The sequence below is a fragment of the Oncorhynchus gorbuscha genome, linkage group LG03, assembly GCF_021184085.1.
Source record: "Oncorhynchus gorbuscha isolate QuinsamMale2020 ecotype Even-year linkage group LG03, OgorEven_v1.0, whole genome shotgun sequence".
In the NCBI taxonomy this organism is placed as follows: domain Eukaryota; kingdom Metazoa; phylum Chordata; class Actinopteri; order Salmoniformes; family Salmonidae; genus Oncorhynchus; species Oncorhynchus gorbuscha.
This window is the reverse complement of record NC_060175.1, coordinates 80022864-80274521: the sequence shown is the minus strand read 5'-3', so window position 1 is coordinate 80274521 and position 251658 is coordinate 80022864. Positions and strand designations below refer to the sequence as shown.

Here is a 251658-nt window from a genome sequence, read left to right as displayed (position 1 = left end):
GTTGTGTGATGTCAAACAAATCACTTTTAAAAAAGTCGGCTACCTGCGCAGCTTGATCCACCATGATTCCATAATAAGTTGTGCTGATACTCTGCACTGGACATTATAGCGGAGCCCACTGGCCACTTCCACATCTAATTTAGACATGTTTCTGTTTATAATTTCCAACATTTGGTAGGCCATTTGTTTGTCAACGAAAGTTAGATAAATGCAGCTTCTCTTCTGTCATAACTTGTTGCCCCAGAAAACTATAAAGTAGTTCTCACCTGAATAATGTCTTACATCAATAGAACGAATGAGTTTGTAATCTAGTTAAAATATGTAAAGGGTTCTGTTTCGTTTAGGGACCGGGATTAAACGCAATAACTCCAAAACAGTGGAAAGATTGGTCCTGTGCAAAATGTCATCCATTTGACCGGTTTTAATGGGGAAAAACCTGAGAAAACAATAAAAACACGTTTCTGACTCCATTCAGTTCCTCTTGGGTGCATATTTTTGTGGTTGAAATACTGTCTGCTTGTATTAGGTGTCAAAGATTACATGCGTATTCACATTTTCTCAAGAGATGCTGAAATAAAAGCCGGCGACGTCGACCGACGAACGCCGCCCGAACAAGGAGCGGGCCCGACTTTTGGCGGAAGTCGTGACATCTGCCCACAAATGTTCTATAGGATAGAGGTCAGGGCTTTGTGATGGCCACTCAAATACCTTGACTTTGTTGTCCTTAAGCCATTTTTCCACAACATTTGAAGTATGCTTGGGGTCATTGTCCATTTGAAAGACCCATTTGCGACCAAGCTTTAACTTCCTGACTGATGTCGTGAGATGTTGCTTCAATATATGCACATATTTGTACAATTTTCTACATTGTAGAAAAATAGTGAAGACATCAACACTATGAAATAACACATATGGAATCATGGTAGTAACCCAAAAAGTGTTAAACAAGTCAAAATATATTTTACATTTGAGATTCTTCAAATAGCCGCTCTTTGCCTTGATGACAACTTTGCACATTCTTGGCATTCTCTCAACCAGCTTCACCAGGAATGCTTTTCCAACAGTCTTGAAGGAGTTCCCATGTATGCTGAGCAGTTGTTGGCTGCTTTTACTTCACTCTGCGGTCTGACTCATCCCAAACCATCTCAATTTGGTTGACTTCAGGAAATAGTGGAGGCCAGGTCATCTGATGCAGCACTCCATCACTCTCCTTCTTGGTAAAATATCCCTTACACAGCCTGGAGGTGTGGTGGGTTATTGTCCTGTTGAAAAACAAATATAGTCTACTAAGCCAAAACCAGATGGGATGGCATATTGCTGCAAAATGCTGTGGTAGCCATTTTGGTTAAGTGTGCATTGAATTCTAAATAAATCACAGACAGTGTCACCAGCGAAGCACCCCCACGCCATAACACCACCACCTCCATGCTTTACGGTGGGAAATACACATGCAGAGATCATCCATTCACCCACACCGTATCTCACAAAGACACGGTGGTTGGAACCAAAAATCTCCAACTTGGACTCCAGACCAAAGGACAAATGTCCATCGGCCTAGTGTCCATTGCTTGTGTTTCTTGGCCCAAGCAAGTCTCTTCTTATTATTGGTGTCCTTTAGTAGTGGTTTCTTTGCAGAAATTCGACCATGAAGGCCTGATTCACACAGTCTCATCTGAACAGTTGATGTTGAGATGTGTATGTTACTTGAACTCTGTGAAGCATTTATTTGGGCTGCAATTTCTGAGGCTGGTAACTCTAATGAACTTATTCTCTGCAGCAGAGGTAACTCTCGGTCTTCAATTCCGGTGGCGGTCCTCATGAGAGCCAGTTTCATCATAACGCTTCATGGTTTTTGTGACTGCACTTGAAAAACCTTCCAAAGTTCTTAAAATGTTCCGTACTGACTGACCCTCATGTCTTAAAGTAATGATGAACTGTAATTTCTCTTTGCTTATTTGAGCTGTTCTGCCATAGTATGTACTTGGACTTTTACTTCTGTATACCCCCAAAACTTGATACAACACAACTGACTCTCAAACGCATTAAGAAGGGAATCAATTCATTTAACATTTAACATTTAAGGAGGCACACCTGTTAATTGAAATGCATTCCAATTGACTACATCATGAAGCTCTTTGAGAAAATGCCAAGTGTGCAAAGCTGACATTAAGGCAAAAGGCTATTTGAAGAATCTCAAATATAAAATATATTTTGATTTGTTTAACACTTTTTTGGTTACTACATGATTCCATGTGTTATTTCATATTTTTAATGTCCACTATTATTCTGCAAATTGTTCAAATAAAAACCCTTGAATGAGTAGGTGTTCTAAAACGTTTGACCGGTAGTGTATATATTTATTTAGCTAAAAATATGGGCCTCAAAACAGGTGGATGCATTCAAGCAGAGAGGAAGAGGTAAAGAGAGAGGCCCAACTCTGCAGAAAATCTTCCTCCTGTGGCTGCTTTGTGTGATGTATTGTTGTCTCTACCTTCTTGACCTTTGTGCTGTTTTCTGTGCCCAATAACATTTGTACCCTGTTTTGTGCTGCTACAGTGTTGTGCTGCTGCCATGCTGTGTTGTCATGTGTTGCTGCCATGCTGTGTTGTTGTCTTAGGTCTCTGTCACGCCCTAATCTGTTTCACCTGTCCTTGTGATTGTCTCCACCCACTCCAGGTGTCTCTCTGTGCCAGTTTGTCTTGTATGTTTCCAAGTTAACCAGCGGTTTTTCCCTGTTCATTGGCTTTTTTCCCCTTTAAAAAAAAGTCCTCTCGCTTGTGACCCTTGCCTGTTTCTGGACTTTATACCTGCCTGCCTGACCATTCTGCCTGCCTTGACCATGAGCCTGTCTGCCACTCTGTACTTGGACTCTGATCTGGTTTTGACCTTTTTGCCTGTCCTCTACCTTTCTCTTGCCTACCCTTTGGATTAATAAACCGTGTAAGACTCCAACCATCTGCCTCCTGTGTCTGCATTTGGGTCTTGATAGTCTCGTTTTGTGCTGTGTTGTCTCGTTGTCCTATATTCGTATTTAATTTATTTTTAATCCCCCATCCCTGCATGAGGCCTTTCTCCTTTTGGTAGGCCGCCATTGTAAATAAAAATGTGTTCTTAATTGACTTGCCTAGTTAAATAAATAAACTCCCTCCAGCAGGCATAACCGCGGGAAGTAGGATTGAGGATGATGCTGTAGCACCACCTGAAGAATCTGATTATTGAATATTTTAATCATCTATATTTAGTTTTGGAAAACATGTGTTTTTAGCAAAGTTGTGCACTGGGCCTTTACTAGTCCTGTATTAGCAGACCAATAGAGCCGTCTGTAGTGCTGGCAAGAAAAAAATATGTTGTGTCAAATTTGGTCTACAAAAAATGTATGGTTTATTTGTTACTTGAGGTTTATTTGATTGAATATAAGTTTCATTATGCTTAGGTCAGCGTTACCCAAACTCGGTCCTGTGGGTGCACGTTTGTTTTTTAGCACTACACAGCTGATTCAAATAATGAACTCTTCATCAAGCTTTGATTATTTGAATCAGCTGTGTAGTACTAGGGCAAAAAACTGAACAGCCATCCATTGGGGTCCCCAGGACCTAGTTTGGGATACACTGGCTTATACTCATCTCCATGCTATTCTGCTCTGGGGTGACGGGTCTAAATCTCTCCAGGTGCTCATGGACTGGGGCTGACGAGAGCTTCATGGACGCTACCCTGGAATCTGAACTGGGTATCTCTATTCCCAGGGACGCCAGAGTATTGGACAGACGCTCCTTTGGCAGGGTCACTCACAGAATGGTTCCCATTAACCTGTGAGTGTCGGGCAATCACAGTGAGTCCATACAGTTTCCCTGGCTTTCATTCAACAACATTTTTGGTGGACCACCATGGTTCCTGACGTCTCCGCATTTGTCGCCGCCTGCAATATGTGCGCACAGAACAAGAAGCGGCAAGCTCCGGCTGGCCTCCTTCAACCACTCCCTATTCCTCACTGCCCGTGGTCCCATATAGCCCTGGACTTTGTCCCTGGTCTTCCCCCATCAGTTGGCAACACCACCATCCTTACGGTTGTGAATAGGTTTACCAAAGCCGTACATTTCATTCCCCTTCCCAATTTGCCCTCAGCCAAGGAGACGGCCCAGCTTAGGGTGCAGCACATCTTCCGGATCCATGGACTTCTGGTCGACATGGTCACCGATCATGGTTCTCAGTTCTTGTCCAGGTTCTGGAAGGGATTCTGCACCCTGATTGGGTTATTGGCCAGCCTGTCCTCCGGGTTTCATTCCAAATCTAACGGCCAATCGGAGTGAGCCGATCAGAACCTAGAGACGACTCTTCGTTGCCTTGTCACTGCCAACCCCACCACCTGGAGCCAGCAACTCGTGTGGGTGGAGTACGCCCGCAATACCCTTCCCTGCTCAGCCACTGGTCTCTCGTTCTTCGAGTGTTCCTTCGGTTACCAGCTTCTGCTCTTCCCTCAGCAAGAGGAAGAAGTCAGCATAACCTCAGCCCAGATGTTCGTCCGCCGCTGTATGCGTACCTGGAAGAGAGCCCGGTCTGCTCTTCTTAAGACCACCTCCAGGTATTGGTGACAGGCGGACCGCCACCGGACCCCAGCTCCCTGCTATCGTCTCAGGCAGAGGGTATGGCTCTCCACTCGAGATCTGCCCTTCAGAGTCCTGTAAACTTTCCCCCTGCTTTATCGGCCCTTTCCTCAACTCTAAAATCTTTTGCCCCACTGTTGTTCTTCTTCTGTTGCCCTGCACTATCCGTGCACATAAAAGAGCTGACAGGAACAACAAGACCCAGAGTTCTAGGTACAAAACAAATAATACAAAACACGACATACAGAACAAGGACATGTAGAAAAAGAAAGAGGGTAAATGTCACCCCCACTTATTCCCCTCCCCTTATTCCCCCCCCCCCAGATTTGATCAAATGTTGATAATTTATTGTTCAGAATATATCTAAATCTTTCTAAGTGTACAGTGTTGGCCAATTCACTGAGCCATAATTTGGTAGAGGGCGCTTCCCTCCTTTTCCAAAACAACAAGATTAGTTTTTTTGCCGAAATGAGACTGTAAGAGATGAGTTTTTTTGGGGGGGGTTGGTTAATCCGTTTAGGGACTCAGACACTCCCAGGATTATCAGAAACAGGTCCCAGTCTATTGAAGTCTACAAAACTTCAGAGAGGATCCTAAAAATTCCACACCAATAACCATGCAAGCTAGAGCATAGGGCAAGGCAGAGGAATAGTGTACTCTGCGCAGCCTGACATTTATCACACATAGGGGATGTATCAGGAAATATCCTATGCAGTTTAGTTTTGGAATAGTGTAATCTGTGTAATACCTTGAATTGTATGAGACGATGTCTGGAATTAATGGAGCATGTGTGGATATACTCCAAGCTATCTTCCTAGTCTGCTACCGAAATGTCAGTCCCTAGTCCCTAGCTCCCATTTTGCCTTAATGGCATCTGTAGAAGGTGTGCTAACAGATTGAAAAGCATCATATAGACTCGATATCAGTTTGTCTGAGGTGGGGCATATTTTTATGCATCTGTCAAACTTGGAAGGTTTAGCATTCCCAAATGTTGGGAGGTGCTTTCTAACGTAGTGTCTAATTTGTAGGTATCTGAAAAAGATTACTTCTGGGAAGATTATAAGTTTCCCTCAGCAACTCAAAGGAAGCAAAGGTCCCTTCTATGTATAAATCCCCTATGGTACTTATCCCCAACTCTCCCCATCGCTCAAAGGTGTTATCAAGGTTAGAGGGGGCAAATGAGGGATTCCTGGCAACAGGGAGCATGAATGACATTGGTCTAAGCTCAAATTGGACTTTAATTTGCTGCCAGATTCGGACTGTGCTATGTATAATAGGATTGTTACAATAAAGTGACATCTCCAGATTGACAGGTGACAAAATCACAGCCCCAATAGAGAAGGGGTGACTCTCCTCACGCTCCATACTAAGCCAGCTGGATGATAGGACAATAAATAAATAAACTTGTATTCATTTATTTTAAAATGTATATCCCATATCTGGACAAAATTGAAAGCTCTCATTCACAACCCCTGTTCACAAACACACAAGGGCACTGGGATTTGCAACCATTTTTCTTTTTCCCTCACTTAACTCCACACTTTTCCAAACCCCACCTTCCATCACAACACATCCGCACATACCCACATACTGTGCTGTGTTTTTTCTCTACCATGTTGATTGAATACTTTTGTGTTTCAGTTCCTTATATTTGAAGATTAATATTTTGTTAATGATATTTTCTTCTGTTGTCTTATCACTTTATAAAATGGTATGAATGGAAAGTCTAATACTAATTATTTTCCATAATTCCCTATCTAGAATAATGGTATGGTGTAGTTCTTGATTTTCTATATATTTTTTTATTACAACCATTTCTTATTACAACCAACCATGGGATTGGGTGTATTGGGTGTTCCATTATTCGACTCCTCTATGGGAACTAATATTTAGAATAGCCATGGAGTAGTCTTTGTGTCACTGAACATTTGGTTATCAATATACAGTTTATCGACTATGAGAGATACACGTTTTCCTTATAATCTATTCTCCTTGAAGATGGGGTACAAAACTTTGTGCCACTCTACAATTTACTTTGGGAACTTATCATTCCTGCCTATTTTCGTTCCTTTAACTATTATTTTATCCAAAAAGAAAGAAAATTTGTCAACGATTGGGCACTCATATCTCTGTTTCAAACGGTGTATACGTTCGAGTTGGATTTTGTCGACAGCTTCGTGTGGGAGAATTCCTTCACCACATTTTCAGAAACGTCACCTTCTTTTTCTTGGATACCAGTCAGTACCAGATTTTCTCTCATAGATCTAGCCTGTATGTAAGGCTTCGCTCAGAAAGATGTTCTCCTTTTTTAAGTTAATCAATGTCAGTTTCAATCTTATTGACTGTCCCTTTAAGCATGTTTGTTTCTGTCTCCATTGTCGCAGCTTTTTCGTCACTCATCTCGAGGCTAGCCTTCAACTCCTTTAAGTATGCCCAGTTTGTCATTTAATTTTAAAAAAATGTTTAACCTTTATTTAACCAGGCAAGTCAGTTAAGAACAAATTCTTATTTACAATGACGGCCTGGGAACAGTGGGTTAACTGCCTATTCAGGGGCAGAATGACAGATTTGTACCTTTGTCAGCTCGGGGGTTTGAACTTGCAACCTTCCAGTTACTAGTCCAACGCTGTAACCACTAGGCTACTCTGCCACCCCTTATTGATTTTTACAGATCGGTTTCCACCCTTACTATTCCCGGGGGTGAAAAGCATAACTTGTCTGTGTCTGTCAAGGAGTCATGTTTTCTTTTGGAGATTGGTTCTCCTTGTTTACTCTCCATCATGTTTGAGTTTTCACAATATTTGTTGCTACATTTTTCTAGCCATATGATTTGTTTTGCATTGTTATCCAGATTGAAGGTTATTACCCATGAGTATGTAATGTACTAATATTTAGTCTTACTTTCAGATTTTGAACATAATGTTTTATCTTGAGGCGATCTTTACCTCACACCCCTCTGTCTCTCTCATTGTTCGGGCGAAGAGACATCAATCATTTTTAGGGCCTTCCTCTGACACCGCCTGGTATAGAGGTCCTGGATGGCAGGAAGCTTGGCCCCAGTGATGTACCCTCTGTAGTGCCTTGCGTTCGGAGGCCGAGCAGTTGCCATACCAGGCAGTGATGCAACCAGCTCTTGATGGTGCAGATGTAAAACTTTTTTAGGATCTGATGACCCATGCCAAATCCTTTCAGTCTCCTGAGAGGGAATAGGCCTTGTCGTGCCCTCTTCATGACTGTCTTGGTGTGTTTGGACCATGATAGTTTGTTGGTGATGTGGATACCAAGGAACTTGAAGCTCTCAACCTGATCCACTACAGCCCCATCGATGAGAATGGGGTTGTGCTCGGTGCTCCTTTTCCTGTAGTCCACAATCATCTCCTTTGTCTTGATCACGTTGAGGGAGAGGTTGCTATCCTGGCACCACACGGCCAGGTCTCTGACCTCCTCCATATAGGATGTCTCATCGTTGTTGGTGAAGAAGTTTAAACCAAGGCCTTATACCTTTTAAATGGTTATTAAATTATGTTATGATAAACTGTAAGGTCTCTTCAGGAGACCTCTGTGTGTGTGTGTTAAAACCTGATTTTGAGAGTTGTGACCTTCAGACACTATCAGAAGGCGTCTATGTTCAGACTCCTCCTGTCTGGATCCTACCGTGGTTATCTGGTTTTCTGAGAACACAAGGCTGCCATAGACCTGATGAAACCAGCCACCTGTCAGAAGATGCTTACACTCGTTCACATTGTTATGACTCTATATTTGAGATGAAAAGTCAAGTTTCGGTCAAACCCACTTCTGAGCTTTTAATTGCTGATAAGATGGTTACTGCTGTTAGAGGAAACGTTAGATTTATTAAAATGTTGTTGCCAGGTTAACTCACGCAAGGAGGACTGGGAGAGGCTATATGAGTTGCAGGATGTCTTAGACAATTTGCAGAACTTGGGAGAACTATCATATACTATTATACTGTACTCTGTACCAACTTCTGCCTACAATTGTATTACTAAAATCAGTATTTTAATACTTAAAAAATAGTCTGTTTCCTTTCCATTACTAATGTATGTTTGTTAATTATAGACCTGATCATTTGTTGAAGAAATTGACCGACATCGGTGATCAGGCCTACCACTGTTGTGTCATTGGAAAACTTAATGATGGTGTTGGTGTTATGCAGGTGAATGAGGACCCAAAAGCGACTTTACCGAAACAGAGTTTATTCCAAGTCAAAACAGGAATACTGAAACCCTCTAGTCAGTGGAGGGGAACAACTGGAGATGCGACCACAGGCTGCAGGTCGCTTCGGGAAGGCGCAGGCCGTAGCTGATCTAGACACCTGCTCACACGCAGCATCTGAAGAAGGCAAAACCATGACAGGACGGAACGAGGACATAGAACAGCAAACAATGATCCGACAAGGACAGAAGCGAAAACAGAGAGAGAAATAGGGACTTAATCAGAGGGCAAAATAGGGAACAGGTGTGAAAGAGTAAATGAGGTAGTTAGGAGAATGAGGAACAGCTGGGAGCAGGAACGGAACGATAGAGAGAGAGAGAGAGAGAGAGAGAGAGAGAGGGGGAGAGGGAGGGGGAGAGAGAGGGATATAAAGAGGGAAAGAACCTAATAAGACCAGCAGGGGGAAACGAATAGAAGGGGAAGCACAGGGACAAGACATGACAATCAATGACAAAACATGACAGTTGGAGTCATGCCTGGCCATGCAGTCATGAGTGAGAGCACAGAGAGCACAGAAGACTGAGCACGTACCCCAGAGGGGCCCCTGTGTTGTTACCTACCCGTACCACCTGGGGGTGGCCCGTCAGGAAGTCTAGGATCCAGTTGCAGAGGGAGGTGTTTAGTCCCAGAGTCCTTAGCATAGTGATGAGCTTTTGGGGGCACTATGGTGTAGAATGCTGATCTGTAGTCAATTAATAGCATTCTCACATAGGTGTTCCTTTTGTCCAGGTGGGAAAGGGCTGTGTGGAGTGCAATAGAGATTGCATCATCTGTGGATCTGTTGGGGCGGTATGCAAATTGGAGTGGGTCTAGTGTTTCTGGGATAATGGTGTTGATGTGAGCCATGATCAGCCTTTCAAAGCACTTCATGGCTACAGACGTGAGTGCTACGGGTTGGTAGTTATTTAGGCAGGTTACCTTAGTGTTCCTTTGCACAGGGACTATGTTGGTCTGCTTGAAACATGTTGGTATTACAGACTCAGTCAGGGACAGGTTGAAAATGTCAGTGAAGACACTTGCCAGTTGGTAAGCGTATGCTTGGAATACACATCCTGGTAATCCATCTGGCCCTGCGGCCTTGCTCACATCGGCTCGTGGGATCATACAGTCATCCGGAACAGCTGATGCTCTCATGCATGCTTCAGTGTTGCTTGCCTCGAAGCGAGCATAGAAGTAATTCAGCTACGTCTGCTATGCTCGTGTCACTGGGCAGCTCGTGATTGGGCTTCCCTTTGTAGTCTGTAAAAGTTTGCAAGCCTTGCCACATCCGACAAGCATCGGAGCCAGTGTAGTACGATTTAATCTTAGTCCTGTATTGACGCTTTGCCTTTTTGATGGTTCGTCGGAGGGCATAGCGGGATTTCTTATAAGCGTCCGGGTTAGAGTCCCACTTCTTGAAAGCGGCAGCTCTACCCTTTAGCCTGTCATCCATGGCTTCTGGTTGGGGTATGTCCATACAGTTACTGTGGAGACGTCGTCATCGATACACTTTTTAATGAATGTCACTGGTATAGAGAGGAGTATGCAGGAGGCAGTCGCAGGTTTAGAGCTACTGAATTTATTTAAGCACCATAGATCAACGCTGTTGTGCTCAAAATATATCTTCATATACAAAAAGGCATAGGGCGAACCCAAAGTGCAAAATATAAAGTAAATATAAAGTAAATATAAAGTAGGAGACATTCCTCTCAGGAAAACAAGTAGCATTTACAATGACCGACAAAGACAAATGGCTGAGGGAGTATATATACAGTGATAGAGTGGGAATTGGAACCAGGTGTAATGATGATGAGACAAGTCTGGGGTTGATGAGTGAAGGGCGTTTGCCAGCAGTAGGTTCGGCAGCAGCTAGAAGGCAGGCGACGCCAAATGCCTGAGCTGGACAGGAGGGGGAGCCAAAGCGAAGGCTGGTGTGACAATGATGCCAGTGACTGGTGTGGTGTACTCCTCAATGCCATCGGAAGAATCCCGGAACATGTTCCAGTCTGTGATAGCAAAACAGTCCTGTAGTTTAGCATCTGCTTCATCGGACCACTTTTTTTATAGACCGAGTCACTGGTGCTTCCTGCTTTAATTTTTGCTTGTAAGCAGGAATCTGGAGGATAGAGTTGGGGTCGGATTTACCAAATGGAGGGCGAGGGAGAGCTTTGTAAGCGTCTCTGTGTGTGGAGTGCAGGTGATGTAGATTTTTTTCCCTCTGGTTGCACATTTAACATGTTGATAGAAATTTGGTAGAACTGATTTGAGTTTCCCTGCATTAAAGTCTCCGGCCACTAGGAGCTCTGCCTCTGGGTGAGTGGTTTCCTGTTTGCTTATTTCCTTATACAGCTGACTGAGTGCGGTAATGGCAGCTTTCCCACTCGCCTTCTGCGGGTCCTCACGAGGCATCCCGCTCTGTGTCCTCTGTGCCTGCGTTTCTTACTCTTGCAAATAATGGTGATATTGGCCATGTTGGGTGTTTGGAGAATGTCCTGTGTGTCTTGCTTGTTGAAGAAAAAATCTTTGTCTAACCCGAGGTGAGTGATCGTTGTCCTGATATCCAGAAGCTCTTTTTTGTCGTAAGATACGGTTGCAGAAACATTATGTACAAAATCAGTTACAAATAACGCAAAAACCCCCACATAATAGCACAATTGGTTGGGCGCCCGTAAAACTGCTGCCATTTTAAGATATAATGTACTATATTGTACTATATTGTACTGTACCCTACCTAAACTCTATGAACTAAACTCTACTGTACTGAACTAAACTGTATTGCTGGGTATTTTTACATTTACATTTTGGGCTTTAGCACATAGTACATAGTTTCCCTTTAGTACATTTTCCCTCAAAGTAGTTACAATAATTATCAACGAAATCCCTAGGTTGAAGTTGTGTGGCATCATTTTCCCTACATTTTCCCCCAGCCCTCTAGCAATTTGAGTTTCAGCCAATGAGTATTAGCCCCGCACCATTTGGGTGATAGCTAGTAAGATACACACACAGCAGAGAGAGACTGAGATCAATGACATGGTGCACATACAGAAAGTATTCAGACCCCTTCCCTTTTCCCACATTATGTTACATTACTGCCTTATTTTTAAATTTATGTAACCACCCCCCCCCCTCATCAATCAATATCCTATAATGACACAATAAATTTGTGCAAATGTATTAAACTAAAAAACGTAAATACCTTATTTACATAAGTATTCAGAATCTTTGCTTTACAAGATGGCGGCGACAGAGAGGGCTGCCTCGCTTGGAAACTTTGCAGTATTTTGTTTTTTCATGTATTATTTCTTACATTGTTAGCCCAGAAAATCTTACGTGTTATTACATACAGCCGGGAAGAACTATTGGATATCAGAACGACGTCAACTTACCAGCCCTATGACCAGGAGTACAACTTTCCCGAAGCGGATCCAGGGCATTTGAACTGATTCCAGAGGCTGACCCAAAACAACATCACCGGAGAAGAGGTATACTGGGCTGTCAACTGATCAGACTTCAGAGTCAGACTAATGTCCAGTGTCTAGATAACAAGGTAGATGATATTAGGGCAAGGGTTGTCTTCCAGAGAGACAATAGGGATTGTAACATACTCTGTTTCATGGAAACATGGCTCTCAATGCTGTCGGAGTCGGTAAAGCCACTTGGATTCTTTGTGCGTTGTGCCGACAGAAATAAACATCTGTCCGGGAAGAAGGGCGGGGGTGTATGTTTCATAATTAACGTCTCATGGTGTAATTGTAACAACATACAGGAACTCAAGTCCTTTTGTTTACCTGACCTAGTATTCCTCACAATCAAATGCTGACCTTATTATCTCCCAAGGGAGTTCGACTCGGTTATAGTCACACCCGTGTATAACGGCCCTCAAGGAACTCCACTGGACTTTATGCAAACTGGAAACCATATATCCTGAGGCTGCATTTATTGTAGCTGGTGATTTTAACAATGCAAATTTGAGAAAAAGGCTACCTATATTCTATCAGCCTACTGAATGTAGCACTCGTGCTGGTAATACACTGGATTACTGCTACTCTAACTTCCACGATGCATGCAAGGACCTCCCCTGCCCTCCTTTCGGCAAATCTGACCACGACTCCATTTTGCTCCTCCCTTCCTATAGGCAGAAACTCAAACAGGATGTACCCGTGCTTAGGACTATTCAACGCTGGTCTGACGAATCGGAATCCACGCTTCAAAATTGTTTTGATCAAGCGGACTGGGACATGTTCCGGGTAGCCTCAGAGAATAATATTGATGTATACTCTGATTCGGTGAGTGAGTTTATAAGGAAGTGTATTGGAGATGTTGTACCTACTGTGCCAATTAAAACCTACCCTAACCAGAAACCGTGGATAGATGGAGGCATTCGCGCAAAACTGAAAGTGTGAACCGCCGCATTTAACCACGGAAAGGTGACTGGGAATATGGCCGAATACAAACAGTGTAGTTATTCCCTCCGCAAGGCAATCAAACACGTGAAATGCCACTATAGAGTCGCAATTCAACGGCTCAGACACGAGACGTATGTGGCAGGGTCAACAGACACACACACGGACTACAAAAGTAAAATCAGCCACATCACGGACAACAATGTCTTGCTTCCAGACAAACTAAACACCTTCTTTACCCAGTTTGAGGATAATACAATGCCACCAACACGACCCACTACCAAGGACAGAGGGCTCTCTTTCTCCATGGCCGACATGAGTAAGATATTTAAACATGTTAACCCTCGCAAGGCTGCCGGCCCAGACGGCATCCCTAGCCGCATCCTCAGAGCATGCGCAGACCGGCTGGCTGGTGTGTTTACGGACATATTCAATCTCTCCCTATCACAGTCTGCTTTCCCCACAAGATTGCCACCATTGCTCCTGTACCCAAGAAGGCAAAGGTAACTGAACTAAATGACTATCACCCGTAGCACTCACTTCTGTCATCACGAAGTGCTTTGAGAGACTAGTCAAGGATCACATCACCTCCACCTTACCTGTCACCCTAGACCCACTTCAATTTTCTTGCCGCCACAATAGATCCACAGACAATGCAATTGCCATCACAATGCACACTGTCCTGTCCTATCTGGACAAGAGGACTACGTATATAAGAATGTTGTTCATTGACTATAGCTCAGCATTCAACACCATAGTACCCTCCAAGCTCATCATTAAGCTTGAGGCCCTGGGTCTCAACCCCGCCCTGTGCAATTGGGTCCTGGATTTCCTGACGAGCCGCCCCCAGGTGGGGAAGGTTGAAAACAACATCTCCACTTCACTGATCCTCAACACTGGGGCCCCACAAGGGTGCGTCTCAGCCCTCTCCTGTACTCCCTGTTCACCCATGACTGCGTGGCCATGCACACCTCCAACTCAATCATCAAGTTTGTAGATGACACAACAGTAGTAGGCTTGATTACCAACAACAACGAGACAGCCTACAGAGAGGAGGTGAGGGCACTCGGAGTGTGGTGTCAGGAAAATAATCTCTCACTCAACGTCAACAAAACTAAGGAGATGATTGTGGACTTCAGGAAAAATCAGAGGGAGCACCTCCCTATCCACATTGATGGGACAGCAGTGGAGAAGGTGGAAAGTTGTAAGTTCCTTGGCGTACACATCAAGGACAAACTGAAATGGTCCACCCACACAGATAGTGTGGTGAAGAAGGCGCAAAAGCGCCTCTTCAACCTCAGGAGGCTGAAGAAATTTGGCTTGTCACCTAAAATCCTCACAAACTTTTACAGATGTACATTCGAGAGCATTCTGTCGGGCTGTATCATCGCCTGGTAGGGCCACTGCACCGCCCTCAACTGCAAAGCTCTCCAGAGGGTGGTGCGGTCTGCACAATGCATCACCAGGGGCAAACTACCTGCCCTCCAGGACACCTCTAGCACCCGGTGTCACAGGAAGGCCAACAAGATCATCAAGGACAACAACCACACGAGCCACTGCCTGGTCACCCTGCTATCATCCAGAAGGCGAGGTCAGTGCAGGTGCATCAAAGCTGGGACCGAGAGACTGAAAACAGCTTCTATCTAAAGGCCATCAGATTGTTAAACAGCCATCACTAACACAGACTTGAAATAATTGGCCAATTTAATAAATGGATCACTTGTCACTTTAATTATGCCACTTTAATAATGTTTGCATATCTTGCATCACTCATCTCATATGTATATACTGTATTTTATACCATCTATTGGATCTTGCCTGTGCTCCTCAGTCATTGCTCATCCATATATTTAAATGTATATATTCTTATTCCATTCCTTCACTTAGATTTGTGTGTATTAGGTAGTTGTTGTGGAATTGTTAGATTACATGTTAGATATTGCTGCACTGTCGGAACTAGAAGCACAAGCATTTCACTACACTCGCAATAACATCTGCTAACGATATGTATGTGACAAATCAAATTTGATTTGATTAGATTTTTATGAGACTCGAAATTGAGCTCAGGTGCATCCTGGTTCCATTGATTATCCTTGAGATGTTTCACCAACTTGATTGGAGTCCACCTGAGCATCCAGGACCTCAGACTGGGGCGAAGGTTCACCTTCCAACAGGACAATGACCCTTAGCACATAGCCAAGACAACACAGGAGTTGCTTTGGGACAAGTCTCTGAATGTCCTTGAGTGGCCTAGCCAGAGCCCGTACTTGAACACGATCGAGCATCTCTGGAGACAACTGAAAATAGCTGTGCAGCAGCGTTCCCCATCCAACCTGCCAGAGCTTGAGAGGATCTGCAGAGAAGAATGGGAGAAACTCCCAAATACAGGTGTGCCAAGCTTGTAGCATCATACCTAAGAAGACTTGAGGCTGCAGTCACTGCCAAAGGTGCTTTAACAAAGTACTGAGTAAAGGGTTTGGATATTTACATAACTGTGATATTTCAGTTTTTTTAAATGTTAAACATTTGCAAAATTTTCAAAAAAACTGTTTTTGCTTTGTCATTATGGAAGAAAAAATCAATTTGATCAATTTTAGAATAAGGCTGTAATGTAATAAAACAAATTAAAAGTCCAGGTTCTGAATACTTTCCGAACAAGGGATAAAGGGATAAAAGTGACTATGCAATCAGGATAGAAAATCAACAGAGTAGCAGCAGCATATGTGAAGAGTGTGAAAGAGGTGTGTCTATGTGTGACGTTAAAATACATGTGTGTATTTTGTCTGTGTATGTGTGTGTGTGTGTGTGTGTGTGTGTGTGTGTGTGTGTGTGTGTGTGTGTGTGTGTGTGTGTGTGTGTGTGTGTGTGTGTGTGTGTGTGTTGTATCAACTGGGAGGCGATTGTTGTGCAAACTGCCATGATGTGCTGCAGCAGTGGTCTACCAAAAACATGGCTAGATAGACACATACCTCTCTTGCTAGATACGCAATTAAAGGGGAATTACACCAACAACAAAAAAAGATATTTGTTTGTTTTTTCATACCTCAAAAAAGGTATTCTTAAGTGGTTTAAGCATTGACATGGACTCCATTTTTGTTGTTTCTATATGAATAATTGTAATATTGAGAGTAAAAAAACTCTGGAAAAAAAACAGAAAACAGAATTCAGGAAAATACAGAATATAATTTTATGAGGCCCCTTTATAGTTATTTATTAACCATTATCTTACCAGGTATATTGACAGAAAACACATATTTAGTACACAAAGAGTTGCAAGATAGAGGAGAAGAGAAGAATGTGCCTATTTGAAAGCTACTCTATACAATAACGATTCATTTTTCAAAAGTAGTTCTCTATAAAAGGTTATAGACCCCTGGTCTATACACACAATTATATTTGTATTCCGGACTCTGGCATTGCTCGTTAAGATGTTTCTTAATTTCTTTCTTTTTGGATTATGTGTGTATTGTTTTGTATTGATAGGTATTATTACTGCACTGTTGGAGCCAGAAACAAGCATTTTGCTGCACCTGTGAGAACATCCACATGATTTGCAAGATGGCACCGATAGAGATGGTCGCCTCGCTCCAGGTCCTTAGGAAACTATGCAGTTATTTGTTTTTTTAATGTATTATTTTATGTATTATGTCTTACATTGTTAGCCCAGGAAATCTCAAGTGTTATTACATATAGAAATTTGGCTTGTCACCAAAAACACACACAAACTTTTCCAGATGCACAATCGAGAGCATCATGTCGGGCTGTATCTCCGTCTGGTACGGTGACTGCACCGCCCGCAACCACAAGGCTTTCCAGAGGGTAGTGCAGTCTGCACAATGCATCACCGGGGGCAAACTACCTGCCCTCCAGGACACCTACAGCACCCAATGTCACAGGAAGGCCAAAAAGATCACCAAGGACAACAGCCACCCGAGCCACTGCCTGTTCACCCTGCTATCATCCAGAATGCGAGGTCAGTACAGGTGCATCAAATCTGGGACCCGAGAGACTGAAAAACAGCTTCTATCTCAAGACGATCAGACTATTAAACAGCCATCACTAACATAGAGAGGCTGCTGTCAACATACTGACTCAAATCCCTGGCCACTTTAATAATTGGACTTAATAAAGGTATCACTAGTCACCTTAAATGACACCACTTGTTAATGTTTATATATTCTACATTACTCATCTCATATGTATATACTGTTCTATACCATCTACTGCATCTTGCCTATGTCTACCATTAGTCACTTTAAATAACACCACTTTAATAATGTTTACATATCCTACATCACTCATCTCATATGCATATACTGCTCTATACCATCTACTGCATCTTGCATATACTGCACGACCATTGCTCATCCATATATTATTATGGATGATATTGTGCATATTCTTATTCATCCCTTACATTTGTGTGTATAAGGTAGCTGTTGTGAATTTGTTAGATTTCTTGTTAGATATTACTGCATTGTCAGAACTAGAAGCTACACTCGCATTAACATCTGCTAACCATGTGTATGCGACCAATACAATTTGATTTGACCTGTGTACCCGATCTATAAACTTTGATTTGTGACACAAGTATCTCGTCATTATATCCATGATCTCTGGTATAACCTCTCAGTACCGTATCATATGAAATCTCGCGATAGGATCGCACTCCGATTACTACGTAATGTGCCGTGCTGCTTCTGGCGGCGCTGGTGACAGTGCTGAAAGCTGTTGGGGTGAGTTTTGTTTAATTTACTAATTGAAAGTTACGGTTGAAACCACAATAATATGAGATTATATTCAAGTTATAGCGATATAAAATCATTTTGAACCAAGTTTTTATCCTTCAAAGCGTATAGGCGGGGTAGTGTTGTCCGGTGTTTTTACTCGTCCTAAATCATACCGACACGTTACAGTACTGTGTAGCTAACGTTATCTATCTGGGGAGCTATTTGGGTAAACGTTTCGACGTTATTAATAACCTGTATAAACATGATAAATTGTTTAATGCCTACCGGTATCCTCGCGTTGTGTTTGGCGTTAAACAAATTTGCTGAAGTGACAAACAAGCTGACTCCATTTGTTATCTGGACTTGCACGAGTTTAGCAAGCGTTGGCTAGGTAGCCACAAGCTAGCGAATTTATCTGTCGCAGTTCCTTTGTTGTCCGGTGCCACACTACCAACTAATGCGCCTGCCCATCTTAAAATGTTAACCCTTGCGAAGTAAATGGGTTGTTGAAATTGGCACAATAGACAGTGTTCGTGTTCACAATTACATTAATTAGGAACAAACCATTTTAATATATGATTACCTAGCCAAGTGCTCGTAGTAAGTAACAGTTAGGGAAGTAATGCTAATGTGTTGTTGGCTAGCTAATGTCAGCTAGTTAGCGTTTAACCTTTATCTAACGTTAACTAGCCGTTCGATTTAACCATTTGTTTACACCTCCATTTGTTTTGTAGTTAGTTTGCTAGCTAATTAGTGTCGGTTAAACTTAATCGTCTAGCTAGCAATGCAAACGAATGATGCGTGTTGGCTAGTAGGCCACGTTACTGCATTACAAAGCGTGGTTGCTTGATGGCAAATCACATGGCTGTGCATAGTTATAGCTTATAGCACGCTGGTTGGTAATTAATGAATTGCTTGTTGTCAAACCTTGTTCAACCAACAGGGACAGTTCAGTGACGTTACGACTAGTAATAATTAACGACCTAGCTAGGTTGTCATGATGCATGAACGCTACAGTTCTTAGCCAGCTGACGTTATCTAGCTGAGACGAGGCCGTGTACGTATTCTTGTTGTTGCCAACTTTAGTATGCTTTACTGACATGAATTCAGAATTTTGTGAAGCATCAAAACCATAGTTAACGTTAGCAAGTAAGATGACAAATAAAAGTTATGGGCTTCTGAACTCGACAATGTACGACCAACTATTTCAGAAATATGTGCTAAATGGCCAATCGTGGCCAGTGATTTTAGTGGGTGGGCACTGGTAGGCAAATGTTTATTTATGGCTGCGTCATGAGCAACTGAAAAGCACTTGCTCCCAAGTGCCTGTTTTGTTTTAACCATGTTGATATTCTTCATTGGTCTATTAAACAAGAGTTGTTTTCTGAGTGAATGTTTTCCCCACTCTTTCAACCAACGTCACCCTATTACCAAGGGTGATTCAATTGCATATTGCATTCCATTCTTTTTGCAATTGCAATTGCATTCCATTCTTCAGTTTGACAGTACAGGTGTTGTCTAAAAAACCTTGCTAGGTGGTAGTTGTGCCATTCCATTGACAGCCTAAACACACAATGACATGTAACCAAACTGTCAGTAATGGCAGTGTTGTCAAGATGCGAATTGAAATCATAGAATGGCAGGGTGTTATAATGGTTATTTATGTAGATAAGTGGTATAAAAGGATCCATTATGATGGACTATGTCAGAAATTGTAGAATTTCTCTGACACTGATTTCCAAGAGGTTCAATTTAGCACTGCTGTCCATAAACAACTGTAACCTGGATACCAAGTATGAGCTTTAAAGACCCATCCACTCATTGGAATTATATTTGGCCCCTTTCACAACATTTAGCACTCACTGTGGCACAGCCATGACGCATTAGTTAAACTTTGTGGATGTGTCCCTGCTTCTTGTTACTGTGCAATGTCCTATACAGTTAAATGTTAGGATCAGTGTCTGAACCTTTTGTCATGATCCACATTGCTCATAGAATTACACATACCTTACTGGTTAGAAACTGACATGCATATCAGTACGGCCAATGGTATGCATAGAGACTTGTTTATCCGCAGGACTTCTAGTATCTAGTCAGCTGGCACTGTGTGCAGGGGCAGCTGAGGAAGGTCTATATTTAGGTCTGGGGGCGAAGAATCTGGAGTTCAATTCACATGAAAAGTGACCCAGGGCACTAGTCTACAGGTGGCTATAATGTTTTTTCAAAGTGGTCTTGAATCTAGAAAGACTATTTAGAAAGCTCTAATGCTTGCCCCTTAGTACTTTGTTGCAGTGTTTCCAACACATGATGTCCTAATTTATTGTCAACCTATGGGCTAATGGTACCACCACCATCATAAATGGTGACATAAGTCTTTGATGGCACATTTACCAGGAGTTGTGCAATTTGCTAGTTTTTTCAAATTAGTAGGTCATGTCCATTGATAATGACTAAATCTGATTCATTTTAACTTCTTGATGCACCCATCCCGTTAGCGGGATCATTTACGTCAACATGGGGCGGCAGGGTAGCCTAGTGGTTAGTGTTGGACTAGTAACCGAAAGTTTGCAAGTTCGAATCCCCGAGCTGACAAGGTACAAATCTGTCATTCTGCCCCTGAACAGGCAGTTAACCCAATGACTAGGCCGTCATTGAAAATAAGAATTTGTTCTTAACTGACTTGTCTAGTAAAATAAAGGTAAAAAAAAAATTTCAGCTGGATTGCACCGCGCCAAATTAAAATACTAAAAATATTTAATTTTCATGAAATCACAAGTGCAATATAGCAACACACAGTTTAGCTTGTTGTTATTCCACCTGGTGTGTCAGATTTCAATAAAGCTTTTCAGTGAAAATGCTATCCTAGCATTTGTAAGAACATCTCTCTCAGTAGACAAAATATTACAAACAGCTAGCAGCCAAGTAGATTGGTCACGAAAGTCAGAAAAGCAATAAATTAAATTGCTTACCGTTGATCTTCGGATGTTTGCACTCACGAGACTCCCAGCTACACAATAAATGTTCCGTTTGTTGCATAGAGATTATTTTTATATCCAAAATACCTCCATTTGTTTGGTGCGTTGTGTTCAGAAATGCACAGGCGCGAGCGGTCATGACATAGTATCCGTAATCTCCACAGGAACATGTCAAATGTTTTTTATAATCAAACCTCGGGTTGTTTTTTTTCAATATATAATCGATAATATATCAACCGGGACTTTAGCTTCGTCAATAGGAGAGAGACACACAATGGCTGCTCCAAACTGTTGCGCAAGCAAAATTCTGGGGACACCTAGCTATACACTGACACATGTGATCTTTCTCACTCATTTTTTCAAAATAAAAGCCCGAAACTGTCTGAAGACTGTTCACAACATGGGGAAGCCGTAGAAAAAGGAATCTGGTTGATATCCCTTTAGGGGGGGGGGCATTCAATGGTACATGGAGCATTCAAAATAGAGGCCACTTCCTGTTTGAATTTTCCTCAGGTTTTCGCCTGTAATATCAGTTATGTTATACTCAGATAATAGTTTGACTGTCTTGGAAACTTTAGTGTTTTTTTTTTATCCTAATCTGACAATTATATGCATATTCTAGATTCTGGGCCTGAGAAATAGGCAGTTAAATTTGGGTACGTTTTTCATCCAAAAATCAAAATACTGCCCCCTACACTCAACAGGTTAAACTAATAGTGGATCTCTTTTTCTCAACAGTATGAAGTGAAAAGGAACTGAATTTTTTTTTTGTACCATACGCAACTGCTTCTTCAAGTTCAGATCACAACGAAGAAACAAATTCAAGAGAAACATCCCGAAACGTACAGTCGCAACAACTCAAGGAAAGGATCACTTCAAAGGAAAATCTAGAAGCAACTAAACTAAGAACACCAAAGACACAAGATACACACCTGCCCAATCGAAACACACTCAAGAGAAGCAATCCTTTGCCAACATTGCAAAACCGTGAAGATAACTGATCTGAGACCAGAAGTTTGTGCCTACTCAACAGCTTTGACAAAGCACACGTCCCAACGCTACTCCCAGCCGCCCTCATCCTCACCACCGACTCTACCCTGGGGTGCCTAGAGGGCTTCTATTTCTTCCCCCCCCAGTTCCTTTAACCATCCGATCACCTACGTCTATCTTTTCTTTCTCTGTTTATTTTGTTTTCAAGCACTATTGCACCTGCTTTTGCCTTTTAAAATATTTTTTCTCCCTTTTGCTTCATGCTACTCGTATCTAGAACTTGTGCCAGAAACCTGTAACAAATAAGTGTGTGAGATCTGCAAAGGCGTTCAAGACGACCAGAACTTTCAAGACTCCAAATCAAGGTAGGTCCATTTTTTTCTTTGTTTTACTTATTTCATAAATGTGTTGTGGTTTTGAATAACTTTGTTTCTTACGTTTCTTGTTTGTGTCTAGAAAGGCATCCTTTATATAAGCCCAGCATGTCAAATGTATTTACTTTGCTTTCACTTATCTACACATATCAAGGACTGATTTGATAGGACACCATTAATAAATGCATTTGCAAACTACTGTAATGGTTTATTACATGGCATTTTATCTACAAATTGATGCTCGTGTTAAATTTGACGTTGAAATAATTAAGAAAGGAAACGCACCTTCCCAAGTTCCAGTCTGGTCCCCTGGAGTGCTGTCATAGGGCAGGAATGTGGAGATATATTTGTGATGATAATGAACACAAATAACCCTCTAAATGTCCCAACAATTCTGCCATTGTACGTGTGCACATCCGCTACCATTTGAACTAAGTCGGGGAATATTGCCCCTTACCCAGATGGTCGTTTTTTGATATCATAAATAAACTTTCTTTTTTTGGTGACAACATGCACAACGGCTCCCCTAATTTACTTGAGTGACTTGAATTTCAGATGCAGTTGGACTAACCATCCTGTACTTCAAATTATGACTCACCTCTGCGTCTACTTGATAGGGCTGAATCATTCTTCAACTTGTTTTAGATAAATTAGTAACAAAATACATTAATTGCACTAACTCTAGTAGACAGCTTTAGCACAGTTAAAGGCTTTTAGTGAGTCAGTCTTCCCTGCCATAGCCTAATTCGTTATTGAAGTTTAGCAATCTTTCCTCTGCCTCTCTATCCTGCCCCTCTACCTGGTCATATCTAGCCTTCTTTTCCCTTGTCTCCTCACACCCACAGACCTTTCCCTTAATTGTGACACTGTTCACTGGCTGACCTTTTACCTCCCCTTTATTTATTTTTCCCATTTTCACCCTTGCAGACATCCAGAGGTGTATCATTGGGTGGTTGAGCAAAAAAAAAAAAAATCGAGGCAGTCAAGCAAACCAGTTATCAAGTACAACAAAGGGGTGGAGTTTGGCTTGAGTTTATGGAAAAATATGGGCAGCCCCTGGAAAGGCTTTGTTGAGTTTACCTTGCCCACGTCGCCACCTGCCGCGTTTATTAGCGCTGACCTGAGCAGCACCTCCCCCGTCGGACTCAGCCTGTCACCATACGGCCGATCCGTAAGTTCCATCTTCCCCACCACCTCCCTCCGTCTCTCCCCCCCCATCGAACACCCATTCACCCACCTTGCTCTGACTGGCCTTACCTTTCCATTCCTCGGGGCTCCGAGACTAGCCTCTGCTCAGCTGCAGTCAAGCAGTTACAGGGTGGTCTAAAGGTTACTTGGGATTTGGTAATGTTTCAAATTTGCTTTTACCCACCACAATTTGAGGCTGTAAATGCTTTGTGCCATGCCCCATGTCACCTGAAATTAGTGGTGTGGGATATGGTTAGTGCTGCAATTTCTGTCTAATGTAGGCAATATAAACAAACTGAAGTTTGTTTTTGTCTTAGTGATCTAGTACAGGCAAAGGAAAACAATGGGCATGTAATAGAGGTCGGCCGATTATGATTTCTCAACGCCGATACCGATTTATTGGAGGGGAAAAAACACATTTTTGTAATGATGACAATTGCAACAATACTCAATGAACACTTATTTTAACTTAATGTAATACATAAATAAAATATATTTAGTCTCAAATAACATGAAAACATATGTTAAAATGAACCACCAGCTTTCATGGGTCTTCAATGTTCCCAGTTAAGTTTTAGAACACACAGCTCTGAAGTGACAATGATACTGAAGAGTCTGCTTAGGAGACAAATACTCTCAACTGTTTGAATAAAAATAGTTTAAGTTACCTGTGATGAATGTTGAAAACAAAAAGGAAATCCTATTTTTATAATGGGCATGGTAAGAATTGACTACCGAAGTGCGAGTCATAATTCCCATGACACCTTCTAGCAAAATCTGAAAAGCGGTTCCTTCATTCATTTATTCCATAGGATATTTTTGATTCAATTAAAATAAGGTCTGTGTTTCATGTAGGCTTGCTTACACCACCTTGCCAATTTCATAATTGTGTAGATATCCATAGGACAAGGTAACTGCTCAATATTGTCTAAATATAAGTGAAGATCATATTTTTTGTATAGTGGATTTATGAAAATATGTTGACTAATGTTACCTTATCCGAGTGAGATTTACACGGGTATCAAAACACGGAGGCGATTTAAGCCTGCACGAAACTGACCTTATTTGAAGTAGATCAAGACCTCTATGGAAGACATGAATGGTAAAATAACGAAGGAACCCCTTTCAAGTTCCGCCGCAAGTTATTACATGAATTTGAACACGTTGACTATTTCTCTCTAAACCATATACCTTTGACTATTAAGAGCCTGCTGCTGCCGACCACTCCTAAAGTCAGACTGCTCTATCAAATCACAGACTTACCCTGACTCTGCGTGCAATAAACGCAAGAGGTGACAGAATTTCACCTGGTTAATATTCCCTGCTAACCTGGATTTCTTTTAGCTAAATATGCAGGTTTAAAAATATATACTTGTGCATTGATGTTTATGGTTCAGTACACATTGGAGCAACGACAGTATCGATTGTTTTTTTTATAAGATAAGTTTAATGCTAGCTAGCAACTTACCGTGGCTCCTACTGCAGTCGCGTAACAGGCAGGCTCCTCGTGGAGTGCAATGTAATCAGGTGGTCAGTGTTGGACTAGTTTGCTGTAAGTTTGCTAGATTGGATTCCCTGAGCCGACAAGGTAAAAATCTGTCGTTCTGCCTCCTTAGGCCGTCATTGAAAATAAGAATGTGTTCTTACCTGACTTGCCTAGTTAAATAAAGGTGTGAACAAAAAAAATCTGCTTGAAATCGGCCCTAATTAATCGTTTGACCTCTAGAGTGTAATGTAACATGAAGTGAGAATAAAGGGTGACTTTAAAAAAAATTTTCCCCATGGTCTACAAAGCAGGATTCTGATGCAGAGGTGAAGAAAATACTATTGATTTTCTGGTTTATTACGAAAGCAAAACGTGTTTTTGGTTGGGTCAATTATATCATGCCCATTTCAGATTTCACTGCTTTGTCAAGTTAGCTGGTGAACTCATTGATCCTGCTTTGTAGTACACCCCTCAGGTGACGTTAATGCTCAAAATAATGTTCCCAGTAGGAACTTGATAAAACTACAATACAATGTTTGACATTTTTTCCCAATTAATAACTCGACTGAAATAAGCTAAGGTAGGCTAGTTTGTAAGACGAGTTGATTTTAAACTGTTTCCCCGCTGGACGGCACCGTTCAATGTCGCTTAGTCTGGAATCTTAATTATCGAACCAGCAAATGGGATTATTCATCCCTTTAAGGACAGACCACTCAATCCACTAACTACTGGGAATTTCAATTTTCAACATTGATACTATGCTAGTAAGGGACCTAACAGATGAGGCTGCTCTGGGACCCTTCATGTACCCACTATCATCTTACTGTGTAGACGTGCTTCTGTCTAAACTGTCTTTAACATCAGCACTTTCTGATTCTGTCAACTCTTATTTTAGCAGTAATTCAGGCAATAAGGATAACTTAAAATGTTACACGACCACCTTTTTCAACGCTTTGTTCCATTCTGTCAGCTGTTGATGGCAAATGTTTAGTTTTACTGATCAGGCTGATTATTGTAGGCGTTTCAAAGACTACCTCGCCTGGACATTAACCCCCCCCATTTTAGTGTTGTAGAGCCAAACAGCACATACATTTCCATCCATAATACTAGATGCTAGGTCTCTGCTAATAACTTAATTTATGAGTTTCTCTTATGGAATTAGGATTCCCATGGTCAGTATCGATCTGTTTTTATTTTTATTATTACTTGCCTCTCACTTTTACAATTGGTCTAAGAAAATAACTTCAAAGACCTAGAAAAGCTACAGTGTAATGGAATGAGAACTCATGAGCAAAACCACAGCGCCAAGTATCTGGATCTCCAAATCACCCTTTGACCCCCCCAACAGTGTTTTCCAGTCCCGACCCCACTGTTGGATATGGAGAGGGTGCACTCCGAACCCCCTTTGGCCCGTAATACTGCTCCTTCCACCTCTGCGGTGGCTATCCCCCGCTCCTTCTCTGTCTCCCACAAAAAACACAAGCGGACCCCCCTATATCAGAGATCAGTAAGTGGGCATGTTGTGTGGGAATAGCATCAGTTGCACCCACAGTGGTAATGACTGCCAGGGGGATGTTAGCTAACCGCATGGTTTGTTTTGCAGTGGCTCTTGATTACTTTGAGGGAGATCAATTAATGAACATTTGGATCTGTGTGAAGTCCTATTGTAGCACCCAGTTCATGTTGTGTTTTGCTCGTCAATGGGCGACGCAATGGTTTTGTAGTAGGTTTGGATAAAGATTAAGTCCTATAACAATTTTTTTTTTGCATGTATGGTGTTCCCAACTTTGTCAATCCAGGGGTGCTTGTTTATTTTAGTTGCAATAGTGACTGTGTGAATAGAAGTGGATTCTCTTGAGCCAACTAGAAATAACTATACAGTGTGGCCTTTATTGGTAGTGAATGGTCTGAATCAACATAAAAACCTGTGCTCACCGGCATTCAGAAGAGAAATGGTCAGAACACCAGAAAGCTCTTTTGGTTAGTCTCAACTTTGGTTCAACCATTAGTCAGGAAACACAATTTAATGGATTGTGTGTACATTAGATCTTAATGACATATGTGAGTTTAATTTGTGAAAGATATTTGTTCTATCATATACATTTACACAATCCCACTCATAAACTCACATCTGCTCACATTCAATGATCAGAGCTGTATTTTGTCAGCCTTTTTTTCTTTTTCTAAAATGTCTGTTCTTGTTCTGCTCAGATGAGTTTTGACCCTGGCATGCTCCACAACAACGGGCACACAGCGTTTGCCAACGGCACGGCGGCGGGCATCAGGGAGACTGGAGTGGTGGAGAAGCTGCTCACCTCCTACGGGTTCATCCAGTGCTCGGAGCGGCAGGCGCGCCTCTTCTTTCACTGCTCCCAGTACAACGGCAACCTGCAAGAGCTCAAGATAGGAGGTGAGTCCAGTGCTGCTTCTAGTCATTTAGTAGTCTAGTCTCATCCACCAGCCTTATACTGAACAACACATGCTTTTAGGAGTGGTTTCCCCAGACACAGATTAATCCTGGACTAAACATTTCGAACTGAGATTCTCCTTGAGACGAGGATAAATCTGTTGGTGGACACTCCATAATGTTTATCTGGCCAAAAATGAGAATTCCTTTAAAAAAAAAAAAAACTCTGTCCATGTCTTTTCACAAGCTACTGTGGGCAGCTTTGATGTCGATTGACCTCCATGAATGTCCGGTCAGCATTTGGTGTCAAACGCATTTTCTCACAACCTGTTTTCTTCCTTCTCTCTTCCCCTCTGCCTCTCCAGATGATGTGGAGTTTGAAGTGTCCTCAGACAGGCGCACTGGCAAGCCCATAGCAGTGAAGCTGCTTAAGATCAAACCAGAGGTGCTTCCTGAGGAGCGCATCTCGGGCCAGGTGGGGCCAGACTCGCACGCCTCTCCCTTTACTGTGCTGCATGGTTATATTCATCCAGTTAAGGAACACCATTTTACTTTTGGTTCTGTTTTTGTCCCTGTCACCTCAATGTCGGTGTTTGTTCGTCAGTTGGGTGTATGTTCAAGCTCATTGTGAATCTTTAAAATAATTTTTGTTTATTAATAGTTTCATAGATGTGTAATTCTTAATACGAACCCCACCCCTCTGATTTTAAATCCACAATTTTATTGTTGTTATTTATGTTGGCCGTGGTCTGTTTATCTGAAATGCTAGGAATATCGTCTGTTTCCATGGAGATTTACAATGGGCTTGACTGTCCTCGACATACATGTTGTGTGGTGATGGTGTTCACGGGTGAAGGTGGGATTTGACGCTTAAACAAAACAGCCTAAATCTTTCTCTAAAGTTCTGCCTAAATTAAGGTGAAGGCTTATTTTCAAAGGAATGACAAATTAATTCAGTAAATTGAATAGGTTTGATTGGCTGTAATATTTTGATAGCCATTGCTTTATTAGCCTTTTCTTCAAATGGCCTTTACTCATACAAATGAAGAAATTTGGCATTTCAAGCATTTCACATCTCATGCAGTAGTGTCTACATTGATATACTTTTGAAAATCAACCAGTTTGTTTCCGCAGAATGATTGATTGTAAATTTCCTTATTTAGGTGCACTGATTTATAGTAAGGCAATCGTGTTGAATCACCCAAATGCCATTCTTAACCATCTCCCCATGTGGTTCTTGCTGTCTTTTAGGTTGTCTCAGCGATTCCCACTCACCTGGATGGCAAATCTGCACCGGGGCAGGTGCCCACTGGCAGTGTGTGTTACGAGAGAAACGGGGTAAGACTGTCAATTGGCCTGTAGAAAGATACTTTTCATGACAAGGCTGGTAGTCAATGTAATGTAAAGTATGGATTCCTTCCCACGCAGGAGGTGTTTTACCTGACCTACACCCCGGATGACATAGAGGGCAACATGCACCTGGACACGGGAGACAAAGTCAGCTTCTACATGGAAACCAACAAGCAGTGAGTTGTTTTTCAAGTGTCTTATTGTTTCACAATTTAAAATGTTTTGATTGCATACTACCGTAGCCTTTTCCTCATGGTATATTCTGTGTTTCAGCACTGGTGCAGTCAGTGCTCACAACATCGTCCTGGTCAAGAAGAAACAGATGAGGTGCCAGGGGGTTGTCTGTGCCACCAAGGTAAAGCCACAGTACATCCTTGTGGATCCCTGGCTGGACATTGGCTACTGCATGTGCCTGATTATAATCTAATCTATAACCCTTTTGTCTGGTAGGAGGCCTTTGGGTTCATTGAGAGGGCTGACGTGGTGAAGGAGATCTTCTTCCACTACAGCGAGTTCAAGGGTGACCTGGAGGCCCTACAGGCCGGCGACGATGTGGAGTTCACCATCAAAGAGAGAAACGTAGGTGGCATCACATGGAACCGTTCTGGCTAGCCAACTCTAGTGACTCGTTCTAATGGCTTGCAAAAGTATAGAATATGAGGCCAGTATTGGAATAAAGTTATTCTTATGTTAGGGACTTGTCAAATCAAGCAATGGCTGTTTAATGACAGTCTGTTCAACAGAAATTACTCCTGCTCATGTATACATTCTGAATACATATTGATGCCATGAGCCTGTAAATATGGACTAGAATGTCTTAATGGAAAGGAAAAGAGCAACATTGAAATAACTAAAGCATTCATGGCGTTACGGTGTCTGCAGATGTCAGGGCATTCATACTACTTGTGTTTTGTGGAGCTAAGCTGTGTTTACGCATGCTCTTCCACTTAGCGTCAACCAATCATCTCATTGCGGAGCTATATGGAGCCCTGTGCATTGTTACAAAATTTGGGAGGTGCATGGCATCGCCGCATGGAGCTCGATTTGGCCTCTGCAATTGCGTTAGACCCTCTGTATAGAGCCTTTAGACCACATTGCCGAATCAAGCATAAATCAGCTATAAAGCATTTTGTTTTTCTCTCTAGGGGAAAGAGGTGGCCACCGACGTGAGGCTGCTCGCCCAGGGAACAGTCATATTTGAGGACATCAGCATTGAGCAGTTTGAAGGCACTGTCGTCAAAGTTATCCCTAAAGTTCCAACCAAGAACCAGGTCCGCAACTTACGAGATGCCTGCATACTCAGAATTAACCTGAGCTTGGTTTTTACTGAATCCTGGATTATTTGTATTGTTCCTCCCAATCTTTTAGAATGATCCGCTCCCAGGCCGCATCTGTGCTAGGATCAGCTTCACGGACAAGGAGCTCCTTTTTGGCGAGAAGGATACCAAGTCCAAGGTGACCCTGCTGGAGGGCGACCATGTGCAGTTCAACATCTCAACAGACCGCAGGGACAAGCTGGAGCGGGCCACCAACATCGACATCCTGCCTGACACCTTCCACTTCACTAAGGAGTCCCGTGAGATGGTAAGGACCATGAGATCTATGGTACGCTCACGAGTTCATTTGAGGAGGCTTTTTGTAGAGTTTAATCAATGAATATGGCAACCTGAAAATTGCATTCCTAAAATTGATTTCATATTCCAAACTGTTATCTATTACATGGAAGAGCGTAAACCTACAGTCCCGAATGAAAGGGAAGGATTGGCATTTTATCTGCAGTGCACTGTTACTTTCAAGTTAACCGAGATTAAAGAAAAATCAAAGCACTCAGTGAAGCAGTTTTAAGGGCTGCTTTCGCCCAATCCTCATACGTCCATATAATTAATGATGAAAACACAAGGATAGGGAAACTAATGCAGCTCGTAAACTCACGCATCCCATTCAGTCCCAGCAGATTCTTCGGTCTACATGCAGAGTCGATGGCATCTCTGCTGTGTGTTAACGGCTCTCTGTCCTATAGGGTGTGATCGCTGCAATGCGTGACGGCTTTGGCTTTATCAAGTGTGTGGACCGGGACGCCAGGATGTTCTTTCACTTTAGCGAGGTGCTGGAGGAGGGCCAGCTGCACATCTCTGATGAAGTCGAGTTCACAGTTGTGCCCGTGAGTCCAGAGAGAACGCCCATGGTCCGTTTTTCAATATACAATTGCTGTCTTTAAAATTCCTTTTTTATCTCACCTTCCTCCTTTTTCTCTGTCAATCTTCCAAGGCTGTTAGTTTAGTGGGAAACTCTTGATTTTGAAATGAACATCCAGTAAATTCTTATAAATATTAGAAAATCTCACTTTTGAACCCATTCACTTTTCCTAGGCACATTGTTTTCCAAATGTATTTTGGTCTCTGTCTGGTTTGTATTGTGAGGTAGCCAATCTCAATGAGAGCATTATTGAACACACATTGAAACAGGTTTTTTTTCTCCCTCTCCTGTGCAGGACATGCTGTCTGCCCAGAGGAACCACGCGGTGCGCATCAAGAAGCTGCCCAAGGGCACAGTCTCCTTCCACACCCAGTCTGAGCAGCGCTTTGTGGGTGTGGTGGAGAAGGAGGCCACAGCAGCTATCACCAACAACAAGAGCGCCAGCCCCAGCAAGGCCAAAGAGAAGGTACGAAAGCACCCAGGGCAGCACTTGGGAACCCACAGCGACATTGTGAACATTTGCCTTTTTTATTTTGACGGTACATGTTTGTCCTTCCTTCCCTGCCTGATCTTTCTTTGCCTTTTCTTTCCTCATCCCCTCCCTCAGTATCTAAATGTACAACTGCTCCGAGACCCGCACGCACACATTTTCCCTTACGATCAGGCATTTTTCAGCCCGTTTGATTTGACTCCTTAGTTCTAATTCTCTGCTTTGCTTTCTCCTTTCACCCTTTCCCCCTCATGCTCCTTCTCTCCATTAGAAAAAAGACAAGGTAGGAGTTTTGTCTTTGCATGATGCCATCAAGTTGAACAACGCTAGATAGATACATCTATCAGAATGTTTTCCTACTGGATTGACACTGAGGCAACGTACTAACCACTAATTTTGTTTCATGTTAGCTAGATATGACATTGATTTGCCAGACATTTTACATGGCAACTGACAAATTCCCCTAGTTACCTTAATAATATTCATCAGGTATAGGTTTTTGCCCAATTGCTTAAATCAGTCTCATTTCCTAACCTTGCTCTTCACATTGCTGCAGACATACATATTGTAGTTGCCATGTATGCTCAAATGGGTAGACTAATCTCAAGAGTGAAGTAGTAGAATGTAAATATAGAAAAAGGTCAGTGGTGTTGTCTATGCCCGCTGAATGTGCTCCTCACCCCATGTTTGACTGTAGTTTCAGTCCTAATCAATTCCTCTGTAAAAACAATGTTATTCTCACTTTTGCAGTCTTGTAATTTACTTTACTAGTTCCTAAGGAGATATGGCATTTAACTAAGGCTGACTCCATTAACTCGACTGTTTGGTCTATAGGCTTTTGGTCGACCGATATTTCGTTAGTTGAGCAGTAGCTAAAAAAAACTTATTTCATATCTTTGGATCATTATCAAAAATGGTGATTTATTACTTATACAAATGTGCTACTATTACTTTTGGCCATAACACCACCAATTATACAGTGACACCTCAAACCCACCAATGACAATTTTAATACTGAGGGGTTGCAATGCTGATCGGTTGAAGATTCTGCTTGCTGCCGTTTTGTTTAATAGCCAATTTATTCCGTGAGCACCAAGCCTCACGTAACCACAACACGTCGGATAAACAAGTTCAGAAATGTAGATGTTTTTAAGCTTTGCTATGCTGTAATAATGGCTTTACATCTTGGTTTTTGTTAGTACAGCCTCCTTGGTTTTATTTAGTGTAACTGTTCCAAATTGTCTGAAAAATATTAATAAGCCGCGTGATCTCTGTATTCTGACTAATAACTAATGTCATTAAGCGCTTTCAAGCTTCGATTTAAAATAACAAAGCCACCCTTAAATAATTAGCGTAAATAATAAATAAACCATTCAAATTTGGGAAAAATTGCATTCACAAACGAATGTAACTGTCTTTAATCTTTGCTGTAATAATGGATTTACCAGAAAAAAGTTGGACTGGTACGCATATTTTATTCAGTGGTCACTTTGTTCCAAACGGTCGGGAAAATTATATTGTAATCTAACAGCACCTGTTTGGCACACATAATATGTACACAGGGCTTGCGCCACAAATTCTTGATCTCCAATATTTTCCACAACTGGTCAAATTTATTCCGCACATCTAACTTCCCCTTTACTTCCTGAGCAACCAGTAAACATTCCCCCACTTGAGTGCATCTGTTTTGACGTTACGGTGTTCTGAGTTTATAACCAATTTGTTGTGATTGATGTTCTATAGACCAGGCCCTATTGGTCACGTGCATGTGATACATAGGTGTCATGTAAGGGTTCAGGGAATGTTTTCCCTCAAGAAATTAGGGATTTCACTAACATGACTTCAGTCAGAATTGGCTGTGATTGTTACAGCAATGTGGACAGCGCTATAAACACTTTTTCCTTAACTGCATTTTTTTGGGTTAAGGGCTCGTAAGTAAGCATTTCACTGTTTGTATTTGTCACATGCATCAAATACAATCTGATTTGTTCTGTGGTGGTCACCGCAGCAGGGAGGTGAGAATGGGTGCTTGTCACTGGCTTAAAAAAAAAAATATATATATATATATAACACTTTGTACAAAGGTGTTGATTTCAAACACTAGTCAATGCTAACTGAATACTAATGAGTTGCATCACACATTCCAAAGCACATCATGGTGCCAGTCATCTACACTTTTAGCTTTAACAAGAAGTTGCTACTGCTGTTCATCTGATATACTCCTAAACTTTTCAAATGAATAATTCCGCCCTTCCTCCTTCTGAAGTTATTACTGATGTGCACCGGCTTGGATGAATTAAAACATTATCCTAATCTTTCACTTTCAACTATCCAGCCTCGTCATATCATTTTATTTATTTTTGTCAGGCTGAATGCATTTTTCTGAAGTATTTGAACGTGTCCTAATGCTCAGCAGTGGTGTTATCCACTTGTAACAGTTGAATGCCTGATTTCTGGAGAGGAGTGCAGTAGCCAGCCTTTGACTGGAACTGCCAGTCTAATCCGTTTTCTGATGTCTGTCCTCATGTAGGAAGCAGAAGAGGGAGTGATTTCTTATGAGGACTGTGGAGTGAAACTGACTGTGTCGTACCACGTCAAAGATCTGGAGGGAGCTACCCAGCCACAGGCAGGAGACAAGGTACTGAAAACCAAACAAGTTCACACTGGCTCAAACTTGCTTTGTTGAAATGGCAATTTACCAAACCCCAAAGAGAGAATGAGTTGGCTCTGTTTTCATGTGCTGTAAATTCAACCTTGTCCTCTAGGTGGAGTTCTCCATCAATGAGGTAAAGAGGACTGGCCAACAGAGCGCTGTCACCATCAAGATCCTCAACCGCACAGTCAACACCAAGAGGCTGCTGGGATACATTGCCACCCTGAAAGACAACTTTGGCTTCATAGAGACAGCCAATCACGATCAAGAGATTTTCTTTCATTACAGGTACAACTATTCAACGCATGCAAGCTAGTATAAAATGTTGGTTGGTGTGACATTAGATCTGTCCAAAAAATATCTGCCCCATGTTTTTCATGCTACCTGGTTGTTCCTGCTGCCTGTTTGTTCCAGTGAGCTGTGTGGAGACTTGGAGAACCTGGAGCTGGGCGACACTGTGGAATATACCCTGTCCAAGGGCAAAGGAAACAAAGTCAGCGCTGAGAAGGTTACTAAGGTGGTAGCAGGTAGGCAGTGAAATGCTTAAGTTATTGTTTGAGTTTGCACCACAATCAGTTCTATAGTGAAGCATTTATTTATCAACCTTCAAAGTGCGTATGCTAATGGTGTTCTGTTATTGCAGTGAATGGTGTGGGGCAGGATGTTGGTGAGACAGTGATGTTGGGGAAGGTGGTGCGCCCTCTGCGCAGTGTGGACCCGTCCCAGACAGAGTACCAGGGGCTCATTGAGCTCTTGGAGGAAGGTAAGTCACCACTGGCAGTGGAGGTTTATGTCCAAGTCAATTTAATGTTTTTACTAATGCACTTACTCTATAATAACCAAATGGCTAAATTGACTGTTCCTCTTCTCCCCACCTGTACCCATTCAGATGGCACTAAGTGCCAGAATTACTCCTTTGGCATCGTGGGCATGGCGAACAAGGCAGACTGTCTGCAGAAAGGCGAGATGGTGAAGTTCCAGCTGTGCACAGTGGCTCAGACAGGACAGAAGATGGCCTGCAACGTTGTCCCCCAACGTAAAGCCCTGGTGGAGTGCGTCAAGGACCAGGTATCTGATCATGCTTGTCAACATTTTTGCCGATGGACATGATTAAATTGCCTTTTAGTTGAACTGAAAGATTCTGCAGTTTATTTAAGTATGTATGGTAAGTAACCCAAACATTAAGTAATTAGAATGTTTAACCTGTTACTCCTACCCCCTACTTTTTCGAATATTCTGTTAAAAATCGCGCAACATTTCAGCGCCCTGCTGCTCATGCCAGGAATATAGTATATGCATATGATTAGTATGTGTGGATAGAAAACACTCAGACGTTTATAAAACTGGTTAAATCACTGCTGTGACTATAACAGAACGTGCGTTTCATCGAAAAGTGCAGGAAAATCTGATCACTGAAAATGGAAATAAATATCCATGCGCCACGTCCAGGAATTGTTAAAGGTGAACCGAATTAAATGAGGCAGAGGTTGCAGTACCTACAGCTTCCACACGATGTCTAGAGTCTTGTCATTTGCTTCGGCTTTGATTCTTGGTCAAACCGAATCAAGGGAACCGATTCCCTCCGGTCTCCGACCAGATGTTTTGGTTGAGATTTCTCCTGACATTTTTTCCAGGCGGACACCTATAGAATTTACATCTCCTCCGGATGAATTTTATCGGCTTATTAACATTTACTAATACCTAAAGTTGCATTACAAAAGTATTTCGAAGTGTTTTGTGAAAGTTTATCGTAGACTTTAATTTTAAAAAATGACGTTACGTTATGAAACACTATTTTTTTCGTTTATCACAGTCTTCATAGATCGATATCTAGGCTATATATGGACCGATTTTAATCGAAAAAAAAAGACCCAATAGTGATTATGGGACATCTAGGAGTGCCAACAAAGATGGTTAAAGGTAATGAATGTTTTATATTTTATTGTGCGGTTTGTGTTGCGCCGACTATGCTAATTATTTTGTTTACGTCCCCTGCGGGTCTTTTGGGGTGTTACATGCTATCAGATAATAGCTTCTCATGCTTTCGCCGAAAAGCATTTTAAAAATCTGACTTGTTGCCTGGATTCACAACGAGTGTAGCTTTAATTCAATACCCTGCATGTGTATTTTAATGAACGTTTGAGTTTTAACTAATACTATTAGCATTTAGCGTAGCGCATTTGCATTTCCAGATCTCTAGATGGGATGCCTGTGTGCCAGGTAGGAGCAAGAGGTTAATTTGTTTTGGGACTTTCTCACTATGTCTCACTGCTATGCCTATTCATTCTGTAATGTCTTGTCTCCCCAGTTTGGTTTTATCACGTATGAAGTTGGCGAGAGTAAGAAGCTATTTTTCCATGTCAAAGAGGTGCATGATGGCTTGGAGCTCCAGACCGGGGATGAGGTGGAGTTCTCAGTCATCCTCAACCAACGCACAGGGAAATGTAGTGCCTGCAACGTGCGCAGAGTTAGGTAAATACTGCGGGGGGGGGGGGGGTGTACTATTACCATGAAGTAGGGTAAAATGCTCGGAAACGGAAGCATTACTTCAACTTAGCCAATAATGATGCCCGTTTTCTTGATGCCAACCAAAGTCAATGGAACTGAATAAGGGAAATTGGATTTCTAGCCCCTGCATTTGCTAATCGTGTCTCATTTATGACCCAGTTATCCTAAACCTAGACAGTATATTGTTGGTTAAAAAAGCCCTCTTGTTTCTCTTCCCCCCCACAGTGAAGGGCCTAAACTGGTGGCAACCCCCCGTCCTGATCGCTTGGTCAACCGGCTCAAGAGCATCACACTGGATGACGCTAGTGCCCCCCGCCTAGTTATTGTGAGACAGCCCCGCGGCCCTGACAATTCAAAGGTACGCACATTTGAACACGTAATGCTGTATAATAAGTTCTGATGTGTGTACACTTTGTTTTTATCTATAAAGTGTGTTGATTTTTATTATTACTGGTCTACTTTATTTTGTACCCAGGGCTTCAATGTGGAGAGGAAGACCCGTCAACCGGGTGTCATTGACTGAGCAGTATATAACCCTTCCCATCTGACTAGGTGGGCCCTGATTTAGAAATGCAATGTGAGAATGGACGACAACAATGGAAAGGGATTTTTGCTGTCTTGTGGACACATGCTCCTACACACACTCTTGATACACACAGAGAAATAAGCATGTGTAACCCCTCCATGTTCCATCACCTGCAAGGGAACCCTCATTCCATTTGTTCTCTGCTGCCTATGTATGATGTACTTGATACAGTTTCGTACTGCAGTATACAAGGCGGGATCTCTCTTCCGAATGTGCGCGTGTGACCGTTGTGCATAAGGTGTTTTTAGAAATGATAGAAGTTACAGAGGAATTTGTTTTGAGGGTTTCTGTGCATTTAGAATCAGTGACTGTTGCGTGGCAGTGTCTTGTCCCATCTGCCTAATTGTCTGGAATTCTGCACCTGCAACCTGTTGTGTGTGTGGGCATGTATTCGAGCTCATCTGCTTCTTTTCCTCCATTGTTCTCCCTCATTTAAGGCAACTAAATGATTATCATTTGCCAATGGTTTTCACTATGCTTTCCTAGAAAATGCATAAAGCAAAGTTCCCTCCATAAGGAGGGTGATGTTTCTCATGTGTGGACTAAAACAGAGGCTACTTCTCTGCTCGGTTTTTTTGAGCAGTTTTAAAAAACACTTTATCCAAGAGCTGGAGTGAAAGCATGGTGTTGTCTGTGAATGTTTAAGTGGCTATGATTTGGATTTACTTTCACAAATCTGGAGCCTTTAAATACCTTTTCGCTATTAACACGCTTTGTAAGCAATTTCCCCAGGTGCAGAATTCCTAATGGCATCTTATATCGAGCAGTTTTATACTATGTACTTTATTTTTTTGCACCTCCTTTGCTTTTTTTTGTTTCATTGATGTAAGAATACGGTGCCTAAACTACAAAAACAAAAAAAATGACATCCTCTGTCCCCAGCCCAACTGCCAAAATATGAAGAAAGGATGGCTTTTTATTCCCAGTAGAAATAATACTGATCTGCATCCCAAATACCTGTTGGTTGAAATATACTGTATGTAATGTGTGCATTTTTTTCTTAGTAAAAGATTAAACATCACAATATAACAAAAATACATTTTAACTTCAGTAAAAAAAGAGCGGGTTAACAAAGCATTAAAATTAAGTTGTGTCTTAAGGATCAGGATATCTATTGTGCTCTGGCGGTGTTGGAAGGTGATCTGTTGCGCCTGTACGCACTTACGGCAGTTAGAGACTATTTAAACTCTGGAGATCACTGGGTTGATCCTGAACTGCACAGGCGCTCCTATGTACTTTTGTTAATGGTCTTGAATGAAGCAATTGAATTAAAGTTTTATGAAAATCATTTTGTTACTTTATTTGAAAGAACATCCAGGCAGTTATTTGTTCCTTTAAATTCCATGCAGTTTAAAGAAACTATTTTAATCAAGATGGCAGCAAGAGACCTGTCTTGAAACGGTGCAGTAAAAAATAAATGCGGTCCTTACTTTCAAACAAAAATGTGCCTGAACAGTGGAGCAAACAAGATGGGGAAAAGCTATTCAGCAACTTTTGGTAGGACAATAGAAGTTTGCTTAAAGAAATGCATTTTATTGTTGCCACACAGAACTTTTCAATATAGGAATGTAAAACTGGGAACAAATCCCTGCACGGTTTGAATTATCACTCATATTAAGTTACTGGTTTGCTTGTTTTTAAACCGGTAAGTTTCAGTTCTTGCGCTACCTCATTCAAACCATTGTGCTGCCCAGATGTATCGTTATCTCGGCGCGATGCACAACCCTTGGTTGTTTCTGAATTTGGACTTGGGGCTTCAGACCAATGTGTACACCAGTCTCTAAGCGGACTTGGCCACGAGAGCCGCAAGGCCTTGATCTGGTTTGGAGGAACTAGCGCATGAGGAAGATCGGAGTTCTCTCTGGGAGCAAACTTTCTATTTATCATGCTGACTAAGAGCTCTTGACTGATTTCAAGGCCTCATTTGGCCTTGTCCACCGTGCAGTAGATGTGGCATCGTGGCTTGGAACATTAACTTTCTCCCTTAGAACTATTCAATCTCTTGAGGAATGAAGTCCTTGCATTTTAATGTTGTACTCTTCCAACTTGGCATTACACTCCAACTTTCACCTTCATCTCCAGGAACTGTTCCAGGTCTTTCTCATATCCCTCTTCTACCTTTAGTTCATTATCCCAAAATTCCGGCTGCACCACCTTCTGCTGGGCCTCTTAGTCAGTTTGCCTGATGTATTGTTTCTCCTCCAGCTCATGAATCTGGCTATCCGTTGAGTTTATATGGACCTGCAGCTCTTTCAGACTAGTGTGTTGGCGAGCAACTAGTCCTCTTAACTTTCTTCTCTCATCAACCATCTTAAGGGCACTGTTTGGATTCTGCCAGCCCTCTGCTTTTATCTTTGCCATGCCAGCCTCTGAGTGTTTCATAACATGTTGGTTATCCTCACCCTCATCAGAAATGCTTATGTTACTCTTCTCTCTGTCCCTGCCCTGGTCTCGCATGCAGCAAGAGATTCGCTGATGCTCAATGGACTTCTCTTTGCTCTGCAAAACCCCAGGAGTGGAGGGATCCATGAAAACTGTGACAAACATTCAGGGAATTATACCATCCCTTTTGTCAGTGTCCTTGCTGTTTCCTTTTTCAAGGCCTGATTGGTTCACTCTTCTTCGGCTCTCCAGCCATCCCCAAGCCTCCATCAGGGTCGGTACTTTTGGACTTCTTTGGTTCTTCCGGTGGCTGTTCGGCTTGTTGCCGCAGACGTGATAAGGGAGGTAGGCTTTGACTGTGTGTACTAAGACCACCATTACCCCTTTTGTACTTTGCCCCCCAGCATCTGCTCTCCTCAGCTGAGGCCCAGCCTGGTATCTGCCGCCTTTCCCTCTACTAGACCCTTCCCAGAAGGACGGCCCTTTATGCAGCATGGTGAGCTTGACCTCTGGTCTGCTGGCCGTACCTCAAGTGACTTCAGAAGCTGTTCTTTGGGTTCTGCATAATGCTCAAACGCTTTGAATTTCTCTTAAGTGTGTAGCACCCAGGACGACTGAAGCAAGGGAAGATGATAGGGATGAATTTATCACCTAAGAAGATTGATTTGAATTGGACTTTTCAAGTGAAATGAAACAGTAAAATTTAAATACTGCTGGATGTGTACACAAAGGGATTGTGCCAAAGCTGTGACCACTTTCTGACGTGGTTTTCTCAGTAACTCCAGACAACACGTGGGACTACTTTAACTACTTTAACCACAGTTTCTTATTCAGGATTCAGATAGTTTATGGGATGAGAGTTAAATTCGGCATTAATGTAGGTTCTGAGGTCTTTGGGTATTACTTTTACACACTGGATGTGGTGGAGACTGACATTACCCTCATGGCCATTCTCTTAAGTTTGTGCTCACCATCTTGGCCAGGCTTGAGGGCAGTCACAATTACATATTTGCAAGTTGAATGCAATCAGTATTTTCAAATGGAGCCTAATGATACTCAAGGAGGTAAAAAAAAAAAACTTGTCTATTGAGGGTAAAACTTGATATCAAACAACTGCATTAATGCACAAAGCATCCAGCTACTGGTGAAACCAATGTGAGAACTGATACACTCGATTTTAAGCTAAAATGTATGTAGTTCCACGTTTGGGAATTGCTCAAGATAATTGTTATCAGTTTGTCAATCACATGCATATACTGTTAAATTGTCCACTTACCTCATAATCCTTAGTTGAAACGATGCTGGGAGCCATCCACTGTGCTGAAGGCACAATTCTCTAAGGGATGCACAGGAGTGATTACGGCCAATTTTAAGTACCTTGGGGTTCTAGTACTTCAGCAAAGTTTATGAACCCACCCCTCTTGCAAATAAAACGATTGAGGGGTGATCTGTGAAATATGTACAGATTAGATTTTAAGGGCAGTTTATCAGTATGTTTGCTATAATGTATAAATTGGCCATTTGTTACAATACTTCTGAGTACAGTGGATTCAAAGACTAGTTTGTATGTCCCATGCTGGTGTTTGATGCTAACATTAGATTTTTAAATTCAAATTCCCGTTCTGTCAAGACTAGTCTGGCGTTGCCATACCTCCCAAATCGCGTGGTTCGCGACGAGGCTACGTCAAGACATTCATTTATATTAATCTTACTCGGGTATAAATACAAATTCGAGCGGACATATTCCATCCAATGACACCAAATACTTTAAACGTTCGTTCACTTGCGTCAGTAAACTGTCAGATTTTTGGCTGTGTGTATTTATATATCTTTCTGACAGGAAGGGTGATCTTTATCAGAATTGAATATATAAACATGCTGGTAAACTGTCCAAAGCGTCAATAGGCATACGCCAAGATCTGGAACATTCCACAACTATTTCCTGTTTTTTTTTTAGTCTCAGTCCTTGTCAAACAATACAGTAATCCCTCATTAGCTACCGACCCTTGTTCGTCATGAATCATGACCACAGCGCCCCTGACAATTTGTCTGAAATAGTACCCTGATTTGATATTCTGTGGTAGCCGTTCTTAAATTATGGTTCGCGACGTGTCCGTACATGTATAATTATTTAATGAATAGATTTGGCCAAGTGCAACTGCGGTCTCTGTTCAGTGCGCTCTCTGCTCAGCAGCGGTCTCTGCTCAGTTTGGCAGCTGCGGGAGAGGGATATGCAGGTGTGCTTCGCGGTTTACCATATTTTTTGTGGTGTTTTCTTGATCACTCCGCGTCACATGCTGCAGCGCTATCGTTCAACAGCAGATTATGCGCTGTAAACCACTTTGTAATTCCCACTCGCCAAATGGACTCATAGTTGCAACAAGTTCTGACTGAGCTCAATCGTCATGCAAAGCCAGTACAACGATGAGTTTCTCTCTTTTAATACAAAATTTGAGAATTAACGAGGAGCTCCCTCAATGTGTTTTGTGTGGGGGAATACTTACTAATGAGTCAATCGAAACGAAACGAACAAATTCATATAACGACACGGTTACTCCCTTATAAACATAACTAGCTATTTATATTGATATGTCATTGTTATTTGTTTGTCAAAATGCATTTGTTTTAGGTATAAGGGCAAAGATATGTACCAAAATGTACATTTACCTAAATTTCGGTCCCAGCAAAACACATTTCTCATTTGGGTCCCAGACTGAAAAAGTTAAAGAACCCCTGTTCTAGGGCATTGGTTCCCAAACGTTTTTATAGTCCCGTAACCCTTCAAACATTCAACCTCCAGCTGCGTATACCCTCTAGCACCAGGGTCAGCGCACTCTCAAATGTTTTTGCCATCATTGTAAGCCCGATGCACACACACTATACGATATGTTTAATAAATGTAATAATTAGTTCGTTTTTGTCACAACCCGGCTCATGGGAAGTGACAGAGTTCTTATAGGGCCAGGGCATATATAATAATCAATTTAGCTCTTTATTTAGCCATCTTACATATAAAACCTTATTTGTTAATCTCAAATTGTGAATAACTCACCACAGGTTAATGAGAAGGGTGTGCTTGAAAGGATGCACATGACTGCAATGTTGTATTGGATAGTGTCTTAAATAATTTCCTGTGTGTCTGTGCCTGTATTTAGTTTTCATGCAAGTGAGGGCCGAGAATCCACTCTCACATAGGTACATGGTTGCAAAGGGCATGAATGTTTTACCAGCGCGATTTCTAAATAGCTCGTCTCTCGATAAAAAAGTGTCAATACTTTGCCCCTTGATAACCAGCGCACTTCTCTGTATGTTGTAAAAGTGTTACATGGTCTTAACCAATATCATTGCATAAAGATGAAAATACACGAGAGTTCAGGGGCCTTGCTTTAACAAAGTTAAACATTTTCACTGTAGTGTCCAAAACGTCTTTCAAGCAGTAAGAGTCTCTCGGTGGATGCTGCAGTGTTCCCAAGTGATGTCGGGAGCAACCGCTTGCATCCGTGTTACCACTCCACTATGTCTCCCTGTCATGGCTTTTGCTCGATCAGTACAAATACCAACACATCTTGACCCTCAAAGTCGATTTGATGTCACAAAGCTGTCCCGTACTTTAAAAATATCCTTTCATGCTGTCCTGGTTTCCAGAAGAGGATGTCTTCCTTAATTGACCCCCCCATAAATGTAACGGACATACACCAGGAGCTGTGCCAGGCCCACCACGTCTGTGCCAGGCCCACCACTGGCTTGTATGCGAAGCAGTAATTGTTTCAACATCTCCCGTCATGTCAACGATGCGTCGTGAAACAGTGTTTGAAGAAGGCATTGTCTGTATATTTTTTGGGGCCTTTCCCTCAGCGTTGTCCCAGCCATATCCGCGGTAGCAGGAAGAATTAAGTCCTAAACAGGCAAGCCCCACACAATTAATTTGGGGCTTGCCTGTCCTAGCCACTCGGTAGCTCACCATATAAGACACTTCTAGCCCCTTCTTATTAACGATATATGTTGCTTTTATACATGTTTTACTACTCAAGTCGTCTTCATTTTTGCTCAAACTCCTGTCTTATTTGTCATTGTCATGTTTAGTTTCTAAATGTCTGCGCGAGAGTGAAGATTTCCCGCGAGAGAGTAACTGTTAATGTGATTGGATGTTAATTATCTGACTAGGCTACCTGTATTTGACGTTATTTCGCGGAACACTAGATGGTTTAATATTTTTGGCAGTGAAACGAGGCCACTCAGGTGAGGAAACAAACATTAACCAAAGGTATGTCCACGTTTGAAAATGTAAATGGACTGTTTGAAAATGTGAATCACATTTTTATTTGACGTACCCTCGACATTGTGCGTACCCCAGTTTGGGATTAGCCGTTTTGGATAACCTAAAATAATGTTACTGCCAATAACACCAACTGAACAGGATGCTCATACTACACAAATGAAGCGTGAACTCGAAATATGGTGACGGAAACGAACGTAAACTGACAAGGGGAGTAAAGGTTTTGTCATTTTCCACTCACAGTCTTGAGTCTCAGTCAACAAATGAGTCGCTTTTCCGCCAAATAAAAATGGATAATATCATGTATCTAGTCTAGTGCAAATTTCAGTCTAATTCACTCCTGTCCCAAAACTATTGAGACTGACACCCTTGAACTGAAGGTATTGAAAATAGTGTTGTGGAATTTAAGTATCTTTTTTTTCCAATGTTCTGTGCCACTTTAAATAAAGTCGGCTACATGTGTTTTTGTTTTGAGACAGGAGTGAATTAGGCTAGAATGTGCACTAGACTAGATATAGTGCCTTCAGAAAGTATTCACTCCTCTAGACTTTTTCCACGTTTTGTCATTACAAAGTGGGATTCAATTGGATTTAATTGTATTTTTTTGTCAATAATTGACACAATACTCTGTCAAAGTCCAAGAAAGATTCTAACATTTGTAAAATAAACCACTCTTGATTTAGATAAAAATTCAACCTCCTGAGTCAATACATGTTAGAATCCCCTTTGGCAGCAAGTACAGCTGTGAATCTTTCTGGGTAAGTCTAAGAGTGTTCCACACCTGGATGTGCAACATTATTATTTTCAAAATTCTTCAAGCTCTGTCAAATTGTTGATCATTGCTAGACAACCATTTTCAGGCCTTGCCATAGATTTTCAAGAAGATTTAAGTCAAAACGGTAACTCGGCCACTCAGGTTCATTCACTGTCTTCATAATAAACCATTACTGTGTAGAACAGCCTTGTGTTATAGGTTCTCCTGTACAAAGGTGGATTAATCTCTGTGTCTGGTGGAAAGCAGACTGAACCAGGTTTTTCTCTAGGATTTTGCCTGTGCTTAGCTTCATTCAGTGAAAAAAATGTTTATCCTGCAAAACTCCCCAGGCTTAACAATTACAAGCATACCCATAACATGATGCAGCCACCACTATGCTTGAAAATATGGAGAGTGGTACTCAGTAATGTGTTGTTTGGGGCAAATGCAAAACATATTTTTTGGTATTCAGAACAAAAACTTAATAGCTTTGCCACATTTTTTTGCAGTATTGCTTTAGTGCCTTCTTGCAAAAAGGATGGATGTTTTGGAATATTTTTTTATTCTGTGCAGGCTTCCTTTTCATTCTGTCAATTAGGTTAGTATTGTGGAGTAACTACAATGTTTTTGGTCCATCCTCAGTTTTCTCCTATCACAGCCATTATACATTATACTATACATTTATACATGAACTGTTTTACAGTCACCATTTGCCTCATGGATGGTGAAATCCCTGAGTTTCCACTTTGACATTATGGGGTACAGTGTCAACCCTCAATTTAATCAATTTTAAATTCAGGCTAACACAACATTTTGAAATGTCAAGGGGTGTGAATACTCTCTGAGGGCACTGTACATGATGTAAACTGCGGGAGTAAAAGAAGTGGAACACCTGTTGTTGAACTTTGCTTCAGTCTGACAGTCTATCCTCCCTAGATATGTTTATGTTAAGGGGAAATATGAGATTTGAAACTTAGACACCAAGTGACCCACTAGAGAGGCTAAGTGAAAGAGATGTTTTTTTCTTCCAGGAACTCCTCTCCTATGGTAAGAATTTGTTTGTCTCATTTTGGACAAGATATTTCCAGGAAACCTTTCTTCATAAGGAGTCGATGAGGCTGTGCTCGCTTGTTTAGTCTTATTTGCATCTATAAATGAATTTATTGTGTATGTCATTCATGATCATGACATACAATAACATGTAGAGTGCAGTTTTATATCACTTTGGCAATAATGCGGAAAGAGCTCATCTATCGTTGTTAGTCTTCTGTAATGTGACCAGTTGGGGTCAGAGGACCAGGAATTAGTCCTTCAAATGATCTGGTATTTATTTTCAGATTATAGGGAAACTTCTCTGCCAATGCCCCTCACTGGCCAACGCCCGCCTGTCTACCCAATGTCTCCCACTGCCCACCTCCCTGCTCTCAATCCATCTCTCTTACTTGATTTCCTTTATTGGCTGCACACTGAAATGAGCTTTGACATTTGGGATTGCATTCCCTAAATAGATTGGTTGTGTCTTCAGGGCTGTTCTGAGAAAGCACTGGGGGACATTGGAGAATCGGGTATGAGGTTGGTGCATGGGCTTAGGTGTTTTCACACGTGTTCTTAGCTTTTTCTTCCCAGTACTCTCTTAAGTGTACCAAAAAAAGGTCATAAACTTCCATGAGCTTCCTCTCCTTGCCAAACTGGGAGGAGTTGTATTTTGTCTGTTCAAGATTAATCAAAAGACATTTCAGAATGTTTTATCAATACATCCTTTATATATTCTTAAAGGATCTATCAGATTTGTTTACTTTACTTTGGTTTATTTTCCTGGGCAAGCAGAAGTCAAATTAGCTAAATTATTGAGTTTGGCACCCTTTGGAGCATGAAAGTGGGAGAAAGAAGAATATCTTGTATTTGAGATTACAGTATCTATTTCTCAGTGAAAATTTTCTCTCAAGTTTTAACCTTAGGCCTGTCAGGGAGTGGAGGACTTCAATTCTGCAGTGTAGGAAAAACAGGAACATTGCATGATGGAAATGGATCCACACACACTCATAAGATTATGCGATCTCAAGTGGTTACTCTTTCATAGTTGTGACTAGACTTGGTAGGTAATATGTCAGTGTTGTTGGAGACTCCACAGCCAAAAGCGTTTTTTTCTGAACCATGCAGCTTTTCAGGCTTGGTTTGTCCGGTGGTGCTTTAGTTTTTATACGTTCTTACATTTCCAACCAGCAACCCGGCTATTCTTGGCTAATAAAAAGCTGCCCTTCCCTGCCCACATGCTCAAAGGCCTTTGGGGGGAGAAGTGGACTACTTTGGCTTAATGCAGGTTCTCTACTGTTGTTTCAGAAACGGCTGGATATTTGATGCTCCTTTTGTTCAGCGGAACTATTTCCCAGGTCACATGAGTGTACTGTAGTAGCTTTTGCTGAATAAATTTTCCAACATTTATTTTTACCGCCCTAATTACACCCCAAATTAGTAAATTGTAGTAGCTTTTGCTGAATATATTCTGCAATGATTTGTAAACACTGCTAGATATTTTAGCAATAATGGGGGTGTGGTATATGGCCAATATACCATGGCTAAGGCCTGTTCTTCGGCACCACGCATTTGTGGCATAATTAGTGTTTTGTCATACCTGTGGTATACGGTCTGATATACCACGGTTGTCAGCCAATCAGCATTCAGGGCTCAAGCCATCCAGTTTATAATGTATAATTAAAAACATTATGTAAGTGTATACGTGATTGTCTAGACTGTTCAGTGCAGACTAGTTTTCCAGAAAATGATTTTCCAGTCGTATTCCCACTGACCACGACCACCCTTATGGAAACAGAAAAATAATTGTGTACTCTTGAACTTGACCAGCTATCAGACTTGTATAACACCAGACCATCTCCCTCTGTCCCTCTGTGTGTACTTGTCAGGGAGACCTGGACAGATATTAAAACTTAAAATAGAGTGGGCACGCAGGATCCTCTTTTGCGTATCCTGTGTGGGCACTGCAGGCTCTGGTTACACAGCGCAGGCACAGCTTCATATTGCACTGGAGAGGCAGATGACTCTACACTTCCCTGCTACACCGGTCCAGTAGCTGACCAGCTTTGCTAGTCCTCAGGGAGCACGTTTGTGGAAACGAACAGCCATCACCATGCCTAAAGTCAATATGCCAGGTGAGTCGTCTGGTGGGTGCCGCTGACATTGTATTGACAGACTGCTGCCCCACTCAAGGCATGCCCAGGCCTGAGATTGTTGGTGGCTCTGTCATGCAGCAACAGCCAATAAACAGATTTTCAGATAAGTTTTTTATATATGAAAATGTATCTCTTTGGTAATAGTCTTCTGTACAATGATTTGTCTATCCAGTCTTAATCTCAAGGGGTTTATATTCATTTCACAGCTTGTTTTCTAACGGAACACACATTTAATTACGAATGTCAGACTCAAATTATATGTTGGTGACTTTCTCACATTTGCAAGAGTCAGTCACGAACTTCTGCTGATTTATCCACTCATGTTTTTATTTTTTAAACATTTTAGGAAATCTGTTCATAAATGTAAATTTTAAGGATTTTCACAGGATAACAGTTTCTAATGAGTTCCTAATCTAAATTTGCCTTAATATCAGAGAGTTCTGGTATTTTAATTTACTGATGCAGTCACAGCAGGTTTTGTGGCATGGGCACAGACCAGACCAACTGTTCTGGTGGTACATACCCATTGAAGCATTTGTTTGTCTGTCTGCTACCCAATGTCACTGACATTATTAGTGATGGGCAGAAAATTAGCTTTACAGCTTTAGTGTCTAATCACCCAGGGCCGGACAACCGCATTTGGGGACCTGGGGAAAACTTCCTAAATTTCAACACATTTTGTCATGGTGCAGAGAGAATAATGTAATACACATTTTTTTGTTTTTGCTATGGGGCAGGATTTTCTGTTTTAAAGCTCATCTCATGCTTTTGTTCACATCTTGCCATGAGGCTGAGAGAAAATGTCAAAGTTTTAAGCTAATTTACTGCAATTCTACATATTTTGGGGTTGGAGCCCCAGCCCATTTGGTAATCCGGCCCTGTATGCATCTTGCTGGCAAGATGTTCAGTTAAGGCATAATATGAACCTCCAGCTATGAGCAAGCAGTCCACATTACCACATTCTTTTCATTTTTTATTTTACCTTTATTTAACTAGGTAAGTCAGTTAAGAACATTAAGAACATTCTTATTTACAATGACTGCCTACCCCGGCCAAACCTGGACGACACACAAACATTTTGTGCCCGCCCTATTACGGCCGGATATGATACAGCCTGGAATCGAACCAGGGTCTGTCGTGACCCCTCTAGCTCTAAGATGCAGTGCACTCTCTGACGGAGTGTTGGATACCTGTTATGTTACATTAAACATATGTGGATGTACTATAATACACAATGTTACATTATGTGTTGCCTTTTAGATTGAGAGTAGAGGAGAAATTGAATGAGGCATATGCTGAGTAGTTGCGTCAGAGCAGTGAAATTGAGAAAGTTAGAGATTGATGGCTGTAACTTGTCAGCAAATTCTGCTAGGTCAAGTGTTGTTATGGAAGAACCCAGGACATGTATTTCAGCCAAACATTTTGTTGGTCATTTAAGGAATATGGCATGATGGAGTGTGGTATATAACCAAAGTACCACGGCGAAGGGCTGTTCTTAGGCACAACTCTTAGCCGTGATATATTGGCTATATACCACAAACCCTGAGGTGCCTTATTGCTATTATAAACTGGTTACCAACGTAATTATAACTATTTCCCAGATAACAATGACATCACAAATGAGTGTACTGTAGTAGATTTTTGCTGAATACATTTTGCAACATTTATTTTTACTGCCCTAATTACACCACAAATGAGTCAATTGTAGTAGCTTTTCCTGAATAAATGTTGCAATGATTTGTAAACACTGCTAGATATTTTAGCAATAAGGCCCGAGGGGGGTGTGGTATATGGCCAATATACCACAGCTAAGGCCTGTTCTTAGGCACCATGATTTTGTGGTAATTAATTATGTTCAGTAAAAATAAATTGTTTTGTCATACCCGTGGTATCAAATCAAATCACCACGGCTGTCAGCCAATCAGCATTCAGGGCTCGAACCACCCAGTTTATAACTTGTAATATAGCACATTGATACCAGTGAACACCATGCATTTTTGTTCAATAGTTAAATGCTATATCAGTTTCTGAATGATGTTGTGTAAATTATCACTAGACCTGCGTCACCATTCAGAATCAAGTGGTTTATTTCCGTTTTGTTATATTTTCCTACTAAGGCTGTTAGCAAACAGCTGGCCCATGTTTTTCTTGTAATACTGGTACTGAAGAGTACTGTATCACCTCTAGCAGCTCGCTGTATGACTATTGTAATGAGTTCCTGAGTGTAATTCAATCATAAGAGGGCCCTGCTGTCTGGGGGGAGGGATATCACTCACTAATTTTTTTGAAGGGGTAGAAAATAGAAGTGCTATTGTTCAGACAGCTGCTCTCCAGGAGGCATGACAGTGGGTGCAGTGGTTAGATATGAGGTTGGAGCATGCCCAGGGCCTAACGTAAACACAGGAACATTCCGAGACTGCCTACAATGGATGTAAACTCATAGTCGGTTGAACTTAAGTTGAGTCATATTAAGTACAAAGGCCCTGCATAGTCAACATGGTTACAAAATGTACATGTTAAATTGTTGTGGAATGAAAAACGGTAGGTATGTCAAATGTTTTTTTGTGGAGAAAAAAAACAGTTGAAGTTGGAAGGTAACAGACTTGGGGTGAAGTCGTTAACTCATTTTTCAAACACTCCACAAATTTCTTGTTAACAAACTATAGTTTTGGCAAGTCAGTTAGGACATCTACTTTGTGCATGAAACAAGTAATTTTTCTAACAATTGTTTACAGACAGATTATTTACTTATAATTCACTGTATCACAATTCCAGTGGGTCAGAAGTTTACATACACTAAGTTGACTTGTCTTTAAACAGCTTGGAAAATTCCAGAAAATGTCATGGCTTTAGAAGCTTCTGATAGGCTAATTGACATCATTTGAGTCAATTGGAGGTGTATCTGTGGATGTATATCAAGGCCTACCTTCAAACTCAGTGCCTCTTTGTTTGACATCATGGGAAAATCAAAAGAAATCAGCCAAGACCTCAGAAAAACAATTGTAGACCTCCACAAGTCTGGTTCATCCTTGGGAGCAATTTCCAATCGCCTGAAGCTACCATGTTCATCTGTACAAACAATAGTACGCAAGAAAAAACACCATGGGACCACGTAGCCGTAATACTGCTCAGGAAGTAGACGCCTTCTGTCTCCTAGAGATTAATGTACTTTGGTGCGAAAAGTGCAAATCAATCCCAGAACAACAGCAAAGGACCTTGTGAAGATGCTGGAGGAAACCGGTACAAAAGTATCTATATCCACAGTAAAACGAGTCCTATATCAACATAACCTGAAAGGCCGCTTAGCAAGGAAGAAGCCACTGCTCCCAAACCGCCATAAAAATGCCAGACTATGGTTAACTGCACATGGGGACAAAGATTGTACTTTTTGGAGAAATGCCCTCTGGTCAGATGAAACAAAAATAGAACTGTTTGGCCATAATGACCATTATGTTTGGAGGAAAAAGGGGGAGGCTTGCAAGCCGAAGAATACCATCCCTACCATGAAGCACGGGGGGTGGCAGCATCATGTTGTGGGGGTGCTTTGCTGGAGGTGGTTCTGGTGTACTTCACAAAATAGATGGCATCATGAGGAAGTAAAATTATGTGGATATATTGAAGCAACATCAAGACATCAGTCAGGAAGTTAATGCTGGGGTCTCCCAAATGGGTCTTCCAAATGGACACTGACCCCAAGCATACTTCCAAAGTTGTGGCAAAATGGCTTAAGGACAATGAAATCAAGGTATTGCAGTGGCCATCACAAAGCCCTGACCTCAATCCTATAGAAAATTTGTGGCAGAACTGAAAAAGCGTGTGCAAGCAAGGAGGCATACAAACCTGACTCAGTTACACCAGCTCTGTCAGGAGGAATGGGCCAAAATTCCACAAAATTATTGTGGGAAGCTTGTGGAAGGCTACCCAAAATGTTTGACCCAAGTTAAACAATTTAAAGGCAATGCTACCAAATACTAATTGAGTGCATGTGAACTTCTGACCCACTGGGAATGTGATGAAAGAAATAAAAGCTGAAATAAATCATTCTCTCTACTATTATTCTGACATTTCAGATTGTTAAAATAAAGTGGTTATCCGAACTGACCTAAGACAGGGAATTTTTTACAGGGATTAATTATCGGGAATTGTGAAAAACTGAGTTTAAATGTAGTTGGCTAAGGTGAATGTAAACTTCCGACTTCAACTGTATATATACGGTGGGCATAACAAGTATTTGATACACTGCCGATTTAGCAGGTTTTCCTACTTACAAAGCATGTAGAGGTCTAATGTTTATCATAGGTACACTTCAACTGTGTAACGGAATCTAAAACAAAAATCCAGAAAATCACATGGTATGATTTTTAAGTAATTAATTTGCATTTTATTGCATGACATAAGTATTTGATACATCAGAAAAGCAGAACTTAATATTTGGTACAGAAACCTTTTGTTTGCAATTAGAGATCATACGTTTCCTGTAGTTCTTGACCAGGTTTGCACACACTGCAGCAGGGATTTTGGCCCACTCCTCCATACAGACTTTCTCCAGATCCTTCAGGTTTCAGGGCTGTCACTGGGCAATACAGACTTTCAGCTAACTCAAGTTTTTCTATTGAGTTCAGGTCTGGAGACTGGCTAGACCACTCCAGGACCTTGAGATGCTTCTTACGGAGCCACTCCTTAGTTGCCCTGGCTGTGTGTTTCGGGTCGTTGTCATGCTGGAAGACCCAGCCACGACCCATCTTACTGAGGGAAGGAGGTTGTTGGCCAAGATCTCGCAATACATGGCCCCATCCATCCTCCCTTCAATACGGTGCAGTCGTCCTGTCCCCTTTGCAGAAAAGCATCCCCAAAGAATGATGTTTCCACCTCCATGCGTCATGGTTGGGATGTGTTCTTGGGGTTGTACTCATCCTTCTTCTTCCTCCAAACACAGCGAGTGGAGTTTAGACCAAAAAGCTCTATTTTCGTCTCATCAGACCACATGACCTTCTCCCATTCCTCCTCTGGATCATCCAGATGGTCATTGGCAAACTTAAGATGGGCCTGGACATGCGCTGGCATGAGCAGGGGGACCTTGCGTGCGCTGCAGGACTTTAATTCATGAAGACGTAGTGTGTTACTAATGGTTTTCTTTGAGACTGTGGTCCCAGCTCTCTTCTGGTCATTGACCAGGTCCTGCCGTGTAGTTCCAGGCTGATCCCTCACCTTCCTCATGATCATTGATGCCCCACAAGGTGAGATCTTGCATGGAGCCCCAGACTGAGGGTGATTGACCGTCATCTTGAACTTCTTTCATTTTCGAATAATTGCACCAACAGTTGTTGCCTTCTCACCAAGCTGCTTGCCTATTGTCCTGTAGCCCATCACAGCCTTGTGCAGGTCTACAATTTTAACCCTGATGTCCTTACCCAGCTCTCTGGTCTTGGCCATTGTGGAGAGGTTGGAGTCTGTTTGATTGAGTGTGTGGACAGGTGTCTTTTATACAGGTAACGAGTTCAAACAGGTGCAGTTAATACAGGTAATGAGTGGAGAACAGGAGGGGTTCTTAAAGACGAACAGGTCTGTGAGAGCCGGAATTCTTACTGGTTGGTAGGTGATCAAATACTTATGTCATGCAATAAAATGCAAATTAATTACTTTAAAATCATACAATGTGATTTTCTGGATTTTTGTTTTAGATTCTGTCTCTCACAGTTTAAGTGTAACTATGATAAACATTACAGACCTCTACATGCTTTGTAAGTAGGAAAACCTGCAAAATCGCTGTCATCACTGTCAACCAAGAGTCAAGACTAAACCAATTCACCTTGGTGGTGTTTATATTATTCTTAACGATTTCACAAAACCAGAAAAAAATGCAACTATGTCTGTGCAACTATATATTCACAATATTATGAATGAATTGTTTAATTGGTAGCATTTCATTGTGTGACTGATTTTACTAATTGCGTTAGTACTGTACAAAGAGGTGCACTATTTGATAGATTCACCCGCTCCCTCTACCTTGGGCTTCCAGTGGGGAGACCTGAGGTCTACCTACCTACGCACCCCTCCCCATCTTGTACTTCTGAGTGGGAGACCTTCCCAGGCAGTGGCCTGCCTAGCTCACAAACTAGAATCGGGGCTCCCACTCCGACATAGTTGACATAATATCGTTTACGTGACATGCAAATGAGCGATCGATAGCCGATCATGCAAATGTCAACAATCCAAATGTTTTTGTGTGGGCGCCACGTGCTGCCCCCGGGATGATGCCGCCCAGGGTGGCTGCCCATGTCGCCTATACCTAAATCTGCCACTGCTAAAGGAGTACATTAATCAAAGGTAGCATGTCTAATTGAGTAGGGCTACGTTAGAGTGCATGTCAGTTGAAGTTACAATTGAACAAAATTAATTTCATGCTTGTTTGGATAGATTAATGTTTAACTTCAATACACATCCATCGATGCTCTAGTTGATTTTGTTGTGTCTTTCAGTCTTGGGGCAATTCATTGTTAGTATTTTATCAACGCCTTCTTAACTAACTCAATTGACTATCATTATGTTTAAGTCATCTCGTGCTGAATCAGGAAGGTTGCATCTCTAAATGGGAAAAGGGGTTTGGCTCATTCATTTTAATGTGTAATACTTTGGTAACATCATCTAACTCATTAATTTAATTCCTAACATGACTTGTCTTTGTTTCTTTGGTTCCATTTTGGGTTATCCTCTTCTCTCCTGCTGTGGAATGCACTATCAGGTCAAAGTAAGTATAAAGGGTGAGAAGAAGATATTAAACGTAGAGAAACCTGACCCTGCATGTACAGTGCATATCGTAAGTATTTACCCCCTTGGGTTTTTTCAAATTTAGTTTTGTTTTACAAAGTGGTTATAATTGTGATCTTCACAAAATACCTCAATGTCAAATTAATAAGAGAATTCAATACATTGTTCCAAATTAATAATACAAAAATAACATGGTTTTCTAAGTATTCACCCCTTTTGTTATGGCAAGCCTAAATAAGTCCAAATTTTATTCATGCAATAAGTTGCATGGACTCACTCTAAATGCAATATTTGTCATGCCCTGACCTTAGTTATCTATGTTTTCTGTATTATTTTGGTCAGGTCAGGGTGTGACAAGGGTGGGTAGATGTGTTTTGTCTTGTCTAGGGTTTTTGTGTATCTATGGGGTTTTGGTATGTCTAGGTAAATTTAAGTCTATGGTGGCCTGAATTGGTTCCCAATCGTTGTCTCTGATTGGGGTTGCTATTTGCCATTTTGGTTTTGTGATTTATTGTCTATGTGTAGTTGCCTGTCAGCACTCTGTTAATATAGCGTCACGGTCATTTTATTTAGTGGTCTTTCTTTATTAAAGGAAGTATGTATTCATATCATGCTGCGCCTTGGTCTCATCAATATGACGAACGTGACAATATTAGGGTTAACATTATTTTTTAATGACTACCCCAACTCGGTACCCCACACATACAATTATCTGTAAGGTCCCTCATTCGAGTAGCGTATTTCAAGCACAGATTCAAGCACGATGACCAAGGGGGCTGTTCCAATGCCTCACAAAGAAAGGCGCCAATTGGGAGATGGGTAAAAAAAAGCAGACACTGAATATACATTTGAGCATGGTAAAGTTATTAATTAGGCTTTAGATGGCCTCCAGAGTGGCACAGTGGTCTAAGGCACTGCATCGCAATGCTAGCTGTGCCACTAGAGATTCTGGGTTTGAGTCCAGGCTCTGTCACAGCCGGCCGCGCCCGGGAAACCCATTGGGCGGCGCACAATTGGCCCAGTGTCGTCTGGGTTAGGGGAGGGTTTGGCCGGCAGGGATGTCCTTGTCCCATCGGGCACTAGCGACCCATGTGTCAGGCACGCCCAGTGCACGCTGACACGGTCACCAGGTGTACGGTGTTCCCTCCCGACACATTGGTGTGGCTGGCTTCCAGGTTAAGTGGGCATTGTGTCAAGAAGCAGTGCTCTCGACCTTCGCCTCTCCCGAGTCCATACGGGAGTTGCTGCGATAAGACAAGACTGTAACTACCAATTGGATACCATGAAATTGGGGAGATAAAGGGGTAAAAAAAATGGTGTATCAATTCAACCAGTCACTATAAAGATACAGGGGTCCTTCCTAACTGAGTTGCTAGCAGAAGAAGGAAACCGCTCAGGGATTTCATCGTTTGGCCAATGGTGATTTTACAACAGTAACAGAGTTTAATGGCTGTGATGGGAGAAAACTGAGGATGGATCAATAACATTGCAGTTACTCCACAATACTAACCTAAACAACACACAGAATAAAAAATATTCCAAAACCTGCATCATGTTTGTGTAACAGTATAACTTTAGACCTTTCCCTCGCCCATATCTGGGCGCGAACCAGGGACCCTCTGCACACATCAACAACAGTCACCCACAAAGCATCGTTACCTATCGCTCCACAAAAGCCGCGGCCCTTGCAGAGCAAGGGGAACTACTACTTCAAGGTCTCAGAGCAAGTGATGTCACCGATTGAAATGCTATTTAGCTCACACCACCGCTAACTAAGCTAGCCATTTCACATCTGTTACATTTGCAACATAGCACTAAAGTAATACTGCAAAAAATGTGCCAAAGGAATGAACTTTTTGTCCTGAATACAAAGTGTTATGTTTGGGGAAAATCCAACACAACACATCACTGAGTACTACTTTACATATTATCAAGCATGGTGGTGGCTGCATCATGTTATGAGTATGCTTGTCATCGGCAAGGACTAGGATAAAAAAGAAACAGAATGGAGCTAACCACAGGTAAAATCCTAGAAGAGAACCTGCTTCAGTCTGCTTTCCACCAGACACTGAGAGACAAATTCATTCACCTTTCAGCAGGATAAGAACCTACAACACAAGGCCAAATCTACACTACAGTTGCTTATCAAGATGATATTAAATGTTCCTAAGTGGCCTAGTAACAGTTTTGACTTAAATTTGCTTGAAAATCTATGGCAAAACCTGAAAATGGCTGTCTAGCAATCAAACAACTTGACAGTGCTTGAAGAATTTTGAAAATAGTAATGGGCAAATATTGTACAATCCAGGTGTGGAAAGTGAGATTTACCCCAAAATATTTGCAGTAATTTTCTGCCAAAGGTGTTTCTAACATGTATTGACTCAAGGGGGTGAATACTTATCTAATCAAGATATATTAGTGTTTAATTAATTATTTGTGTTACATTTCTCTTCCACTTTTACATTAGAATTTTGTGTCGATCAACAAAAAAATTACAAAATTCATTTTAATACTACTTTAAAACAATAATAATCCAAGTGTGTGAAATATGCACTGTATGTCCCACGGTAGAAATTTGTGACTGTCAACATTAATTCATTCACTTATTTGTCATAGAATAAAGTTTGTAGTGGATGCTAGACAAAAAAAATGAATCAATGAATTGATCAGTCCGATGGCGCTTGAGCTTCCTGGGCCTTGTTGAGTCCACAGACACTGACTCCAGGAACAAGAGGCCAAGAGTTGCTGCAGTATCACAGCCTCTTTGTCTAGTTTGGCCCGAGAAGGCTGTCTTGTTTGTACTGTAGATATTTGATGTCATTGCAGAGCAAATTGTTGAGTGTTTATGTGAGTTGTCTGGCCCTAATCTTTGTGCTGGATTACTGTAGCTCTGTGTGCATGGAACCTTGTGTTCACAGCCCAGGCTAGTGCTGAGAGCTGTGAGTTGACGTTGGACCAAGTTCTGCTTGGTTTTATACACACTAAGCATGCGCTGCTGGAGAGTCTGTTTTCAACTGTTGCAGTAAGGTATGTCTAATGTTTCCCTTTGTGATATGATAGTACCTTGTATTAACACAAAACAAATTCAAACAACAATTTCAATCATGGTGAATTTGACCATCCTACTGTAGCTTGCTTTATCACGCCTGTTTAATCTATGCTGCTGATAGCTTGTTCCATGTTCAGTGCTTGTTTCGGGTCAACACTCCATGTTGTCCATTTCATTGCATAATTTCCTGGGTAATGCACTTGAATAGCTTTTGGGAAACAAAACGTAATGTAGAAAATTACGTAATAAAAGTGCACATTTTCAACTTAGTAACTACCTTTGAAAAAACGGGGTGTGTAACACCTATGTGTTTCTGCCAGAGACCGATGAGCATATGCTTGCCTTTGCGGAGAAAGTCTTTGCATCGGAGACCAAAGGTGAGGGCGTCCGTGATGAGATCTCCATGTTTGAAGTTCAAGATGACTGTCCCATCCTCCAACAGGAAATGGCCCACCATCTGCACACCAATGAAGATACTGACAAACGGTGGGTAGTAGTTCCTAAATCTTTTTTCTTCTTCATGTGAACTGTCCAACAATGGTATCACCCTTTGCCTTACCACTAAATCCACTGTTTGTCTGTCCCTCCTCCCCCTCTGTAGTAAGAAGAGACAGCAGAAGTGTCGCACCATCACTTTACCTTCGTCAATGAGTGACCAGGACAGGAAGGTGCTGCCCCCTGTGGTGGATGTGTTGTTGGACATACCAACCTACCTAGAAGTGCCCGACTTCCAGAGAGTGGCCATCATTGGAGACTATGCCTCTGGGGTATTATACCTTAGCTATGTAACCTACATTTCCCTTTTATCCGGGTTAGTCTTATGGAGAACAAATCTCCTTTGCAAGAGAGACTTGGTTCAAGATGACAGCGGGGTCGACCATGATGGACCCCACTCATAAATCAAATCAAACTTTATTTGTCACATGCGCCGACGACAACAAGTGTAGACCTTACTGTGAAATGCTTACTTACAAGCCCTTAACCAACAGTGCAGTTCAAGAAGAGTTAAGAATATATTTACCAAATAAACTAAAGTAAAAAATAATACAAATTAACACAATAACATAAACAATAACGAGGCTACATACCGGGGGTAACGGTTAGAGGTAATTTGTATATGTAGGTAGGGGTGAAGTGACTATGCATAGATAATAAACAGTGAGTAGCAGAAATATACAAAATAAATGGGGGGGGTCAATGTAATAGTCCGGTGGCCATTTGATTAATTGTTCAGCAGTCCAATGGCTTGGGGGTAGAAGCTGTTAAGGTGCCTTTTGGTCTGAGACTTGGCGTTCGGTACCGCTTGCCGTGCGGTAGCAGAGAAAACAGTCTATGACATGGGTGACTGGAGTCTTTGATAATTTTATGGTCTTTCCTCTGACACCGCCTATTATATAGGTCCTGGTTTGCAGGAAGCTTGGCCCCAGTGATGGACTGGGCTGTATGCACTGCCCTCTGTAGCGCCTTACGGTCAGATGCAACACCAGGCGGTGATGCAACCGATGTTGCACCTGTAGAACTTTTTGAGGATCTGGGTACCCATGCCAAATCTTTTCAGTCTCCTGAGAGGGAAAAGGTATTGTCATGCCCAGTCTTGGTGTGTTTGGACCATGACAGATCGTTGGTGATGTGGACACCAAGGAACTTTAAACTCGCGACCCGCTCCACTACAGCCCTGTTGATGTTAATGGGGGCCTGTTCGGCCCGCCTTTTCCTGTAGTCCACGATCAGCTCCTTTGCCTCCCTCATTGAGGGAGAGGTTGTTGTCCTGATACCACACTGCCAGAGCTCTGACCTCCTCCCTATAAGCTGTCTCATCGTTGTCGGTGAGGCCTACCACTATTGTGTCGTCAGCAAACTTAATGATGGTGATGGAGTCGTGTTTGGCCATGCAGTCGTGGGTGAACAGGGAGTACCGGAGGGGACTAAGTACGCACCCCTGAGGGGACCCTGTGTTGAGGATCAGCGTGGCAGACGTGTTGTTGTCTACTCTTACCACCTGGGGGCGGCCTGTCAGGAAATCCAAGATCCAGTTAGAGAGGGAGGTGTTTAGTCCAGGGTCCTTAGCTTAGTGATGATCTTTGTGGGCACTATGGTGTTGAGCTGAGCTGTAGTAAATTAAGTGTATTCTCACATAGGTGTTCCTTTTGTCCAGGTGGGAAAGGGCAGTGTGGAGTGCAATTGAGATTGTGTCATCTGTGGATCTGTTGGGGCGGTATGCAAATTGGAGTGGGTCTAGGCTATCCGGGAGGATGCTGTTGATGTGAGCCATGACCAGCCTTTCAAAGCACTTCATAGCTACCGACGTGAGTGCTACGGTGCGGTAATCATTTAGGCAGGTTACCTTCGCTTCGTTGGGCACAGGGACTATGGTGGTCTGCTTGAAACATGTAGGTATTACAGACTCAGTCAGGGAGAGGTTGAAAATGTCAGTGAAGACACTTGCCAGTTGGTCCGCGCATGCTTTGAGTACACGTCCTGGTAATGCATCAGGCCCCGCGGCTTTGTGTATGTTGGCCTGTTTAAAGATCTTGCTCACATCGGCTACCAAGAGCGTTATCACACAGTCATCCAGAACAGCTGGTGCTCTCGTGCATGCTTCAGTATTGCTTGCCTCGAAGCAAGCATGAAAGACATTTATCTCATCTGGTAGGCTCATGTCACTGGGAAGCTCGCGTCTGGGTTTCCCTTTGTACATTTACATTTAAGTCATTTAGCAGACGCTCTTATCCAGAGTGACTTACAAATAGTTTTCAGGCCCTGCCACATCCAACAAGCGTCAGAGCTGGTGTAGTAGGATTCAATCTTAATCCTGTTTTGACGCTTTGCTTGTTTGATGGTTCGTCTGAGGGCATAGCGGGATTTCTTATAGGCGTCTGGATTAGTGTCCTGCTCCTTGAAAGCGGTAGCTCTAGCCTTTAGCTTGTTGCCTGTTATCCATGGCTTCTGGTTGGGGTATATACGTACGGTCACTGTGGGGAAGATGTCTTCGATGCACTTCTTGATGAAGCCGATTACTGAGGTGGTATACTCCTCAATGCCATTGGATGAATCCTGGAACATATTCCAGTCTGTGCTAGCAAAACAGTCCTGTAGCTTAGCATCCTCGCCATCTGACCACTTCAGTATTGTCACTGGTACTTCCTGCTTTAGTTTTTGCTTGTAAGCAGGAATCAGGAGGATAGCATTATGGTCGGATTTGCCAAATGGAGGGCGGGGGGAGAGTTTTGCATGCATCTCTGTGTGTGAAGTAAAGGTGGTCTAGTTGTCTTCCCTCTGTTTGCACATGTGACATGCTGGTAAATATTTGGTAAAGCTGATTTAAGTTTGCCTGTATTAAAGTCCCCAGGCACGAGGAGCGGCGCTTCTGGGTGAGCATTTTCTTGTTTGCTAATGGCCTTATAGAGTTGGTTGAGTGTGCTCTTAGTTCCAGCATTGGTCTGTGGTGGTAAATAGACAGCTACGAATAATATAGATGAGAACTCTCTTGGTAGATAGTGTGGTCTACAGCTTATCATAAGGTACTCTACCTCAGGCGAGCAATACCTCAAGACTACTTTCATATTAGACATCACGCACCAGCTGTTATTGACAAAAGACACACACCACCACCCCTTGTCTTACCAGACATAACTTCTCTGTTCTGCCGGTGCATTGAAAATCCTTCAGCTCTATATTATGTACACAATAATCTAGAAGAAAAAGAAACGCACATCTATTTAGGCGATGGTGCTGGCTAGCGGTGTAGAAAACTTGAAAATAAAAGAGAGCCGCACACTCTAGGAGCTCAGATGCAAAAATGTAATTACCAGCGTTTCGACAGCCAAGCTGTCTTCATCAGGGTATAATCACAAACACTGTGGGATGACTCGTTTATGTAGTGTCAAAAGACACAGGTGTCTGTAATCCTGTAAACCTCCAATTGTTCCCAACTCTTCCACTCTCTAAAACTCCTCCCCATTCCAATTTGGGTTGTCATCCCAGTGACTGGCAGACCACCCCTGTCCCCCCCATATCCCAGAGCAAACAGTGCCACCCACAGAACAGAAGCAGATCAACCGCCAAAGCTTTTCCATCGTTCTCACTTCGATTTGCATTATATATAGCTATTTAAAAAAAACGTAAATATTTACATTTCCATAATTAACTAAATAATATGCGTAATAATGTACATATTTAGCAAGCAATTATTATTTTTGCAAACAATTATGGTGATTCATCCTATATTGTCCCTAACATCATTACCCCCTAGCAACAGATGTGGGACACACACACAAGCACACACACTCAACCCCTTTCCCCCACAAACAACCATAAGCTCAGATGCTCAACAGCTGTTCCATCCCTAAGCTTTGATGTCTTCATTATTATTCTACAATGTAGATAATAGTAAAAATAAAGAAAACCCCTGGATTGAGTAGGTGTGTCCAAACTTTTGACTGGTACTGTATGTCTCCACCTCCCTCTCTCCTCAAATAGCAGCAGAATTAAGTCTTGTTGACCCTGTTTACATGTTGTGGAGCAGTGTCTTTTTTGACGGGTTAAACTGAGCTAGCTGGATGTTGGAGGAGTAGCATGGCTGCCCGTGGCCCTGGGTGTGAACTTGACCTTTATGGCTGGTATGTGTCTCTGGGTCTGGGTCATTGACCTCGTGTAGGGAAATCTCCTCACATAAATAGATCCCTCTAGACTGAAAGTAAGAACCCGGCAAAGGTCGTCTGGGTTTAAATTTCAGTAATGTGGCTCTGACATTTACAGAGAGTAATCATTAGGAGGAGGTGGGGCTTGCTTATCAAACTGCTTGTTGCTCACTTTCCCAATTTAAGCACTACTACATAATCCACTTATGAATATTACATAATCATTGGTCTATTGTGAACGACCGATAACTTGCTGACAATTATACATTTTTGTTTGATCAGCGATTACTTCAAGGAACGGAGGGTTGGAGCGATGCATTGGAACAGGGCCCTTATTACATCATTCCCCTCTCTACTCTTAGGTGACCATGGACGACTTTGAGCTGTCCTGTAAGGGCATGTACCGTGCTCTAACCATCAGAGAGAAGTACATGAGGCTGGCCTACCAGCGCTTCCCCCTCACCTCATCCCAGTACCTGAGGGAAATTGAGGGAGAGCCCTTTAAGCCTGAACACACAGTGCAACCAGGTATGCAGACTAGGCTGACAAGTTTGAACGTAATAGAGAGGGATACGCATGCAGTAGTTTCTCGTGACAGACTATTACTGCCAGTGGTTGTTCTAGCTTGTATGGCTCCCTGGCCGAACCCCCCCAATATAAATATAAAAATATATAGAAAAATAAGAATCATTAATATAAAAAAAGAAGTAACAAAGACAAATAGAAACAAATTTGTGTTGATTTGTCAGTCGAGCGTCAATACATTACCCATCACCCAACACTGTCAACCAAGAGTCAAGACTAAACCAATTCACCTTGGTGGTGTGCAGACAGATTTTATATTATTCTTAACGATTTTGCACAAACCAGAAAAAATGCAACAAAGTTAAACTGTATATTCACAATATTATGAATGACTTGTGGTTTATTTGGTAGCATTTCGAAGTGTAACTGATTTTTACTAATTGCATTAGTACTGTACAAAGTTAGAGGTGATAGTTTTTTTTGATAGATTTCTTCGATAGATTTCTTCGCTCCCCCTACCTTGGGCTTCCAGTGGGGAGACCTGAGGTCAACCTACCCCCACCCCCTCCCCATCTCGTACTTCTGAATGGGAGACCTTCCTAGGCAGTAGCCTGCCTAGCTCAAACTAGAATCATGGCGCCTACTCCGACCAAGGTTAATTGAAAAACTGGAAACACTTATCTCCCTCACTAGCTTTAAGCACCAACTGTCAGAGCAGCTCACAGATTACTGCCCCTGTACAAAGCGCACCTATAATTTAGCCCAAACAACTACCTCTTTCCCTACTTTATTTATTTATTTTGCTCCTTTGCACCCCATTATTTTTATTTCTACTTTGCACATTTTTCCACTGCAAATCTACCATTCCAGTGTTTTACTTGCTATATTGTATTTACTTTGCCACCATGGCCTTTATTTGCCTTTACCTCCCTTATCTCACCTCATTTGCTCACATCATATATAGACTTGTTTATACTGTATTATTGACTGTATGTTTGTTTTACTCCATGTGTAACTCTGTGTCGTTGTATGTGTCGAACTGCTTTGCTTTATCTTGGCCAGGTCGCAATTGTAAATGAGAACTTATTCTCAACTTGCCTACCTGGTTAAATAAAGGTGAAATAAATCAAATAAAATAAAATTGACCCACAGTCCCACACGGTGACATAATATCATTGACGTGACGTGCAAATGAGCAATATAAAACCGATTGCGCAAATGTCACCATTCCCCCAAATATTATGTTGGCACCCTGTGCTGCCCTCGGTAACATGCCTCCCTTGGCGGCTGCCCATGTCGCCTATACCTAAATCCGCCACTGATTACTGCCAAGAAAGTGTCTAACAGGTAACATTTTGTTTGCCAGTCTTCACATCACCACCCAAGATGGGCGAAGACCCCTTCAACACCAAGTGCTTGCCTGAGAACCTGAGCTGGGTAGCCCGTATGAAGGACGGTGTCATTTATACATACAAAGACGCGGCAGCGGCCGACCAACACAAACCCATCGAGAACATGCCTGCCCCTGACTACATCACCTTCATCGACGACATGAACTTCCTCATCGCTCTGATTGCACAGGGCCCAACGTGAGTCTTACTGCATGACTAGCTACAGAATTGTTAACGGAGTATGTGATACCCTATACCCGTTACAGCTTGGCTAATGGAAAGCCTCAAAATGAATTTTAATTGGCCATACTTTCTTCGTTCTTGATTCAGTAAAAAGTGTATTTTATAAATGTCTGTGTCCAGTTGCAGGTGGTTCTCCAAAAAACAGAGAATATTCAGAAATATATTAAATCCACATTTTGGATTGAGTGAGAATTGCCTCTTGGATGTGTGTAGATCTTTATTTTGGTCACACTGTGTGACGCGCACTCACCTACTTCTACGCGTGGCTGTGGCCACGCATAGAAACAACTAGTTCCTGCAAAGATGTTGGGAAATCCAAGATCTCTGGCAGCTAAAATTGCGAGGGAAATCCCCACTCGGTGCAAACCGTGGATTTAACATCTTTCTGAAAATTCTCTGATTTTAGAGAACCAACTGGACACTGACATTTATAAGATACATTTTTTACCGAATCAAGAACAAAAGAAAGTATTGCCAAGAACAGGTTATTTGAAAAATTCCTTGCAAGGCTTTCCATTAGCCAAGCTGTAATGGGTATGGAGCATCACATATCCCGTTAACAATTCTGTAGCTACTTCACGACGGGAGATCAACTCCAACGCAGCCAAGTCACAGCAGTATGTATTTACCAATGGTGTAAAGTACTTAAGTAAAAATACTGTACTTTTCTTTACTATCATATTTTTTACTACTTTTACTTTTACTTCACTACATTCCTAAAGAACATTATGTACTTTTTACTCCATACATTTTCCCTGACACCCAAAAGTACTCGTTACATTTTGAATGCTTAGCAGGACAGAAAATGGTCAAATTTGCACACTTATCAAGAGAACATCCCTGGTCATCCCTACTGCCTCTGATATGGCGGACTCACTAAACACAAATGCTTTGTTTTAAAAATATGTCTGAGTGTTGGAGTGTGAGCTTGGCTATCCGTAAATACTTTTACTTGGGTCATTTTCTATTAAGCTATCTTTACTTTTACTCAAGTATGAGAATAGAGTACTTTTTTCGCCACTGGTATTTACAGTATGTACTGGCTTTTGATCCAACCCTGCTCTAACACACCCGATTCAACTAATTCTGATCTAAATTTAGCACTATAATTATTTGAATCAAGTGAGTTAGGCTGCGTTTACACAGGCAGACAAATTTATATTTTATTTCCCCACTAATTGGTCTTATGACTAAACAGGTCAGCTCTTTTGCCAATAATTGGGTAAAAGATCAGAATTAGGCTGCCTGTGTAAACACAGCCTTAGTGCTGGTCTGGAACAAATAATACAACATATGGACTACATATTACACCACGAAATGTCTTACAACTTTCTAAGTTCCACATGACATGTTTGATTGTCCTTTTTGTCTCTCCTGGGTGGCAGTAAGACGTACACTCACCGTCGTCTGAAGTTCCTCACGTCCAAGTTCAATGTGCATGAGATGCTGAACGAGATGGAGGAGATGAAGGAGCTGAAGCTGAACCCCCACAGGGACTTCTACAACTGCAGGAAGGTAGATGGCTACCGCTTTACAAAACATATTAACATTAGCCTATCTTATTAACCTGTTATTAGCCTTTTAAGACCTCTTAAGATGTTGGCTTGACAGTCGCTGGACCCTGGTCGAGTCCCGGTCAGGGTTACCCCTCAAATTTCTTACAGTATACTTCCATGGTTGGTTTCATTGACTCTCCCCCTTAACTGCCCCTAATTGACACTTAGGATCAGCTTGAGCAAAGTGAGTTGTATGATCACTGATCTACAAATAGGATTCCCTTCCAAATAGATTTTGTGCGATTAAGATTTGCCTTTCATGGCTCAGGCGATTCCCCCCGCCAAACACACACACACAACCAGACATTGATTGATTGGAGACAGCTTGTGTCAATTACAGAATATTTCCTCGGATTTTCTACCTACAGCAACTAGGGGATAATACTGGAAATACTGGTAAAAGCACAGTGCCTCCATTTCTGCACAAAAACAGGGCCCTAGACAGTCAATCACAGAGCACATTTAATATGATAGCAACACTAAAACTAACTGCTTGTAATGGGCAATCTTCACCCTGTTACACTAGTTTCATTTCATTTATAAAAATGATGGCTATGACAAAATGACAAAATAAAGTCTCTCCTTTCAACAAATACCTTATATTTGTGAATAGCTTTAGATAAAATAATACTTTATTACTAGAATAGACTTGCTTAACCTCTCTAGGGTATGTGGGACGCTAGTGTCCCACCTGGCCAACATCCAGTGAGATTGCAGAGCGCCAAATTCAAATACAGAAATACTCATTATAAAAATTCAGAAAAGATACAACTATTTTACATAGGTTTAAAGATTAACTTCTTGTGAATCCAACCACGGTGTCAGATTTCAAAAATGCTTTACGGCGAAAGCATACCGTACAATTATTTGAGCCCAGCAGACAAATCATTACAAACAGTAACCAGCCAAGTAGACGAGTTACACAAGTCAGAAATAGAGATACAATTAATCACTTACCTTTGATGATCTTCATATGTTTGCACTCAGAAGACATTCATTTATTCAATAAATGTTCATTTTGTTCGATAAAGTCTCTCTTTATATCCGAAAACCTCTGTTTTGTTCGCGTGTTTTCTTCAGTAATCCACAGGCTCAAACGCAGTCACAACAGGCAGACAAAATCCAAATTGTATCTGTAAAGTTCATAGAAAAATGTCAAGCGATGTTTATATTCAATCCTCTGGTTGTTTTTAGCCTAAATAATCGATAATATTGCAACCGGACAATAACGTGGTCAATATAAAAAAGTAAACAAGAAAGGCACTCTCTCGATCACGCACATGAAAAAGCTCTGTGACACTGCAGGGTCCACTCATTCAGACTGCTCTTAATCCCTAATTTTTCAGAATACAAGCCTGAAACAATTTCTAAAGCATGTTGACATCTAGTGGAATGCATAGGAACTACAATTTGAGTACTAAGTCAATGGATACTGTAATGGCATTGAATAGAACACTTCCTGAATGGATTTTTCTCAGGTTTTCGCCTGCCAAATCAGTTCTGTTATACTCACAGACATTATTTTAACAGTTTTGGAGTGTTTTCTATCCAAATCTACTAATTATATGCATATCCTATCTTCTGGGCCTGAGTAGACAGCAGTTTAATTTGGGCATGCTTTTCATCCAAAATTCCAAATGCTGCCCCCTACCCTAGAGAAGTTAACTTCCTACAACCAGGGTTGGACTTTTGCTTCTGCGCCCTAATAGCAAATGTGTGCCCCGCTCCCCCTGTTGTTCACTTTAGGCTCTGGCTCCAGCAGATACCTTTTCACGCCACAGATGCTGTGAGACATATGAGATTATACAGAATGTTGAATGGCGCCAAATTGGATAGTGTGTTACCGCCATCAACAGTATGGGTGCTGGTATTACATTTATAATTAGAAGCTAGTACCTTGCTTCTAAGGTAGCTTAGCTAGCGTGTACTAGCTAGCTGCACAAGAAATAGTGGTTAGCATAACTCCCTGGACCAGAGCTAGTGCTCTGACTGGTATGAGCATAGCATACCGACGCCCTGAAACAAAGATAATGACCCAGGACAAAAGTCTACAGGTTGCTCCGTGCATATACCATTTGAGACACAAAAATACCATCTGAAACTCATGGGCATGCACTTTGATGTTGGCAGACCACACAGAATCAGCTGCCTTTAAAAAAATGCTGTCAGAGTGCAGTATAACTGCAGTACAACACCATATAACTGCAGTTAGAATGCAGTATAACTGCAGTTCAACTGCAGTACAGTACACTGCTGTTATTCTGCAAGTACTGCATCCAAAATACCACAGTTGACTGCAGTTACTGCACTTTTACTGCAGTTTTAAAACGGCAATATTATTTTGCAAGGGTGATGCGTCTCGTTGTTCCAGCATGGTCAGTACACCATAAAGAGAACTCATAATAACTAGCCAGTAAGCAAATTTACTTATTTTCCAGAAGTTGACCACAGGTGCATTCTATGTAAACTGGAAACCACATATCCTGAGGATGCATTTATTGTAGCTGGGGATTTTAACAAGGCTAATCTGAATACAAGGCTCCCTAAATTTTATCAGCATATCGATTGCGCGACCCGGGCTGGCAAAGCTCTGGATCACTGTTATTCTAACTTCCGCGATGCATATAAGGCCCTCCCCTGCCCTCCTTTCGGAAAAGCTGACCACGACTTAATTTTGTTGCTCCCAGCCTATAGACAGAAACTAAAACAGGAAGCACCCGTGCTCAGGTCTGTTCAACGCTGGTTCGACCAATCGGATTCCATGCTTCAAGATTGCGTCGCTCACGTGGACTGGGATATGTTCTGCATAGCGTCGAACAACAACATTGATGAATACGCTGATTCTGTGAGCGAGTCTATTAACAAGTGCATCGGTGACGTTATACCCACAGCGTCTATTAAAACATTCCCCAACCAGAAACCGTGGATTGATGACAGCATTTGCGCAAAACTGAAAGCGCGAACCACTGCTTTTAATCAGCGCAAGGTGACCGGAAAACATTACCGAATACAAACAGTGTAGCTATTCCCAGGGGGTTTGGTCAAGATGTTTACCCATATCAGACACGGACAGAGAAGGATTAGCTCAGTTTCAAGGGTGTTTATTTAAATAAAAGATCAAGAAGAAAATATGTCTCCCCTATGAGACCCTCTACGGGATGCGGTCTTCTGGGTCTGGATGTTTCCTGTCAGGCACAAAACTGAACTCCCTCTTGTTACCTCTGCAACCGTTGACAATAACACAGGAGTCCTTTCTTCCCTAATTCCTCTCTTGTGTGCTGCCCTTCTGGCAGCTTTATGGGCCTTGCACAGCTGGTGAGTAATCGACCCTTGATTACTCACCAGCTCCCAATCAGCCCCAATTAGTCCTGGCTGGAGAGCCCGTCGAGACCTGGCACATCCAGCAGATGGAGCCATCGCCTCGTGATGTATACTCCATCTATTACCAGGCCTCGACGATTCTTCCCCTGTTGGCTGACCTGCTGTACGCCACAGTAGGTAACAACATCTCCACCCCGCTGATCCTCAACACTAGGGCCCCTCAAGGGTGCGTTCTCAGCCCTCTCCTGTACTCCCTGTTCACCCATGACTGTGTGGCACGCCTCCAACTCAATCATCAAGTTTGCAGACGACACTACAGTGGTAGACTTGATTAGCAACAACAGATAGGAGGTGAGGGACCTCGGAGTGTGGCGTCAGCAAAACAAAGGAGATGATCATGGACTTCAGGAAACAGCAGAGGGAGCAGCCCCCTATCCACATCGACGGGACAGTAGTGGAGATGGTGGAACGTTTTAAGTCCCTCAGAGTCCACATCACGTACAAACTGAAATGGTCCACCCACACAGACAGCGGGTGAAGAAGGTGCAGCAGCGCCCAAAACCACTCAAACTTTTACAGATGCACAATCGAGAGCATCTTGTCGGGCTGTACGGCAACTGCTCCGCCCACAACCGTAAGGCTCTCCAGAGGGTAGTGAGGTCTGCACAACGCATCACTGGGGGAAAACTACGTGCCATCCAGGACACCTACACCATCTGATGTCACAGGAAGGCCAAAAAGATCATCAAGGACAACAACCACCCGAGCCACTGCCTGTTCATCCCGCTATCATCCAGAAGGCGAGGTCAGTACAGGTGCATCAAAGCGGGGACCGAGAGACTGAATAACAGCTTCTATCTCAAGGCCATCAGACTGTTAAACAGCCACCACTAACATCGAGTGGCTGCTGCAAACATACTCAACTCTAGCCACTTTAATAATGGAAAAATTGATGTAATAAATGCATCACTAGCCACTTTAAACAATGCCACTTTATATAATGTTTACATACCCTACATTACTCATCTCATATGTATATACTGTTCTATATCATCTACTGCATCTTGCCTATGCCGTTCGGCCATCACTCATTCATATATTTTTACGTACATATTCTTATTCATTCCTTTACACTTGTGTGTGTATAAGGTAGTTGTGAAATTGTTAGGTTAGATTACTTGTTAGATATTACTGCATGGTCAGAACTAGAAGCACAAGCATTTCGCTACACTCGCATTAACATCTGCTAACCATATGTATGTGACAAATACCATTTGATTTGATTTGAATGAAAGATGAAGAGACAAGTTTTTCGGTTTTCAGAAATACCTTTTCTCCTGACATTGAAAAAGTAATTTACAGATATAGAAAAATACATTTAGGTCATTGATTCTATAGCCGAATTTCAACTGCACATACATTCTCAATGAAATAAGCATTATATCACAATAATTATTTTTCAAGCCTCTTACTTTAGTAAAGTGGAGCCAACTGAAGATTGCAACATAATATGTATTATTGCTCACATGCACTTATGTTACCTTTTTCAAAAGCTTTAAAACTGGCAGCGAAGATGTTCAATGTAGTCCAACCTACAGAATAAATCAACAGACCACCAACAGACAAATATTTTATTTTCTTGCTATGACTGTGATATGTTGTTAGTTGAATGCACATTCTGTAGATGTAAGGGCATCTACAGAATGACTAAAATGTAAATGTAAAAACAAACTCTTGCAAAGTATGTTGGGTATTATTCTAATGAACCCCACCCCCAAACATATCCAAATCTGAACGAATCATAGACGGCTATGTTCCACAAGTTTGAACATCACAGTACAGTACGGCACAGTTTAGTACAGTAGAGCACAGAAAAGTAGAGTAGAGTATAGTATGGTACAGTAGAGTTTAATATAGTAGAGTACCATACAGTTTAGTTCAGTAGAATACAGTACAGTAGAGTTGAATTCAGTAGAGCACAGTATAATTTAGTTCAGTCGAGTACATTAGAGTGAAGGTGCAATACAGTACACTATACTTTTCTTTACCTCACTGTACTGTAGTGTGCTCTACTGTATTGTACTATACTTAGCTTTTCTTTACAGTACTGTAATGTCCTGTACTGCGCTGTACTGTGCTGTCCAATCTTGTGAAACAAAAAGACTTCAATGTTTGGGCCAAATCAAGGCCGACCCGGATCAAATCTGAACCAACTAGAAAAGTACAGTTCTTGAAGAAAATGTGCTGTGCTTATAGCTTGTTTTAAAGTATTTATGGTTGTGAAATAAGTTATAGTAGTGGTAGTGACTGGATGTAGTTGAAAAGTAGGTAGATGGATTGATTGGTTGAATTTGTCACGTTGGTATAAGGGATCGGGAGACAGGTGCAGGAATGCGTAATAGGGGTTTTTATTTACCCAAATTACAGCATGCCATTTAAATGCATGGGAACAAAGACCAAACAAACACATATACAAAACACAGGGTTGAGACCCAAACAAAAGAGCGAGGAGTACCTCGAATAAATACACAAGCACACAATGATACCACATGGGACAAGACCCGTAATCATCTGTGCAATACACATGGCACGAAAGCCAAAACACCCCAGCACAGGTACTCACACGACCAACAGACATTGGAACAATAATCAACAGCCCAATGGTGAAACAAAGGGTGCATTTATACAAATACAATCAGTGGGAATGGGGACCAAGTGTGCGTAATGTCACAGTTCCGGAGGGATCCGTGACAGAATTATAGATTTTTTGATTGATTGGAAAGGATGAAGATGGTGCAGACAGAGATGATTGCCTCGCTTTGAGTCCTTAGGAAACTATGCAGTATTTAGTTTTTAATGTATTATTTCTTACATTGTTACCCCAGGAAATCTTAAGTCTTATTACATACAGCCGGGAAGAACTATTGAATATAAGAGCGACGTCAACTTACCAACATTACGACCAGGAATACGACTTTCCCGAAGCGGATCCTCTGTTTGGACCACCACCCAGGACAATGGATCTAATCCCAGAAGCCGACCAAAAACAACGGCGCCGCAGACGGAGCAGCCTCCTGGTCAGGCTCCGTAGATGTGCATGTCGCCCACCGCTCCTGAGTATACTACTCACCAATGTCTGGTTCCTTGACAACAAGGTAGACAAAATTTTAGCAAGGATTGCCTTCTAGAGAGACATCAGGGATTGTAACATTCTCTGTTTCACGGAAACATGGCACTCTCGGGATATGTTGTTGGAATCGGTTCAGCCACCGGGCTTCACCATGCATCGCTCCAAAAGAGATGAACACCTCTCTGGGAAGAGGAAGGGCGGTGGTGTATGCTTCATCATTAACGACTCATGGTGTGATCATAACAACATACAGGAACTCAAGTCCTTCTGCTCACCCGACCTAGAATTCCTTATAATCAAATACCGGCCATATTACCTCCCAAGAGAATTCTCGTCAGTTATTGTCACAGCTGCATACATTCCTCCTCAAGCAGACACCATGATGGCCCTCAAGGAACTTCACTGGACTCTATGTAACTGGAAACCATATATCCGAGGCTGCATTTATTGTAGCTGGGGATTTAAACAAAGCAAATTTGAGAACAAGGCTACCTATATTCTATCGGCATATTAATTGCAGTACTTGTGGGGGTAATACACTCGATCACTGCTACTCTAACTTCCGCGATGCATACAAAGCCCTCCGACCAATCCGACAACGACACAGTCTTGCTCCTACTGTCTTATAGGCAGAAACTCAAACAGGATGTACCAGTGACTAGAACCATTGAACGCTGGTCTGACCAATCAGAATCCATGTTTCAAGATTGTTTTGATCACGCAGACTGGGAAATGTTCCGGTCAGCCTCAGAGAACAACTTCACTCTATATGCTGACTGGGTGAGTTAGTTTATAAGGAAGTGCATTGGAGATGTTGTACCCACTGTGACTATTAAAACCTACCCTAACCAGAAACCATAGATGGATGGCAGCATTCGCACAAAACTGAAAGCGTGAACCACTGCATTTAACCATGGAAAGAGGTCTGGGAATATAGCTGAATATAAAAAGTGAAGTTATTCCCTTAAGTCAATCAAACAAGTGAAATGCCAGTACACAAGGACAAAGTGGAGTCGCAATTCAATGGCTCAGACACGAGGCGTATGTGGCAGGGTCTACAGGAAATTCCCGGACTACAAAAAGAAAACCAGCCACTTCACGGAAACCAACGTCACGCTTCCAGACAAACTTAACACCTTCTTTGCCCGCTTTGAGGATAACACAGTGCCACCGTCGCGGCCCGCTAACAAGGACTGCGCCCCTCTCCTTCTCTGTGGCCGACGTGAGTAAAACATTTAAACATGTTAACTCTCGCAAGGCTGCTTACCGGCCACCTTAGACCCACTTCAGTTTGCGTACCGCCCCAACAGGTTCACAGACGACGCAATCGTCATCACACTTCACACTGCCCTATCCTATGTAAGAATGCTGTTCATTGACTATTGCTCAGCATTCATCACCATAGTACCTTCCAAGCTCATCATGAAGCTCGGGGCCCTGGCTCTGAACCCCACCCTTTGCAACTGGGTCCTAGACTTCCTGACGGGCCGCCCCCCCAGGTGGTGAAGGTAGGAAACAACATCTCCACTTTTCTGATCTGATCTACTCCCTGTTCATCCACGACTGCGTGGCCATGCATGCCTCCAACTCAATCATCAAGTTTGCAGACGACACTACAGTGGTAGGTAGGCTTGATTACCAACACCGATGAGACCGCCTACAGGGAGGAGGTGAGGGCACTCGGAGTGTGGTGTCAGGAAAATAACCTCTCACTCAACATCAACAAAACAAAGGAGATGATCGTGAACCTCAGGAAACAGCAGAGGGAGTACCCCCCTATCTACATCGATAGTAGTGGAGAAGGTGGAAAGTTAAGTTCCTCGGTGTACACATCACAGACAAACTGAAAGGGTCCACCTACACAGACAGTGTGGTGAAGAAGGCGCAACAGCGCCTCTTCAACCTCAGGAGGCTGAAGAAATGTGGCTTGTCACCCAAAACCCTGACAAACTTTTACAGTTGCACAATCGAGAGCATCCTGTTGGGCTGTATCATAGCTTGATACGGCAACTGTGCTGCCCTCAACTGCAAGGCTCCCCAGAGGGTGGTGCTGTCTGCACAACACATCACCGGGGACAAACTACCTGCCCTCCATGACACCTACAGCACCCGATGTCACAGGAAGTCCAAAAAGATCCCCAAGGACAACAACCACCCGAGCCACTGCCTGTTCACACCGCTACCATCCAGAAGGTGAGGTCAGTACAGGCGCATCAAAGCTGGGACTGAGAGACTGAAAAACACCTATCTCAAGGCTGAACATCAATCACTAACTCAGAGAGGTTGCTGCCTACATTGAGACCCAATTACTGGCCACTTTAATAAATGGATCACTAGTCACTTTAAACAATGCAACTTTAATAATGTTTACATATCTTACATTACTCATCATATGTATATACTGTATTTTATGACATCTTTTGCACCTTGCCTATGCCACTTGGCCATCGCTCATCCCTCTATTTATATGTGCATATTCTCATTCACGGAAAACAGAAAGGAAAACGCTGCACACTGCTGCTCATGCTCCCAGGTGATATTTATTAACAATGTTTCGAGCCTTAGGTCTTCATCAGGCATCCATATCCCTGGTGGGGGTAGAAGGTCCTAGATATACGGGCAGTACTCAGTGACATCACTTCCTGAAACAGGAGGTACATTTTTGTAATTGATAACATAGTTTCACAATATTAACATTCAATGTATCACAATATATGATCATACACAGGGAATGTGATCAATATTTACAGTAATATACATACAATATTTAATTAGGATTTTAAAAAATTATTTAGACATATTGAAACTATAAAAATGGTTTCAAGTCAAACTCCTCATTAAGGCCAAGAGGAGACAGTGTGTTGAGCCTGTGCATTCAGAAAGATTCCCTTTGAAGAAGTTTCCTCTCAATGTCCCCTCCCCTGCGTGACATCTTGACCATTTCTATTTCAATGTATCTCAGAGAACTAATAAGATGTTTAGCTTGTACAAAATGAGCAGCAACCAGATTGTTGTCTCACCTGTCCATGTATTGCTGCGGTGCTCACTGATTTGTGTCTTAAGGTTTCAACATGTAAATAACATTGGTGGACATGCAGGTAATCAGGCCCTTGATCTTAAATCTTTGTCCTGTTGTTCGGGAGGGTAAATTAGTTGCATTTGTACATTGCATTGAGCACATTGGCCACATTTGTAATTACCCTTCGGAACCTTGTCCAAAAAAGTTTCGCTTTTCTCTGGTGGGTAATAAGATTTAACCACAATATCGCTCACGTTTGGGGGTCTTTTAAAAACCATACGTTGGGGATATTTAAAAATGGGTTTCAATTATGGGTCAGTATCAATAATGTACCAGTACTTCCTGATAATGTCCTTAAATGCCTTCCCCAATATTGAATATTGGGTAAAGCATGATGGGACATGTTATGCTTTTTCTTTGACTTTTGGTTGAAGGCTTTCCAACTGTGTTAAACCTTCAAAACGATCATTGGCATGTTTTACCCAATTGTCTTTTGTGTCCCCTTTTCCGTGGTCTGTTTCTGATGAGAAGCATCAGAGCTGCATATTCTTCTGATAACACTGAATTGTCTTATAGGGAGATTTTTAATAAGTGGACGTGGATGAAAGCTGTCACCTAAGGAGGGTATTCCTGTCCATAGGTTTCCTATAGAGATCTGTAGAGAGGGAGGGTTTGTCCTTAATAACCATCACACCAAGAAAACCGATTTGTGATAGGTCATAATTAATGGTGAAGTGAAGGTGTTCATTCATAGAGTTTAGGTAAGGATGGAATTCCAAAAGTTCTTCCTGGGTGACAGTATAGATCATGAAAATGTCATCCAAGAAGTAGGAGAATATTTGAGAGAAAAGGGTTAAGGTCTGGATTCAGCACCACCTGTTTTTTAAACATTCCTAGATATAGGTTAGCATAATTAGGAGCCATAGTGCTCCCCATCGCTGTCCCTTTGGTCTGAAGGGAAAAAGTCTTCTCTGAAGAGAAAATAGTTGGAGGTTAGTACCAGTTCACTCCCCCACGAGCAAGTCTGTCTCTAGCTTTAACGGTTCAAGAGTTACTGTTGGTGAGTTATTTCACGTAAATGTATTTAATTCTAATTTATAAAGGTTTTAAGTTAGGATAGCCTTAGTGTTTTAAAGTTGGTCTTATAGCTAAATTGGCAAAGGAGCAGGACCATTTTGAATAGCAACATCTGTATTCCTATGGTTCTCATTCTAACCCATGTTAATTTATACACATTTTAAATGGTTATTGTTCAAAAAGTATGAATAGTATCAAAAAGTTGTATAAATGCAATATAAGTATGGTCAGACAATGTTGGTTTGGAGTTGATATTTTAAAATGGTGAAAGAGGAGTAGCATGGCCAAATGTCCCCCATCTAAGTCTATGGCCCTGTTATTGCCATTGAAATGTATTGGGAGCTCATTTAAATATTGTTGAAGTACAAATGCTATCATAAATATTTTCCCCAGCAATCTAAGTTGGAGCAGTCTGTCTGTTCTAAAGTTGGTTTTGTTTTTATAAAAGCACTACTGAATATATGTACTTTACTATTTATATTTTTGCCAACATTTACTTCACTACATTCCTAAAGAAAATAATATACGTTTTACTCCGTACATTTTCCCTGACACCCAAAAGTACTTGTGACAGGAAAATAGTCAAATTCACGTACTTATCAAGAGAACATCCCTGGTCATCCCTACTGCTTCTGATCTGGCGGACTCACTAAACACAAATGCTTAATTTGTAAATTATGTCTGATTGTTCAAGTGTGCCCCTGGCTATCTGTAAATAAAAAATAAAAAAAAGAAAATAATGCTCTGGTTTACTTTATATAAGGGCTTTGAAATGATTTATACTTTTACTTTTGGTAATTGAGTATATTTTAGTAATTTTATTTACTTTTGATACTTAAGTATATTTAACACCAAAATGTAGTTATGTAATTTTCTATTAAAGGATCTTTAATTTTTCTCAAGTATGACAATTGAGTACTTTTTCCACCACCGTAGCTTATACGGTTACAGAGTTGTGGCATTTGTTATAATATGCAAATGTATGCCAATTTAAACTGATTAACGAATCTATACATTTGTGTAGTGTTTCCATCCTCCCGAAGTTGGTTTGGAGTTCCAAGCTTGAATAGTTAGAAAGTAGTGGCACTGCAAATACAGTACCTTCAGAAAATATTCATACCCCTTGAGGTATTCCACATTTTGTTGTTACAGCCTGTACTTAAAATGGATACAATAATACCCAATGCAACCGGTCAGGATGCTCTCGATGGTGCAGCTATAGAACCTTTTGAGGATCTGAGGACCCATGACAAATCTTTTCAGTCTGCTGAGGGGGAATAGGTGTTGTCAGTGCTTCAGTGTTGCTTGCTTCGAAGCGAGCTCATAGGAGTAATTTAGCTCATCTGGCAGGCTAGGTTTACTGGGCAGCTCGCAGTTGGGCTTCCCTTTGTAGCCCGTAATAGTTAGCAAGCCCTGCCACATCCGACGAGCATCAGAGTCAGAGGTGGTCTAGAATTGATTTCCCCCTCTGATTGCACATGTTACATGCTGGTAGAAATTAGGTAAAATGGATTTAAGTTTTCCTGCATTAAAGCCCCCTACCACTAGTAGCGCCGTCTCTGGATGAATATTTTCTTGTTTGCTTATGGCCTTATACAGCTCGTTGAGTGCGGTCTTAGTGTGGTGGCAGAAACATTATGTACAAAATAAGTTACAAACATTAAAAAACACACTTATCATAATTGGTTAGGAGCCCGTAAAACAGTAGCCATCCCCTCCGGCACCATTCTGTATTCATCGGATGCCACCTTTCAGACAAGTCAGTTGGTCAAATTTCGGCCCTACTAGAGCTGCCCCGGTCAACTGTAAGTGCTGTTATTGGGAAGTGAAAACATCTAGGAGCAACAACGGCTCAGCCGCGAAGTGATAGGCTACACAAGCTCACAGAATGAAGTGCGTAGTACCGCTGAAGTGCGTAGTACGTAAAAATAGTCTGTCCTCGGTTGCACCACTCACTACAAACTGCCTTTGGGAGCAATGTCAGCACAATAACTGTTTGTCGGGAGCTTCAAGAAATGGGTTTCCATGGCCGAACAGGCGCACACAAGCCTAAGATCACCTTGCGCAATGCCAAGCGTCGGCTGATGTGGTCTAAAGCTCCCTGTCATTGGACTCTGGAGTAGTTGAAACGCGTTCTCTGGAGTGATGAATCACACTTCACCTTCTGGAAGTCTGATGGACAAATCTGTGTTTGGTGGATGCCAGGAGAACGCTACCTGCCCCAATGCATAGTGCCAACTGTAAAGTTTGGTGGATGAGGAATTGTTGTCTGGGGCTGTTTTTGTTTTTCATGGTTCACAGTGTTTAAAGAAAAAGACTGCATGACGTTATTTTATGTTTTTGAATAATAATGTCACGATCGTCGTATTGAGTAGACCAAAGCGCAGCGTGGTGTGAATGCATGATTTTTAATAAAGGACGAAAAACACGAAGTACACTAACAAACAAACAAGACAAACGTGACTGCTATCAAAACACTGCTAACATGCAACGTAACAGACAACAACCCACAATACAAAACAGGCTACCTAAATATGGTTCCCAATGAGAGACAACAACAAACACCTGCCACTGATTGAGAACCATATCAGGCCAAAACACATAGAAACAGACTAACTAGACATGCAACCTAGAATGCCCACTCATATCACACACTGACCAAACAAAACATAGAAACAAAACAACGCAAATAATGGTCAGAGTGTGACAGTACCCCCCCCCCCCCCTAAGGTGCAGACTCCGGCCGCAAAATCTAAACCTATAGGGGAGGGTCTGGGTGGGCATCTGGTCGCGGTGGCGGCTCTGGCGTGGGACGTGGACCCCACTCCACCATAGTAATTTCCCTCTTCAAGGGCCTCTTTAGAGTGGCGACCCTCGCATCTGCCCTTGGGTCTAAGACCCTAATTAAAGGCCCCACTGGACTGAGGAGCGCCTCTGGACTGAGGGGCAGCTCCGGACTGATTGACGGCTCTGGCGGCTCCTGGCTGGCTGACGGCTCTGGTGGCTCCTGGCTGACTGACGGCTCTGGCAGGTCCTGGTTGACTGACGGCTCTGGCAGGTCCTGGCTGACTGACAGGACTGGCGGGAGACTCTGGCGGCTCAGGATTGGCGGGAGACTCTGGCGGCTCAGGACTGGCGGGAGACTCTGGCGGCTCAGGACTGGCGGGAGACTCTGGCGGCTCAGGACTGGCGGGAGACTCTGGCGGCTCAGGACTGGCGGGAGACTCTGGCGGCTCAGGACTGGCGGGAGACTCTGGCGGCTCAGGACTGGCGGGAGACTCTGGCGGCTCAGGACTGGCGGGAGACTCTGGCGGCTCAGGACAGGCGGGAGACTCTGGCGGCTCAGGACAGGCGGGAGACTCTGGCGGCTCAGGACAGGCGGGAGACTCTGGCGGCTCAGGACAGGCGGGAGACTCTGGCGGCGGATGGGCAGGCGGAGCACCTGTAGGGATGTGATGGAGAGACAGCCTGGTGCGGGGGGCTGCCACCGGAGGGCTGGTGCGTGGAGGTGGCACCGGATAGACCGGACCGTGAAGGCGTACTGGAGGTCTTGAGAGCAGGGCTGGCACCATCCGCACTGGCGGGATCCTCACCCTAGCCCGGCAGATGCGGGGAGCTGGGATGTAGCGCACCAGGCTAAGCACACATACTGGGGACACCGTGCGCTCCACCACATAACACGGTGCCTGACCAGTACAACACCCGCCATGGTAAGCACGGCTCGGAGAACTGTAACGCCGAGCTGGCACAGGGCGTGCAGGGCTAGGGAGGCGCACAGGAGGCCTGGTGCGTGGGGCTGGCACAATCCTCACCAGACGGCTAGCACGCACCTCAGGACGAGTATGGAGAGCTGACCCAGGTGACATCAAATCCCGACACGCTCCGTCGGGCGGATGTCGTGCCTCAGGCACCAACACAGCACCTCCCTCAAAACTCTCTCCTCCAATCTCCCCATTAACTTCACTGTCTCTGCTTCGCTCACCTCCAATACCGCCCTGACTGGCTCTAGTTCCATCCTTGGCTCCTTACGGTAAGCAGGGGGAGTTGCCTCAGGTCTGACTCCTGACTCTGCCACACTCTCCCTGTGCCCCCTCCCCCCCAATACATTTTTGGGGCTGCCTCTCGGGCTTCCAGCCGCGCTGCCGTGCTGCCTCCTCATACCGGCGCCTCTATGCTTTCGCTGCCTCCAGCTCTGCTTTGGGGCGGCGATATTCCCCTGGCTGTGCCCAGGGTCTTTCGCCGTCTAGAATCTCCTCCCAATTCCAGTCCTGCGATCTTTGCCGCTGCTGCTGCTGGCCGTTACCACGCTACTTGGTCCATTGTAGGTGGGTTATTCTATCACAAACAAACAAAAACAAACAAACAAACAAACAAACAAGACGAATGTGACTGCTATCAAAACACTGTGCTAACATGCAACGTAACATAGACAATAACCCACGAACCACAATACAAAACAGGCTACCTAAATATGGTTCCCAATCATGGGAACCCAATCAGAGACAACGACAAACACCTGCCACTGATTGAGAACCATATCAGGCCAAAACACATAAACAGACTAACTAGACATGCAACATAGAATGCCCACTGTCGTTCTGCCCCTGAACAGGCAGTTAACCCGCTGTTCCTAGGCCGTCATTGAAAATAAGAATTTGTGCTTAACTGACATGCCTAGTTCAATAAAGGTTAAAAAAAATAGGCAGAATAATATCACACCCTGACCAAACAAAACATAGAAACAAACAACGCAAATAATGGTCAGTGTGAGACAACTAAAATAAAAACATTTGCTTTATAAGTAGTGCATGATCTTAGGTTGGCAGCACATACATTCTAAGAGATTTCATTATTTTTAACCAAATGTTGCAATTGCGATTTGACTTGTGATTTAGAGCAAAACACTTGGGTGAACTGGAAATAGAAAATTATTCAAATTCTATGGTTGGAATATAATAGTGGGCACTTCGAATACAGTTTGACATGACAACAAATTAAAATGCCAGGTAGGCGTTATTGTGACTGGGTAGGAACCAAAGGATTGACAAGTGTTTCCTACTGGACCCTATAATCTTTGGCTACATTGAATGTTTTCTCTTAGCGACTTCATGTAGCTGACATATTCTTGCTTTGCGTATTCCTTTTTGATTTAGAAGATACTGTGCCAGAAATAACATGTAGATGTACAGTACCATTCAAAAGTTTGGACACATCTACTCATTCAAGGGTTTTTCTTTATTTTTACTATTTTCTACATTGTACAACTATGAATTGCCACATTATTCCATATGTGTTAACTTTGGGGAAGGCCTTTCCTGTTTCAGCATGACAATGCCCCCGTGCACAAAGTGAGGTCCACGCAGAAATGGTTTGTCAAGATCGGTGTGGAAGAACTTGACTGGCCTGCACAGAGCTCTGACCTCAACTCCATTGAACACCTTTGGGACTATTTGGAATGCAGACTGCGAGCCAGGCCCAATCACCCCTCATCAGTGCCTGACCTCACTAATGCGCTTGTGGCTGAATGGAAGCAAGTACCCGCAGCAATGTTCCAACATCTAGTGGAAAGCCTTCCCAGAAGAATAGAGGCTGTTATAGCAGCCTGTGTGGATGTTGAAATCAGGGCCAGTCCAGACTGGACAAAATCTGAACCAAACATAGATGGCTATGATTGGTTCATGCTTTGTCTGGTCTGGACCAAAAATAACTGTCCTTGGACCGAGGCTGGTCCGGACTGCACCAAAAAAAGACATCCGAAAGACGTTTCTGACGGTAAATGCTTAGTGGGTAGTAACTCATGACAATTTTTTTCTCACAACTCCTGTGTGCTGTTGTAGGTCGACACCCACATCCATGCTGCTGCCTGCATGAACCAGAAGCACCTCCTGCGCTTCATCAAGAAGTCTTACCAGATGGACGCTGACCGTGTCGTGCAAAACATCAAGGGCAAAGATGTGACCATGAAGGAGCTGTTCGCCAACCTCAATCTGCACCCCTATGACCTCACTGTCGATTCCCTGGATGTGCACGCTGTGAGTCATACTGCTAGCTAGTTTAGCGATCAAAGGGGGAAAGCAGTCCTGTGACCACAGGGCAAGTGCGCTCCTACCTCCTGTGTCAAAGGTCCAGACCTCTTGGCAGAAGCCATTGAAAGCTTACATAGTAAGCTGCATACGGTGAAACTATGCATCTTTGATATTTTGATACTTTTTCCAATGTGAACACTCCTTGGTCTTACGTGCTTCTCTCTCGCTCATGTCTAAAGGGCAGACAAACCTTTCAACGTTTTGACAAGTTCAATGCTAAGTACAACCCTGTGGGAGCTAGTGAGCTGCGTGACCTGTACATGAAGACGGAGAACTACATCGATGGAGAGTACTTTGCCAGGATCATTAAGGTTAGACTCAGCTATGGCTTAGTTAGTTCCCTTTTGTAAACATCGCTTGATTACAACCAGCTGATTCTATATTTTTCTCACCCAGGAAGTGGCCTCTGATCTGGAGGATGCCAGGTACCAATACGCAGAGCCCCGTCTGTCCATCTATGGCTGCAACCCTAATGAGTGGACCAAGCTCTCAGGCTGGTTCAACAAGCACAGAGTCTTCTCCCCTCAACTCAAGTGGATGATTCAAGTGCCCAGGATCTAGTAAGTTGTATCTCTCTGTTCTTCAGTGAATGTACTCTTACCCTTTTTGCACCCTTTGGCAAGTTTAGCAAACTCAGTATAAAATCCTACTCTTTTATGGGTACTTGGCCCTCCAAGTAAAAAACAAACAATCTTTTTTTAAATGGCTCTCTAAATAATGAAATTTGTACATTTAGAATAAGGTCTGAAGAACATGTTTATTACCATGGCATGTCATGTTTGTAAATTACTAACTGCTCATTCTCTGTACTTCCACCTCAGTGACATCTTCAGAGGCAGGAACTTCGTGCCCCACTTTGGAAAGATGCTGGAGAACATCTTTCTGCCTGTATTCCAGGCCACCATCGAACCCCACGCCAACCCTGAGCTCAGCATCTTCCTCAAGCATGTGAGTGAGACTGGCATGAGGAACCAGGGATGAAGGAGGTTTACATTTTGAAGCTGCAATATGCAACTTTTTGTGCAACCTGACCAAATTCACATAGAAATGTGTGTTATAGATCTGTCATTCTCATTTAAAGAGTCTAAGAAGTGGTAGATATGTTCTATGTGCACTATTTCTGTGCTTACCTTTCTCAAGTTTTGTTTTTTGCGTCTTTTACTTTCGATTTTGTAAATCAGCTTCAACCTGAAAATACAATATTTTTGGTTATGGAAAATATATTTCACAGCGTTTTAGATGTTACAATGATTCTCTACATTATACTTGCTTGTTTTGTCACACAAACTGAAATTAGGCAAACTATTTGAATGTTAGCAACCAGGAAATGGCGGAGCAATTTCTGCATAGTTAATACTTTCAAGGGGTAGTTCACTTAAATGTCCTAATTCATGATTGTTCTCCGGCCTTGATGGAAATGTTATCAGAAGGTAGGAATTTGAGTTTTAAAATGTGTTTTTTACATTTTCAATCACTTAAAAAGAGAAGAAGTTTGATATGATATATGAAGAAAATAAATTGAATAGCAAGGCAATCTCTTCGTTCTCCATCTTCCTCTGCTCTGTAGGTGACAGGTTTCGACAGTGTGGATGACGAGTCCAAGCACAGTGGTCACATGTTCTGCACCAAGAGCCCCAAACCAGAGGAGTGGAACATTGTCAAGAACCCCTCCTACACTTACTACATCTACTACATGTATGCCAACATCACTATGATCAATCATCTCCGCAAGTGAGTATTGCATGTCAAATCACAACCCACTGAGCACACAATGGTTGAGCCAACATGGAATAGACGTTGAATTGATATCTGTGCTCAGTGGGAATCCACACGTCCTTCAAGAAATTGTTGCATGAAAAGTATAAATCAAACATGATACACTCATATCATTGTCTGTTTTGTGTTTTTGTTTGCATTCTAGGGCTAGGGGAATGAACACCTTCCAGTTCAGGCCCCACTGTGGAGAGGCTGGAGCCGTCACCCATCTGCTGGCCTCCTTCATGACAGCTGACAACATCTCTCACGGCCTCAATCTCAAGAAGGTCCGTAGCCTCTCCAAACAGAATGGCCTCCTCTGTTTCTTTGATAATATCAAAACCTAAACACATTACACAACTAACTCCTGTGGTCCTGCTCCTGCTCAACAGAGCCCTGTGTTGCAGTACCTCTACTTCCTGGCCCAGATTCCCATTGCCATGTCTCCACTCAGCAACAACAGTCTCTTCCTGGAGTATGCCAAGAGTCCTCTTCTGGAGTTCCTCAAGAAGGGCCTGATCGTCTCCCTGTCCACGGATGACCCCATGCAGTTCCACTACACCAGGGTGAGGCCAGACTGGGAGCCCGTCTGGTAGTGTGTGTGTGTGTTGTGTAGAAAGATATTTACCTGTTTTGGTACGTTTCTTGGTTATTGTTGGTGCATTATGCGCCAATCAACTGCCCCAAGGTTCCATTCAGTTCAAAATGGTAATGGCTGATTTTTAAGCTGATCCTAAATCGGTTCTAGAGAGTAATTGAGACGCCAAGCTTACTCTGCTCTGACTGTGTGTCCTCAGGAGCCCCTGATGGAGGAGTACGCCATTGCAGCCCAGGTGTTCAAGCTCAGCACCTGTGACATGTGTGAGATCTCCAGGAACAGTGTGCTGCAGAGCGGCTTGTCTAATGAGGTAATAAACACAAGAGACAACAAACAGGATAGACAATATACTACCTCATAGACCCACACTTTGTAAGACCTGAACCATTATTATTTTACACAAAGACATTATATTTTGTTACATTACAATCTACATTAAAGTAATGTATGCCATTTAGCAGACGCTTTTATCCAAAGCGACTTACAGTCATGTGTGCATACATTCTACGTATGGGTGGTCCCGGGAATCGAACCCACTACCCTGGCGTTACAAGCGCCATGCTCTACCAACTGAGCTACAGAAGGACCACAAAGTACGAGTTCAATCATAGTATAGACTAGTTGGATGACAGCACTGTAATAGACTGCCATGGCTAATTGCCATCATAACATCTTAAGAACCAAAAAGTGTTTCCTTGGATTCTTTCTACAGGAGAAGACTCACTTTCTTGGTTCCGACTATCTGAAGGAGGGCCCTGAGGGCAATGACATACGCAAGACCAATGTCGCCCAGATCCGTATGGCCTATCGTTACGAGACATTGTGCTATGAGCTCAACCTTATTAAGGAGGGTCTGAAGACTGAGTGAACAATCTGATATGTTATGTTTTATGGTGATGGCCCCTGCTAAATGTACCGATTATTTAAGACAACCTTCTTGTGTACTGGCGTTCCCTCCATGGTAAACCACATAATCTATTTATTAGAATAGGTATTAGTGTCATCTGGTGTCTGTGTGCAACTAATATCAATTTAACACAGTTTGCATATAGTGATTGGTCAGTGCTATCTGGGATCTTTGGGACTTCCCTACCCTTAACCATAACCGTTACAAATTTCAACTTCAAAGGGGTAGGGACATCACAAGAATACCAGATAGCACAGATCTATAATGATAATCCTGTTTGTGTCTGTTGTAATTCCCTATTTTTATTTGATTGGTTTCACTGGCCTTGTACTTGTTTATGAATGCGTGAAAACAATTGCTCTTTCTAGATGTGTCATATTGTGGGGGACACAATTGCAAGAATGATTTGAAATAAATAAATGTTCAAATAAATATCATTTGATTTCTGTATTAATATTTTTTGTCAAACCACAACAGAATTGATTTGCTGAAATGTAGGCGCTTGCCCTGTCTGTTGCTTATTTCTGAGTGAATGCAAATGACATCTTCCTGTGATTGTGTCAATTGGCCTTCTCCTACAAATCAAGACAGCCATTCGTTGGATGAGACAGCAGGAGTTGACGACGCCTCTTAGCTCACATAATTATTATGGAGCCCCCTGAAAAGTTTCTCACTTGATTCGAGTTGTACCACTAGCTAATATCTCGGTGCCTGCTTAATGTTATTCCTTACTGTCCAAGACTGGTGAACGGTAGTTGGAAGTAAATAGACGTTTTTGCTCTTAAAAGAAGACATGTTGGTGATAGCTAGCTACAGCTAGCTTTAGCGGCTAATCAGCTAAAGGGGAATGTGTGGCAACTAACTAGTGCAATGGAACGCCCGATTTGGAATTCGTCGAGAAACACTTGTAGTGAGTCAACTGGGACGAAGATTATAGCTAATATTGATGTCTAAAACCAACCACTACAAACAGGGAACAGGTCTAATTTGCCGTTTACGATACTTTTTGCTATTAAAGAAGTTGGGATTGCTGCAAGCGACCTCGAGAGAAACCAATTGGAGGTGGGTAATACATATCGCTACGATTCAATGGATTAAAAACAAATCATTTGTCTGAGATTAGACATTTTGTTTGGTGTCCCACGGTGTCTGATCTCGCATCCAATTTACTGATTTAGCTACAAGTTATCAGTAACTTGTTATAACGTGTTGCATTGATTACACATTTGTCACAATCAATGAATTTAACATGAATCTGCTGGCTTAATTTAATGTTCTAACCTCGTCGTGCATGGCATTATATATTTGTTGATTTAATCTAGCCTACTACTTGTAAATTAATTACATCTGTTAATTAGCCTAATCTTTATTGAATGTAAACAGGACAGTTCATCTCTGCGTATATTTACAGACACATTGTGGCTGGGGTGAGATCGGCACCAGTGTAAGAATTAAAATACATTCCACATGACCTAATATAAACCGCATTGACTGTTTACTGAAACAACCCATCACTCCTTACCCCTTTTGTACCCCACCTAGGGCAAGTTTTGTCATGCAGCTATTCTTGACGAGGGCGGTTTATGGTTGTTTTGAAGGTGCAATTAGGTATAATTTATGTTGGTAAGTGATGACGGGTTATTTTGGTCTTGATGATCCCTGTTTGGATTCTACTGGAGTAACATTGTTGTTTGGACTCCATATAGCTTTAAAGGTACCCTGGAATGACAAAATGTCCATCCTTCATGATGGTTCAAACCCCGCCAGACTCCTTTTGAATGGGGGAAAAACCAAGAGGTTGATATCTGTGTAACTGCAAATTTAATTATACCTGTTAAACAATACTGAAACCAAAGCTTCTAAATGGGTGCAAGTCTCCCAAACCGTAATTATGGACAGTCTGCTGATCCTTTGTTTCTTAGTCTCAGGAAACACAGACTAGACCTTCCTGCATAACACACACAAATAAAGCAAGTGGGTCAGAGTGATAAGTGACAGTTTAAAGTGTAGGATGGGTCCTGGCTATGAGATTCCACTAAGTACATTGGATTTAGGTCAAACCAAACAAAAGCTTCATTTGTGGAGCCTGACTGACCTGTCTCTGGTCAAATTTATTCCCCTGCACCCTCCTAGCTGGAATGCAGCACATATAATCATTATTATCATGAGCATCACTGGAATTTCACCATGTCTCCCTTCTCTAAATGCTTTCAACGTGATGTGCATCGTGTCCAAGTGCTTTGCTTCCAGCAAACAGAGTACAGTAAAGGAAGCAGTAACAGGAGTTCAATATATTTAGGCAAGATTTCACATAAGGACGTGGGCCTCTCTGTACAGTTTGGATGGTGCATACAATGAGGGCTGTGCAAGATCATAAATATCAGTATTGCATGCCAAACTGTTCAGTTGTAGTTTTAGCGCAAGCTAAATAAATGCATTATGGAGTAATTCACTCTGAGGGACTCAAAATGTCAATGCAATGTTTCAGTAGTCCATTCCTATCAAATAATCTACTAGGCCTAAATTTATTAATTTAGCTAAGAGTTTACAGCCATATAGAATATATTTTACAGTAATAAGACATCACTGTGGCTGTGATGTGGATATACTGGAATCCTTCATAATTTATCTTAGTTGTTTGTGCATGTGAATGCATCCGTGCTCCAATCTTCAGTTAATGTTTATGGCGCTTAAGCCTAGGCATTCTGAAATCAAGATCAAAATACTTGGAATACCCATCCTGGCATCTTTCCTGATCTACAGAAAGAGACTTTTTGAGATGAGAGTAAATTAGATTTAATGTTTTAATCTATCATGGTGTTCTGTAATGGGACAGCTGTGGTTAAGGATGGGAGAGGGGTTTAGCCAACTCCTCTGCTCTGGGGGAGAGCAGACTTCACTCTGGCTGCACAAAGCTCCTGTGCCTTGTTCCTGCCGTTGTTTTATTTCCTCCTCCTGGTTTTATTTTTGGCTACTGACCTTGACAGGAGCCTATCCTCTCCAGCTTCCTCTGGCCGAACACATCTCATACGCCTTCCACTGCCTCAGGAGTGTGCTGTTGAAAGATACAGTGCCTTCAGAAAGTATTCATACCCCTTAACTTATTCCACATTTTGTTGTGTTACAGCCTGAATTCAAAATGGATTAAATATATTTTTTCCACTCAACCATCTACACACACTACTCCATAATGACAAAGTGAAAACATGTTTTTAGAAATTGTTGCAAATGAAATAAAGAAATCTCATTTACACAAGTATTCTCAAACCTTTGCTATCACACTCCAAATTGAGCTCAAGTGCATCCAATTTTATTTGATCATCCTTGATGTTGCTACAACTTGAATGGATTCCACCTGTGGCCAATTAAATTGTTTGGACATGGTTTAGAAAAACACCTGTCTATACAGTTGAAAGTGCATGTTGGAACAGAAACTCCACCATGAAGTCCAATGAATGGTCTGTAGATCACAGTGAGAGAATTGTGATGAGGAATATATCTGGGGATGGGTATAAAACAATTTCTAGAGTGATGAAGAGCACAGTGATCTTCATCATTGGGAAATTGAGAAAATATGGAACTACCTAGACTCTGCCAAGAGCTGGCCATCTGACCAAACTGAGCAACCGGGCAAGAAGTACATCGCAGAAAGTTTTAAATTGTCAAGAGGAGTAAAACAAGGTTGTCCTCTATTGGTATATCTATTTACTATTGTCATCGAAATGTTGGCTGTTCAAATCAGATCCAACAATATATTTAGGGATTGGAAATCCATGGTTTAAAAACAAAGGTGTCATTGTACGCTGATGATTCATGTTTTCTTTTAAATACAAAATTAGAATCACTCCACAGCCTCATAGAGGATCTAGATACTTTTTCTAACCTCTGGATTAAAACCAGATTATGATAATATTTATGATTATACTATACACAATATTACGTGTTGGATCACACAAAAAATACAACCTTCACATTACCGTGTAGTTTACCAATAAAATGGTCTGATGTGGACATACTTGGTATACATATACCGAAAGAAAGAAATGATCTCACTCCAATACATTTTTATAGAAAGTTAGCAAAAATAGATACATGTTGCTACCATGGAAAGGAAAATACCTGTCTATTTGTGGAAAAACAACCCTCATTAACTCTTTAGTCATATCACAGTTGACCTATTTGCTTATGGTTTTGCCTACACCAAGAGATCTGTTTATTAAATTATGAGCAAAAAATATTCCATTTGATTTGGAATGGCAAGCCAGACAAAATTAAAAGGGCCTATTTATATAATGAATATGAATTCGGAGGTCAGAAATTATTAAAGTATTAGACCTCTCACTAAAGGTATCAATCATACAAAAGTTACACTTAAATCCAAACTGGTTCCCTAGCAAATTAGTATGAATGTCTCACCCCATGTTCAAGAATGGCCATTTTCCCTTTATTCAGATTTCAACCTCTTGGTTATTTGAAAAGGAAATAATCTCCAAAATATCTTTATTTAAAAAAAATAAGCCATAGAAAGATGGAACAAATAATACAACAAGTATTGTGGTTAAACTCAAATATACTAATTTATTAAGGAGAACTTTATTTTTCAATAACATTTTTTTAATGGTATAATCTTTGTAAATTATATCATAAATAGAATTGGTGGAGTTGTCACACAGATATATGGAAATGTCTGCTCTACCCAAAATTACAACCAACTAATTGCAGCATTACCACAAAAATGGAAGAGGCAAGTAGAAGGGGGGAAAAGTAAGCAGCTTGTCTATCGGCACTGCATTAAAGACCAAATTGCTTAAAGAAAATTGTGATAAAGTATATACCAGTTTCATTTAAGGACTTAAAAATGGACAGCTGTGCCATTTATACATGTCAAAATATTTGGGAAGAGATTTGCGATGTACCGATTCTGTGGCACAAACTTTTTCAATAATGTGTGTGTTATTAGTTTAAGCACACTGTTTGTCTATTATTCTGATTTAGATGAAGATCAGATCAAATTTTATGCCAAATTTATGCAGAAATCAAGGTAATTACAAAGGGTTCACATACTTTTCCTTCACACTATATACATATATTAGTTGCAAATACATCTCTCTAATTTATATAATATATACATAAACTCAGCAAAAAGAAGAAACGTCCTCTCACTGTCAAATGCGTTTATTTTCAGCATACTTAACATGTGTAAATATTTGTTTGAACGTCAGAGTCAACAACTGAGACATAAACTGAACAAGTTCCACAGACATGTGACTAACAGAAATTGAATAATGTGTCCCTGAACAAAGGGGGACTCCAACTCAAAAGTAACAGTCAGTATCTGGTGTGGCCACCAGCTGCATTTTAAGTACTGCAGTGCATCTCCTCCTCATAGATTGCACCAGATTTGTCAGTTCTTGCTGTGAGATGTTACTCCACTCTTCCACCAAGGCACTGGCAAGTTTCTGGACATTTCTGGGGGGAAGCCCTCACCCTCCGATCCAGCAGGTCCCAGAAGTGCTCAATGGGATTGAGATCCGGGCTCTTTGCTGGCCATGACAGAACACTGACATTCCTGTCTTGCAGGAAATCACGCACAGAACGAGCAGTATGGCTGGTGGCATTGTCATGCTGGAGGGTCATGTCAGGATGAGCCTGCAGGAAGGGTACCACATGAGGGAGGAGGATGTCTTCCCTGTAACGCACAGCGTTGAGATTTCCTGCAATGACAACAAGCTCAGTCCGATGATGCTCATTCCTTTGACAATAAACGGGAATCCGACCATCATCCCTGGTGAGAGTAAAACTACACTCGTCAGTGAAGACCACTTTTTGCCAGTCCTGTCTGGTCCCGCGACGGATTTGTGCCCATAGGTGACGTTGCCGGTGATGTCTGGTGAGGACCTGCCTTACCACAAGCCCTCAGTCCAGCCTCTCAGCCTATTGCGAACAGTCTGAGCACTAATGGAGAGAGTGTGCGTTCCTGGTGTAATTCGGGCAGTTGTTGTTGCCATCCTGTACCTGTCCCGCAGGTGTGATGTTCGGATGTACTGATCCTGTGCAGTTGTTGTTATACGTGGTCTGACACTGCGAGGACGATCAGCTGTCCGTCCTGTCTCCCTGTAGCTCTGCCTGAGGTGTCTCACAGTACGGACATTGCAATTTATTGCCCTGGCCACATCTGCAGTCCTCGTGCCTCCAGCATGCCTACGGCATGTTCTGGCAGATGAGCAGGGACCCTGGGCATCTTTCCTTTGGTGTTTTTCAGAGTCAGTAGAAAGGCCTCTTTAGTGTCCTAAGTTTTAATAACTGTGACCTTAATTGCCTACCATCTGTAGTCTGTCTCTAACGACCGTTCCACTGGTGCATGTTCATTAATTGTTTAGGGTTCATTTACATTTACATTTAAGTCATTTAGCAGACGCTCTTATCCAGAGCGACTTACAAATTGGTGCATTCACCTTATGACATCCAGTGGGACAGTCACTTAACAATAGTGCATCTAAAACTTAGGGGGGGTGAGAGGGATTACTTATCCTATCCTAGGTATTCCTTAAAGAGGTGGGGTTTCAGGTGTCTCCGGAAGGTGGTGATTGACTCCGCTGTCCTGGCGTCGTGAGGGAGTTTGTTCCACCATTGGGGGGCCAGGGCAGCGAACAGTTTTGACTGGGCTGAGCGGGAGCTGTACTTCCTCAGTGGTAGGGAGGCGAGCAGGCCAGAGGTGGATGAACGCAGTGCCCTTGTTTGGGTGTAGGGCCTGATCAGAGCCTGGAGGTACTGAGGTGCCGTTCCCCTCACAGCTCCGTAGGCAAGTACCATGGTCTTGTAGCGGATGCGAGCTTCAACTGGAAGCCAGTGGAGAGAACTGAGGAGCGGGGTGACGTGAGAGAACTTGGGAAGGTTGAACACCAGACGGGCTGCGGCGTTCTGGATGAGTTGAAGGGGTTTAATGGCACAGGCAGGGAGCCCAGCCAACAGCGAGTTGCAGTAATCCAGACGGGAGATGACAAGTGCCTGGATTAGGACCTGCGCCGCTTCCTGTGTGAGGCAGGGTCGTACTCTGCGGATGTTGTAGAGCATGAACCTACAGGAACGGGCCACCGCCTTGATGTTGGTTGAGAACGACAGGGTGTTGTCCAGGATCACGCCAAGGTTCTTGGCGCTCTGGGAGGAGGACACAATGGAGTTGTCAACCGTGATGGCGAGATCATGGAACGGGCAGTCCTTCCCGGGGAGGAAGAGCAGCTCCGTCTTGCCGAGGTTCAGCTTGAGGTGGTGATCCGTCATCCACACTGATATGTCTGCCAGACATGCAGAGATGCGATTCGCCACCTGGTCATCAGAAGGGGGAAAGGAGAAGATTAATTGTGTGTCGTCTGCATAGCAATGATAAGAGAGACCATGTGAGGTTATGACAGAGCCAAGTGACTTGGTGTATAGCGAGAATAGGAGAGGGCCAAGAACAGAGCCCTGGGGGACACCAGTGGTGAGGGCGCGTGGTGAGGAGACAGATTCTCGCCACGCCACCTGGTAGGAGCGACCTGTCAGGTAGGACGCAATCCAAGCGTGGGCCGCGCCGGAGATGCCCAACTCGGAGAGGGTGGAGAGGAGGATCTGATGGTTCACAGTATCGAAGGCAGCCGATAGATCTAGAAGGATGAGAGCAGAGGAGAGAGAGTTAGCTTTAGCAGTGCGGAGCGCCTCCGTGATACAGAGGAGAGCAGTCTCAGTTGAATGACTAGTCTTGAAACCTGACTGATTTGGATCAAGAAGGTCATTCAGAGAGAGATAGCGGGAGAGCTGGCCAAGGACGGCACGTTCAAGAGTTTTGGAGAGAAAAGAAAGAAGGGATACTGGTCTGTAATTGTTGACATCGGAGGGATCGAGTGTAGGTTTTTTCAGAAGGGGTGCAACAGTGAACAGTGTTTAAACCCTTTACAATGAAGATCTGTGAAGTTATTTGGATTTTTACAAATTATCTTTGATAGACAGGGTCCTGGAAAAGGGACAGTTCTTTTTTGTTGTTGCTGAGTATACATACATACATACAGTGGGGCAAAAAAGTATTTCGTCAGCCACAAATTGTGCAAGTTCTCCCACTTAAAAAGATGAGAGGCCTGTAATTTATCATAGGTACACTTATTACAGACAAAATGGAGAAGAAAATCCAGAAAATCACATTGTAGGATTTGTAATGAATTTATTTGCAAATTATGGTGGAAAATAAGTATTTGGTCACCTACAAACAAGCAAGATTTCTGGCTCTCACAGACCTGTAACTGCAGGTGGCCACACCAGATACTGACTTCTTTAAGAGACTCCCCTGTCCTCCACTCATTACCTGTATTAATGGCACCTGTTTGAACTTGTTATCAGTATAAAAGACACCTGTCCGCAACCTAAAACAGTCACACTCCAAACTCCACTATGGCCAATACCAAAGAGCTGTCAAAGGACACCAGAAACAAAATTGTAGACCTGCACCAGGCTGGGAAGACTGAATCTGCAATAGATAAGCGGCTTGGTTTGAAGAAATCCACTGTGGGAGCAATTATTAGGAAATGGAAGACATACAAAACCACTGATAATCTCCCTTGATCTGGGGCTCCACACAAGATCTCACCCCGTGGGGTCAAAATGATCACAAGAACGGTGAGCAAAAATCCCAGAACCACACGGGGGGACCTAGTGAATGACCTGCAGAGAGCTGGGACCAAAGTAACAAAGCTTACCATCAGTAACACACTATGCCGCCAGGGACTCAAATCCTGCAGTGCCAGACGTGTCCCCCTGCTTAAGCCAGTACATGTCCAGGCTAGTCTGAAGTTTGCTAGAGAGCATTTGGATGATCCAGAAGAAGATTGGGAGAATGTCATATGGTCAGATGAAACCAAAATATAACTTTTTGGTAAAAACTCAACTCGTCGTGTTTGGAGGACAAAGAATGCTGAGTTGCATCCAAAGAACACCATACCTACTGTGAAGCATGGAGGTGGAAACATCATGCTTTGGGGCTGTTTTTCTGCAAAGGGACCAGGACGACTGATCCGTGTAAAGGAAAGAATGAATGGGGCCATGTATCGTGAGATTGAGTGAAAACCTCCTTCCATCAGCAAGGGCATTGAAGATGAAACGTGGCTGGGTCTTTCAGCATGACAATGGTCCCAAACACACCGCCCGGGCAACGGAGTGGCTTCGTAAGAAGCATTTCAAGGTCCTGGAGTGGCCTAGCCAGTCTCCAGATCTCAACCCCATAGAAAATCTTTGGAGGGAGTTGAAAGTCTGTGTTGCCCAGCAACAGCCCCAAAACATCACTGCTCTAGAGGAGATCTGCATGGAGGAATGGGCCAAAATACCAGCAACAGTGTGTGAACCTTGTGAAGACTTATAGAAAACATTTGACCTCTGTCATTGCCAACAAAGGGTATATAACAAAGTATTGAGATAAACTTTTGTTATTGACCAAATACTTATTTTCCACCATAATTTGCAAATTAATTAATAAAAAATCCTACAATGTGATTTTCTGGATTTTTTTCCTCATTTTGTCTGTCATAGTTGAAGTGTATCTATGATGAAAATTACAGGCCTCATCTTTTTAAGTGGGAGAACTTGCACAATTGGTGGCTGACTGAATACTTTTTTGCCCCACTGTACGTACATACATACATACATACATACATACATACATACATACATACATACATACATGCATACATGCATACATGCATACATGCATACATACATACATACATACATACATACATACATACATACATACATACAGTTGAAGTCGGAAGTTTAAATACACCTTAGCCAAATACATTTAAACTCAGTTTTTCACAATTCCTGACATTTAATCATAGTAAAAATTCCCTGTCTTAGGTCAGTTAGGATCACCACTTTATTTTAAGAATCTGAAATGTCAGAATAATAGTAGAGAATTATTTATTTCAGCATATATTTATTTCATCACATTCCCAGTGGGTCAGAAGTTTACATACATTCAATTAGTATTTGGTAGCATTGCCTTTAAATTGTTGGAACTTGGGTTAAATGTTTCAGGTAGCCTTCCACAAGCTTCCCACAATAAGTTGAGTGAATTTTGGCCCATTCCTCCTGACAGAGCTGGTGTAACTGAGTCAGGTTTGTAGGCCTCTTTGCTCGCACACACTTTTTCACTTCTGCCCACACATTTTCTACGGGATTGAGGTCAGGGCTTTGTGATGGCCACTTCAATATCTTGACTTTGTTGTCCTTAAGCCATTTTGCCACAACTTTGGAAGTATGCTTAGGGTCACTGTCCATTTGGAAGACCCATTTGCGACCAAGCTTTAACTTCCTGGCTGATGTCTTGAAATGTTGCTTCAATATATCCACATAATTTTCCTGCCTCATGGTGCCATCTATTTTGTGAAGTGCACCAGTCCCTCCTGCAGCAAAGCACCCACACAACATGATGCTGCCACCCCATTGTTCTTCGGCTTGCAAGCCACCCCTTTTTACTCCAAACATAATGACGGTCATTATGGCCAAACAGTTCTATTTATGTTTCATCAGACCAGAGGACACTTCTCCAAAAAGTATGATCTTTGTCCCCATGTGCAATTGCAAACCGTAGTCTGGCTTTTTTATGGAGGTTTTGGAGCAGTGGCTTCTTCCTTGCTGAGCGGCCTTTCAGGTTTTGTCGATATAGGACTCATTTTTACTGTGGATATAGATACTTTTGTACCGGTTTTGCTGTTGCTCTGGGATTGATTTGCACTTTCCGCACCAAATTACGTTCATCTCTCGGAGACAGAACGCATCTCCTTCCTGAGCGGTATGATGGCTGCGTGGTCCCATGGTGTTTATACTTGCGTACTATTGTTTGTACAGATGAACGTGGTACCTTCAGGAGTTTGGAAATTGCTCCCAAGGATGAACCAGACTTGTGGAGGTCTACAATATTTTTTCTGAGGTCTTGGCTGATTTCTTTTGACTGTGCCTTTAAACGGCTTTAGAAAATTCCAGAAAATGTTGTCATGGGTTTAGAAGCTTCTGTTAGGCTAATTGACAGAATTTGAGTCAATTGGAGGTGTACCTGTGGCTGTATTTCAAGCAAAAAGGCACAGAGTTTGAAGGTAGGCCTTGAAGTACATCCACAGGTACACCTCCAATTGACTCAAGTGATGTCAATTTGCCTAGCAGAAGCTTCTAAAGCCATGACAACATTTTCTATAATTTTCTCAAGCTGTTTAAAGAACAGTCAACTTTGTATATGTAAATCTCTGACCCACTGGAATTGTGATACAGTGAAATAATCTGTCTGTAAACAATTGTTGGAAGAATGACTTGTGTCTTGCTCAAAGTTGATGTCCTAACCGACTAGCCAAAACTAGTTTGTTAACAAGAAATTTGTTGAGTGGTTGAAAAACGAGTGTTAATGACTCCAACCTAAGTGTATGTAAACTTCTGACTTCAGCTCTACATACATACATACAGTCATGGCCAAATGTTTTGAGAATGACACAAATATTAATTTCCACAAGGTCTGCTGCTTCAGTGTCTAGATATTTTTGTCAGATGTTACTATGGAATACTGAAGTATAATTACAAGCATTTCATAAGTGTCAAAGGCTTTTATTGACAATTACATGAATTTGATGATGCAAAGTGTCAATATTTGCAGTGTTGACCCTTCTTTTTCAAGACAGCTGCAATCCGCCCTGGCATGCTGTTAATGAACTTCTGGGCCACATCCTGACTGATGGCAGCCCATTCTTGCATAATCAATGCTTGGAGTTTGTCAGAATTTATGGGTTTTTGTTTGTCCACCCAGCCTCTTGAGGATTGCCAACAAGTTCTCAATGGGATTAAGGTCTGGAGAGTATCCTGGCCATGGACCCAAAATATTGATGTTTTGTTCCCCAAGCCACTTAGTTATAACTTTTGCCTTATGGCAAGGTGCTCCATAATGCTGGAAAAGGCATTGTTTGTCACCAAACTGTGGCGGTTCTCATGAGAGACAGTTTCATCATAGTGCTTGATGGTTTTTGTATCTGCACTTGAAAAAACATTACAAGTTCTTGAAATGTTCTGTATTGACTGACCTTCATGTCTTAAAGTAATAACGTTGATTTCTTTGCTTATTTGAGCTGATCTTATCATAATATGGACTTGGTATTTTACCAATAGGGCTATCTTCTGTATACCACCACTACCTTGTCACATAACAACTGATTGGCTCCAACATATTAAGAAGGACGAAATTCCACAAATGTAACTTTTTAAGAAGGAACAACTGTTAATTGAAATGCACTCTAGGTGACTACCTCGTGAAGCTGGTTGAGAGAATGCCAAGAGTGTGTAAAGATGTCATCAAGGCAAAGGGTGGCTATTTGAAGAATCTCAAATATACAATATATTTACTGTTGTTTAAGACTTTATTTTGGTTTCTTCATGATTCCATATGTGTTATTTCATAGTTTTGATGTCATTTATATTATTCTACGAACCCTTGAATGAGTAGGTGTTCTAACCGGTACTCTATATATTTGCAAAAAAATATATGGGGGATTAGAAGTGATGCAGACTTGTATCCTATTAAATCTGTGGAAAGACTTGATGTTTGCTGTTCGCCACCACTCACCATTTAATTTAACAGAACCTGAGAAAATATGCAAGAAAAAAATGGGAGAAAATCCCCACATCCAGCAAAACTAATAGACATTCCAAATCTGAAATCGGCGCCACAGGTGCTTCTCCAGAGTTTTGACTCTGGTGTGAATACTTATGTAAATAAGCTTTTCTGCACAAATTTCTAAATACATGTTTTTACTTTGTCATTTTGGGATATTGTGTGTAGGTGGGTGAGATTATTTTTGTTGAAATCCATTTTGAATTTGGGCTGTAACACAACAAAGTGGAATAAGTTAAGTGGTATGAATACTTTCTGAAGGCACTGTAGTAGTGTCATCATCCTCAATAGATACTGCTTTCTCTTCAGAGTGTTGTCTTGACTTGTTTTGAAGTGCTGATGGATGAGTAACTTTTGTCCTTTGCTTTGCAGGTCCTTCTTTATGTGGAGAAGAGGGAAAAGAGCAGTCACCGACCGACCGACCCTGTTTAATGGAAGGCGGGTTTAAAAGTAAAAAGGAAACGATAGAAGAAAGACCCCTGTGAATCTCCTTGCTTTCCATAGCCTACTGTGGTTAAAGTTGTAGGACAGACTCACTGTTTTTAACAGTGTGTCTATACACCGGGAGGGTCCTCATGCTTCCACCAACTATGCAGTGAGGGTGAGCTGGCAGTGTGCCCCCTCTCACCATGCTGGCTCTGGGCATAGAGCAGGGGAAAGGTGGAGGGGGACGGGGCCGGGCTACTGTGGCCTGGCAGGCCCCATCCTCAGTGAAGTCTCTAACCCAGGACCCAGGGAGGCCTTCTGTGGCCTGGCAGGCCCCCTCCTCTGGGGAGCCTCTAACCCAAGACCCTTCGAGGCCTACCCTGGCATGGCAGGCCCCCTGCTCAGGGAAGCCTCTAACCCAGGACCTAGGGAGGCCAGGCCTCAACATCAGGCAGAAGATTTCCCAGTGGGAAGGCCTCTGTCAACCAAACGGTGATGGGCATACCGAAAGGGTCAAAGAGCATGCACCAGTTGTATCCCGATCTCTTTCAGGGGATGTCCTGGGTAACGGAGTATGTAGCGACAGTTTGAGAGGTGAACCTCACGGAAAAGCCAACCTCTCTAAAGCCAGAAGCCTGGGTTTGGATTTCAGGGAAAACCTACAAGCACAGTGCGGACACAAGGGCATTGGCAGAAAGTCGGATGCCCCTCAGAATCACGACAGTTTCAGCAAGACTTCAACCACAATACCAGTGTCCAAGCCATTCACAGCGCCTTCGCAAACTCTTACAACAGTCACTACAAACATCTTCCAAGTAGAAAGGATCATCCCCACCAATGGTGAACTGAAGGTGGGTAATGTGTTGGAAGTTAAGTGGACCAAACCCCTATGTCTGTCAGTGGATGACCATGGAGAGAGCCTGCCACCAGGGAATTTCTACACCTCAAGGGGCTTCTGGCGGAGGCTGGAGGGAGATGTGTTGTTCTGGGAGAAGGGAACAAATACCTCAGCAGAGCCTCAGAGTGTTGTGGGTCCAGCGACTCGCCCTCCACCAAAACCACAACGGACATTTCAGTATCAGGGAGCGGACAGCACCCCAGCAAACTGGGTCCAATGTGACAGCAGGATTCCATCTGTCAACCAATCTAACACCAAGTGCAGTGGCATAGCCCAAACACCTAGCTTCCCAGAACCCCTGTGTCCTGTCAGCCGTGGCAATGGGTTTTCCAGACACAGAAAGAACCGGTAAGTTCATGACACTGACACCTCTAGTATAGAGAAGGTTTGGTTTACCATTTTAAAACAGAACATTTTTGGCATCTTACTTTTTCAATGGATTTAGTCAAGGTCAAATCTGGTTGTTTGTAATACAAACACGTTAACAATTATTTGGTGAAAGTCTTTCTTTGTCCTGAGCTATTGTGCTCTCATACAGTGTCCTTAGTTGTAAATTGTTTTATGTTAAGTAGTAGAATGAGAGTTTTAGAGGCAAAGTTTGAGTGAGAGAAGAAGGGTCAGTCTAGCATTTGGTCGGCCTCCATGTGTGATTACACAGTCTTTGGCAGCATTGCAGACTATTGTCTGGATATGGCCTACTTCCAGAGCAGCAAACTGTCCGGCGGTCACGTTTGTTTCGAAACACACACCAGCTCTCACATTGAATTCCACTAATGTAGTCTCCTAATTTTTCTATCAGTATTCTCTATGAGGGCAATTCCATATGAACACACAGTAAGGTTTCAAAGGACACCAATACTGGCTTTGTAGCATCTACTGATTTATCGTTGTAGTGTCTTAAAGAAGGCCTGGGTAAATGTCACACATTATTTCTCAATAATCATTTTGGATACAGACTTCAATGGTATGCCAAAAACCTACCCCCTAAGGACCTTTTCTATTGATTTAATTCCAGGAAGATCCAAAACATCATACATATCTTTGGGCCAATCTTGAATGGATTTCCCCATGCGTCTTTAGCATAACCATCCAAATTGCTTTCTATTAGGCTTACTCTTGTAACTCTTTCCTGCTCTCTCTCTTGCACACACTCTCCGTATTGACCTTAACCCTCAGCCACATGTTGAATTCATGTTGAATTTTTCTTTAATCTCTCCGTGCTTCTATTTTACACCCTTTTTTTTCTCCCTGACGCACCCTCCTGCGGTCTTTATTGCCATCACTAGCCGGCTACCAACCGGTTATTCAACCCTGCACCTTAGAGGCTGCTGCCCTATGTATATAGACATGGAATCACTGGTCACTTTAATAATGTTTACATACTGTTTTACTAATTTCTTATGTATATACTGTATTTTACTCAATCCCAGTCTGACATTGCGTGTCCTAATATTTATATATTTCTTAATTCCATTATTTTATATTTGTGTGAATGGTTAGATATTACTTCACTGTTGGAGCTAGGAACACAAGCATTTCACTACATTCTGCAATAACATCTGCTAAATATGTGTATGTGACCAATACAATTTGATTTAATCATCTTCACGATAAACTTGTGAAAACCCCTCCAATGCCGAGGCCCTTTGGCTGAATGTAAGAGGACAACACATTGAACATCACGATGCAGACTGTGTTTAGGGCGACAGTGGCCCCTGTCTCACATCCCCCTCTCCCTCCATTTTTACAGGAAGTCCTTTGAGTTTGAGGATGTGGTGCAGTTGACAGCGCAGCAGGGTACACTGGGAAGTGGGGCCAGGCGCTCCGGCCTGTTCCACGCCTTCTCTGACGACAACATTTATGAGGACATAATCTGTGAGTTCCTCCCTGACACAAAGTGAAAAAAGACACTCCACTTAGGCAGCCTGAGTCATCTTACAATCTTAGGAACATTTAGGAACCAATTCTTTCCTAGTCTTACTTCCCATCGTCGTAACCACTGATAAAAAAAAGGCTGGAATATAGCTTTTTTTCCATATTGTCACATATCAAGTCCTCTTTAGGTCAGTGGTGGACGTGAAAGGAGAGAAATAAAGGCAGTCATTTAAGACCATTCGGACTTACACAAGTACTATTAGCGTATTATGCTGTTTATGTCATCTGTCTCCCTCACCTTTGACCCTGGCCAGCTGGACCCTTGACCAGAGACAACCCATATGAGGATGTCAAGCTGGCTCCTACTATGCGTCTCCCCATCAGGCGTCCCCGACCCTGGAACATGGCACAGAGAGAGAGCCCTTGCACACCAAAGGTAGTAACGGAAACTGATTCACATGATATTATATTTCAATTGAGCCCATTATGATATAAAAAAAAACAGAAAAAATATGCTTTAATCTTTAATTACCCAGTCCTCTTGTATTCTGTGTCTCAGCTCCCTCCCAAGCCTCTCACGTTGTGGGTGGAGAGGAAGGGAACACTGGCAGCGACACCACCCTCCCCTACTGAAGCCCCCCACAGAACTGCCTTTCCCAGGCGACCCACAACCACCCACAAAACATACAGACTGCCTCAGGTAAACACACACAAGCATTTCATAAGTATTTTATACACAGTGGAAATTGTACACTGCTCAAAAAAATTAAGGAAACACTTAAACAACGCAATGTAACTCCAAGTCAATCACACTTCTGTGAAATCAAACTGTCCACTTAGGAAGCAACACTGATTGACAATACATTTCACATGCTGTTGTGCAAATGGAATAGACAACAGGTGGAAATTATAGGCAATTAGCAAGACACCCCCAATAAAGGAGTGGTTCTACAGGTGGTAACCACAGACCACTTCTCAGTTCCTATGCTTCCTGGCTGATGTTTTGGTCAATTTTGAATGCTGGCGGTGCTTTCACTCTAGTGGTAGCATGAGACGGAATCTACAACCCACACAAGTGGCTCAGGTAGTGCAGCTCATCCAGGATGGGACATCAATGCGAGCTGTGGCAAGAAGGTTTGCTGTGTCTGTCAGCGTAGTGTCCAGAGCATGGAGGTGCTACCAGGAGACATGCCAGTACATCAGGAGACGTGGAGGAGGCCTAGGAGGGCAACAACCCAGCAGCAGGACTGCTACCTCCGCCTTTGTGCAAGGAGGAGCAGGAGGAGCACTGCCAGAGCCCTGCAAAATGACCTCCAGCAGGCCACAAATGCATGTGTCTGCTCAAACGGTCAGAAACAGACTCCATGAGGGTGGTATGAGGGCCCGACGTCCACAGGTGGGGGTTGTGCTTACAGCCCAACACCGGTGCAGGACGTTTGGCATTTGCCAGAGAACCAAGATTGGCAAATTCGCCACTGGCGCCCTGTGCTCTTCACAGGGCAAAAGCAGGTTCACACTGAGCACATGTGACAGAGTTTGGAGACGCAGTGGAGAACGTTCTGCTGCCTGCAACATCCTCCAGCATGACCGGTTTGGCGGTGGGTCAGTCATGGTGTGGGGTGGCATTTCTTTGGGGGGCCGCACAGCCCTCCATGTGCTCGCCAGAGGTAGCCTGACTGCCATTAGGTACCGAGATGAGATCCTCAGACCCCTTGTGAGACCATATGCTGGTGCGGTTGGCCCTGGGTTCCTCCTAATGCAAGACAATGCTAGACCTCATGTGGCTGGAGTGTCAGCAGTTCCTGCAAGAGGAAGGCATTGATGCTATGGACTGGCTCGCCCGTTCCCCATCCACCAACGCCACGTTGCATCACAGACTGTCCAGGAGCTGACGGATGCTTTAGTCCAGGTCTGGGAGGAGATCCCTCAGGAGACCATCCACCACCTCATCAGGAGCATGCCCAGGCATTGTAGGGAGGTCATACAGGCACGTGGAGGCCACACACACTACTGAGCCTCATTTTGACTTGTTTTAAGAACATTACATCAAAGTTGGATCAGCCTGTAGTGTCGTTTTCCACTTTAATTTTGAGTGTGACTCCAAATCCAGACCTCCATGGGTTGATAGATTTGATTTCCATTGATAATTTTTATGTGATTTTGTTGTCAGCACATTCAACTATGTAAAGAAAAAGGTATTTAATAAGAATAGTTCATTCATTCAGATCTAGGATGTGTTATTTTAGTGTTCCCTTTTTTTTTGGACCAGTGTATTTACCGCAAACTATTAGTTGTTTTATTTTGTCATTTTGAGTGGGAATAGCAGCCTAAAATTTTAGTGGTATTGGTCTGTTTACAAGATTACACATAGAGAAGCCAAGCTAGTGTTAGGCCTACAATCTGTTGTCCATTTGGAGAAAAATCTGAGCTTCCTGAATGCTTGGCTCTGGATCCAGGTCACTCATTCCGCTGCTCAAGTTGAAACTTGACTGATGGCCCTATCCAGTCCAAACAGGTACCCAGTAGGAAACGTTTTTCAGTGCAAGAAGGAAGTTGTGCTTGAATTACATTTATTGATTCGCTAACTTTTCAGAAAAGTTTGTGGCCAGATCACAAGTATGTCAACAACAATGTATCAGATAAATATACTGAACAAAAATATTAATGCAAAAATTAAAGATTTTACTGAGTTACAGTTCATATAAGAAAATCAGTCAATTGAAATTAATGAATTGGGCCCTAATCTATGTATTTTCCACATGACTGGGCAGGGGTGCAGCCATGGGTGGACCTTGGAGGATGTAGGCCCACCCATTTGGCAGCCAGGCCCACTCACTGTGGAGCCAGGCCCAGCCAATCAGGATCAGTTTTTCACCTCAACTGGGCTTTATTTCTGACAGAAATAATGACGATACTGCAAGTGAAGGGTGTCCTGGGCTGGCCTCGTTAAACTTGGTCTGCTGTTGTGAGGCCGGTTGGTTGTACTGCAGTTTATGGTAGAGAAATTAACATTCAACTCTCTGGCAACAGTTCTGGTGGATATTCCTGCAGTCAGCATGCCAATTGCACGCTCCCTCAAAACTTGTCATACAATGCCAGATGTTTCAAAACGGCACATTTTGAAGTGGTCTTTTATTGTCCCCAGCACAAGGTGCAACCGTGTAATGATCATGCTGTTTAATCAGCTTATTGATAGTCCACACCTGTCAGGTGGATGGATTATCTTGGCAAAGGAGAAATGCTCACTAACAGGAATGTAAACAAATTTGTGCACAACATTTTTGAGAAATGTGCTTTTTGGGCATGTGCAGAATTTGGGGCATTTAAAAAAAAGTATATATTTTTTTTAAATTAGCTCAAAAAACATGGCACCAACACTTTACATGTTGCGTTAAATATTATTGTTCAGTGTATATCTTTGTGTACGTGTTTGTTTGTGTGTGGTTTCTCTGACACAGTATGTCAATAAGATTCATGTGATCTTTGACGCCAAGCGAGGGAGAAAGAGAGTGAAGAGCCAGGCACAGGGCGGTTCAGCTCGAGGTATGACTGTTATTACCCTCAAACTTGTCTACAAGATGAAGATGAACTAAATACCCAGCAATTCATGAGATACGTTACATCCCGTCACTGGTACAAATACAATACAAAGACACTCTGTCTCCTATAATGTCTTTCTTTCATCCCTTTATTACTCTCTGTCTCTCGCTCTGTGTTTCTGTCTCTGTCTGTTGCACTCTGTCGCTCTCTCATTTTCTCTTGCGCACTCTCTTCTGCTCTGAACAGAGGAGACCAGTGGAACTGAGAGTGACCCAGAGGACAACACTAATGGTACTACTATAGGATTGACCTTCATTCCAAAATCAATGTTTGGCAGACGTTTTTAGAATGTTGAGATCAGTCAATGTCCCACGCCTTCTACTAAAGTTGTATAGATCCAGCCTCAATCCCAAATTAAGGGGAAAGCACTGTCTAGTTTTTTTTTTTGGGGGGGGGTGCCTTTATCTTTTCTATTCACATTTTATTAGCATTTAATCAAGACAATATATTAATATCCTGTTCCGTTAGATTCAACTTTTCCGTTAGATTCAAATTTTGTTCCGTTAGATTCAAAAAAAAAAAATGTTTTACTGTCTCCACTAGGAGGGTCGAGACGCTCGGTCTATGTCCAGTCCACGCTGAAGCGGAGGCCAGGCTACCGCACCCTGGAGAGGGACCTGATCCAGCTCCAGCAACAGCAGCTCTTCCAGCTCTTTGTGGTGGTGTCACTCAGAAAGAGTTCCCCGGGAAACACCTATGCCCCTGAGATCACGCAACAGTTTCCCAACAAGGTTATTGTCAATTGAAATCAATTAAAGCCAACCTCTTTCAGATGGGGGGCAACAGAGCTTGGTGGCGGAACACACTTATACAATACATTTTTATAGGGGAAACCATGCATGGGCTCAAAGGAACCCCAGAATGTTTTGAGTTGCCTTTGGTTTTTGTTACCATTGTATTTCTATTGACTATTTCCTGTTTTCCGGGCCAGGGAATAAAATTAGTCTATAAAATGAGTCTCTCCTTTCTTTATGGTGTAGTTTGCGAAGTCTTCTCGTCACTCCCGTGAAGCTGAAGATCGGCTGAAGGCAATCCCCAAGTTTTGCTTCCCAGACTCTCAGGACTGGCGGCCATCTGGAGACCTGCCCAGGTAAGCTGCTGTCACATTCACATTGTGGTCACAGTATGTAGCAGTGGTGTACAATAAGGATATTCATATAAGGGTGCTGAAACAACCACTTTAATATAAGTATTGAAACAGGTCAAAACATAAAAAGTAGCGAGGTTTTTTTGTAATAATCACTGTCCTAGAATGAAATATGATCTGAGAATTAAGTGAAAGTTATGTTAAATGAAAGGTTGAACATCTAGTGATTCAGACAAAGAAAAACATGATTGCAGTTCATATGCCATGCTTTGTTTTCTTCCCAGAGAGTCTGCCTTAGAACACTGCTTATCTCTACTACAATGTGTATCCCTGTCAAATTGTCTATGCTTCTGTCTCTAGTGAAACTTTCTCTTTTGTCTTGACGGGAGAGGATGGCAGCCGTTGGTTTTGTTACTGTCGTAAGATCCTGGTGAGTGTGTGTGTGTGTGTGTCATTACGTTTTGTGTGTGTCTGCCTATGCGTGTGACAACTTGGCAGTAAAGTGCTTACTCAACATCTAAGAGATATACTCCATCTGAGTCGTAGGCCATAAAACCTCTGAATCAATGAGCCTAACTAAAAATAATTTCAATTTTTTTCTAACTGTTGAATGTTAGATTTGTGTTTTTTGAATGCATTGCACAATGCGATGTTTCTGTTATCCCCCAGAAAATCAGCATTATATAGCCTTTCAATAACATTGTTGACACTGAATGCCAGGATTGGTTTTCACGCTCTTCTCTGTGTTGATTTGTGCCATTTAGCCCTGTGGAAAGGGGAAGAGACTGCCTGAAGTTCACTGTATTGTAAGCAGACTGGGCTGCTTCAACCTGTTTGCTAAGGTAACCGGTAGTCTGATTAAACTCTTCATATATAATGCATTTTAGCTTGCTTGTGCACATTGAAAAGTGTTGAAACTAAATCCTGTAAAAATGTCCCAAGCTAATCAGAAGGGTGAGTTTTGATGAGAAGGATAATTGATATATTTAACAATGTGTTATTATGTACCACCCAATGTTTTAGTCTGTGCAGGTGAGAGGGGACAGGTGTGACTAGTGTAAATAAAAGGTGAAGAAAGCAGCTAGTATTTAATGTAGTCCTGGTGTATTCCCTTGTTGATACTTGTCATCAGGATTGTCTTTGTGTTTAGCAGTGTAGTTATGGAGTTATACTGGGTGCGTCCTTGTGGGTGGGTGTGTTTTCAGATCTTGGAGGAGGTAGAGAGGCGCAGGGAGATCTGTCCTGCCCTGGTGTCCCCCTTCATGCGTAGCGTCATGGAGGCTCCTTTCCCCGCCCCTGGACGCACCATCACAGTCAAGAGCTTCCTCCCAGGCTCAGGAAATGAGGTAACAATCACAACTAAGAGGAAGTCACCCTAGGACTATAGGAAAATAGTTACTACAGGATGTTAAGAGAAGTAACAGTTCCTACCTAGCTCTTTATTACGGACACTTTGTCAACAACACCTGCAATCATGTGCAATGTCTCTGCCCAGCAACCAACTGTTGGAAGAGCAATAGCCAACCGTGTGTGTGTGTGTGTGTGTGTGGTCAGGTGCTGACTCTGTGCCGGCCGGTGGACTCGAGGCTGGAGCACGTGGACTTTGAGAGCCTGCTGCAGTGCCTGAGCGTTGGGAGACTCTTGCAGGTGTTTGCCTCTCTGCTACTGGAGAGGAGGGTCATCTTTATCGCTAACAAACTCAGGTGATGTTTTTCTTCTAGTACACACAGGTTCACTGGCATCTCCAGCTTGACTTGGGAGACAGTGGGAGGGCAGGTACTGCAGAGTACTGGTTCAAGGTGGAATGTATTGTGTGCTTTGCTCTTCTGTTGGTCGGTGTGAAAGTGCTGTGTGTAAGTTGTCATAAGTACATAGTGTAGTCCCGAGTTAATTGTATTGAATAGACTGTATGGACTTCATATCTTTGACGTGCCTCTTCTCTGGAATTTCACATCTTTTCATCCCTTTCTCCTCTCTTCAGTGTGCTGTCTCGCTGTGGCCATGCTGCGCTGGCGCTGCTCTACCCATTCACATGGCAGCATACCTTTGTGCCTGTGCTACCCGCCAGCATGCTGGACATCAGCTGCTCTCCCACTCCCTTTCTCATGGGGGCGCTGGTGCCCTGCTTGCCCGAGCTGCTGGAGCTGCCCATAGAGGAGGTAAGTGACCAAGCTCACCATCTGATTCCCAGTGGCTAGTCACTAGATGGCCATGCTACAAAGGACAGCATTTTCGATTTCATCAGAATTGATAAGGAAGTACATGAGTGATTATTTCCTTGATAAAGGGTTAATGTGAGGGGTATTTAGTGTTCTGTCGCACACAATGGTTTATCAGACTTAAAAGTATTTTCCACCTAGTGGTAGTTTTATAAACGTCATTACAGTAAGACTAACAAATAACTGGAGTATCAAACTTCAAATAGTTACTAACAGTTAATGGTAGACAGTCCCTGATGTCTATTTTGAAGCCAAATACTTTGACCTGCTTTCCTGTTGTCATTGATATTTTCTATGTTCTCTCTCCGTTTTCATTCTAGGTACTTATTGTAGATTTATGCGCAGACAAGTTTGTCAAACAGGTGTGTACATTTTACATTTAGCAGATGCTCTAATCCAGAGCGAGTTACATTATTGAGTGGATACATTATTTTTTACTTTTTCCTGTACTGGGCCCCTGCGGGAATCGAATCCACAACTCTGAGCAAGTGCCATGCTCTACCAACTGAATTGTATTTAATTGCGACTCATGAAGGATGGGTGTGGTTCCAAAACATGAGGAAGACTTTATCTGTGTATGTCTGCTCTCAGTCCTTGTCCTGGGATTGTCTTTTAAAGTGGCATTGTTAAATTCGTATTTTATTTAACGAGGTAAGTTAGTTAAGAACAAATTAGTATTTACAATAACGGCCTAACCAGGACGACGCTGGGCCAATTATGCGCCGCCCTATGGGCCTCCAAATCACGGCTGGTTGTGATACAGCCTGGAATCGAACCAGGGTCTGTAGTGATGCCTCTAGCACTGAGATGCAGTGCCTTAGACCACTGCACCACTCAGGAGTTTAATTTCATACTACACTATGCCAGAGCTTGAATTTCTCTTGGATGTAGTCCAAATTCATATCGTGAGAACATTAAAGGGATTATCCATCCCCAGAAATAAAAATCATGAAACTACTGTCAATTCTATGTTCTATCAGTGAAAAACATTAAAATGTCCCCCTGATATAACTTCCAAGTGGTCCATCTGTGAAGTCTGGAAATTGTGTAGGAATGCGTTATGCAGTGCATTCTGAAAGTATTCAGACCCCTTGATGTTTTTTTACATTGTTACGTTACAGCCTTATTCTAAAATGGATTACATTTACAATCTACACACACTACCCCATAATTCAGACCCTTTGCTATGAGACTTGAAATTGAGCTCAAGTGCATCCTGTTTCTATTGATCGTCCTTGCAATGTTTCTACAACTTTATTACAGTCCACCTGTGGTAAATTCAATTGATTGGACATGATTTGAAAAGGCACACACCTGTCTATATAAAGGTCCCACAGTTGACAGTGCATGTCAGAACACAAACCAAGCCATGAGGTCAAAGGAATTTTGTGGAGGCACAGATCTGGGGAAGGGTACCAAAACATTTCGGAAGCATTGAAGGTCTGCAAGAACCCTGTGGTCTCTATCATTCATAAATGGAAGTTTGGAACCACCAAGACTCTTCCTAGCGCTGGCAGCACGGCCAAACTGAGTAATCGGGAGAGAAGAGCCTTGGTAAGAGAGGTGACCAAGGACCCGGTGGTCACTCTGATAAGAGTTCCTCTGTGGAGATGGGAGAACCTTCCAGATGGACAACCATCTCTGCAGCACTCCACCAATCAGGCCTTTTATGGTAGAGTGGCCAGATGGAAGCCACTCCTCAGTAAAAGGCACATGACAGCCCGCTTGGAGTTTGCCAAAATGCACCTAAAGGACTCTGACCGTGAGAAAGAATATTCTCTGGTCTGATGAAACCAAGGTTGAACTATTTGGCCTGAATGCCAAGTGTCACATCTGGAGGAAACCTGGCACTATCCCTGGGATGAACCATGGTGGTGGCAGCATCATGGTGTGGGGATGTTTTTCAGTGGCAGGGACTGGGAGACTAGTCAGGATCGAGGGAAAAAATACAGAGAAATCCTTGATGAAAACGTGCTCCAGAGCGCTCAGGACCTCAGACTGGGGCGACGGTTCACCTTCCAACAGGACAACAAACCTAAGCACACAACCAAGACAATACAGGAGTGGCTTTGGAACAAGTCTCCGAATGTCCTTCCTTGAGTTGCTCAGCCAGAGCCGGACTTGAACCCGGTCTAACATCTCTGGAGAGACCTGAAAATAGGTGTGCAGCAACGCTCCCCATCCAACCTGACAGAGCTTGAGAGGATCTGCAGAGAAGAATGGGAGAAACTCCTCAAATACAGATGTGCCAAGCTTGTAGCGTCATACCCAAGAAGACTTGCGCCTGTAATCACTGCCAAAAGTACTGAGTAAAGGGTCTGAATACTTATGCAAATAGAATATCTCAGTTTATAAAAAGATAACCTGTTTTTGCTTTGTCATTTATGAGGTATTGTGTGTTGATGGATGAAGGGTAAAAAAAACAATTTAATCCATTTTAGAATAAGGCTGTAACTAAACAAAATGTGGAAAAAGTCAAGGGGTCTGAATACTTAATGAATGCACTGTAAGTAATAGTTGCTATGGCGTTTCACTTCCGTTTCTCAATGAGATCCTATTGGGCCGCTGATATTGAATGCTAGTTTCTATGACGTCACCATTCTGTATACTTCTAGCCCTTCTTTGGACACTGTGTTAACTAACCTCCAGATGAGCATCAATGCCATACAACTCTCCTTCCGTGGCCTCCAACTGCTCGTAAATGCAAGTAAAACTAAATGCATGCTCTTCAACCGATCGCTGCCTGTCCAGCATCACTACTCTGGACGGTTCTGACTTAGAACATGTGGACAATTACAACTACTGTCTGGTTAGACTGTAAACTCTCCTTCCAGACTCACATTAAGCATCTCCAATCCAAAATTAAATCTAGAATTGGCTTCCTATTTCGCAACAAAGCATCCTCCACTCATGCTGCCAAACACCCTCGTAAAACTGACCATCCTACCGATCCTGGACTTCGGCGTTGTCATCTACAAAATAGCCTCCAACACTCTACTCAACAAATTGGATGCAGTCCATCAGTGCCATCCGTTTTGTCACCAAAGCCCCATATACTACCCGCCACTGTAAATGTACCCTCTCGTTGGCTGGCCCTCGCTTCCATACTCGTCGCCAAACCCACTGGCTCCAGGTCATTAACAAGTCTTTCCTAGGTAAAGCCCCGCCTTATCTCAGCTCACTGGTCACCATAGCAGCATCCACCCGTAGAACGAGCTCCAGCAGGTATATCTCACTGGTCACCTCCAAAGCCAATTCCTACTTTCGCTGCCTTTCCTTCCAGTTCTCTGCTGCCAATGACTGGAACGAACTGTAAAAATCGCTGAAGACTCATATCTCCCTCACTAGCTTTAAGCACCAGCTGCCAGAGCAGATCACTGCACCTGTACATAGCCCATCTGTAAATAGCCCATTCAACTACCTCATCCCAATACTGTATTCATATATTTATCTTGCTCCTTTGCGCCGCAGTATCTCTACTTGCACATTCATCTTCTGCACATCTATCCCTCCAGTGTCCAATTGGTATATTGTAATTACTTCGCCACCATGGCCTATTTATTGCCTTACCTCCCTTATCTTACCTCATTTGCACACAGTGTATATAGAATTTTTCTACTGTATTATTGACTGTATGTTTGTTTATTCCATGTGTAACTCTCTGTTGTATGTGTCGAACTGCTTTGCTTTATCTTGGCCAGGTCGCAGTTGTAAATGAGAACTTGTTCTCAACTAGCCTACCTGGTGAAATAAAAATTATACATTTTTTAAATAGGAGAATCAATGATGCACAGTATATGGGCACACCATGTAATTTCAACGTGGATAATAGGGTAATATTTGGTTGACGTTGATAAATGAGATTACAACCTACATTCACCCACTCAAAAAGACAGCCAAAGGTATAGTTATTACTATGCTTTCAACCATCAACAAGCACAACCACATTCAATGGAAAAACAATTTGATTTTTGGGTTTAGTTGTCACCCAAATGTCTATCACTGCACTTTCAACCATTTTAAAGAACTGCCCCGAAAATATCTTCTCATTTAGAAAACAGCTTATCAATATCATCAATATGAATCAAACATATTTATTCTGTGTTGTGGAAATTCTAACCAGAAAGGATGAGAGACTGTGTAGATTCTTCAAACAACAATTTTATTATAAGATTTGCAAATCTGTAGCAATTAACAATCACTCAATGGTGCAGAGTTAAGGCTCAACGAACAAGAGTTGGGTCTCAGCTTTTATAACCTTTGCCGACATGGCAGTTTAGCAAGTGTGTGAGATCATGATGGGAACATAGTGTACTGTGGCAAACCTCTTCAAGGTTAGGAGCGTTTGTCACAAACTAAGTGGTAAACTGTCACCAAATCACCCAAGAATGAGAGTTCTTTTGAACAGGACAGTACCTGTGTGTTTGTTTCTCCGTCCTGGTCCACCCAGGCCGTAGGCGAGGTCAAGGATAGCAGGGTTCGGTACACGAATCGGGTTCTCGGTAGGTCCAGGTCCAAACGCCAACAGGTAAATCCAAAACAATCCAGCTCATACACGGTAAATCCAGCCAATCTCTATAGTCTCGTTCTCTATTGTTCATAGCTCCTTCCAGCACTCTCTTCCTCTTCCTGGTTTTTCTTGACCCTTTATCTGTGAGTCGGCTCCACCTTCCGAGGGTTCCCCTTGCTTCTGGGACTTGTAGTTTTGGCGGTCGGCCATTTTGTGATCTGTAGTTCTGACAGGGGTGGCCATTTTAGTGATCGGGCAGAGCCCGTTTATTAGTTCTGCTCTCACATATCTATGAAAGAACATATGGAATCATGTAATAGCCAAAAATGTTTAACAAATCAAAATATATTTTATATTTGAGATTCTTCAAATAGACACCCTTTGCCTTGTTGACAGCTTCGCACACTCTTGGCATTCTCTCAACCAGCTTCATGAGGTAGTCACTAGGAGTGCTAAGATGAAACTGGCTCATGAGGACCGCCACAGGAATGGAAGACCCAGAGTTACCTCTGGGGAGGATAAGTTCATTAGAGTTACCAGCATCAGAAATTGCAGCCCAAATAAATGCTTCAGAGTTCAAGTAACCTACATGCATACATGTCAACATCAACTGTTAAGAGAAGAGTGTGTGAATCAGGCCTTCGTGGTCAAATTGCTGCAAAGAAATCACTACTAAAGGACACCAATAAGAAGAAGAGACTTGCTTGGGCCAAGAAACACAAGTAATGGACACTAGACTAGTAGAAATGTGTCCTTTGGTCTGGAATCCAAATTAGCTATTTTTGGTTCCAACTGCCGTGTCTTTGTGAAACAGTGTGTGTGAACGGATAATCTCTGCATGTGTGTTTCCCACCGTGAAGCATGGAGGAGGAGGTGTTATGGTGTGGGGGTGCTTTGCTGGTGACACTGTCAGTTATTTATTTAGAATTCAAGGCACACTAACATGCATGGCTACCACAGCATTCTGCAGCGATATGCCATCCCATCTGGTTTGGGCTTTGTTTTTCGACAGGACAATGACCCCCCAGGCTGTGTAAGGGCTATTTGACTAAGAATGAGAGGGATGGAGTGCTGCATCAGATGACCTGGCCTCCACAATCCCCCGACCTCAACCCAATTGAGATGGTTTGGGATGAGTCGGACCGCAGAGTGAAGGAAAATCAGCCAAGAAGTGCTCAGCATATGTGGGAACTCCTTCAGGGCTGTTGGAAAAGCATTCCAGGTGAAGCCAGTTGAAAGAATGCCAAAAGTGTGCAAAGCTGTCAAAGGCAAAGGGTGGCTATTTGAAGAATATCACATTTTCATTTGTTTAACACTTTTTTTGGTTACTACATGATTCCATATGTGTTATGTAATAGTTTTGATGTCTTCACTATTATTCTACAATGTAGAAAATACTAAAAAGAAAGATCCTTGAATGAGTAGGTGTTCTAAAACTTATGACCGGTAGTGTATGCATGCTATCTTGAACATATGATTACATGAAAATAATTGTATAGTTACAGTAACCTCATTGTGGCTATGGATGTGTTACTCATTTTAAGGTTGAATGTTACATAGCCTATTGAATTGTATTTGGTTGACAACCCAACCAAATACAATCTCAAAATTTAAAGGAGATTTATCTACTGAGCCATTGGCTTAATCTCATTCTTTTACTTTTTATTTTTGGTTGAGTTGGAGATTTGAATCCAACAATTTATTTTTGACTTGACAAGTTTGTAGGCTATTTATTTTAAATGTGATTTTGAATTCTTTGGTTGTCAATGCAACCAAATATCAACATTTTGGAGATGTATCTTCTGGTTTGATAGTTCCATCTGTGCCACTGACTAGTTTTAACTCGAGTTTGTCTACAAGTTAATACATGTAAAAGTTAAAGAATAAGACTAAATCAAATCAAACTTTAAATGCACTTCAATAAATATTCATTTGATTTAGCCCTAGTCTTTAACTTAGATTTTTGGTTGAGATGGAAATGTGAATCAACCCAAACTAAGTCAGTGGCACAGATCAAAACAGAAGATATATCTCCTTGAAAGTTTGATATTTGGTTGCGTTGACAACCAAACACAATTCAATATCACTAAATATCATATTTTATTATCAACCAGAGTTTGAAACACTAGGCCTATTCTATGATCTATTTTTAGTTTAATTATGGGTTGAATTGAAACAATGGCTGTTGTTGACTTTGCAGATGCTATACAAGCTTAAATAACGTAATTGATATGAGTGAAAGTATGGTCACATTTCATTTGCTCTCTTAAACCTACCCTTTGGAATGACTTCGATAGCAACAGTGAATCTACAGTACACTGAACAAAAATATAAACGCAACATGTAAAGTACTGGTTTCATGAGCTGAAATAAAAGATCCCAGAAATGTTCCATATGCACACAAAGCTTATTTTGCTCAAATTTTATGCACAAATGTATTTACATCCCTGTTCGTGAGCATTTCTCCATTGCCAAGATAATCCATCCACCTGACAGGTGTGGCATATCAAGAAGCTGATTAAACAGCAAGTTCATGAAGCTGGTGCCCCTTGTGTTGGGGACAATAAAAGGCCACTCTAAAATGTGCAGTTGTCACACAACACAATGCCACAAATGTCTCAAGTTTTGAGGGGGTGTTCCAATTGGCATGCTGACTGCAGGAATGTCCACCAGAGCTGTTGCCAGATAATTCAATCTTAATTTCTCTACTATAAGCCGTCTCCAACATTGTTTTAGAGAATTTGACAGCACATCCAACTTGCCTCACAACTGCACACCATGCGTAGTATCCATGCCAGCCCATGCCAGCCTTGGACCTCCATCATGCTTCTTCACCTGTGGCAGCTGATGAAACTGGGTTTGCACAATCAAAGAATTGCTTCACAAACTGTCTCAGGGAAGCTCATCTGCATGGTCATCGTCCTCAACAGGGTCTTGATCTGACTGCAGTTCGGTATTGTAACCAACTTCAGTGGGCGAATGCTCAACTTTGATGGCCATTGGCACACTGGAGAAGTGTGCTCATCATGGATGAATCCCAGTTTCAACTATACCAGGCAGATTGCAGACTGAATCGTGTGGGTAAACAGGTTTGCTGATGTCAACTTTGAACAGAGTTGCCAAATGGTGAGGTTATGGTATGGGCAGGCATAAGCTACGGACAATTAACACAATTGCATTTTATCGTGAAGAGATCATGAGGCCCATTGTCGTGCCATTCATCTGCCACCATCACCTCATGTTTCAGCATGATAATGCACGGCCACATGTTGCAAGGATCTGTTCACTATTCAAATGTCCCAGTTCTTCCATGGCCTGCATACTCACCATACATGAACACCCATTGAACATCTGCCAATATCCAGCAACTTCGCACAGCCATTGAAGAAGAGTGGGACAACATTCCACAGGCCACAATCAACAGCCTTATCAACTCTGTGAAGGAGATCTCGTGCTGAATTAGGCAAATGGTCGCACCAGATACTGACTGGTTTTCTGATCCATGCCCCTACCTGCGACCAACAGATGCATATCTGTATTCCAAGTCATGTGAAATCTGTAGATTATGGCCTAATGAATTTATTTCAATTGACTGATTTTCTTAAATTAACTCAGTAAAATGTTTGAAATTGTTGCTTTTTACATTTTTCGTCAGTATATTTAGTTGAGTGGGGATCTCAATAATTCCAACGATAATATAATGGTAATTGTCAGTGACACTGCTAAGGCTTAGGGTTTCAAGTCTAGGTCCAAGAGGATCCTATAAATAGCTTCTACCCCAAGCCATAAAACTCATGAACAGCTAATCAAATGCCCCCCTCCGGAACACTGCTGCTACTCTCTTATCTATGCATAGTCACTTTAATAACTACCTACATGTACATGTTACCTCAATTACCTCGACACGGGTGCCCCCACACATTGACATTGACTCCGTACTGATGCTCCCTGTATACAGCCCCGCTATTGTCATTTATTGCTGCTTTTTAATGATTTGTTATTCTTATCTCTTTTTATTTTTTTTAGGTATTTTCTTAACCCCTCGGATATGTGGGACGCTAGCGTCCCACCTGGCCAAAAGCCAGGGAAAATGCTCAACGTGACTACAAAATATCTCAAAAGTTACCTGGAAACTTTGCCAAAACATTTCAAACTACTTTTGTTTAATGTAAATAATATATAATATTGAAGATGGGATGATCTGTGTACAATACAGGAAGAAAACAAACTGAAGCATGCTTTCTGGTCACGCGCCTCTATCTAACAGTATACTTCAAGTGACCCTCGTTCAAGATGGCCGTACTTCTTCATTACACAAAGGAATAACCTCAACCAATTTCTAAAGACTGTTGACATCCAGTGGAAGCGATAGGAACTGCAAGAAGGTCCCTTAGAAATCTGAAATCCCAATGAAAACCCATTGAAAAGAGTGACCTGCTAAAAATAAGTTCTGTTCTACTCACAGACATGATTCAAACAGTTTTAGAAACTTCAGAGTGTTTTCTATCCAAATATACTAATAATATGCATATCTTATCTTCTGGGGATGAGTAGCAGGCAGTTGAATTTGGGCATGCATTTCATCCGGACGTGAAAATACTGACCCGTCACCAAGAAGTTAACTTGTTATGGCTGCAATCCCACTAACGGGATAAGTGTCATCAACAATCGCTGAATAGCATAGCGCTACATTCAATAAATATTACTATAAATATTTATATTCATGAAATCACAAGTGCAATATAGGAAAACACAGCTTAGCCTTTTGTTAATCCACCTGTCGTGTCAGATTTTGAAATGATGCTTTACAGCGAAAGCAATCCAAGCGTTTGTGTAAATTTATCGATCGCACGATAAAACATTAAGTACACTTAGCATCCGGTAGCTTGGTCACGAAAACCAGAACAGCAATCAAATTAATCGTTTACCTTTGATGATCTTCAGATGTTTTCACTCACGAGACTCCCAGTTACACAACAAATGTTCCTTTTGTTCCATAAAGATTATTTTTATATCCAAAATACCTCCGTTTGTTTGCCGCGTTATGTTCAGAAATCCACAGGAAAGAGCAGTCACGACAACGCAGACGAAAATTCCAAATAGTTTCCATAATGTCCACAGAAACATGTCAAACGTTTTTTTATAATCAATCCTCAGGTTATTTTAAAAATATATCATCGATAATATATCAACAGCAAATGTCTTTCACAGTAGGAGAGGGAAAAGCAATACCTATCCAAAGTCTGTTGCGTGAGCAAAACTCATGTGACTTGACGCAATGTTATCGTTCTGGCTCATTTTTCAAAATAAAAGCCTGAAACTATGTCTGAAGACTGACACCTTGCGGAAGCGATAGGAAAAGGAATCTGGTTCATATCCCTTTAAATCCAGCAAAGGGAGGCTATGGAACATGGAGTTTTCAAAATAGAAGCCACTTCCTGTTTTGATTTTCCTCTGGGTTTTGCCTGCAATATCAGTTCTGTTATACTCACAGACAATATTTTGACAGTTTTGGAAACTTTAGAGTGTTTTCTATCCAATACTAATAATAATGCATATATTAGCAACTGAGACTGAGGAGCTGCCCATTTACAATGGGCACCTTTTCATCCAAGCTACTCAATACTGCCCCTGCAGCCATAAAAAGTTAACTGCATTGTTGGTTAAGGACTTGTAAGTAAGCATTTCACTAAGGTCTACACCCGTTTGAATTCGGCGCATGTGACATAACATTTGATTTAAGGTGGGAAAGATTAAAACCCTGGATGGGGGACTAAAGGGTAGCTGTAGATAGGTCAATTGTTCAGTAGGAGGTGCTGTCCAGCATATTATTTTATTTTTTCAGGTAGTGGATATAATGTTAAAGATCTGACATTGTTTTAAAGAAACAAATTCAACCTATATTGAAATTTTGGTTACTATGATGACACAATCCTGTTGTTGAAATTTCAGAACAGTTTCAAATTCAATTCCCCCATAATGTGGAATTATGTTTTTTGAATTTTTTACAACTTGACGAAAAGCTGGAAGTGTCTAAGTATTTAACCCCTTTGTTACGGCAAGCCTATTAAGTTCAAATAAAATTGTATTTGTGACATGCGCCGAATACAACAGGTGTAAACCTTAGTGAAATGCTTACTTACAAGCATATCAAATTGTATTGGTCACATACACAAGCCCTTAACCAACAATGCAGTAACCAACAACATTGATTACTTTTTTTCAAATCCAATGTATCTGTCACATGCGCTGAATACAACAGGTGTAAACCTTACAGTGAAATGCTTACTTTTAAGCCCTTAACCAAAAATGCAGTAACCAACAACGTTGATTACTTTTTTTCAAATCCAATGTAGATTTCACAGCCACATTGACAAATTACGTTGAAACATTGCTTCAACCAGTTTGTGTCCAGTGGGAGGTTCTCTTGCATGATGTGAGTTGCCCTGACCTCTTAACTACTCCTTGTTTCTCAGCTTGGTGATGAGGACTGTATCTTGCCCAGTAAGCTTCAGGCTGCACTGCAGCAGATCCTGGAGGAGAGAGGGCAGATACTACGGCAAGACGGAGACTGCACAGGTTTGCACAGCAAACTATTACCTTAAAACGGCCTTGTAGCCAAAACATTGATGACACAATGTCTTCTTGTTTCACTGTCTAGGTTGGATAAAGTGTAATTGTATAGAAAGACATTTCTTAAAGTGTTCTCGCCTCTCCATTTTTACACCATCTACTTTTATAAGTGACTATCCCCCTCCCTACCATCTGTCCATGCAGGCCAGCAGTGTGAGCTGAGCTCCCTGGTGTCGGAAGCCTTTGTGCATTTCTTCGTGGAGCTAGTGGGCCACTACTCCCTCCACATGGGTGCCAGCGGGGCCCGGGAGCTGCAGAGGGAGAGCTTCTGTAAGTCCCACCCCTCCCGTGGGGCCCGCCAGTTCCTGCAGCTCTTCATGGACACGCAGATGTTCTCCGGCTTCATCCACGACAAAGAGTTGCGCAAGGGAGGGGGCAAAGGTCAGGGAGTCGCCTATCAGTGGCCCTGTTGTTTGAATACTTTGAGAATGCATTCTTCCTTCCTCTAAGTAATCACCTCTTACCAAAATGTATTTTCTTGTGGACCTTGTACTAAACTTTTCTCCCCCTCCCACAGGGCTTTTTGAAGTTAGAGCTGCAGAATATTTGGCTTCAAACCCGGAGTCTGAATCTAGCGGGTTCCTCAAGGGACTCAAGGGAATTGGTTAGTATTGCTCCATTCATAACATCTAATTAAACAAATATGGCATTTACTGTCAGAGTTAAATAATTTTGTCAATTTTATTTTCAGGGATGAAATTCCTACAGAAGAAGTGACAGACTGTCAGCAGTCTGGTTGAAAATGCTTCTGTAAGAGAGGATGAGAGCCATCTGCCGGATTGGCTGAGACACATGTGCTATGATGTTACAGCTATATAGATATGTACATGACTCGACAAGGACATAACGGTGTTGGGCACAGAGGTCCACAGTCCTAGGTAGAGGGCTCTCTGCTTCAGACATGACCAGTCTCTTCGTATTGCCCTGAATGCATTCCTAGCCTGAGTGAAGTGCAATTGTAATTGGAGGAAAACTGGAAATGTGCATTTATGGCCAAACAAACTTCGATGAAGACTTTTGAGATGTCAGAGGAAAGGCAGGAGCAAACGCTATGTACTTGTGAAATCTACACAAAACATTTCAGCTACAGGACTCGGTATTAACTTAACAGATGTTGTGCCATGATAAACTAACCCACGCATTTTTGTGTTTTTGCTAGTCATTTTTCTATGTTTGTTTTAGTCAAGTCTTTTTAAGTGTTTGGTCTACATATTATGGATATAATGTTATTTTTAAGTTTAGTTTTGAACTCGTGTCTAGTTGGAAATTAATAAGTAAGGCTACTCGATACCCTTCTGCACTCTGCTACAGAACAATGTAAGAATAATGATTTTTATTATGTGCATGATTGTTACTTTAAATATATGACATATATATATTTTTTCCAATTGAGGTTAATGTATGTTGTCCCTGACATTTTGATGGCCTTGACAAATCTTCCAAGTAATGTTTGAATCATTAGGATAATACATTACAATTTACATTTCTCACCGAGTTTGAATTTTGTATAGCTTATTCTGGAACTAAATATTTTGTTTACAATATTTTAGCTACTTTTCATGCATATTTTTGCATTTTGAACTTATATTGAGATTGTATGAGCATGTTTGGATACCATTTCCTCAGTCATTTGATAGGACAGGTGAAAGCACATATTGAACTAGACCACCTTGACTAAGGATGTGATTTTAAAGGATCAGAACTGAGACTTAATCTCATGTATCCAACATTCCAATGCACAAAGTTTGCTAAAAACGTTTTTGATGTTCTCACGTGGGTTTTAAAAAGTCACAACTAGAGACCAGAAACTAACTAGTCACACCTTCCTATTGACTGGAGTTGCATACTTAGTGCCTAAAGAAAGTATTCACACCCCTTGACATTTTTCACATTTTGTGTTACAGCCTGAATTTTAAATGGATTAAACTGCGAATTATTATTATTAGTTTTATTTGGTCACTGGTCTACATACAACACCCCATAATGTGGAATTATATTTTTAGAATTTTTTACAACTTGATGAAAAGCTGAAAATGTCAAGTATTCAACCCCTTTGTTATTATTAAGTTCAAATAAAAGTATTTGTCACATGTGCCGAATACAACCGGTGTAAACCTTACCGTGAAATGCTTACTTACAAGCCCTTAACCAACAATGCAGATTTTTTAAGTAACAAAATATTTGTTACTTTAAATATGGCATGATATATAAAATTCTAAAAAGTAACAAAATAACAAGAACGAGGCTATATACAGGGGTACCGAGTCAATGTGCAGGGATACAGGTTAGTCGAGGTAATATGTTCAGGAGTAAAAGTTTGCTTATCAAGTCACACAATAAGTTGCATGGACTTACTCTGTGTGCAATAAGTGCTTAATATTATTTTTGTATGACTACCTCATCTCTGTACCCCACACATACAATAAATTATCTTTGAGGTCCCTCAGTCAAGCAGTGAATTTCAAACAGATTCAACCACAAGACCAGGGCGTTTTTCCAATGCCTTGTAAAGAAGGACACCTATTGGTAGATGAGGTTAACAAAAAGCAGACAATGAATATCCCTTTGAGCATGGTGAAGTTATTAATTTCACTTTGTATGGTGTATCAATACACACAGTCTATACAAAGGAAGAACGCCTGTATCTAACTTAGTTGCCAGAGAGGGAAGAAACCGCTCAGTGATTTCAACATGAGGCCAATGGGGACTTTAAAACAGTTTAATGGCTGTGATAGGATGAATCAACAACATCCTTGTTACTTCACAATACTATCCAATTTAAAGAGTGAAAAAAGGATGCCTGTTCAGAATAAAACATTTCAAAACATGCATCCTATTTGCAACAAGGAACTAAAGTAAAACTGCAAAAAATGTGGCAAAGCAATTAACTTTTTGTCCTGAATACAAAGCGTTATGTTTGTGGCAAATACAATACATTACTGAGTACCACTCTCCATATTTTCAAGCATAGTGGTGGCTGCATCATGTTGAGTATGCATGTAAAAGGGCGTTTTTCAGGATAATAAAGAAATGGAATAGAGGTAAGCACAGGCTAAATCCTAGAGGAAAACCTGGTTGTCTGCTTTCCACCAGACACTGGGAGACAAATTCACATTGAAGTAGGACAATAACCTGAAGGCCAAATCCACACTGGAGTTGCTTACTAAGATCGTGAATGTTCCTGAGTAGTTCAGTTACAGTTTTGACTTAAATCTACTTGAAAATCTAAGGCAGACCTGAAAATGGTTGTCTAACTATGATCAAGAACCAATTTAACAGATCTTGAAGAATTTTGAAAACAATAATGGCCAAATGTTGCACAATCCAGCCGTGGAAAGCTCTTAGACACTTACCCAGAAAGACTCACAGCTGTAATCACTGCCAAAGGTGTTTCTACAAAGTATTGACTCAGGTGTGAATACTTACTTAAATAAGCAACATTTGCAAAAATAAAATAAAAAAACGTATTTCATTTTGTCATTTTGAGGTATTGTGTGGAGATGGCTGAGTTGTTTTATTGAATCCATTTAGAATTCAGGATGTAACAACAAAATGTGTCATAAGTCAAGGGGTATGAATACTTTTTGAAGGCAATGTAAAATGTGTATCTCAACAGGTACAATTTTTAACTATTGTACATTTTGTTGTTATATTTTTATAAATATGAAATGTCCACCATACATGTCAAAATAAATGTGAAATGTTAGTTTGGAATTCATTCATGACTCCACTACTTCAACACGTTGGTCTCCCTGTGTCAGGTCAGGTGAGTATGTATTTTCTTTCCTAATGTTGTGCCATTTTTGTGGTAATTAGTACTAGGAACCTAAGATATTACCTGATAAACACCAAATTCGGGATGCTAATGGCATGTGTTGAAAAATGTATTATTAGCTATGTTACATAATTATTAAATAGTAATTTTAGATTAAGAATCACTCCAATGCGTAAGGGGCGCTATAAAATCAAGGGCCATAAGACACCAACGGAAAATACGTTCAGCCTCCCGGAAGACGTCAGGCGCGACCAGCTGCGTTGTTTTGCTACTGAGACAACTAGCTAGCCATCCATCCAGCGGTACAAGCAAACAAACAAACAACTAAACTGAATATGGCTGGAACTTCATCAGTAGCTGGTGAAGTATTTGTCGATGCCCTACCATATTTTGACCAGGGTTATGATGCAGCGGGCGTTAGAGAGGCGGTAAGTATCTGCTCCATACATAGCTACCTGTTGCAAACTAGCTAGCATCAGACATGAGCTAGCTGAGAAACGTGCAACTCCGTTCTCTTAAAGCTATTCAAAATATGCAATATAGAAAAAGAGTGAACAACGGGAGTACAAACGGTCAGGGGACAAGACAAATGTATATAAAGACTATATCAAGTTGATTGCTTTTTGTTATAAGAAATTATGTATATATTGTTCAAATTAATTATCACAGTTTTCTGACTCCTGTACATATATGAATATTAAATTTAACTCATAACTGCGGTTGATTAAGAAGAAAGGCTTCGTATAGTTTTTGCTATACTTTGTAAAACCAAAAATCACATTTTCAGTATCGCGTGTGTTTTGGTGGGGAAACTGAGTCGGATTCACAGACAATAACAACAAATTATTCCAAGTTAACGGTTTGAAGCACACTTGTTCAATCTTCCGTAATCAAAATTTATACCAAATCGTTTTTCATTTTCGTGCCATATCAAAAATGACTTTCAGTAGCCTAAAGGGGTGCTGTTTAGCAAATGTTAAATTGTTAACGCAAGATGTGCTTACAGTCATCAACATACACATAAGTGAGCTAGATGTTTTTTTTCTTCGTATTTTATTAAAGAATAAGTATACATTTTAAAGTGTTTGACCAAGAAAATGTAGTTATCCCCACATTCTTTAATTTTCTTATGATTTTTACAGTTAACTTTGACCCCTATACTTTTTATGTGCCACTAGTAGATCGTTAGTGCAGGTTGATGACCATTGCATACCATAAGACTCCATATTATGCCATCTTAAAATATGCATGCTTTGGAGGTAGTGGCAGGTAGCCTACACAAACAGGCAAAGCTTTTCAGTTGGCAGACAGTGGAATAAGTTTGAATGACACACAGGAAACTGTTGCTTGTGAAAACCCCAGCAGCGTTGCAGTTCTTGACACACTCTAACCGGTGAGCCTGGCACCTAATACCATACCCTCTTCAAAGGCAAGTAAAATGTTGTCTTGCCCATTCAAATGACATTTTATTGGTTACATACGTGTTTAGCAGATGTTATTGCTGGTGTAGCGAAATGGTTGTTTCTAACTTCGACAGTGCAGTAACATCTAACAAGTAATATTTCACAACATATACACACAAATCTATGTAAAGAAAATATAGGCATGTTGCCCTCTGAATGGCACACATACACAATCCATATCTCAATGCTTAAAAATTCTTCTTTAACCTGTCTCCAGTGGATTTAATAGGTGACATCAATAAGGGATCATAGCTTTCACCTGGTCAGTCTGTCATGGAAAGAGGTGTTCCATTTTTTTTTTGTACACTCAGTGTATATTGGTGAACTTTGAAGGTGCCCATATTATACCAGCTTAAAGATTTTTTGTGAGGTGTGCCACTAGTAGATCAAAAATCCATTGTCATTAACATTGCAAAGCATAACATGACTGTATTTTGCCAGCTACAATATTAGAAAAATACTTGTTTGCTGTATATTACATTTGACATTTTAGGTAACTTAGTTCAATTTTAACCAGGGATTAGAACCGATTCAGGGATAGAACGGGAACAGAACCGTTATTTTAAAAGCATGGGAACTGGTTAATAACGTTATTTTACGTTCAGGCATTTTTTTCTTTCAAGTACCACAAAAAAACGCAGCTAAGCACATGCAAAGACCTCAGTCACTCAAACCTATTCCAGTGTCTGCCTGCCAGCATTTCACTACACCTGCAAACACATGTATGTGACAAAAAAAAAAGTATTGAATTTGAAATCTTTACCTGTGTGTAGGCTACCTACCTCCGAAGCATGCATAGTCTACTGTAGCTACTGATGTTACAGGCACGATTCTGACATTTTTAGAGAAGAGTGGATTCAATTGTTCAATACTAGTTAAAGGATATTATAGTTATCATGTTTCACACTGGAATTATTAACTGCAAAAAGGTCATTCTTGTTTTAATTTTGGTCACGCTTTGCACACAAGCTTGTTCGCTAGCTCGCAAACTCTAGGCGACACTATTTGTAATGTAATTGAACTGAGTCCGGATCAATGGCTAGCTCTGGTCCAACGTTTATCCAACTCTGAAGTTAAGACTTTCAAAGTTCCTTCATAGAAGCCGTGCCTCTGTAGGTATAATTCAGATAATGCATGTAATAACAACAAGATGCCCAGCGCTCTCTTCACCTGCTAAATTTGTCGCACCCTACGCTACACTTGTCTGCCCAATGCATAGCTTGACTGCTCCATAGCAGTCTGCTCTATCCATTTGTGAAACAATTTAATGTCGGGCTGAATGTAAAAATTTTAATTAAAAAAACAACTTTTTTGTTGATTTCGAATCGGTTCAGAATTTTCTTTTGCTGGTCAGAACTATGGAACAGAAAGGAAAAAAATATGGTTCTGTTTTAAAACGAAACGATTGGAAGATTTAATTTCCAACCCCTGATTTTAACATAGTAAATATGGATGGTCAACATTTTGTGACGTGCCACTAATAGATTTTATAGATAGATTTTTTTTTACAGTGAACTGAGCTTAACTTTACTTGTATGCCTAGGCTACTAGGCCCACAAAGATCATATATGAAATGAATAGGGTTTCTAAATGTAATTCTATTATTAGGGAATAAAAAGTATGTAGTTCTGTAATGTAATTTACTTTCAACAATGGTCAGGGTAGGGGTGTCCTATGAATCCCGGATAGCACTGGCCGTTTCAATTGGCTCATTCGTGCTGAGTTTAGGAAAAATTTGGTTGTGTTCGATGCAAGTTATTGTAGGTGCAGTTGTGCAGGAAAGTGTTTTCAGAATTCACATTTTTCCAAGAATCAACCGTTTAGTGACCCAATGTTGATAGCAAATCCCACGAACAGTTATCAAAACTCGGCTCCACCTCGATATAAGAGAACGGAGTTGAGTGTTGCTCAGCTAGTCTGCCATCTGAAAATCTTTACAAGTGTGCATGTGTAGGCAACCTGCCCCTCTGAAGTTTAGGCTGCTGTAGCCTACTGACGTTACAAACGTGATTGAGAAAATAGATGTTTAGAGAAGAATGGATTAATTTTGGATTAACTTTTTCAATGCTAGTTAGGGATACTATAGTTATCACGTCTCACATTGGCTTTCTTAACTACAAAAAGGTGAAACGTGTTTTTAATCCTGGTGCCTCTGCACACCTAGATTCGTTAGCTAGCTATCCCTGGCAAGTCTCGGAAATTAAAAGATTTTCAAGTCTCCATAGGTAAATTAAAGATTTTCAAAGTTCCAGTCCAAAGATCCCGCTCTTCCCATCTGCAAAATTTCCTCCATAGATAAAATCACGCATGTAAACAACTATAGCTTGCCTGCACCATAACAAGCTACTATATCTACACTGATTGGTGAAGTAGTTTAGAAAGGAAAAATATAAACGGGTACTTTTTGTGGTTCATACCATTCAGAACTTTATTTTGCAGTTCGGAATAGTATAACAGAACAAAAAAGATGGTTCTGTTCAGAACAAAACTATTGAAAAATGTAGGTTCCAACCCCTGCTTTTAGGTCACCCCTCAGTCACAAGTCTAACTAGTCTACTGTACTAGCATGCTGTCAATCTTTATTAATTTCCATACACAGGCTGCAGCCTTGGTAGAGGAGGAGACTCGCCGATACAGACCCACCAAGAACTACCTCAGTTATATGCCAACACCTGATTTTACTACATTTGAAGTAAGTACCACGTACACAGTTTATGCTATAAAAACAAAAAGGCATACATTAATATGTAAACTAATGCCATGACGCTGGCTTTTGACTGACTCGTCACTGTCAACTGTGAAATATACACTGCTCGACAATGACATTATGTGAAGCAAATACTAATGCTTATATCACCCATCAGACTGAAATCATGAGGAACGAGTTTGAGAGACTAGCAGCCCGGCAGCCCCTGGAACTTCTCAGCATGAAGAGGTAAACCCAGTCTACTCCTTTGCTCAGAGCACGAACAGTCATGTTTAAAAAAAAAGCTTGCTAACTGTCAATCCCACATTCAGTTCTAACTTGACACATTTAAACCCTCATCATCCTCTGAGTGTACACTCAACTGTTTCTGTTTCACCTGTGCAGATATGAGCTTCCAGCTCCATCATCAGGGCAGAAGAATGACATCACTGCATGGCAGGAGAGTGTGAACAACTCCATGGCTCAGCTGGAGCATCAAGCAGTGCGCATTGAGAACCTGGAACTTATGGCACACTACGGTACCAATGCATGGAAGGTCTACAATGAGTGAGTCGGAGGCTGCTGCTTGTGCCCCCAATAGAGCTCTTCATTTATTTTAGTTTCCAAGAAAGAGTCAGGAGGGACAACCAAACTGATTTGAATTAAGCTAACAAATGGGGTTTGAATAGTCATTTAATTTGAGAGTGGAGGAGATAAGTCTTTTTACTTGTCAGTTTAGTCCTTTTTACACATGCTTGTCCTGAAGGGTAAAGTATAGATTCACAGGGATTTTTTGACTTTGCCTTAATCTTTGTCATTATTTCCACTCCACAGTAACCTGGCCTTTATGATTGAATTGGCTCAAAAAGAACTACAGAAATGTAGGTAGGTAAATGGTGTGAAAACGTTGCTTTACAATTTCCAGGTTGTGCAATACATTCCTCATGGTTAGCTCGTTTGGTAATAGTTTTGGACTCAGTCTGACACAAACTGTGTCGACAAGCTTCTTCACATCAATAATGAGCTTCTGCATATACAGTATATATTTTTCACAACCTTGTGTGTGGTGTCATTTATACAGAAAGCAGATTCAGGACTTGAACTGGCAACGGAAGAATGATCAGCTTGCAGGCGGGGCCAAGCTGAGAGAGCTGGAGTCAAAGTCAGTTCTGTGAATGTTGTATTTTTCATTACTGTTTTCTCAACCGTGGTGTGATTTCTAAATCCATGCCATCTCTCTTTTGTAACAGTTGGGTGTCCCTCGTAAGTAAGAACTATGAGATTGAACGTGCCATCGTCCAGTTGGAGAATGAAGTTGGACAGCTCAAACAGCAGCATGGTGACGAGAACAAGGAAAACATTCGACAGGACTTCTAGAAACAACCTTGCAGAAGAGACATTTTACAAGAAAGGAAATGTTGAGCTTGCAGCTGAGAACAATGAAAACCACCGTAAAAAGAACAGGACTGTCCCTCCAAACTTTAAGAACCTAGTTGCCTTGGCTACAGTTTTTACATTTGTCTCAGACAGTGACCGTTGAAAAACTATTGGTCCTGTGTAGAGCATATTTGGTGTACCTTGATCTGATTTTGTGTTTTTTTATAACTTTTATCAATGCTTGTCAATTTGATGAGTAATTCTAAAATGAGGTAGTTAATAACTAATGATGCAGTCTACAAAAGTCACTTGATTTAACATATAGACATAAGTACAGTTGAAGTCTGAAGTTTACATACACCTTAGCCAAATACATTTAAACTCAGTTTTTCACCATTTTTGACATTTAATCTCTGTAAAAAAAAATCCCTGTTTTAGGTCAGTTAGGTTCCCCACTTTATTTTAAATATGTGAAATGTCAGAATAATATTAGAGAATAATGATTTCTTTCATCACATTCCCTGTGGGTCAGAAGCTTACATACACCCAATTAGTGTTTGGTAGCATTGCCTTTAAATAGTTAAACTTGGGTCAAACGTTTCAGGTAGCCTTCCACAATAACTTGGGTGAATTTTGGCCCATTTCTCCTGACAGAGCTGGTGTAACTGAGTTAGGTTTGTAGGCCTCCTTGCTTTCACACACTTTTTCAGTTCTACCCACAAATTTTCTATGGGATTGAGGTCAGGGCTTCGTAATTATGGCCAAACAGTTCTATTTTTGTTTTCATCAGACCAGAGGACATTTCTCCCAAAAGTATTCTCTTTGTCCCCATGTGCAGTTCCAAACCATAGTCTGGCTTTTTTTATGGGGGTTTTGGAGCAGTGGCTTCAGGTTATGTCGATATAGGACTCATTTTACTGTGGATAAATACTTTTGTACCGGTTTCCTCCAGCATCTTCACAAGGTCCTTTGCTGCTGTCCTGGGATTGATTTGCACCTTTCGCACCAAGTACGTTCATCTCTTGGAGACAGAATCCTTCCTGAGCGGTATGATGGCTGTGTGGTCCCATGGTGTTTATACCTGCTTACTATTGTTTGTACAGATGAATGTGGTACCTTGGAAATTGCTCCCAAGGATGAACCAGACTTGTGGAGGTCTACACTTGTATTTCTGGGGTCTTGGCTGATTTCTTTAGATTTTCCCATGTTGTCGAGCAAAGAGGCACTGAGTTTGAAGGTAGGCCTTGAACTACATCCACAGGTATACCTCCAATTGACTCAAATGATGTCAATTAGCCTATCAAGCTTCTAAAGCATTGACATTTTCTGTAGTTTTCCAAGCTGTTTAAAGGCACAGTCAACTTAGTGTATGGAAACCTCTGACCCACTGGAATTGTGATACAGTGAAATAATCTCTGTAAACAATTGTTGGAAAGTTACTTGTCATGCACAAAGTAGATGTCCTAACAGACTTGCCAAACCTATAGTTTGTTAACAAGAAAATTGTGGAGTGGTTGAAAAATGAGTGACTCCAACCTAAATGTATGGAAATGTTTGACTTCCACTGTACCTGTGCACAAATAAATAAAATGTTTAAGTGGATGTTATAATGACAATTTCTGAACTGATGAACTTCCATAGCAAAGTTCAAATTTTTACTTTGTGATACCAAAGTTTGCGTAGCAAATTTATTTTTTACTTAAAATAAATTCCAAAATGTGTCGAGACATTGTTTATAGATGGTTATGCGTCTACTGCCTCAACTAACAGATACGGCCTTGTTCTTAAATGTAAATAGATCTGTCCGTGAAATGTTAAAGTTAAAAACAGGCTATTGTTGCTGTCAATGAGTCTTGCCTAATGCTTTTTAAATGATGGAAATGCTAAATATCTTGAGGGTGAGATTTATTTTTAATCTCAAATTATTTGGAAATGTAAAGCATTACTTTTCTGTCATTTTTGGGTCCTAATTATTTGGGAAAACTTATACTCAGTTATTGACAAACATGGACAAAGATCATACTGACGACTTTAAAAAATATATTTAGCCTTTATTTAACCAGGTAGGGCAGTTGAACATATTCTCATTTACCACTGCGACCTGGCCAAGATAACGCAAAGCAGTATGACAAAAACCACAACACAGTTACACAAACAAATGTACAGACAATAACAGATTTTTATATGTACAATGTGTGCAAATGTCGGGTGTTAGGCAAAAATAATTACAATTTAGCATTAATACTGGGGTGCAAGAGGGTAAGTGATATGGGGATGAGGAAGTTAGGTGTGCTATTTACAGATTGGCTGTGTACAGGTACAGTGATCGGTAAGCTGCTCTGACAGCTGATGCTTAAAGTTAGAGAAGGGGATATGACTCCAGCTTCAGTGATTGTTGTAATTTGATCCAGTCATTGGCAGCAGAGAACTGGAAGGAAAGGCAGCCAAAGGAGGAATTGGCTCTGGGGATGACCAGTGCAATATATCTGCTGGGGCATGTTCGTGTTGCTATGGTGACCAGTGACCTGAGATAAGGCGGGGCTTTACCTTGCAAAGACATAGATGACCTGGAGCCAGTGTGTTTGGCGATGGATATGTAGTGAGGGCCAGCCAACGAGAGCATACAGGTTGCAGTGGTGGGTAGTATATGGGGCTTTCGTGACAAAATGGATGGCACTGTGATAGACTACATCCAGTTTGCTGAGTAGAGTGTTGGAGGCTATTTTGTAAATGACATCGTCGAAGTCCAGGATCGGTAGGATGGTCAGTTTCACGAGGGTATGTTTGGCAGCATGAGTGTAGGAGGCTTTGTTGCGAAATAGGAAGACGATTCTAGATTTAATTTTGGATTGGAGATGCTTAATGTGAGTCTGGAAAGAGTCTAGCAGACACTGAGGTATTTGTCCAGAGTAGTGATGCTAGTCGGGCGGGAGGGTGCAGGCAGCAATCTGTTTAAGAGCATGCACTTAGTTTTACTAGCATTTAATAGTTGGAGGCCACAGAAGGAGTGTTGTATGGCGTTGAAGCTTGTTTGGAGGTTTGTTAGCACAGTGTCCAAAGAAGGGCTAGATGTATGCAGAATGGTGCCGTCTGCGTAGAAGTGGATCAGAGAATCACCAGCAGCAAGAGCGACATCATTGATATATACAAAGAAAGAGTCGCCCTGAGACTTGAACCCTGTGGCACCCCCATAGAGACTGCCAGAGGTCCGGACAACAGGCCCTCCGATTTGACAAACTGAACTGTGAGAAGTAGTTGGTGAACCAGGCGAGGCAGTCTGCCGATAAGAATGCGGTGATTGACAGTCAAAAACCTTGGCCAGGTCGATGAATACTGCTGCACAGTACTGTCTTTTATCGATGGCAGTTAGATCATTTAGGACCTTGAGCGTGGCTGAGGTGCACCCATGACCAGCTCGGAAACCAGATTGCATAGTGGAGAAGGTACGGTGGGATTCGAAATGGTTGGTGACCTGTTTGTTAATTTGGCTTTCGGAAGATTTTAGAAAGACAGGGCAGAATGGATATAGGTCTTTAACAGTTTGGGTCTAGAGTGTCTCCCCCTTTGAAGAGGTGGATGACCGCGGCAGCTTTCTAATCGTTGGGGATCTCAGATGACACAAAGGAGAGGTTGAATAGGCTAGTAATAGTGGTTGCAACAATTTTGGTGGATAATTTTAGAAAGAGGGTCTAGATTGTCGAGCCCAGCTGATTTGTGGGGATTAAAATTTTGCAGCTCTTTCAGAACATCAGCTGTCTGGATTTGGGTGAAGGAGAAGGGGGGGGCTTGGGCAAGTTGCTGCGGGGGGGTGCTGAGATGTTGGCCGGGGTAGGGGTAGCCAGATGGAGAGCATGGCCAGCCGTAGAAAAATGCTTATTGAAAATGTTGCTGCTAACCTTGAGCAACAGCAAAGCTTTTCCTTTGGACAAAAATTATAAGAATATGGAGAGTTTTGAAAACTGTGGCAGGGTCTACAGTCAATCACAGACTACAAAAAGAAAACCAGCCCCGTCGCGGACACCAATGTCTTGCTCCCAGACCAAATAAACACCTTCTTTGCTCGCTTTGAGGACAATACAGTGCCACTGACACAGCCTGCTACCAAAACCAGCGGGCTCTCCTTCACCGCAGCCAACGTGAGTAAAACGTTTAAACGTGTTAACCCTCTCAAGGCTGCGGGCCCACACAGCATCCATAGCCGTGTCCTCAGAGCATGCGCAGACCAGCTAGCTGGTGTGTTTAGGGACAAATTCAATCAATCCCTATCTCAGTCTCCTGTTCCCACATGCTTCAAGAGGCCACCATTGTTCCTGTTCCCAAGAGGGCTAAGGTAGCTGAGCTAAACGACTATCGCCCTGTAGCACTCACTTCCATCATCATGAAGTGTTTTGAGAGACTAGTCAAGGATCATATCACCTCCACCCTACCTGACACCCTAGACCCACTCCAATTTGCTTACCGGCCCAATAGGTCCAAAGACGACGCAATTGCAATTACACTGCCCTAACCCATCTGGACAAGAGGAATATGTAAGAATGCTGTTAATCGATTACAGCTCCGCATTCAACACCATAGTACCCTCCAAACTCGTCATTAAGCTTGAGACCCTTGGTCTCGACCCCGCCCTGTGCAGCTGGGTCCTGGACTTTGACGGGCCGCCCCCAGCTGGTCATCCCACTGATCCTCAACACTGGGGCCCCACAAGGGTGCGTTCTCAGATTTCACCCATGACTGCGTGGCCATGCACGCCTCCAACTCAATCATCAAGTTTGCAGACGACACTACAGTGGTAGACTTGATTACCAACAATGGTGAGATGGCCTACAGGGAAGAGGTGAGGGCCCTCTGAGTGTAGTGTCAGGAAAATAACCTCACACTCAATGTCAACAAAATAAAGGAGATGATTGTGGACTTCAGGAAACAGCAGAGGGAGCACCCACCTATCCACATCGACAGGACAGTAGTGGAGAAGGTGGAAAGTTAAGTTCCTCGGCATACACATCACGGACAAACTGAAATGGTCCACCCACACAGACAGCGTGGTGAAAAAGGGGCAACAGCGCCTCTTCAACCTCTGGTACGGCAACTGCTCCACCCACAACCTCAAAGCTCTCCAGAGGGTAGTGAGGTCTGCACAACGCATCACCGGGGGCAAACTACCTACCCTCCAGGAAACCTACACCACCCGATGTCACAGGAAGGCCAAAAAGATCATCAAGGACAACAACCACCCGAGCCACTGCCTGTTCACCCCGATATCATCCAGAAGGCGAGGTCAGTACAGGTCAAATCAAATCAAATCAAATCAAATTTATTTATATAGCCCTTTGTACATCAGCTGATATCTCAAAGTGCTGTACAGAAACCCAGCCTAAAACCCCAAACAGCAAACAATGCAGGTGTAAAAGCACGGTGGCTAGGAAAAACTCCCTAGAAAGGCCAAAACCTAGGAAGAAACCTAGAGAGGAACCGGGCTATGTGGGGTGGCCAGTCCTCTTCTGGCTGTGCCGGGTAGAGATTATAACAGAAAATGACCAAGATGTTCAAATGTTCATAAATGACCAGCATGGTCAAATAATAATAAGGCAGAACAGTTGAAACTGGAGCAGCAGCACAGTCAGGTGGACTGGGGACAGCAAGGAGCCATCATGTCAGGTAGTCCTGGGGCACGGTCCTAGGGCTCAGGTCCTCCGAGAGAGAGAAAGAAAGAGAGAATTAGAGAGAGCATATGTGGGGTGGCCAGTCCTCTTCTGGCTGTGCCGGGTGGAGATTATAACAGAACGTGGCCAAGATGTTCAAATGTTCATAAATGACCAGCATGGTTGAATAATAGTAAGGCAGAACAGTTGAAACTGGAGCAGGAGCATGGCCAGGTGGACTGGGGACAGCAAGGAGTCCTCATGTCAGGTAGTCCTGGGACATGGTCCTAGGGCCCAGGCCAGTTGAAACTGGAGCAGCAGCATGGCCAGGTGGACTGGGGACAGCAAGGAGTCATCATGTCAGGTAGTCCTGGGGCATGGTTCTAGGGCTCAGGTCCTCCGAGAGAGAGAAAGAAGGAGAGAAGGAGAGAATTAGAGAACGCACACTTAGATTTACACAGGACACCGAATAGGACAGGAGAAGTACTCCAGATAAACAAACTGACCCTAGCCCCCGACACATAAACTACTGCAGCATAAATACTGGAGGCTGAGACAGGAGGGGTCAGGAGACACTGTGGCCCCATCCGAGGACACCCCCGGACAGGGCCAAACAGGAAGGATATAACCCCACCCACTTGCCAAAGCACAGCCCCCACACCACTAGAGGGAAATCTACAACCACCAACTTACCATCCTGAGACAAGGCCGAGTATAGCCCACAAAGATCTCCGACACGGTACAACCCAAAGGGGGGAAACCCAGACAGGCCGACCACAACAGTGAATCAACCCACCCAGGTGACGCACCCCCCCAGGGACGGCACGAGAGAGCCCCAGCAAGCCAGTGACTCAGCCCCCGTAACAGGGTTAGAGGCAGAGAATCCCAGTGGAAAAAGGGGAACCGGCCAGGCAGAGACAGCAAGGGCGGTTCGTTGCTCCAGAGCCTTTCCGTTCACCTTCCCACTCCTGGGCCAGACTACACTCAATCATATGACCCACTGAAGAGATGAGTCTTCAGTAAAGACTTAAAGGTTGAGACCGAGTTTGCGTCTCTGACATGGGTAGGCAGACCGTTCCATAAAAATGGAGCTCTATAGGAGAAAGCCCTGCCTCCAGCTGTTTGCTTAGAAATTCTAGGGACAATTAGGAGGCCTGCGTCTTGTGACCGTAGCGTACGTATAGGTATGTACGGCAGGACCAAATCAGAGAGGTAGGTAGGAGCAAGCCCATGTAATGCTTTGTAGGTTAGCAGTAAAACCTTGAAATCAGCCCTTGCTTTGACAGGAAGCCAGTGTAGAGAGGCTAACACTGGAGTAATATGATCAAATTTTTTGGTTCTAGTCAGGATTCTAGCAGCCGTATTTAGCACTAACTGAAGTTTATTTAGTGCTTTATCCGGGTAGCCGGAAAATAGAGCATTGCAGTAGTCTAACCTAGAAGTGACAAAAGCATGGATTAATTTTTCTGCATCATTTTTGGACAGAAAGTTTCTGATTTTTGCAATGTTACGTAGATGGAAAAAAGCTGTCCTCGAAATGGTCTTGATATGTTCTTCAAAAGAGAGATCAGGGTCCAGAGTAACGCCGAGGTCCTTCACAGTTTTATTTGAGACGACTGTACAACCATTAAGATTAATTGTCAGATTCAACAGAAGATCTCTTTGTTTCTTGGGACCTAGAACAAGCATCTCTGTTTTGTCCGAGTTTAATAGTAGAAAGTTTGCAGCCATCCACTTCCTTATGTCTGAAACACATGCTTCTAGCGAGGGCAATTTTGGTGCTTCACCGTGTTTCATTGAAATGTACAGCTGTGTGTCATCCGCATAGCAGTGAAAGTTTACATTATGTTTTCGAATAACATCCCCAAGAGGTAAAATATATAGTGAAAACAATAGTGGTCCTAAAACAGAACCTTGAGGAACACCGAAATGTACAGTTGATTTGTCAGAGGACAAACCATTCACAGAGACAAACTGATATCTTTCCGACAGATAAGACCCAAACCAGGCCAGAACATGTCCGTGTAGACCAATTTGGGTTTCCAATCTCTCCAAAAGAATGTGGTGATCGATGGTATCAAAAGCAGCACTAAGGTCTAGGAGCACGAGGACAGATGCAGAGCCTCGGTCCGATGCCATCAAAATGTCATTTACCACCTTCACAAGTGCCGTCTCAGTGCTATGATGGGGTCTAAAACCAGACTGAAGCATTTCGTATACATTGTTTGTCTTCAGGAAGGCAGTGAGTTGCTGCGCAACAGCCTTCTCTAAAATCTTTGAGAGGAATGGAAGATTTGATATAGGCCGATAGTTTTTTATATTTTCTGGGTCAAGGTTTGGCTTTTTCAAGAGAGGCTTTATTACTGCCACTTTTAGTGAGTTTGGTACACATCCAGTGGATAGAGAGCCGTTTATTATGTTCAACATAGGAGGGCCAAGCACAGGAAGCAGCTCTTTCAGTAGTTTAGTTGGAATAGGGTCCAGTATACAGCTTGAAGGTTTAGAGGCCATGATTATTTTCATCATTGTGTCAAGAGATATAGTACTAAAACACTTGAGCGTCTCTCTTGATCCTAGGTCCTGGCAGAGTTGTGCAGACTCAGGACAACTGAGGTTTGGAGGAATACGCAGGTTTAAAGAGGAGTCCGTAATTTGCTTTCTAATAATCATAATCTTTTCCTCAAAGAAGTTCATGAATTTATCACTGCTAAAGTGCAAGTCATCCTCTCTTGGGGAATGCTGCTTTTTAGTTAGCTTTGCCACAGTATCAAAAAGGAATTTCGGATTGTTCTTATTTTCCTCAATTAAGTTAGAAAAATAGGACGATCGAGCAGCAGTAAGGGCTCTTCGGTACTGCACGGTACCATCCTTCCAAGCTAGTCGGAAGACTTCCAGTTTGGTGTGGCGCCATTTCCGTTCCAATTTTCTGGAAGCTTGCTTCAGAGCTCGGGTATTTTCTGTGTACCATGGAGCTAGTTTCTTATGAGACATTTTTTTAGTTTTTAGGGGTGCAACTGCATCTAGGGTATTGCGCAAGGTTAAATTGAGATCCTCAGTTAGGTGGTTAACGGATTTTTGTCCTCTGGCGTCCTTGGGTAGGCAGAGGGAGTCTGGAAGGGCATCAAGGAATCTTTGTGTTGTCTGTGAATTTATAGCACGACTTTTGATGTTCCTTGGTTGGGGTCTGAGCAGATTATTTGTTGCAATTGCAAACGTAATAAAATGGTGGTCTGATAGTCCAGGATTATGAGGAAAAACATTAAGATCCACAACATTTATTCCATGGGACAAAACTAGGTCCAGCGTATGACTGTGAGAGTGAGTGGGTCCAGAGACATGTTGGACAAAACCCACTGAGTCGATGATGGCTCCAAAAGCCTTTTGGAGTGGGTCTGTGGACTTTTCCATGTGAATATTAAAGTCACCAAAGATTAGAATATTATCTGCAATGACTACAAGGTCTGATAGGAATTCAGGGAACTCAGTGAGAAACGCTGTATATGGCCCAGGAGGCCTGTAAACAGTAGCTATAAAAAGTGATTGAGTAGGCTGCATAGATTTCATGACTAGAAGCTCAAAAGACGAAAACGTCATTTTCTTTTTTTGTAAATTGAAATTTGCTATCGTAAATGTTAGCAACACCTCCGCCTTTGCGGGATGCACGGGGGATATGGTCACTAGTGTAGCCAGGAGGTGAGGCCTCATTTAACACAGTAAATTCATCAGGCTTAAGCCATGTTTCAGTCAGGCCAATCACATCAAGATTATGATCAGGTGAATCAAAGCTGGGACCGAGAGACTGAAAAACAGCTTCTATCTCAAGGCCATCAGACTGTTAAACAGCCATCACTAACATTGAGTGGCTGCTGCCAACATACTGACTCAAATCTCTAGCCACTTTAATTCATAATTTGATGTAAAAAATGTATCACTAGTCCTATAAACAATGCCACTTTATATACTGTTTACATTACATTACTTATCTTATATGTATATACACAGTACTCTATACGATCTACTGCATCTTGCCTATGCCTTTCGGCCATCGCTCATCCATTTATGTATATGTACTGTAGCATACCAGGGGGTTGGGTCAAAATGTTTACACAGATCAGACACGGACAGAGTAGGAGTAATAGTCCAAAAGAAGAAAAAAAGAGACCCTCTCCAGGATACAGTCTTTTGGGGCCCGGGTCTTGCTGTATCCTGTGGGGATCAAAAAACTGAACTCCCTCCTGTTACCTCTGGTACCGACCACAAATATACGGGAGTCATTTTCTCCCAGAGTCTCTCTCCCTTGTGTGTTGCCCTTCTGGCAGCTTTATGAGAGTTGTACAGCTGGTGAGCAAATCAGCCCTTGATTAATCACCAATTCCCAATCAGCCCAAATTAGTCTTGGCCGGAGAGCCCGTCGAGACCTGGCAGGTCCAGCAGATGGAGCCATCGCCTCGTGATATATACTCCGTCTGTCACCAGGCCTCGACGAGTCCCCTCCTGGTGGCTGACCTGCTGTACGCCACCCCCCCTCCCCTTAGCTCTGTCGGGGAGGGGACTGTCATCAGTGCAACGTATGTCTCCCTTCTCAATAGGGCACCCCTGACCTGTGCACAACAGAAAAAGAGATGCGTTGAAGGGACAAGAACCACCTGGTGACCGGATCATTTGTGTCCTTTCTTCTGGCCATCCGAGCCAGGGGAGAATGGTCCATGACCAGGGTGAAGTGGGTACCGAACAGGTAAAACTTGTGTGTCTAGCTCCCACTTCAACGCTGAACACTCTTTCTCAACAATAGAGTACTTTTTTTCTAGGTATCAACTTTCGGCTGATGTACATGATGGGGTGCTCCTCCCCATCGTGTATCTGGGACAGAACGGCCCTTAGTCCCGTATCACATGCATCCGTCTGGACCAACATCGGCACCTGGAAATCAAGCGCTATGAGAATCGGATGGAAGCACAGCGCTTCCTTCAGGCGGCTGAGTGCCGCTTCTGTCTCGTCCGTCCATTTCACTGTTTTCGGGAGGCGGGCCCTGGTTAGATCGGTGAGGGTGGAAGCTATTGCCGCAAAGTTGGGGATAAACCGGCTATAGTATCCTGCCCGTCCCAGGAAGGACTTAACCTGTGACTTGGTGTGTGGAAAGGACCAGAAACGTACCGCGTGAACCTTCCTCTCCTGGGGTTTGACGTTCCCCCATCCGATCAAATACCCCAGGTCCTCCACCTCCTCGAACACTAGTTTGCATTTCTTGGGGTTTGCGGTCAGTCTGGCTTGTCTGAGCCCGTCCAGCACCAACTGGAGGCGCGTCAGGTGCTCTTCCCAACCTTGGCTGTGAAATCATTACAGAAGCGCAGGCTACCGTCTGGTTTGGGCACCAACACGATGGGGCTGCACCACGCACTGTGAGACTCTTCAACGACCCCCATCCTGGTAAATCTGTTGGTTTCTGTCTCCCCGGTTGCCGTGCGCGGTAATTGACAGGTCCCAGCTTCTCGGTCACCTCGTATGGCCCGTGCCTTTTGCCAGGAACTTACTTTAGGCCGTGGGGATTAAGACCAACACCCTGTCTCCCACCTGGAATTCTTGGGGCTGGGCTCTCCAATTGTAGACCTAGGCTTGGGCGTGTTGGGCCTTCTCCATATGTTCCCTTATGACTGGCCATATGGCTGTCATCCGGTCCCTCATCGTCTCCACGTGCTCTACCACGCTGCGTAAGAGGGTCGGTTGGGCTTCCCACACCTCCTTGGCGAGGTCCAGTAGGCCTCGTGGCCTCCTCCCATAGAGGAGTACAAAATGGGAAAAGCCAGTGGAGGACTGGGGTACTTCTCAGATTGAGAATATTAGGTGGGGTAGTAGCTTGTCCCAGTTCTTCCCGTCCTGCTCGATGACCTTCCGCAGCATTTGTTTGAGCATTTTATTGAACCGCTCGACGAGCCAATCCGTCTGCGGGTGGAAGACGGAGGTCCAGATCTGCTTAATCTGCACACATCTTTCATTAGGTGGGACATAAACTCAGTACCTTGGTCTGTCAGGATCTCGTTCGGGATGCCCACCCGGCTAAAGAGGTGGAACAGCTCCCCAGGCAATTCCCTTGGATATCGCCGTCCATAGGGGTATGGCCTCGGGATACCGGGTGGCATAGTTCCCTATTACCAGGATGTACTGGTGTCCTCGTGCTGTTTTTACCAGGGGTCCCACTATGTCCATGGCAATGCGTTCAAAGGGCACCCTGATGATTGGTAGGGGGACCAGGGGGTTTCAGAAGTGTGCCTTTGGGACAGGTCATTTGACACTCCGGGCAGCTGCGACAGTAATCTTCCACAGCCCTCCTCATCCCGGGCCAATGGAATTGGGAGGCGATCCGTTCCCGTCAGGGCAGCAATAATACCTCTCAAAGTTCCCCCTGTTGGCGCGACACCTGATATAAAAGGTTATTCTTGATTTGGAAATGGGGGTATCGCCAGTCACTCACTCCCGGAAGTAGCTGTCCATCCACCACTATCACTTGGACTGTGGCGGCTTTCAGGTTAGGATCCTCGCACTGGGCCGTCCCGAATTGTTCCCTCAGTTGACCCCCAGGGTGTGTCTTGAACGGCCCCTAGAAATCGAGGAGGGGGAGGCTGGGCTCTTCCTCCCATGGTTCCCCAGGGGGGTTGGGTTCCGGCCCCCTCTCCGGCTCCTATTCCGGACCCGTAGATACAGGTTGATCAACCGTTCGCTTCCGGGCCGCACAGGCGATGGGTTGTACTCTTCTTCGGCCGACTCGTACCTTCTTCCTCAGCTCGGGCCTCGACAGGGCCGCAAACAGTGGACAATCTCATCCCACTAGTAGAGGTACCGGCAACTCTGGTACCGTACCCACCATCATCTGGCAGTTCCCTTGTGGCATCACGGTGTTGGCCCATACGGTTGGATACCGCTTTGTGTCCCCGTGAGCACAGGAAATGGACTTCTCCCTACCACATTCGGTATCCTGGTTCAGAAGGCTCGTGGTTATGAGCATAACCATACTTCTGGAGTCAAATAGAGCTTCCGTGTCATGTCCATCAACCTTCACCGGGACCATGGGTGCAGTTGATTCATGGTGTGCCCAACAGGAGGTGATTTAGTTCACTCCGTGACATACCTCGCCCCCGGGGCTTGCTGATGGCATCGACTCCTCTCAAGCCGGGCAATCCCAGGCAATGTGCCCCCGGGCACCACACTCAAATCATCTCCTTTGATCTCCATCTACCTGGGGTCGTCAGTGGCTGGGTCGGCTCTACCCCAGCCGTCTCTCCACGGGTTTGCGGTCCTTTGGCCCTGCCGACTGTCGGTTCGGGGTAGCAGTGGGGCTGTCCTTCCGACTCCTCGAATGGGTCACTGACTCGGCCCAGCTCACACTCATTAGGGCCTGAGTGTTCTGATGCATCTCCACTGCTTCCAGGAGGCCCTCCAAGATCTGGGGCATGCATAGACTCACTGCTCTCTTCATGTCGTGGGGTAGTGCCCATAGGAAGCGATCCAGGACCACTTTTTCTACGTCGGTTAGGAGCCATCCTCTGGTGATCCGCAGTAGGTCGCTCATCTGGGCTCGGGGGGGGATGCGTCGGTTACGAACATCCAGTCGTGGAATAGTTGAGCCCGATGGGCCAGGCTGTACCCATAGCGGCTGAGTATCTTCTGTTGAGTCTGTTGTATTTAGCCGCCTGTTCATCGTTCAGGTCCCAAAATTCCTTTTGGGCATTCCCAGAGAGGAACGGGGCCAGCAGACTGTCCCACTTCTGCCTTGGCCAACCTTCACGTAGTGCTGTCTGTTCAAACGTACAGAGGTAGGTTTCGATGTCGTCATCTTCTGTTAGCTTGATTAAAAACTTGTTAGGATGTGATTCAGTAGATGCTCCTCCTTGTCGCTTCCTGATTTCCTCAATGAGGCGGAAGTTTTATAGTCGCTGTTCCTCCAGTGTTCGTTCCTGAACCGCCTGTTTGGCCCCGATGAACTGAGCTATTAACCTCTTGCTCCTACCTGACACGCAGGCGTCCCATCTAGACATCTAGAAATGCAAATGCGCTACGCTAAATGCTAATAGTACTAGTTAGAACTCAAACGTTCATTAAAATACACATGCAGGGTATTGAATTAAAGCTACACTGGTTGTGAATCCAGGCAACAAGTCAGATTTTTAAAATGCTTTTCGGCGAAAGCATGAGAAGCTATTATCTGATAGCATGTAACACCCCAAAAGACCCGCAGGGGACGTAAACAAAATAATTAGCATAGTCGTCGCTACACAAACCGCACAAATAAAATAAAAAACATTCATTACCTTTGCCCATCTTCTTTGTTGGCACTCCTAGATGTCCCATAATCACTATTGGGTCTTTTTTTCGATTAAATCGGTCCATATATAGCCTAGATATCGATCTATGAAGACTGTGTGATAAACGGAAAAAAATAGCGTCTTATATCGTAACATCATTTTTTTAAATTAAAAAAGTTGACGATAAACTTTCACAAAACACTTCAAAATACTTTTGTAATGCAACTTTAAGTATTAGTACACGTTAATAAGCGACCAAATTGATCACGAGGCGATGTATATTCTTTAGCTGTCCGTCTGGAAATAATGTCCGGGTAAATCTCAACCAAAATATCCGGGTCGGAGACCTGAAGAAATGGCTTGTCTCTTCTTCGTTTGACCAAGAAACAAAGCCTAGGCAAATGACAAGACTGTTGACATCGTGTGGAAGCTGTAGGTATTGCAACCTCAGCCCCATTTATTGTGGTTCGCCTTTATCAATGGGTTGAAGTGGCGGATGGATATATATTTCCATTTTCAGTGATCAGATTTTCCTGCGCTTTTCGATGAAACGCACGTTCTGTTATAGTCACAGCCGTGATTTAACCAGTTTTATAAACGTCTGAGTGTTTTCTATCCACACATACTAATCATATGCATATACTATATTCCTGGCATGAGCAGCAGGGCGCTGAAATGTTGCGCGATTTTTAACAGAATGTTAGAAAAGGTAGGGGGTAGGAGTAACAGGTTAACTTGTCCATGCTGATGCTGCGTAAACGTCAACCCTGATCTGACCACGTTATCAGAGTGCCCGCATTCTCCACCACATTGGCAGACCAGGGGGTTGGGTCAAAACGTTTACACAGATCAGACATGGACAGAGTAGGATTAGCTCAGTTTGAAAGGTGTTTATTAAAATAGTCCAAAATTTTTGAATTATTAAAATAGTCCAAAAGAAAAGAATAGGTCTCCCCCAAGAGACCTTCTCCGGGATACCGTCTTCTGGGCTCCGGGTCTTGCTGTATCCTGTGGGGATCAAAAACTGAACTCCCTCCTGTTACCTCTGGTACCGTCCCCAACTATACGGGAGTCCTTTCCTCCCCCAGTCTTTCCCTCTTTATTGGAGTTGTACAGCTGGTGAGCCGTCAGCCCTTGATTACCCACCAATCCCCAATCAGCCCCAATTAGTCCTGGCCGGAGAACCCATCGAGACCTGGCACGTCCAGCAGATGGAGCCATCACTTCGTGATGTATACTCTGGTGGTGCGCACTAGTGGCGTTTAGATCGGTGACATCACTTACTCTGAGATCTTGAAGTAGTGGTTCCCCTTGCTCTGCAAGAGCCGTGGCTTTTGTGGAGCGATGGGTAACGATGCTTCGAGGGTGACTGTTGATGTGTGCAGAGCGTCCCTGGTTCGCGCCAAGGTCGGGGCGAGAGGACGGACGTAAAGTCTATACTGTTACATTGATGCTGTTGACCCGGATCACTGGTTGCTGCGGAAAGAGGAGGAGGTCAAAAGGGGGGTGAGTGTAGCCGATGTGAAATGGCTAGCTAGTTAGCGGTGATGCGCGCTAGTGGCGTTTCAATCGATGACGTCACTTGCTCTGAGACCTTGAAATAGTGGTTCCCCTTGCTCTGCAAGAGCCACGGCTTTTGTGGAGCGATGGGTAACGATGCTTTGAGGATTTATTTTCATAAATATACAGTTTATACAGGTTTTATATAAATGTTCTGTATAAATAGCCTCAAGTAAACAGACCATAAATGCCTACATTTTTGTTTTCTTGAAAAGCTGTGAGTGATATGTCAGTACTTGTTGCATTTACAACTTGTCTATGTCCGATCAACTGATTTCAGTGTATAGATAGACATATTGAATGGAATGTTAGCAGTTAATTTGCCAAATAAATCTAATCATTCCTCAAACTGTGGCTAACAATATAATCTTATTACAGCACTGGCAAACCATGATTGACCAACTCCCTGACCAAAATGGCTGACCTTTGGCCCATAAGAATGTTCATAGCCATTCTAGTATTCTAATTGCGTCGAGTGATTTCTGTAATTCAGAGCTCATCTGTAAACTAAACATTTGTCTCAGTATGACACCCTGATAGAATGATGGTTAAATAAAAATTCCTAATTCTACGCATGAATCAATAGTCAAACGTAAGACTGTAAATCACGAAATTAATTATACCTCGGTACGTAAAGACGTTCAGGGTTGCGGTTCAAAACGGAGAGGCGATACGGACACGCCTGGTGTCCAAATTGAGGGCGTTTTTTGCACAGAGAGAGTCGAGTGGAGAAGAGCGCATTCGGTTCAGTCGTCCTGATGAGCCCTTCGACAGATAGCAAGCTAGTTTATGATTACGACTAGAAATATAAGCAAGAATGTGAAATTTGTCTGCCGAAATCGTGACTTGGGGGTGTGTTGAGAATCATTCCGTTTTAATCAGAGGAATTGTTCGTTTTTTCCCCCAATATATTTTCGGTGAAAATCACTACAAAAAATGTGCTTTAGTTGTCATCCTGGCCTGATAGTATCTATTTACTATCTAGCTAGTGGGCTCCCGAGTGGCGCAGCATCTCAGTGCTTGAGGCGTCACTACAGACACCCTGGTTCGAATCCAGCCTGTATCACAACCATCCGTGATTGAGAGTCCACACAATTGGCCCGTCGTCCGGTTTTGGCCGTCATTGTAAATGGGAATTTGTTCTTATCTGACTCGCCTAGTTAAATAAAGGTTAAATATTAAAAATATGTCAAATAAAAAAAAGCTACTTCTCTCCTGCGGAAAGCAGGAGCGAAGGACACGGTGTCCCGTGTTGTGTTGCAGCGTAAACTCTCCCGATTGAGCAGTGTATAATGTATCAGGGTGACATCCAGGTGGTTAATACCAATATTACAAGTTATTTATCGCTGCTATCCTACTAGAAATAAAATCAAGTGGGATGGAACAAATTGAAGATGGTGACCAATACTACAAGTTATTTAAAAAATAAATGTTTTTACTATACTACAAGATATTTCTCCCTCGCCCATCGAAATAAGCATCACTTAATTTAACAAGTTGTAACTTGCGCCGTGCTGCTGTTGTTGCCAGCATAAACTAGCTGGTAAGGGCTTATCAGCACGACTGACTGAACCGAATCCATTCGTCTCCACACTCGACTCTCGGCTGCGTCATCAATTTGGGCACCAGGCGTGTGTCTGTAGCCTCTCCGGTTCAAAGAGGAAGGAAGATGGCGGACAACAAAGGCGAAGAGGATATGGAGAGCGCTTCCAAATTAAATTCAGAACCACGGGGAGAGGATAGCGGGGACCCCGAATTGAAAGATGTGAATTCGGTGATTGTCATAGAGCCCGATTCGAAAGAAGGAGATGATTTAATATCCCAAGAGAATGTTTCTCAGATGCCTACACCCGCTAACGTTGGTGGAGGAGGGGACGCAAGCAGCAACAGCGGGGGGGGCAGGCAGCACAAGCAGTAGCCCAGTTGGGAACACCAATGGGGGTACAACTGAGTCCTCGGGTGCTGGGGACATTGCTGGAACCTCACCGACATTCGCAACCGAAATGTCCCCACCGCCGACGGTTCCACCAGCCAACCCCGTCACCCCAATAAACCTTATGGATACGTGCGCTGTGTGTAAACAAAGTCTCCAGACCCGTGACTGTGAACCCAAACTATTACCGTGTCTTCACTCATTTTGCTTGAAATGTATCCCCCAGCCAGAGCGACAAGTTACCGTACAGGTGCCCGGGCCGAACGGACAGCCAGACACCCACATAGGTGAGTGTAGCCCTTGATCATGACTCTCAGTTCCATCACATTAACAGTTAAGTCATTGGACGAAGGCGTCTTCTGTAGGGGGGGTTTGTTAAGAGCCGCCACGATCGGTCTGAACATTAACGCACATCACTTGCAGTACGGGTTTGAAAGCACACCTTACACATTTTTATAAGGTTAGGGTTCCCACACGGCCATATTTCCTGTTACAGCGCTTGTTTACGGAAGACAGAGTGGACTGACTACCTGTGCTAATTAGCTAGCGTCTCCGAACACCTGTGTGTAAACGGAAGACGGATGCCACAAACGGGTTGTCACTGAAAAATACTGTCGGCCTCAACTGTTAAAACCGTGTACAGTAAGTGTGTATTTTGCATTTGTGAAAATGTTTTTTTTATATGAAAATAGAAAATGTTATGTTCCTAGAATCGTACTGAAATTTAGAGTCGATGCACGTTAATATGTAGTATTTGTCTGTTTTGGCTTCCGGAGAAAATTCGCCCTTTAAACAGAACATGCAAAGTCCTTGGACTAAGGAGTAACGTTAGGCTCATTTAGTCCAATATTGGACTAAGGTGAGTGTAGCCTGTTTGATTGAAGTGGCTATAGATGTGTACCGGCAATTGTGTATAAGTATTGAGTACCAGGCAGCAGCTAAATGGTCAGCAAGCATAATGATATGCAAATAAATCGACTTGATGGAAAGTTTCATGATAATATTGTTTTCCGCTAATTACCAAACGTCATATGGCGATAGATCTATATTACTTACACTGTGACTCATTACAATAATGATTCACTTTGGGCCTAACAGCTCGTTATGGTAATGCAACATAGCATACTGAATAAACAACAGCCCCTGGGCCTGATAGGTCTATGCCAGAAGAGTATTCATATTGAATGTCACATGTGCAACACAGTATACTTATTTTCAGTTTGTCTTATCTGTAAAGAGCCTTGGCCTAAGACTCAAAATTCAGTTTCTCCATCCTTCCTCAAGGTGGGAAATTTGTCCATCCACCGAGCATTATACTTGCATGACAATTACACCAGAACTACAATGCCCACATAAAGACAAGCCACATTCATATTTGGTAAGCCCCCAAAATTCTGTTATGGTGTGGCTTTGGGACCGGGTGACATGATTGTCATAAGTGCGTGCATCTCTTCAGACAGAACACACATTTTGTTTTGCTTTTGTTAGCAAGGTTTCCAGGAGTAAACATTATGGAAAATTGGTGGACATGGAAAAGAGCTTGTTTTCTCAGATGTTCAAGCCTGAGGGGCTCTTTGAGTCCACCACTATGGTAACCAAATAACCTAGATAGCTACGGGTCTGTGTAGTTGATATTGGTGCATTGATCCTTGTGGACTAGGCCAAATAATGTTTGAGGACATCCAAGTGCAATTGGACCTCAAAGATATAGGCCTATAATGCCATTGACAAATTAAATGACTGATGAAATATGGTACTCTTGGTTGTTTGCTGGGAAGAAATAATGTTTTCCAGCTATACTAATTCAAATCATTTAGCAGATTTTTTCCTAATCAGATTGATTCATATAGCCAGTTATGTCCAAAGAAATCAACCAACCAACTTTTTCCAGCTTGATATAATGATTAGGTGTTGGCCCATTTCTCACTTGGCAAAAATGTGGATTACTATTTACTTTTACACTATCAATGGTCAATTCTAGTAAACCTGTTCTTGATACATTAACCCTAGGCTAACTATTGACATTCAGAACTCATTTACAGACAAGTTATTAAGGCCTAGGTTAAGATCATGGGCAACCAAGAACACATAATTCCAGCATTATTTCTGGCATTAAATCTAGGTAAAATGTTTCCCATTTTAGTTGTGGCCTTCTAGTTTTCATCTTTTTATTGGTGGACATGTCGTACGGCCATGGGATGAACATGTCTGACTCCATCCATTACGCTACACTTGATAATGGCCCAGGAACACTACCCTTTCTGCTTGTCAGCCCCCATTGCATTCTGGAAGATGCCATTATGACACTTCTGCCTACACCTAGACTAGTCTGGTCCTCCTAGATCTGTTTGTGAGTATTGCAGCCAAACCCTATGGTCGTTGATATGGCAAACTTTTAGAATTGACCATTTCCATAGTGGTTGGCTATACACAAAAAACGATATGGGACCAGACTATGCCTTGTCTATTCAATGCTGATGGCATTTTGGCCACTGTGGTCTGAACTACCCAAGGGCTGTTCTTTTTTTCTTTTTAAATTATTATGACCCACTTTGTCTTATCAACATGGCTAAGATCGGATGATTTCAATGTAAAACATAAATACAGAAGCCTAAATAAGAGCAGAAGACTTGGGTCTAACTGTTTAATGCCATCTCAAATTTCCTTGTGTGCCAAGTCTACAAAAAGAACAAAATCGCCACTTGGTTTGGTATAGCCTATTTACAGCTGAGGGATTGGGTTGGGGGGAAACTCGAATTCAATGGTTGAACTATGGATGCAAGGATTTACAGTTCATGAAATCAATATCATGGTTTTAAACAGGTTTTGAAGCTATATGTTGTTTATTTACAAATTTAAGTGTTAGGCCAATCATACAACATTACATTATATTTGGGGTTATTTGCTTACGTGAATGTGGCATTAATAGTAAGGCTCCCGAGTGGCGCAGCGGTCTAAGGCACTGCATCTCTGTGCTAGAGGCGTCACTACAGACCCTGGTTTGATCCCAGGCCTTATCACAACCGGCCTTGATCAGGAGTCTCATAGGGCGGCGCACAATTGGCCCAGCGTCGTCCGGGTTAGGGAAGGGTTTGGCCCGGGGTAGGCTGTCATTGTAAAATAAGAGTTTGTTCTTAACTTACTTGCCTAGTTAAATAAAGGTTTGATCATTTGTAGTTTAAATTTAATGTAGATCAGTAGGCCTGACTGTTGCTGGAGGGCCTAACAATTGAATAAACAAACATGGACTAATGGTACACAATTGTCAGTGTCATACACATGTAGGCTACTAAAAAGGTCTGATAGCTATGTTACAATTTCAGACATTCATGCATGAAATTCTGCTTCACCTGTTATTTAGGTCATATAAATGGTATAATGTAACAGTACTGACCATGAAATAGATTATGCATTTGGATACTGTTTGTGCGCATGCACCCTGACTTGCCTCAGTTGAAGGTGTCACAGCTGCAGTGGCAGATCAGATCAGCCTTGTTGGTGTGGTCTCACAAACCCTCCAGCTGCACTCACAGCCAATCACTCAGAGCCCCCTGCAGCTGGGGCTTACACAAACCGGCTGTGTGCAGCCTGAGCCGGTAAAGACTGGCTCAAACCGGTTTGTGCTGCATCCAGTGATGTACAGGGGGATTTAATTGATGGGTTTAAGGGAGTTGAGGGGAGTTAAGTGTGGGGTAGTTAAGGATTATGTATTCAACATTTAGGGTTATGTATTTTCATCATGCATATTATTGCTCTCTTATGATATAGCTCACTGATTTACATTTCCTGCATGAGCATAGCAACCTCATTATTCAGAAATGTTGAAAATAATAGGAAATTTGGGGTGAATTAGAATAAATAATAATAATTTAATGGATTTATATTACTCTTTTCCCAACCCTCAATGGACAACTGCCTCATCCACCACCAATGTGTAGCACCCACCTACTTAGGCCCTATTATGTATTCCGCTATTCATATGGTACTTACCAATTGAATTGTAACATCTTTATTATTATTAAGTTTAAGTACCAACCAATTGTAAATGGCAAAAAACTGACACGGCTGATATTTCTCAAAGAAGGCTACCCAGGAACCAGTCTTTCCATACAGTTCAGATTTTTAGATACAATCAAACTCATCTTCATCAAAAATGTTTGTGTTTGTGACAAGCTAAGAACGTGTTCTCAGGGGCGGCAGGTAGCCTAATGGTTAGAGTGTTGGACTTGTAACCGAAAGGTTGCAAGATCGAATCCCCGAATCTGACAAGGTAAAAATCTGTCGTTCTGCCCCAAACAAGGCAGTTAACCCACTGTTCCTAGGCCATCATTGAAAGAATTCGTTCTTAACTGACTTGCCTTAAATAAAGGTAAAATAAAAATGTGGCGGGACAAATGATAATTTAAAAAATGTTATGTAGTTGAACCAGCTTGTGATGCCTAATGTGTTTGATGATTTGCATCCGTCTCTTTTCTATATAAGCTTTTTGAATAGCCTCTGACCTCTGTAGTATCTGTATGAAAACAATTAGTGAGAAAATGCTGTTTTTTTTCTGGGTTGCTGATTTCAAATGTTTTCTTTGTACATTTCTATAGGCCTAACCAGTGCTTCTCTCTTGTATCTTTCCTCTGTCTACTCTAGTGAATGTGATGCGGTGCATAGTTTGTTGTCAAGACTGCAAACAGAGCGACATCATTGACAACTACTTTGTCAAGGACACTACCGAGGCCTCCAACACTTCAGATGAAAAATCTGCACAGGTATACCACACAATCCAGTTATATTCAAGTGGATGGTTGATTAATACAAGCTCTCATTTTATCAGCTGGATGTAGCCTAGCCTAAGTATGTGTAAGTGGGATCATGTGTTTTGTCTCATTCAGATGTGCACCAGTTGTGAGGACAACGCAGATACCATAGGCTTCTGTGCAGAATGTGGAGAGTGGTTGTGCAAGACCTGTATCGAGGCTCACCAGAGGGTCAAAATCACCAAGGACCACAAGATCCGCAAGAAAGAGGACGTCTCTGAGGGTAAACTGTCCAACAAACCTAAACACAATATGTAATGTGTACCCAGGAATATCAAGTGAACATTTGACATAGTTGGATGTGTAGGCCAGCGCTTTCTATTTGCAAGTAGAAGGCTCTGGTGTAGGCAATTGGTGTCTCATAGCACGGTGTAGTTTCACCAGGCCTCCTAACTTCATAGCTGATTTGCTGTTGCCATGGCAACCATGCTGCAGAATCAGTCAGCGTGTTCCAATAGTAGATTGGCCCTACTGGGTCTCAGTATAGCTGGCATGCAGTACTATATATTGTGATTATATCAGACTTTTATGAAGTATTAATTTATGTATCTCTCTTCTATTCTTTCTCTCTCATACTTTAACTTTTTTTCTACCCAATCACAAAATGTCATTCTTTCATACTTACTTTCGTTTGTTTTTCTCTGTCTCTGTAGAGTCTGTAAGTGTGTCGGGTCAGAGACCTGTGTTCTGTCCTGTCCACAAACAGGAGCCCCTGAAACTCTTTTGTGAAACCTGTGACACACTCACCTGTCGGGACTGCCAACTTCTGGAGCACAAGGAGCACAGGTAGTACATGCAGTGAATAGCCAGCACAGGATTGATCTTTAGAATAGGAAATCTAAATCTGTAGTGGATTCTAGTCGGTGGTGGTGGTGGATGGTAAATGCATCTGGTTTTGTGTTACATTCACATATCTCCAATGAGGATTGGGCACAATGAGAAAAGCAGCATCTAGTCCAGTGATCTAAGCCCAAGTGTTCTGTGCTGAACAAAGTTTCTCCTCTCTCAGGTACCAATTTCTGGAGGAGGCCTTCCAGAACCAGAAAGGCTTCATTGAGACACACATGGCCAAATTGCAGGAGAAAAAGACCTATGTCCACTATTCTCACGCTCATGTGACAAGCAGGTACAGCATCATTCCCATCTCTTCTGTGAAAGTGTCTTGCTATGCTACTTCATAGCTGCAGGGTGAACTTTCCCCTAGGTATAAATCTAGAACCAGCTTCCTGTCCCCCAATCCTAATCTTAACCAGAGTGGGAAAAATGCTAGGGGCCGCTTAACCCTACAGCGATTTCATACAGGTTTGTTAATGATTTGAGGAAAATTTCCCCTCCCAATTGTACCCTTTAAGCTGTGCGCGGGTGCGTAGTAGCCCCGAGACTGCCGCGCAGTTCCCTCGGGACTGCCAGCCCACGGAGAAAAGCATGAGATTGAACTTCACTTAACTTTCTAGAGTTTTCCCTGTTAGTTTCCCTTTACTGTGGATGTGTGAATGTGAATGAATCACTGCAATACTTTACAGTGGATGTGTGAATGAATCAATGCAATACTATCCACTTTCAATGCAACATACCTAAACTAACTATGAAAGAGATTTTGTTGTAGGCAGAACGCATCTGAGTAGGATTCTATTGCAGTAACATGCATGGCTCAGCCCGTACTCCACACAGACCAGTGTGGAATAACCAATCAGAGCTGCAGTAGGCCTATATGCAAATAGACTATTACCATATATGGATATGTGCCATTTTACGTTGCACTGAACTGTGTTTACAGCATGAGCGGTCATGAGTAGATGCGCTTTTTTTGAGGTCAAAGCGAGAGCTGCATGTAGCCACGTGTGCACATTTTGTTCATCCTTTGCTAGTTAGTGAGTTATTATTAGCCCGGATAGATCATTTGTGGTCAGCAATAGGGGAGTTTTTGCTTCCTACAAGAGCACGAAACGTGTGCTTTGAAAAGCGAGTCTTTTTTTTTCTTAAAGGGGCAGTGTTGTATTTTGAGGCAGGCAGTAGCCAATAGGCAGACAGTAGTAAAATTGGTCTGATTCTTTGTAATAATGGTATGGGAATAATAATGCATTTTACTTTGTATAGTGGTTTCTTGCGTCAAACACAACAAGATTTTCTGTCACCTTGTCTGAAAGACAAGCAGATAAACAGGGTAATGTCAAGCCTTGCATGTTTTTTTCAAAAGTCTCATGGAATGTAGGCCTACATTGAACACCACACATTGGCTGCTACTGTAGGCTGAATGATAGAACAGCTATTTCCTTGTTCAAATGTTATAGGAAGCATTTTTCTCCATTGTTGTTGATGGTAGGCCACTCTGGTAGGCATACATTATGATCAAATAGCCACAGTAGCCTAATTGGCCACTATTAAAACTGTAACTTAAAGCGGGTACAGCTACAGTGTTCACAGTAAACGCATGCTGGTAGGTGCACAGCATTTACTAAAAGTGCTATTTTATTGTTTATTAGTGTGTTTCCAGTTTGAGTGTCTGTCTGTTTCCATCCAGGCTAAAGGAAGTTACTGAGACCCATAGGAAGGTGGAGCATGAGATCAAGATAGCTGTGTTTACTCTTATCAATGAAATCAACAAGAAGGGCAAGTGTTTACTGCAGCAACTTGAGGTAAGGCGATAATGGAACCTATGTAAGGAATGCATTTAAATTTATCTTCAGAACCCTTAGAATTGAAAAAAATGACATTCTGTGTATAACTATTTATGCTCTCAGGCCCATTTTCCTAGAGCCAGATTATGCAGATTATGCCTAGTCCTGGACTAGGCATAATCTGGCTCTAGGAAAATGGGCCTAAGAGCATTATACACAGAATGTCATTAATCTGGAGATGTTTAATCCAGGGCTAGGGCTCGGAAATGCTCCATCAGTGTTTTCATCACTATATAATACTAATGAACTGTATCTAAGCCTATATATTGAGAAACATGAATACTAATGAATCACTATGAATTTAATCTTGCTCCTACATTGCCAGATGATGGGAAGTATATTCTGTGATGTTATTTGGATACTGTTTTAACTGAATAACAAAGGGGTTATGGTTTACCCTAATTATGTAGTAATCACATAGGCGGATGCCTGTTGGTAATGCCATGTAGCCTAGTGGGCTGCAGGTAGCATAGCAGTTTTGAGTTTTAGGCCAGTAACTGGAAAGTTGCTGGTTCGAATCCCTGAAAATTGTTCCTGTAAATTGCTCTGGATAAAAGCGTCTGCTTAAATTACTAAAATGTAACCTTTCTCCCTACTGTTTGTCCCTTGGTCCTCCAGAGTGTGACTAAGGAGAGGAGCATGAAGCTGTTTTCCCAGCAGACAGACATCGCCAACCTGGCCAGGCAGATCCTCCACGTGCTCAACTTTACCCACTCTGCCATTAACAGCGGCAGCAGCACCGCCCTGCTTTATAGCAAGAGGCTGGTACGGAGTACAGATAAACACACACACACTCAAGGAAAAGCTCACGCCATGACATAATCTCCATGACTAAATACTAAAGGGTGCACTATAATATGCGGATGCTATGACAGTTGCCCTATCCGAAATCGATCCTCTGTATATAGTATATTGTCTATATAGTATCTGCAAACAAATTACATCCCAATATCTTCATTCTTCAGATCATCTACCAGCTGCGCAAGGTTCTGAAGGCTGGACTGGAACCAGTGCCTCAGGCTAATGGTTCTGTTCGCTTCTTCTGTGACCCCACATTCTGGGCTAAGAATGTGGTCAACCTAGGTGAGAGGACCCCCCTTTGACTGTGATGGGGTTTTGGGGGGTTTACTACTATACATGCAAGGACATCTGTTTCTGGTCAGTGATGGTACAGTGTAAAACATTTAATAGAAAAGGAGATGTGGGGGGGGGGGCCGAACTCGATATACTTTATGAAAATTACTAAAACCAAATGGAATCTGTGTAGTAATGATAATGGACGTACATTCATAGTTTCCTGACTGTGTCCAGCTCCCTAATAATCACCCAAATGAAAACTAGACAGTCAGGGAGCATCAAATAAAACAAATAAAAAAACTGGATAGAATCATTTTTCCCCCTCAATTTTGATAGTGAGAAAATATAACACTTTTTTTGTTTGGCCCCCAGGGTAAAATAAGTTTGACAGCCCTGGTCTAGGGGTATCTTCATACACTCAGTCACTTACTCTTAGCCTCCCCTCTCTCCCCCTCCCACTGTAGGGAACCTGGTGATTGAGAAGATGCCCCAGGCTCAGCACCCTCCCAACATTATGGTGGGGCCCATCTCCCCGGGCCATGGCCACCCAGGCCACGGAAAACACCCAGGGCAGATCAACCTGGCTCAGCTCCGGCTGCAGCACATGCAGCAGCAAGCCTTCGCCCAGCAGAAACAACAGCAACAGCAGCAGCAGCAGCACCAACAACCACACCAGCAACAACAGCAGCACCAACAGAGGATCCAGGAGCAGATGCGTATTGCTTCCCAAATGTCCCAGCAGCACCCTAGGCAGGGTGGACCTCCGATGGTACAGCAACAGGTAGACTGTTGGGGTACCGTTGTTCCCATTGATAGCAGTGGTGTAGTGAAGGGTAAATGTATGTAAACACTGTTTACCCACCTATTGTGGATATAGGGTGTATTCATTTACTCACCGCAAATTGTGATCAGTGTTTATTTTGTTATCATTACGTCACTGATCGATAGCATACATTTGTCAAGCCAGGTTAAATCTTTTTTATTTATAGAAAATATTTATATAGGCATAACGTAGTAGAACTATAGTAGTACTGAGTATTATCTGTTGCTCTAAGGATTTAGTTCATTATAATGTCATTTTTATGTAAAAGTATAACTGTCACTCCCCAGCCCCCGCGCCTCATCAGCATGCAGGCCCAGCAGAGGGGCCCCATGAACGGCGGTCCCCTCATGTACCCCCCCCACCACATGCGCCTGGCCCCGGGACAGGGCCGCATGCCCAGCCCCAGCGCCCAGCCACGCATGCCCAATGGCCAGCAGTACCCCGCCATGATGCAGCCCCAGCTGCAGAGACAGGTCAGACTACACCACTACACCACTCACATTATATCCCTTAGGGGATAAAAAATTGTTGTGATGAATTCAGTTGCGGTGCATATATACTTTATTACTCCCCAAAAGGGAAATTGATCAGAAAGACAACATCCTTATAATAATAAGAACAGTAACATATACAGTAAACTATATATGTTTTATGCAGAAACCGGTATGACTGATTGGCGATACTGTTGCCATTTTGCAGTAGAATTTTCACTGAGTGTGTATGTATGGGTACCTTTTTGTGTTTAGCTGACTATAGATTCTGAGATGAGCCACCACAGGTTTCGTTTGTTACATCTAACAGGGGTTTGGCACTTTTTCTACTTGTACTTAAATAGTAGTTGTGTTTTGTGTTGCATGGGCATGATTAGTGATTATGCTTCCCAAATGACCTTTCAGCACGTCGTAGACCTGGTAGAATTGAACAATAATGAATAGTTAATGCTGTTGTTAATCTGTAGTTTTTGACCTCCCTCCATCTCGCTTTCCCTGTAGCATTCTAACCCAGGTCATGCTGGACCCTTCCCAGTGGCCTCTCTCCACAACGTGAGCGCTGCCAACCCCACCAGTCCCACCAGTGCCAGCATGGCTAGTGCCCATGCCCACCGTGGCCCCGCCAGCCCCATAGTGGGTGCCATTGAGCTCATACCCTCTGTCACCAACCCAGAGAACCTGCCCTGCCTACCAGACATCCCTCCCATTCAGGTACACAGCGCTCAGGGAGCAGGCACATGTCACGTACCTCCATATATAACCATACCTGCTGCCATTCTCATCCCACTCATTTTCTACTGGCCCCACCTCTTTGCTTTTTTGTAGATCTGGGGTTCATTGGATAGGTATGATTAATACAGTGCATTTGGAAAGTATTCAGGCCCCTTGACTTTTTCCACATTTTGTTACGTTACAGCCTTATTCTAAAATTGATTAAATTGTTTTTTTTCCGTAATCAATCCACACATATTAACCCATAACACCAAAGCAAAAACAGGTTTTTATAAATGTTTGCAAATTTATCAAAATAAAATGAAAACGGAAATATTACATTTACATAAGTATTCAGGCCCTTTACTCAGTGCTTTGTTGAAGCACTTTTGGCAGCAATTACAGCCTCGTCTTCTTGGGTATGACGCTACAAGCTTGGCACACCTGAATTTGGGGAGTTTTTCACATTCTTCTCTGCAGATCCTCTCAAGCTCTGTCAAGTTGAATGGAGAGCATTGCTGCACAACTATTTTCAGGTCTCTCCAGAGATGTTCGATCGGGTTCAAGTCAGGGCCATTCAAAGACATTCAGAGATTTGTCCCGAAGCCACTCCTGCGTTGTCTTGGCTATGTGCTTAAGGTCGTTGTCCGGTTGGAAGGTGAACCTTCGCCCCCAGTCTGAGGTCCTGAGCGCTCTGGAACAGGTTTTCATCAAGGTTCTTTCTGTACTTTGCTCTGTTCATCTTACCCTTGATCCTGACTAGTCGCCCAGTCTCTGCCTCTGAAAAACATCCCCACAGTATGATGCTGCCACCACCAAGCTTCACCATAGGGATGCCAGGTTTCCTCCAGACGTGACTCTCGGCATCTAGGCCAAAGAGTTCAATTTTGGTTTAATAAAACCAGAGAGTCTTGTTTCTCATGGTCTGAGAGTTCTTCAGGTGCCTTTTGGCCAACTCCCAAGCGAGCTGTCGTGCCTTTTACTGAGGAGTGGCATCTGTCTGGCGATTCGACCATAAATGGCTGATTGGTGGAGTGCTGCAGAGATGGTTGTCCTTCTGGAAGGTTCTCCCATCCAGGAACTCTGGAGCTCTGTCAGTGACCATTGGGTTCTTGGTCACCTCCCTGACCAAGGCCCTTCTCCCCGGATTGCTTAGTTTGGCCGGGCGGCCAGCTCTAGGAAGAGTCTTGGTGGTACCCAACTTCTTCCATTTAAGAATGATGGAGGTCCCTGTGTTCTTGGGGACCTTCAATGCTGCAGACATTTTTTGATACCCTTCCCCAGATCTGTGCCTCGACTCAATCCTGTCTCAGAGCTCTACAGACAATTCCTTCGACCTCATGGCTTGGTTTTTGCTCTGACATGCACTATCAACTGTGGGACCTTATATAGACAGGTGTGCCTTTCCAAATCATGTCCAATCAATTGAATTTACCACAGATGGACTCCAATCAAGTTGTAGAAACATCTCAAGGGTGATCAATGGAAACAGGATGCACCTGAGCTCAATTTCGAGTCTCATAGCAAAGGGGCTGAATACTTATGTAAATAAGGTATTTATGTTTTTAAAATCTGTTTTCGCTTTGTCATTATGGGTATTGTGTATAGATTGAAAACCATTTTAGAATAAGGCTGTAAGGTAACAATGTGGAAAAGGGTCTGAATACTTTCCGTATGCACTGTATGATTAATATTCAATGTAACTTCTGCCATTGCTTTATACCTATGGTAATTTCCTATTGTTGCTCATTGAAGGGGAAGGGGGTAGGGAGTGGAATTGGAACATGGCTCAACTCCGGTGAACGGTAATGTGGTTCCTAGTGAAAGTCTACACACCCTTTGCACTGTTGTCACATTTGTTTTGAAAATCAAAACCTTTTTTGAATTGGGATTTCGCCCCCCAATGATCTACACCTCAATGATCTACACAAACAAAGTAAAATAACTTTTTTTTGAGGGGGGGGGGTGTGTATCTTGATTGCGTAGGTATACACACTCCTCTCTGTTGCACATCTAAATCATTTCAGAAGCAAGTTTTTTTTTCAGTAAGAAAATCACACAATTACTTTAATTGGGTCCGTCTGTGTGCAAAAGTATATGGTTTTCATAATTTTTGAATAACTTATTCTGTATCTAAGGATCCTCAGATGTATAGTAAATGTAAAAAAATATATATAAAAAAATAACGTCAAAGCCACCAAAGTCCTTTAAAAACTTGTCAGGGATGAATTTGTAGACCGGTACAGATCAAGGGAGTTTACGAAATCATTCCAATAGACTGAATACCCTTTTGAGTATAGTAATTAAGCTATTGGTGGTGTATCATGTCACCTGGTTACTGAGAGGATCTGACCTTCCTTCATAACTGCGTTAAAGGAGAGAATGGGAACTATTAAGCTAACATTTAGAATTTTGTTAAGATGGTCATACCAAGGATCATTTAGCTATTTGATTTTGAGTTTTAGGATCCCTTAAGTTATAATTTATTTGATGTAACATTGAATTTGGCGTTACTGCTATTAGCCCATAGAACACATTGAATAACAGCTTCTATCTCCATATATACTTCCATTCATTTAAAAAAAAAACTGGTACCCAGCTACCTTCAGATTAGTCTTGTGAGGCTTGTGGGCATCCTAGCGTAAAACAACCAACATGTACCTGAGACTGACCTTTCCATAGAGGGGTCATATTAGTGTGTAGCCTGATCGGTTCAGACGCTACAGCCAGAAGTTGGCAGATCGGATGTACCGACTTCAGACGAGTCCAGTGACGCTTGTGGGGGTCGTAGAGCAAAACGGGGAGTAACACAGGGTTCGTCAGAGTCTTATCTTTCAATAGAGAGGTCAAACCATTTGGATGCTACCGATGTCTTCACGAGAAGACTATTTTCGGAATGTGTCATGGTCTGACAGACACCGATCTAGCTCTGCCACCTTTCACCGCAGATGTGGATGGGCAACATTGGCGTGTGCAGTGGATTGAGTTGCAGCCCATGCAACAAAAAAAAACATATCTCTAGCTTAAGCTAATTAGATTCCAACATAGCGGTGTACATCGACTCTAGGGGTTTAAAACAGCCACAGACGTCATTGTCTGAGCTGAGGGAAATCTGTGGATGGATCAACATTGCATTCATAAAAAAATCCATTCCAAATCATCCTTCTGGTTTGCAAAAAGGACATTAAGGAATACTGTAAGAGAATATGGCAAACAAATTTACTTTTTAAAATAAATGCATAACTTTAGGTTTGGGGCAAATCCGAAATCAGAGTGAACTTTTCATATATTTCATGAATTGTGGTGGCATCATCATGTTAATATGGGCATGCTTGTCACCGGCAGGGACTGGGGAGTTTTGTTAAAGGGGCAAAGCCCAGGTAAAAACATTGTGGAAAACATGCCTTAGTCGGTGAAAGTTGGTGGAACTGTATTGAAAATGATTTACAGCAGTAATTTCTGGCAAAATTATTGACTCGGGTGTGGAGACCTAATGCTATATTAAGTTTTTGTTTTTATTTCCAAGAATGTATATAATTTTGAAGTGTGGACTAGTTTGTGTAGATCCGTTGGGGAAAATCCTGATTTTTTAAAAATCCATTGTTAGATTTTAATTTAAGCGAGACAAATGTGACAACTGTGCAAAAGGTGTTTAGGCTTTCACTAGGCACTGTACATGGTGATCTTCATCAGCAATGTTCCCAAGGGGAGCTGAAAACGACCACTAATTCGGTGTTATTTTCCTGTGGTTGGATGCTTTGGCGCCATCAGCTGGAAGATGCAGGCTCCAGCAGTCTGGACGCCCTCCTGAGTCGCTGGATCTCAGCCAGCACATACCCTCAGCTGGGCTTGTGGCCCCCCGTGGACATGAACCCCTCCCCGGGACTCTCCACACACTCACCTGGCTCCTCAGGTACTGGAGGACTACAACACACACGCGCACACAGCTTCAATCCCATCTATGATTTTAAATCATTTGTCAAAAACAACTGCTCATATCACTGTCACGTTTTACGAAGATAATCGTTTGTATCTCATGACTTCTAGATTACTGCTAGTGTTCAGTAGCGGTGTCCCTGGACTTCCTGACCCATACCCCTTTCCGTTTCCCAAGAAATATATTGAACGGTCCTGTGGACTAATAATATAAACATTTTTATGCCACACTAAAGCAAAAATACAAAATATGCATGTGCGAATAGCTGCATGAACCGGACATATCAACTCTGGCTTCATTCATACATTAGACTAGTCATCACAACGCTAGCAGCCTACCAAATTAAGCCTACTTGACGTAAAGTCTCCAATAGAAAACATCACTTGAGCAACTTGCATGACTTTTATAAATTGCATTGCTGACTATCATGTGTAGGCTTCATGCAATGTCTCAACGCAGTTACTGAAGGCAATCTCCACATTCACAAATCTCTGCTACTATGGTGCTGCTGAATCTCCACTACTAGGCCTATTTGCTTATGTTTGTTTAGCTGGAATTGGATAATGTTCCCTGTGACAGTCTCCACAATAAGTGGGTTATCATTAAGTTAAAACGGCCGCAACCTTCTGAAATTCCCTTGATAGCCAGATGCAAGGGGAGAGAAAAGTGCCAACAAGCTGGCTGACATCTTTCAGTCAAAGGTAAGCTAAAATGAATGTAATTTTCACCAGGCTGTTGGCTAAGAACCTCATAATATTGTAGGCCTAAATCAACAAAATAGCGTGGTGACTTTGACAGAACTTTGAGTTGATTAAATTGTGGCAAATACAACAAGAAACCGCTAGATTCAAATCCATATTTCTCCATTTACAGTGTTATAATCATGCCTGATTTTTTTTTTTATCTGCTGGTATTATTTGCTTTAATTAGCATTTCCAGTTTGAACAGGAATACCGGTATGGTTGCAATTTTCTCAGGAAGGATTTTCAGGAAAATATTCAATCCTAATTACTGCTTCTTCCTTGCTCTCCATCTCCCACCCACAGGCTTATCAAACTCCCACACGCCCGTGCGGCCATCCAGTACTTCCAGCACAGGAAGCAGGGGCAGGTAATGATGATACACAAGTTTAATACTAGAACTCTGCTCAAAAAGTTGAAATGACACTATTGCATAAAGCTGTGGAACATCCATAGGATGGACAGAAGGTAGCAATGCAGATATTGTACCATAGAGTCACTCCTAAACAATGAGTCCTCATCTCACTGGTATACATGTAAAAGTATATGGATGACTGTAATGGAGGTCTTGACTGTGTGTGTGTGTGTGTGTGTGTGTGTGTGTGTGTGTGTGTGTGTGTGTGTGTGTGTGTGTGTGTGTGTGTGTGTGTGTGTGTGTGTGTGTGTGTGTGTGTGTGTGTGTGTGTGTGTGTGTGTGTGTGTGTGTGTGTGTGTGTGTCCTCAGCTGTGGCTCTGCGGGGAGGCCAGTGCCAGCGAGCGCCCCAATGGAACAGCAGGTCAAAGTCAAGCAGGAGCCCGGAATTGAGAAGGACTGTGGCTTCTCAGGAACCACCACCTCCAACGTCAAAACGGAACGAGTGAAGGATGGAGGGAGGAGCGCGTGCATGGTAACACATCTCTAACTGCCCAGCTTTTTCACCTCCTAGCCTGTCAGTACCTTGATCTTAATCTAGCAGGTATCTATGTACCTGAGGCTATGTATGCTCTCCTTTATTTATTTGGACAGTGAAGCTGAAATGTTTAAATGTGGCTCTATACTCCAGCATTTTGGATTTGAGATCAAATGTTTCATATGAGGTGACAGTAAGGAATGTCACCTGGCTATTTTCTTACATATCTGTTTTACTGTTTAGAAATGAAAGCACTTTATGCATCTAGTCCCCCCATTTGAAGAAGTCACAAGTATTTGGACAAATTCACTTACTGGACTGGTTTCACAGACGAGGCTTAAACCTAGTCCCAGACTAAAATGACTGTTTGAGCTGTCTTAAGTCTGTGCAAGTCGCTTTGCGTTATCTTAAAATAGTCATAGATTTAGCTTGTTCTGGATTAAACAAAGCCGATTGCAAGAGGGAGGATTAGAGGTACTCTAGGACTAAATTGTATCTTAAATTAATCCTTCAAAGAGGCAGGTTTAACTTCTGCTTAGTACTGTTTGTGAGGGAGGATGGACTATTTCAAATATCTAAATGAAGACCAACATGCACTCCAGAGGCCAGCCAGATGAGTACTTGTGGATAGGAGTAATCCATTAAATTACTTTGATGAAATAGCTTTTCGAGACCGCTTTCATATGTACAAAAAAATGCATTGGAGATGCATCTTTGCTTGAGTCTAGACTTTCCTCTCTGTCTCAAAGAGGAAGGTCTTTACCCAATTCTCTCCCAAGTTATGATAACTTTGAGGTTTTTGTAATCTTTCATCGTGAAACTGGTGATCTGTGTGGTGCCAGTGATGCAACTGTGTGTAAAATAGTTCAAAGTATGCAGGGCCATTTGTGAACTGAGGAGTCTTTACATCAAGTTTCCTGATGCTGCTGGCCAAGCCCAACGATAGTGCAATTCTATGAATATGGGCACTTTCCAGGAGTGAATGGCCGAATAGATGGATGTCATGTTCCCATCAAGTGTCCATCATCTCCTGATGCTGAGGAGTCTACAGGAACCGTAGGAACTGGTTTTCCATCAATGTTCAAGGTGGAGGCACTCCTAATTTAGATTTTCCAAACATTGTTACACGTTGGAAGGGTGCAACTCACGATTCAAGGATTTTTCTCAACTCTTCATTATGTGCTCAGTTTCAGAGAGGACAACATAGTGGACTACTACTTGGTGACAGGGGATAGGTCAGAGTAACTTTTTAGTCACTCCATACATAAATCCCACAACAGCTGAACAGCAAAGATACAACAGAGCTCATATCCGCACGAGAGGGATGGTCGAGCGTATGTTTGGAGAATGGAAAAATTGATTCCAGTAAGGATGCACGATATATTGGTGAACACATCAGAATCTGATGATATTCGCTACAAATGCCAATGTCTAGTTTAACGCCAACGTGCAAAACCGATGTCAAAGCTGACGTGCATACCTATATAACGTAGGTACATGACAAAATTTTACATGCCATCATTATGCGCTATACGTGCAACACAGCATTCCTAAATTAGCCCACAATGTCTGCTGTGTGGATCGAGCAGTCAACAAGTCAAGCAGTCATTTGAAAGAGTAACACAATTTCAGCGAGACAACTCAAAGTTGAAATCCATTAAAGCCAAGATAATGGAATTCATTGCCCTTGACAATCAACCGTTCTCTGTTGTGGGTGATGTAGGCTTTCGCCGACTGGTTGAGCACTGGTACACATTACTAAGTGCGCTGTTTTTCAGATGTTGCCCTACCGGAGTTACACAGTAATAGCATCACTGCTATTAGCTTCACGACAAACATACTATGGAACGCCGTTTGGGTCATTGTGTGTCAAAGCTGTACAAAAAAGTCTGCAAACACCGGCCACGAATGATGTGTTTACAATACCGCGTTGGTAATAAAGCATCATTTGTTTGACCGCAACTTCTGGGGTAGCTATCTTTAGCTTAGTACCTAGGTAGCACCAATACAACAAGCCTGAAAACAATAACCTGTAGAAACTGCAGTAATTTTCATTATTCTTAGCAATGATTTGGGAATCCTTGCGAGTAAGTATTAGCTAGGTATCCACTTGTTGTTTGCCTATTGAAATTGAACTTCAGTTCATGAACATAAATAGCTAGCCAGTTACTTAACCCTGTTGCCCAAAACTAATGTTATAAGCAGCCAGCTGGCTTCATCTGGCTAGTGAGGTCTTTACTGAACCGGGTTATGGATTAGGCACAATAGTGGAATTTGCTGTTTGTCTTCAAAATAAATAAAAGTATGTCATTGACAGTGATGCAAATGAATACAAATAGTATTATGCCATACTTTTATTTTGAATGCTAACTGCAAAGTCCACTATTGTGGCTATCTTCACATAGATGGGTCCAACCACTATTAATCAAGTAAGAACTGTCTTATAAATTAGGGTTATTTTAGATGATGACACCTAGCTAGCTAACTATAGCTCCTGAAACAGATTGTCGTTTTGCTATGTTTTTGGGGAAGAACATTGGTTGCATCCACAAGCTAGCTAGCTTTTTTTTAGGACCAGCACTGTAGGTGCGCGAGACAACTTTACCAGCGTCATGGCATACGTATCGATGAATCATTGTGACATGAAATACGAGTGATGGTGTAATCTATGTGTAATAACTACGTAAAAAATATGAACGGTTTAAAATTTTAATGTGACGTGCAGTCATATTCAGGTCCTGATTGGTCAACAAGCGTATTTGACACATCAAATAGTGTTAAAACCTGTTGGTACTAGTATTTTCATTTTTGGAAAAATAACATTCCCAAATTAAATGGGATATTTTGTCAGGACAAGATGCTAGAATATGCATATAATTGACAGCTTGTGATAGAAAACACTCTAAAGTTTCCAAAACTGTAAAAATATTGTCTGTGAGTGTAACAGAACTGATGCCTGAGAAAAATCCAATCCGGAAGTGACTCATCTTTTGAAAGCCCTGCGTTCCGATGCGTCCCTATTGAGCTGTGAATGCCCCATCAACCAGAATACGCTTTCTACGTATTCCCCAAGGTGTCGACAGCAAAGTGACGTAGTTTTATGCATTTATGTTGAAGAATAACCGTAGGCGGCTTCATTGCGCAAGTGGTCACCTAATGCTCCCAGAGAAATTCTTGCGTAAAATACAGAGGTAGCCATTATTCCAATCGCTTCTACTGAGAAACCAATTGTCCCGGTTGATATATTATCGAATATATATTTGAAAAACACCTTGAGGATTGATTATAAACAACGTTTGCCATGTTTCTGTCGATAATATGAAGCTAATTTGGAATATTTTTCAGCGTTGTCGTGACCGCAATTTCCGGTCGATTTCTCAGCCAAACGTGAAGAACAAATGGAGCTATTTCACCTACCAAAATAATATTTGGGGAAAAAATGAACTTTGGCTATCTACCTGGGAGTCTCGTGAGTGAAAACATCCGAAGTTCATCAAAGGTAAACAATTTGATTGCTTTTCTGATTTTCGTGACAAGGTTGCCTGCTGCTAGCAAGGCATAATGCTATGCTAGGCTATCGATAAACTTACACAAATTATTGTCTAGCTTTGGCTGTAAAGCATATTTTGAAAATCTGAGATGACAGGGTGATTAACAAAAGGCTAAGCTGTGTTCCAATATATTTCACTTGTGATTATCATGAATAGGAATATTTTCTAGGAAGATTGATGTCCGTTGCGTTATGCTAATTAGTGTCAGATGATGACAACGGTTCCGTTCACGGGATAGGGTGTCACTAGAGGTTAAATAGTATATTTTTTGACACACTGAGGCCCAAACGGCGTTCTATAGAAATCCTGGTTGAGAATGAAATGACTGAACAAATTAACAACGAAACAGCACAGCAAGTGAAAGAAATAGGTTTTTATTGGTAATGGGGACATACGTAAATGCCAACAAAATAACTTTTTGGTGTGTGTGTGTGTGTAACCTTTATTTAACTAGACAAAGCAGTTAAGAACCAATTCTTATTTGCAATGACGTCCTACCCTGTCCAAACCCGGACGACGCTGGGCCTATTGTGCACAGCCCTATGTGCCTATAACCGCTATGTGTGTTTGTGTTAACTATTTAACTGTACTAGAATGCTTAAAAGGCCGCTAAAATTGTAAATATCGGTTAACGGTATCAGGTTTTTTTGTCAAGAAAAATATTGGATATCGGTAATCGGCCAAAAATGTAATTATCGGTGCATCACTAGATTCCAGTCTTTGCGCAGTACACTCTGTTTCAAGCCAAGAAGATTCTGCAAGCTTTCACATTGCAGCACTTCAACTAGATGATATGCATTTAAATATGTAATGTATTCATTTTGGCTTATTTTTGCATTGGTAATGTTTGTTCTGTACAAAATTAAAATGGTGCAATGCAGCATAATTAAATGAGTGACTAAACCAAGGCCAGTTTTACATTTAGTTTGTGGTGATTAAATACTCTCACTTATGAATATCCTAATTATAAAACATGTATTTTTTACATACCATATTGTGTTCACCATGACTGGTAATCACAATTGTCTCATTACTGTATATTTGTTTGGCTCATACCTCTATCTTCCAACTTAATATCCAATTCAACCTGTAGAATTCTCCATTTCACTTCATGTTCTTCCTTCAGGTATTTAATTTTATGCTCATGAAATTCTCTGGCTAACTTTTCATGCATGGTCATCTTTTTAATCTCTGCTGAAAGATGGTGGCAGCATCTTCTCTATAGCAGATGTGGAAGGTACACACTCACTGTGCACTGGCTCTTCCAACATGTTCACATTCCTTTCCTCTGGAAAAAGAACACCGTTAGAAGCACAAATAAACTCATATGGTCCTTAGAATGAAAGAAGAATAAAGATTGACACAGACAATGAAATATATTTACCAAAGGAAGTAACCAATTTACTTTCTTTGGTATATGTACCATTTGTGCTCAGTTCTTCATCTGAACTGTCCTAATGGTAATCGTCTGGTATACCATCGAGGTTGCTGGTGCTCTATTATTCCAGACAGGTCCACCACCAGTAGTATATTGCTCTCCTGATCTCTGCATTCTCTCTTTTTAAAGCCAGTGTAAGGTTCTATAAAGGCAGATATCATTCAATATAAGTGATGTCACAAAAATATGAATATGAGAAACGTGGAATACTGATAATAATGAAGATATCTCACCTGAAGTTGTTGTACTCCTGTTCTTTTGGTTACATTTTCATTTGCATTGAATTCACTGCAAATTGCAGCCCAACCACTCTTTTGCTTTTGCTTAGTAGCAGTAGTATGGTTTTTACTTTCAATAACTGCATGGTTTGACATTTGTTTTAGTAGTGTTTTTTCATACTCGCTAAAGTTTTTTTTAACAAATAGTTTTTGCCTCTGTCATTATTTTTGTCTCAAATTAACACCAGTAATGGTGTTTTCTATTCCATTCTGGGTTTTTGAGCACCATTAGACCCACAGCATGTACTCTTACCGAACCTAGTCAAGCTTAACCCAGGTGTTCTCATTTAGACCTACGTTAAAGTACTATTACTCCATCCAGAACTCCTTAGTCTCCGACTAACTAAGCCAAATTTAAGCCACGTTCACGAAAGCTACATAAATGTCCTAGTTTAACTAGTACACATTAAGGCCTACTCTTGGCTTAATCTAAGCCCTGTCTGTGAAACCGGCCCACTATTAAAGTAGTCAAAAGTTTAGTATTTGGTCCCATATTCCTTGCACACCATGACTATGTCAAGCTTATGACAAACGTGTTGGATGCATTTGCAGTTTGTTTAGGTTGTTTCAGATTATGCTTTGCCTATATGTCTGGGTAGCCTAGAGGTTAGAGTGTTGGACTAGTAACCGGAAGGTTGCAAGTTCAAACCCCCCGAGCTGACAAGGTACAAATCTGTCGTTCTGCCCCTGAACAGGCAGTTAACCCACTGTTCCTAGGCTGTCATTGAAAATAAGAATTTGTTCTTAACTGACATAACTAAAGTTTTTTACATTTTTTAATAGGAAGTGAATGGTGAATAATGTATTGTCATTTTGGAGTCACATTTATTGTAGATAAGAATAGATGTTCCCGAACACGTCTACATTTAATGTGGAGGCTACCATGATTACAGATAATCATGAATAAGGATGAGTGAGTTAGAGGCACAAAGACCATACCCCTCCCAAAAAAGTATATCTTCTCCTGTTATTGGTAGTGGTGAGAGGTTAACATTTTTAAGGAAGTTTCGGCCTCACTTCTTGGTGCTACACCAGAATTATCAATGTACTTAACCCACTTGAAAGCATTCAGCTTTTTTAAACGTGTGTATCTGTCCCACAGATGAGTAGTCCAGAGATCAGCCGGACTCCCCCTCTCCCCGTGCTGGGCTCTGTGGCTTCTGCCTCCTCTGTCCAGGATGCCCTCAAGAAGTTGGGGGAGCACATCAAAACTGAGCCCCAGGACCAGGAGGCCTGCAGCGGGGCCAACGGGCCAAGCAAAGCCACTAGCACGAGCCCATCCACTAAGGCCTCAGACGCCCCGCTGACCAACAGCAAGGGAGCCGGACCTGCTACCCTGCGAACTCCACGCACTGCAATGGGGACCAACCAGAGCGGGGCGGGAGGAAAGGATGATGACCCCAACGAGGACTGGTGCGCCGTGTGCAACAACGGGGGAGAGCTGCTTTGCTGTGACCGCTGCCCCAAAGTCTTCCACATCACCTGTCACATCCCCACCTTGAAGTGCTCCCCGAGGTGAGCCACTGATCTAACACTACATGTGTACACACAGGATGGCTTTAACTAAGTGTCAGAATAAGAATGATTTTTTTTTTTTTTACCCCTTTTTCTCCCCAATTTCGTGGTATCCAATTGTTGTAGTAGCTACTATCTTGTCTCATCGCTACAACTCCCATATGGGCTCGGGAGAGACGAAGGTTGAAAGTCATGCGTCCTCCGATACACAACCCAACCAGCTGTACTGCTTCTTAACACAGCGCGCATCCAACCCGGAAGCCAGCCGCACCAATGTGTCGGAGGGTACACCGTGCACCTGGCAACCTTGGTTAGCGCGCACTGCGCCCGCCCCGCCACAGGAGTTGCTGGTGCGAGATGAGACAAGGACATCCCTACCGACCAAGCCCTCCCTAACCCGGACGACGCTAGGCCAATTGTGCATCGCCCCACGGACCTCCCCGTCGCGGCCGGTTACGACAGAGCCTGGGCGCGAACCCAGGGACTCTGATGGCACAGCTGGCGCTGCAGTACAGCGCCCTTACCCACCCGGGAGGCCAAGAATGATTTTCATTCATATTTCAAAAGATGGGCCCTTTTTAACATTGGATGCTGATAGCTTGCCACACATCGGCTATCTGTATATATATATGCCTATATATCTGGGTTGTTGTGTCACATTTTCTCTCTGTTTCCCCCCTCAGTGGAGAGTGGATGTGCACGTTCTGCCGGAGCCTGGCCAGCCCGGAGATGGAGTACGAGCCTGACGACGAGCCTCGTGGCGAGAAAGACACCAGTGAGCAGGGCCTGAGTCCTGAGGACCAGAGGGTCAGTGGAACCATCCATCTGTAATACCTAGATTATGGCTTTCCCTGCTTACAGTTGAAAGGACTTTCCCATAGTATTAGTAGTTGCTCCTGCCACTGCATTTCCCTACTACTTTTATCAGTGAATTTCAGTTGACTTTACATGCCCTCACATTTGAGGAGTAAATCAATATGAATTCATTTAGTACACTTCTCTTAGTAAGGAGTATGTGAATTACGGAAAACTTGTATTTATTCATCTTGATGCGCTACTCTTTTCATCTTAATTTGCTGTGTTCAGCCAGACATTCCTCATCTCTGTCTCTCTTTCTCTCTCCTAGCTGAGGAATGTTAAGCAGTTGTGTAATGTTCTCCTGCATAACTGCCCCTCTACCCTCTCTCTTGCTCTATTTCTTTGTCTGTCTCCCTCTCTCTCTGCAGAGGTGTGAGCGTCTCCTGCTGAACGTTTTCTGCCATGAGCTCAGCGAGGGGTTCCAGGAGCCTGTCCCTCCCTCTGTAAGTATCACAAGCTTGTGAAAGGCAATGCCACCTGTATTCTATCTGACCTGGATGGCCACATGTACTCTAGAGTACATCCTATCTAGGTTTCTTCTTTCTTGGGACTTTTTCCTGGGCACTGTGCTCTTGATTTTGCCATTGCTTTCTTTGGGGTCTTGGCCGGATCTCTGTAAAAGCACGTAGTATCAACTGCTGATTTAAATATATATATATATATTTATACATATATTTATTATACAGAACATTATGGTTATAGCCACAATGCTGAAGTAAAGTGGTGCTGTGGGTATAGGGAAGTATCCATAAACCAACCAATCAAATGTGTATATATATATATATATATAATATATATTTGATTGGTTATTTGATTGGTTGGTTTATGGATACTTCCCTATACCCACAGCACCACTTTACTTCAGCATTGTGGCTATAACCATAATGTTCTGTATAATAAATTAATGATCCAATATGGCTCTCTAACCATGGTGTTCCCCTCTCACCAGATCCCTAATTACTACAAAATCATCAAGAAGCCCATGGACTTGACCCTGGTGAAACAGAAGCTACAGTTGAAGCACGTCCAGCACTACCAGAGCCCCATAGAGTTTGTCTCGGACGTGCGCCTGGTCTTCAGCAACTGTGCCAAATACAACGAGGTGAGTGGGCATGACTTCCATGCATGATGAGATGATGAGATGGGGCTGAGTGATAGTTGAATGGATGCAGGAGAACACATGCACATTAATACTGTATGCGGGCAGTGGAAATGCATTATGCAGAAGGCTGATATCCTTATCACACCATTTTGCATGAGCTTGGGCACCCGCAGGGATTAATGTTGGATGACCGGATGCAGTTATTGGGTACTCACACTGGGCTGTTTGTTGTGACTGTGGTGTTGCAAATATATTTTGCCTATGTGCCGATTATCCAACCTGAATATTTTCATGGCCTCTAATTTAATGTCTTCCTGGTCAGTTATTTTGTAAGCAGTTAGAGAGCCTGCTACCATAAGACTCCTTGATTTTTTTAACTTATGAGTTGACAAAACAAGCGAATCTATAAAGCATTGAACTATTATTGTCACAATATATTAGACATTTTTGTCATTCTAAATAACTTGCCGCTTTCTTGCAGAGATTACCTTTAAAATGCTAATACATTCCGTTTTGTCTGTATTCATTATAGCTAACTGTTTCTATCAATGATTGATTGTTTGTCTTTGACTTGATTGTTTTTGGGTGGAGTTTTCCTTTAATATCTCTTAGTATTTGTTTCATTAATCCATTGTTGATGTAGTTAGTCACAATGCTTTGCATGTCAGCAATCACGTTTTCAAGATATATAACTGTAAAAATACAGAAATACAGCCTGTGGTATATTTTGTGTCATATGATGCTGCGTTTTGCAGAAGATCATTTGAGGGTGGAATTTTCCTTTTAACATGTATATTTTCAATAGATACTAACACAAATACTTGGACTTTTCGAATGCAAAATTTGTACCGTGTGTGGGCTCTTCATTGCATTGGACCTTTTTGATATGGTGTCAATGTTTACTTTCTTAATTTAATCTCTCTGGACATGTTTTCAAGTGATGTGTTTAGGGGGAAAAAGATTTACACGAATTTTGTGATTTAGATTTTCAATAGTGATTTGAAATGGAAAAGAGGGGATCAATATACTACCTTGTTTTGAGAGAATCAATGAGGGACTGAGTTGTGGAGGTAACGTTAAAAGGTTTTCTATTGGTTGCAGTTGACTTAGTCAACGGTCCAGCACAATGGGTCATATATGCAAACTTAAGATTTGAAGAGACACTTACTAGGTATCAGTGATGGGACTGTCAGTGTCAAGTTACTAGCCAATTTAGCAGAAATTGAAAGACTTCTTTCCCAGGAATATGCCAGGACCCACAGCAAGGCCATGGCTGCTGTTCAGAATTCAATAGGCAGAAGCAGCCAGGTAAAGACAGACCATAGGTAAAGACAGACCATAGGTAAAGACACTAGACTAGTTGGGAAATGTAATGGCTAGATTTAAGCAAGGTCTGCAACGGCATCCTCCATAAGTTAGACAGTAAGTGAAACAAAAGTTTATGGAGGAATGACGATGAGAGACACCACATTTTGACACCAGTTCAATAAGGGGTGTATTTTACTTAGGCCCAAAGACCAAGGGTAGTGACGGTACACATGGTTGTTACCTATAACCTGTCTGCTGTGAAATCTCCCCCCCCCCCTTTCTGCTTTTTGTCTTTATTGTACTGTTATCACCCCTTTTTTAGATGTCTCGAATAATCCAGGTATATGATGAGGAGAAACAGAGTAATGTGCAGGTAAGCTGTTTCTAATACACATGGAGGGGAAAGGTTAGGCTGCCCACCCTGCCACTATGTTAAAAATGTGGGTTTTCTGTGTTTTATTTGCATTTCCACACTGAGGTTAGAATAATATTGTGAAAATGATGATAATGCCTTTTTGAAGTATAAGAGCTGTTTGAAAAGATTGCCTGTTTTGATTGGATGGTGTTTGAGTAAATTTGTTTAGACCAATAAGAAAGAGTTCCAAACCTCTGCCAAAAACAGCTAGTTTTCAGTTTTCCAAACTCAGACCACTCCTAGACAGTCCAATCAAAATTCTTGCTTGAGAAATTGCTCTTTGCTAGGAAGCTAATTGTTTATTTTTTTAACCATTTTAATTGGAGAGAAAAATAACACCAAGGTACTTAATTGTTACACAGAAATGATTTAATATTGAGAAAAAAACAGCTGTGTTGGACCTTTAACCCACTCGTGTGCTCCATCTCCTCCCCTCCCATTCCTTACCCATTCATCCCTCCTATTAAATGGTGCCCTCACACCCCACTTTCCTCATACTCTCCCCCTCCTTCCCACCTGGCAGGCGGACTCAGAGGTGGCGCAGGCAGGGAAAGCCGTGAGTTTGTACTTTGAAGAGAGGCTGCTGGAGCTATACCCAGACGAAAGTTTCCCTGAGGTACCAGAGGAGCCGGAGGCCCCAGTTGGAGAGGGAGAGGAGGCAGATCTCACAGAAGACTCAGAGGATGAGTTTGTGCAGCCTAAACGCAAGCGGTTAAAAACAGATGAAAAGATGCTTCACATCAAGTGAGAATCAGTGTTAAAAAAGGAAAATAAAAGGTCAAGAGAAGTGAAAGGATTTTGTCTTCCTCATCTGAAATGCAAGACCTATTGTACACATTTACAAGTTTATTTTTTGCCTCTTTTACTTATTGTAAAATAGAAATTAAATTAGTCTGTATCTGGCAAACTGGACTTTTTAAAGACATATTGGAAGTTCCACACCTTCATTTCCTTTGTGGGAATTTATGGATGTTCAAGAAAATGCTTGTACAGATTTGAAAGTGTTTTGTTTGCAGTAGTCTTTTTTTTCTATTATCATTTATGATAATATTTGTGAAACATGCTTTATAAAATATCCAAAACTCCATTTCCACTATTAATCTTAATGTACTATAAAGGTTGACATGAATTACCTAACAAGTATTTGTATTGTGTTTGAAATATTTTACCGGCTGTAAATAAGAAAAACCAAATGAGGAAAACCAGTGGATTGTTTGGTCTTTCACCAATAAATAAAATATGTTCAAATATTTACTGTTAATGTTGCAAGGCACAAATTAATTTCAGGCTCTGAGAAAAAACAGATTGAACATGTTTCTGTGATCTTTTTTCATTATATAATCGGGTCTCTTTTGAGAGAGATTTGTAATTCAGTATAGGATAAAAGGTTTTAAATTAATACCAGGTTGGCAATGGGTTTTACAATCAAGGACTCAGACTGAGTCACAATGGTTAATGAATTTGAAAAATGTGCAAGTCGAGATCATATGGTGCAGGTTTTCAAATGAAGTTAGTTACCCAATGGACTTCTCTTTTTACATCAGTCAAAATTGTGCAGCATTGAAGGGCAAGCCTGTGAGTCATCACGATCCCTCCATCTCTCACATACCCAAGTAAATAGGCTATCCCACCCTGAGAGACCATCAGCACTAAAAGGGGTTCATTCGTTCTGTAAGTACATTACTCTTAGACAAAGTAGATAGGAAATGGCATTCATATATATCAATCAACTAAAAGTACTGTATTGTCAAAGGTGTGAACATTTTAATTGAACAGTTATTTGCTTACATCTCATCTGCTGTGGCATTACATTTAAAATCAGAGTCAGGGGCCTCCCGAGGGCTGTGTGCCATAGGACTGCACACAATTGTTCCAGCGTCGTCCGGGTTAGGGGAGGGTTTGGCTCATCGCGCCCGAGCGAGTCCTTGTTGCGGTCAGGGTGCCTGCAGGCTGACCCCGGTCGCCAATAGGCTCTATGCATTATACGGCCTCCAACATTCCGATTTACTTCCTACCGGGTTGATAACTTCCGGAGCGATTTCTGTTGTTTTTATCATTAGCTTACTAGCTATAACTGTAGTTGATGCATTTCTGACTGAAATAGTTCGCAATGACTACGTTTAAATTACAGCCCGGCGAAGGAGGTGCTAATGAACATTGTTCAGTGCCTCTGTGTTCAGTTTCCTCCTAATGTAATGGTATTGTGAGCTTCCATAGTTTCCCGGTTGATGTAACTTAAAGCTCAGAAAAAGGGGGTTGGTGGCAGTATGTCGTGACAACTTTACTGTCACCAAACACACAAAGGTGTGTAGTACACATTTCGTCGAGTGAGGGAAAAAATGGGGGGCGACAATTCCTAAAGAGGTGTTGTTCCTACTCTTCGTGTGGAACTAGCACATTCAAAAGAGACCCGGTGTTTGGGAAAGAAGACTGAAACATCCTGCTCCAACCGAGGAGGACGAAGAACAAGGTGCGCTGCTTATTGGACTGTGCCGTCTCTGATCCGGTCCAGACACATGATTACTATGCAGTCCCTGAACGTGACCCAAATGATAAAACATGAGCATGTAAGAGAAATGAAAGAGCTTCGAGCCGGGAATTGGCCAAGATGGCTGCTTGAACAGACGCTTTTTTACCGAGCTCCGTACCAAACTTCAGAAAGATTGTGAAAATGTTTTTTTTTTTTTTAGTTTAGTCATTATTTTTATTTGTTCAAGATATAAGACCTTTCCTGTGACTGGAATGATTGATTGGATAATTTATTTCAGCATGTCCATGCAAAGTCGTGACAAAAAAAAGAAAGGAAAAAGTTAGCAGTTCTATTGCTAATCAACAAGAGAGAAACGTGCTTATAGACAACTGTCATAACTACACTTGGCCTATGGATAATATCATGCTTTCGAATGCTGAAGATGACGAATTCCCCTCTTTACCGGTTACTCCGTGCAAACCTCCACCCTCCAAAAAACCCAACATGAACTCTGACATCGTGGCTACCCTCTCCTTACTCATCAACTCCAGGTGTGACGCCATTGAGAAAATGGTAGGCGCGAACACCATGGTTATCGAAGGCTTGAAAAAGACTGTGGAGTTTGCATGTGGTGAAATTAATGATGTGAAAACGAGAGTGGCAAAAGTTGAAAGAAATGTGGAAAAGAATAACAATGTCTACCATAGACGTCTCACTGATCTGGAACAATACACAAGAAAATGGAACCTGAGACTCTACGGCTTGCCAGAGGTGGAGAATGAAGATGTGCGAGGAGAGGCTATCCGTATCTGCCAAGAAGTTTTGCCTGCAGAGAAGAACAAAGTTGGTGATACCATCGACGTTGTACATCGCCTCGGCAAGAAGCAACAGCAAAGCGATTCAAGACCCAGGGGTATCCTCATCCTATTCACTACCAGATTCTACAGGGATGCTGTCTGAAAAGCTGCTAGGAAGAATGCCTTCCTTCAGAGCTGTTATGTTCTGTTAATTACGGATGTCCCCTTTAAGGATGAAGCGCCCTTGGTCATGCGCAGTATTGTTCTATGTTCTTCTGGTACTAACCTGTTTGAGTAAATGTGAAGCTCCAGTTCAATTGCTTGTATTCAGAGTCTTTCTTATTACATAAATAAGTACTAAGTGTTAAGACACAATGGCGACGAGGATGATTACCTGCAGTGCGCATCACGAATACAGATGGAGTTCGTAGGAAGAGAGGAAGATTTTGACCCTTTAGCACAACAGCTAGCAAGCAGTGAGGACGAAGGGAGAGCTGACGAGAACGAGGCGGCAGATCAAAGACCCGTGGAGCCGGAGGTAAAGAGAATGGCTAGCATCGGGAAAATAGATGTGTTTGATGACACGCAAGAAAACTGGGCAACTTACATTGAACGACTGGAACAGTACTTCATTGCAAACGACATTGCTGATAACAAGAGAGTGCCAGCGTTGTTGAGTTTAATTGGCCCAAAAACATACAGTTTGCTAAGAGATCTGACTGCCCCTCTGAAGCCCTCAAATAAAACATTCACAGAGATTGTGGAGATATTGCAAAATCACCTATCACCTAAACCACTCCTCATCGCGGAACGTTTTCGTTTCCACAAGAGAGATCAGAATGAGGGGGAGGGTGTTAATACATATGTAGCAGTGTTGAAGAAACTGTCTGAACATTGCCAGTTGAGAGAGAACCTAAATGACACATTAAGGGATAGATTTGTTTGTGGACTGAAACATGAACACATTCAAAAACGTTTGCTCACAGAATCAGAGCTCACATTTGCAAAGGCTGTTGAAATTGCTGTGGCTATGGAAATCGCGACTAAAGATACTTTTGAGTTGCAAAGTAAAAGAAGTACCGACATGTCACAAATTTCCCTGCACAAGTTTTCACGCAGTCGACAACGCCCCCGTGTGGCCGAAAAATGCAACAGGTGTGACAGAGATGGTCACAGAGCAGAGGACTGCCGTTTCAAAGACGAAATTTGTCACAAATGCAGTAGAAGGGGGCACATTCAAAGAGCATGCAAAGCCAAATTCAGTCACAACAGGAAAACTGAGAAAATTAAAGGGTCTGTGAATGCACTAGCAGGGAACAGTGGCAGTGATTCAGATGAACGATTAATTGGTACAATGGAGTTAAACACAGTGACTTCTCCCAGCAGTAGCATAATATGGGTGACACCAGATATCGAAGGCAAACCCCTCAAAATGGAGCTGGACACAGGATCTGCAGTGTCTATTATTTCCACTACTGTCTACAATGAGCACTTTAAGGCTATCAAGCTGAAGAACACAAATGTGTTGCTGAAGACATACTCAGGAGAGAGATTGAGCCCAATGGGGGCGTTGCAGGTCAGAGTGCATTATGGGGGCAAACACAGCAGTTACAGCTGTATGTGGTGCCTGGAACTGGCCCCCATTATTTGGCAGGGAATGGCTTTCAAAAATAAAGCTGAATTGGTGTGACTTGAAAATGCTCCACACGTTCCAGTCCAAAGAGAAAGGCACAGACCAAACACTGGAACACTTGCGGAATAAATACAATACAGTTTTCAGTGATCAGATGGGAACAGTAAAAGGCTTCACAGCAAAACTTGTACTAAGAGATGATGCAACCCCAAAATTCTGCAAAGCCAGATCTGTTCCATACTCCCTGAGACCAAAGGTGGAAGCGGAAATCGATCGCTTGCAGGATACAGGGATCCTGACGAAAGTGGACAGAAGCGAATGGGCCACACCCATAGTTCCTATTGTGAAGAAAGACGGGTCTGTTAGAATGTGTGGGGACTTCAAGGTAACTGTGAATCCAATGTTGCATGTGGACCAATACCCCCTACCATGCCTGGATGACATCTTTGCTGCACTAGCTGGTGGGAAACACTTCAGTAAAATCGATCTGAAACAGGCTTACCTGCAGCTACCGGTTGAAGAGAGTTCCAAACAGTACCTGACAATAAACACACACAAAGGGCTATACAGGTATAACCGCCTGGTGTTTGGCATTGCATCAGCCCCAGCCATTTGGCAACGAACTATTGACCAGATTTTGCAAGGAATCCCAGGAACCCAGTGTATCCTGGATGACATGATCATAACAGGACGCACCGACAAAGAGCACCTGGCTAACCTGGAAGAGGTCCTGAAAAGACTGAAAGAGTATGGTCTACAGGCAAACTTAAAGAAGTGTGAGTTCTTCAAAGACAAGATTGTCTTCTGTGGACATGAGATTGACTGTAATGGATTGCACAAAACACAGGACAAAATCGAGGCAGTGGTACAGGCACCACGACCACAAAATATCACAGAAGTGAGATCTTTCACGGGACTGATCAATTACTACAGAAGATTCCTCCCAAACCTTTCAGCAGTACTCCAGCCTCTAAATCAGCTCCTGGAAAAGAATAGGACATGGCGGTGGACAGAGCAATGTGAAAATGCATTTCTGGAGGCAAAACGGCTCATAACATCTGAACAGGTCCTGATGCATTACGACCCTGAAATGCCAGTGAAGTTGGCTTGTGATGCGTCCCCTTATGGATTAGGGGCAGTCCTTTCACACACACTGAAAGATGGGTCAGAGAGGCCAGTTGCATTTGCGTCACGAACATTGAATGATGCAGAGAAAAACTACTCACAAATCGACAAAGAAGCACTGGCACTAGTGTGGGGCGTCAAGAAATTCCACGCATACCTATATGGCAAGCGTTTCACACTGGTTACAGATCACCAGCCGTTGCTTTCCATTTTCAGTCCAAAGAAAGGCATTCCGGCAATGACAGCAGCCAGGTTACAGCGATATGCCCTGTTCCTTGCCAGTCATATGTATGACATTGAGTTTAAGCCGTCATCCCTCCACACAAATGCAGATGGATTATCCAGACTGCCATGTACAAGAGAAAGGCAAAGGAGGGTGGATGCAGTGGACATGTTCCATACCGCTCAGCTCGAGGCACTACCGGTCACAAGCACAGTTATCAAACATGAGACAAGGAAAGATGTGACCTTGTCAAAAGTGTACACCTACACCATGTCAGGATGGCCAGCTACTGGCAGAAAGGAGCTGACTCCGTATTTCCAGCGGAGAAACGAAATTACAACGTACCAGGGATGTTTGATGTGGGGAATGAGAGTCATGATACCCCAGAAATGCCAACATCGAGTCTTGCAGCAACTACATGAAGGTCATGTTGGAATTGTCAAAATGAAGCTGCTCGCAAGGAGCCACTTCTGGTGGCCAGGTCTGGACCAACAGATAGAAAATATGGCAAAGAACTGTAGTGGATGTTTGGAAACCCTTCACATGCCTGCTCCTGTCCCAGTCCACCCATGGGAATGGCCCGCAGAGCCATGGCAGAGAATTCATGTGGACTACGCTGGTCCTTTTGAAAAGCACATGTTTCTGGTTATAGTTGATGCCCATTCCAAATGGCCAGAGGTGTTTTGCACTGACTCCTCCACCTCAGCTCAGACGATAGAGTGTCTCAGAACAACGTTTGCACGTTTCGGTTTGCCACTGCAGCTGGTAAGTGACAACGCGCAAGCTTTTGTAAGTGACGAGTTTACAAGATTCATGTCAGTAAATGGAATCAAACACTCAACTTCAGCTCCGTACCACCCTGCCACCAATGGGCTGGCAGAACGCTTTGTGCAAACTCTAAAGCAAGGACTCCGTGCAGCAAAACGAGACGAAGGGACTTTGCAAACAAAACTGACCAAGTTCCTGGCCTCCTACCTAACACCCCACATGCCACAACAAATGAAAGCCCAGCCGCACTGATGTTCGGGAGGCCTCTCCGCACACAGCTGGACATCATGAAGCCAAACAGGCGTAATGAAGTGCTGAACAAACAAGCCAAGATGCTCTCCGGTGGCCGGGAGCGCCATCTCCAAACAGGACAGGAAGTGATGGTGCGAGACTACAGAAGAGGGAAATGGACAAGAGGGACCGTACACACACAAACGGGACCCAGAACTTACCAGGTTCAAGTGAGCCCAGACATAATGTGGCGGCGTCACATTAACCAAATGCATTCCACGGAAAACAGCACAACAATCGAGAGAGAACAGGCACAGAGAGCTCCCGAGAGTGACACACAAGGAACTGTAGAGGACGGTGGGGCAGTAGAGAGACCCCAGGCTGAAAGAAGGGAACGTGTTGATGAAGGTGCTGCTATAGCAGACGCTATAATGGAACAAGCACACACTGAGGATGTTCAGGAGCCTCCAGACAATCTGAGGCGCTACCCAGAACGAAGGCACCGTCCACCAGACAGACTAGACTTATAAACAAACAAACAAAAACTAACTGTTCAAGTTCAAATTAAAAGATGCAAAATAACTACAACAAGTTCTGGGAAATGTTTCAGTTGTGGTTTGGTAAAAGTAATTCTGATTGTATAAGAGAAGGAATGTTATGTTCTGTTAATTACGGATGTCCCCTTTAAGGATGAAGCGCCCTTGGTCATGCGCAGTATTGTTCTATGTTCTTCTGGTACTAACCTGTTTGAGTAAATGTGAAGCTCCAGTTCAATTGCTTGTATTCAGAGTCTTTCTTATTATACATAAATAAGTACTAAGTGTTAAGACACTACAAGAGCCATGGTATGCGTTTCGCCGAGCATCTCAGCCCGGAAGTCATAGAAAGAAGGAACAAGTTGTGGCCAACGATCAAGATAGCACGAAGTGAGGGGAAGGCTGCTTACTTCGTCGGAGGACGAGGTTTCATCAACGGTTCAGAAATCCATATTCCTCCCTAAAATCTCACCAGAAGGAACAGGTTGATGGTTTCAGCCATGGTATTCTCATTTTCCTTATGTTGTTTACCTAACAAGTATCAGGTGACTATTTTAAAGGAATACTCAGGTATTTCAATTCATTAGTTTGTTCTTGTATGACCAGAAGTCCTATTTTGTTTATAAACTTACGAAGAAGATTGAAAGCTGAATTTATGTTTTATGTATACAGTAACTAAGATACTGTTTTAAATGGCATACAGGTCTGCTCTGACTTTACACGGTTATTGTTCTATTTAGTTATTAATACTTATTTCCAAAAAAGGTCTTAGGAACGTTTATATTTAAAACATTTTGTTATTAAATTATTTTATTATCAGTTTTCATATGTACTTAAAATAGTAGGTACCCTTTTATTTAAATTATTATTTGTATGATTTCTCAGAATAGTTCCTGATTACACTAAAGAGGGTTTTTAGTCTCTCTTACTACAAGAACCCTTGGTTTGGTCTTGAACATAATTTCCAGTTGAGTTGAATTTCAAAGGTTATGGAATAAGCTATTTTCACTTTAAATTGACTTAAATGGTGCAGATCTCGGTTCCTTGTCGTTCTACACTCGGAATGTGACCCCTTTAGTCACTTTATTTGTCTTGTGATCAGTTACAATGACATTACACTCATTACTGTAAACTTCTACAGGTACAACACCAAACATGAGAATGATGAGTTGCTTGAATCTATAGAGAAACATATACTTCATTGGTTATCTAAATTTCCCAATTCGTTATTATTGATAGGAGGGGACTTTAACATTACAATAGATAATTCAACTGATAGATCGCCCCCAGGTAGGCCAACCAATCAGAATTTGGATTTAATACTTTTTATGGAAAAGTTTGATCTTACTGATATATGGAGAGAGAGGTTTCCGGCCGAAAGGTCGTTCACTTGGAGTAACAAAACAGGCTCCAGACAATCCAGAATAGATTTTTGGCTTATATCCAAATGTATTGATAGTGAGTGTGTTACTACAAATATTTGTACTACTCCCCTCACAGACCATAAGGCTATTTACATTGATATCAAAATATTTACCCCTGATACGAATCTTGGTAGAGCATCCTACTGGAAGCTAAATAGCTCATTATTAAATAATGATATAGTTACATTTGAGGTTAAAGATCTGCTCTCACACTTTTGGGAAAGGGCTTGTGAAGAAAAATCTTATTGCAAGAACTGGGAGCTCTTTAAATTTGAGGTGTCCAAATATCTTTGAAAATATGATAGTAATCTTGCTAAGACCAGAAGAGCTGAGGAGGAAATGGTGATCATTAAGATAACTTCCCTTTCTCAGAGGTCCCCAGCTGACCTCTTGGGGGAGGAGAAGATGGAACTAATTGAGTTACAAAATAAACTGGATAATATATATAAATTAAAAGCAGAAGGAGCCTTTATTAGATCTAGGAAAAATGGATTGAGGAGGGAGAACAGAATTCATCCTATTTCTTTAGACTTGAGAAATTTCACTCTAAAAATAACACTATCCATAAGTTAAACATTGATGGTGTTATTACAGATGACCAAAAATTAATCGCTAAATTACTGCAGCAATTTTTACAGAAAATTGTATAGCTCTACGTACTGTCAGGAATCCACAGATATGTTTTTTAACTCACTGAATAATGTTCACTCTATCAGTGATATAGAATCTAAAGTGTGATGAACCCATCAAAGTTGAAGAGATTATAGAGTCTATCAAACATCTAAAGAACAATAAATCACCAGGTGTTGATGGAATTACATCAGAATTTTACAAATTATTTTCTGAACAAGTAGCTCCCTTCCTATTCGAAATCTTTTTAGAGAGTATTAAAAACAATGTTCTCCCTCCTACAATGAGTCAGGGGTTAACAACACTGATACCTAAGCCTAAAAAAGAAGTGCTGCTCATCGATAACTGGCGTCCAATTTGTCTTCTTAATAATGACTATAAGATATTAGCCTCACTACTTGCAAAAAGAATTAAAGAAGTTCTGGATGCAATCATTGATGAAACACAGTCTGGCTTCATGAGGAACAGACATATTTCTAACAATGTCAGACTAGTATTAGACGTACTTGACTACTCAGACCTAATAACTGAGGATAGCTTCATATTACTTTTAGATTTTTATAAAGCATTTGACACAGTAGAGCATCAGTTTCTCTTCCACTCCCTTGTGAGACTTGGCTTTGGGGATTTTTTCTGTAAGGCTATTAAGACTCTCTATGCAAATGGTAACAGCTCTAACAAATTGAAATATGGCACCTCACCTAGATTTGAGTTAAAGAGAGGAATTAGGCAAGGTTGTCCCATCTCTCCGTACCTGTTTTTATTAATCACCCAACTTCTTGCAAATTATTAAAATAATAGTCCTGTACAAGGTATTTCCATAGCTGGTAAAGAAATTATTATAAGCCAGCTGGTTGACGATACTACACTTTTTCTGAAAGACGCTAACCAAATTCCCATATCGATCAATGTGATACAATCCTTTTCCAAAGCGTCTGGTCTATTTCTTAACATTAAGAAATGTGAACTCATGGCTGTCAAAGATTGTGTGACACCTTCATATTATGGTATTCCAGTAAAAGAAGAACTTACATATTTAGGGATAACCATTACAAAGGATCAGAAGTCTAGAGGCTTACTAAATTTTAACCCTCTTATTAAAAAAACCCAGAAGAAACTAAATCAATGGCTACAGAGGGACTTATCTTTAAAAGGTAGAGTCCTAATAACCAAGGCTGAAGGTATCTCTAGACTAACATATGGTGCTCTATCTTTATATATTGACCGTAAAATAAGCAAGGAGATAGACCAGATGCTTTTCAACTTTCTTTGGAGAAACCGTACCCATTACATTAGGAAAACTGTTGTAATGAACACTTATGAGAATGGTGGACTGAATTTTCTGGATTTTACTACTTTCAATAATACTTTCAAGATCAATTGGATAAAACCATTCCTAAGAAGACCCACTTCTATCTGGAATTTTATTCCTCATCATGTCTTCTCTACTTTTGGTGGCCTTAACTTCATGTTGTTTTGCAATTATAATATTGACAAAGTTCCAGTGAAACTTTCTGCTTTTCATCGGCAGGTTTTCTTGTCATGGTCCTTAATTTATAAACACAATTTTTCTCCACACAGATATTATATATGGAATAATCGGGATATATTGTATAAAAATACCTCTCTGTTTTTAGAATATTGGTTCAGAAATAATATCCTATTGGTGAGCCAACTGGTAAATGCAGAGGGTCTTTTACTCAGTTATAAAGAATTCTTATCACTTTACAAGGTCCCTGTAACACCTAAAGATTTTGCAATTGTTTTAGATGCCATTCCCTCAGGTGTTGCTATGTTATTCAGGAACATGTCAAGACCTGGCCCTCAGAGCCTACCTTCTATTGACCCTGTTGACTCATCAGTAGGAAAGATTTGTTTCTCTTTTGGTCCATTCAACAACAGAGCGATACGATCCTTGTTTCAGCAGGATGTTGTATCTATACCTTATGTCATGCCTTATTGGAATGGATTTATTGATAATATCTGTTGGAAAAAAGTTTGGATGTTGCCACAAACATACCTACTTGTTAACAAAATTAAGGAAGTTTCCTTTAAAATTATTCATAAATATTATCCTGCCAACCACTATATGAAGAAGTTTAAGGAAAACATCAACTCAAATTGCTCCTTTTGTAATGACCACCCAGAAACAGTTGTGCATCTTTTTTGGCATTGTATGCATGTAAGAAAACTGTGGCAAGACATCAGTATGTTTAGAATTGAACACATTTATGAAGATTTTACACTATTGTGGAGAGATGTACTGTTTGGATTCTTTACATACAATAGAAATAAGCGGAATCATTTTTATGTAATTAATTTCATTATTCTTTTGGCCAAATTTCATATACACAAATGTAAATTTACAAACAGAAAACCACATTTTCGTATCCTACAAAAAGAAATTGAACTGTATTTTAAGACGGTTAAATGCTCTACTAACAAAAAAGCTGTTAGAATTGTCCCTTAAGGTCCTTGTGTAATTGTAATGTGATATTGTACCCCCTAGCTCGATTGTCCATTGTTTGTAATCTATGTATGCTTGTGTTCCCTCGTGTGCTTTATGTATTGATTTGTTGTTAATAAAAAAAAAAATTATATATATATATTTTTTTAAAGCACTGAGCTAAACTGAAAAAAAAAGAAAAAAAAAAGAGCTTCGAGCCAAGCTGGAGAACTGACCGCCCAACACGGCTTTGGTCTACATGGATTTGCTGGTTCTGACGAGGGTATACGTTTTTACACAAGGTAATAATTTATTATTCAGCATTAATAGGGTTTATTATTTACTATTAATTAGTATTATCCCAAAGTCCATCTTACCTTTTAAGAACATGTTCATTGTTATTTAAATCTAGGATAGCATATTTTAGCATAAGAAGGCATATTGAATGTATGTTGTCTTTACATTCGTTTTCAGTTAACCCCCAAAAATGCTCCCAAATCGTTGCTGCAAATAAGATTTGGTTCTTAGTCCACTTCCCAGGTTAAATAACGGAACATTTCAAACAAATTCGCTGCTGTGAATTACAGTAACAAGAAAACAGTCTACAATAGCAGCTAGGTCATGTCTTGTGCTACTTAAGGCTTAGAGAAGATGGACAATAATAGTAATTTGGGTCCGTCTTTAGATTTGAAAGCTACACCCACCTGATGGCCTTCTGGCACTTGATTGAGCAGGCAGCAGAGACTAAGTTTGTAAGAGTCACAAGCACCAATCCATTTGAAACAAGTGTTACTGAAAGAAAACCGGAAAGTGACAACTACATTAAATACTTAAGATAATATTATTTGATCTTACTGCAATTGTTAAACATTATTTACTTTTTGTTATGGACCAAATATAAGGACTATATTGTACTAAAACGGGTTTCTTTACGTTCAGACACTGACATCAATCGACGAGTAGTGTCTTGTTTATGACTCGTCTGTCGCTCGGTCTGAAGCAGATGGATTTGGCTCATCGGTTCAGCATCTACCAATTGACAGGGAGACGGATTATCATCTTAGGCCAATTTCCTCTATTGTCTGCTTGGGTAAGCACGGGTATGGATCCACAAGGAAACCATCGAAGCCCACCTACCACCTGAGTTCAAGGACTATCCAGACACCCAGGTAGTGATTGACTGCACTGAACTCCGCTGCCATACACCATCTTCACTACTACTGCAGAGTGAGGTGTTCCTTCCTACAAGACATGATGTACCTTTAAGGGCATGTTGGGAATGTCACCACATGGAGCTGTCAACTTTCGTGTCATCATTGTATGCTGGATCTGTGAATGACAAGGAGATCTTCAAGCAGTCTGGAATTATTTCCTTACTCACCCGACATGGCCATTATGGTGGATAAGGCCTTTCTCGTAGATTACATTGTTCTGTGCAAGGTCTACCGGCCAGCCTTTCTGTCAAGACGCACACACATGCCAGTGCATGAGGTTAGGGAGGCCCAATCCATTGCCAGTCTGAGAGTGCATGTTGAAAGAATGATCCGCAGAGTAAAGGAGAACAAGCTTTTTGACACAGTCACCCCCCTGACCATCTCATGCAGCATCAACCAATTATTTCCAGTGATGTGCCTGTTGGTCAACTATCAAAATTGACCTTTGGTCAGAGCATGGGCCAAGCCAGTGTAAATGTACATGCTAGCAGCAAAATAATATGTTTATCTACAACATGTAGCAATCATTTGTGTTGTAGTGAATATCAGTTTGTGTGGAGCTTGTATTGTCTTTAATTAGGCAATGAGTTCAGGGGTGGGGAAAAGAAATCAAGTAAACACAGAATAGCCAGAATGCAAGATTTAATACAATGTTGGAGATGTGTAATTGATTAACTGAACTGTTGAACATTTGCTGAAATATTTTTTTTTCAACAAATCTATTCTACTAGTTTTCTTCACAAGAACATCAATACTTATTTTTTGTGAAACCACTAAACTTGGCACCCATGCATGGGATCCATTCAGGTGCGAGAGACACTTCTGCAAGTAGTGAAAAAAATAAGTGGTCAACCTTCTCTCTTATAGTTTTTGAAACCTGTAAGATCTTTATATATCCTTTCAACTAGGTTGTCATCTGTGCACAGGAGGACAGTCACACCAGCTACAACCTGTGAGAAGGATTGGACCTTGCACCTAGTAGTAAGCATGAGATCTCTTCAACTTCAGCTCTCCATTCTGTAACTTCAGGTAAGGGCACTCAACATAACTTGGTACATTTGGGCACTTGACCTCTAAGAGTCCAAAGTGTGGTCTCACCCTGGGATCAAATATGATGCCATCTGGAGAGGATCATAACCACGGAGCATCTGGGTGCACTGAAGCCACATGGAAATAAGTTAACATTCTTCAGTGTGCAGTACTCCTGTACAGCCACTGGCTCCACGGCTTGCCCCCTCTTCATCTCCATGGTCTGCATACCAGATCCCTGTATATCCACTGGCTCCATGGCTAGCCCCCTCTTCATCTCCATGGTCTGCATACCAGATCCCTTGAACATTCGCTCAGCTGGGTGGTTAGCCGAGGTCTCTCCCCGGACATGGCAAACCTCTCGAAAACGAGAGGATGTTATTCTAATTTTCCTGAGCTGATGCCATTCCAGGCTGCAACCTCGACTCTCTGTGACATCTCGTAGGTTGTCTCTAATGCCTTGACGTGGAACTGCTCCCGATGGCTAAGGACGTAAGCACACTGGGAAGACTGAAGCCTGTAGCCATCTAATGGAAGTATTGGTGGAGATGGGGCATCGGTAATCTTCACAATTCCATGGTCTTTGGCTGTGGAAGCTGATAGGACAGGCAAATTCAACCAGGGGCAGCTGACATTTCCATTGTTGTCACAAGAGGGGAAGTAGAGAAAATTTGGCATACGTTTCTGAGACGCGAAGGTCCATGTCAGGCATGTATCCATTGAGTGCTATGTAGAGAGAACTTCTGCAAAACATTTTAAAACCTTAACACCAGGTTGGCGAGATTACTATGACAAAGGACTCATGTAACTTTTCCAGAAACAGCACAAGCCCGAAAGTTCAAATAAAATTAATTATAATTCAAATACAGATTTATAGATTATATATTTCCCTTCAGTCTTTGTCCCAAAATGTGTCATTACATCGTAAAGACGCCACTGTTTAGGCTCATCATCTGGATACAAAAACAATCACGGGAAAATGTTTTCTAAAATGTTTCCATTCTAGGAACCTCCAACTTATCTTATTCCATCAGCACACGAGTTTATAGGTTTTACAGAACTCTATCCCATCAACCGGAACTGTCTTCACACCCTAATTAACAAGGATTTACTGTTACATAGGCTGAATACTTTTCAGGTGCATTTTTTAATGGATATTGATAGACTCACAAGTGTTCTTGGCTTGTGCCAACACTATTCTGTGTCTGTGCAGCTGTGAACTGGTGGTGCAGCAGGAATGTTTAGTTCGAGTCTGGTAAAGAAGGGCCACCAGATGATTGCACATAGCACTTCCTGCAATACAGGAGCAGAGGCTCTGGACAACTATCACTGGTACGGAGTGCTTTAACACCATCTGTGAAGATAAGTGTGATGAAAGACTGAAGTGAGAAACAAGAATGATGCGGCCCATGAATAATAATAAACAAAGTAGTGTCTTGTCTTCTTAACTAGGGGCTCATTTATCTATACAGGAATACATGGTCTCAGTAACACAATTACCAAACACTGCAGCAACAGATAAATTGGGATTGGGACCCATCATTAATATCTATCTATTGATAAGATTAAACCTTGACACTGTCTCCAACACATTTTGACCATGATGACAGTGTCTCACAGGAGATGTTTAACAAGGTCCCTAGCTATCTAAAACCTTTCCCTACTCTCATGCTGTGCGGCTTTTCGCTCTTCCTCATGGACCTGTGACAGGCAGCCCTCACGGTGATCTCTCCGGTCAATGTATCTTTGTAAGATACTGTGTAGAAGACATGAATAACAATTATTTTTAGCTAGCAAGCATAACTTAACCAAGCTAACGAAAATACACACATTCTCAGGTAGATTCTGTCAACGGTACATCATTTTACGGAGTAACTAGCTAGCTACAGTTAATAGTTAAATTGGCTAGCTAATGAATGTAGCTAGCTAAGTTATCTGTCACTGACTTGGTACTCACCTTCATAGTTGTCTATGTAACGTTAGCTTCCTATAAAGGTATACATATTGAACCCCTTTTCATTCTTGTTAGCTGGTGTCTCGGAGGCTGATTTAACAATTTGATGTATATTATTAATATTAATTTAAGGCAAGTCCTGAAGACACCTAGTAAAAAACTGCGACATAGTGGTAGTAACGTTATATCGTCGATAACTTTTTTTTTTGCCGGTAAGAAGTGTGTTTATAACGTTCGATCATGGAATGTGCATAAGGGAATGTGTTTCATCCGACACATTGGTGCGGCTGGTTTCCGGGTTAACGTGGCGTGTGTTAAGGAGCGCGGTTAGGTGGGTCATGTTTCGGGCATGATTCCACTTTCGCCTCGCGTTGGGGAGTTCCAGCGATGAGAACATTTCGAAAAAAGGAGGGGGGGGGGGTAAAATAATAAAAGATATATTTAAAAAATCAGTGTCAGATGCATTTTTGTGACACAGTTGAACCCAGACCAAAATAGTCCTTAGGGAAGGTATTTTGTAGAATAAACTGACATGATTTCAGAGCAGAGAGGAAGCAAGAGTTTGCTCCAGTCAAAATATGTCCCCGATAATAAGCAGACCTCCCATTTTGGGGGAGGAGACTAGACCATCTCGTCATTATATACAGTTTCTTTGGATAAGCATAGTTCTGTGCTGAGTCATCAATCAGGTGAGCAGGGTCAGCTGACAACACTATTTAGATCGAAGACTCCCGCGAGCTAAGGCCAAGCAGATTTTGAGAGCGTGTGAGGTAAGCCATGCTGTTCAAAATACACTGAATTTGTCACAATTTCATGGGAGTAATTGGCTACCTGTCGAGTCGTTTGCGTGCGATCGTTAGAATAGCTGGGAAATGTTCATGTTTCAGGCAGAAATATGCGGCCGCAGCGAACATCAGATGTACATGATAAGTCTTAATTTTCACAGCTTTATGAAAAATGTAAAGCCCGTAGATCTTCGGAGACTGTGGGGGGAGGCTTGCTGCACACTAATGACAGAATTGCAACGCAGATCGATGAGGCCAACTAACGAGGACTGTTGATATCTGATGCGAACATGTGACATATGGACACAGGTTGCCTCTGTTCTGTAACTTCAAGTTACAGGAACTTGAGGACAATATTCATCGTGTCTGTCTGTTTCAAGGTGCATCCTAAATTCCAGGAACGTCCCCCACAAACGCAGTTAACTAGTTCGGATTATTATTTTGTGCAATGATTTGGACATTTTTCAAATTTAATTGATTTGTTTTTGACCGGAGTTATATTACAAACATCATTTCTACATTGAACTGTTACACATAAAATGAAGACTGAGTACGTAATTTAATCGGATCTCTATGGTGTATCTATCTATGGTTTATCTGTCGTCCTAACTCCGCCTTTTCTCTGACGTTGGAGCTCATATTCCAATCAGTTCAGTTGAGCTAAATTGTTTTCTCCCAAACCTTTGCGAACAGACGTCTGAAAAAGGCATTGGGGCTCCCTGGACACTTCAATAATCGCCCGAGAAACAGGTAAGATACTTTTGTTATTGTTAATGTTTGACCACAACCTTTGTCCCAGAGGACGTTTGAAGAAAAGCCAGCTGTAAAAACTCAGCGTGCAAGATGTTTGTCCCCAGCTGAAAAGTCTATCAGTACAAACCGACTTCACTCTGAATTCCATAGCAGATAGTACATTTTGATTCTTAGCTGTAAACAAGTTTTGTCAATATAAATAATAAGCAACGGGTTGTTTATTTAGGTAGCTACATTGTCTAGCTTGTTCGTTTAACCCTTTCCCCTCTGCTTAGCATGAGCCTGAATATGGGGTCAGCTGATGGTGTCCTCAAGCCGGGGTCTTTTGGATGGAACACTGATGGAAACTTCAGCTCTGTATGCCCCAATGGATCGGTATGGGTTTGGGAAGGGCTGGGGGAATGTGCCCAGGATGCCAGGGACATGGCCAGTGTCATCCTGGGTCTGCTGTCTATAGTGTGCTTCATGGTTTCTTCTCTGCCGTAAGTCTTGATTGGGAATACATTATTTCAGCCCATTTCCAATGTAGGGACAACACCTTTTCTTCTTATTTTGTTGTGTTCATGAATACAGGCAATACTACAGCTCTTGTAAGAGTGGGAATATGGACAGCGCCTTGTCCATTTGGTTTCTGTTGCTGTGGCTGGGGGGTGACTCCTGCAATCTTGTAGGCTCATTCTTAGCTGACCAACTGCCACTACAGGTAAGTGACAGCTATTTGAGTCAGTCAATATTACTGAAATGGTTTCAATAACAATAGAAAGGTTTGTCAAGCATGAAAATAGAGGGATCAACTGTAATTGTCGACTCCAAGACACCAATGAAAATAATGTTTTAATGTTCCGAAAAAGTGTAATAATATGCATTTAAACTAGTATATCCCCTTGTCCACTGCACTGACACGTCTCTCCCCCTTCTCATACAGATATACACAGCAGTGTATTATGTACTGGCTGACTTATTGATGCTGGGATTGTACTTTTACTACGCATCTAAGCACAGGATGAATAACAGTGAGTTTTTGTCTGTTAATGTATTTGATCTCTACGAAATTAGCTGCTGTGAGATTTGTCTTGTCAATAATAAATCAAGGCCATTGGTCAGTGTACAGTCCACGCTTTGACTATTAACTAAGGCCTCTGTGTTACACTGGGACCACAGTTTGTAATATACAGTATACCCTGATTAAGATAGCTTGGCTATCGAAATGTTGCATATTACTTTTTTTTCTGAGCTCCTAGAGTATGCGGCTATTTTTTTTTCTAGTTTTCCACTCCGCTAGCCAGCACCTTGCCTATATAGGTGTGCGTTTCTTTTTCTTCTTGATTGTAATATACAGTATAACACAAATGCATGACAGAACAAGGTATGGCTTGTCTACATTGTTCTATGTTCTGCCCATAACGCAAATGTTCATTCCAGGATGCTGCAATGTATTTTTATACATAGTTGTTATTTAACAGTTCAAATCACGTCAAATTTATTTATACAGCCCTTCGTACATCAGCTGATATCTCAAAGTGCTGTACAGAAACCCAGCCTAAAACCCCAAACAGCAAGCAATGCAGGTGTAGAAGCACGGTGGCTAGGAAAAACTCCCTAGAAAGGCCAAAACCAAGGAAGAAACCTAGAGAGGAACCAGGCTATGTGGGGTGGCCAATCCTCTTCTGGCTGTGCCGGGTGGAGATTATAACAGAACATGGCCAAGATGTTCATAAATGACCAGCAAGGTCGAATAATAGTAAGGCAGAACAGTTGCAACTGGAGCAGCAGCATGGCCAGGTGGACTGGGGACAGCAAGGACTCATCATGTCAGGTAGTCCTGGGGCACAGTCCTAGGGCTCAGGTCCTCCGAAAGAGAGAAGAGAATTAGAGAATGCACACTTAGATTCACATAGGACAGGAGAGGTACTCCAGATATAACAAACTGACCCTAGCCCCCCGACACATATACTACTGCAGCATAAATACTGGAGGCTGAGACAGTTCAGTGAACCTGATGGGTGTCAGGTTAGACTGCTGTAGCCTATACACAGAGGGTCCCCAGGATTAGTGTTGAGAAACAGACCTTCATAACACAGGAGGAAGAATCATACAAAACTAGTGTGATGTCAGCAATACTTTGCATCACCACCATATTTTGTTATTTCGTTTCCTAATTCTTGTCGCAACCGTTGACACCGTGACCTTTTTGTTGATGACTTTGCTGAGGCGGTGTCTACCAATATTGACAACTGATAGCTTTATTTTTCCTTTACCCAGACAGGTCGGTTCTAAATGTAGTTGGTGCAATCTATATACTGGGCTTCTTTGCCAGCCTCGTTGCCTTACCTGGGTCAGGGTCCCAACAGGATGTGGTCCTCTCTGGGTTTAAGGGGCGGGCCTTGCTGTCAACCACTGTGGACAATGTTAAGGTAAAATATGAGCTTTGTGTAATCAGTGGATGTTAATGTAATTGATTTGTTGTTTTTATTCCAGCCCCTAGCCAACCTTTTATCTGTCTGTGACATGCAGATGCTTTGTCTTTGTGTCCAGGCTTTCAGCACCAAGGAGATTATTGGGTTTACCATTGGCTCCATATCCTCAGTGCTCTACCTCTGTTCCAGACTGCCACAAATGTACACTAATGTGAGTCTTAAAAGTGGGAGGTGTTGGTAAGGAAGTGAACGAGTACTGGATGGACAGATACTTTTTACAGTGGAGGCAAACCTACCTGTAAAAGTTTTGCATGGATCTTTTTCTTTCTCATTTATATTTAGAATGTTTCTGTCTCTGGTAGTACTTAAGGAAGTCGACGGAGGGTGTGTCCTACTTCCTGTTTGCCCTGGTCATCCTGGGTAACACTACGTACGGCCTGAGTGTGCTGCTGAAGAACCCTGAGCAAGGCCAGGGAGAGGGAAGCTACGTCATCCACCACCTGCCCTGGCTCATAGGAAGCCTGGGCACCCTCTCTCTAGACATCCTGGTATCCTTCTCATTAAAATGCCTACTTGGCCTCTGGCCTTTCCACCAACATTTTTGTAATATCCAACGATATTTTGTGTGCTTTGACATAACACTAAACTTTAGCTTTTGACTTTGTTTTGTATTGTATTACAATTACCCTAAATAACTTATCCAAATGCAACAGGTTCAGGTTGATTTTGTATATTATTATCTAAGTACATTATCCTATATGCCAGCATGCAGTTGTTGGAATGCGTTTCCTTTCTAGTATCTAAATGTTTGACAGTGTTCGTTTTTTATATATTTTTTTCCTTTTTTTTCTGAATTCCCTTGACTCGCTGCTTCAGATCTCCGTACAGTTCCTGATATACCGCAATAATGCCCCTCTGGAGTTGGAATCGCAGCATGATGAGAGAGCTACTCTGCTGGACAAATGAAACTGCTCCCTTTGTGCTGGATCTAGCAGTTCAGACGATTATCCCCACCCAATAGACTCACTCACATTCCTAAACACTAAATCCATAACTTTTTGACAAACACAGGAAATCCCTTTTCACTCTATTGTTATATTTATTTTTATTTATGTGATTTGTGTTATGAGAAAGATGCCACTTTGTTAATTGGGATTCAGCTATAGTTTACTTTAGCTGTTCTTAATTGCTCTTAATCTTTTAGAGAAGGACCTTCCATCCATTTGTCTAAATACTTCTAGTATTTCAAATTTAAAAACCTCTCCTGACAATCATGACACTACTACTGGTCACTACATGGAACCCTCTCGTCAGATTAGAATAGTCTTGTTTTGTATTTCAGAAGTGATTGACAAAAAATATTTTTTTGCAGATCACTTCATGTCTTGAGTATACAGAGACATGAATCTTAGTGTCTTGACATGTTCATGTGGATTTATTGTAACTTCATTAAAGTGTAAATGTCTGAAGTACTGCACTTCATTTATTTGCTTGTTTACATCAGTTGCCTTTAAGCATTTTGAATTGTAGATTTATGTACTTTTTGTTGACTCCTTTTTTGGGGATATAGTATCCAGTCTGGATACTTGACCTCATGTTTGTTCAGTGTAAGCACAGAGTAACGATGCTCACTGAAGGTTTCTGTTGATGAAAGGGTCCTGTTTTTGTCTTATTCTGTTCCCTAACAAATGGTGTTGCATCAGTACTGAAATGCACATGAAGGATTTAAAATTGTATCATGTTGATAATGTCTCATTCCCTACTTACTACTACACTTGGGCAGGAAAAAGACAATATTCTAAATAAATTAGTTGTGGGAGTCTTTCATTTTGATAAATGTTTTGTTTCAATAACACGCTCAATAGGACACATAAATCATGCTTTTAAACAACTGAATTTGTATGGACCCCTGCTGTCATTTGGCCAGTGTACCTGATCTTTAGTGTGTTAAATATCTGGCAACATGATGTAATTTTCCACCTTACTTCCATATCCAGTCCATACTGTTTTTGACTGGACTTCAAGATTGTATAATAAAATAAAAAGTAATTTCACATATTTAATTGTAATGGGAATTTTAATGTTTGTTCTATTCATGTACTGTTCTATAAACCTGTTTCTGTGTTCATGCAAGTGGCTAACTACAAATGACCTATCAGTAGCTGCAATTTGGCAGTACCCCCAGATTGTGTTTTGAGAAAGAATTAACGTGTTTTGAGAATACCGAAGATATCTCAGTTTTAAGGTCTCAGCTTGGCGAGAAAGAAGCCTTGTGTGGTGTTGGTCGGTCACATGAATAAAACAAAACGGTAATGATTAATTATACAAAATCATGGAATATAACTTCTGTCTAAGGCGTGTATATAAGACAACTGCTGGGTCTGCCCAGGGAGAGGTCCTGATTGACATGTACTATGGTGCATTGAGTTGGTTGGAACCTCCAGCCAGCTGACAAAAAATTATTCAAGATTGACCTCAAGTGTCCCTGTGTAAGAATTTTTCCACAACACAGTGCATTTGGGAGGTATTCAGAATCCTCAGGCCCACCCATGTGAAATCCATAGATTAGGGTTTAATGAATTTATTTCAATTTACTTGTTTCCTTATATGAACAGTAACTCAGTAAAATTGGCAATTTTGGGGTTAAATTTTCAGTATAGTTCCTATTTGTCCATTTTGTAATGTTAAATCAACACATTTTACAAATTAACTCAATTTGTTTTTTGTATATTACTAGCACAACTAAACATAATTATATACTAGGCATTAAGAATATTTTTGTTTCAGAACACTAGATCACTTTTGTTCCTGGTTCTGTTTCTGTTCCTCAAATGTTAATCTTTTTCGGTTCCCTGAACCAGTTCCAACCCCTGATTTCAATATTACCATGCAGAGTCATGTATAGAGTCATACATATATAGTGCCTTCAGAAAGTTTTCTCACCCCTTGACTATCCACATTTTGTTGTGTTACAGCCTGAATTAAACATTAAATAGAGATTGTTGGTCACTGGCCTACACACGATACCCCATAATGTCAAGGTGGTATTATGCTGTTTTTTTTTAAAGAAATTTATAAAAAATGTAAAGCTGAAATATCTTGAGTCAATAAGTATTCAGGCCCTTGGTTGTGGAAAGCCTAAATACGTTCAGGAGTAAACATTTGCTTAACAAGTCGCTTAAGTTGCATGGACACACTCTGTGTGCAATAATAATGTTTAACATGGACTAACTAAACACATGCTTAGTTTGTAAATTATGTCTGAGTGTTGGAGTGTGCCCCTGCTTTGCCATCTGATTTACTTAATATAAGGAATTTGAAATGTTCTACTCAAGTAGTATTTTACTGAGTGACTTTCACTTTTACTTGAGTCTTTTTCTATTAAGGTATCTTAACTTTTACTCAAGTATGACAATTGGGTACTCTTTCCACCACTGTCCAAAACATGCATTTGTTTGCAACAAGCCACTAAAGTAATACTGCAAAACAAATGTGGCAGAGCAATTAACAGAGCACTTAAGTGTTATGTTTGAGGCAAATCCAATACAACACATTACTGAATACCACTATCCCAGTTTTCAAGCATGGTGGTGGCTGCATCATGTTATGGGTATGCATGTAATCGTTAAGCACTGGGGAGTTTTTCAGAATAAAAAAAGAAAGGAATGGAGCTAAGTACAGGCAAAATCCTAAAGGAAAACCTTGTTCAGTCTGCTTTCCACCAGACTCTGGGAGATGCATTTACCTTTCAGCAGGACAATACTCTAAATCACAACACCAAATCTACACTGGAGTTGCTTACCAAGAAGACAGTGAATGTTCCTGAGTGGACAAGAAAATCTAGGGAAAGACCAGAAAAGAGTTGATCAACAACCAATTTGCCAGACCTTGAGGAATTTTTAAAAGAATAATGGGCAAACTTTGCACAATCCAGGAGTGGAAAGCTCTTAGAGACCTACCCCAAAAATACTCACTGCTGAAATCGCTGCCAAAGGTGCTTCTACAAAGTATTGACTCAGTAGTGTGACAACTTATGTAAATCAGATATTTCTGTATTTTATTTTTTATAAATTTGCACAAAAAAAAAACTGTTTTCCCTTTGTCGTTATGGGATATTGTGTGTAGATTGATGAGGGGGGGAAATGATTGAATCCATTTAAGAATAAATCTGTAACGCAACAAAATGTGGAAAGAGTCAAGGGGTCTGAATACTTTCAGAATGTACTGTATAGAGTTGGGCCAATGCAGTTTCTGTCTGAACATTCCGAGAGCACCACTTTCTCCTCCATAGCCATTGCTAAGTGATAATTGACACTTCTGTGTTGCGCTGTTTATTTCTGATAGTTTTTAAAAACCTATGAAGGTGTCCATTGAAAGCACATACAGTGTCTTGCAAAAGTATTCATCCCCCTTGGCGTTTTTCCTATTTTGTTGCATTACAACCTGTAATTTAAATGGATTTTTATTTGGGTTTCATGTAATGGACATACACAAAATAGTCCAAATTGGTGAAGCCCCTAAATAAGATCTGGTGCAACCAATTACCTTCAGAAGTCACATAAATAGTTAAATAAAGTCCACCTGTGTGCAAGCTAAGTGTCACATGATCTCAGTATATATACACCTGTTCTGAAAGGCCCCAAAGTCTGCAACACCACTAAGCAAGGGGCACCATCAAGCAAGCGGCCCCATGAAGACCAAGGAGCTCTCCAAACAGGTTAGGAACAATGTCTGGTGCAAACCCAACACCTCTCATCACCCTGAGAATGCCATCTCCACAGTGAAGCATGGTGGTGGCAGCATCGTGCTGTGGGGATATTTGTCATCGGTAGGGACTGGGAAACTGGTCAGAATTGAAGGAATTGAAGGAATGATGGCTGGAGCTAAATACAGGGACATTCTTGAGGGAAACCTGTTTCAGTCTTCCAGAGATTTGAGACTGGGATGGAGGTTCACCTTCCAGCAGGACAATGACCGTAAGCACACTGCTAAAGCAACACTCGAGTGGTTTAAGCCCAGACCTCAATCCAATTGAGAATCTGTGGTATGACTTAAAGATTGCTGTACACCAGCGGAACCCTTCCAACTTGAAGGAGCTGGAGCAGTTTTGCCTTAAAGAATGGGCAAAAATCACAGTGGCTAGATGTGCCAAGCTTATAGAGACACACCCCAAGAGACTTGCAACTGTAATTGCTGTAAAAGGTGGCTCTACAAAGTATTGACTTTGGGGGGTGAATGGTTATGCACGCTCAAGTTTTCTGTTTTTATGTCTGATTTCTTTTTTGTTTCGCAATAAAAAATATTTTGCATCTTCAAAGTGGTAGGCATGTTGTGTAAATCAAATGATACAAACGCCCCAAAAATCCATTTTAATTCCAGGAGTAAGGCAACAAAATAGGAAAAATGTCAAGGGGGTGAATACTTTCGCAAGCCACTATATGGAAATTGTTGACACCACAACAAAGTAGAGACTTGGAAACACATTATCCAAAATGCTAATCAATAAAAATGTCTGTTAAATTCGCTGCTCTGTTTTGCTTGTTTACAGCGGGTCATTTCAGAGGGAACTGTCAGAGACAGTCTCGTATTGTTACATCACCAACATTTAGAGAATAAACGCACCAACATGGCCGAACTCTCTCTCAATATACAGTGGGGCAAAAAAAGTATTTAGTCAGCCACCAATTGTGCAAGTTCTCCCACTTAAAAAGATGAGAGAGGCTTTTTTGCCCCACTGTATATGGCTCTGGTATTATATATTTCACCATATTTATCCAACTGTAACCTTGACTTTATCCCATGTACACTCAACCTTAATGAATCATGTCACGTGCAGATCAAGTCCTCTTCCTGACCTCTGACCTTTCCACTCTACACTCTGGTAGACCCTGGGGGAGCCTGGTAGACCTGTCACTGGAGCTAAAGTTCCTGGAATACACAGCTATGTTGTTTTTCTTCATTAGTGGAGTTATTCTTATACTGTCATGTTAGCGAAGAAAACGAGCGATGGAATTCTGACCCCGGGAAGCCCTTCACTCACTCACTCACTCACTCACTCACTCACTCACTCACTCACTCACTCACTCGCTCGCTCGCTCATTCACTCGCACGCACGCACGCACGCACGCACGCACACACACACACACAAACACGCACGCACACACACACACACACACACACACACACACACACACACACACACACACACACACACACACACACACACACACACACACACACACACACACACACACACACACACACACACACACACACAGACACGTTTTCCCTCTCACACATATACACACACATATAAGTGACATCGAGGGCCCACCCAGAGAGGAAGGAAAGGTCAGAACAAAACTATCACGATGGGTTCATTGAGAAGATGAACTGTGTGGGGGGCTGATATCGTACAGTGACATTGAGGGAGTAGGAGTATGTGTGTGTAGTCCTCGTCGGTTGTGAAACTGAGGTTGTGTTCCTAGGCAGTCCCAGGGTTTCTTACGGAGGGCAGCAGGAAGAGTCAGCGATAGCAGGCCATCATCCATCACCGGAATGAACAAGAAGCTGTTTATAAACACACAATGCTGGGAATGTCTTAATGAGCCTGCTCTCTCTCACTGCAGGGCCAGGGCCCACACCATCACATCCACTTTCCCCTCCGTTCTTCATTATGGTGCTCCACATACTTCATATACATCCCTCTATGCTCTCTAGTTTCACACAATGCAATTCATTGAGGGAGGTATCAATTACAACTTCAGATATCACCTCATGACGTAGGCCAAAGCAAGGTGTGCACACTCTCAGGAAAGATTTGTCAGTGTGATGATTTGACTTGAGCAATATTATTTTGCCCATGTATCACTGCATAGTAATAGGTGTGTATATTTTTTTGCAGGCATTATTCATTTTAATAAATGACTGATCATGTTTGGGGAAATAATTGCTTACATTACATTTCACAGTCAATAACCTTGTACACTATACAGACATCCTACTTACTGTATTTACCTCTGCTAATCTACTCTGAGAACCCCTCTTCTTGAAAGAAATCCATGGAATTTAATACCCTAATCTATCTCATACGATGTTTCTGATATTGTGTCCTGTCTTTTGTTTGAGAGGGAAATCTCTTCTTTGTACTTGTGAGTGTGTGTATGCGCAAGTGTGTGTAGCGTGTGTGTGTGTACATGTTTGGCAAGTGTAGGGTGTCAGAGGCTGGACTGCAGTCAACATTACAAATGTAAGGGGAGGACAAATCAAGAGGCTATCAGAAGAGTCAACACACGAGAAAGAAGACCACCGCTGGTGAGTTCATATCACTATTTTTAATAGATTTTACTGGATGAAGAGTAATAGCCTTATTTTAATATGAACCTTTATTCAAACTCTGCTATGGACTGTGTATTTGGAAATCTTAGTTTGACCATTATTGTCCCCAAAGCCACTAGAATGCGTCCTCTTGTTAATGTGAAGAAGCTCAGCAGTGTCCTACTTCTCTTGAGAAACTTGCTACCTGATAGATGAAGTGCTAAGGAGCCATAATGCATCTTGCTGCCTTACAGAGATATATAGAAGTTTTAACAGTGTGCTTTGGAAGGGTAAACAACTGTCTACTGTTTTTAAAATGTAGTTTTATGCTTATTTTTACACATTAGTGATGCATGCAAGAAGTAACTGACATTGGACAGGTTAGAGAGGTTTGGTGGTTACACTTGGACTTTAAAAAATATCTTTGCCACCGTGTCAAGCCAGTGTTTTAACATGATTCTGTGTCCTTTCCGTCCTGACAACAGTAGCCTAACACATTTATCAAGGTTTTTAAGACCTGCTGTTACAAACAAGTAATGGATAACGAAAATATAGTTGTTAAGCTTGCATCTACAGTATGTAGGGGGGGAAACCAAAATCTTGATTCTGTGGAATCCATTTGAGAGAGAAGCATTTTCTGAAACCTGCAGTTGTGTTAGCTCAAGTGACAACAGTGCCCAGTGCACATTAAGGTAAACTGTAATCAAATATTTTAATTGTGAATATTATGTTAGTAATTATGTTATTAACACACACACACACACACACACACACACACACACACACACACACACACACACACACACACACACACACACACACACACACACACACACACACACACACACACACACACACACACACACACACACACACACACGCGCGCGCACACGCACACCACACACACACACACGCGCACACACACACGCACGCACACACGCACACACGCACACCACACACACACACACGCGCACACACACACGCGCGCGCACACACGCACACACGCACACACGCACACACACACACACACACACACACACACACACACACACACACACACACACACACACACACACACACACACACACACACACACACACACACACACACACACACACACACACACTGACCCCTCAAATGTAGCACTGGACTTTACCCACAAATCCATCTACTGGCCCTCCCTGCAAGGCCACTCTAATCTAACGTAAGTTTCCTGTAAACACAGTAAACACTGTGCTATCTGAATCAGGCTACCAGCAAACAGTGTGCAGCGATAAATAGAGAAGCAGGGGGACTTGCTGAATGAAAGAAAGAGAAATAGATTAATTGTGTGCTTAATGCCTTCAGTCCACATTTTTGTGAATTAAGGGTAAATATTTTAAGCCCACCCTTACCCTACCCTCCTCCTTCTTCTCCTCCTTCACCTCCGCATCCTCCTCCTCCTCCAAAAAGCTTCCCTTGGGGATGTGCAACATGCTCAGGCCCTTGTCCAACAAAGTGACAACTAGGCCAGACTAGGAGATCCATGTCCACATGTATACACTCCAATAAATTGTCCCCATCACTAAATATGATGGGAAAAAGGAATGAATGTGCATGCAGTCCTTCCCTCAGTTATCCTGCAGTGTGAGGGATATCAAGGGCTTGTTTTGCCGGATATGTGAGGACATGACTAATGTAACAATACAAATGACAGAGGAACATAACAAGAGAAGTCTTTCCTGGGATTTGTTCATTTACTTTTACAATGACCAAGAGGGATCAGATAAATGTAATAATTGGGATTTCTCTACATTGGGGACCTTAGTCAGTTGTTCCTAGGTATCAGATGAAGTGATATTAGATGGATCCAAAGTTGACACAATGTTAATGTGATGTTGCTTTATTGGGAGCTATGGAGAGAAATTGCGAGTTAGTGTAACAGAGACGGTCTGAGACAAGGACATCCCTACCGACCAAGCCCTCCCTAACCCGGACGACGCTAGGCCAATTGTGCGTCGCCCCACGGACCTCCCGGTCGCGACAGAGCCTGGGCGCGAACCCAGGGACTCTGATGGCACAGCTGGCGCTGCAGTACAGCGCCCTTAACCACTGCGCCACCCGGGAGGGTGTCGGATCTTAATTTGACCCGTTTTGTCGCAGGAGTAAAATAGTCCTGCAGCAGGAAGAGCAGCAGGGTTTGATGATAAAAAGTGATATTTTCTAAAACAAAATTATTTTTGTTAGGCTACAATAAACTATAGTCCAGGATACACTTGTACTTCATAGTGGAGACTAAAATCAATCTTGTGTTATTATGCTACACTGAAAAAAAATATAAACGCAACTTACAACAATTTAAAATATTTTTACTGAGTTACAGTTCATATAAGGAAAATAGTCAATTTAAATAAATAAATTAGGCCCTAATCTATGGATTTACTAGGAATACAGATATGCATATATTGGTTATAGATACAGTTGAAGTCGAAAGTCTACATACACCTTAGCTAAATATATTTAGACTCAGTTTTTCACAATTCCTGACATTTAACATTTAATCCTAGTAAAAATTCCCTGTCTTAGGTCAGTTAGGATCACCACTTTTTTTTAAGAATGTGAAATATCAGAATAATAGTAGAGAAAATGATTTATTTCTGCTTAAATTTTTTATTTCTTTCATCACATTCCCAGTGGGTCAGAAGTTCACATACACTCAATTAGTATTTAGCAGCATTGCCTTTAAATTGTTGAACTTGGGTCAAACATTTCGGGTAGCCTTCCACAACCTTCCCACAATAAGTTGGGTGAATTTTGGCCCATTCCTCCTGACAGAGCTGGTGTAACTGAATCAGGTTTGTAGGCCTCCTTGCTCGCACATGCTTTTTCAGTTCTGCCCACAAATTTTCTATAGGATTGAGGTCAGGGCTTTGTGATGGCCACTCCAATACCTTGACTTTGTTGTCCTTAAGCCATTTTGCCATAACTTTGGAAGTATGCTTGGGGTCATTGTCCATTTGGAAGACCCATTTGCGACCAAGCAAACTTCCTGACTGATGTCTGACTGATGTCTTGAGATGTTGCTTCAATATATCCACATCATTTTACTTCCTCATGATGTCATCTATTTTGTGAAGTGCACCAGTCCCTCCTGCAGCAAAGCACCCCCACAACATGATGCTGCCACCCCCGTGCTTCATGGTTGGGATGATGTTCTTTGGCTTGCAAGCCTCCCTCTTTTTCCTCCAAACATAACGATGGTCATTATGGCCAAACAGTTCTATTTTTGTTTCGTCAGACCAGAGGACATTTCTCTGAAAAGTAGGATCTTTGTCCCCATGTGCTGTTGCAAACCGTAGTCTAGCTTTTTTATGCCTTTCAGGTTATGTCGATATAGGACTCGTTTTACTGTGGATGAAAATACTTTTGTACCGGTTTCCTCCAGCATCTTCACATGGTCCTTTGCTGTTGTTCTGGGATTGATTTGCACTTTTCGCACCAAAGTACGTTCATCTCTTGGAGACAGAACATGTCTCCTTCCTTAGCGGTATGTGGCTGCGTGGTCCCATGGTGTTTATACTTGCGTACTATTGTTTGTACAGATGAACGTGGTACCTTCAGGCGTTTAGAAATTGCTCCCAAGGATGAACCAGACTTGTCGAGGTCTACAGTTTTTTTTCTGAAGTCTTGGCTGATTTCTTTTGATTTTCCCATAATGTCAAGCAAAGAGGCACTGAGTTTGAAGGTAGGCCTTGAAATACATCCACAGGTACACTTCCAATTGACTCAAATGATGTCAATTATCAGAAGCTATCAGAAGCTTCTAAAGCCATGTCATAATTTTCTGGAATTTTCCAAGCTGTTTAAAGGCACTGTCAACTTAGTGTATGTAAACTTCTGACCCACTGGAACTGTGATACAAGGAAATTATAAATGAAATAATCTGTCTGTAAACAATTGTTGGAAAAATGACTTATGTCATGCATAAAGTAGATGTCCTAACTGACTTGCCAAACCTATAGTTTGTTAACAAGACATTTGTGGAGTGGTTGAAAAAATAGTTTTAATGACTCCAACATAAGTGTATGTAAACTTCCAACTTCAACTGTACCTTACAAAACAAGTAGAAGCGTGGATTAGAAAACCAGTCAGTATCTGGTGTGGCCATCATTTCCCTCATGCAGCGTGACACATCTCCTTGCTGGATATTTGGGTAAACTGGAACACGCTGTCGTACAAGGCGATCCAAAGCATCCCAAACATGCTCAATGGGTGACAATATCTGATGAGTATGCAGCAGATATCAGCTTCCAGGGATTGTGTACAGATGCTTGCGACATGGGGCCGTGCATTATCATGCTGAAACATGATGTCACGCCTTGGTCATTGTATTTTGTGTTTTCGTTATATATTTGTTCAGGCCAGGGTGTGACATGGGTTTATTGTGTTGTCTTATTGGGGTTTTTGTAGGCATTGGGATTGTGGTTGATTAGGGGTGTGATTAGTATAGGCTTGGCTGCCTGAGGCGGTTCTCAATCAGAGGCAGGTGATTCTCGTTGTCTCTGATTGGGAACCGTATTTAGGTAGCCGGGGTTTCATTGTGTATTTCGTGGGTGATTGTTCCTGTCTCCGTGTTAGTGTTCACCAGACAGGCTGTATAGGTTTTTACGTTCCGTTTGTTGTTTTGTATTTGTATAGTATTTTCATGTATCGCTTTTTTAATTAAAGACATGAGTAACCACCACGCTGCATTTCGGTCCGACTCTCTTTCAACGAACGAACGCCGTTACACATGAGTTGATGGCGGCAGATGAATGGCATGATAATGGGCCTCAGGATCTCGTCACGGTATCTGTGTGTATTTAAATTGCCATAGATAAATTGCAATTGTGTTCGTTGTCTGTAGTTTATGCCTGACCATACCATAACTCCACTGCCACCATGGGGCACTCTGTTCACAACGTTGACATCAGCAAACCACTCGCCCACACTACGCCATCTGCCTGGTACAGTTTTGACCGGGATTCATCCGTGAAAAGCACACTTCTCCTGCGTGCCAGTAGCCATCGAAGGTGAGCTTTTGCCGACTGAAGTCGGTTATGAGGCCGAACTGCAGTCAGGTGAAACCCTGGTGAGGACGTAGAGTATACAGATGAGCTTCCCTGAGATGGCGGTTTGACGGTTTGTGCAGAAATTATTCTGGCTGGTCTCAGACTCTCCCGCAGGTGAAGAAGCAGGATGTGGAGGAATGTGAAATTAACATTAAATTATCTGGCAACCTCTCTGGTGGACATTCTTGCAGTCAACATACCAATTACACTCTCCTCAAAACTTGAGACATCTGTGGCATTGTGTTGTGTGACAAAACTGTACATTTTAGAGTGGTATTTTATTGTCCCCAGCACAAGGTGCACCTGTGTAATGATCATGCTGTTCAATCATATCCTTGATATGCCATACCTGTCAGGTGGATGGATTGCCCTGGCAAAGGAGAAATGCTCACTATATATATATAAACACATTTGAGAGAAATAAGCTTTTGTGTGTATGGAACATTTCAGGGATTTTATATTTCAGCTCATGAAATATGGGGCCAACACTTTACATGTTCGTAATTTTTTTGTTCAGTATATGTAAAACAATGATTGTTGATATGTAGGGCTGCATTTCAGATACACTTTTGTACTTTTGAATGTCTCAGTAGTACCTACAGTAGTAGGACATTTATTCTGTCTGGTGCTTTAGCGTTTAAATTAGCGAAAGAGAAAGAGAACTGCAGGATTTCAATTAATTTATGTAAATCACAAGGCTCGTTTGAATGTCCTGCAACGCTGGAAAATTTGCAGCGAGAACAGAGTGATCAAATTAAGATACTATATCTGTAACTAATTAGTCGCCAAACTATTATTACTTTTATCACTTCATGTTATGCGTGTGTGTATATACTGTATGCGTCCTACGTTTGGTGTACCTTCTCATTTGCACTGCTTGCTCAGCATAGATGCTCAACACGTGGGACAGATAAAGTCTAATTAAATGAAATGCTGCTTGTTGCTCGGCTTGGTTCACGCACAGGTCAGTGTAATGAGACAGTTGAGGAATGCGGTGAGGGTGGGAAGGACACCATAAGTTCTCTAGAATCAAGCTGCATGTCAAACCCAATCAGGGAGAGGTAAGGGCAAATCTAGGGTCTCTCTCTCATCAGGGCTCAACTCGACCCAGTCAACTCTGGAGGGGCATCCAAGCCCCAAACACTAAATCTGCCCGGCGTCAAATATTAACCGCAATACAAACAAAGCAGTGGCATAAATGCCCTGGGGGCTCCAAAGCTTCATTAAATAGTACCCGCAAACACCAGTCTCAATGTCAACAGTGAAGAGGCAACTCCGGGATGCTGGCCTTCTAGGCAGAGTTCCTCTGTCCAGTGTCTGTGTTGTTTTTCCCATCTTAATCTTTTATTTTTATTGGCCAGTCTGAGATATGGCTTTTTCTTTGCAACTTTGCCTAGATGGCCAGCATCCGGGAGTCACCTCGTTGAAGTTGAGACTGATATTTTTGGCGGGTACTATTTAATGAAGCTGCCAGTTGAGGACTTGTGAGGCATATGTTTGTCAAACTAGACACTCTAATGTACTTGTCCTCTTGCTCAGTTGTGTACCGGGGCCTCCCACTCCTCTTTCTATTCTGGTTAGCACCAGTTTGCACTGTTCTGTGAAAGGAGTAGTACACAGCGTTGTACGAGATTTTCAGTTTCTTGGCATTTTCTTGCATGGAATAGCCTTCATTTCCCAGAACAAGAATAGACTGATGAGTCTTTGTTTCTGGCCACTTTGAGCCTGTAATCGAACCCACAAATGCTGATGCTCCAGATATTCAACTAGTCTAAAGAAGGCCAGTGTGCTAACATATTACAAAAGGAGTTTCTAATGAATAGTTAGCCTTTTAAAATTATAAACTTGGATTAGCTAACACAATGTGCCATTGGAACACAGGAATGATGGTTGCTGATAATTGGCCTCTGTACGTCTATGTAGATGTTCCATAAAAAATCTGCCGTTTCCAGCTACAATAGTCATTTACAACATTAACCATGTCTGCACTGTATTTCTGATCAATTTGATGTTCTTTTAATGGACATCAAATGTGCTATTCTTTCAAAAACAAGGACATTTCTAAGTGACTCCAAACTTTTGAACAGTAGTGTATATACACATGCTCACACATATATTAATACACATACACTCTTACAAACAAACATGCATAAGCCCGTGTGTGCACACCCACACACACACTACCCACCCAGGGAGAGTAACTGGTCCTTCTGTAGCTCAGTTGGTAGAGCATGGCGCTTGTAACGCCAGGGTAGTGGGTTCGATCCCCGGGGACCACCCATACGTAGAATGTATGCACACATGACTGTAATTTGCTTTGGATAAAAGCGTCTGCTAAATGGCATATATTATTATTATTATATTATAGTACTAGTATACTGTGTAGTGTAGATGGGGAAGAGTATTAAAGTTATCAGGATGTTTATGGAAAATAGAAGAAATATTACAAAGATTGACCACTGGTCATGTCAAGTTTTGTTGGTACAGAGACAAAATAGCAGTTACCAGCTACAGCTAAATCATTGATCCAACTCTGTGATCTCCTCTCTCATGACACACAAACACTCAGGTGGGTGATTATTGGGTCCCTGTTGCTCCATGGTGGGGTGGGATCCATCCACCCAGGCCAAACCTAAGCTCCCCACCAGGGACAGGCCCCCAACTGACAGGACCTCTGTCTTCCTTCTGAACATTCAGCCAGGGCAGCTGTTTGGACATGAGTCCCATCTCTCTCTTCTTCTCACACTCTCATCACTGTCCCTTGTCTCCCCGTGATGCCTCTCAGAGGAGCAGAGATCCATCACACTGCCACAGACTTCAGCTGCACGCCTCCACAGTGGACAACAGTAACCTTTAGTGTTGCATCATAGAGGGTAGTTTAAAATAGGCAATGATATCACAGCTAGGAGACTGAGGAGACCTGTCGTCAGCGTAGATATAAAATAATGTTTGGAGAGTTGCAGATTCCTCAGATGTGTGGTTCCCTGTGTGTGTGTGTGTCAATAGATTAAGCGGGTGTTTTTAAGGACTGACTGTGGATCAGCTGTCCAGATGAGAGAGTGGAGTGAGTCGGAGATGACCATGTCTGCCGGTGGTTACCTCTCTGCCTTTGATGGATACGGCATCTCCGAGCCTCTGCAGTACTACGGTGAGCGACTCTTTTGATCTGGGCTGTCTGCAATTATATTAAAATTATCTAGTCAGATTTTGTAGGGGTTATAAATTGTCTGCAATACTATGGTATGTTGATCCAAACACAATTTATCTTGATACATACCCTGCAATTGTATGGTGATGACCTAATTGAATCAAAATGTCATGATTAGACATTTATATTCCACATGTTTATGCTTGCTATGTTCTGCTTTAGTTTGTGTGTTGCTTTTTTGTTCAAATGTTTAGTGCCATATGGCCTGCAGATTAGAAAGGGAGACTTGTAGGGATACATAATGTGGGTCTAACCTTATACATTTAGAAAATAACTGTCTTTATTTGTATTTTTCCAATACACAGGATGTTAGCTAACAAAAAAAATGTCATTGGAAAGAGGGGCTATTTATAATGGTTGCAGTGGAGAGTTATGGCCTAATCCGAACTATGGGGCTTCTTTCTTCACATTGTTGTCTTCTCCTCTCCTAGCTGGATGGATGGATATGACAAGCTACATGATGGGGGGTAGTGTTAGTGTGCGTGGGAAGGAGGGAGGCCCGGGTGTTTACACAGTGCTGAAACGGTTTACAAACAGAGCTCACCACAGCGTTGTCACACAAGCACAAGCTCAGTATTGGCCTCCATTCTCACCAGGACAGGAAACATCTGGGAGACACAGAGAAGAGACGGAATGAGTTAGGAAAGTGGGGAGAGAGAGAGCGAGAGAGAGCGAGAGAGAGCGAGAGAGAGCGAGAGAGAGAGAGAGAGAGAGAGAGAGAGAGGGGGGGTGGACAGATGGGACAGATGGACAGATGGGAGGAAGGCTGGAGAGTCAAGGTTCTAGAAGAGGGGTGAGGAAGGTTGTGGTTGTGGTTGAGGATGGGGTGAGTTTTGGCATTCAGAAATTAGGGGTCAGAGGTTGGACTCTATAAGTCACTGTGGTATTCAGTCCATGTCAGGGCATCAGAGTTGTGGACAAATATCCATGCTTATATGGTAAGAAGACACTCGAAGTGCGCCTGAGTACAATGTAATGTGTACAACCCCTAGTATTGATGCATTTTGAGAAAGAATGGAACTTCTAGTCATTGTTGGTCATAATCATTCAATTTGTTGTGTTTAAAAGAAGAAACCTCTCACTGTTTCAGTTATTTTCTGAACTGATAAAACGCCAAGAGACTCAGGTTATGGAAGAGGATCTTCCTGATCAGAGTGACTGATTTAGGGCTGATCTGTGACCAGCTCTTCTCCTTATAATGCAGATGTGCTTCAGAGGAGCTGCCAGGGGACACATGTTCCCTCTGTGGAAGTGGGGCTTGAAGTTACAAAATGTTCACAGCTCCACCGGCCACCCCGATACGCTCACAAAACATTCAGTCAAACACCAATCTACACGGCCATAAAACACTGAATAAAACTCCATAAAAAATATCAAATTCATAAACAACACTGTAACCTCTCAGCTGCATCCTGTTTCCACAGTCCAAACTGGTTCACAAGGTCTTGCTGTGATGTTTTTATATTACGCCCCACAGGACAAATAAAAGACACGTAAGATTGTGGACAAGGAACACATTCTTGTGATGCACTTTGACTTAAAAACAAGTTTGACAGTAATAATGGCTCTGGTAGAAAAATGAATTTATTCAGTAATATGTGCCGGTGGACCCTCTAGGTTAGCCACTAGACGTTCCCAAATCCACTCCTGTGGTGCACGTAAACTTAACCGGAGTGACCAGGACAAAAACACTTCATTCATTTTGTGTTGTTATCCCATCACACAGATGTGCTAGGGGACCCTTTGGGCTACTCTTTCCAGGAGCCAGACCTACAGGGCCTAGCCTTCAGCCAACAGCAGTACAGCCCCGTCAACCTGCAATTCTCTGTCTACGAACCACCGTCCTCCCAGCCGTGCCACCCACCCTACACCCACCCCTACAGCCCCCACTGCCTGGAGGCTCCCTGCGAGCCCAGCCCAGAGCCCCAGTGTGGTGGCCTGGGGAAGGTGGGTGGTGGAGGTCTGCCCCTGGTCAAGAAGACCAGGCTGGGCCCTGGAGGGCGGGTGAGGGGCCTGGATGAGCTTTGTGTGGTGTGTGGAGACAAAGCCTCTGGCTACCATTACAATGCCCTCACCTGTGAAGGCTGCAAAGGTAGGGGAGGCAGTGTTTTAATCAAAGTTTAAAACAATATTTGGGAGGGTCAATCTGAATTTTTTGTCACAGAGCCTGCTACTTCTGATTCTGTCTGAATATGTGTTTATAATTTGAATGGGAAACTTTATCTGGATTAACTTTATCTGGACCCCAACTAGAGGTGGTTGCTACTCAAACCCATGTCATAATCTGTCATTACTGTACTCCTGTGCTTCAGGTTTTTTCCGAAGGAGTGTGACAAAGAAAGCAGTGTACCGGTGTAAAAGTGGCGGAGGCTGTGAGATGGACATGTACATGCGGAGGAAGTGCCAGGACTGCCGCCTGCGTAAATGTCGTGCTGTGGGCATGCTAGACGAATGTGAGTGGAACATACTATAACAAAATGCCTGTAGGTATCAGAACTCAGGATAAGACCCAGATGCAAACAGTTTGAATCACAGATGTATATTAAAAAAACAGGGGGCAGGCGGACGACAGGTCAAGTACAGGCGGAGGTCGGTAATCCAGGGCAGAGTCAGTAAGGTACAGAGCGGCGGTCAGGGCAGGCAGGGTCAGGGCAGGCGGGGTCAGGGTAGGCGGGGTCAGGGCAGGCGGGGTCAGGGCAGGCGGGGTCAGGGCAGGCGGGGTCATGGCAGGCAGAGTGGTCAAAAGAGAAACAGGAGTACGGGAAAACACGCTGGTAGGCTTGACAACGCAAGACGAACTGGCAACAGGCAAACAGAAAACACAGGCATAAATGCACAGGGGATAATGGGGAAAATGGCCAACACCTGGAGGGGGGTGGAGACAAGCACAAGACAGGTGAAACAGATCAAGGTGTGACAGTAGGGATATTTGAACTATTTTGAACTGAATGTGGTGTGAATAACGACAAAGTCCGATAGCAATAAGATCAAGAATCGTGACCAGTGACCATATATCCAATTTAAAGTCAGGCAGACTTAAACATATTTCATTGCTAAGACAACCAAAATACCTTGGACATGGATCCCTTGCAAAAATGTTCTATATCTCAATACATCTCCCCCAGTTAAATAAAGGACAAATACATGAAAGATAATTGCCTATGTGAGTCTGACAGAGGCAGCTGTGTTGCCAGGTCTGCTGACGGAGGTGCAGTGCCAGTCAAAGAGGCTGAGGAAGGGAGCCAAGCACAGAGGCGGAGGGCCTGAGGAGGAGGAGAACATGGAGAGCAGGAGCGTCAGCTCCACCAACAGGCTGCTAGGACATGTACATCCCTTTCTTCTCTCCTCCATTCAAACTTTTCCATCTAGTTTTCTAACCTTAAGTGTTTTGGTTAACTTTCTTGAATATTATGAATGGGGAAGACATTGTAGCTTGTTGTTTTTGAAAGATACCCCAAGATCATATTATTTGTCCAAAGCAAATATCCAAGTGTCTAAATAGTTATAGACCTTTGGATGATCATCTTGTAGAATCGATTGCACCACTGGAGTACCCGGGTCTCTTCCTCAGACCCCAAGTTATCTTACTTTGGTTCATAAGTAGCCCTCTCCCATATGACTTTCTTGGACTTCCAGTTTACGTTCTTGGACCAATCAGATAATTTCATAGGCCAATGCAGTCGCTCTGGATAAGAGCGTCTGCTAAATGACTTAAATGTAAATGTTTGGAATGCTCCATCAGTAGCCTGAAACACTTGTGAATGATTTCTTATGTGGGCGTCCTGTAGTACGAACCCTGCTTATACTCCAAGTCTGTTTCAGAATGATAATTTCACTCAGCAATCAACTAATCTGTTGGTGATGCATTTCCTTCCTTGACAGGTGGTGTCTGTAAATCTGTCAAGAGAACAGAATCATGTGCTGGACAGGATAGTGGAGGCTCTTCGGCAGTACAGGGCGCAGTACACTGTACACTGTAGGGTGGGTTGCTGATTAGAATAGTAATTCTGTTGTCCGTGGATTGAGATTTGAAAGATGTGTTGTCATTTTCCTTCCCATCTCATTGAGAGCTTATTCAGGCAGTTTTTTCTGCAGGTGTTTGAGTGGACTTGTACAGAGGATGGTGGAGACAGACTAATGGACGTGGCCTCCCCTCCCTCTCAGAGGCTGCTGCAGTTTGCCAAGAGTGTACCTGGTGAGTTGGGCCTCATCTCGTACATCAGCTTCCTCTCCTTTCTTGTTTCTGCACTGATATGAAAGAACGAAACAGGTCAAATGGAAAGCAAATACCTGGTAAGCATACATCATTTTGCTTTCAGCTACCATATGTTTTCAGATTTATAAAAGTATTTCTCTCTCTGTGGCCCCTTCTGCTTCTGGATGACCTCCTGCAGTATTAACTAATCTAGCGTCTGGTGTCCGTGTAGGCTTTGAGCTCCTGAACTGTTCCGACCAGAGCACCCTCCTCTCTAGTTCCTCTGTGGAAGTCATGTTTCTGCTCTCAGCACAGCAGTTCACCCAAAACCCGGCAGCCTGTAGTCCAGGTACTGACACCACTACACCACCATGAGGATTATGGGTGTCAGAGTCATTTGGCCTGGCTCCATTTCAGCATACCGAAGAGGTAGATGATAGGGATGAAAATGGAATCGAGACGATTATGACATAGAGCTAATCGTCCCCCCCCCCCTTATTTTACAAGCACTACAGCCTTTCAACATCTCAACTCATCATTGTCTGAAAATGAAGGAAAACATTCATAGTGGGACTGGCCCTGTAAACTCAGGTACGGCACACTGTCCTTATTAGATACAATATATCCACCACCATAGTATCCCATCTTACAAGCTTTATTTGCAATACTATTTGAAGAGAGGTTCAACGGATAAGGTCATTTTTTTGATGTTTTAGCTTATTTTCCACTACAGGCAAAAAGATATGCTAGCCTGGAGAATCTGGACATTGCTAAATAACCAGCTAAACCACTTATTAAAAACTGTTTGGATGAAACAGTTGGGGCGGCAGCGTAGCCTAGTGGTTAGAGCGTTGGACTAGTAACCGCAAGGTTGTGAGTTCAAACCCCTGAGCTGACAAGGTACAAATCTGTCGTTCTGCCCCTGAACAGGCAGTTAACCCACTGTTCCCAGGCTGTCATTGAAAATAAGAATATGTTCTTAACTGACTTGCCTGGTTAAATAAAGGATTTTTTTTTAAACACAAAAAAAACACGTAAGTTGAAAATATGCTAAAACTTCAAAATAGTGAACCTTCAAAGAAGTTAGAATGAAGTGTTGCAATGGGGCAAAAAAGGAAATGATGTGTTTTTACTCTATGCTTCAATTGTGTGTCTTAGCTTGTGTGTCTGTGTGCAGGAATCAATGAGGACCTGCTCGGGCCGGTGATCAACTTCTTCCACAGCATGGCAGCATTGGGGGTGACCGAGGCTGAATATGCCCTGCTCACTGCTACAGTACTGCTATGCTCAGGTGATTGGCTCTCTATTCCTGACACATGACTGTATGAAAAGTTAAATGTATTTATTAATACCTTTTTAATACACATAACACAGTACGTTTTTATGAATAAAGACACACTTTTTATTGAGAGTGTCTGAATATCTCCTCTAGCTTGCCCAGATAGTGATGACAAACTCATATATGTCGTTCTGTCATCTACTGTATATGTTAGCAGACGAAGCGTCGCTGCGGGCGGTTACGTGTGTGGAAAGCTTACAGGAGCTGATCCTGGAGCTGCTGTCCAGGGTGTGCGGAGCCTGGTGTGGAGCCCAGGGCCCTCAGGGAGCCCAGCGCTTTGCGCGCCTGTTGGGGAGACTTACGGAGCTGCGCACGCTACAACACAACCATCTCACCCTGCTCCGACAGCAGCCCTGAGCACGGAGAGACAGGGATACAAATAGTTTAAATAAGGACTTAGTTTAATAGTTTAAATAAAGACTTAATTTTGTATGTTTTCTCGAATTTGCACCCAAAAAATGTAAGTAACACAATTGGCCATTTATGATTATGCGGTTTATCATGAAAATACCATTATTTTGAGTGACTGGTTTTACTGTAAAGTTTAAAGTCAATGACCAGTATTAAACCAATATGAGTTTTGTTATATGGAGTATACAGATGTATTAAAAAAGAATTTTATCATACCTTGACAGTCATCGTGTTTGTGTCAACTCGTTTCCAGGATGAAAATGAATCAACCACCTGTTATACCTTGTTCTCTTGGAGTTTAAAGGGATAGTTACCAAAAAATATGAATATGAATGATTTTACACTTACCTAGGATGTTGTCGGTCGACAGTAGTAGCTTGGCAGTTTAGTGCAAAACAGTTTATTGATATCAATTGTGTCTAACATCAGAAAACATGGCAATACACCTTACAGATACCTCAGTCGTCCAACTTCTATTGCAACCACATCACTCTCACTCTGTGATAAAGGGAATTATTTCTCATGGTTGTTGAATTTATTTTCTTCAGACTGCTTTAATAATTGCTCCACAAAGCAGGGATAATTCCTATTTGTTACTTTCAAAAACGAAATCACTCTTAAAACATTATATGTGGTAAGTAAAATGTAAAAGTAAAGATATATTCAATGTTCTGTTCTGATATGTAACTGTGCCACGGTAAAAGCTGTGACTAGTTATCACTGTTGATGGCAGTAAAGCATAGTTGGGTAAACACATAAATCAGACAGTCAAATATTGTTTGACAGATTCTAAAGTACATCAAAAAGTAATTATTTACTTTCATTTTGTGTTATGTAATCTATGCAAACTAAAAGACAAAAAAATAAAGAGAATACACATGGATTAATAAAATAATCATTTAAATAAATTACTTTAATCACTACGCACAACTTAATATTTTCAATACTCAGTTCAGTTGTTCCCTTTGTTCATGGAAGTGTCCAAATGAATAACTTAATTCAAGACATATCTACATGAAGAGAAGAACCAAAACTATTAGTAGTGCTTTTGGGGACTTTTTTTTATAGCATATCTACTATTTTCTTACCATTTTGTGTTTTGAAGTCGTTGTATATGTTTTAAATTGATTTGTATAGTTATATTTATTATTTTCTTTTTCAAGACATACACAACACATGTCAACACAGAAAAAGAAAAAAAGGTGACGTGACCAGAAGGAGTATATAAAAACAGAAAAACAAGGAGACAAATACAGCAGTTCAGCAAACAAACAATACATACAAACATACATGAAAGATAAAGCTAATTAATGAAGCATCATTAACTGGATTATAATAATTGTAGTAGTAATTGTAGTAATTGCAGTAGTAATAACAACAGTAATAATCTGAACAATTATATTGTTAAAAAGCAGAAGGAATTAACTCCATTTCACTTTCGGTTGAGTCTTCATATTTTCAATCAAAAGGGCAAGAATCAATTCCAGTTCATTCTTGTCTCTACTACACCAATCACTCTATTGCGTGCCTAGATATACATTTCAAAAGTGTCAATCAGAGTCTGATGGGGTTAGCATCGTTGGACTGTGGAGCTTTTTGAGAGGATATGTGAGTGTTTTGAAGCGGATAGTGCAGGCTAAAAGCAGTGGCTGTTGAGGAAAGGTTGGGCAACAATCTATAAAACCATTGGTCTATACAATGTAATCACTTATTTTTCTATGTCCAGTTTTCCTCTTCATTTCCTCTTTGTTGGGTTACATCCATGTCCATCAAGATCATTGGTGTTTCCTCTCCCTACTTGTCAACCATGTGCCCAGATTGTAGTTATAAACAGGTCTCCAAGCTGTGCAATGTGCTGGCGGGGCGGCAGAGAGAAGCAGTTGGTAGTCTTGCATCTTTTGGGTTCAGATGATCTCCATTCTCAGCGTCAGCAGCAGCAGTGGCGTTGTTGTTGCAGTTGAGTGTAACAGGGAGGCTCTGCTGGCGGCAGGGGGCGGGACGGGAGGTGGAGCGGCAGCGAGGGGGAGGCTGAGGAGCCTGGGCAGGGGGAGGAGCTTGACGAAAAGCCAGGCGAATGTTGTTGCAGTCTGAACGCTCTGATTCTTCGGTTTCAATGTCTGTCTCGTCAATCAAGGGGATGTTGTGGACCAAGTCACTGATGAGAAATTCCGGGTGTGCCATGAAGTCTTGGATGGAGTTCTTGGATCCCGGCTTCTCAATGCCATCATAAAGTGGGCTATGGAATGCTTTCACCACTCGGATCTATGTTGAGTTTTGTATAATAATGGTCAAACATGGGGAGAAATGCAGAAAGGAAAAGGGAATAGATGGGACAAACAATTGGAGAGAGATGTAGCATTTAATCATTTAAAAGAGTGACAGTGGCAGAATTATTTGTCTGAACTCACCTGAAAGATTTGTGAAAAAATACAATTTTTGAATCTTCTGAAAATTCTACTAAATGTTAGTTAAATTCTAAATAGAAGGTGTTATCGTACAGTAGTAGGCTTGCCTGGGCATGGGGAGGTGTACCTCTTTCTGTCCAATAAGGTCATTCCTAGATATTATATTTGTCCATTTAAGGGACACCTTTTGCTCAAGAACTTACCCAGAGGCAAATGTTCTGTACAGCCTCTTTAAAGGCAATAAATTACCTATGAGTTTGAAAAGCCTCACTGACCTGATAAAACCTACTGTATGTGTACAATATGTACATGTCCACTTTGGATTACTCTGTAACTTTAAAGTAAATGAGGGAAAGTAAAACAAATAAAAACTGAAATAATGACTTAAATAAAAGTTAGTGTTGTCAGTTCAATATAAGATATTTAAAATGAATCAAATATCAATTGATGGATGCACAACCTTGTCTGAAACACACACACACACACACACACACACACACACACACACACACACACACACACACACACACACACACACACACACACACACACACACACACACACACACACACACACACACACACACACACACACACACACACACACACACACACATTTTTTGTACTGAACTCTGAACTTACATACGGGACAAGTGAAACAAGCAGAACACAGAGCATGGGATTCAGAATAGTTCAAAAACCAAACAACAACTGACACTCCAAGACTGATCATGTGAGAGCCTCATTTACTGCCATGCTGTAAAAGAAACGCATTCGAGGTGGTCGTGCATGAGCTTGTCTTGGTGCAAACGAAAATGGGTGTAGTTGGATGACATATTGTTTGGGTGATGCAACGTCCAATGAGCCATATTGCAGCTACCAGTTAAGCTAAGTGAACATCACACACAATACAAACCATTCACAGTAATCGCAGGCTTTTGTAGACTTGATGACTAATGTTGTTATATCATTGTAAAAGTTGTTATAATTTACTCTTGTGAATTTGGGGGTGGCTGTAAAAAAGCCCTTCCTTAACAGTGTATGTGAATAATTGTATATTTCTATTGAACATCTTGAACGTGTACTTTTAAGTTATCTAGGGTATATCTAAACTCAGATGTTTTAGATAAAGTACAAACCAATTTAAGGACATAAATACAGTCCTCCAGCTCAGTACAAAAATGGCAATATTGTAGACAATGGATGTATTACATAAGGCACAATAGTCACCACACTGGAATTGCCAGTGCTGTACAACAAACCATTACCTTCAATGTCAGAACAATTGTTTTAAAAACTGTTCCTAAAAATCACATTATACAGTGCCTTCGGAAAGTATTCAGACCTCTTGATTTTTTCAAAATAAATACATTTTTTACAGCCTTATTGTAAAATGGATTAAATCGTCCCCCTTCCCCCCCTCATCAATCTACACACAATACCACACATAATGACAACATGGAAATACGTTATTTACATAAGTATTCAATCCCTTTGCTATGAGACTCAAAATTGAGCTCAGGTGCATCCTGTTTCCATTGATCATCCTTGAGATGTTTCTACAACTTGATTGGAGTCCACTTGTGGTAAATTCAATTGATTGGACATGATTTGGAAAGGCACACACCTGTCTATATAAGGTCCCACAGTTGACAGTGCATGTCAGAGCAAAAACCAAGCCATGAGGTCGAAGCAATTGTCCGTAGAGCTCCAAGACAGGATCTGGGGAAGGGTACAAAAAAATGTCTGCAGCATTGTAGGTCCCTAAGAACACAGTTGCCTCCATCATTCTTAAATGGAAGAAGTTTGGAACCACCAAGACTCTTCCTAGAGCTGACCGCCCGGCCAAACTGAGCAATCAGGGGAGAAGGGCCTTGGTCAGGGAGGTGACCAAGAACGTGATGGTCACTCTGACAGAGTCCTAGAGTTCCTCTGTGGAGAATGGAGAACCTTGCAGAAGGACGTCCATCTATGCAGCACTCCAACAATCAGGCCTTTATGGTAGAGTGGCCAGATGGTAGCCACTCCTCAGTAAAGACACATGACAGCCTGTTTGGAGTTTGCCGAAAGGCACCTAAAGACTCACAAACCATGAAAAACAAGACTCTCTGATCTGATGAAACCAAGATTGAACTCTTTGGCCTGAATGCCAAGCGTCACGTCTGGAGGAAACCTGGCACCATCCCTAAGGTGAAGCATGGTGGGCATGTTTTTCGGAGGCAGGCACTGGGAGACTAGACAGGACCAAGGGAAAGATGAACTGAGCAAAGTGCTGAGAGATCCTTGATGAAAATCTGCTCCAGAGCACTCAGGACCTCAGACTGGGGCAAAGGTTCAACTTCCAACAGAACAATGACCCTAAGCACACAGCCAAGACAACATAGGAGGGGCTTCCGGACAAGTCTCTGAATGTCCTTGAGTGGCCCAGCCAGAGCCCGGACTTGAACCTGATCGAAGATATCTGGAGTGACCTGAAAATAGCTGTGCAGCAACGCTCCCCATCTATCCTGACCGAGTTTAAGAGGATATGCAGAGAAAAATGGGAGAAACTCCCCAAATACAGGTGTGCCAAGCTTGTAGCGTCATACCCAAGAAGACTCAATGCTATAATTTCTGCCAAAAGTGCTTCAACAAAGCACTGAGTAAAGTGTCTGAATACTTACAGTACCAGTCAAAAGTTTGGACACACCTACAAATTTGAATATAATATTGAATACATCAAAACTATGAAATAACACACGTTTTTAATTCTTGATAAATTAGCAAAAATGTCTTTTTGATTTGTCATTATGGGGTATTTTGTATGTAGATTGATGAGGGGGAAAAATATTTAATCCATTTTAGAATGAGACTGTGACATAACAAAATGTGGAAAAAGTCAAGGGGTCTGAATACATTCCGAAGGCACTGTAAGCATGGGAAAATCTACATTTGATACACCACCAGTTGTTCTGTGTCCAGCCACCACATACCCATCTCCTTGTACAAAAATAATAAGAAGTGATGGGTTATTCATCAACTCAAAGTCAGCCCCCATTCACACAGAACTCAACATAGTTCTTAATAGGCCTTATGGTAAGCTTTCTTTAATATTGTTAATGAGGAAAACAATACATTAATAAATAGGATGTTTCTGTAATGACTATGGCTGGTCCGAAATGGTAAATAGATACACATATTGTGAAGTATAATAAAATAATAATAATACATTCATTCCCACAGAGCAAATAAGTGTGTGAACACGAATGCAATCATATTGTGTTGCAATAGGCACTACAGGCTGAATCCTAACTTGAGATACATGTGAGTAACTAAAACCCTTGTTGAAATCATGCACTGATATAAAAAGGGAGATTCGTGTGAAAGTCCAAGTTTTGGGCGAGCGTTAGAAATTATACTTAGGTCCTTATTCCTATTTGCTCAGTGGACTGTACCTCAGCATGCACAAACAATATGATTTGTTTGTTCATTCCTGCAGCAAGCATAGCCACAAAGACCAATTTCTTCAGCAAGCACCTCTAAAAAGACCAACCTTTGTAGCAAGCACAACCAAAAAAAACATTCTAACTGTGAAAATGACCACAAAGATCTTGCACAAGAAGCGACATGACCCAATAACGTTGTTGTGATGAGGGAGTCAGGCAACACAGATACACTGTTGAGGTTGACTTGTACTGATTTGTTTTACCAAGGAGCTGTTTGTGCCCATAAGGTAAATTATTTACAAAATAAATCATCATTATGTGCCCTCTGAATTCATGTCCCCTTGTGAAAATTGTAAACTTTCGAGTATAGTGCCCGCAATGATCAATATAACACCAGAGCTGTTGAAAATGAACTATTACTCAAGTCAATGTATTCACTTGATTTCTTTCAAATGGGCCACCTAAAGATCTCAGAAGAGGATGAGAAGGCCTGTTTTACTGTGGTGGAGCATGAATCCCATGAACACTTCAGATTTATTGAAGTACACTAAACAATTTACGCAAGTCGTGGTTAGGCTCAATTCATTTTCACTCAGTCAATTCAGTGAATGAAATGGCAATTCTATTCATGAATTAGTCAAACTATTCTCAGTGAAGATAATGGACCATCCATCAATGTACACAGTATGATTAAGGGGGAAACAATGAGAACTACCTATAAAGCTGAACAGCAAAACAATTACGTAAGAGGCGTAGAAGCTAGTGTTGCTACATTTAGATATCTACTAACATACAGAACAATCTGTGGCTGTATATAAGAGAAATCAAAAAGTCCTCAAAGGAAATGATAATAGGCAAAGTGCACAACACTTAAGGGTCTGTTTTTGAATATGGGTTGGACGAATGCCTCTGTATTGCATTATACCAAATGCTGCAATGCCACCTCCAAAGGAAATGGAGACATTTGACATAACTGCATGCAACAGATATATGGCGTGTTTTGCCCTTCAATTATGGTGTATTTTGACATATGTAAACTGTCAGTCAAACTGAACCGAAGTTAGCTGTCAGTCAAACTGTGTAGAAGTGAAACCAAAACTTAAGTTAAGGCATTCATTCTAACTTGTTAAAATGTTAGGGTTAAGGTTTGGGATAGGTTAAGGATAGGGTTAAAACAGAAACAATAAAACAAAAAAAGGAGTGCCTAGCACTAAGATTGAACCCGCAATGCTTGGAGCTGTAGTTTGCAGTTTAAGCCCACCCTCAACCCATCATTGACTTATCTCAATGGAAACATATCATTGAATGATCTCAATGGAATAAGATAATCTGTATGTTTGATAAGAAAAGAAAACAACAACAAAAACAAACCATAATAAGAGCAGAGTAGGCCTACATTAGGAAATAGAAAGGAAATAAAACTATCTTCCTTCATGAGATGCAGAACCTACAATGAGAGAGAATGAAAAAGACCAAGTAAAATGAGGGTAGTTATTTGTACAAAGCAACACTGCAGATCCTATTTTGGCAGTCTGATCGAACCTAGGGACAGAGAAAGATTTGTATTGGTAGGGTGACCAAACAGTAACATCTCAGAAATGCCACTGTTTCAGGCTTACACTCGAAGGTTTACAACTGTCTAGAAGTGCACAAACCCAAAATACATGTTATTTTTATTCTTGTTTTTTTTTGTCTTTTTTTTTACCTTGATTTGACGTTTAAGAAATTCTTTCAAATTGGCATCGTCGTAATGCTCTGAATAAAATTTGTATCTCTTTGAAAATTAAACCTTTGTAATGTCACAAATCTGATAAAACCATAGGAGCATACAGACAGTCTGCTCTGGGCAGTTTGAAACACAATTGATCATAGACTGCATCAAGCCAAACAAAGCAGCAAGATGAAGAAATAGATTAAGGCCAGGATTAAATCAGATCAGTGCTAACCCACGTTAGCCAACAAACTCTTGTTTAGGCCGGGTAAGAGGTATAACGGTATGGGCTGTCAAATTGGTGAGCTGCTGCTCTTGTGGACATTGTCAAAAGATACTACAGTCTGTCATGCCCTGATCTGTTTCACCTGTCCTTGTGATTGTCTCCACCCCCCTCCAGGTGTCACCCATCTTCCCCATTATCCCCTGTGTATTTATACCTGGGTTCTCTGTTTGTCGGTTGCCAGTTCGTCTTGTTTGTTCAAGTCAACCAGCGGTTTGTGTCAGCTGATGCTTTTTCACGTCTCACTTTTTTCACTCTCTTGGCTTTGACCCTTGCCTGTCCTGACTCTGAGCCCACCTGCCTGACCACTCTGCCTACCCTTGGCCCTGAGCCTGCCTGCCAACCTGTACATTTACATTACATTTACATTTAAGTCATTTAGCAGACGCTCTTATCCAGAGCGACTGTCCCCCTCTGGATTATGAACTCCTGCCTGCCTTGACCTGTTGTTTGCCTGCCCCTGTTGTTGCAATAAACATTGTTACTTCTACACTTCTACTTCTACTTCTACACACTTGGGTTTTACCTGAAGCCTGATACCGTCATTCCCTAAAATGTTAGTAGTTCAAAACATGGATATAACGTGTAGACTATATTGATGGTAGAAATAATTACACTTGAACGAAATAACGAAAAACAGTTTACAAAAGGCACCTGGCTTCGTTCTCCCTATTTATGCTGTCAAAAAGCATAAATGAGGAAACATTTTCCGAACTATGAAATTGTCATACATAAAAAATATAGGCTATAATAAAACAAAATATTATATAATGAATAAAAAAAAAGAATACAGTCCCCCTTGTCATGTTTCCTATTTTGTTGCCTTACAACCTGAACTGAAAATATTTTTTTTGGGGGGGGGGGTTGTATCAATTGATTTACACAACATACCACTTTTAAGTTTCTAAACTATATTTTTTATTGTGAAACAAGCAAGAAATAAGACAAAAAAACAGTAAACTTTAGCGTGCATAACTATTCACCCCCCCCCCTCCCCAAGTCAATACTTTGTAGAGTCACCTTTTGCAGCAATTACAGCTGCAAGTCTCTTGGGGTATGTTTCTATAAGCTTGGCACATCTAGCCACTGTGATTTTGCCCATTCTTCAAGGCAAAACTGCTCCAGTTGCTGGTGTACAGCAATCTTTAAGTCATACCACAGATTCTGAATTGGATTGAGGTCTGGGCTTTGACTAGGCCATTTCAAGACATTTAAATGTTTCCCCTTAAACCACTCGAGTGTTGCTTTAGCAGTATGCTTAGGGTCATTGTCCTGCTGGAAGGTGAACCTCCGTCCCAGTCTCAAATCTCTGGAAGACTGAAACAGGTTTCCCTCAAGAATTTCCATGTATTTAGCGCCATCCATCATTCCTTCAATTCTGACCAGTTTCCCAGTCCCTACCAATGAAAAACATTCCCACAGCATGATGCTGCCACCACCATGCTTCACTGTGGGGATGGTGTTCTCAGGGTGATGAGAAGTGTTGGGTTTGCGCCAGACAGCATTTTCCTTGATGGCCAAAAAGCTCAATTTTAGTCTCATCTGACCAGAGTACCTTCTTCCATATGTTTGGGGAGTCTCCCACATGCCTTTTGGCGAACACCAAACATGTTTGCTTATTTTTTTCTTTAAGCAATGGCTTTTTTCTGGCCACTCTTCCGTAAAGCTCAGCTCTGCGGAGTGTACGGCTTAAAGTGGTCCTATGGACAGATACTCTCCGCTGTGGAGCTTTGCAGCTCCTTCAGGGTTATCTTTTGTCTCTTTGTTGCCTCTCTGATTAATGCCCTCCTTGCCTGGTCCGTGAGTTTTGGTGGGCGGCTCTCTTTTGGCAGGTTTGTTGTGGTGCCATATTCTTTCCATTTTTTAATAATGGATTTAATGGTGCTCTGTGGGATGTTCAAAGTTTCAGATATTTTTTTATAATCCAACCCTGATCTGTACCTCTCCACAACTTTGTCCCTGACCTGTTTGGAGAGCTCCTTGGTCTTCATGGTGCCGCTTGATTGGTGGTGTGGCAGACTCTGGGGCCTTTCAAAACAGGTGTATATATACTGAGATCATGTGACACTTAGATTGCACACAGGTGGACTTAATTAGTTAAATAAGGTGACTTCTGAAGGTAATTGGTTGCATCAGATCTTATTTAGGGGCTTCATAGCAAAGGGGGTGAATACATATGCACAAACCACTTTTCCGTTTTTAATTTTTGGGAATTGTTTGAAACAAGTAATTTTTTTCATTTCACTTCACCAATTTGAACTATTTTGTGTATGTCCATTACATGAAATCCAAATAAATACCCATTTAAATTACAGATTGTAATGCAACAAAATAGGAAAAATGCCAAGGGGGATGAATACTTTTGCAAGGCATAAATAATAATAAATAAATATATTATTTATGGATTCATTTAATACAGCTGGCCAGCTAATATCATGCTTGAAGAAGTGAGGTAGCCTATCCATAATTACAAAGACAAACGTGTATAGTCAGCGAGTGGGGATCTGATTGAATCCTGGACTAAGATTATGAGGTAGTTGTGAAAAGGAGGTAGAGAAATGTAATACTAAATTAACAAATAATAAAACCACAAATATACACATAGACACACAGTCACTAAACTAATGAAAACATGATGTAGATAGAGATGGTAGATAAACCAGAACAAAGGAGGAAAACTCAAATGAAAAGGTCAGTCGGTCAGGCACATCAGTGTTGATGACTCCCCCACGCCACAACACACACACACAGACAAACACACATATCTTTGATGCTTAATTGCATTTCTGGGCAGGCAAAGGTCAATTTTCTACATACAACATGCTCATTTTGATGATAGTGAGTGGACTGTTTTTTGTTGTGTGCCGTTAATGGATGGCAGAAACTCACTCCCAGGCGCACCAGTTGCATTGGCAGTGGAGAGAACTACGTGAGTGGGAGTAGAAATATTGGTTACGTCATGGAGTTGGCTGAGAACTGAGGAGCGACGTCGCGCAGCACCCTGAAAGGAACCACTTCTCTTGAAGGTACTCACTACCTCCATCTGTTGGAGAGAAAGAGAGGATATTACAGAGAGGACATGACAGTCTTGAAGTACCTCATGTCAATTGGTAGGGGGCCCTGTGGGGCATATTGGAGAGCTGTGAAAGCAACAGGCAGAATGAATCACGTTTAAAGGGATTGTAAAAGTAGAACTTGTCGTTTTGTAGAGATCATGTTCCACAATGAAGGAATCTAAAAGCATGTTTTAGATACAAAAAGGCATTTTAAAAGAAAATCAAAGTACGTTTTAAATCAACGATGTTGCCCTCAAAACATGGACTGGTAATGTTAATTATTGTATTTAGCATTACATCAGCATCATGTGTCTCACCTAGATGCTGGTTTCAGTAAGAGACAGACTACAATTAGAACTCTTGTAATATATTTAATATACTTGTTGTTAGGATTATTAGGTATGATAATTGAAGACTTGTCTGTGTAAGAGTGACGAGGATTAAGGATACATAAAAAATAAAGACAGAATCTGTGATAATCGCAATGACATGAGGATGAAGGATAAAAAGTGAGAAATATGACCATGAGATGTAATCAAAATGACTCTGATAGGTTACAATAGAGATGATTGTATTTCAATAAATATAGGAAAACAAAGTGTGGTGAAATAAATTAAGGCATCAAATGGTGAAGAAAGAGAGACACATATTAACAGAGATAAGTCGGGCAAGCAGAAAAGACTCCTCTTCGTAGGACAGTACAGCACATACGAGAGCCCTTGTTAGGGAAAGACAAGGGACAGAGAATGGTGGAGCCCAATGCACTGTACCTGAGTCTGAATACGATTGAGGCCCCGGAACCAGAGAATCTGCCCTCGACGTAGCTCCCTCTCAGCATGGTCAATCTCTTGCTCATCATCTGCCATGTCATCATCAATCATCTCTTCCTTACCCAGCGCATGACCCGCTTCCTTCAGACAGGGCAGGCGGCTGGTAGGCACCGTGGTGATGAGCTGTTGGGGTCAGGGGTCAGCGTTAGTTGATGAACAAGAAGAACACAACTTCCATTTCGGTCTGGTTGGTCCTAGCAAGTCCTTGTGTCAAAGCCAACTGAAGACTGGGTTATGGATATGTGGATTTGTCTATGTCAAAGGCCTTAATTGTGTCTTGACACAAAACCACTGGAGAACCACAGATTGGTTAACACATTCAAACAACGTTAACTCCAGCATAAGTACCTGTCCCCACAGCAGCTCTCCTACTCCCACGAGCAGACACCACAGCCACTGCTCCACATTGAGTGGTGTGCAGCTGAAAGGTTTCCCCCCAAACTGCACAATCACAAACTGTACAGAATAAGACACAAGAGGAGAGAGATATGATCACAAAAAAGTGGTTGCCATTGGTTAGCACAACATACATGTATCATGTATCCTGTGAGACAATAATTAAGTAGTCAATATTATTAGGTATATGTCATGGTTGAATAACATTACTAGGATTGCTATAATGTAAAGGGAAAACAACATATAGGAAGTAAAAGCTTGTGGTCCTCTCACCTGCATTAAAAAAGTCCCCAGCACAATACTGCAGAAAATAGGGTTGTGGAATATGCCGTCGAAAACGTTCCTTTCACCGTGGATCTTGCGGGCATTGATCTCGTTGAACAGTTGCATTAGCACAAAGGTGTTGAAGATGATCGTGTAGTGCTCGGAGGGGGGAGAGTGCAGAGGGGCGTGGCGTCCGCTATCAATGTTGAAGATCTTTTCTCCTGAGATGGAGAGGAACACAAAAAGGATAAGCAGACAATAGAAAGAGACACATGTAGTCGAATATATATTTTCTAGTTAAAGCGATAGTGCAAGATTCTGGAAATTAAGCTGTTTTGCTACTTACCCAATGTCAGATGAAGTCATGGATGCCATTTGTTATGTCTCTGCGTGCAGTTTGAAGGAAGTTGACGGTAGTTTCTACTTCCAGTGATTACGTTAACGCTAGTTAGCATTGGCTCGCAAAACTACCTACAACTTCCTTCATACTGAACGCAGAGACATAAAAATGGTATCCATGAGTTCATCTGACTGGATAAGTAGCAAAACACACTATCCCTTTAATGGCAAGCAAATGTATACTAAATGATCATGTAAAATACTATGAGCTAAATAGAGCACCACAGTTCCATGACTGTTTTTCTTCAACCTTCTTGTTCCCCACTACTGCCATTACCTACACCCCACTCTCCCTTTCCCCTACTCCAGCCTCCGTCCCCCACCTCCACCTGCAGCCCCCCTCCAACTCCTCCCCTTTTCTCCATTCTCTTCCCACTTCCAGTCTCTCTCCTCCTCCTTCTCCTCCTCCCTTGTGTGTACCCGCAAACAGCAGGGTGAAGATGATAGTGAGCTGGTAGATGGCATGGCCCAGGATGTTCTTCATCATGGTGCGGGAGATGAGGGGGTTGTTGCGGCCGTAAGGCTTCCTCAGGAGCAGGGACTCAGTGGGCGGCTCGGTGGCTAAGGCCAGGGAGGCAAAGGTGTCCATGATAAGGTTCACCCACAACATCTGGACAGCCTTCAGAGGAGAGTCCTGAAGGGAGGAGAGAGAGAGGAGTGGGTAGGGACATGTAAGGAGAGAGGGAGAAAGAGGTAGAGAGGGGGATGGTAAGAGGCAGAGGGAGAAGTAAAAAGAGAAGCAGCAAGAGAGGTAAGGAGAGAATGGCCTTCACCATCATAGACTGTTACCTACATCTTTGATCATTTACTACAGTTACTTAAATGATCCATTTGGATGTTACACAACAGTGAATTGTGTTGTGGTGTGTTGTGGTGTGCTGTACTGTGGTATGGTGTGTGAGAGTCAGAGATGGAGTGAGTACCTGTGTGATACAGGCGCCGGTGAAGGCCACAATGACAGCCACCACGTTGACAGTGAGCTGGAATTGGAGGAACTTGGAGATGCTGTCATAGACGTTACGTCCCCACATGACCGCCTTCACAATGCTAGAGAAGTTGTCATCAGTCAGGATGATGTCAGAGGCTTCCTTGGCTACGTCAGTACCAGCGATGCCCTACACAGAGCCACCAAAATAATCCACTTTAAATTCACCCCCCCCCCCCCCGCTTGCACAAGTCTCACATTTAAAAAAAAAACATGTCACTAATACCTATGTAAGTGCGTGATAGTTACACAGCCGTAAGTACTACGTTAGAACTAATGTAACGATACCACAGTACATACCATGCCTATGTAACTACAATGTAAATAGGTAGGGAAATGTATTATTAAAGTGATGCGCCAAAGGTCTTGCATAATATCACACAGTAGTTTTGAAAGCAGTGCTCACGAGCCAAAACTGGTCCCTGACAATTGTGCACAATTGTGTACTACATCAACCATTTTGTATGATATGTTACAAATTTGTAAGTGCTTATGATCCCGGACTGCAACTTTAAGTGTGGGACTTAATATTTTCCCAAAGTTACTGAAATGACTAAAGATTTGTCATCATCATCATCATCATCATCATCATCATCATCATCATCATCATCATCATCATCATGTCTCACCATGGCAAAGCCAACATCGGCCTTCTTCAGGGCGGGTCCGTCGTTTGTCCCGTCCCCTGTCACAGCTACTACCTGCCGCTGTTCCAGTACGGTGCTGTCTATGATGCCTGCAGAGAGATTAAGGTCTCATTGGAAATGCTGCATGTGCATGGTTTACAAGCTGTTTACAAAAGAATACTGTAGTTTTGAGTGTAGAATCACTGACCCACCTTTAACCAGTGTATGTTTGTCTGTAGGTGAGGACCGAGCCAGAACTCTCAGTTTGGGCCAAACCTTATCAATGCGCTCCTGCTCAACCTGTAAGAAAGAAAGATTGGGTATCCACAGAAAATGTTGAGTCATGTAACACTATGTAAACCAAGCTAAGGAACTGAATCAGGGCACTTTTATTTTTTTGTCGGTTAAAAAGTGTCAAATAATTTATGAATGATGAATTCTACCTCTCCTTTCTCATTTCTGATTCGTCGGTTGAATTCCTTCCCGTCTATACACAGGAAGTCATCCCCTGGCTGGATGATGCCACACTTGGCAGCGATGGCTCGTGCTGTGTTGATGTTGTCACCTGTCACCATGCGCACCGTGATACCTGCTCGCTGGCATTGCTTGATAGCATCTGGGACCTGGTTAGAAAAGACAGCTGGGTTTTGATAAAGCCTTGCCACACCCTCTTACTAGCTAATGTGCATGTAACTACATCTTCATCACTGAATATTTACTACAATTATAACAATACCTATAATCTCAGAATTGCAGAACTGATTATAAAAAATTGCATTGGACACTTGATTATGTTCTAGGGGCAGATGTGTTAGAAAATATACTAGAACAAGGAGTGAAATAGCCCCCCCTCCCCCTCTGTATCCTTATGGCAAGTCTATGGTCCAAATGTCCACTCCCCTTCCGAAACTCAAAAAATGCAGCAAAGTTCCTTGTTAGTCGTCGCATCCCAGTCTGTTTACAGATGCTACGATACTATTTATTATTTATGTTACGTATGAGATTACAATACCTATACCTAACTATTCCTAACTACACCTATACCTAACTATACCTATACCTAACTACACCTATACCTAACTATTCCTAACTACACCTATACCTAACTATTCCTAACTACACCTATACCTAACTATACCTATACCTAACTACACCTATACCTAACTATTCCTAACTACACCTATACCTAACTACATCTATACCTAACTATACCTATACCTAACTACACCTAACTATACCTAGACCTAACTATACCTATACCTAACAACACCTATACTTAACTATACCTAACTATACCTATACCTAACTATACCTATACCTAACTATACCTATACCTGCTGTTTAACAATACCTGTTGTATAACAATACCTATTTATTCCTAAATTCATATCTATCTTACTTATTTAGACATTTATCTGCAGAATAACTCACTTGAAATGAAGAGCAAGAAACAGTCAATTGTCATACCTGTGGAAAAACTCCACTCCAAATCTCTACCTACATCTGTAAACAACTGCACCGCAATAGAGCGTCCCTCTGTGTAAGGTCTTGGTTACCTCTGGGCGGACAGGGTCCTCGATCCCCACCACAGTGATACAGATGAGGTCGCTGACGATGCCCGCCTCGTCCTCCCAGTCGGGCTCAGGGCTGGCCGGCAGGTCCTTGTAGGCCACGCAGATGGTGCGCAGGCCGTCGCAGGCCATGGGCTCGATCACCTTCTTCACCATCTCATCCCTATCCCGTGGGCGGAAACCCCGCGGATCTCCACCGCCAGCCATGATAGAGGAGCACCTGACAGACAGAGAGTCAGAACTATGGTTGCAAAGCTACCGGTAATTACAGGAAATGTACAGTATACTTGAATAACTTTGAAGTATTCATACAGTATATAGTATTCATTTTTTATATCTGTGTCCATATTGTCCATGAGTTGCTAGTGAATAGACCATATGGTTCAAGAGAAAATAGCATACATTTTTTTATATAACCATCTAATCAACAATGGCATTATTTTTTATTAACTATGCAACTTTTACAACTATTTATTTTTTCACAACTGCCACCAGTTTGGCACCACAACATTTACAACAAAGACATATTGATATTGTAAAATAAATAAATCAAATATATTTTATGGAGGCATGGCCCAGGATTAAACACCAAAGGTATTCACTAAATTCATGGTTTATAACTCAGAGTTGTCATTCTATTTGACATGTTATTTAAAATAATCTTATTAGATGATGTTATATATTGTACATATAATAAGGCCACACAGAGGGCCAGAGATAATTACAGACACCAGTGATCATCTGAAGGACCTAAAAAGGCCACGAGATGTCCAGTGATAAATTCCTTAAAATCCTTGAAAGTTACCAAAATTGTGTTAGATATTGCTACTTGCAAATAATACACCCTTCTTTTGCCACCCTAGTCAGGACACAAGTCAGATGCTCTGTATGTTAGGGCAAAGTATTAATGTTAGTCGTTTTGTTTTGTTCATCAAACCTCATTCAAGGCTAACTTTATCTTGAGGCCACCCCCACCACATTCTCTATCAAAGCTGTAGCCTCAAATCAAATCCAACTTTACTTGTAAAGCCTCGGAGTCAGACTTACTTCTTGAGCAGGATCTCAGAGGCCCCCTTGCTGTAGAGGCGGAAGGATCCATCGGGCAGCTGCACCACTGTGCTCATGGACTTGCGCACCGAGTTGAAGGTGTAGACCTTGTAGAGCTTCTCCTCAGGGATCTGTTCCCTCACGGGGGCATAGTCCCTCTTCAGGTCCAGGACAAAGCCAAGTAGGGCACACTCTGTCTTGTTGCCCACCTGCTTGGGTAGGCCTCCCTCCTTATCTGGGGGCTAACAGATAAAATATTAAGTTACTATTTCCCCCCCCCCCCCCCCCCCCCCGCTGAACAGACTGGGCAAAATGAGTCTAAGACAAGAAGGAAAAGGAAAAGGTAAGACGATAACATTTGTATGTAAATGTGTATGTACATTCTGAATTCTATGAACTGTTTTAGCTACTGCATGTTGTGCTGACATGAACCAAATGAGTTTCCATCCAAATGTCCAACTAAACCGAATAAACAGAAAAAAATAAAGCTTGTGTCCCGTTATCATTCCACACTGCAGACATATGCCACAATAAAACTGTAGGAGCACTCAACAGTGTGCAGGTATCTACAGTATCTGTCTTTCACAATCCACCCTCTCACCATAATCTTGGAGGTGTAGGCGCTGTTGACAGCTATGGCGTTTACAAGTGTGTCCAGCACCATAGGATTCATCTGGTCAGGGTGTGGGACCATGTGGAAGTGCTGGTCGCCCGCGTAGGCCTGCACCACGGTCATGCGGTTGGTAGTAAGGGTGCCCGTCTTGTCAGAGCAGATGGCCGTGGCATTGCCCATGGTCTCACAGGCATCTAGGTGGCGCACCAAGTTATTGTCCTTCATCATTTTCTATAGGGAAACAGGAGGAAACAGACGGAGAGGAATCTTACTGTTAGGCCTACACCTGAGAAACTACAATAAAATTCAGCTGCATACACCATATATAGTGTAATCGCGCCTTGTTTTTGTCACATGGGGGATATTTGAGCAAAAATGCGATTTAACATGATTGTCACATAATGTCACCTAATGTCTGCAGCAACACACACACACAGCTTATTCCCCTCACCTTGACAGAGTAGGCCAGTGATATAGTGACAGCCAGTGGCAGCCCTTCAGGCACAGCCACCACCAGCACTGTGACGCCGATGATGAAGAACTTGACAAAGTACTGCACATAGACGGGGGTACACTCAGTGAGCCACTCCCGGCCCTGCACCACAAAGGTCTCGATCACAAAGTACATCACCAGGATGATCACTGTGATGGCTGACATGACCAGACCTGAGAGAGAAGACAGAAAATGTGAAGAGTTTGTCAGCAGTGTATTTATTTATTTATACCTTTATTTAACCAGGCAAGTCAGTTACGAACAAATTCTTATTTTCATTGACAGCCTAGGAACAATGGGTTAACTGCCTGTTCAGGGGCAGAACGACAGATTTGTACCTTGTCAGCTCGGGGATTTGAACTTGCAACCTTCCAGTTACTGGTCCAACGCTCCAACCACTAGGTGAACAGTGAACAAGCAGGCCAGCAGAAAAGAGTTCATGAATGCTGAATGCTTAGAGTCAGCCCTCACCTGCCTTCCCGATCTGCACCGCCAGTTTAGTGAGTTTGCCCTGGAGCACAGACTTCTCTTTTTTAGGCACGTTGCCCTTTTTCTTCTCTGCTTCCACCTCCCCTCCTTCAGCGCTCTTCAGGGGCTGCATCTCCATGGCAACGGCCTCATCCTGTTTCTTGGCTAAGGTTGGGGGTTGTCACAAAGTTAGGGAGTGGTTAGGACGGTTAGATGAATGTCAAAAGGTGTGGTGAGCGTTACGGCACAAAATGGCTGCCGTGCTTCGCCCAGGTTGGTGCTACAGTATGCAACTGTAACATGGAGTGCCTCCTATATTTTAAGCACTTTGAGACCTAATAAAAAGAGTTGTATACATACAATCCATTATTATCACATTTACAGGTGCAGGTAAGATGTTTTCAACATAAATCAAGAGATTGCTTCCATCTTATTCGAGAAGTAAAAATGTTCTATATAAATATTTGGTATAAATTATTACCTCATACCATCTGTTGTTTGTATAGTTCCCCAAATGATTTATATATGGCAGCCTATTTGAAATGTGGGATGATTCATCTGCCTTGAAATCCCACTGTTTCTTACCTTTGTTCTGATTGTTTTCCAATGTCCCATCTTGCTTACCTGTGATTGAGTGAGAGAGAGATAAATATCTAGACTGATACAGCTGAACGTGACAGACATAATGCTGCATGGGGGGGAAACATGGCTCCCATTTTAACCCCCCTAAAGGAGTAAAAATTGAATGGGAAAATAAATAGACAAAATGAAAGTGACAGAAACGTGAAGAAATGTTATGTTAAACATACTTTTCAAAATATGTTTACAGTTTGTATTTTTTCCCCCAATTACATTAGGGGCCCACAATTTCCCACGGAAGTCCCATGGAATATCTCTAGCAAATCCCTTCACCAATCTAACTAGGCTAGTAGGGGAAACACCTACCATTCGTGATGCTGATCTGTTTTGCTTCGACTGCAGGGGTATTATTGCCCTCTGACGGGATAGTGGTTTGGGATTTGAGATAGGGACAGGGACAATAAGAGATTTGATCAAATTAAGAGACAAAAAACAATCAAATCACTAAAAAGAATGAGCAACAGAAACAACACAAACAGGGAATGCATAAAAATGAGTGAATGAGACCTCAGGAGCAGTAAATAAGTAAACCATTGCATCATATCTTTCTGTGGTCTACATTGTGACGTTTGGTCCTAACCAGAGGCTTCCCCGTCTGTGTAACCCCATCTCCATGTTGCTCTCCCTCTTTCCATTCAATTATTGATCGCTCTGCAGACGGCTATGCTTTTAGGATAGAATTATTAAACAGCTAGCTAGCTACCACTCTCTTCATATCAAGGGGAGGGAAACAGGGAGGAAAGTCTCTGCCTATGTACTGTAAATATACACTGCACAGCTCAGTGATAATATATGCCATTTAGCAGACGCTTTTATCCAAAGCGACTTACAGTCATGTGTGCATACATTCTACATATGGGTGGTCCCGGGGATCGAACCCACTACCCTGGCGCTACAAGCGCCATGCTCTACCAACTGAGCTACAGAAGGACCACTCTCTCTGCTCTCTCTTTCTCAGCAGAAGTAACATCCGGTCTTAAATGACTCACAGCTAAATGGAGCATCATTTCAACACACCTATTGAAACTGCCAATGCATGATATATTTTCATTTAAATGTATTTATTTGATACATACATGTCTCTGTGTATATACAGTATAAGAAACAGACATTGCAAGTCAATCATATGTAAATACATCCGTGTACAGTATATATCCATATTAAGCATCCCTGCTATATGTATTGAGATTCAAATGTAGGCTACTATATTTGCTTTTATACCAATGATAACAACATCTTAAAGACATTACACCTTCAGTATGTCTTATTATCTTACCTTTCTTGTCTTTCTTCTCCTCCTCTTGATCACCCTCTCCAGCCCCCAGTAGAGTGAAGATAATTCCAGTTTGAGAGTTGATCCCCACAGCAGTAACCAGCATCTTTCCAGATCCTTCCATCACATGAGTTCCTAAGGGGACACACAGATGAAATTCATAAATAGGCATGGAAATAACTGAGTTATCAACACTATATTAAACAGAGTACCTTTATATATACACTGCTCAAAAAAATAAAGGGAACACTAAAATAACACATCCTAGATCTGAAGGAATTAAATATTCTTATTAAATACTTGTGTCTTTACATAGTCGAATGGGCTGACAACAAAATCACACAAAAATTATCAATGGAAATCAAATGTATCAACCCATGGAGGTCTGGATTTGGAGTCACACTCAAAATTAAAGTGGAAAACCACACTACAGGCTGATCCAACTTTGATGTAATGTCCTTAAAACAAGTCAAAATGAGGTTCAGTAGTGTGTGTGGCCTCCACGTGCCTGTATGACCTCCCTACATCGCCTGGGCATGCTCCTGATGAGGTGGCGGATGGTCTCCTGAGGGATCTCCTCCCAGACCTGGACTAAAGCATCCGACAACTCCTGGACAGTCTGTGATGCAACGTGGCGTTGGTGGATGGAGCGAGACATGATGTCCCAGATGTGCTCAATTGGATTCAGGTCTGGGGAACGGGCGGGCCAGTCCATAGCATCAATGCCTTCCTCTTGCAGGAACTGCTGACACACTCCAGCCACATGAGGTCTAGCATTGTCTTGCATTAGGAGGAACCCAGGGCCAACCGCACCAGCATATGGTCTCACAAAGGGTCTGAGGATCTCATCTCGGTACCTAATGGCAGTCAGGCTACCCCTGGCGAGCACATGGAGGGCTGTGCGGCCCCCCAAAGAAATGCCGCCCCACACCATGACTGACCCAACGCCAAACCGGTCATGCTGGAGGATGTTGCAGGCAGCAGAACGTTCTCCACGGCGTATCCAGACTGTCACGTCTGTCACATGTGCTCAATGTGAACCTGCTTTCATCTGTGAAGAGCACAGGGTGCCAGTGGCAAACTTGCCAATCTTGGTGTTCTCTGGCAAATGAAAAACATCCTGCACGGTGTTGGGCTGTAAGCACAACCACCACCTGTGGACGTCGGGCCCTCATACCACCCTTATGGAGTCTGTTTCTGACCGTTTGAGCAGACACATGCACATTTGTGGCCTGCTGGAGGTCATTTTGCAGGTTTCTGGCAGTGCTCCTCCTGCTCCTCCTTGCACAAAGGCGGAGGTAGCGGTCCTTCTGCTGGGTTGTTGCCCTCCTACGGCCTCCTCCACGTCTCCTGATGTACTGACCTGTCTGCTGGTATTGCCTCCATGCTCTGGACACTACGCTGACAGACACAGCAAACCTTCTTGCCACAGCTCACATTGATGTGCAATCCTGGATGAGCTGCACTACCTGAGCCACTTGTGTGGGTTGTAGACTCCATCTCATGCTACCACTAGAGTGAAAGCACCGCCAGCATTCAAAAGTGACCAAAACATCAGCCAGGAAGCATAGGAACTGAGAAGTGGTCTGTCCCCCCACCTGCAGAACAACTCCTTTATTGGGGGTGCCTTGCTAATTGCCTAGAATTTCCACCTGTTGTCTATTCCATTTCCACAACAGCATGTGGCATTTATTGTCAATCAGTGTTGCTTCCTAAGTGGGTTGAATTCACAGAAGTGTGATTGACTTGGAGTTACATTGTGTTGTTTAAGTGTTCCCTTTATTTTTTTGAGCAGTGTATATGGCACCTAAAACAGAAGAGAAAATGTCCATAAATATTGTTTGCATTGATATGCTGTTCAAAGATTGTTATTGCAGAAAAATCATGTTTTCAAAAGTGTTTATTTCTATTTGTATACTGAACAAAAATATATATCTAACATGCAACAATTTCAAAGATTTTACTGAGTTACAGTTCTGGAAATCAGTGTAACGGCGTTCGTTCGTCGAAAGAGAGTCGGACCGAAATGCAGCGTGGTTGTTACTCATGTTCTTTAATGAAGAAACAACGATACATGAAATAACTTAATAAATCCAAAAACAACAAACGGAACGTGAAACCTAATACAGCCTATCTGGTGAACGCTACACAGAGACAGGAACAATCACCCACGAAATACACAGTGAAACCCCGGCTACCTAAATATGGTTCCCAATCAGAGACAACGAGAATCACCTGACTCTGAACCGCCTCATTCAGCCAACCTAAGCTACACCCGTACTCAGCCGCAATCCCAATGCCTACAAAACCCCAATACGAAACACAACATATAAACCCATGTCACACCCTGGCCTGACCAAATATATAACGAAACACAAAACACTATGACCAAGGCGTGACAATCACTAAATTGAAATAAATAAATTAGGCCCTAATCTATGGGTTTCACATGACTGAGAATACATAAATGTATTTCCAGATACCTTAAAAAAATGGGCCTCAGAATGGACCTCAGGATCTCATTACGGTATGTCTGTGCATAACATAAGACTACTGCCACCATGGGGCACTTCGTTCACAACGTTGACATCAGCAAACCGCACACCCACACGACGCCTTGGTCTGCAGTTGTGAGACCGGTTAGATGTACAGTGCCTTCAGAAAGTATTCACACTCCTGGACTTTTTCCACATTATGTTGTCTTACAGCCTGAATTTAAAATGGATTAAATTGAGATTTTGTGTCACTGGCCTATACACAATACCCCCATTATGTCAAAGTGGAATTATGTTTTTAAAATGTTTTTATTAATTAAAAATTTGAAACTGAAATGTATTGAGTCAATAAGTATTCATCCCCTTTGTTATGACAAGCCTAAACAAGTTCAGGAGTAAAAATTTGCTTAACAAGTCACATAATAAGTTGCATGGACTTACTCTGTGTGCAATAGTAGTGTTTATCAATATTTTTTAATGACTACCTTATCTCTGTACCCCACACATACAATTATCTGGATTTCAAACACAGATTAAACCACAAAGACCAGCGAGGTTTTCCAATGCCTCGCGAAGAAGGGCACCTATTGATGGATGGGTAAAAATACAAAAAGCTGACTTTGAATATCCCCTTGAGCATGGTGAAGTTATTAATTACACTTTGGATGGTGTATCAATACATAGAGTCACTACAAATATACAGGAGTCCTTCTGAACTCAGTTTCCGGAGAGGAAGGAAACCGCTCAGTGATTTCACTATGGCGACTTTAAAACAGTTAGAGTTTAATGGCTGTGATAGGAGAAAACTGAGCATGGATCAACAACATTGTAGTTACTCCACAATACTAACTAACAGAGTGAAAAGAAAGAAGCCTGTACAGAATAAAAATATTCCAAAATATGCATCCTGTTTGTAACAAGGCACTGAAGTAATACTACAAAAAAATTGGCAAAGCAATGAATACAAAGTGTTATGTTTGGGGAAAATCCAATAAAACACATTACTGAGTACCACTCACCATAGTTTCAAGCTTAGTAGTGGCTGCATCATGTTATGGGTATGCTTGTATTCGTTAAGGGCAGGCAAAATCCTAGAGGAAAATCTGGTCCAGTATGCTTTCCACCAGACACTGGAATATGAATTCACCTTTCAGCAGGACAATAACCTAAAAGACAAGGCTAAATATACACTGGAGTTGCTTACCAAGACGAGATTGAATGTTTCTGAGTGGCCTAGTTACAGTGTAGACTTAAGTCGGCGTGAAAATGTCAAGACGTAAAAATGTCTGTCTAGCAATGGTCAACAACCAACTTGACAAATTATAATGTGCAAATATTGTACAATCCGTGTGTCAAAGCTGTTAAAGACTCACATCTGTAATCAATGCCAAAGGTGAATCTAACATGGGTGTGAATATCCTGAGTAAATTGATGTTTCTGTATTTCATTTTCAATACATTTGCAAACATTTCAAAAAACATGTTTTGACTTTGTCAGTGTGGGGTATTGTGTGTGGATGGTGGAGAAAACCAATCTATTTAATCCATTTTGAATTCAAGCTGTAACAGAACAAAATGTGGAATAAGTCAAGGGGTATGAATACTTATATATTCTCAAAAACAATGTTGGATGCGGCTTATGGTAAAGAAATTAACATTCCTGGTGGACATTCCTGCAGTCAGCATGCCAATTGCAAGCTTCTTCAAAACTTGAGACATATGTGGCATTGTGTTTGTTGACAAAACTGCACATTGTAGAGTGGCCTTTTATTGTCCCTAGCAGAAGGGGCACCTGTGTACTGATTATGCTGTTTAATCAGCTTCTTGATATGCCACACCTGTCAGGTGGATGAATTATCTTGACAAATGATAAATGCTCACTGACAGGGATGTAAACAAATTTGTGCACAGCATTGGAGTGAAATAAACTTTTTGTGTGTATGGAAAATTCAGGGGATCTTTTATTTCAGCTCATGAAACGTGGGACCAACATTTTACATGTTTGCGTTTATATTTTTGTTTAGTGTAGATATAGTGGACGACTAGGTTAACATTACACAGTGATGTCATCTTCCCTAAAAACCTAAAAGCCAACTCTCATTCCTGGACTGACAAGCTTGCGTCTTGGTTGGCTTGAGTGAGGTGTGCCGTTGGGAACGCAGGTTCGAATCCAGTGTCAATGCAGAATTACACTCAATAATCTGTGGCTAATGTCGTTTGTCTTTTTTAATCACTGTGTAAGGTCACTTTCCTCTGTTTTTCCTACTGACCGGTGATCTAATTACTTTTGTGCAGCAGAGCTTCATTATCTTCCCATTAATTAAACTACTCTATCACAAGAGACCAGGGGTTGCTCAATAACACTGTTCACATACCCTAATACCAGGGAGTGGAATAGCCCTCTGTGAGAAAGAACAATCAGTAATAGTGCAGAATACTGCTAAATATGTTTAATGTTTGTGATTGCTTAAATATGAAATGGCTTGAGACGGTTATGAATATGTGCACTCAACCACAGCATGTAGATGGTCGGAGCAGGTAAAGCTAATGTATTTAAACTGGAACTGATACATTCCCCCTGCAATCATCCAGTATCCTGTGGCCCAAACATCAAGTGATGTATGTAAGCGTGACAGGTACATACCGGGAAAAAACATCATGATGAAATAACTGACCAATCGTATCGTACATATTTCTTAACCTGCATCTAAAAACGTTCAACATTTGTTCTTCTGCGCCATTACAGCAATGTGGATGAGGCTGCTACACCATGATCACAATATCACGCTCTTATTTTAGATCTCTGCATAGGCCTAGCCAGGCAATGGACCTATGGAGTGAGTAGCAAAGTCCAGTTCCGAGTATCCTTATTGGGAGAAGGATGAGAGAGGGTGTCCTGTGGGTCGAATGGAGCCATGACCCGATGCTCAGGAAGCTGACCAGGGGCTACAATCCGATTAGCCCTGTCAGGCTCCATGGAACAGGGAGGAGTCACTCTCTTACTGGGAGAGGCAATGAGATTTCCCCTCCCAGCATTACAGCCAGCATACAGACACATTAGACAGGACATTCACTCAGGCAGCTCATCAGTCACACGTAGGCACGTACAAGAAACAAAAGAACACGCTTAAGAAAGCACCTAGAACACACACACACACACACTGCACAGAGGCAAACACCCCTAGCATGGCCTCTGTCGCCCAACTGTAACATAACTACTGTATTATATGCAAACAACTCACCAGACAGCAACATAGGGTCCTTGTCAACAGACTTTTTTACATGGTCAGACTCTCCTGTCAGCGAGCTCTCATCGATCTTCAGATCATTTCCCTGTATCAATATCCCATCAGCAGGAAGGAGATCGCCTGTGTGGGAACGGGATGCAGGAGGACACATGGGACCAGAGACTTATAAGGATCTATAAGGAATTATAAAGATCCAAACATCGTTATAACTGCTTAATAAAAGTATACACAATACCAGATATGTTTAATGAATTATATGGTTGCTGTTATAAGGACCACAAATGCCACAAATGCGCTTTACACAGGTAGCTATGTAGATAGTCTAACCAGGTATACTACACAGGTGACCTCTCCTGATCCTGGACTGACCGTATTTGATTTGGGCCACATCCCCGACCACCATTTCGGCCACGGGGATCTGGATGACAGTGCCGTTCCGCACCACTGCGAATCGCTGCTCCTGCTCGATGCGGCTCTGCAGTCCCCGGAACTGTTTCTCCTTGCTCCAGTCATTGAAGGCCGTCACCAGCACCACACAGACTACGGACAACAAGATGGCTGCGCCCTCGATCCAGCCAGCCTCTGCTTCGCCCTCATCCTCTGCACCGGACGCCACGTTCCCACACGCTGCAGAGAGAGAGGGAGAGAGAAAGATGACAGAGAGAGACAGAGAAAGAGAGGGGGCAGAGTAATTAGGAAAGATAGAACTCCGCTCATCTGATGAGTTACCTTAACTGATAGAACTGAAAACTTAGGTTCGCTCCCAGAGGTAATATCGAGGCATTAGCTCAGAGGGCTAATGCTTTCTTAAGGCATGCGGAAAGGCCAAGTTCAATACCTGGAAAGTCAGTCAAACCTACCTTCGCTCTCCTCTCCGGGTGGTTGGTAGAAGGACAGTGCGAGGGAGATGATGGCAGCTATCTCCAGGATGATGAGAGTGACATCCTGTAGAGCCTCCCAGACCAGCTCCAGGAACGACTTGGCTTTCTTAGGAGGGATAAAGTTCTGTCCAAACACCTGGCCACGCTTCTCCAGGTCTGACGGATTGTCCGATAGGCCTAGAGGAGAGGGAATACTGCTACTGAACATCCCTTCATTCGCCTCACTGGATTTAATGTAAAACGCTATTAGAGGGCATTAAAGTCTTGCGTGAATTCAGTAGGTAAGGGGGGTAGTTCTGTCAGGATGCCTACATAAGACTAAACATTTGTCAAATTGCAGGTCTCTGACATGAATCTGTTGAGTTTCAGTGCATCATGATTTACAGGTTCATATTAGAAACTGGCCTTGTGAAATACTGTTGTCATAAACAGTCATTACATTATATTGGACATGGTCATAGAACTTGAGAAAATGACAGTTTAGGCCATGTTTCTTATAGCCTTGTGTAGGCATTATGACAGAGCATTCAAATAAAGTGCTGTCAAAATGTCTACAATAGAGCAGACAGAACACAGCATAAGGCATCATTCAATTATTTCTGTAAATGTACATGTCAATAGACTCACTCACATGCATCATATGACAGACATACATGTTTGAGTGCTGGGTGCTCTCTTGCTGAAGTGAGATAGATGGGGTGGGAACAGCACAGATGGCTAAGTCAGTGTGTCTGCTTCTCTGTGGGGTGTGTGCTCTGGCAAGCACACTTAGGCAGACTGTCACACACTCCTCATGTCCTTCCCTGCCAAACGTCACCTGCTGCTACTGGCAACCCAGTAATCACTCACTCTGTATCTCTTTCTCTCCTTCTCCCTTTAACTGTTTCTTTTTCACACAATCCCATTTCGTCGGGTAGTCAAAATGTAGTCGCACTATAACCAGAGCTAGGCCTGCACTGCACACAGAACTCCATTTGACCTTGACCAAGTTCAGAAATTGTGTGAAACAGTCTGATGACAAAAAGACACGTGAGTAGCGACATCTCAGGTTGAGGATATATGCAAATTAATCATTTATCTGAATGGAAACTGTGAAAACTCCCCTTACTAATTCAGACCATATTCTTGCCGTTTCTATGGTAATGAAAGGTTCATGAACACATTTATCTTGATCTCTCTAACAAGATGGTGCCGACAGACATGATCACTCTGTTTCTAGCTCCTAGCCAACTCTGCAGTATTTACTATCATTTTGGGGGAGGGGGGGTCATTTATTATATTATTTCCTCAGAACGTTTATTTCATTATTACCTACACCTGGAAATAACTTTTGGATATTATATGTATATATATTTATAGTCCGGTATCTGACACTGCTCGTTTTGATGTTTCGTAATTTCTTTATTTTTCTGGATTATGTGTGTTTTGTTTTATTATTGCAAGGTATTGCTGCACTGTTGGAGCTAGAAAGCATTTCACTGCACCTGCGATTACATCAGCAAATCTGTGTACGTGACCAATAACATTTGATTTGATTATTGAAACATATATTTCTATTTAATTATAAAACATTGTTTTGTAATAATTATAAATGTTTGCAGATATTAGAGGTGTGTTAAATTGTAAAAACAGGAATATTTAAAATTGCTCTTAAAAATGCAAATACAAATGAGACTCCTTTGCTCTTTACTTAGTCATTTCCACTGAAGTAAATTGAAACTGAAATCGACATTAATTGGAAAGTTCCCATTCTACTCAACAGTATAAGCAAAAATCCCTGTTTAAGATGATATGGTGAAAAACAGTAAGGCATTTGTATCATTTAAGGTCATCAGAGTTTTTTTTCAATTACATAATTTGAAACTATAATAGTGAAAATAAAGTAATTATGCTGAAAACATGAAATGCTCTTATAGCTTTGAGCATCTCTCCTCGGGCCGATTTGATGTTTGCTGGAGGATGAATGAGAGGAGGTGTCTGTCTCTGCCTCACACCCACCAGATTGCTGATGCTTTTGTAGCTTAGCAACGACATGAAAGCATGTTCGGGCAGACTGGGTTGGGAATACAAAAATACAGATAGAAAACCAGACGGATGAGGACAGTACAAATGATGACATTGAGTAAAGTAGAAACCGTCTATGCAAACACAACGGCAGTGGCGCTGCGGCATACAATATCATCAACTGGTTCTTCATAAACAATTCAGTTGATTTAACATATTGGTTTGAATTTGATTAGTAAGGTGGACTAATAATGTGCATCTTGTGTTACAAGTGAAGTATGTCACTCTGAGAGTGGTGTGTCTGAGTGAGACTCTCACCATCGGCTGGGGAGGTCTTCAGTCTCTGACAGAGGCCCTCTGTGTCCGTGTAGTTCTCCTGGATCTTCTGAATGGCTTCTGCACCCCTCAGCTCCATTAGGTCCCGCAGGTCCTCCAGAGTAGCCCCGAAGTCCCCTGCATGGTTGACCTCCATTCCCCCTCCACTACCTCGCTTCTTGGGTTTGAACTCCACCGAGCTATTGGCTAAGTCCCCCATGATAATGTGTGGTTATAGAAATGTGTTGATTCTTCAAAAAACAATGGTTTTCTGATGGACTCCTTTAGTGCCTTGGCCAGGGTAGGAAGTGGGGTATGCTTGACTATGTGATTTTTAGATTAATGTTCCCCCATGCCACTCCCTCCTTTTCCCCTTCTATGATTCTCCATATCAAGGCATGTGTGGAAGAACATATGGAAATGTTTTTGTTGTGTGATTTGAAGGTGGTTTATTCCACCAGAGACCTTAATCTGATGTTTCTCACAACTTCAGAAAAGAAAAGGGCATCAAGCTAAATGATAGGGAGGATACCAATCCATAGAGCCAGATATTTGTAAGGAGAGAAATAAAAATAAGAGCTCAAGTGTTTGAGTATAAAGAGTAAGATGCTTCAGAAGGTGGATTCACCTAGAGGCTGGAGAAAAGGGGTTTTGTAGAGAATATTCTTTCATCATTCAAACCTTTCTATAAATCAAATTGTGAACATTTGCCAACAGAGAACAATAACTATTAGTCCCCTTAAAAGACTATAAACCCAGGTCTCAAAATAACTCTCAGATTGTAAGGAATTCAAGGTCTTGGCAGGATGTCACCATGTCATGAAAATACTATCATTTGCATCAAAGAGAATTCCTAATGACCCAATAGGGGTTGCTGGAATCCCACACCCCCTTCACTGGGAGAAGAAACAAACAAAAAAAAAAAAAACAGACACCATAACTTATTTATAAGAGGACTATTGATTTGGAGTTTATTGATTTAGGAGGTTAAGGCCTCTCTGGCTTGAAACAACTTAACAGTGGGTTGGCTCTCTGATCATGGGGACATACGTAACCATCCTGAATACTCATACTAAAAAAATTAAGAGAAAGGCATTGGGATGAAAACACATGCAAATATACAATATATTTATAAGACTGATACTGTTATTTATCTATGACTCCAAGTCAAATCGTTGAATTGTGACTTCAAATTGTAATCATTACAAAGAAATATTTACATTTCCTTGTGGTTTTATACTTCATAGTCAATGGTTTAAAGGCCTACGCAAATAATCTGATGGTGTGTATGGGATTTGCTAATTATTTTGGCCATAATGAATTTGACAAGCTTTTAGCCTGCTAATGCTATACGTTTCTAATCTTTGTATAATTATTTACGTTTGCATAATAATCTTGGGGCGGCAGGGTAGCCTAGTGGTTAGAGCGTTGAACTAGTAACCGGAAGGTTGCAAGCTCAAATTCAAACCCCCGAGCTGACAAGGTACAAATCTGTCGTTGTGCCCCTGAACAGGCAGTTAACCCACTGTTCCTAGGCCGTCATTGAAAATAAGAATTTGTTCTTAACTGACTTGCCTGGTTAAATAAAGGTAAAATAAAATTTTAAAAAACAGAATGTTATTCCCTCGATGCGATTCCATCAATACATGACAAATTAGGCCTACTATATGCCCCCAGGAATGATCCAAATCCAAGGGACATTTTTAAGGTTAAACACAAACTGTAAACATATTTCTAGAATATATTTGTTCTCGCAGTACCGCCTTCTGAATGAGCGTCGTCACGCTCCTATGGAAATAGCCAATCCATGTCTAGAATGGGTTTTACCAAGGCGACGCGCACAGCCATGATGCTCGGCGATCTGTGATTCAGAGAGGATACTCTCCTCGGAGTGATGCGAGGGTAAAAGTACCTCCATCGTGGCACGAAGCATTATACTAAGATGTTCTTTCCACAGTATCAAAAGAGCGAATGGAACCATAGCTGTTGATATATCATACTTTAAAAAAGCATCCCTTTCCTTGCAACACGGAGCATGTATTATTGTAGTAGTACATTGTCAAAAATCCACCGTGCCCTTTACTTGTAACCTTCAGATATCAGTTGTTAACCTTGGTCTGCACAAAAAATCTATTTTGTCAACGATATCCTTCCATTACGATATAAATGAACACCAAAGCATGGAATTATACACCTTCTCTTAAATTCGGATTTTATTTTTATTTGCTAGAGGTGGAATGGGGTATGATGGGCCTAATATGAATAAGAACACATTTTCGAGGCAACAGATTTCAGAGGAATTGCAGCACTTACGATTGGAAGATATTGCGTTTCTTGATAGTGGGAAAACGATACAATTCTACCCGCGTGAATGTGCTACATTTAATACGTGAGCTGGCCTAGGCTACTGCAAGGTTAACACCGGATTGACACCGGCTATGGTTAATTTGCAGAATAACTCATCTCTGTGGATTCAGACATAAATCATAGTAGTGACCGGTAGGCCTATTCCCTATTCCCAGAATACGACAAATCGGGATTCTAGATATTCCAGATGCCAGTGCTTCATAATCATGATCATAATCATAATCGATTCCTGTTGCCCACAACATTAATGTAGCCTACCTAGATAATTGATAAATGTTTTATAGCATTTCATATTGATAAAGGTAATGTAGCCACTGTATGTTCAGTGTTGGATGCATGAATAGGCTACGTGTTTTATCATGGAGTAGTCAGTATTAGCCCACCAGTCCCATAATATATCAATAGCCCTCTAGCGAGAAAGGTATAATAATAATATAAATAAATAGTGCACATCATCGACATTTTCACAGGCCATTCAAATATCACGAGGCATTTTGAGTCAATATTATCCTTAGCCTATCATTATAATAGAAGAACACAAATACTCACCCGGCCATGTCCAATGACGTAAACTGGGAGTTTAGAAAAACAGAAAATCCTATGTTCTTCACTTTCAAATTCACTTCAAATCCGACAGAGAAAAAAACGTTTGAGGGATGTATACCGACGTGATGTCCCATCTGTTGTTTCTGGTCAGCATATAAAAATGTAGTGCACAAAATTGTGCAGACGTCTAGGCCTATGTGGAATTCCTCTAATGCTGAAGAAAATTAAACGATACAGGGTAGATATTAGCGTGTTTGCATAAATGAAGGGTTATGGACTGCAGGTAGCTATTTGATATTATTAGGCCTACTGTTCTTGTCGTTGTTCCCAATGTTTCTCGTTGATGTTATTTTTTGTCTGATAATAGAGCATAAACTCCAATAGGTAAGCAAGAATTTGGGTCTACATGCTGAAAAGATACCTCGCTAACCGCAATCGTCCTAAGGTGATTGCAACATTAAAATGGGCTGTTCTATGCGACGGGTAGGAGAGGGAGGGTGTGGATGGATGGATGGATGGATGCTGCCACTGCCGAGCTTGACGCTCGTATCCCTCCCTGCAACCCCTCCGCTTGCACACCCTGACAGTACAATTTGACCAGAATATTGGTACTATATCCCTAGATTGACTGTCTGAGCCTTAGACAGCAATTGGAAAAACGAAATGTTTACAAATAAAAATCATCATCAAATCATCATTATAATAAATTCAAATCAGAGTGGTTTAATCAATTTATGGAGGTAGATAGGCCTACAGTGCTTTTGTTACGTTACTTCCTTATTCTAAAATTGATTACATCGTTTGTTGCATCAATCTACACACAATACCCAATAATGACAAAGTAAAAACATGTTTTTAGAATTTTTTGCAAATGTATTAAAAATAAACACTGAAACATCCCATTTACATACAGTACTAAAAAAAGTTTGGACACCTACTCATTCAAGGGGGTTTTCATGTTTTTAATATTTTCTATATTGTAGAATAATGATGAAGACATGAAAACTATGAAATAACAAATATGGAATCATGTAGTAACCAATACCGTGTTAAATAAATCCAAACATATTTTATATTTAAGATTCTTCAAAGTAGCCACCCTTTGCCTTGATGACAGCTTTGCACACTCTTGGCATTCTCTCAACCAGCTTCATGAGGTAGTCACCTGGAATCCATTTCAATTAATAGGTGTGCCTTCTTAAAAGTTAATTTGTGGAATTTCTTTCCTTCGTAATGTGTTTGGGCCAATCGGTTGTGTTGTGACAAGGTAGGGTTGGCATACAGATCATAGCCCTATTTGGTAAAAGACCAAGTCCATATTATGGCAAGAACAGCTCAAATAAGCAAAGAGACAGTCCATCATTACTTTAAGACATGAAGGTCAGACAATCCGGAAAATTTCAAGAACTTTTAAAGTTTCTTCAAGGGCAGTCGCAAAAAGACTGACACATGAGGACTGACACAGGAAAGGAAGACCCAGAGTTACCTCTGCTGCAGAGAATACGTTCATTAGAGATACCAGCCCCAGAAATTGCAGGCCAAATAAATGCTTTACAGAGTTCAAGTAACAGACACATCTCAACATCAACTGTTCAGAGGAGACTGCGTGAATCAGGCCTTCGTGGTCGAATTGCTATAAAAGAAACCACTACCAAAGGACACCAATAAGAAGAAGAGACTTGCTTGGGACAAAAAACACGAGCAATGGACATTAGACCGGTGGAAATCTGTCCTTTGGTCTGATGAGTCCAAATTGGCGATTTATGGTTCCAAACGCTGTGTCTTTGTGAGTCGCAGAGTATGTGAACGGATGATCTCCGCATGTGTGGTTCCCACCGTGAAGCATGGAGGAAGAGGTGTGATGGTGTAGGGGTGTTTAGCTGGTGACACCATCAGTGATTTATAGAATTCAAGGCACACTTAACCAACATGGCTACCACAGCATTCTGCAGCGATATGCCATTCCATCTGGTTTGGGCTTAGTGGGACAATTATTTATTTATTTAACCTTTATTTAACTAGGCAAGTCAGCCCTATCATTTGTTTTTCAACAGGATAATGACCCAAAACACACCTCCAGGCTGTGTAAGGGCTATTTGATCAATAAGAAGACTGGGGGAATGCTGCATCAGATTACCTGGCCTCCACAATCACCCAAACTCAATCCAATTGAGTGGTTTGGGATGAGTTGGACCACAGAGTGAAGGTAATGCAGCCAACAAGTGCTCAGCATTTATGGAAACGCCTTCAAGAATATTGGGAAAGCATTCCAGGTGAAGCTGGTAGAGAATGCCAAGAGTGTGCAAAACTGTCATCATGGCAAAGGGTGGCTACTTTGAAGAATCTCAAACATAAGATATATTTTTATTTGTTTAACACTTTTTTGCTTACTACATGATTCCATAAGTGTTATTTCATAGTTGTGATGTCTTCACTATTATTATACAACGTAGAAAATAGTCAAATGAGTAGGTGTGTCGAAACTTTTGGCAAGTACTGTAAGTATCCAGACCCTTTACTCAGTACTTTGTTGACACACCTCTGGCCGTGATTACAGCTTCAAGTGTTCTTGGGTATGACGCTACAAGCTTGGCACACCTGTATTTGGGGAGTTTCTCCCATTCCTCTCTGCAGATCCTCTCATGCTCTCTCAGGTTGGATGGTGAGTGTTGCTGCACAGCTATGTTCAGGTCTCTCCAGAGATGTTCAATCGAGTTCAAGTCCGGGCTCTGGCTGGGCCACTCAAGGACATTCAGAGACTTGTCCCGAAGCCACTCCTGCGTTGTCTTGGCTGTGTGCATAGGGTCGTTGTCCTGTTGCAAGGTGAACCTTCGCCCCAGTCTGAGGTCCTGAGCACCCTGGAGCAGGTTTTCATCAAGGATCTATCTGTACTTTGTTCTGTACATCTTTTCCTCGATCCTGACTAGTCTCCCAGTCACTGCCATTGAAAAACATCCCCACAGCATGATGCTACCACCACCATTGCGTTACCATAGGGATGGTGCCAGGTTTCCTCCAGACGTGACACTTGGCATTCAGGCCAAAGAGTTCAATCTTGGTTTCATCAGACCAGAGAATCCTGTTTCTCATGGTCTGAGAGAATTTAGCTGCCTTTTGACAAGTGGAATGCCATGTGACATTTACTGAGGAGTGGCTTCTGTCTGGCCACTGTACCATAAAGGCCTGATTGGTGGAGAGATGGTTGTCCTTCTGGAACGGTCTCCCATCTCCACAGAAGAATTAAAAACAACTATTGAAAACGTTTTGCTCCTGAATGTCATTTTGAAGACTGTTGGGATTTTAAATCTTGCATTATTCAAATAATACTTATTGCAATTGTACATAATGTATTGTTTGGAAAAAGAACAACAAAGAAAGAAACAATACAATTAATGTGCAGGTGAGTTCAAAAGAGGGACTTTACATCAAATCTCCTCATAGTGCAGATATTAATGGTGTGTGCAACACCATTTCCCCCACATATTTTATTTAAATAATTCAAATAATACACCTAGATTTAGCTTTTAAGTAAAACTTACTAAATAATATTAATAAAAAACTGATTAAATGGATTTTAGCACACTTGTGTGAAACCCTATGCCATAATCTTCTACCGGGGTAACTGGCACCTTTTCTAAAAACAACATATTATGAAATAACAAAAAAAGTCTCAACTGTAGCCATTTATTTCCCTTTATAGTTTATTCACCTAAGCATGACCTTTATCCACATACAATTTTGTTTTTCAAATGTTGCTTTTTATGTCAGCATTTAGACATTGTTCTTTGGGAGGAACTAGTTACCCCCTAGTACCCTAATTGTGATGACTTTTTCAAAATGTTGTTACGCTACAGCCTTATTCTAAAATTGATGAAGTATATATATTTTAATTGCAATACCCCATAGTGACAAAGATAAAACAGGTTTTAGAAAATGTTGCTAATTTATTACAAATAAAAACCAGAAATACCATATTTACATAAGTATTCAGACCCTTTGCTATGATTTCCATTGATCATCCTTGAGATGTTTCTACAACTTGATTGGAGTCCACCTGTGGTAAATTCAATTGATTGGGCATGATTTGGAAAGGCACACTTCTGTCTATATAAGGTCCCACAGTTGGCAGTGCATGTCAGAGCAAAAACCAAGCCATGAGGTTGAAGCAATTGTCAGTAGAGCTCCGAGACAGGATTGTGTAGAGGCACAAATCTGGTGAAGGGTACCAAAAAAATTCTGC

The 251658-nt window shown here is 42.0% G+C and overlaps 9 protein-coding genes and 1 long non-coding RNA gene across 41 annotated transcripts; 8 read left to right on the top strand and 2 right to left on the bottom strand.

The window, feature by feature from the left end:
- Positions 1–17829: 17829 nt before the first annotated feature.
- Positions 17830–38437, top strand: LOC124031999 (cold shock domain-containing protein E1-like). 12 transcript variants are annotated; one of them, XM_046343917.1, is made up of 24 exons: positions 17830–17952; positions 21660–22023; positions 22189–22276; positions 23213–23456; positions 26308–26466; positions 27171–27369; positions 27732–27898; positions 28618–28704; positions 28774–28892; positions 28990–29071; positions 29167–29295; positions 29862–29987; positions 30085–30300; positions 30737–30901; positions 31208–31378; positions 31674–31685; positions 33933–34040; positions 34168–34343; positions 34470–34582; positions 34699–34818; positions 34945–35123; positions 36364–36527; positions 36789–36921; positions 37039–38437. In XM_046343917.1, exons 4-24 carry the CDS (start codon positions 23331–23333, stop codon positions 37084–37086), a joined length of 2799 nt encoding a protein of 932 aa, XP_046199873.1. In that variant the 5' UTR covers positions 17830–17952; positions 21660–22023; positions 22189–22276; positions 23213–23330; the 3' UTR covers positions 37087–38437. The 12 variants fall into 12 exon arrangements, with proteins under 12 accessions (XP_046199873.1, XP_046199882.1, XP_046199880.1 ...); XM_046343926.1 differs by lacking the exon at positions 23213–23456; XM_046343924.1 differs by having other exon boundaries at positions 21660–22276; positions 27732–27841; positions 28795–28892.
- A 9138-nt stretch (positions 38438–47575) lies between these two features.
- Positions 47576–86251, top strand: LOC124031998 (AMP deaminase 1-like). The gene is made up of 16 exons (XM_046343916.1): positions 47576–47728; positions 54492–54497; positions 57887–58052; positions 58168–58333; positions 62569–62734; positions 64098–64320; positions 65751–65880; positions 82306–82500; positions 82734–82865; positions 82951–83114; positions 83376–83502; positions 84122–84285; positions 84476–84596; positions 84702–84875; positions 85107–85217; positions 85620–86251. The coding sequence occupies exons 1-16, from the start codon at positions 47707–47709 to the stop codon at positions 85773–85775; spliced, it is 2223 nt and encodes a 740-aa protein (XP_046199872.1). The 5' UTR covers positions 47576–47706; the 3' UTR covers positions 85776–86251.
- Positions 86252–86394: 143 nt separating this feature from the next.
- dennd2c (DENN/MADD domain containing 2C) lies at positions 86395–123441 on the top strand. 2 transcript variants are annotated; one of them, XM_046343913.1, is made up of 19 exons: positions 86395–86876; positions 98860–100159; positions 101562–101686; positions 102001–102122; positions 102246–102386; positions 105145–105229; positions 105473–105517; positions 105830–106017; positions 106267–106376; positions 106734–106803; positions 107138–107215; positions 107579–107719; positions 107928–108076; positions 108355–108532; positions 108913–108954; positions 119579–119681; positions 119880–120116; positions 120253–120339; positions 120427–123441. In XM_046343913.1, exons 2-19 carry the CDS (start codon positions 99117–99119, stop codon positions 120450–120452), a joined length of 2970 nt encoding a protein of 989 aa, XP_046199869.1. In that variant the 5' UTR covers positions 86395–86876; positions 98860–99116; the 3' UTR covers positions 120453–123441. The 2 variants fall into 2 exon arrangements, with proteins under 2 accessions (XP_046199869.1, XP_046199870.1); XM_046343914.1 differs by lacking the exon at positions 108913–108954.
- Positions 123442–123729: 288 nt separating this feature from the next.
- On the top strand, positions 123730–129491 carry LOC124022154 (pre-mRNA-splicing factor SPF27). Its single transcript, XM_046337189.1, has 7 exons — positions 123730–123938; positions 127573–127665; positions 127838–127908; positions 128065–128226; positions 128494–128544; positions 128741–128821; positions 128910–129491. The coding sequence occupies exons 1-7, from the start codon at positions 123846–123848 to the stop codon at positions 129034–129036; spliced, it is 678 nt and encodes a 225-aa protein (XP_046193145.1). The 5' UTR covers positions 123730–123845; the 3' UTR covers positions 129037–129491.
- A 16629-nt stretch (positions 129492–146120) lies between these two features.
- On the top strand, positions 146121–174346 carry trim33 (tripartite motif containing 33). 6 transcript variants are annotated; one of them, XM_046343909.1, is made up of 21 exons: positions 146121–146752; positions 151107–151225; positions 151349–151496; positions 151927–152059; positions 152283–152399; positions 153795–153909; positions 154570–154716; positions 154917–155034; positions 155490–155797; positions 156139–156324; positions 156598–156654; positions 156844–157053; positions 160825–160966; positions 162037–162100; positions 162455–162617; positions 168990–169402; positions 170086–170209; positions 170629–170703; positions 171210–171362; positions 172993–173043; positions 173609–174346. In XM_046343909.1, exons 1-21 carry the CDS (start codon positions 146362–146364, stop codon positions 173831–173833), a joined length of 3459 nt encoding a protein of 1152 aa, XP_046199865.1. In that variant the 5' UTR covers positions 146121–146361; the 3' UTR covers positions 173834–174346. The 6 variants fall into 6 exon arrangements, with proteins under 6 accessions (XP_046199865.1, XP_046199863.1, XP_046199864.1 ...); XM_046343907.1 differs by having other exon boundaries at positions 146123–146752; positions 155490–155809; XM_046343908.1 differs by having other exon boundaries at positions 146124–146752; positions 155493–155809.
- A 3671-nt stretch (positions 174347–178017) lies between these two features.
- LOC124031994 (uncharacterized protein K02A2.6-like) lies at positions 178018–180976 on the top strand. Its single transcript, XM_046343906.1, has one exon. The coding sequence runs from the start codon at positions 178050–178052 to the stop codon at positions 180351–180353; it is 2304 nt and encodes a 767-aa protein (XP_046199862.1). The 5' UTR covers positions 178018–178049; the 3' UTR covers positions 180354–180976.
- A 6233-nt stretch (positions 180977–187209) lies between these two features.
- On the bottom strand, positions 187210–189922 carry LOC124022135. 4 transcript variants are annotated; one of them, XR_006836356.1, is made up of 3 exons: positions 189569–189922; positions 189276–189367; positions 187210–188965 (listed from the first exon to the last, which is right to left on the bottom strand). It is a non-coding gene; the product is annotated as an uncharacterized LOC124022135 (long non-coding RNA). The 4 variants fall into 4 exon arrangements; XR_006836355.1 differs by having other exon boundaries at positions 189276–189922; XR_006836354.1 differs by having other exon boundaries at positions 187210–189367.
- A 265-nt stretch (positions 189923–190187) lies between these two features.
- Positions 190188–195578, top strand: slc66a1 (solute carrier family 66 member 1). 2 transcript variants are annotated; one of them, XM_046343904.1, is made up of 9 exons: positions 190188–190335; positions 191044–191100; positions 191379–191585; positions 191677–191806; positions 192029–192116; positions 193366–193517; positions 193639–193731; positions 193883–194068; positions 194397–195578. In XM_046343904.1, exons 3-9 carry the CDS (start codon positions 191380–191382, stop codon positions 194484–194486), a joined length of 945 nt encoding a protein of 314 aa, XP_046199860.1. In that variant the 5' UTR covers positions 190188–190335; positions 191044–191100; position 191379; the 3' UTR covers positions 194487–195578. The 2 variants fall into 2 exon arrangements, with proteins under 2 accessions (XP_046199860.1, XP_046199861.1); XM_046343905.1 differs by lacking the exons at positions 190188–190335; positions 191044–191100 and having other exon boundaries at positions 191379–191478.
- A 5167-nt stretch (positions 195579–200745) lies between these two features.
- Positions 200746–215295, top strand: LOC124031992 (bile acid receptor-like). Of its 2 annotated transcripts, none has more exons than XM_046343903.1 (11): positions 200746–200834; positions 208934–209075; positions 210862–211227; positions 211448–211588; positions 212330–212460; positions 213018–213116; positions 213231–213330; positions 213563–213679; positions 213838–213921; positions 214508–214621; positions 214827–215295. In XM_046343903.1, exons 2-11 carry the CDS (start codon positions 208979–208981, stop codon positions 215024–215026), a joined length of 1449 nt encoding a protein of 482 aa, XP_046199859.1. In that variant the 5' UTR covers positions 200746–200834; positions 208934–208978; the 3' UTR covers positions 215027–215295. The 2 variants fall into 2 exon arrangements, with proteins under 2 accessions (XP_046199859.1, XP_046199857.1); XM_046343901.1 differs by having other exon boundaries at positions 214824–215295.
- Positions 215296–215974: 679 nt separating this feature from the next.
- LOC124031990 (plasma membrane calcium-transporting ATPase 3-like) lies at positions 215975–247959 on the bottom strand. Of its 10 annotated transcripts, none has more exons than XM_046343891.1 (23): positions 247422–247959; positions 244509–245140; positions 242166–242363; positions 241675–241932; positions 241300–241425; positions 235567–235698; positions 234597–234647; positions 234237–234275; positions 233655–233816; positions 233142–233356; positions 232679–232921; positions 232078–232319; positions 231016–231250; positions 229903–230082; positions 229672–229759; positions 229463–229569; positions 228772–228963; positions 228269–228482; positions 227459–227670; positions 227138–227245; positions 226730–226912; positions 225860–225946; positions 215975–217342 (listed from the first exon to the last, which is right to left on the bottom strand). In XM_046343891.1, the coding sequence occupies exons 2-23, from the start codon at positions 244723–244725 to the stop codon at positions 216905–216907; spliced, it is 3927 nt and encodes a 1308-aa protein (XP_046199847.1). In that variant the 5' UTR covers positions 244726–245140; positions 247422–247959; the 3' UTR covers positions 215975–216904. The 10 variants fall into 10 exon arrangements, with proteins under 10 accessions (XP_046199847.1, XP_046199850.1, XP_046199848.1 ...); XM_046343898.1 differs by having other exon boundaries at positions 217172–217342; positions 225793–225946; XM_046343894.1 differs by lacking the exon at positions 225860–225946.
- Between the last annotated feature and the right edge of the window lie 3699 nt (positions 247960–251658).

Coding starts and splice junctions, on each gene's coding strand:
- LOC124031998 (XM_046343916.1), top strand. CDS start 47,707: ATGCCTAAAGTCAATATGCCAG. Junction 83,115..83,375: donor ATTCAAGTGCCCAGGATCTA/GTAAGTTGTATC, acceptor CTTCCACCTCAG/TGACATCTTCAGAGGCAGGA. Junction 84,597..84,701: donor ACGGCCTCAATCTCAAGAAG/GTCCGTAGCCTC, acceptor CCTGCTCAACAG/AGCCCTGTGTTGCAGTACCT.
- LOC124031990 (XM_046343891.1), bottom strand. CDS start 244,725: ATGGGGGACTTAGCCAATAGCTCGGTGGAGTTCAAACCCAAGAAGCGA. Junction 241,426..241,674: donor TGTGGCCCAAATCAAATACG/GTCAGTCCAGGA, acceptor GTTCCCACACAG/GCGATCTCCTTCCTGCTGAT. Junction 217,343..225,859: donor TTCTCAGCCAACTCCATGAC/GTAACCAATATT, acceptor AACTCAACATAG/ATCCGAGTGGTGAAAGCATT.
- trim33 (XM_046343907.1), top strand. CDS start 146,362: ATGTTTCTCAGATGCCTACACCCGCTAACGTTGGTGGAGGAGGGGACG. Junction 155,035..155,489: donor TAAGAATGTGGTCAACCTAG/GTGAGAGGACCC, acceptor CCCCTCCCACTG/TAGGGAACCTGGTGATTGAG. Junction 157,054..160,824: donor CAGACATCCCTCCCATTCAG/GTACACAGCGCT, acceptor TGGCGCCATCAG/CTGGAAGATGCAGGCTCCAG.
- LOC124031999 (XM_046343917.1), top strand. CDS start 23,331: ATGGGCAGCCCCTGGAAAGGCTTTGTTGAGTTTACCTTGCCCACGTCG. Junction 28,893..28,989: donor TACATGGAAACCAACAAGCA/GTGAGTTGTTTT, acceptor TCTGTGTTTCAG/CACTGGTGCAGTCAGTGCTC. Junction 36,528..36,788: donor TGCAACGTGCGCAGAGTTAG/GTAAATACTGCG, acceptor TCCCCCCCACAG/TGAAGGGCCTAAACTGGTGG.
- slc66a1 (XM_046343904.1), top strand. CDS start 191,380: ATGAGCCTGAATATGGGGTCAGCTGATGGTGTCCTCAAGCCGGGGTCT. Junction 191,586..191,676: donor TTCATGGTTTCTTCTCTGCC/GTAAGTCTTGAT, acceptor TCATGAATACAG/GCAATACTACAGCTCTTGTA. Junction 193,732..193,882: donor TGCCACAAATGTACACTAAT/GTGAGTCTTAAA, acceptor TGTCTCTGGTAG/TACTTAAGGAAGTCGACGGA.
- LOC124031992 (XM_046343901.1), top strand. CDS start 208,979: ATGAGAGAGTGGAGTGAGTCGGAGATGACCATGTCTGCCGGTGGTTAC. Junction 211,228..211,447: donor CACCTGTGAAGGCTGCAAAG/GTAGGGGAGGCA, acceptor CCTGTGCTTCAG/GTTTTTTCCGAAGGAGTGTG. Junction 213,331..213,562: donor GTTTGCCAAGAGTGTACCTG/GTGAGTTGGGCC, acceptor GTGTCCGTGTAG/GCTTTGAGCTCCTGAACTGT.
- LOC124022154 (XM_046337189.1), top strand. CDS start 123,846: ATGGCTGGAACTTCATCAGTAGCTGGTGAAGTATTTGTCGATGCCCTA. Junction 127,909..128,064: donor GAACTTCTCAGCATGAAGAG/GTAAACCCAGTC, acceptor TCACCTGTGCAG/ATATGAGCTTCCAGCTCCAT. Junction 128,545..128,740: donor AAAGAACTACAGAAATGTAG/GTAGGTAAATGG, acceptor TCATTTATACAG/AAAGCAGATTCAGGACTTGA.
- dennd2c (XM_046343913.1), top strand. CDS start 99,117: ATGCTGGCTCTGGGCATAGAGCAGGGGAAAGGTGGAGGGGGACGGGGC. Junction 100,160..101,561: donor TCCAGACACAGAAAGAACCG/GTAAGTTCATGA, acceptor CCATTTTTACAG/GAAGTCCTTTGAGTTTGAGG. Junction 106,804..107,137: donor GTTACTGTCGTAAGATCCTG/GTGAGTGTGTGT, acceptor TGTGCCATTTAG/CCCTGTGGAAAGGGGAAGAG.
- LOC124031994 (XM_046343906.1), top strand. CDS start 178,050: ATGCTCCACACGTTCCAGTCCAAAGAGAAAGGCACAGACCAAACACTG.